The sequence below is a fragment of the Eptesicus fuscus genome, chromosome 9 (genome assembly GCF_027574615.1).
Source record: "Eptesicus fuscus isolate TK198812 chromosome 9, DD_ASM_mEF_20220401, whole genome shotgun sequence".
NCBI lineage: Eukaryota > Metazoa > Chordata > Mammalia > Chiroptera > Vespertilionidae > Eptesicus > Eptesicus fuscus.
In genome coordinates, this window is record NC_072481.1 from 66714225 (window position 1) to 66976263 (window position 262039).

General features: G+C 42.0%; 6 protein-coding genes and 1 long non-coding RNA gene across 9 annotated transcripts in view; 1 reads left to right on the top strand and 6 right to left on the bottom strand.

The window, feature by feature from the left end:
• LOC114229937 (guanylate-binding protein 1-like) overlaps positions 1–6093 on the bottom strand; it is a 21078-nt gene extending 14985 nt beyond the window's left edge. The window contains exon 1 of the mRNA XM_054721284.1: positions 6058–6093. The gene's annotated coding sequence lies outside the window, so the exon portion shown is untranslated. The remainder of the gene's footprint in view (positions 1–6057) is intronic.
• Positions 6094–25168: 19075 nt separating this feature from the next.
• LOC103304268 (guanylate-binding protein 7-like) lies at positions 25169–43953 on the bottom strand. The gene is made up of 10 exons (XM_054721327.1): positions 43761–43953; positions 41617–41744; positions 38002–38111; positions 37604–37800; positions 35902–36147; positions 34713–34993; positions 28004–28216; positions 26688–26790; positions 26213–26406; positions 25169–25342 (listed from the first exon to the last, which is right to left on the bottom strand). Exons 1-10 carry the CDS (start codon positions 43948–43950, stop codon positions 25169–25171), a joined length of 1836 nt encoding a protein of 611 aa, XP_054577302.1. The 5' UTR covers positions 43951–43953.
• Positions 43954–63146: 19193 nt separating this feature from the next.
• On the bottom strand, positions 63147–176658 carry LOC103304272 (guanylate-binding protein 4-like). Its single transcript, XM_054721286.1, is given in 12 exon segments — positions 63147–63501; positions 156433–156611; positions 157977–158031; positions 158872–159065; positions 159431–159533; positions 160977–161189; positions 163322–163602; positions 165565–165810; positions 167610–167806; positions 168015–168124; positions 172340–172467; positions 176469–176658. Coding segments are annotated over 12 exon segments (1971 nt in total). The 3' UTR covers positions 63147–63426.
• On the bottom strand, positions 64414–96623 carry LOC129150299 (guanylate-binding protein 4-like). Its single transcript, XM_054721285.1, has 12 exons — positions 96598–96623; positions 92898–93093; positions 88789–88916; positions 74776–74885; positions 74361–74567; positions 72267–72502; positions 71095–71375; positions 68703–68915; positions 67565–67667; positions 67010–67203; positions 66107–66161; positions 64414–64745 (listed from the first exon to the last, which is right to left on the bottom strand). The coding sequence occupies exons 2-12, from the start codon at positions 93085–93087 to the stop codon at positions 64414–64416; spliced, it is 2049 nt and encodes a 682-aa protein (XP_054577260.1). The 5' UTR covers positions 93088–93093; positions 96598–96623.
• On the top strand, positions 75526–81897 carry LOC129150300 (uncharacterized). Of its 3 annotated transcripts, XR_008557051.1 has the most exons (4): positions 75526–75963; positions 77013–77106; positions 77298–77538; positions 81028–81897. It is a non-coding gene; the product is annotated as an uncharacterized LOC129150300 (long non-coding RNA). The 3 variants fall into 3 exon arrangements; XR_008557050.1 differs by lacking the exon at positions 75526–75963 and having other exon boundaries at positions 76693–77106; XR_008557052.1 differs by lacking the exon at positions 75526–75963 and having other exon boundaries at positions 76693–77106; positions 77342–77538.
• LOC129147113 (guanylate-binding protein 7-like) lies at positions 109476–148694 on the bottom strand. The gene is given in 15 exon segments (XM_054720653.1): positions 109476–109585; positions 109588–109800; positions 112974–113169; positions 131774–131917; positions 132780–132973; positions 133255–133357; positions 134599–134811; positions 140721–140771; positions 140773–141002; positions 141900–142034; positions 142037–142141; positions 145100–145296; positions 145497–145606; positions 146333–146460; positions 148505–148694. Coding segments are annotated over 15 exon segments (2319 nt in total).
• A 42606-nt stretch (positions 176659–219264) lies between the features above and the next one.
• LOC103304270 (guanylate-binding protein 4-like) lies at positions 219265–239934 on the bottom strand. The gene is made up of 11 exons (XM_054720795.1): positions 239878–239934; positions 235879–236074; positions 231104–231231; positions 228129–228238; positions 227716–227912; positions 224952–225197; positions 224493–224773; positions 222867–223079; positions 221284–221386; positions 220706–220881; positions 219265–219427 (listed from the first exon to the last, which is right to left on the bottom strand). Exons 2-11 carry the CDS (start codon positions 236066–236068, stop codon positions 219290–219292), a joined length of 1782 nt encoding a protein of 593 aa, XP_054576770.1. The 5' UTR covers positions 236069–236074; positions 239878–239934; the 3' UTR covers positions 219265–219289.
• Positions 239935–262039: the final 22105 nt, after the last annotated feature.

Sequence of the window (262039 nt, forward strand, 5' to 3'; positions counted from 1 at the left end):
ATGTGAGGAAGTCTGTGAGAAGAAAAAAAAAAGAAACATTTAATTTATTTAAGGCTGAGTGCTCTGACACACAGCAAATCGCCCCAAGTGGCCACTGAGATTTCTTTTTCCCAGGGGTGTTTGCTCTCTGTCAGAGGGGGAATCAGCCCGCTTAACAACATTTCTGTCTATGTTTATTCATTTGAAGGAATAAAGTTGTAACAATTGTTGTCCAAAGAGGTTTAAAGCAGGGACCACATTCTAAAGTTAACTATAAGAAGGAAGCCAGAGCTGGCAAAGTCACCAAGTCTGCCCAGCAAGCTCAAAAAACTAAATGAATCTTATTTCTGACACCTGCTGCCACCCAGTCTTAATCAGTGGTGGAGAAACGGTCTCAGAAGTGTTTGTCTCAATTGGCCATTTAAGTTTTGAAGTGATTAATGTTTACAGTACATTGCAAAATCTTTAGAAGAAAAGGAAAATATTTTGTGGGCCACTTGGTCCTTGTGTGTGTGTGTCAACTCTTAAGTTATAGTTTTAAAATCAGTAATTTTAATGGAAACACACTCAAGCAGAGGGGCTTTTTAGAAAGGTTGAAGTGTAAGGGTCACTGGTACCCCCCATCTCACCTTCATTGGCAGGAGACAAGCGCTTTTCCCAGTGGGAACAGAGAGTGGACTGCCAGATGAAAACGCCTCGGTGGGAGCCTTCCTTTGACACCTGGGACTCGCACCGCGCTCCCTGCCTCCGCCCACCTGGTGTCCATCCCCTCCAGGGGTTGTTTTGAGTAGCTGCTGGAGGCAGTGATGAAGAGGGAAATTCCCTTGTGACCCCCAGCACCCCAATGAGACCCAAGAACCCCCGGCAACTCCTTGGACACTTTTCACCGTGTTCTGTTAGGAGGCTTAAAGGAATGTTCTGTTAGAGGGCTTAAAGAAGGCACAGCTAGTAATCCCTCCATTCCCCTTTTCAGGCTTATCAGAATCTGAGATCCTTATCTATATGAAAAATGTGGCATTTTTTAATTTCAAGCAGCTGGAGGCCTGGGAACAGGGTGATGGGCCTGCTCCCTCCTCCCTCTGCCTTTTTCTAAATATTTTAAAATAATAGAAGGTTTGAAAGTTAATTTGAAATTATGAAGGTTTTTGTAAAGGTTGTACATGTGATGAGAAAGGGGAACAGAGAAAGAAAAGGCCAGCAGCAAATAGAAGAAATTAGTATGCCTATTGTAGGAAGTGGGGGCACTGCAAGAGAGAATATCCTGGCAGGTTACCTAGAGAAGCAAAAGGGGAGACTCAGACTCCAAGGGTCTTTAACTTAGAGGAAGAGAACTAACAGGACAGGGGCTCCTTTCCATTGAGCCCCCAGGAGCCCAGGGTAACCTTACAAGTGGGGGGCAAACCTGTTAGTTTCCTGGTGGACACTGGGGCAGCCTATTCAGTCTTGACAGAGCCGATGGGACCCATAACCTCTAAGAAGACATCAGTCCAGGGAGCCACCAGACAAATTGCCTGTTTTCCTTGGACATCAAAAAGGACTGTAGACCTCAGAAGGACATGGTAATGCATTCATTTCTGATCATGCCAGAATGTCCGTACCCCCTGTGTAGGCGTGACCTCCTACAGAAACTATTTGGACGTGCTACCATATCTTTGAGGGGGATGGAGCGGGAATTCATATAGGCAGTTGGATACTGCCCCCTGTGGATACCGGGGCTCGCGGAGATTGCTAAACCTCTGTACTCAAGTACTAGGGGAATGCATCCACTGAACTGAACCGAAGTGGAACAACGGGCCTTTGAGGAGCTAAAGAAGGCTCTCATCTCAGCACCTGCCCTAGCCTTGCCGGACGTCAGGAACCCCTTCCACCTTCACGTGAGTGGGGTAAGAGGCATTGCCAAAGGGGTTCTCACTCAGACTCTAGGTCCCTGGAAGAGACCTGTAGCCTATCTGTCTAAGAGGCTAGACCCCGTGGTAGCAGGGTGGCCAGCGTGCCTCCGGGCAGTGGCCACCACAGCATTGCTGGTGAAGGAGGCAGATAAGCAGACTCTGGGCCAGAAACTAGCCGTGACAACACCCATGGTGTGGAGGCCCTCCTTCGAGGTGCTCTGGAGAGATAGATGTCAAACACCAGGATCACCCAGTGCCAAGCTATTCTCCTAGACCAGCCCTGCGTCTGGTTCCATAAGATACTGGCCATCAACCCTGCCAGCCTGCTTCCAGATGATGATCCAGAGGAGCTTACTCAGGACTGCACAGAGGTAACAGACGCAGTACAAACAGCTCACCCAGACCTGACAGATGTCCCGCTATCATCACCAGACAAGGTACTGTTCACGGTTGGGAGCAGTTATGTTCAGGATGGCATCCAATATGCAGAGCAGCGGTAGTAGCCCTGGACCGCACCATTTGGGCGCAGTCCCTGAATAGGGAAACCACGGCACAAAAAGTCGAACTTTTGGCCTTAATCCAGGCCCTTTGATGGGGACACAGTGCCATCCACTGGGAAAGACGGTTACCAACTGCAGCGGGAAAGGACATTAAAAATAAGGAAGAGATTTTAGCCTTATTAGAGGTCATCTGGCTCCCAAGGGCAGTTGCAATAGTGCACTGCAACTAGGACATCAGAAAGGGGAGACAATTGAAGCCAGAGGAAACAGAGCCGCAGACCAAACTGCCAAGGAAGCTGCCCAAAAACCAGTGGGGCCTTTACAAGTTTTAGTAACCCTGCCGGACCTGGACCTATGCAGACCCCCTCTTACACCAAACAAGAGGAGGAATTGGCAGAACAGAAGCAAGCTATCAAAGGACCAGATGGTTGGTGGATCCTATTAGATGACAGACTGTTGGTCCCAGAGGCTCTAGGTCGGACGTTACACCAGGCTACCCACTTGGCGTCACCAAGACTTCTGAACTTCTGTGAGGCAGGTACTGCCAAGCTTAGATATGGAAATTAAAAGCATAGTCACTAGAAGTATTGTCTGTGCACAGGTAAATGCTAAGCAAGGTAAGAGGGTCCCCCTGAGAATTTGGGCCCCACGGAAATTCCCCAAGAGAGCATCGGGAGGTGGATTTCACAGAGATTAAGCCACCAGTGTCAGGGTATAAGTATCTGCTAGCTCTCATAGACACCCTGTCGGGTTGGGTTGAAGCATACCCCACTAGGACAGAAACTGCCTCTATAGTTGTCAAGAGATTACTCCAGGAGATTATACCTAGATTCGGGCTGCCAGTAGTCATAGGATCAGATAACAGCCCCGCCTTTGTAGCCTAGGTATTTCAAAGTATAGCTCGAGCCTTAGGCCCAGAATCTGGACAGGCATAAGCAGGACTCTAAAAAGTACTTTAACTAAATTTGTCCTAGAAACCGGTGAAAACTGGACCAACCTTCTGCCCTTCGCCCTCTTATGGGCCATGTGTACCCTCTACCGGGAGGGGTTCCTCCCTTCTTTTTGAGATCATGTATAGTAGACCTCCTCCCATCCTTTCCAGGGTCAGGGAGAAACTGAAAGCTGGAATTCATAACCATTCCCTTACTCAAGTCCTTACAGGCTCTGCAGTATATCCAGAGAGCCACCCATAAGCTTGTTCGAGATGCACTGCCAGTGCCCACCGCGGACCCTGTACATCCCTTCCAGCCCGGGGACTCGGTGTGGGTAAAGAAGTTCACTGCCCAAGGACTCACCCCAACCTGAAAGGGACGCTACACTGTTATACACGGCTGTTGAAGTGGACGGCACCCAGACCTGGCTACACCACTCCCAGCTCCTGCACCACGAAACGGCCTGGATCCTGGCAACCAGCGTCCTCATCCATGAGATCCCTAGCCTGGGCTCCACACAGGCCAGGAGGAGATTCGACACCTGCAGGAGGGGAACTGGACTTCAGTGAGGACAGTACTGATGGGGACTGTGGTACTAGGGGCCTTGGTAACTGTAAGAACATTTTTGCTAGGCAGTGAGAAAGTCCAGGGCTAAGTAAGGCTAGATGTGCTAGGGGACGGGAGAGCAGGAACAGAACAGAGAATGCCCTTAAAGGAAGTAAGATGAGTCCATGATTTGACTCATGCACCTAAAACCAGTGGGGAATGAAGTATGGTAGCAACCATACTTAGGTAAAAACTGCTGTTTGAATTTTAACCCTGCTATTCTGGCTTCTGCACACACTTGCTTGCTTGGACAATAGGGTAGTTACCTCAGCTTCCAGACTGAGACCTGGAGACTCACAAGGTAATTTTCCTGTGCCTGTGGACCAGGACTACAGGAGATTGATTCCCACTGACTCAGTAGCTCCAGGAGTAGAAACTGTAGATAACCTTTAGAGATTACTGACTCTGCTTGGGTCTGCTTCTGTAAAAACCTGCTTTCCCAAGATAGGGCCACATTCCAATAATGTCCAGCAGGGGCTGGGAACCCCCCTGCAGGCTGTTCCCAGACTTTAGAATTTAGAACAAAGGAAAATTTTTGTGGTTTGGACCTTTAAAAGGGCTGCCTACACCTGGGACAGCGCGGTCGTGAGGGTGGCCACCTGCGTGTGTTGCTCTCGCGGCCATCCTGGCCAGTTCAATAAATCCTTGCCTGCTTTTTTTTTAATCAATCAGCAGCCTCCGATGGTCTTATTTTTGACTCCAGGGTTCGACCCCACAACAATATGAGTTTTAGTGTACTACATAGTGGTTAGACATTTGTATACCTTAAAAGGATCTCTTCTATGGGTCTAGTATCTACATGTCAGCATACATAATTATTACATTACTAGAGGCCTGGGGCACGAATTTGTGCATGGGTGGGGTCCCTCAGTCTGGCCAGTGATCGGGGCTCATCAGAGCGTCTCACTGAGTCCTGATCTGGGCTTATTGGGGCCGGCCGGACAGGGGAAGGGGCCCGGGAGATTGGCCAGATGGGAGTGGGAAGGGCTGCAGAGGTTGGCCGGCTGGCTAGGGAAGGGGTCGCAGGAGGTTGGTCAGCTGTGCGAGGTTGGCTATGGGAGCACACGGACCACCAGGATGCAGCTCCTGTGTTGAGCCTCTGCCCCCTGGTGGTCAGTGCGCATTATAGCAACTGGTCATTCTGGTCGTTCTGCAGTAATGGTTGCTTAGGCATTTATTATATAGACTAGAGGCCCGATGAACAAAAATTCATGCGAGAGTAGTAGGCCTTCCTTCACCCGGCTGCTAGCACCAGCATCCCTCCAGCACCTGAGACCCGGGCTTACATCCTCTGGCCACCCGCAGGCACCCAGGACCCAAGCTGGCTTCCCTTGGGCCGCCCGCAGGCACTCAGGACCCGGGCTGGCTTCCCTCCAACCCCGGCTTCATTAGGAAGGATGTCTGGAATGATATCTGGTCTAATTAACATATTTCCCTTTTATTATTTTAGATTACTGACTATATTCTCTAGGCTTTACTTTACATCCCTTTGACTGTTTTGTAACTGCCAATTTGTATTTCTTAATCCCTTCCCCATTTTCACCCGGCCCCCATCCTTCCTCACATATGGCAACCAGAAACAAAGCTCATCGGTATGACTGAAATGTCTGGTGTTTTTGTGAATCTTCATCTTTCACTCTGAGTTTCTGGTTTTTCTTTCTTCTTTTTTAACAGTGTCAGGTGGCTGTTTATGCTGCATCTCATTTTCTATGCCTCGTTCTCATAAAAATAACATATCTGTAGCCCTTTCAGTGTGTCAGCTGCAGTCAGATCAGAATTGAGCAAGTTCCCTCAAAGACAATGGTAATTTAACTGTGTCTGCAGCGAACACAATGTTGGCAAAAAGAAAGACAAGCCTAATGCATTTCAAACTGTGAGCTTAGCCCCATGTCTGCTGCTGCCTAATTCCTCCAGGCACAGTAGTGACACAGGGATTGCTGCCACCTGATATCGATGGGATTGAACCTCACAGTCTGTCCCATACAGGCTCTGCTTCAAGCTTATCTTCATGCTCATCGTTCTTTGGAAAACAAACTGACCCTTATAAATCTCTCCCACCCTGCCCCAACCTTATCCTGGACTCCATTTCTCAGAGTACAACTTCCTGTAGATGTGGGGAGAAAGCTGCTTTGATGAGAAAATAGTTCTTACCTGTTTTTTCTCCTCAGTGTAGGATGCAGTGGTTTCTTCTCTGCCTTTCACTGGATGAGATGATTGGGCTTTTATTTAAACTCTGCTGTGACGTGGCTGTCCTGACTTCCTAAAGTACTTAACTAGAAATGAAGGATTTAGAGTAATAGAAACTGAAAGCACTGAGTAAAAAGCAGTGACTCAAGAACCATGAAAGGAATTTCTGCAAGCTATGAAAGTGGGAGGGTACATGGATTTCACAGGATTTTTTAACTAGTTCATGTCAGGCCAGCAGAGGACATTTGTCTCAGGTGGACTAGAAAGTCCCGAAGGACTTTCATGGAACAACCTGTGGTCACCCTATCTGGTGCAACAGGAGGCATTTGCAAGGAGGGAGAGACAGCAGGCCAAGGATAACAATGGCAGCTTACAGCCCTCAGCCTCAAAGGCCAGCACTAATTGTGTTGAAGGACAAAGGACTCCATCTTATCACACTAGAACACTTATATCCCCCCCACAGCCTCCGCCCCTTGAAGGTTTTGCACATAAAATTCAACCCCAAGGACAGTGGAGACTGAGTGCTAACCTTCTCCTGTTGTGGCTCCATTCCCCCATTCCCTCTAATAAACTTCCCTCCTGCTTGCTTGCTGGGTCAGCCTAATTCCTTGAGTGACTCTAATCTTACAGTTCAGTTTGACAAAAGCTCCATTGCTGGTGCCTGGCGAGTGTGGTCAACAAGATGTGGCTCCCTCTCCCCTCTTTCAAGCAGGGTAAGGTATGTTGCTGAGAGAGGCAGGCCACCAGTATTTCTCATCCTCTCCAAAACTGAGTTGCAGACACTGGCGGCTGGGGCTCCCAATCTGCACCCAGGCCCACTCATAGAGTGAAGGCTATGGCTGATGCATAGCAGGCTGAGATTGCCTGGCCTGATCACCCTCCCTCTGCCCCACTTGTAGGAAGGAGTTTCCAGGCTGGGAGAGGCAAGTGGGGAAGACCAGAGGCTACCACCCCTGCCCAGGGGAGGAGCAGTGGCTCAGAGATATTTGTCCAGGGAGAGAGGCAGTGCATAGTCACAGAGATCTCTGAAGTTCTCCCCCAAAGAACTGACTTTATTTGAAACAGTGTGGGGACTTGAAGAAACTTTATTTCTAGCAAATTGACTGTAGAAAAAACACAAAAGGAGGTTTTCAGGGAGGAAGCAAGTGACTTCAAATGGTAACACAAATCCACGTAGAAAAACAAAGAACAGCACTAAGGGAATTGTGTAATTATAAGACAGTATAAATGCAGTTTTATTTTCCTTTCTTCTCTTAACTGGTTTAAAAAGCAATTGTATACAACAATTGTATTGCAGGGCCCATGACATACTTAAATGTAGTGTATTTAGCAATAACAGAATACAGATATGATACCTGATAGTAAGGTGAACTCATAGGAATAAAGAGAACCAGAAATTGTAAGTCGGAAAGCTAATAAAACAAGCCCTATGCATTTATTCTTTCTCCTTCAGCTTCTTTCAAGACATAAAATTATATAAGTTAATAACTTTCAAAATGTATTGTTGGGGTTGTTACATATACAGATGTAATTTGTAATATATATGTAAAAAATAGCACTAAAAGGGAGAAAGGGAATATAATTTCAGGAGTAATAGTTCTGTATCTCACTAGAATTAATTTGGCAAAATTCCAGGTATATTCTTTTTCCTTTTAATTTTATTGAATCTATTGGGGTGACATTGGTAAATAAAATTATATAGGTTTCAAGTATACAATTCTGTAATACATCACCTGTATATTGTATTGTATGTTTACCACCCAAAGCCAAGTCTCCTGCTGTCACCATTTAGCCCCCTTTATCCTCTTCTACCTTTCCACCCCCCTTTGCCTTAGTTATCAAAATACTGTTGTCTGTATGTATTAGTTTTTTTCCTTATTTTCTTCACCTTTTTCACTCAATCTCTCAATCCCCCTCCCCTCTGAGGACCTGAGAGTATTATGCTAAGTGAAATAAGCCACTTAGAGGAAGATAAATATCATATGATTATACTTACATGTGTAATCTAATGAACAAAATAAACTAACAAACAAAATAGAGTCATAGATAGAGAACAGACTGAAGTACATGCCCTGGAGCACCACTAAGAAAACAACAGATCTCAATTAATATCCTTTCACCTTAAGACACTGTAAAATAAGAGCCACCTAAATCCAAAGCAAGCAAAAGGAAAAAAATAGAGATTTATGTAAATGATATTAATGAAATAGATAATGGGAAAATATAGAAAAAAATCCGCGAAAACAAAAGCTGGTTCTTTGTAAACATCAGCAATTTTGACAAACTTTTAGCTAAATTGGCCATGAAGAGAAGACAGGAGACTCAAATTACTAAAATCAGGAATGAAAAAGAGGACAGTACTATTGACATCACAGAAATAAAAAAAGATTATAAGGAAATACTGTGAACGACTGTATGCCAACAAATTAGGTTAAAAATGGACAAATTCCTCGAAAGACACAAACTACTGAAACTGCCTCAAGAAGAAATAGCTCATCTGAATAGACTTGTAACAAGTAAAGAGGTTGAAACTACCACCAAGAAAAGCTCTGGCCCCAATGGCTTCACTGGTGATTTCTACCAAACCTTGAAAAAAGAATTAATATCCATTCCTCACAAACTTGGCCAAAAATACAAAATTCCTGTACTGTTATTTTACCACATACTATCTTTCTCTGTCTGAACTACTTGAGAGTTAGTTACAGACAGAATGTCTCAATAATCCACTGTATATTTCTTTTAAAAAATTACCTGGAAGAGTAATTTTTAAAAAGGAAATATAGCTTCTGCATCCAATCACAAAGTCCATTTCCTTCTATATTAGCCGTCTGCTGATGTCCTTGTAGACACTTGTCTTTTTGGTTGTGTGAAGCAGGTGTTTGTGATGGAAAAACTGGTTGGTCTCACAGAACTTCATGAGCTGTTTTCCTGCTTTGTTTCTGACTCGCAGTCCAAATTTACCAGTGACATTTGATTCTGACATTTGATTCCTACTTGTGCATTCTAGTCACTGATGGTTACCAGCATGTCTTGTTTTGATGTGTGGTCAGTTTCTTCTTGAATACTTGCATAAAAGCATTCAATTTCATTTTATTCAGCTCAGTAAAATGAAAAAGGAAGAGGAGGGGGAAAAGAATAGAAAAACACAGCAATGATTTGCCACTTCCTTCTGTTTCACAGTGTGGGGCCAAACCCCACGTGTTCTGGGTCCCTGTTGTCACAATCACCAAACACTGCTCTGGTTCTAAACTCTTTACAGGTGTTATTAACTAAATTAAATTTATTCTTCAGCACATGCATATAATGTAAGTATTATTTGCATTTTACACAGCAGTAGATACAGTTTAAAGATATTTAATGTTTTTGTTTGTTTGCTTGTTTTTTGTTTTTTTTTGTTTGTTTGTTTTGTTTTGTTTTTTTTTGGAGAGAGAGGAAGGGAGAGGGAGAAAGAAAGAAAGAAAGAAACATCGAAGTTAAGCAAAACAACCTTCCACATGCCCCAGACCAGGGATCAAGTGCACATCCTGGGCAAATGTCTGGACCTGGAATTGAATCTGCAACCTTTTGCTGCATAGGACAGCACCTAACCAACTGAGCCACAGTGGCCAGGGCTAGTGGTTTGTTGATAGTGTTAGGGTCGCCAAAGGGGCTAAAGAATTATGAATTTACTAGAGGCCTGGTACACGAATTTGTGCACGGTGGGGTCCCTCGGCCTGGCGGGGGATCGGGTCTAATCGGGGCCATCTTGCCCAGTCCCGATTGGGGCCAATCAGGGCTGGCCGGCTGGGGGAAGGAACTGTGAGAGGTTGGCTGGATGCGGGAGGTTGGCTTTGAGAATGCACAGAGCACCAGGAGGCAACTCCTGCATTGAGCATCTGCCCCCTGGTGGTCAGTGCATGTCATAGCGACTGGTTGGTTGGTAGACAGCTTGTAACAGTTGCTTAGGCTTTTATATATAGACTAGAGGCCCGGTGCATGAAAATATGTGCACTGGTAGGGGGGTCCCTCAGCCTGGTCTGCACCCTCTCACAGTTCAAGAGTCCCACGGGGAGCAGGCCTAAGCCACAGTCTGGCTTCCCTCTGTGGGAGGCGACCTGGTGGGCCAATCAGGATCAGGGGATGGCGCCACCCCCATCACCCCACTGTGACCTTTGCCTGGCCTATCTCTGTGGGATCAGCCCAGCACCATCCCCATCACCCTACGGCAGCCACGCTGGTGGCCTCCCTCTTTGGGAGACGACCAGGCGGGCCCCCAATTGCCCCTCAGCCACGGTTGGTCACCAACTCCCCCCCCTTATCACCGTTCCCTCCCTCTGCCTTCTGGCAAGCACCTTGGCTGGCCTGGTACAGCCTGCTCGCTGGCCCCACACCCTGCTCACTAGTTATTCTGCTGTTTGGTCGATTTGCATATTATGCTTTTATCATATAGGATTAGGTCATTTGGATACCAGATGGGCTGAGCCCCAAAATGGCACCAGCACAGAAAGACAGGAGTCAGAGGTTTTTAAAGGACTCTAGGCAGGCTTTTTCTGCATGGAAAATTCTCTGTGCAGGTCCAAATTCTGGGAAAGCACAGAGGGGAGAGATAATGATCTTAGCAAGTGGAATGTCCATTGTGAAGTGGCCTGAAGGTCAGTTCCCAGGGAAGGGGGTATCAATTCAATTATCTGATCAGACTTAACAGATAGCAGTTCATTGAGTCACAAGGCCCTGGTGATTGATTTGGGATTTCCTCAAATGATGAGTCAGTGTGTTAAAAGGAGTGTCAGAGGACATACAGAAGGCCAAGAGATATATGAAAACATACTCAAAGTCACTAATCATCTGAGAGATGCCAATCAAAACAACAATGAGATACATCTCACACCTGTCAAAATGGCTGTCATCAACAAAACAAACTACAAGTTCTAGCGAAGATGCAGAGGAAAAGGAACCCTCATGCACTGCTGGTGGGAATGCAGACTGGTGCAACCACTGTGGGAAAGAGAATGGAGTTTCCTCAAAATATTAAAAATTGAACTTCCATTTAACCCAGTAATCTCACTTCTAGGAATATATCCCCAAAAATCAGAAACACCAATCAGAAAGGATATATGCACTCCTTTGTTCACAGAATTGCAATTTACAATAGCTAAGATTTAGAAACAGCCTAAGTGCCCACCACCAGATGAGTGGATTAAAAAACCATGGTACATTTACACAATAGAATACTACACTGTTGTAAAAAAGAAGGAATTCTTACCATTTGCAACAGCATGGATGGACCAAGAGAGCATCATGCTAAGTGAAATAAGCCAGTTGGAGAAAGATAAATATCACATGATCTCACTCATTTGTGGAAAATAATGAACAACAACATAAACTGATGAGCAAAAATAGAGCCAGAGGAAATAATATTTTTGAATATAATAGAAGCAACCTTGTTTTATGCAGATTTTTAATATTGCCTACAACTTTTGTGATACCATACTATGTTAGTACAGTTTTGGTAATATTATTATACTTAAAATCCTCTTTTTCTTGGGGAAAAAAAAAAGGAAGGTCAAATTAGGTTCATCCATGGCTCTGCAAATGTGGACTGAAATACTGGTGCTGGAAGTCTCCCTTTATCTTCACTGCCTGTGACAGTCTGACCAGCCCTTTTTTTTTCCCTCTCTTTTTTTTCTTTCTTCCTTCCTTTCTTTCTTTTTTTTAAATTACTTTATTGATTAAGGTATCACATATTTGTCATTAACCCCCCCCCATTCCCATCCCAAACCCCCCCCACATGCATGCCCCCATCCCCCTGTTGTCCGTGATCACTGGTTAGGCTCATATGCAAGCACACAAGTCCTTTGATTGATCTATCTCCCTTGTCCCCACCCTCCCCTACCTTCCCTCTGAGGTCTGACAGTCTGATCAATGCTGTTCTTGTTCTTCAGTCTATGTTGTTCATCTTTTCCCCTAGATGAGTGAGCTCATGTGATACTAGGAATACACTTATAGGAACTGAAAATGAGACAAGCAATAATGGTTATGCTGCGAGGCAAATGAATCAGTCTATAGTGAGTTTTTTTCTGGGCCAACAGTTCTTTTGAGTCCCGATTTCTATGTCCAACAGTTGTTTATGTGTACATAACAGCAATGATATTTCAGTTCTCGATGGTGGACAAATGGTGGTAATGCAGGTCCGACCCTCTCTGGTTTGGTCCTGGGCAATCTGCAGTGACGCACATCTGCTGACTGCTAGTAGGGCAAGGCATGGTCAGCATCTTCCATCTCTGGACTGTTTCTCTTCTGACTTCATGGCTGGAGCACTCCTGTCAGTTCCTCTCTGTTGCAGGAATCCACATGCTGACCAGCCCTTTTATCAATTAAAAGTCTCTGACTCTTGTTTTTTCTCACAAGTGAGGAATATCTTGTGTCCACTAAGGACAAATGGAAGTTATTTGTATTGAACACACATCCTTTGTAAGTGGAAGCAGGAATAGACTAGATGTCAAGACAACAGCTCTTTCTTGTTTAGTACTATGAAGTCTGTGCAGTTTTTGTGCCTTTTGTTTTCATGTGAGCCTGTTAGAAAAACATTCTAGGGACTTATTATTTTAAATGCTGAGTAGAGAAAGGTATATTTCCTCTCTTCCCAGTGTATTTTGAGTTGCAGTCTCTAGAATATTTGTATTTTTCTAAAAGATAGTCACAGATCCAGTTAATTTGCATGTTAGTATTATTATATTAAAAATTCATGTGAATTTATGTGCTTAGGGATTTCAAAGGCTGTTCAGACAGACTCTGAATTTCAGGTGTGGGGTGTTTTTATACTAAGCTGCTTTTCACATGAAGAACTCCATGCAGGATGTTCTAGGGTACTCAGGAACAGGAAGTCATTGATTCAACTGGGGTCACTGAGTCTCATATACAATGGAGGCAGAACCAATAATCAGCAGCATGTGCATATAGAAAGCGTATGTGCTGTGTGCACAGCATTGTGCTAGTTGTTCAGGGGTGGATGAAAATTAATTATACCTACCCATTGCCCTAAAAACTACTTAATCTGGTGGGTGAGACTGACTTGTACTCAAATAATGAAAGCAAAGTGATTAGCAACAGAGGGAAGGAGGAGCCCTGCTTACTGAAGTAGCTAGTCTCAAAATCTCAAATTGGAACATTTAAAATTTTACCCAAGAGAAATTTACTTTGATGTCAGTCATAGGAAACAGATTGAAATGTAGTTTTTTTTAATGACCTGTTGTTCTTATTCATATTTGGCCAGCAGGGTCTTCTAACGAGGGTACTGAGGCGGTGCACCTAAGAGAATGAGAGACAGACAAGGGACGCAGAAGAATGGAGGCAAGACAAAAGGTTTTCTGATCAAGCCTCGAAATTTTATTCTTACAGTGTTCCTTATATGTGGTTTCTAGAAGGGGAGATGCCTAGGAGAGGTGGGGGCTGAACGGGTCATGTGGACTTAGATAATCAGCTAAAGTCGTAAAGGGTGCTGACTATAGATAAAGGGTGTGGCGGTTGAAGGGCGGCTACAGAAGGAATGCTTTGTCCTCAGGCAAGAGGAAGTGGGCCTAGTTTCCGTGAGTTTCTGTTTCAGTAACTTACTGAAGTAAGGTCAGAGTTAATCCTTTGACCAACTCTTGGCTCCTGACAATATTTAAATTTATTTCTTAACTATCTATTATGTTCTGTGGTCTCTTTATACTAATAAACTCAGCACCACACTTTAAATGACTATCCTACCTAATAAAAGAGTAATATGCAAATTGACCCTAACTCCGCTATACCCACAAGCCATGCCCACAAGCCACACCCACCAGCCAGTCAGGAGCAGATATGGAAATAAACCCAACCAAGATGGCTACAGCCACAGAGAGCAAGGTTTCCCAGGCAACGGAGGAAGCCAAGCTTTCCGCCTGCCCTTGCAGGCCTAAGCCTCCACTTAAGCTACAAAGTTTCAATTATAGAAAGTAAACAAATCCAAACAGAAATGGCGGCAGCCACGGAGCTGGAGAGAGCAGGCCAGGGTTGCCCCCAGCAACAGAGGAAGCCAAGCTTTCCACTTGCCCTGGCTGGCCTAGGCCTCCACTCCAGGCTACAAAGTTTCAATTATAGAAGGTGAATTAACCCCAACAGAAATGGCAGCCGGCCACTGAGTGAGCAGGAGGCTTGGCTTTGCTCCAGGCTACGAAGTTTCAATTGTAGAAGGTAAATAAATTCCAGATACCAGGGCCTCCGCTTGGGTCACCAGGGGGCGTGGCTGGCCTGCAAACCACCATAGGCCCCTTGCTCAGGCTGCCCCACACCCCAAGGGGACTGTGGTGGTTTGCAGGCCAGTTCTGATCTGGGACACCCTTCAGGGCAAACTAACTGGCCCCCACCCCTGCACCAGGCCTCTATCCTATGTATTAAGAGTAATATGCAGATTGACCATCACTCCAACACACAAGATCACTGCCCCATGTGGTCAAAGATCCTGCCCCCATGTGGACACAAGATGGCCACCACAAGATGGCCAAGAGGGGAGGGCAGTTGGGAGGCACCAGGCCTGCAATGGAGGGCAGTTGAGAGGGACCAGGCCTGCAAGGGAGGGCAGTTGGAGGTGATCAACTCTGCAGGGGAGGGCAGTTAGGGGTGACCAGGCCGGCAGAGGAGGGAAGTTGGAGGCAAACAGGCTGGCAGGGGAGCAGTTAGGCATCAATCAGGCTGGCAGCGGAGTGGTTAGGGGGTGATCAGGCTGGCAGGCAGAAGTGGTTAGGGGCAATCAGGAAGGCAGGCAGGCGAGCAGTTGGGAGCCAGCAGTCCTGGATTGTGGGAGGGATCCCAGATTGGAGAGGGTACAGGCTGGGCTGAGGGACACCACCCCCTTCGTGCATGAATTTTGTGCACTGGGCCTCTAGTTATTTATATTTTGTTTTAGTAATAAAGAGGCCATTAGTTTCCAGTGCATTGTTTTGCCTTCCCTTACCAACCAATTCTTCTCAGTAAAAATAAGGAGCACTTTGTAAATTTCCTCCAGAATTGGGGTTATATTGGATATAACAGGGATATATAAACTGATTTGTAGATACCATTTTTAGCTAATTTCTTTCATTTTGGAGTATGGATTATTGCTCTACTTATTTAAAACCCTATTTAGGATTTTATTTTTTTAGCATATTATTTCATTATTATTACCTTTTATTTTGGTTATAAAATCTAAGTTAACAGCTATTTTTTCCCCAAATTTCAAAAATATTCTGACCTTGTATTGTTGAAAACTTCATTAGTTATAAACTCCTGCTTTTTAAAGAATGTATTATTTGTCTTTGGCTACTTTTGACATCATACTGTTGTCTTTGTTTCAACAAAAACAAAACAAATCTTACCTAATAAAAGAGAAACATGCAAATTAACCATCACTCCACTACGCCCACAGCCAATCAGAGTGCGTATGCAAATTAGCCCAACAAAGATGGGGGTTAATTTGCATGTGCAGGCACCTAGCGGCTGGGAGAGGCATGCGGATTGATATGAGGGAAAGGAGGGCAGTGGAGGGAACTACTGGAGTGGTGCTTTGACAGAAGAGAGGACTTGCTGGCTCCCGGGCGGCTGGGCGTGAAGCCAGGGGAAAGAAGACCTCTTTTTGCATGAATATCATGCAAAGGGCCTCTAGTCCATAATAAAGGCCTCTGTGACTGGATGGGAAATACCTCCAACAGGCAGATTGGTTGTTCTATGAGTCCATCAAATTATTCTTGGCAGAAAGCCAAGTAAATAGAAACAGACTGAAAGAAGCTAATCTACAATTCTATGGCCACACCTTCTTAAAAATGTTCTGTATTTGACCAATCTTTACACTCTTCTCTATGTCTCTGCCCTCTGCTAAAAATAAGAATTATACTACCAAACACAAGAGGATTTTTTAAATGACTTAAGTATTTCCTCTAAAAAAAAATTCACGCCACTCATTCACAGCAATGTTAAAGCAACTATAACACTAGCTGTTTTAGAAAAATTTAAGGCTCAGTTAAAACTACAACTAGATGGGACTTTTAGATATTAAGGTCTCTATTTCCTTTTAGCACAACAGTAAATTCCCCTTATCTCTTGCTACTTTGACAGGCTATTACAACTTACAAGGACTTTTAAGTAGGGACTGTTGAGAACTATCTGACAGCTAAAGGCCAACTACCTCCCAAAACGTTTACTGTACTTTTTCAAAGCCCTGGCAGAATTTAACGTGGGGACAGTTTAATATGTAACAATGCATTCTATGCTTTTGTTTTTCATCAGCAGTCTAAGCATCAAGATCCTAAAAGCATTTTAAGGTCAGCAAAACCGAATTCCTTTCAAGGGACTGGATGGTTACATTTTAGCCTTCCTAAAATAGCTGACAGTTGACGCCAACTGCCAGCGACCTGCGGTCAATCTGGAGAACTGACACCATGAGAGGAGGCAGCTGACAGGGGACAAGTCCTTCATGAGCCAAGCAAGGACAGATTCTAAAGGAGGAGTCCTCTAGTGTTTGCCACCTCCCGCTTCCATCGCGTGGCCCAGATAGCAATTGGTCCTCAGCTGATCTTTTGGCCAAAATCCGACGTCAGGTTTCAAACACGTTTTCGCTGGCTGCCACCAATAGTGAAGGGCTTCCCGAGGATCCCTAGAGGGTGGAAACCAGGGAAGGAGCGGTTGCGGGGAGACAGGCAGCAATCCTTTCCCAAGGCCGTTTTGTTGGCTGGACTTCCACCCCGGAAAGTGCTATCAGACCGGGAGCCTTCATGCCCACTCATGTCCTCTTTGCTCGGGGCCCACGCGGGGCTGGAGCCATAAAAGCCCCCCGCTGCCTGCCAAAGAGGTGGCGCCCAAAGGAGCCGGGGAACTCACCCAGTTTCTCCCACGGGGCGAGGTGACAGGCGAGGACGCCCATGAGGATGGCAGCGCAAACCTTCGCGGCTCTGAGGAGGTGAATCCCTTCTGCTTCTGGATGAGACCCCACAAGTGCCCCGGAGCACACTGTGCTGCCCCCAGCCCGCCATGCCCGTCGCACACAGCAAAAAAAAAAAAAAAAAAAGGCCACCGAGGAGTGGAGGCTGCAGCCGCCGCAGGGAGCCAGCGAGGTCCCCGCCTTCCCGGCAGGGTCGCCAGCCTCTCGGGGTGCCATCGCCTGGCCTTTTCCAAGACCTCGCCTCCAGGAAAAGCCCCGGCTGCAGGGGCGATGGCTGCGAGAGCCACCGCTGAGGCGAGGGCTTGTCTTCAGAGGTCGGCCCGGGCTCCACCAGGAGGACAGTGAAGTCCTCCATCGCACTTCCTCTGGAGTACAGCCCCGCCAGGGCCGGCCGGCTGGCCGGGATCCCGCCGCTCCCAGGCAGCCCTCTGAATCCGACACCCCCACTCCCCGCCAGCCTTCCCACTGAAAGGGGGAGCAGGCGGCCCCGGTGCAGAGCGGGTCTTGTCCGCGAGCACTCTCTGGGTTCCATTCTTCGTGAAATGTGAACACCCACCAAGCTCCCCGAACACCTCTGGAGCTTAAACTTAGCTCCATCCTGGCTGTAACCATTTCTTGCCAGGAGGATGAAAGAAGTTCGATTTTTCTTTCAGATGAAGGCACCTAGCCAAACCACAGCTACCTCGGTTTCCAAGTGAGCAAAAGTGATCTCTGTGAAGGAAGTGACAGAAAGTTCAAGATGTAACAGGAAATAGTGCTGTACAGGCATGATATGGGAAAAGAGGATATTCCTGAACCTAAGAAAACATATCATATACCTGTTAAAAGGGGTGTAGTGTAAAAGGATCTCATCTGCTTTTATATTGAAGCAGAATTTTTGGACTGCGCAGGATGTCCTGGACTGGAAGAATGAATCCACCCGGGGAAGGTGGAAATTTATTGAAGAACAAGTACAGACTCCCACACAGGGAGAAGGAAGAGTCCCACTGAGTTCCTTTCCCTACAGCTTATAAAGGCATAGATCCTTGTGCCTTGATATCCCCTCTGATTGGTCACTATTCCCGTAGACTGGTTACTATAGTAACTCCTGAGCTCAAAGGTCCAACCTCACATGGGACCTGTGAGGTTTTTCCTTCCCCCTTCCTTGTTTCCTATCCCCTTTGGGATTGCTTCTCCTGGATGAAGGGCTTCCTTCCCTTTATTTTGTAAACTAGAGGCCCGGTGCATGAAATTTGTGCACGGGGGGGGGGGGGGGAATGTCCCTCAGCCCAGCCTGCACCCTCTCCAATCTGGGACCCCTTGAGGGATGTCTGACTGCCCGTTTAGGCCTGATCCCACTGGGCAGTTGGACATCCCTGTCACAATCCAGGACTGCTGGCTCCCAACTGCTTGCCTGCCTGCCTTCCTGATTGCCCCTAACTGCTTCTGCCTGCCAGCCTGATCACCCCCTAACCACTCCGCTGCCAGCCTGATTGATGCCTAACTGCTCCCCTGCCAGCCTGTTTGCCCCTAACTGCCATCCCCTGCAGGCCTGGTCACCCCTAACTGCTGTCCCCTTCAGGCCTGGAGACCCCTAACTGCCCTCCCTTGCATGCCTGGTCCCCCCCAATTGCTCTCCACTGCAGGCCTGGGTCCCCCCCAACTGCCCTTCCCTGCAAGCCCAGTCACCCCCAACTTCCCTCCTCTGCTGGCCTGGTCCCTCCCAACTGCCCTCCCCTGCTGGCCATCTTGTGGTGGCCATCTTGTGTCCACATGGGGGAAGGATCTTTGACCACATGGGGGCAGCCATCTTGTGTGTTGGAGTGATGGTCAATCTGCATAGTACTCTTTTATTAGATAGGCTAGAGGCCTGGTGCACGGGTGGGGGCCGGCTGGTTTGCCCTGAAGGATGTCCCGGATCAGGGTGGGGGTTCCCTTGGGGAGTGGGGTGGCTTGGGTGAGGGGCCTGTGGTGGTTTGCAAGCTGGCCATGCCCCCTGGCGACCCAAGCGGAGGCCCTGGTATCTGGGGTTTATGTATCTTCTACAACTGAAACTTTGTAGCCTGGAGTAGAGCCAAGCCTTCTGCTTGCTCCGTGGTGGCAGCCATTTCTGTTGGGGTTTATGTATCTTCTATAATTGAAACTTTGTAGCCTTAAGCAGAGTCCTGGGCAGGCCAGGGTGTGCGGAAAGCTTGGCTTCCTCCATTGCCGGGGGCAACCCTAGCCTCCCGCTCTTTCCAGCTCTGTGGCTGCTGCCTTTTCTGTTGGAATTTATTTACCTCCTATAATTGAAACTTTGTAGCCTTGAGTGGAGGCTTAGGCCCGCCAGGGTGTGTGGAAAGCTTAGCTTCCTCCATTGCCTGGGAAACCCAAGCCTCCCTCTTCCTCTCTGTGGCTGTAGCCATCTTGGTTGCATTTATTTGCATATTTGCTCCTGATTGGCTGATGGGCGTGGCTTGTGGGCGTGACTTACGGGTGTAGTGGAGTGATGGTTAATTTGCATATTACTCTTTTATTAGATAGGATATGGACTCTTGCTGTTCCCAGATCCCTCATTTCATGGGAATATACCTGTTGCAGCTTTTCAGTTCCCCTATTCTATGGAAATATACCTTCTGCTGCTCTGCAGCCCTGTGCTTCCACCATGGTCCCCTTAATTTCTAAAATTTCCTAAAACGTGTCTTTTTCACCCCTAAGAATTCCTGTTTCAATATGTAAATAATCTGAAATTTTATCCTGACTTTCTAGACACTTTCATTCTAGCTATAGGAACATACTCAATATTGTTTATTCAGTAGTGAAAGAGATTTCTTTATTTTTTACATTGATATGGAGAGGAATTTCTTTGTTGACAAGACTTTTAATTCACCAAGAACACGAAAACATAAATTTCCCGCCAACACTCTGAACACCATTGCAGATGAATAAAGCTATTGTCTATAGATAGATTTGGACATGTTTCTTGAGAATAATTCAATTTGTGATAGGCATAAAATTGGTCTATTTATTTCAACAACAAACATCAGAGTCTTGAACATTATGTACTCTGATATTAACAGCATTTCTAATTCATTGATGTTATTGTATTTATTTTCTACTTATCTGTGTATTGTGAACCTCTTTAATGATTGTGAATTATTTTAAAATAATAGAAAAACAAATACACTAAGTAAAGTAGCTTATCTTTTAAAACGCAAAAGTTATTTACCAGGAAACATTTTCTATTACATATTGTGTATTGTCATTTATTGTTCATTCATTTTTTAGACAAGTATTTGGTAATCAATGATGACATATAAAGTCTGTCATATATTAATGTTCCAATGTGCACAGATGAGTTATTATATTAAAGTATAACAGATAGGAAAGGAGGCTTGAAATTAGAAATTTTACTAGTCTGCTTGGTGTGGACAGAAAGCAAGGGCAATTGATAAAGTTGCAATGCCCAATAAAAGTGTTTTCTCCTGGAGAGCAAATAAGGAGACAAAGCTCAGGAGAATAGCAGTTTGGAGCTGAAGAAAATTATTTTATCCAGGAAGTAGTTAAATTTAAAATAATGCAGGAAAAACACTGTGTTGTGTATGTTTGCATGCTGACTCTAGTTGCAACCTCTGCGGGAGGGGGGGGGGGGCGGGCGGGGAGGGCGGGGGAGGAAGTGCAGGTGGGAGGGTAGGCATGTGAATTGACCAAATCTAGAATAACACCTTGCACTTGGTGATTTAATACAGGGAGAATTATTTTCTAAATGAATAACAAAGAGCTTATTAATTGTCATAAGAGTCAGTTGAAATAGTGAAGTCAGTGGGGCTTAAACTATGTGATGGGTTAGGAGAATTGATCTGTTCCCAATACCCTAGTATGAAGAAGTAATACTCATGGCAGGCCCCATAGCTCCTGCCAGCTGTGCATGTCCCAGGGCTTACATATGTTGTCCTGCTTCTCTGTACTCCAGAGAGGACCTAACCCCTAATATAATAAGTGCAAGGTCAGAGAACCTGCCATGGAAGCTCCTACATTCAACATGAGTAACCCTTTGTTTTATTGAGAGGAGCATCCCTAGGCTGCAGACATTGTTTACATGATCTTGCTCTTTGTTATATCCAATCCTATATAATGAAAGCTTACTATGCAAATAGACCAAACGAATGGCAGAAGGGCCGGTCGCTATGATGCTCACTGACCACCAGGGGGAAGATGCTCAACGCAAGAGCTGCCCCCTGGTGGTCAGTGCACTCCCACAGGTGGAGTGCCGCTCCGCTGACTGAGATTAGTAGTGCTCCCACAGCACCCGATCCCTGCAGGCCACGCCCCCCAACAGTGCACTAATCCTGTGCACCGGGCCTCTAGTATTGTCATAATTGCCAGCATTTAACCTGAGCCTGCAGGAGGAAAAGGAAGGCATCTGGCACTGTTTTTGTCAGTCTTCCTGCTTTGTTAAGCTTTTTCCTATATTGTAGGAGAAAAGGCTCTTCTATTATTATTATTATTATTATTATTATTATTATTATTATATTTCTAAAGAGTTCCTGCATCTTATCCCCTCTGTACCACTGAAGAATTACCATCCTATATAATAAAGAGGTAATATGCAAATTGGCCATCACTCCAACACATAAGATGGTCACCCCCATGTGGTCAAAAATGGCCAGGGGAGGGCAGTTGGGAGGGACCAGGCCTGCAGGGGAGGGCAGTTGGAGGTGATCAGGCCTGCAGGGAGGGCAGTTGGGGGTAACCAGGCCTGCAGGGGATGGTAGTTGTGGGGGACCAGGCCTGCAGGGGAGGGCAGTTGGGGGCGACTAGGCCAGCAGGGGAAGGCAGTTGGGGGCGACCAGGCCAGCAGGAGAGAGCAGTTGGGAGTGACCAGGTCTGCAGGGGAGAGCAATTAGGGGCAATCGGGCTGGCAGGGGAGCAGTTAGGCGTTGACCAGGCCGGCAGTGGAGTGGTTAGGGGCAATCAGGCAGGCAGGCAGGCAAATGGTTGGGAGCAAGCATTCCTGGATTGTGAGAGAGATGTCCAACTGCCCGTTTAGGCCTGATCCCACCAGGATTGGACCTAAACGGGCAGTTGGACATCCCTTGAGGGGTCCCAGATTGGAGAGGGTGCAGGCTTGGCTGAGCGACACACACCCTCTCGTCGTGCACGAATTTCGTGCACCGGGCCTATAGTAATAAATAAATGTTGTGAGGACTAGACAATAGCAGTAGAAGATGATATCACTGGTGAGGCAGGCTATAGCCACATCTGAGGAATTAGTGAAAAGAATGTAGAAATGTCCAAAGTGGCTCACTTCTCACAATGAAAAGCATAGTTGTGAACTGCCTTCCCCCCAAAATTATTGAAAACATTTTTGTATAGATCTTTTGATTTTTGATCAAGTGGGGGCTCCTCTTCCCCACAGGGTGCTGCTGGAGATAGAGTTTTTAAGATATCCAGAGAAAAAGAATTTTCTGAGACTTGCACAGAACAAGTGATTATTATTTGCATGGAATTAAATCCATGTGTTTCTAAAGTCCCATTTCCCTTAGTCCAGTCAGAAATGTACCTGGGGTTTCCGTACAGCATCAGGCTAGAGGCAAACCCAGTGTCCAGAGTTTCTGTTCCATAGTGGAGCAGGGCTCAGTACAGCATCAGACTAGCTGCAGTCCATCACTCCACTGTATGTGTGGGTTCACATGGCCGTGGGGCATGTGAGTAGACATCAGGAAACCAAGGATAAGCCGTGAGCCAAGTGTTCCAGGGGCAACCAAGACAGAATAAGAGAGAGAGAGAGAGCTCCTTTGTTTAGGGGATTATGTATCCCAAATCTTCGTGCCCTTGCAACAACCACATCCATTCTGGCCAAAGGTTTTTGTTCCCAGGGGTAACTGACAGATAAGTACCTTTCCTATGTCATCCTAACATTACTGGGCATATGTCCATTTTCCTTTTGTTCAGTCGTCTTCACCGAATGTTTTGCGGGGAACACACCTATAATATCTGGCCTTCCCTTTGCTCCTTTTCTATTATTAATAACTAGTTAATTACAATGGTATCACTTTGATCTTTTCAATAACTTAACACTTATTTATTAATTTTCAAGTATGGCAGAGGCCTTTTCCCTAAAGCCTATTCTTAAGATTTGTATAAACTTATTCCAAGGTATGCCAATTTCTGACTAAAGCTTAAAGATTTCTTCTCTGCTTTTGCTGTCCTTCACCTCACCTCTGATCCTTCCTTTCTCTAAGTCTGATTATTTAATATCACAATTCTCATGTTAACTGTTTATAATTTGTGTTGTTGGTCATGTGTGTTGGGAAGTTTTGATTGGGAAGCAGAACTCAACACTGCGTCTCATCCCTTTACCCACCATCCAGATGTGCAGCATTCAGAGCATTCCTATGGTGATACCAGTGTGTCTGGGGGCTGGATCCAGTGCAGAGCTTCTGATTCCAGTGGCTTTGAATGGGGAAAAGGAAAGGCTACTGAGCATGATCTCACGGCCCTCAAGAAAGCAGGGCTGTGCTTATAGATTCTACCCCTCTGTCAGCTGTGGGCATCATATTCAATGAGAAATTGATCTTCGTAGCAAAAGCATAGTTTTCTTTCAATAGAAGCACCTTAAAGGCACACAAGAATTATGGTGCAAATGAGAATACAAAATACTGCCTCTTTCTTTACCATTTTAAATATCATAACTGCACTTTGAGTCAAAGGTGGTGACATCATTGCTGGGTAATTGTCATGGGAGAGAAGCTTGAAGAACCCAGAGCACATGGAGGGTCCCGTCCTTCAGAGAGAGCAGGGCAGCAGGTTCAGACGGGTGTGCATATCCTTTCTGCAGCATTAAGTCCATACTTCACTAGTTCCTAAAGCTGTATCCTTTATTTTGAGAACCTAGAGAGCAGTTAATATAGTAAGAAAATGCTAGTTGGGGCCCTGTTGGATGGCAGCTCATAGAATCACCCCTATTTTTTGAACACCTGGTGTGTATGTGGTAGGAGCCAAATATACAATGAAGAAGATCATCAAGTAGATGAGATCACGAGGTAGTAAGAGAGACAGTTGTAAACAGATCATTTTAATTTTGCAATTATATAAAAGTGTGGTAGCTGGGAAATCACAGCACATTTAGCCGAAGGAAGAAACCTGATGCAATCTCAGGAAACCAGGAAATAGCAGTGGGTGGGGAGGAACAGAAGCTGGCAAATAAAGGGAACAGGGTGAGCAGCCTAGTTTAAGAAGTCTGTGTCCTGTGTGCAATGGTCCAGAGTCAATAGACTACACACAGCGTGTGGAATTACAAGCAGTTCACTCTAACCACAAAGGTCTTAAGCCCTACACCACTGAACAGAATTCTTAAAATGTTGAGCTGACCCTGAAAAAAATTTTTCCTTCTAATTTACCACCTTTATAAATGTGAGGCAGGAACTTGGAGATGATTCCAATCGACATCCTAGTAGACATTATATCTGAACATAAATTAGGGAGAAATCCCAGGACCTACTGAGAGGCCCAAAGGACAACAAAGATGCACATCTTGCAACTTCTGTTTCTTGCCGTAATAATTAGACTCTTTCTGTTGAGCATTTAAAATTCTGATGTGTATTTGCAACAGTTTGCATTGTCCCTAGCAAACAGGAGAGACTGTCAGGTTCCTGAAACCTTTGCCTACCTAATGTCCTATCAAAACGTCCTTCTGACAGATGACATAACTGCCTTCTACTTTTACTTTGCATATCTTTATAATCAGTAAAGTTAAATGTTTTATCTCTTATACTTTTGCCCATTTAAAAAATGTATTTGTTGCTCTTTGCTCCCACATTCATAAGGATCATTATAGCTGACAAAATAAAAGAAATAATAATAATACAGATTGCCAATATTTTCCTCATCATACCATTTGTCTTTCTGCCTTTCTTAAACATTTACTATGAATAAATCATCTTCTACCTTGTTTTTCATTTCTTTAAATTACTTAATTCAATCAAAAGTGAGCTTGTTTTTTCGTTTTGTTTTGTACATGAAATTCTGGTATTTATTTGGTAATCACTCTTTATTTTTAAACTTTTCTTGGGCAAAACTACCATGGTACACATACTAATAAAATGAGCCACAATGTTATGCTACTATAACATAAGGAGCCCTTTATAATATCTTTCCTAAACATTCTTAGCCTTTCTAAAAAAGAAAACTGGCCAGTTTTCTTCATTGGACCAGGGAGTGCTCGAGTAGTACGCTGGCTGCCATATAAAAGAGCTCTACAAAGATTGAAGGCCAGATGTTTTCAGTTTCTTGAATCTCTTCTTTTAGTAGATTTATCTCTTTCCTCATCTTCTCAGACTCGTTTTCAAATCCCTCAATAAGTAGTTCTTCTTGAATCTGTAGGAGAGGAGAGAATTCCATTTTGAAAATTCCAATTAGCAGCACTTGGTATTTAACAACTGCAACAGCTAAGCACATGTTCTATTTTTCTACTAACTTAGATGCTCTTTAATACATTTGTCCAAAAATTTCCAAATATTTGGACCTCATAGTGGGAGTATCCATGCTTTATGCCTTTCTAAGATCCCTCAGTGTGATTTCACTGGGGATAAGGAGGAGCTGGGTTGGGTCAGGCCTGATAACTATGCTTAGAAACTGTTCCAGCCCTGAGGATGCTCTTTGGGAAGTTTGGAGGCGGTTCAATTCAAATTATTTCTCAATTCCATTGAAGTACGATGACTACACATGTAACATATAATGGGAATTTCTGACTCTATAGAACACTGGTTATAAAACTCCAGATTGGGACAGAGCACGCATTTTACTCTGGGTGCACAGAATAAATCAGGCAGATCTGGCAACAAATGCAGCCAACATTAGAGCTTTCTGCATCCTGTATAGCATATCAGGCACAATCTGACATCTTCCACCAGATGGATCTACTTGAAGTCTCTTTGATGGTTGTAGCAAACATCCTAAGGACTAGGACTACAGGACTAAGGTCCTATTCACTTGGGGGCACAATGAGCCAGTTCAGGAGTCTGCGACATGTCATTTGTACCCTGCAGACTCTAATGCCACAGAAGATGCTGAATCATAGACTTACGGCTTTAGAATGACCCAATTAATTTGGCATTTCACTGACTCACATGCCTTTGGGTTTTCTTCAGGGTTTATGACTTCAGTTAAGTGTTTTGTCCTCCCCTTCACAAGGACCCAGGTGATTGATTGTCCTCTATCCACTGCCCAGACCCCACCTGGACTTACCTTCTGCTTGTGCTCCAGCATTCTTTCCTGCTCCCTCAGGCGGCTTTCGCTTTGTCTCCTAATCTTCTCCTTCAGTTGGACTAGGTGTTCCTGGAAGCTTTTGTCTTGAGCATCCATTTTTTCCTGCTGTTCCTTCTGCTTCTGTCTTAGCAGCTCCTGTTCCTTCTCCGCTTCCTGATTCTTGGCATGCTCAGCTGTTCCCCAAGAGTTTTACAGAGGAAAGAAAATAATTTATGCTCAGCCGTACCCTCCTGACCTCAGAGACTAAAGGGACTTTAAAATGGTAAGGAGAATGTGATGGAAAGGCATTAATTGGCCGATTAAGCTACCAGAATTCCCCTGGTTAGTTTCAGTTTAGTTGACTTGTTTAACAGAACTGGAAGCGCCTTGTTTCAGGAGGGTTTTGCTCTCACACCTGTTGCAGGGCACTGCAGGAACCTCCCCTCACATCTGTGATCAGAGCCCTGAACTGTACCTGCTAGAGCCTTCTCCTCAGCAGTGAGGGCTTTGTCTGCCTGCAGGATGGATTCCTTTGTTGCAGCCTGTGACTGTACAAAGCTCTGGAGGACCTCATGTGCCTGAAAAAAAAAAAAGGAGGAATTGACTCTGTAAATTCTTCATCATTCTTAGGATCTCACAGTGGTTGCCTTCCTTCCACAGTCACAATAAAAACCCCAGCCTGGCCCATGTGGCTCAGTTGTTTGGAGCTTTGACTCTTACACCAAATGGTTGTGGGATCGATTTCCACTCAGGACACATACCCAGGTTGTGGGTTCTATCCCCAGTCCATGCATGTGTGGGAGGCAACCAACTGATGTCTCTCTCTCTCTCTCTCTCTCTCTCTCTTAAAAAAAAAAAATTCATTAAAAAATTCAAACCTCTTTAGTTAGAATAAAACCCTCAATAGCAACCTCTTTCCTATCTCTCCAGCTTCCTATCCTAATATGCCAGCCACCAGCCACCCCAGGTTCCAGACATCCAGGCTTATGTACAGTTCTACACTCATCCTGCATTGTTTGCAATAAGTGCACTTTCTTTTTCTTCTGACTGGATGCTCATCTACACTTTCTTTACTCAGGTAGCATGTATTGACACTTCAACTTGTAGCTTCTCCCTCCTCTTCCAGGAAGCTTTGCTAAACTTCCTTCTGAGATTTGAATGGCTTCCAGGTACACAGACCTTCCCTACCAGCTCTACCACTTGCTGTCTGTCTGCTCTTAGGAAACTTATTAGCTTCTCGGTGCATCTCATTTCTCAAGTGTATAACGGGGATGATATTATTCTAATAAATTGATAATTCAAACACAGCACCTAAAATGATACGTGTAATAGAAAGTGAGTGCTCAATATATGTTAGGCGTCACCATCATTATCATCATCTTCATCAGCATCACTATCAGTGTATACTAATATGATGACCATATCCCATCAGATCCTATTGACTATTTATATGTCCCTTTTCAGTAAGGTCATAAGATTTTTGAGAATGTTGTTTCTTTAATTATATATCTCCTATACTTAGCACAAAACTATTACACTGTTTGTTAAATAAAACAAATGTTCTATTTCATCTAGATTTTGGATGATAATAAATCCCATATTTAGGAAGAAATATTTCTGGTTTATGTAAAAGTGTCTAACTTACTTGGATATAAAAAACAAAAATGTAGGTCTTGCCATGCTTTGCTTTTTCTCCATATATGGTGTGGTGTGGTCTTAGATTTTAAAAAAGCATCCACAAAGACCCTCTAACCCCAGTACCCTACATTCTCCCCTCTTTTTATATCTCACCTTCACTCCTTTCCTGGGCACCATGTTATAGGACTGTTCCAGCTTGTCCATTGCTTCTAAGTAGAGCTTGTATCCATCAGGCACAAAGAAAGTTCCTCTTGAAATACTTTCCATCAAGGGCTCTGAAAGCTGCTTAAGCTGAGCCTGGCAATATTTGCCAGATGCCTCTTCATTCTGCAGCAAGAAATACTCCTTCTTCATGGTTATGGTTTCCTGTCAGGGAAATGTGGAGAAACCCAAAGGAAAGAAGCTGTTAGTAGGGAAGGTCCAACTGTGGTCCTCGTGTAAGAAGCTGTCTTACTTGCGGTCAAGATGGTGAAGCAGGTAACTGCTGTGCTCATCTCCTCCAGGACCACATTAAATTTACAACTAAATTATAGAACAACCATCAAGAACATCTGTAGCCTAGCTGAAAAGAAGTTCTATAACGGAAAGTATAAAGAAGATGCCACCATAAGACTGGTAGGAGGCACAGGTCTCACACTTATGTGTCGCAATTAAGAATTGGGAGGGATAGTTCAGCAGGGATAACTGAGTGCCCTCCAGTGGAATGATGGGTCCCAGCCCACACTCGGTTTCCCACTTCAAGGAACAGTACCAGAAAGAGGAATTCCCACAATGTCTGTCTGTGAAAACCTGGAGAGATTGTGAATGAATGAGGAGGGCTTTGGGAGTCTCAGGACTCAACTTGCTCACAAACTCACTTGCCCTAGTCTTTCCAGGGCAGCATACAGGGAAGAATGAAATTGACCAGTGTCAGGGCTAGGGTGCAGGGGCAGAGGTCAGGGTGGCTCTCTCTGGGGAGAAGTGGGGGCCGGTGCCCATTGCTCCTTTGATAAGCACTCTCCCCACCCAGCTGGAAAACACAAGTGGGCACCAAATTTGAGCTCTCCAATAACATGGCTAACATAATTTATACTAGAGGTCTGGTGCATGAATTCATGCATGGGTGGGGTTCCTCTGTAAGGCCTATCAGGGACCCCAGGAGTTTGACTAGCTCAGGGAAAAGGCAGCAGGCGATTGGCCAGCTGGCCCCACCACTGATCAGGGTGGGAGGATCCAATCAAGGTGGGGCCACTGGCCCAGCCCCAATCAGGGTGGGGGGTCCAGATCAGGGGCAGGGCCGGTTGGAGAGAGGGGCTGCAGGCAGTTGGGGGATGCCGATCAGGTCCTGGATCAGGCCAGCTGGCCGCCACAGTGGAACTCATAGCGACCAGTCATTCCGGTAGTTCTGACCATTTCACAGTTTGGTCACTGGGCTTTTATTTATATAGACTAGTGACCCGGTGCATGAAATTAAAAGGGGATTAAAAGGGGATTAATTAGAGGAAATAATTTAATATTGTTGTTTGCCCTTTCTCTATAATAGACGTGTCAGAGATGAAAAAAAATTAGTAAAATATATGTGAAAACCTTCCTCCTGTCAGAGTCTGGGTCACCACAGGACCCAGAGTCAAGTCCCCACTCACCCACATGCACCTCAAAATCGCGTGAGACCCAGACACAGCTGGCCCCCCACATTGGGATAGATCCAGACCCTGCCAGTCCCTGCTGGGCAAGCCCCACCAGCAGGGGGCATAGCCTCAGGTCTCCTGTCAAGCCCCGCTGGGTGGGGAGCATGGCCTGAGGTCCCCTGTCAATCCCAGCCAGGAAGCAGGGTACAGCCTCAGGTCCCCTGGCCCAGTGCTTGGGTGGGGGGCATGGCCTGAGGTCCCCCTGTCAAGCCCTGCTGGGTGGGTGGCGCTGCCTGAGGTCCCCCGGCCTGGTGCTGGGGCGGGGGGAGCAGCCTGAGGTCCCCTAGCCCAGCACCAGGACAGGAAGTGCACCTTGAGGTCCCCTGTCAAGCCCTGCTGGGTGGGGTCTTGGCCTGAGGTCCCCTGTCAAGCCCTGTTAGGTGGGGTGCATGGCCTGAGATTTCCTGTCAAGCCCTGCCCCGTGGGGGACATGGCATGAGGTCCCCTGTCAAGCCCCACGGGGGCAGGGGAGGGCATAGCCTCAGATCCCTGCTGATTGCTCATTAAGGCTCCTTATGGGAACTTGGCCTCAGCTTTGGGTGCAGCCATCTTTGTGATGGAGTGAAGGTCAGTTAGCATATTCCCTCTTTATTAAATAGGATTACATTGGAAATTCCTTGAGACACTACTCCAACCAGTTTTTACCTGGTCCAATTGCTTCCAGTAGGTTTTCCACATAAGCAGCCTGTCTTAGCTCACACCAACACTGTCTTAAAATCTTTGAAAGGCCTAGAAACACCCACAAAGCAGTGGTTGGCCTTGGCATGCCCTTGCTCTTGCTAAGCAACTCCAAGTCTGGTATAAGCAGTGACCTGAATAAGCAAAGCAATCTTGAGAAAGAAGAACAAAATGGGAAGTATCATGCTACTTGATACATATACAGTAAGTTATAGTAACCCAAACAGCATGGTACATGCATAAAAACAGACACATAAGGTCAATGGAAGAGAATAGAGATACCAGATATAAACCTCCCCCTATATGGTCAATTAATGTCTGACAAAGGAAGCAAGAATATGCAATGGGGTAAAGACAGTCTCTTCAGTAAATAGTGTTGGGTAAACTGAACAGATCCATATAAAAAAAATAAACACAAAATGGATTACAGACTGAAATGTAAGACATGAAACCTAAAAGAAATCATAGTCAGTAAAGTCTTTGACATCACTCTTAGTCATATATATATATATATATATATATATATATATATATATATATTTGCGTAAGTCTCTTTAAGCAAGGAAAACAAACAAACAAACAAAAAGAAATGTGTCTGCATCAAACTAAATTGTTTGAAAACATCTACAAAAACAAAAACAAAAAAATACTCCAGTGAACAGGAGAAGATATTCGCCAATAACATATGATAAATCTGATAAGGGATCATTATTCAAAATTTTTAAGGAACATACAATTTCACACACACACACACACACACACACACACAATTAATATATTGAAAGGGGACCTGAATAGACACTTTTCCAAAGAAGACATACAGAGGGCCAAAAGACATAAAAAGATGCTCAATATCACTAGTCATCAGGGAAATGCAAATTAGAACCACAATGAGATATCACTTCATACCTGTCAGAATGGCTATCATCAATGAATCAACAAACCACAAGTGTTGGCAGGGATGTGGAGAAAAGGGAACCATCATTCACTGTTGGTGGGATTTTAAGTTGGTGCAGCCACCATGGAAAACAGTGAGAAGACTCATCAAACAATTGAAAATAGAACTACTGTATGACCCAGCAATTCCACTGCTGGATATTTATCTGAAGAAATCCAGAACACTAATTTGAAAAGGTATATGCACTTCTACATTATTGCACAATTATTTACAATAGCCTAGATATGAAAGCAACTTAAGTGTCCATCAATAGGTAATTGGCAAAGAAATGGTACATATATACAATGAATATTATTCAGCCATATAAAGGAATGAAATGTTGCCATTTGTGACAACATGGATGGACTGAGAAGGTATTATACTAAATGAAAGAAGGCAGACAGAGAAAGACAAATACTATATGATTTCACTTTATGTGGAATCTAAAAAACAAAGGAAATGGAAACAAACTTATAAATATAGAGAACAAGTTGATGATTGCCAAATGGGAAGCAATTTGGGATGATGAGGGAAACAGGAAAAGGGATTATGAAGTACAAATTATCAGTTATAAAAACAGTCACTGGGGTTTAAAGTATAGTATAGGGGATAAAGCCAATAATACTGTAATAACTTTGTCTGGTGCTAGAAGGGTACTAGACTTATTGGGGTGATAACTCTTTCAGTTATATAAATTTCTAATCACTATATTGTATATCTGAAGCTAATATAATATTGTATGTCAACTGTAATTGAAAAAATTAAAAAAATTAAAAATAAATAAATAAAAAAAGCAGTGTGATGGCATCAGGGCGGACTGGGAATTGGAATGACCAGGCATCATATGGAAAGTCCCTTATTCACTTTGGCTCAGGCTCAACCCCTGTGAAATTATGAGGTCTGTAGACATGGTGCCTTCCCCCCAAGTTGATATATTATTGACACATGACATTATAATAGTTTCAGGTATATAACTTTGTGAATCATTATTTGTATACATTGTGAAGTGATCACCACAATAAGTCATTAACATCCCTCACTTTATCTATATATATAAAAAAGGCCAATATGCTAACTGTCCATCTGGGTAATGACATCACCTAGCAATGCCCGGCTTCCTCTCCCTAGCAACGACTAGCCTCCTTGGAGTTTCTTCAGCCCAGGCTTTATAGCCAGGTGGAAACATTTTACACTTTAACCAAATGTCTGTGAAGTGTTTTCCCATGCTTAACTTCATTTGATCATCCCAGAAATCCTGGAGTAGGTAGATAGGAGACTCGGTGGAATCCTATTTTCTTTTCATTAGCCAGAAAACAGAGATTTAGAAAGCTTAGAAACTCGACCCATCTGAAAAGAAGTAAGAAATGGTGGACCTTGAAAATGACTTCAGGTTTTCTCACTGCGCAGAATATAGTCAAACACTGCTGCAGTTAAGTATTTCATTTACCCTTTGCAAAATCTACAACAATAATCTGCTTCATGTTGATATTTACTGCTGTGTTGCTGACAATTACTGAAAGAGAAGTTGGGGTGCTTCACTGGGCTGGAAAAAATTTAGCTACATCAGAAAGCAGGTCTAATTAAGCAAGTTCATTCTCTATATATAAAAGGCTAAGTTGACTTACGCATGCATAATATACATAAAGCACTCACTGGTGCCAATCAATCGCATGTATATGTTTCGCTCTGTCATTGTCGATCATGAATTTGGTTGACACATCTATTATGGAGACAGGGCGAATAGTGATATGTTTCTTCTAATTATTTTCTTTCAATGTGCACAAATTCATGCACTGGGCCACTAGTATAGTTATAAACATTTATTTTTCTTTGGATGAGAAGTTGTAGGATTTACTCCCTAGCATTGTTCAAATGCACAACCCAGTTTTATGCATGGTTCCTTTATCGGTAGTAGGGTTGACCAACAATGAGCAATAGAGACTTCATATGACTTTCTTCTACAAACTTGGATTGCTATGGATAAAATATATGCATAGCAAATCAATTGCCCACTAATGAGTTCAGCGATCTCTGAACAGAGTTTTAAACTGCTCATATTTTTTTTCTATGAGGGTTTGATTGTGCAAAAATATAGAAACAAAATATATTTGCTGTACTTCAACATTTTAATGAAGTTGGTTTTATTCTATATGAACTGAGAGATTTTTGTAACCTGTAAAATAGTCAAAGGAACACTCAAAGACAAACTTTCAGTGAAGATGCTGATAGTGAGTAGAATTTTGATGTCTTCTTAGAGTTCTCTTCCCAGGTGTGCACTGCCTACATAGTTCTTGGATCCATGGGTGTGATGAGTATTAATCATATGATTAGATTATGTCATACAGCCCAGCTTGACTTTAAGATAGAAATTTTCAGGTGGGCATTACTTAACTACATGAGCCCTTTAAAAGATTTCTCCAGTTGATGGCAGAGTAGGTAGTCACAGAAATTAGAAACAATACAAAAAGATATGATGAATCATTGCTGGCTTGAAGGTGGAGGGGATTTCCCAGAACCTTCATTTGATCATATAAACCCATTTGAACCTTGCTTTCAGCATGTGGTACACTGAGCAGGGCACCCATATCTTGTTCTGGAATCTGACCCGAAGAACTGTGTGTTTTTGTACTCTGCTAAGTACATTATCTTTTGTTTTGCAACAATAGAACATAAAAAATAATCTTTTAGAAAAAGCATGTACAGTATTCTATAGAGGCCAGTCACTCAGAACAATCCAGGCTCATTCCACAGTTAGAAACATGTAAACTGGGTAGTCACAAAAAGGGAGTCTAGGAATCATTATAAAAGGGCAGTTTTCAGGAAGGATGTAAGCTAAGATATCCTATCTAATAAAAGAGTAATATGCAAATTGACCATCACTCCAACACACAAGATGACTGCCCCATGTGGTCAAAGATGGCTGCCCCCATGTGGGAACAAGATGGCCACCACAAGATGGCCAACAGGGGAGGGCAATTGGGAGGGAGCAGGCCTGCAAGGGAGGGCAGTTGTGGGTGATCAGGCCAGCAGGGGCGGGCATTTGGGAGGGACCAACTGCAAGGGAGGGCAGTTGGGGATGATCAAGCCTGCAGGGGAGGGCAGTTAGGGGTGACCAGGCTGGCAAAGGAGGGAAATTGGGGGTTACCAGGCCTGCAGTTTGGGGGGACCCAGGCCTGCAGGGGAGAGCAGTGTGGGGGACCAGGCCTGCAGGTGAGGGCAGTTAAGGGTGACCACGCCTGCAGGGGAGGGCAGTTAGGGGTGACCAGACCTGAAGGAGAGAGCAGTTAGGGGCAAACAGGCTGGCAGGGGAGCAGTTAGGCATCAATCAGGCTGGCAGGAGAATGGTTATGGGGTGGTCAGGCTGGCAGGCAGAAGCGGTTAGGGGCAATCAGGAAGGCAGGCAGGTGAGCTCTTAGAAGCCAGCAGTCCTGGATTGTGAGAGTGATGTCCGACTGCCTGTTTAGTCCTAAACGGACAGTGGGACATCCCTCGAGGGGTCCCAGATTGGAGAGGGTGCAGGTTGGGTTGAGGGACACAGTCCCCCATGCATGAATTTCATGCACCGGGCCTCTAGTCTTACCATAAGCTTCTTCTGGAACACCTGGCTGTCATCCTTGAAGGAGTTCTCCATGAAGATTGCAATGGCTTCCCTCTCACAGGCTGTGTGCAGGTCCAGCAACTCCTGCAGCATGTCTGTGGGGAAGCTCACTCTCTGGGCCATCTGCTCGCTGTAGTGGTCGGCTGCCTTCTGCACAGCCACTGAGTTCTCTTGCTCAGCCAGAGTTGTCACTGCGTTCTCCAAACAAGGCACTGCTCCACTGTTGATGGCATCCACATAGGCTTTTGCCAGAGTCCCTAGCCCTGAATGACACATTATATTTAGGAAATTAAAAGGAATTTCTCACTGTTTTACAAGTATTCAAGATCAGCATTCTAAAAATTGCAACAATTTTACTGAAATGAAGTGTTCTGTTTTCTTTTTCTTCTCCCCATATTCCTCCTTGTCTTCATTCTTATTGCCTCCTCCTTTTACTTTTATGTGTTTTTTTCTAATAATGACATTACTGTCTATTCTATTCATTCTTTTTTTAATTTATGGATTCATCACATTCTAGTATGAAAATAATAATCTCATCCAACACATTCAAGAATTTCCTAGAATAATTTCCCATTGAAGTTATAAAATGAGTTTAGCTTATAGGTAAGTAAAGTAGGTAATTCGTGGGCACTATCTCAACTGAATGTGGGGGTCACTTTAAAAAAAATCAAGAATTTTAGGACAGTGACACAATCATTAAACCAAACCTGGGCCCAACTCAGCATAGGGCACTGTGTGTCTACCCAGTTGGCATATCCGTGAATCTCTCCCTGCACATAAGTCTATAGTTAAAATTTCTTCTCAAACGCTAATAAGGTTTCAAAAGCTTATGTTCTGCTATATATTTTTTCTAACTGGTGTAAATTCTCAAAATATCTTGTGTATCCTCAACAAGACACGCCCATCTCATTGGTCTTATCATCATCATGCAGATTCCCCTCCTTAACAGCAGCTTGTGATTATGTCATTAGTGTATTAATTTCATGAGATACAGTAGGCTTCACTAATACCTCATATAGGGAAACTTTAATGAAAAACTTGCATGTCTATGTGTGGCATGAATGTCTGGGTTTCCACATCACATAGGGAAGGAAACAAAATTACCAACAAATTCAAGTGCAATCACACACAGTGAACTGCAGAGAAACTTGCTGTAACAATGAAGACTCACCAATTCCAGTGACAATGATTTCTTCTCTTAGAGTCTTGGTATTTGCATGTGTAAGGATATATTGACAGAAATTTTTGGATTGCTCCTGAAAATTCCATTCTAGTTGGTTTTCTGACATCTCCTCCATATAGTGTAATACTTTTTTGTCATTTGTAGGGTGCTCAAAGACAAAACACTTCCGCCTTGGAAAGAACTTCCTGATATACTCTCTAGGCATGTTGGATTTCTGGATTTGGGGATCCTCGCCTATAGAAAAGAAAAAAAGTAATCACTGATGAGGCAGTCTTTAGTCAAGGAGGTTGAAAACATTCATTTCCAGGGATTTTTGCATCACTGTAACACTGGTTCCTGTAAGTCTTCTTTTATTTAATCATTTAATCTCCTTTTATTTAATGCTAATAATCTACCAAAGCATAGAAATTGTAATATTTATTTATTTATTTATTTATTTATTTATTTTTTTTTTTATTTCCAGAGCCAGGAGCATAGAAAGTACTTCTGGAGAAGACAGGAGGCGGGCATCTATCCCAAGTGAAGAAATTTATGATTATTTTCCTTAGCCCTTCCATGGTGTCCAATGGTTTAACTGTTTATTATTTTTGAATGCTAGATTAATCTCGAAAATGGTCAGAAATACTTTTGATATTATGGACCTCATGTCAGAAATAAAATGTGGGCTCAAGTAAGAGTGATTTTTTTCTGGTAGAAATAAGGATATTTATGATACTCCTGGGAAAAGTTTCATGTGAAGGACAAACAATACTCTGAACAGTAAAGACAAACTCCTAAAAATCAGAGTTAAAATATACAAGCAATATAAATACATTCATGGATTTTTTTTTTTTTAGCAGACATCATCAAAAAGTAATGTTAACTTAATGCCATTTGGAGACCTCATCTGTTTTCTGTATCAGTTTATATTGAATGTGACAATGTCACACAGTGTGATTCTAGGCATATATCAGCTGTTTAATAAATGATGCTTGAATGAATAAATAAATTATTAAATAAGCAAAAATGAATATGTTCTTAGGTACTACCTATTATTCTCTTTGCTAAATGTACTCAGTGTTAGGAATTTAATATTTCAAAATATTGTATGAGGCTATAGAACGAAGAGAGTGATGTTATCAAAAACAAATAATAAAGGATTTGACAGTCTTGTAGAAAGGATATGTCAATGATTCTTTTTTTGGGAAACATTCATATAAATATCCTTTATATGAAGAATGTAACCATGCAAGCTATTAAAATAGACAACACGAAATGTATTTCAAAAATAAAGTCATTTGATATGTTTGTGATTCTGTGTTTATCATCTTCCATACTAATGAGCATTTTTTGCTAAATAGAAATACTAGTAGATGAGCTCTGAACTTAATAAGTAACACAAATATTTGGCCTTAAAAAATTGTAGCACTTGTTATAATCCTGTAAGTTAATTTTCATGGTGTCAGTTTTTCTAAAATCATTTGTCCAACAATGGATTCTACATTTTCTCAGTCAACTTAAATTCTGGTCACTTGAGTTTTTTTCAGTAATAATAACAACTAAAACCATACCCACCTGTCATACACATATCACCAGTAGCACAGGCCTCAATTCAATAAAAAATAAAGATTGACCTTAAGTGCTGAGAAACAGGGCTCAGTTAATCACACCTCCCACTGAAACCTCCGCCACTCAGACCATCCTCTGATACCTGGAACCAACTTCAAGGCATTCTCCAGGTACTCATCTTCAGTGATGGTGCGTCCATCTAACTTCAAGTCCAGCGTGAAATCCCGTACAACCCAAACAAAGTCTGGAAAGAAACTTGCAAACTCGGCTGAGTCATCTACTTCACCAGAGCTGGGAGAGGACTTTGTCCTGATTAGCTTTGTTAGTTCAGTCACATAGCTGGGATCTTAGTTAAGGAATGAGAAATGCTCCCCACCAAAATTTCCAGATCTCACCCAGAAACAATTTTTATTAACATTCCTATTCACCCTGTGTTCTTTTCCCTTCAACCATGATTATTGACATGAGGAAACAACAACGTCAAAAATTGTCTCAGTTACATTCCCATGGCACATGGAGGTCTGGTTCCCGGAAGGATACTGCAGCTGCTCCAGGGCCTGGTGGTTGATGCTGCCCATGCTGTTGTAGACAAACATGCTGCTCAGAAGCACGGCCAGGGCAAAGATCCACAAGTCATTCTTAGGGTCACCCTAGAAAGTGCATTAAGCAGGGGACTTAGGTGTCTATTGTTTTTGTTTGTTTGATTTGATTTTTAAAAGTTAAAATGAAAACTAAAAATCTAAAAAGTACTTTTTTTTTTTTTTTGGCTAATGCTCACTTGAGGATATTTTCCCCATTGATTTTTTAGAAAGAGTGGAATGAGTGAAATGGAGGGAGGGAAAGAGAGAGAGAGGGAGAGAGAGTGAGAGACATAGATGTGAGAGAGACACATCTATTGGTTGCCACCTGCTCCCACCTGGATCAGGGCTGGGATTGAACTTGCAACCCAAGTACATGCCCTTGACAGGAAACTGAAACCTCGACACTTCAGTGTGCAGGCCAATGCTCTAACCACTGAGTTACATCAGCCAGGGTAAAAAAACTACCATTTTTATCAAACTTGACTTTAAAGATGTAAAAGTAAAATGGAACTGTTAAAGAGGTATTTTTTAAAATTATACTTACTATAAACTTAGTGAAAGAAACATTATCAAAGCCAAACTATAAATGATGCCTGTATTCTAAGATGTGAACACTGTAATGCAAAGTTTAAGTGTATAAATGCACTGATCTTTCCCTCAACAGGCACATTTTCCCAATTTATCTCTCATCTTACAATATAATCCATCACTAACATACAAATTACACCTAAATTGGCTAAATCTAGACTTACTTAGGTCTTAGTCTGTTTTTTTTTGTTTTTGTTTGTTTGTTTGTTTTCACAAAACAAGCTTGAAAGCTATAAGATGAGCTAATATTAAATTGTGTATTATGGCTCAAGTCAAATTACAGGATTATGTTTTTCAACACATAAACAACAACTAAAATAAAACCTGAAGAGAGCCCAGTTTAATAAGTGATTTAAGACAAATGGAATAATGGTGGGAAATGAAATCTTAAGCTATAGAAGCCGATTTGTGTTTCAGTCGGAAACCATGAAGCCTTCTCCGCCTGTGATGTATGAATTGCACCCACTCGGCAACAGTCTTAAGTGTCCCAAACACTAAGAACTAGTAAAAACTTTAAGTTTGAGGAACTCCAATGTGGAAAAGCTACTCCAAGCATTTCACCTCAAGTGACTGAGAAGGTACTTAAAAAATAAATCCATGAAAAAACCCTGAGAGCATGAGACATCCTTTAAGAAAGGGACTTTTAAATGAACTGCTGACTCTGGAGGGCCTCTACCTTTCACTTCTAATTAAGCATTGGAAGAAAAACAGAGACTGGCTAATTATTTTTATCCAAATAAAATGCTAACTTAAGGGAATCCCTAGTTATTCAAAGTCATAGGTGAACCACACAATACTCATTACACAGTAAGCCAAGGATAACAATCCAGATCTGTTGTTAAAAGTACAAGTTCATGTACAGAATTATCATAATGCCATCCTATATAATAAAAGTCTCAACCGAACAGTGAAACGACCCCCTGTTGGTCAGTGCACTCCAACAGGGGGAGTGATGCTCAGCCTGAAGCTGGGCTCACTGCTGGCAAGCTCAGCAGTGGTGGTGGGAGCCTCTCCTGCCTCCACAGCAGCACTAAGGATGCCTGACAGCCAGCTTAGGCTCACTTATGGGCCTAAGCTGTCAGTTGGACATCCCCCAAAGGTCCTGGACTTCGAGAGGGTGCAGGCCAGGTTGAAGAACCCTCCACCCCTGAGTGCATGAATTTCATGCACCAGGCCTCTAAGTTTTAAATATTATCTAAATTTTAAAAACCACAAATCTTCATCATTCAGGTAAAAAAACAAATTTTACGTTTCTTCAAAGTGATGTCAATGTTAAATGTGATTAAAACATTTAAGTAAAAGCTTTTGTCATTTTTTTTTTCTTCTACCTACTGAATATTTTCCAGTTTCATTGGATTTCTTTGGGAAAATAACATGGAAAATATTGCTATTATATAATACAAAAGAGGGCTCTCATTTATAAGCAAACCTGGAACATAGAAGGCTGTAAGAAATATGTCAGTGAAGAGCCCATTTAAAAACTATTCAGCATTTAGTATGTAGACAATTGGAATGCACAATTGAAGACTATAGTTCTTGAAGAAGTGGGATAAAACATCATTTATCAAAAGACCTTGGTGTTAAAGAGTGCCCTTGCACCCTCTTCTAACGCTGTAGGAATACATCAGATTTGGATTTCCTTAGGTCTACTACTTCCTTAAAAAAACAAACAAACAAACAAAAAAACATGGGTATTGAGCTACAACTACAAGTGACTAGTTCAAAAACTGTTTTAAAAGTTAGATTTGTATATTATAAATTGTACATTCAAAACCATCTCTTACAGTCCAAGGTTAGTAACCCAGCCAGCTTAAATCAAAGGTTTTTCTCACCTAGATCCCAGTATATGGATGACTGACTCAAGTACTTACTATACTGGGAAGTAGAGATCAAGAAAGTATTTATTGGTCAAAGCTTAAGTTACACAGGATGTGTCCTTGCATCAGATCCCTCTTCAACTCAAGCACTCCTTTACTGACAGCACTTTGTAAATCACACCAAGAAAATCACCCCAGATGGCAGAAGCTAACACATTTAAAATGTGGTCACTGTAGCTTTTTACTTGGATGGCAGAAGCAATCGTGGAAGATGGACTAGATCAAGCCTTCCCCAATGTTGTAGGACTGAGCGAATCAGTGAGCTCACCAATAAAATTATAGTAAATTAGAAATATGCTTATGTAAACCAGAGGGGCAGGACTGTTAGCCCTTGAGGGAAAGAAACTATCCACAGAACTAGAGGCTTTTTAAATTCAGATTTTCTAATTTAATTCTCCCTCCCCATCTTTTTTTTTCCTTCTCAGTAATGGAAGCCAAAGGTGCATTAGTGCCACTTTCAACTTAGACTCATGCTAACATAAATAAGGAGAAAAGATTGAATTGCAAGTAACACTATAAATACAAAATACTTATATTATCCCATAATAGTGCTTTTTGTGGGTCTAATTAGTGTCTTTAGAGAAGTCAGTGCAAAATTCATCTTTAAAGAATACATATTCCTAGTAGCCGAAGCTTTTCTGGAGATTTTTAAGTAAATTATTTCACTGTAACCCATTTTCATGGGTCCTACCTCCTACCCCATTAATCTCTTACAACTTAACTAGTAGGCCCCATGAATTATAGTTTCCTCTGGGAATGACTGGGTTGGGATCCCAATTTTCGTATCCCTGATAACACTGCATATTACTTAATCCTCAACTATGCTCTTGTTCTGTGCTTTATTCACTGCCATATCTGTAGTACCTAACACAAAGCCCTGAATGCAGCTGTCCAATAAGTATTTAACCTGTACTTGTTGCCCCAGTGTAAACATAAAACGATCTGTTCTTAATCAAAGTATTGAGTTTACCAAGAAAGTTCAACAAACTAGAAGTTTGCCTCATTGTTCCTAATTGAATGTGTGGCTTAGAGAAATACATCGTGAAAGTTGAGGTGGCAAATTAAAATGTAAGTGGAATATCAAGAACAAAGAAGACTCTTTGCCTTACCTTTTCCACATCGCCCAGGCCCTCAGTGTCCAGAAGGACCAGAGTGTGGTTGGGTTTCGAGGGGTGGGGTACACACCACATCCAAATGCCCTTGGTTTCAGACCGCACTGTGGATCCCAGAGGAAAACCTGCAAAGGAAGAGGAGAAAGCGGATAGAGTAACAGCAGATAGTCCAGGCTGCCCATGGGTTACACTGGTTAAACTTGTCAGAATGTGAGTGCCAGGCTGGGAGGAAGGTTGCTTTCATTTCAACAAGTACAGCCTATCCAATATTTATACATATTAAGGATTTTCTCAAGAAACATTTTGTATCCTCAATTTACCTCATACTATCAGTAGTAGTTCAAGCTATGTCACATTACACAATTAATGTAACCTTTACTGATTATATATATATATATATATATATATATATATATATATATATATATATATATATATAATTTTTAATCCTCATCCGAGGACATGTTTATTGATTTTAGAGAAAGGAAGATAGATAGATAGATAGATAGATAGATAGATAGATAGATAGATAAAATTTGACATGAGAGAGGGAAACATTGATTTGCTGCCTCTTGTACATGCTCCAACCTGGGACTGAACCTGCAACCTACTATGTGCCCTCACCCAGAATCACACCTGTGACCCTTTGGTGTACAGGACAATGCTCCAACCAACTGAGCCCCCCAGCCATGGCTTGACCTTTATATTCTTTCTGACACTGAAGAGCTCCCTTGTCCTTCAGGTTCTGGTGGAGTTCAACCAGTGGGAGGCATCAAAAGGAAACCAGAGGTCAGACATATGTTCTCTTCACTTTCCCCCTAGTGAGCCACGGTGTCCTATTGCCTCTATACCTTTACCTTTGGTCATACCCCCTTCCATGCCATATCTCTGGTCTTTGCCACATTCCGTTATCCACTTTTGCTTGCCTCATCTGCTATAGTAGTTATAGAGTCTACCTGGCCATTGCTATTGCCACTCTCTGTATGCATCCTCATCCCATATTGGTTCTTTGTGTTGTGCTTATGCCCTTGTAAATCACCCCCCATTAAATGCTCTTTAGTACCCCCGAGTAGGTCATCTGAGTCCTGCCAGGAACTGGATAATACATCAGCGTTTGTTGGAATTTTTTCCTCCCCTTTATCCTTGTATTTTCCTCAATTATTTTTCTCTTCTAAAAAATCATGAGTTCTTTGCACACTGCTTCAAGTGATGGCAAAATGGAGGGAAAAAGAGAAAGGATCTGTGAGATTTTCTAGATCCTCTTTCCAAAGGGAGAAATTAAACACACAGTGGGAGAGGGTGTGAGGTATATGCCAAGTAACCCCCTGATTATATATCTTGTCCCACAGTCCAGGAATTTGACCATCTGCCATCTTCCAATGTCTCCTTCAATGAAGAATGGAAATGAACATGATAAAATACCTAGGGGAGGTTGACTCAGCATGGCTGAAGCCATTCAACTTCTACATCCAGATTATGTTCCACAGACAGGACATAAAGCCTGAGGTGGTCTGCATTCTTCTACATGTGATAGTGTTTGTTTTCTAACTAACCCAGAGTAATCTGAAGTTTCCATTACCCCAGCAAGGAAAGGCAAGGTATAATTGGAGGTCGTTGGTCTCAGCTTTGGGAGGTAAAACAGTTGTAAACAAAGAGAAGAGTTCACATACTGAGAGAGAGAGAGAGAGAGAGAGAGAGAGAGAGAGAGAGAATTCATCAAAATTTTGCCTTGAAATGGAGCAAACAACTGGATAGTAGCCCCATTGAAATATGGGATATACAGAATACACTGCTATTTGTTTACCTCCTATCCCTTTTTAAAAACAGCAACTATTGAACAATGTTTGTATGCTAGAGTTTAGAGCAGAAATGCTGTAGGAGGAAGGAAGGGAATACTTTCTGGAGCTGAGCTGACTAATGGGTGGATTTTTGATAGGGCTAGGGAACTCTTTATTACTGAACAAATGAGCAACATTTTGTGGACAGATGGGGTTGAAGTTATAAATCTAGCAATGAAACTTAAAAGTTTTCTTCACCGGGAGGAATGAGGTCTTTTTTAATGATGGCCACGAGAGTGGCAGGATCAGCCTCTGTTATCACTGTCTCCAAGCAAATGGCCCCCACCCCAGAACAATACTCACCCTGGTTCTTTCCTGCCAGCCGGTTCATCAGGTAGGATTTTCCTGTCCGATACAGACCTGCAATGGCCACCACCACTACAGGTTGAGAGATCTTGTCTAGAGTCTCCAGTGCTGTTGGGTTTACTGTCAGCTGATTATTCTGATTTTCCACCAGACAGATGGGGTCCATCAAGGTATATTCAGAGGCCATGGTGAGCTTTAACACAGAGGAACAACTCAGTACAACACAAGATCCTGAAGTCATATCTAATGGTTACAGAGGTCATTTGCATATCAGCTTTACACTCCTGGAGAGTATATATCAGTTTCCTACATTTTGTATGTTTCTAAAAGATAAGTGTTTAGCCTAGTGTGTCAAGGCCTGCTACAGACCTTATGTACATTATTATATTGATCTATAAATAAACCTTAAAACAACCTTGCCCATGTGATGCATAAAAGGATTATAATGAGAAAATCAAGTGGGAGGAGACAGACAATACAGAAAGCAAATAAGCAGCATGTATTGTATATGTATATTAGATGAGTTTCTATAGAGTTTCTATAGAGGGTGGTCACGGAAGCTTTGCCTCTCAGAGAAAGAGAAATAAATGTGATCTTTGACCTTGAGGAGGATAAGTTTAGTGAATCCCAGAGCAGGAGAGGGCTGGAAGAGAGGAGATAGTGAAAGGAAGATGAAGAGATGAAGAATGTGGCTCCCTCTCAAAATACAATAGGACAACCCTAGCCAGTTTGGCTCAGTGGATAGAGTATTAGCCTGCGGACCGAGGGTTCCGGGTTCGATTCCAGTCAAGGTCACATGCCCGGGTTATGGGCTCAATCCTTAGTGGGGGAGTGCAAGAAACACCCGATCAATATTCTCTCTCATCATTGATATTTTTCTCTCTCTCTCCCTCTGCCTTCCTCTCTGAAATCAATAAAAATATATTTAAAAAGCACACAATAAGACAGAGAAAGACAAGTGTCACATGATCTCACTCATACATGGAATTTAAAGAACATAAGAAACTGATGAACAAAATAGATCCAGAAACATGTAAACATGGAACAGTCTATGGAATCTCAGAGGGAAGGAGGGGGTTGGCCAGTGGGAAGTGATTAACCAAAAAACTTGTCTGCATATATGTATAACCAGTGGACACAGACAATAATGTGGTGAAGGCCTGGGGGAGGGGGAGGTACAGGCTAGAAGGGGTCAATTGGGAAAAAGAGGAACCTATGTAATACTTTCAACAATAAAGATTAGAAAACACACAATAGGCCAAAGCATTACTGAACTCAGATAAATTAATGGGTGCAGGAATTCATTTAATTGAAATCAAAGGACATTGTTCTTTACTTTTTGGCTGACAAGGAAGAGAGGCAGTAGCCAGCATGTTTTAGGGTGTGCCCAGATCTTCCAGAGTCCCACAGCTGGATGAGGCCCTACTTTACTGTTTTCATCATAGTGAGTATAAGCGGGAGGAATTGCAGAGTTTACTATTTGAACTGAAAATTTAAAATTTTGGTCAGAATAGATGACTTCATAAAAAAATTTTTTTTAAATGCAAGCAAGCTGGAATACCCAATCCAAAAGCTGGTAATTTCAAATAAAGAAGTAAAATGAAATAGTTCTCCTGTGTGGCATTAGATGGTTTCCAAAGTTTATTCCTCAGGAGAGTCAGTCATCTGAAGTGATGGTGAAAACTACCCCAAGCCTTGACTTCTCAGCAAGTATGACAGGATATTTTGAGACGGTTCTTGTATGGAACACACATGAGAAACAATGCCTGGTAAACGAGCACTATTAGATCTTATAGGTATTTCTAACAGTTGATCAGTGAGCATGAAATTGAATTATTCTATATAACAGAGCTTTGTGCTACCTTTGGAATATTAAGTATTGCTGATACAAAAAGAATCTGTGTCAATCTCTTAAGATTTAAATTGTTTGTAAATTACGGACCACCATTTCTCTCAGTTTCTCCAGTACCTGGAGGTGGGGAGGTGGGGGTGGGGAGGTGATGTGGTGGTGGTCAGGGACAGTCTGAGGAAGGACTAGGGGGGACAGGGACAGTCTGAGGAAGGACTAGGGGGGACTCCACCAGGAGCCTCTGCAAGTGGATGGGGTTTACTCCATCCATCCCAGGAAGGGTTTAGCCCCTTTTGGCATTTGAAATGGAGGTCTGTTTGTGTAGCCCATGGAGGGCTGTTTGTGTAGCCCTGGGAGGTTGCCGGAGGGGCAGCTCATCCTGGAGACAAGGTGGATGAACGCTGGTTGCTTCACAGAAAGGCCTCTGATCCAAACAGAGACTCTGAGCTGCTAGTAGCCAAGCCCAGTACTAGCCTCCCGCTGTCCCCTGCCCTCCAGTGCCAAGCCTGGGCTTCCAGTATGGGGTGTGCGTTTAGGCACCTGTTGGTGTTGATGATGATATTAAGGAACATGGGCCTGGAAGAGAAAGTCTAGGAGTGAACTTACTTGTCTCTGTGACTCCTGTGCTGCAGACAGGGGACAAGTTCTCAGCTGCCCTTGCTCTTTCCTCGCGTGTCCCTCCTGCATCTGGCTCCTCCAGATACTGACTGTTCTCTTTAAAAGCTGAAAGTCTTGCCAGATATTATAGCCAAGCAGTTATGGGTTGGGTTGATAAGAACCCAAATCGAAAGGCCATGCGCTTCTTTGAGAATTGAATCATTGGGTCTCCCCTGGCCCTCCCTGCCCTCACCCTCTCTTTTTTTTTTTTTTTTTAACTGAGGCAGGAGAGCAGGTGACCTGGGAGGAAAGTTGAGGTTCCTCCACACCTCTGCTCAGAATTCCAGGTTGGTCCCTCCTCAGGTGGCTTGTGTTTCCCAAACCCACAAGGAATGCAGAGCAGCAGGCTGAATGTGAGCCAAGGGACAGCAGGGGTAGTTTTGTGAGGAAAGAGGCTTGTTTTTTAATCTCTTTTCCTTAAATTTTTTCACTTGTTCAATTACTTTTGTTCAACATAATTTTGTTTCATTAGCAAGACAACAACAACAAGCAAACAAATAAAAAACACTGTGTATAAAATTCTTGATTTTATAACCCAGACAAACTCACTATTCTTCTGTTACATATTGTTGGTTTCTTGTTTATACAAGGGTAGATCCAGATCTGGTGGGGGAGGGAATGAGGACCGTGTAATTTGAGAGCCTGTTTCAAATAAAGCAATAGAAAAATACAAATGAAATTGTAAATGTTCAGTCTGGCCAGAATGCTCAGTGGTTGGACTCAAGCACCTAGAGGTCACTTGTTAGATTCTAAGTCAGGACATATACCTGGATTGCCTGCTCAATCCCCAGTCCAGGAGGCAGCCAATCATGTTTTTCTCTTGTTGATGTTTCTATCTCTCGCTCCCTTCCTCTCTCTCTAAAAAACAATAAAAACATATTAGAAAAACAACAAAAAAATAAGAAAATATATTCAAAATGACCAAAACGATGTACTAATCCATATATATAAAGAGCCAGGGGCTGTCACTACTGAAACAACTGGATGGATGACCAAACAGGCTGCATGAAGTGACCAGGCCGGCAGCGGGGTTAGTGAGGGATGACCAACCGACCAAACAGCCAGCTGCACGGGGTGACCAGGATGGTAAGGGGGGGCGGGGGGGCAGATGGGTTGACCAGGTTGATGCAGTAGGAGTTGGGTTCCATCAGGCAGGTGGGGGGGGCAGGGGCGGGAGTGAGGGACAACCAAATGACCAAACAGCAGGTTGCTTGGGGCAACCAGGCCCCAAGGAAGGCAGTGAGTGGCAATCAGGCCAGCGGGGAGGTGGCAATCAGGGGCGACCAGGCTGGCAGGGGAGGGGCAGTTGGGGGTGACCAGGCTGGCAGGGGAGGGCAGTTAGGGGCGACCAAGCCAGTCTTGGGGTGGGGCAGTTAGGGATAACCAAGCCTGTGGGAGGGCCATTGGGGGTGATCAGGCTGGCAGGGGGGTTCAGTTAGGGGTAACCAGGCTGGCTGGCGGGGGCAGTTAGGGGTGATCAGGCTGGCAGGAGGGGGGCTGATAGGGGAGACCAGGCCAACAGGGGGGAGGGCAGTTAGTGGAGATCAGGCTGGCAGGCAGAGGCGGTTAGGGTTGATCAGGCCGGCAGGCAGGCAGGTGAGCAGTTAGGAGCCAGCAGTCCAGGATTGTGAGGGGGATGTCTGGCTGCCAGTTTAGGCCCATTCCCAGGGATCAGGCCTAAACCGGCAGTTGGACATCCCCTAAGGGGTCCCAGATTGGAGAGGGTGCAGGCTGGGCTGAGGGGACCTTCCCCCTCCATGCACAAATTTCATGCACTGGGCCTCTAGTTCTATATAATAAAGAGCTAATATGCAAATGGTCGTTTCAGCATTTTTCCCTTTTTGTTTTCTTAATAAATTTAGAAAGGCGTGTGCCATTTGCAGGGCTTGAGTCCTTTTAAGACTTTTAGATTCAATGAAAAGGATTGAGTTCTTTCATGTCCTTTTAAAAATTGTTGTCAGGCATTTAAGGAACTAGTTTGCAGTAGGCTCCTTACTGGGCCAACAGTACTTTATGGGTTCCCTTTTCAATCACTGTCCCCTGTGACATGACAGCAATGATATTCAAGTTCTGGATGGTGGACAAACGGTGGGCAATGACAATGCAGGTCCAACCTTCTTTGACTTTGTCCAGGGCAACCTGCACCAACACACAGCTGATGACTGCTAGAATGGCAAGGCATCTTTATCAACCCCCATCTCTGGACTGTTTCTTCTCTGTCTCGTCAGTGTGCTGCTTGGGGTTACTGCTATCTGTGGTTGGAGTAGTCTGGTCAGTTCTTCTCTCAGATCCGTTGCAGGAATCTACATGGGGTTGGAGGAGTTTTCTGGAAATACAGAAGCATATCCTCGGCCAAATGTTAACAAGGGGATCTTTCCATAAACCAGACTTAGGATCTTTCCATTTAACCAGACTATTTTCCTTAGGCTTATTATGACACCAGTGTACTTTTATGGGTGTCTTGCCATTAACATTAAAGTGAAAAAAATTTAAATTAATTAAAGCTTGATGTAGTTTACTTACAGGAGATTTCTTCACTATTCCCCTTTTTTCTCTTTTCAAGTTGGGATTTTAGAGGCCCTTGAGGCAGATGTATAAGCTTTGTTTAGTGAGGCAAAATGCAAGTTACTTACTTTTCTTTTTGAGGCCTAACATATTTATTTTTAATTACTGTTTTCTAGATATTTGAAGGGAATCTCCTCCTGTTTTTTCTCTCATAGTAATTTCTAGGCCACATTAGGGAGTTTCTTTTAAAAACCTTTTTCTTTCTTTTAAACAGAGCAACAAACTTGGTTACTTTTCAGAAATACCAATAGGAGAGAGGTATGCTGGCCAATACTGCAATGCATACATATCAAGTGTTGGGAGCGGCTCTAGGGTTAAGCCTTGGATTGACCTGTGGCAGGGCCACAAACAAGTTGCAGCTTGGAGGGCAGAGCTCTCCTAGCATAATTAAGCCTGACTTTGTAACCCTCCCTAATTCCTTCTTAAGTAGCTAATGGGCTGTGGGAGGTGCAGCAAGTGTTGCCAAAACAAGAATATTTATATACATGTTAATTTACCCTTTTTTTAATCAGACTATAAAATAAAACATTGGCTTGCAGGCTGGGTCTTTTGTGTCCTCATCCAGGCACAGGAGATCCACTTAGCCCCAGCTGTATTCTCTTGTCTGTTTTTTCTTCAATCCCTCACCACCCCTCCTCAAGTTCACCCTTGGCCATGCTGGCCTGGCACAATCAAGTAAAAGTAACTCTCTTTTTACTTATTGTGTCTTATTAATGGTGAGATTTAATGCTTGAATAGTAACTTTTAGTTTATTTTATAAATAGTAGAGGAAGAGGTTTTAAAATCTCTCCTTTTTATTAAGCTTAAAACTTACTTTTAAATGGTATTGTTTTTGGCTAGTGCACATTTGCATACCTATGCAAATTTTATTTTGGACTTTATTAGACCCAATTACTTATAAAATATTGGCTTCTTATATAACTGAGTTTATATGAGACCTTGATTATATTGCAAAAGCTGATTTATTAATATGCTAAGCATCCAACCTGTTTTGTCTTCCAGATGGAAAGTATAGTGTCAGTCACTGATGACATACAGGGAGCTTAATATTTTAAGCAACTAAAGTAGGCATCTTTATTGAAAAAAGTAAAGTAAGTAATACATTTGACCTAGGAGGTATAAATGCCACCGCACCCTCCAATAAGCAGGCTGTTTGAGGGCTCCCATCTTAAAATTCCACTGCTGAATAATCCGGTTCTGCTTAAGAAGTATTCAGCAATTTTGTCCTGCCAAACTTAGAGATTGAAACCTTTATAATATTTAAAATATATGTATATAAATATAATATAGTTATTAATTTTATTTGATAAAGCTTCCCACATGATTTCAAGTATATTAGATTGGACTAATTTAGTTCAAAAATATTTCTTATAAGAAGAGAGTAAACTGACAAAACTGTTTTGGCTCAGTGGATAGAGCGTTGGCCTGTGGATTGAAAGGTCCCAGGTTCGATTCCGGTCAAGGGCTCATACCTTGGTTGTGGGCACATCCGCATTAGGGGGTGTGCAGGAGGCAGCTGATCAATGTTTCTCTCTCATTGATGCTTCTAACTCTCTATCTCTCTCCCTTCCTCTCTGTAAAAAATAAATAAAATATATTTTAAAAAAAAAGAAGAGAGTAAACCCTTGAATCATTTCTGGGCCCTTGAGATGTCCCAAAGCTATCTCTCAGTTAAAGTCTTGAAATTTAACTTGGAAAGACTATCAAATATATAACCCAAAGATTATATTATATACATATATTTTGTAATTATTATAAAAGTTATTAATTAAATTTAAACAGGTTTTTATATTAAAAATTTGGTTCAGACCATAGAATTAATCTTCTTTTTTAATTAGGCCTGTGAAAGAAAGGAGCCACATGCTAATCTGACAAGCTCAGGGGAGGCCTGCGTGGCAGTCTTGCAAACTCAGAGACCTGAAATAACCACAAAGGATGGTTTGAAAATTAAATATTTAACTACAAACAGGTTATAGTGGGTAGTCATGTCCTAGTCCGATATCTTCCCTGACAAAGATCAACTTAGATCTTCTTTCCTGAGCCCATTTGCCTTTTTGCCTCTAAGATAACATATCTGTGAGATGTCTGTGAGATGTCTGGGTAACTTGTAACTTCCTTTTTACCCCGGACCCCTCAGGGCACAACAAATGGCACCGGGACATTCCTTCATTGTTATTGTTATCAAGTTAATTGTCAACTGTTAATTACGTTAAAGTATCCTGTATCTATCTCTGTAAGAGAAGCACATGTCCATCATTTCACTTTTCACCCAATCCCAGAGGTTTCCCCGCTTTGCTTTGTCCCACCTCCCTAATCTGTCACCAATGGATTTCATGTAACTCACCTACGTCCCTTTTCTTTGATTTCAAGGTATAAATATAGATGTAACCCTGCATTCTCCGGAGCATTATCTCAATTCATTGAGGTTCTGCTTCCCGGCATATGTCGACAATTTGGCTCAAATAAACTCACAAAATTCTTTACAGGTTTCAATGGGTTTTTTTCGTTAACAGGCCAATAAAATATTAAATCCCAGGTTGAAATTTTATTACATGTAGTACATATAAAGGACTACAATATATTTTGAACTATGAATTTCTTGAGATAAAATACAAGAATTATTTTTCTTAAAAATGAATTTCTAAATTTTATGTATTTTATTATTATAACTATATAATCTTTCCCAATTTTATTTGAACATTTAACTTTTAGAAGCCTTAAATTTTAGGTGGCAATTTTAATACTTAGCATTTCTTAGATTAGTAATATCTTCACATTTTTAAGGATATATTTCAAATAGAATACTAGACATAAATAATTAATAGATTCAATTCTATCCTCTAGATTTTTTATATGAGGCAAACTCAGATTAATATTTAGACATATGAGGCTGGTGAGTATCCCCACCTGTCACACAGAAGGCTGATGAAAAGGCAGGGGGAGGAGGGAGCAAGCCTCCAGGTCCTTTGAATTTTAAAACTGCCACATTTTTCCTTAGAGATAACATCTAAGGTTGCTGCTGCTGGGTTCTCTGCTTTTAGGGGGAGAAGAGCAACTGGCCCTTTCCTCCAACAGAGAGTGCAGTCAGCCCTATCCTGAGTGACTGGACCCTCATCATTAATATAGTTATAATTATTACTGATAAGGTTCACCACAAATTCTTCATTTTAGCTACATCCATTCATCCATGTTTCAACAATTTTAAGATTCCAAAGCCAGTTATCACTACCTAAGGCATTTACTTTGGCAAATTCTGTAACAGAAATAACTTACTGACTTTCAGTGGCTTTAATGTTAACCTTGGAATGTGGTCATTATTATTCAAGAACTGCCCATTATTATGAAAACACTAATCTTATAGCCCAAATACAGCCTGTATATTTTGCTTATGTCATTTTTGCCATTTTTTGAAGCCCTAAATTCAGAGAAATGTTTCATCTATCCAAATTTCAAATGACGAACTGGGAAATAAAAACATGGCAAAAATGAGACTTTTAATAGCATTCTTGAGAGTCGGTGTCCATTTTTCAAGATCACCAAAATACCTAGTAATTAATGGGCTGGGACTTCTTTAGATATTTAGTAATGGCCTGTCTATCTACTGTTTCTTTTCTTGTTAAATTAATTTAAAGGCATGCTTAATAGACTAACAATAAACAATCAAGACAGATAAAAACATAATCAACAGACAAGCACCCATAACATACAGACAAGACTTAATAAATCAGAGTTCTTTTCATGGATCTTATCCTATTTTGCTTTCCATAGCATTGACTGGCCTCTAAAGTTATGTTAGCTAAAATATGCCTGTCCCAAGGCGTCATATGGTAATTTTCAGACAAAGCATTAAGGAGTCCTTTTGTGAAAGGATTGATAACCCCATTTTCTCTAGGTGTTGAGCCTTTCCACCCTAGAGGCAGAGGATCTGGGGCCTTAGGTATTACAGACTTTTGATCCCCAATATGAATTAGGCATAATGCAGTTTGAACAAGAGCCCACCTAGTTAAAGAGGACAAGGGCATTCGTTTCCTTGAGCCTGATTTAAGAGAGTAACTTTTGACATTTTAATTTCTTTATTCTTGAGCATACAAGCTAAAAATTTACAATGATGTTTTTGCCTTTTACTCAAATTCTACCCCATATGGCCTGGCTTGAAATAAAAGACATACCCGCCTACTTACAACTCGCAACTTTTGAAGCTGGTACACACTTTGTACACAGTGAATCTCCCCACACTTTTGGTGTACTTACCACCTTCCCAGTGAACTTTCTTCATTTTTCGCTCCAGTGAATCTTCTTCTACAGGTCCCTTTTCGAGGTGCCAGAATGCCGCAAACTTTTGCAGTAAGGATTCAGGATCTGGAAAAGGGGCTGTGCACAAATTATATTTTGCTGCTTTGGGGTGAAATGCTCTGAAAATATCAAATCTAGTGTGTCATTTAAGGGCACTGTTTCCTTGTTGGGGCTGAGACATCAGACCTTCACCACAGTGTCTATATGGATGCTGCCTCGGGCAAAAGGCATTGAGCCTTCCTTGCCAGCTGTTACTGCTCATGGGGTTGAGCCTCCCTACTCACTCATAGCCCACGCCATGGGGGCCCTGTGTGATAGCAGGAAGTTGAGGGCAGTATACCCAGTGCCACCAGGTGCTTTTCCAGTGCCATTTTCATCACAGGCTCTAAAATGCCCACAGGCAGCCTGGAGTCCAGCACTCAGTCTTCAGCTTTGCCATTAAACTGTGTGACCTCAGGCATATGACTGCCTTCTTTGGCCTCATTTCCTTTTTATACTTAGAAGGCCCAACAGCTGCTCTTTGAGGTCATTTGGGTTTGGACACACTGTGGGTGGGAATCATAGTGGGTAGAAGTTACCAGGGTCTGTATGCCCCACTCTCAATAGCTTACTTGCTCAGGGCCTGGGACAAGAGCTCTTTGTGGGTGAGGCCATGTCAGCCATTTCTAATCTGATTTCTAGAAATTGTGTACCAGGGCCTGGAGCACAGTATCAATTGGCTGCAGCCTCCTGGGAAAGTTTCAGACTGTCCAGCTTAGTAAGAAAATCCAAGAAAGGTTTTACTGGCTCCAACTATCTACTGAGGCTGCTGTGATTATATTCCCATACTGCCCACCTGTGGCAGCACTGGCTCCTCAAACCTGCACATACTTCTGAATCCTGCTCACAGGGCCAAGTGTCAGAGCAAGTTCCTCCTTGAACCCTGCTCGCTGTAGTAACTGTTGAGAACTTAGACCCTCCTTTATCCTCTGCTTGCTGCATCATTGTTGGAAGCACAGGTCCTAATCCTGCCCTACTATGCCAACTCTTGGGTCTTAGCTCCTCTGCCAGGGGCTGGACCTTCTTGGATGCTGGTGGTAGAAGGAGAAGCCATGAGAAGTTGTAGGTGCATAAGAGAACCTTTACTATAGGAGCCAGTAACCATGTAGCCATTGCTAACAAGGAGCTACTAGACAAAACAGTTCTTCAGAGCAAAGTCCCATACAGCAGGTAGCCGCACACTGGCTAGAAAACAATGTCTTTCCTACACAGCAGCAGCAGCCTCTGTACCCATAGCCATTATCTCAGCAGCCACACCTGCTGGTCAGTAATACATCTTCCCCATAATGCAGCCCCACATAATAGCATCCTACCTTACATAGGAGCAGCCTCATACTGGCTGGTCAGTAACAACTTTATACTACTTAGAAAAAAAGAGGCTTCTTTCCAGATAGTGACATCAATCATTTGGGTTATAGAAGGGCATGTTTGCCCAGTGCATAGGTTGCTGCACCCTAGCACCTGCCTATAGCATCTTAGCCTTAAACATTCTGATGAAGATTTCCATGCTAAGAGTTGCCCTGGACATCCGGTGTACTCTAAACAATGCCTCTATACTCTAACTGGCCTTGACCATCCGGCATGCTCTAGACAGGGCCTGACACCATCTTAAGGTGGGACTGAGGATTCTCTTATGTGGGACTGTGAAGAAGCCCCACATGGCCCATGTAAATTGAAAGCAGCAGGACAGATACCACTATAGGGCCTGTATGGCCCTCACATGAGTGTTTCTGTCTTTCTCATTTCTTGGATGTATTTATTCTTGTGTGTGTGTGCATGTGCTCTGTGGGTGTGCTCTTATTCGCATGAGGGTGCATCAAAGTTCCCCTGCAGAAACGTGTGCCCACCTATGTGAGAGTGTGCCCTTCTAGAGACCAAAATTGAGACATCCAGAGGTTGGTTTTCTGCCCTCTCTGAGTTCACAGGGTCAATTGGTGTATCTTCTATGTGACTCTCACTCTGTCTTCACTTCAAGTGCCCTGGGATCTAGAATCCGGCGTAGGGCTCCTTCTAAAGGAAATATAACTGTCCCCATCTCCTTGATGATCTAGGGCCCTTTGGTACTCCTTCCCTCAGCAACTAGACAGCTGAGTCAGGTTCCTTGCAGGTCTTCTGAGGGCAGGTGTTTCAGGATGTTGCGATCAGGGTGCAGCTCTCCTGGGGGCAAAGGGCTGAACCCCTTGACTGGACTGTGAACATGGTTATATGTCTGGGGGATACAGAACTGCAGGAATGGCCCTAATTTCACCTCTGTTTATCCTGTAAACTGCAACCTGTAAATAGCAGTTAGCATTCCTATTGTAACAAGATAAAGTTTTATGAAGTAAATTATGTTTCCTAGCCTACCAAAAACTCCATGTTATAAAACAAACAAACAAAGAAACACATAAGCAATAAAAAGGACTCACTTTATTTGTCAAAGAAATTGTGTTTGATTTTAAAAGCAAATTTGTCATAAAGCAAATAAAATACAATACTAGAGAAGAGAGAGGCTACCCAGAAAGGTAGAGAAATAGGCTGGACTGGGTTACTGTGGAGTTAATGATTTGTGGTTCCCCTCAAAGATGCACTAACAATGGCATCTTTTGCCTCCTATATCTTCAGTAAAATCTACTACACTCACAAGTGCTTTTTGGATTGTCTTGCACTGGCACATGGGTGTTATAGGAGGTTTTATATCCAGCTCTATCTCATATTGCATTATTATCCCCAAATTGAGAAATCACCTTGCCATGACTTCACAAGTCATGGCTGGGAAAAATCAGTCAATGACCCAGCATAGTGTAAGCTAGCCCTAGAAAACCACTCAAATGTAACAGAAAAACCAAGAGAATCATTCCTGCATTTCTGTTGGGGGAGAACAAGTAGTTTAGATGTCATGTTTCAGTTATGTTTTTCTTTGAATATGTGATTCCAGCAAAGTATATCCATCAAGAACTAGCACATGAGAGAGAGTTGTGAATATTAATTACCAGTTAAGAGAATGGAAGCCCATGGCAATATATGTAGAAAATCCTAAAAATTCAACATAAAATTCTTATAACTAATAAATGAATTCCATCATTTCACAGGATACAAAATCAACATATAAAAAACAAAAACAAAAAAACACAGTTGCATATCTATACACTAACAACAAATTATGCAAAAAAAGAAATTAAGCAAAGAATCTCATTTATAGTAACATTATAAAAATAAAATACTTAGAATTAAATTTAACCAAGGAGATATAAGATTTGTATAATAAATACTAAAACACTGATGGAAGAAATTAAAGCAGACACAAATAAATGAAAGAACATTTTGTGTTCAAGAATGAATATAGTTAAAATAGTCATACTACACAAAGAAACCTAAAGATTTGATGTATTTCTTGTCAGAATGCTAATGACATTTTTTTTTACAGAAATAAAAAGAAATTCTACAATCCATATAGATCCACAAAAGACCCTAAATAGCCAGTGATATTTTGAGCAAGAAGAACAATGCTTGAGGCATCACACTTACTGATTTCAAAATATATTACAAAATGATGGTAATCAAAACAGTATGATGCTTGCATGAAAATTGACAGATAGACCAATGGAGCAGAATAGACAGCCCAGAAATATATCCATACATATACCGTCAACCGATCTTTGGCAAGGGTGTCAAGAATACACAAGGGGGGAAAGTAGCCGCTTCAGCAAATGATGCTGGGAAAACTGGATATCTGCATATCGAAGAATAAATTGGACCCTTATCTTACACCACACCCCAAAACTACTCAAGATGAATCAAATGCTTAAATGTAAGATTTGAATCTTAAAACTGCTAGAAGAAAACTCAGGGAAAAAGCTTCTTGACATTGGACTTGGCAATGTCATTTTGGATCTGACACCAATAGCACAGACAACAAAAGCAAAATAGACAAATAGGATTATAAAATAAAAAGGTTTTTCACACGGTAAGATACAATCAATAAATGAACATGCAGCCTCTAGAATGGGAGAAAATATTTGCAAACCATATATCTGATGAAAGCTTCATATACAAAATATATAAGGAACTTCTACAACTCCTTAGCAAAAAAACAAATAAACCAATTTAAAAAATGAACAAAGTCACTGAATAGACATTTCTCCAAAGAAGACATAGAAATAACCAACAGGTATGTGAAAAGGCATTGAACATCACTAATCACCAGGGAAATGCAAATGAAAACCACAATGAGATATCACCTCACACTTTCCAGAATGTGTATTAAAAAACAAAAAGAAAAGAAAACAAATGCTGGCAAGAATGTGGAGAAAAGCAAATCCTTGTACACTCTTGATGGGATTGATTATTGGTGCAGTCACTATAGAAAATAGTATGTACTTTTCCCAACAAATAATTTTAAAAAAATAGCACTACCATATGATCCAGAGAGCCCACTCCTTGATATGAATATAAGGAAATGAAAACATCGAAGAGAGATCCTCACTCCCGTGTTTGCTGAGGCAATGTGCACAAGGACCAAGACTTGGAGGTAACCTAAACATCTTTTGAAGGATGACTGGATAAAGAAAACCTTCTATTTACATACAATGGAATGTAATTCAGCCTTTAAATAATAAATACTGCAATTTGTGGCAATATGCATGAACCTGGTTCATGTTATGTTAAATAAAATGTGCCAGATACATATACTACATGATACCACTTACATGAGGAATGAGAAACAATGAAAGTCAATGGAGCAGAGATTAGATTGGTGGTTTCCAGGTGCTGGTGGGTTGACTGAGCTATTATTTAAGGGCATAAAGTTTCAGTATGTGAGATTGATTTAAGGCAACAATTTTATTATTTATTTTTTAAAATATATTTTTATTGATTTAAGAGAGGAAGGGAGAGGGAGAAAGAGATAGAAAGAGAGAATCATTGATTGGTCACCTCCTACACACCCTACACTGGGGATGGAGCCCGCAACCCAGGCATGTTCTCTGACCAGGAATCAAATCATGACCTCCTGGTTCATAAGTCGATGCTCAACTGCTGAGCCATGATGGCTGGGAATATTTGACTTATTGTACACGTTTCTGCTATGCTCTACTCCCTGCCTCTGACAACCCACAATCTAGTCTGTTAATAAATTGGCTGGGGCCCTAACCGAATTGGTTCAGTGGATAGAGCATTGGCTTGTGGACTCAAGGGTCCCAGGTTCAATTCTGGAGAAGGGCATGTACCTTGGTTGCGGGCACATACCCAGTAGGGAGTGTGCAGGGAGCAGTTTATCGATGTTTCTAACTCTCTATCTCTCTCCCTTCCTCTCTGTAAAAAAAAAAAATCAAGCCTATCTAATAAAAGAGTAATATGCAAATTAACCACCACTCCATTACACCCACAAGCCACGCCCACCAGCCAATCAGGAGAAAGTATGCAAATTAAACCAACCAAAATGGCTGCAGCCACAAAGAGAGCAGGAGGGAGGGTTGGGTTTCCCTGGTGATGGAGGAAGCCAAGCTTTCCACACACCCTGGCAGGCCCATGCCTCCACTCCAGGCTACAAAGTTTCAATTGTAGAAGATAAATAAATCCCAGATACCAGGGCCTCCGTTTGGGTTACCAGCCAGCCTGCAAACCACCACAAGCCCTTCACCCAGGCCGCCCCACGCCCCAAGGGAACCCCCACCCTGACCTGGAACACCCTTCAGGGTAAACCAGCTGGCCCCCACCCATGCACCAGGCCTCTATCCTATCAAATAAAAGCGTAATATGCAGATTGACCATCACTCCAACACACAAGATGGCTGCAACCATGTGGTCAAAGATCCTGCCCCCATGTGTACACAAGATGACCACCACAAGATGGCCAGCAGGGGAGGGCAGTTGGGGATGATTAAGCCTGCAGGGGAGGGCAGTTAGAGGTGACCAGGTCAGTAGAGGAGGGAAGTTGCAGGTGACCGGGCCTGCAGGGAAGGGCAGTTGGGGGGAGGGGCAAGGCTGCAGGGGAGGGAAGTTAGGGGCAAACAGACTGGCAGGGGAGCAGTTAGGCATCAATCAGGCTGGCAGGGGAGTGGTTACGGGTGATCAGGCTGTCAGGCAGAAGCGGTTAGTGGCAATCAGGAAGGCAGGCAGGAGAGCAGTTGGGAGCCAGCAGTCCTGGATTGTGAGAGGGTTGTCCGACTGCCCATTTAGGCCCAATCCCACCAGGATCGAGCCTATAGAGGCAGTCAGACATCCCTCGAGGGGTCCCAGATTGGAGAGGGTGCAGGCTGGGCTGAGGGACAAGTCCCCCTCCCCCGTGCATGAATTTCATGCACTGGGCCTCTAGTAAAATATATTTTTTAAAAATTTGCTGGGTTTTTTGAGTCCACATATAAGATTATATAGTATTCATCTTTCTCTGTTTTGACTTATTTTACTTACTATATGCTCTTAAGGTCCATCCATTTTGTTGCAAATGGCAAGGTTTCCTGTTTCTGTTATGACTATAATATTCTATTATATATGTACTAGTAGCCCAGTGCATGAAATCCATGCACATTAAAGGGGGATTAATTAGAGGAAATATTTCAATATTGCTATTTGCCCTTTCTCTATAATAGAAGTGTCAGAGATGAAAAAAAATAGTAAAATGTATATGAAAATCTTCCTCCTGTCAGAGTCTGGAGCATGCTGCGGGATCCAGAGTCAAGTCCTCACCCACCCATGGAGCCTCAAAATCTTACGAGACCCAGACCCACCTTACGCCACCACCATTGTGTGAGATCCAGACCCAGCCGGCCCGACCCTTTTCAAGCCCTGCCAGGTGGGGGGGGGGGGGAGGGGGGTGCTGCCTCAGGTCCCCTGTCAAGAACTGCTAGGTGGGAGGCGCAGCCTCAGGTCCCCTAGTGCACCCTCAGGTCCCCTGGCCTGGTACCGGGGCAGAAGTGTGGCCTGAGGTCCCTTGGCCCCGCGCCAAAGCGGGCAGCATACCTTTAAGTGCCCTGGCAAGCCCTGCCTACCTGGGGGCTCAGCCTGAGGTCCCTCAGCCTGGTGCCAGAGCGGGTGGCATGCCTTGAGGTCTCCTGTCAAGCCCTGATGGGCAGGGGCTATGGACTGAGGTCCTCCAGCCTGGGCTGGGGAGGGGGGTGAGCCTTGAGTTCCCCCGTCAAGCACTGCTAGGTGAAGGATGCTGCCTGAGATCTCCCGTGAAGTCCTGCTAGGCGGAGGGTTTTCCTTTAGGTCCCCAGTCAAGCCCTGCCAGGTAGGGAATGCAGCCTGAGATCACCCATCAAGCTCTGTCAGTTTGGGGGAGCAGCCTCAGGTCCCCAGATGCTGGGGTTGGGGGAGCAGCCTGAGGTCCCACATCAAACTCCACTGGGTGAGAAGCATAGCCTGAAGTTCCTGTCAAGCCCCGCCGGTGGGGGGCATAGCCTCAGAGCCCCTGTCAAGCCCCAGTGGTTGGGGGTGCAGCCTCAGGTCCCTGCTCATTGCTCGTTAAAGCTCGTTATGGGAATTGGCCTCCGCTGTGGATGCAGCCATCTTGAGTTATGGAAACCCCCCTCACCGCCCTCTTTGTGACAGCATGATGGTCAATTTGCATATCCCCTCTTTATTAGATAGGAGGATGCTACATTTTCTTTTAAAAAAACATATTTTTATTGATTTCAGAGAGTAAGGAAAACGGAGAGATAGAAACGTCAGTGATGAGAGAGAATCATTGATTGGGTGCCTCCCACAACCTTGCACTGGTGTCCAAGCCCACAGCCCAGGGATGTATCCAGACAGAGAATTAAACTGTGACCTTCTGGTTCACAGGTTAATGCTCAACAACTGAGCCACTCTGGTCAGGTCACATTTTCTTTATCCATTCAATTGTTGATTAACCCTTAGAGTGTTTTCACATCCTGGCTATCCTAAATAATAAAAGGTAATATGCAAATTGACCATCATTCCAACACACAAGATAGCCACCCCCATGTGGACACAAGATGGCCACCTCAAGATGGCCGGCAGAAGAGGGTATTTGGGAGGCACCAGGACTGCAAGGGAGGACAGTTGAGGGAGATCAAGCCTGCAGGGGAGGGCAGTTAGATGTGACCAGGCCAGCAGAGGAGGGAAGTTGGGGGTGACCGGGCCTGCAGGGAAAGGCAGTTGTGGGGACACCCAGACCTGCTGTGGAGAGCAATTGGCGGGGACCAGTTCTTCAGGGAAGGGCAGTTAGGGGTGACCAGGCCTGCAGGGGAGGGCAGTTAGGGGCAAACAGGCTGGCAGGGGAGCAGTTAGGCATTGATCAGTCTGGCAGGGGAATGATTAGGGGGTGATCAGGCTGGCAGGCAGAAGTGGTTAGGGGTAATCAGATAGGTTGGGAGCCAGCAGTCCTGGATTGTGAGAGGGATGTCTGACTGCCCGTGGTGTGATCAAGCCTAAATGGGCAGTCAGACATCCCTCGAGGGGTCCCTGATTGGAGAGGGTTGAGGCTGGGCTGAGGGACACACCCCCAGCCCCTCATGCATGAATTTCATGCACCGGGCCTCTAGTTGTAAATAATGCTGCAATGAATATAAGAGTACATATATCTTTCTGAGTTAATGTTTTGTTTTATTTGGATAAATACCAAGAAGTTGAATTGCTTAATCAAATCATAGCTTTATTTTAAATTTTTGAAGAAACTTCATGTTTTTCATAGTGGTGACATCAATTTCGGTCTCATCATCAGTGCACTAGGGTTCCCTTTTCATCAGCATTTGTTATCTCTTGTACTGTTGATAATAGCCATGAAATATTTTAACTGATGAAGATTAATTTAATAATTGTTTTTCTTATATGTAGAGTGCATTTTATATGGTATTAAAAAACATTTATTTCCCCCAAGATGAAAAAATTTCTTCTGTTCTTTTAGGTTTTTTTTAGATATTAACTTTAACATTTAAGACTATGATTCAGCCATAGCTGGTTTGGCTCAGCCTGTGGACTGAAGGGTCCAGGGTTTGATTCTAGTCAAGGGCACATGACCAGGTTGCAGGCTCTCATCATTGATATTTCTGTCTCTCATTCCCTCTTTCTTCCTCTTTGAAATTAATAAAAATATATTTTTAAAAAGACTATGATTCACCTCAAATTTATTTTTGACTACAGTGTGAATTGAGGGTCAACATTCAATTTTCCCCTGAAAATATTGTTCCAACACAAAAGAAAGGCAGAGAGAACAGTAGTCTAGTTTCAGTTTTACAGGATTATAGTTAAGGTTCTCAGAGGAATAAAAATAATTTATTTCAAGTTTGAGTTAATACTCCCCTTTGTATGACTGTAGAAGCTACTTTCTAAACTGTGGGAGGAAAAACAGACTAAGGAAGGAGAGTAGAAGAGAAAGAGGTGAGTGGCCTGTGGACAGGACAGTAATTACCCAGAAACATTTTGTAGACAGAGAGGGGGAAGCATCCACACATAAATCCATTTTGCACAGAGGCAACTGCTTCTTCTACCAGTATCACAGAGTCCCATCTGTGCCCACAGACCATTAGTCACCACCAAACCAAGAACTGTACTTTCTTTGGCCTTGCAGTCCATTGTCCCAGGTCTCCCTGATTTGCAGCCAGCCCATGAGCCATAGTCTACTTGGCAGGAGTGATGATCAATGTGTCCCATGGCTTTCTTCACTTCCATTATCTTTGCCCTAAGTTCATAATACCCCAACCCTATCCCCAAACCAAAGCAAACTCTTGAGCAATAGTATAGGACTGAAGATGTCTAGAAGGTTGAGGTATGTGAGAGAGAGCAAGTCTACCCTGAATATAACCTGCCTGCTATCTCCTCATTGTAAAATCCATCCCATTATACAATTTAATGTGTCTCTAGACTCAATATGCCTGATTTCAAATATTGGATCCAGGTAAGAATCATGTAAATCACTATTACTATAATTAAGCATGAATTGAATCACTTTGTAGAAAAAAACTATTGTCTTAACAGTTTATTTCTTCTTTACAAACTTCATGATTCAACAAAATTGTAAGCATCAACCCTAACCAATTTGGCTCAGTGGATAGAGCACTGACTCACAGACACATTGATGTTTCTCTCTCTGCCTGTGCCTCTTCCTTCTGCTTTCTCTAAAAATCAATCGAAAAAATATCCTTGGGTGAGGATTAAGAAAACAAAACAAATTGCATACATCATGCTTCTAATTTTAGTTGAGAGGCAACTGTTTGACATTCAGAAATTGCTCATTCAAATTGTTCCCTCTGGCTGGTGTGCAGTGAGAAGAAGGAGCTAGTTAGGAAATTGTTTCTGGGATTTTTAGCATATGTTACATTATCCCTTAGACTGTAGCATATTTTCAAGTTCCTTGTTCTTCTGAAGAAGCAGCTCTTTTTCCCGCTCAGTTTCCTAAAAGAAAAAGGAATTTAAAATGGTTCCCACATTTTTAAAATTATTTCCCCTGCCACTACCTATGAGTTATTGAAATTTATTTTTAACGATGTGCCTTTCTTAACTTCTACTATATAACTTTCTCTTATGCCAACCAACAATATTTCTGGGCTTATGTAGCTACAGAAATATTCTTTCTCATAGTTTCTAAAATATTAGTGACCCAGATCCTATTCTTGGCCTTCTTCATCCACATGCATCATAGTGTTCCTATAAAATTTATAATTTTTTCCTTCAACTCTGATCTAGGTGGTGAAGATTCTCAAATATATATCTCAGAAGGCAAGAAAGAGTAGTGAATTCCATTGGGAAGTTTACTAAAAATTCAGAATCATGGCAGATGATTGATCGGGGAACTTAATACAACTCTTCAAAACTTGGTGGCAAGAGTCAGAAACAAGTTAAAGAGATCAGGGTCTGTGCCAGTCTATATTGTATTTCTGGGTGGACATCTGGACTCTGCAATGACTCATAGTAGAGCCTGGAGAAAAGGAAGATACGGGAGCCTGGGTATGTATTTACATAGTTAATTCTGTACCTGGTCACAGAGTCTTACTTCATTAGGGTGCCTGCAGAGATAAAGTTATAACAGGTACTGAGGAAACAAAATCACCTTGAACTCCACTCAGTCAGACAGACAGACCAGCTATTCTTGCACAAGGCAGGACTCAGAAATGATACTTATCCCTCATGATATTATAATTTCCTCATTTAAAAATTAGGTTATAATAGTATCTACAATATAGTATGACAATTTGATCCCAGAATGACCATAAAGCCCTTGAACAGTGCCTAGCAATGAATAATTTTGTTTATTAGTGATCTAATAATAAAGGATTCCATGAGATTTTATCCTGCAAGTATTATCCTTTAGTAACGAGAGATGGTAACAGGTAGAAGCAGTAAGAGAATGCAGTGTCTACTAGTGATTGGGCTAGAAAAGTGACATAATGCTCTAGCTTCTAAGCAATGTTTTTGATTCTGTACAGCTGAAGTAAAGATGGCGATGACAGAATTGAATACCTGAAGTTTATCGTTTGCATTCCTCGCTTCCTCTGCCCTTCCCTTCTCCATCTCCTCAAGCCTTTTCACATGCTCCTGATAATTTTTTTCTTTCTCTTCCCACCTCTTTTCATTCCTTTTTTGTACTTCCTCCAATATTTTTCTTGTAGTTGCTTCAGATTCAGCCTTTATACGTTGCACTGACAAAGAAAAATAAGCAGAGAAACATGAGGATGAAATTGTTATGGCTTATTTTGCCTTTCACCCCATCTTTTTGTTTTTTCTTATTTCATAGAGAAAACCTCTTGTGATAGCTTTTGCACTGACTATGCAAAAGACAACTGTAAATAACAGTTAAAAATATCCTTGAACTATGAACTATACTTACTATTATTTGCACTACAATAATGATTTCCAGTGCATTAATGTCGTTGACAGCATTTCTAGGGTTTCCCATCTATCTGCAATTTTTATTTCTTTGAACAGCTTTAGTGATGAATAATGGTAACATTATTTAATGCCAAATGCATTTTTATCTATCTATGATACATGTATACACTTGATAAACCTCACTACACTCAAGTTAGGAACATACCTATGACTGAAACATCTCCCCATACCCTTTGTCCCTCCTCCTGAACATAAAACCTCATCCCCATCACTAGGCAAAACAACTGGCCGGTTTCTGTCACTAGAGAATAGTTTGCTTTTTCTGGAATTTTACATAAATGGAATCATACAGTATGTAGACTTTTTGTCTGCCTTCTTTCACTCAGCATATTTATTTTTGTAACATTGTTTTATGTATCAATAGTTTATTCTGTGTTATTGCTCAGTAGTATTTTTTTGGTATGGATATGTTCAATTTTGTTGTCCACCTGTTTATGGACATTTGGCTTGTTTCCAGTAATTGGCTATTACCAAGAGAGCAGCTACTAACATTTTCAAACAAGTTATTGTATGTACATAAGCTTTCAACTCTACTGAGGATATATCTAGGAGCAAATGATTAGATGGCATGGTAGGTTTTTGTTAAACTTTTTAAGAAACTGACAAACTGTTTTCCAGAGCAATTTACCATTTTACATTCCCACAGCAGGGTATAAGGGTTCCAGTTGTTTCATATCCCCACCAACACTTGAGATGTTTAGTCGTTTTAATTTTAGCCTTTCTAGAAGTGCATCTCATGGTGGCTTCAATTTCCACTTTTCTAATAAGGTATGATGTTGTTAATAACTAATGATGTTGTTTAGTGTGCTTATTGACATATATTATTCCAAATATATGTTTTTGATGAAGTATCTGTTCAAATTATATCATTTTTCCCTCATACTTGGGATGTTTGCTTTTCCAATTAGTGACACATTTGTTGAGTTTTAAGAGTTCTTGCAATATTCTGGATAAAATTCCTTTATCCGATGTGTGATTTGAAAATAGCTACTTCCAATCTGCATCTTGCCTTTTCATTCAACGAAAAGTCTGCTTTTTCAAAGAGCAGAGTTCTTAATTTTGATGTACAATTTATTATTTTTATATTTAGAGTGTTTTTAGCTGTTCTCACCTTCAATCTTATGTTGCATCTCTTTCTCCTGGTGATTCCTCAATGACTCTTCAACCTAGTGATGCAGAAGAAGTTAGGATTAAGAAATAAAGACTATGAGTTTAAGCAAAACCCAGCAATACATGCATTAATTCAATTTACTTTTTCACCCAAATAAAAATTATTGTAGAATTCAAATAGCTCTTTGATGTTTTTGTTCAGTGTTTCCAAACCTTTGGACCTGGTAGTAGAAGTGTGTACCTATGTGGCCTTTGCAGGATCCCTCTGGGGTGGAGAGGGGTTGGGTCTGGGTCAGGCCTGACAACTATGCCAGGAATATATTGCAGTCCTAGAGATGTTCTTTGGGAAGGATGGAGGTTTAGTTCTATTTCTCAGTTCCACTGAAGTAGGATGGCTACACCCATGTTACCCATAATGGGAACTGCTGACTCTCGACAACACTGGCAATCAAACTCCAGGTAGGGACAAAAAATGCCTTTACTTTGGATATGTAGAAAGAAGCAGACTGATGCGGAAGTGAATGCAGCAAATTTTAGAATTTTCAGCATCCCATATTTCATACCATGTATAATCTGAGACTTTGAGATTAGTTAGCACTTTATCAGGTGTTTTTGATGAGTCTACCAAACATCCTAAGAACTGAAGTCATAGTCACTTGGGGGAACAAGGAAACTCTATAATCACCACAAACAGCAGTTTGGAGGCCTGGAGCATGTTATTTGACCTCCCAAACTCTAATACCACTGAAGGTGCTTAATCTAAAGACTAAGAGCTTTAGAGTGATCCAATTAACTTGATATTTCACAGAATCATTTGTAACTTTAGTTAAAACTTTTGCTCTTCCCTTCATGAGAAACCATGTTACTTACCTTTAGACTTTGCCCACACCCTGCCCAGACTTACATTCTTCACGTACTCCACCATTTTTCTCCGGTTTTCCAGTTCCTTTTCTTTTTCTGTTTTCATCTTCTCCTTTAGTAGGGCTATGTTTTCCATGAAGCTTTTCTCTTGAGCTTCCATTTTTTGCTGCGTTTCCCTCAGTGTCTGCCTTAGAAGCTCCTGATCCCTTTCCACTGCCTCTGTCTTGGCCTGCTCAGCTGTTCCACAGTGGTTTTACAGAGAGAAGAAAATAACAGCTATACCTAGCTGTACTCTTCAAAGGTAACAGACTAAAATGATTTTATAATGGCAGAGAGGAATCTCTGAATATTCTTACTAACAATATCAGCAAAACATGTTTCAGAATATGATGGAAAGGCACTGATTACCTGAGGGAGCAATTAAAACTCACCTGGTTATTTTTAGATTTAGCCAAGTTATTCTAATCCTTTTGTGGAAACACCTTGTTTCAAGAAGGACTTGCTCTCACACATTAAAGCGCACTGCAGAACGCCCTCTCCCTCCTCCCACCCACCCCCCCAAGCCACTGCCCTCCATGGTCACAGCTCTGCCCTGTACCTGCTAGAGCCTTCTCCCCAGCAGTGAGCATGTTGTCAGCCTGCAGGATGGATTCCTTTGTTGCAGCCTGTGACTGCTTGAAGTTCTGGAGGACCTCATGTGCCTGAGGAAACAAGGAGCACAGACTCTTCTTGCTGGGGATGTCATTGTTCAACAAAACTGAAACACTGACCCTGTGAATTGGTCATCTTTCTTAGGACTCCACCATGGTTCCCTTCATTCCATGACCACAGTAAAAACTCCAATCACTGTAGTTAGAATAAAAACCTTTTTGGCAACTGCTTTCCCAGCTCTTCAGTCCTGTCCTAATGATGCCAGCCACCACCCACCTCAGGTTCTAGACAACCAGGTTTATGTGCAGTTCTACAAACACTCCTCAATTGTTCGCAGTACTTGCACATTATTTTTCTTCTGACTGGATGCTCATCTACCCTTTCTTCACTCATAGCATCTATTGATACTTCAACTTGTAGCTTCTACCTCCTCTTCCAAGAAGCTTTGCTGAACTTCCTTCTGAGATTTGACTTGATGCCACATACATATACCTACCCTGCCACCTCTACCACTTACTGGCTGTGTGTTCTTACATCACTTATTAGCTTCTCAGTGCATATCATTTCTCAATTGTATGATGGGGATGACAGTAGTACCTAAAACCATACTATTCTGAAGATTGAATTGATAATCAAAACACAGCACCTAAGAATATACTTGGTTTAGGAAGTGTGTGCTCAATATATACTTGCCATCACCATCATCATTTTTATCACTATTAGTGTATACCTGTATGATAACCATTATCCCCCACATCAAATTAACTATTCATATTTCCTTTTTAGGTAAGATCATAAGCTTCTTGTGAATATTGTATGTATCTGTTATACACAGTGCAAAACTATTACATTGTTTCCTAAATGAAAGGCATGTTCTCTTTTATATACATTCCTGACAATAAATATTATGTTTGGGAAAAATATTCTTGTTTATTTAAGTGTACTTAACTAATTGTGGATATAAAAGATAAAGATGTACAGATATCACCATGCTTTGCTCTCTCTTCACAAATGGTCCTATGATTTTAGATTTTCAAAAGGATACGCTAAGACTGCTGGTCTTCTTCCCTCTTTTTATTCCTCACCTTCACTCCTTTCCTGGGCACCTGGGTGTAGGACTGTTCAAGCTTGTCTATTGCTTCTAAGTAGAGCTTGTATCCATTAGGCACAGAGAACATTCCTCTTGAAATACTTTCCATCAAGGTTTCTGAAAGCTGCTTAAGCTGAGCCTGGCAATATTTTCCAGATGCATCTTCATTCTGTAGCAAGAAATCTTCCTTCTTTTTCTCTATGATACCCTGCCAGAGAATATTGAGAAGTACAAAGGAAAAATGTTCTTAGAAGTGAAGACCCAACTGTGATTCTCTTGGAAAAAACAGATGGTCTGGAGCATGGAATCATAGAGAAGCATCAAGAATCTAATTTAGTCTCAGTTAAGACCAGTTCTTTGGGTGATCTGTGGGAATTTCCTTAATTCTCTTGGGTTCAGGCTGAACATTTGTGAAATGATGAGGTAGTAGACACAAACTCCATGGTTCCTTTATTTTTTTAATTGAGTTATAATTGAGATATCACATTATATTAGTTTCAGATGTACAACATAATGATTTGATGTTTGTATACATTGCAAAATGATCACCCCAAAGCCCAGTTATTATCTGTCACTTTACATAGTAGCAAAAATTGTTTTTCTTTTCATGAGAAGTTTTAAGTTAGACTCTGTTAGCAAATTCCAAATATGCAATCCAGTATTATCAATGGTTCCTTTATCAGTCATAGTATTAACAGATGTCCATCCATCGACAATGAGCAATGGAAAGTTCAATATGACTGGAAGTAGACTTTCCTCTGCAAATTTGGATTGCTATAAGTAAAAATATATACATAGTAAATAAATGGTCCACTAATGAAGTAAGTGGTCACTGAACAGAGTTTTGAACTCCTCATGAATTATTTCAATGAGATTTTAATTGTGCAAAATTATAGGAATAGTAATTTTTTTGTTATACTTGAAAAATTATAATCCTGCCCTAACCGGTTTGGATTAGTGGATAGAGCATCAGCCTGTGGACTCAAGGGTTCCAGGTTCCATAACGGTCAAGGGCATGTACCTTGGTTGCGGGCACATCCCCAGTAGGGGTGTGCAGGAGGCAGCTGATTGATGTTTGTCTCTCATTGATGTTTCTAACTCTCTATCCCTCTTCCTTCCTCACCGTAAAAAAATCAATAAAATATATTTTTTTTAAAAAGAAAAATTACAATTCTGTTGGTTTTCTTCTTCCGAAGTGAGAGGTTTTCTTTTCTTTGTTTGTTTTTGTTTTGTTTTTTTGTTAATCATCACCCAAGGATATTTTCCCATTGATTTTTTTTTTTTAAAAATCGAGTGGAGGGAGGCATGGTAAAAGGGGAAAAAGAGGGAGAGAAACATCAATGTTAGAGAGATACATAGATTGGGATTCAAACTTGGGACTCTTCAGTCTATGGACCAATGCTCTATCCACTAAGCCAAACTGAGTAGGGCAGTGGTTCTCAACCTGTGGGTCGTGACCCCTTTGGGGTTGAATGACCCTTTCACAGGAGTCGCCTAAGACATCCTGCATGTCAGATGTTTATATTATGATTCATGACAGTAGTAAAATTACAGTTATGAAGTAGCAATGAAAATAATTTTATGGTTGGGAGTCACCACAACATGAGGAACTGTATTAAAGGGTCACAGCATTAGGAAGGTTGAGAACCACTGGACTAGGGTGTGAAGTGATAGTTTTGTAACTCACAGGATGGTCAATGACAGATTCAAAGAGAAGATGAATGTGCTTATGTTAAACAGAATTATATTGTCATCAAGAGTTCTCTGGCCTGGTGTCCATACATTACAGTCCCTAGGGCTGTGAATATGCTGAATGTTGATCCATGATTAGATTATTATATGGCACAGGTTGACATTAAGAAATGGAGATTATTCAAGTGTGCACACTTAAATACATCAGCTCTTTAAAAGCATTTTTCTCCAGTTGGCGGCAGAGAGGGAGTCAAAGATATTAGAAACAAGATAATGATACAATGCATCATTCCTGCCTTGAATATGTAGGAGCAGTTCCCATGAGCCTCCTTATGATACATTAGTTTCAGGTGTGCAACATTTCCATCCTGTTTTCAGATTTTGGTACACAGAGCAAACTTTCCATACATCTTATGATAGGAACTCAACTGAAGAATTGTGAAGTAATAAATGCGTGTTTTTTGCAAACTGCAAATAAGCATACATTAATTTGTTTTGCCATAATAGAAATAAGGAGGCAATCATTCAGAACAAGAATGAATAGTAATCTATAGACCACTATAGACTACAGTCAATCACATGAATTTAAGCTCTTTTATAATGGAAAACACATGAACTATGGGTCAAAAAGGAAATGTCTAGGCATCAATCCAGAAGAACAAGAATTATGAAGGATATATGCTAAAATATATTACCATAAGCTTTTCCTGGAACCCCTGCTTTTCATCCATAATGGAGTGCTCCATGAAGATCACAAGGGCTTCCTTCTCACAAGCTGCATGCAGGTCCAGCAGCTCCTGCAGGGTGTCTGTGGGGAAGCTCACTCTCTGGGCCATCTGCTCGCTGTAGTGGTTGGCTGCCTTCTGCATGGCTGCTGAGTTCTCAAGCTCAGCCAGAGTTGTCACTGCATTTTCCAAACAAGGCACTGCTCCACTGTTGATGGCATCCACATAGGCCTTTCCCAGAGTCCCCAGCCCTGAATGATACATGATATTCAGGAAATGGACAGGAAGTTCTCACTCATGCTTTACAAACTTTAGAGGTCAGCATTCTAACAGTAACAAAAATTTTATTGAAATGAAAATTTCTGGGTTCTCTTTTTCTTTTCTTCACTATCTTTCTCCTTATCCTCCTCCTTTTCTCCTCCTCCTTTTTCTTCCACAAATCCACTTCTTTATAATAACATCACTATGTCTCCTATACACTTTCCCTTTTATGGTTCTCACATTTATCACATGATAATATAAACTTAAAGATCTCAGACGATATGTTCAAGGGCCTCCTAGATACATTTCCCAATTGAAATAAAATTAAAGAGAGTATATTTTACAGGTCAATAGATAATTTGTGGGAAAATGTTTCCAATGAAAATTTATTTTAAAAAAATCATCAAGAACTCCAGGAATCTCAGCCCCATATTTGGTTTAATATTTGTATGTCAGCCCAGGTGGTATATCTGTGAATCTAGCCCTGCACATAAGGTTATAGTTAACTTTTCTTCTCAAACTTTAATGAGCATTAGAGCCTTATATTCTGCTATATATTTTTTTCTATCTAGTGTAAATTCTCAAAATATCTTGTGTATCCTCAACAAGACACACTCATCTCATTGGTCTTCTCATCATCAGATTCCTCTCTTTAACAGCAGCTTGCGCTTATGTCATTAGTGTCTTAGTTTCATGAGACACAGTAGGCTTCAAAATTCCTCATATTGGGAAACTTTTAGAAAAAACATGCATTTTTATGTGTGGCATGTATCTATGCCTTTTCACATCACTTAGAAAAGGAAACAAAACTGCTGACAAACACTGAGTACAATCACACACAATGAACTGCAGAGAAACATGCTGTAACAAAGGAGACTCACGATTTCCAGTGACAATGATTCCCTCTCTGAGAGTCTTGGTTTTTGCAGCTGTGAAGATATAGTTACAGAAATTTTTGGATTGCTCCTGGAAACTGCACTCTAGTTGGTTTTCTGACACCCCATCCATATGGTGTAATAATTTTTTGTCATTTGTAGGCCGGTCAAAGGTAAAGCACTTTCGCTTTGGAAAGAACTTCCTGATACACTCTCTAGGGATGTTGGCTTGCTGGATTTTGGTGAGACAGTCTTCAGAAAAGAAGTTCATTTCCATGGTGCTTGCATATCTCCTATTTAATCATCACAATCAACATAATGATAATCTTCCCAAAACATATATATATATGTGTGTGTGTGTGTGTGTGTGTGTGTCCAGAACAGGAAGTAAAAGAAGCACTTCTGAGGAAGAAGAGGAAGCAGTTATCCCATCTGAAGAAACTTATGTTTATTTTCCTTATTCCTTTCATGGTGTCCAATGGCTTCACTATTAATTAGATATTTGTGAATGATAAATTTTAATCCCAAAAATTGTCAGAAATACTTTTGATATTATAGTCCTCATGTCAGAAATATAATGTGGGCTCTAAAGTAAGACTCAAATATTTCCTGGTAGATATATGGACATTTATGATATTGTTAGGAAAAATATGATGAGGAGGACAGACAATAATAAGAACAATGTCTAAAAATAAGAGTAAAAACTTCACACAACTGGGGTGGGGTTTGGGTGGAGAGAGATTAACCAGAGAACTTATATGTTCATATGAACGTATATGAACTTATATGTTCATATGAACGTATATGAACTTATATGTTCATATGAACGTATATGAACTTATATGTTCATATGAACTTATATGAATAGCCCATGAACACAGACAATAGAGTGGTGAAGGCAATAGAGGGGTGGGTGTGGGGTGGAGGGGGACAATGGCAAAACAAATAAACAAAAAAACAAAAACAAAAGGGACATCTGTAATACTATCAACAATAAAGATTAGAAAAACTAAAGCAGGAATTCCTAACTTGATATTGACAGATAAAATTATGTGATCTGTAAACCCCATGATGTGTGCATATGAGAGAGAGAGAGAGAGAGAGAGAGAGAGACAGAGAGAGAGAGAGAGAGAATGAGTGTGCATTACAGATTTGGTTGGGGAAAATTTATATGGTTTTCAAGGGAATCTTTGATCACATAAATGTTCAGAAAACCTGCAATAAATGGATTTGAATGGGGAAAAATACAATATAAATGTGTTCAGAGACTTTTTAGCAGATAACATCGACAAGTAAGGTTAACCTAATGCCACTTGGAGACTTCACCTCTTCTCTGTATCAGATTATATTGGACATGACAATGTCAAACAGAGTAATTCTGGGCATATATCAGTTGTTCAATAAATGATTTTAGAATGAATTAATAAATTATTAAATTAGCAAAAATAGAGATGCTTCTAGGTAACACTCATTTTCCTCTTGGCTAAATGTATTCTGTATGATGAATGTGTTATATAAACATGATAATAGGTTATGGAATGAAAAGAGTGATGTTATAACAGTGAGATAATGAAGGATTTGGCAGTTTTACTGGAAGGATATGCTAAATTTTTGGGAAATATTTTATGTATATACATATGATGTAACTATGCAGGGTATTAAAAGAGACTATATAAAATACATTTAAAAAAACAAAGTCATTTGATAACTTAGTGATTCTGTGTTAACCATCATCCATAGTGATGGGCATTTTTCAATAAATAGAAGCAGAGGAGCACTAAACTTAATCGGAAGCACAAGTATTTGAGCCTGAGGAAGTCTTAGCACTGGTTGTTATCCTCAAAATGTTTCATGGTGTCAAATTTCCTAAAGACTTTGGTCTAATATTGGGTTCTACTTTTCCTCAGTCAGCTTAAATCCTGGTCACTGGACTATTTTTAGCAATAATAACAATTTAAACCATAAACATCTGTCATACACATAACACCATTAGCACGGGCCTCAGTGCAATAAAAAATAAAGATTATATTGACCTTAAGTGCTGAATGACAGGGCTCAGTTAATCCCACCTCCTACTGAACCCTCTACCACCCAGACCATTCTCTGGTACCTGGAGCCAACTTCAAGGCATTCTCCAGGTACTGATCGTCACTGATGATGCGTCCATCTAACTCCAGCTCCAGTGTGAAATCCCGTACAACCCAAACAAAGTCTGGAAAGAAACTTGCAAACTCGGCTGAGTCATCTCCTTCACCAGAGATGGGAGAGGACTTCGTCCTGATTAGCTTTGTTAGTTCAGTCACATAGCTGGGATCTTAGCTAAGGAATGAGAAGTGCATCATGTCAAAATATCCAGAACTCACCCAGAAATCAGTTTTATTAACATCCCCATTTACCCTGTGTCCCTTTTTCCTCAATCATGAATATTGACACGAGGAAAAACAACAACAAAAGAGTCCCAGTTATTTTCCCATAGCCTCCATGACACATGGTGGTTTGGTTCCTGGAAGGATACTGCAGCTGCTCCAGGGCCTGGTGGTTGATGCTGCTCATGCTGTTGTAGACAAACATGCTGCTCAGAAGCACGGCCAGGGCAAAGATCCAGGAGTCATTTTTTGAGTCGCCCTAGAAAGTGCATTACAGCAGGGTATTGGGTATTTACTCTTCAATCACCCATTCAGTTGTTCATGCACTATGTCAGTAATACTATAACTGAACCGTAGGGCAAATAGCATACACTGTGGTGACAGTGCTAAATTTAAACCTCATTTTTGGGTTTTTACATTGACTCCTCTCAAGTTATGAATTCTTTAGCAATTAAAAGTAGTGAATGACACTATACATGTGTGTCAAATGTTTAAAACAGTTCCAAGAACATAAACGTGTGCAATGATAAGTGGGTAATGATTTCTTTGCAACTTTCTCTTGACCATGAGCTTATTGGTGACACAAATACTAGTCAATTAAATTCACTAACTTCTCATTGTGCATCTAAAAAATGCCTGATACCACATTTAGTTTTATGGATATAAAGTTTCATAGGGCAATCTCTGACCTCCAGAGATGATGTGCTGGAGGTGCAAATATACCTGGCAACATGTAAATGCATTCAAGGTGATCAACTCTGCCAGGAATGCAACCTAATGTTATGACGTAAAAGACAAAGGGGGAATGCAAAACCCAGAAAACTTACTCTGTGATTTCAGGGAAAGATGGGATTATATATGAAGGAGGTACAATCCTATTAGGTTGAAAGTAGTGAAAGGGCAGAGCAGGACAGCACAAAATGTACTGTACCCTCCATCCTGTGTAACTATGTATCAGACTCCTTTTTCTTAGAAAACCGCGAGAATGTAACAATTGCATGAACCTGCCAATAGGAATGTAGAGAAGTAGATTCAGTCCAAATTAGGCAATCTCTGTAACCCACGTCACTTCCCTAAGCCCACCCAAATGTCCAACCCTTTATAATTCATCACTCCCCCGGAGTTCGCTCTCTGGCCCCACTGCTGCGTCAGGAGGAGGCTGGGAGCCAAACCCGGGTTTGAATAAAGACTCTTTGCTTTTGCATCGGAGAAAAGGCTCCCTAGTGGTTGATTATTGGGGACCCTGAACTCTGGGCATAACATTTGGGGGCTCGTCCGGGATTCCCCAATACCCACGAGGGACCCGATCCGAAGAGTCTGACTGCTGACTGACCGCGGTAAGTGTCTGTATTGTCTGTTCTGCGCGAGCTCGCTTCTGAAGCCAAATCTGAATTGCCCAAAAACGGTCTAAGTGGACGCACAGGTGGACCTTGGGTTGGAGGGTCAGAGGACGCTCTGATTCTCCGTCTGGAGGGGCGTAAAAACCCCCGTCTGGAGGGGAGTGGCTTCCCCTCAAAACTCAGGGACGAAGCGGGTCGCTCCCGCTAGTTGGCACAGGGCCATCGTCCAGCTTTTCAGTGTCTTTGTCTGTTTGGTTTTTGTGTCTTTCTGTGGACTTCTGTGGACTTACTGGACGGACATTATGGGATAGACTCAGTCCACTCCAAGTGAGTGGAAAGGGGAGCTTAATTCCTCCCCCCCCCCCCAAGGCCATAGAGCTTCCTCAGGCAAATTAATCAGGTGACTGTTTAAACTCTGGTAAATATCTAGTAGGAGTCAAAAACTCAGACTGTTTAGTATATAAATATAAATGTGAAAATATTTGTTATCTCTTTCTGCTGTTTAATTTATTTAAAGATAGGGCGGACCTGCTATGGCGGAATATAAAGGTCTTTAGCAGCTGCTGAGACACCTTTTCTTAAGAGTCCTTTGTTCTTGTCAGAGAGGGAATAAGCCCACTTAGATGATAAAAATTCCTCTGTTTGTATAAATGAAGGTTTCAGTTTGCTCTGATTTGTGAATTTACTGTATTAAATTAAATTTTAAAGTTCTAAGGTTGATTTAAAAGTATCCATTTATAACATTTCAAAGAACAAAAGAACTTTTATTTACAGCTTCCTTATCTCTTTTGGTGCTGGGAGACTCCCCTTACAGCTTCACAGGGCGGAGAGATGTACAGGCCCTGCCCCGGCCTGTGACATCATAGTCCAACGTGGAACTAAGGCTGAAGTTACTATTAACTCTTTATAGACCCCGTTAACCGTTTGTTTAACTTACTGTTTTCAGTTATTAGGATCCTCAGAGAGGACATAACCTGGACTTTCCCTTCCTCTCTCATCCTGATTCTAATAGCATCTGTAACTGGATTAAAAATCTTTTCTTTCAGGAGGCCATCCAGGCTTTCAGCTCACAAGAAATCTTCTCCTGCGAGAGGAGAGAGGGACCCTCCAGAAGGGGCTGGAGGCTCTCCCTCTCAACAGGTGTTTGTTTTGTGTTTTGTCATGTTGGTATCAGGACTGTTTGTTTTGTCTTTTTGTCTTATATTTTCTGTCATAATTGGGCCCTATATGTATATATTATTTATTGAGTTTTGATTTGTCAAGGTTTTGTCAGTTTGTTATCAGTTTGTTAAAATCCTCTTAGAGGACATTGAGTGGTTCTTCCCTTCCAGTTTAACCTTTGACTGTGTGATTGAATTACGGAGCTTTTATCAAGGTTTTGCCTCTCCTGAAACAACGCTCCATGTGTAACCTGTCCCTCCCCGAGCCGGACTGCAGGATGATTTTTCCTTCAACACACTGGTCCCGCCCACTGGCCTATGGCAGAAGCCAGAAAAAGCGACGATAAGAAAGGGAGGCCCCATCAGGGGACTTAGAGGCAGTGTTTCTGTTATCTGCTTAGATCCCAAGAATGTAAGAATACTTATTTACTGAAATGATATAAGGACAGATGTTTGTTTGATATTTTGTTGTCTGCCTGGTTATAATTATTTGTTCGTATATAGAAGAAAAAACAACACATTTAATTTGTTGAAGGCTGAGTGCTCTGACAGGTAGCAACCCCCCCGAGTGGCCACTGGGATTCTTTTTTCCCAGGGGTGTTTTCTCTCTGTCAGAGGGGGAATCGGCCTGCCTAACAACATTTCTGTCTATATTTATTAATGTAAAGATATAAAGTTATAACAATTGTAGTCCAAAGAGATTTAAAGCAGAGACCACATTCTAAAATTAACTATAAGAAGAAAGCTGGAGCTGGCAAAGTCACCAAGTCTGCCCAGCAAGCTCAAAACCTAAATGAATCTTATTTCTGACACCTGCCACCACCCAGTCTTAATCAGTGGTGGAGGAACAGTATCAGAACTGTTTGTCTCAATTGGTCATTAAGTTTGATGTGATTAATGTACATTGTAAAACCTTTCAAAGAAAAGGAAAATATTTTGTAGGCCACTTGGTCCTTGTGTGTGTGTAGCAACTCTTAAGTTATAATTTTAAAATCAGTAATTTTTAATAGAAACACACTCAAGCAGAGTGGCTTTTCAGAAAGGTCAGGGAGTCTGATTACAGTGTAGGGGTCACCGGTTCCCCCACGCCACTTTCGTTAGTAGGAGGCAAGCGCTTTTCCCAGTGGGAACAGAGAGTGGACTGCCAGATGAAAACGCCTCGGTGGGACCCGCGCTGCGCTCCCTGCCTCTGCCCACCCAGTGTCTATCCCCTCCAGGGGTTGTTTTAAGTGGCTAGAGGCAGCAACGAGGAGGGAAATTCCCTTGTGACCCCCTCCGCCCCAATAAGACCCAAGAACCCTCGGCGACTCCTTGGACACTTTTCACCGTGTTCTATAGGGGGCTTAAAGGCGGCAGCTAGAAATTCCCCTTTCCAGGCTTATCAGAATCTGAGATTATTATCTATAGGAAAAATATGACAGTTTGAAATTCAAGCGGCTGAGCCTGCTCCCTTCTCCCTCTGCCTTTTCTAAATATTTTAAAATAATAAAAGATTTGAGGCATGGTTATGCATTTTTGAAAGACATAGAAGAAGGTTTAAAGACTAATTTAAAATTATAAAATTTATAAAAGTTTATATATATAGTAAGAAAAAAAGAACAGAGAAATATTAGAAAGAAGAAAAAGCCAGCAGCAAATAGGAAGGAATTAGTATACCTATTGTAAGAAGCAGAGGCACAGGAAGAGAAAATGTCCTGGCAGGTTAGCTAGAGAAGCAGAAAGGGGAGACTCAGACTCCAAGGGTCTTTAACTTAGAGGAAAAGGACTGACAGGACCGGGGTTCCTTTCCATTAAGCCTCCAGGGTAACCTTACAAGTGGGGGGGCAAACCTGTTAGTTTCCTGGTGGACACTGGAACAGCCTATTCAGTCTTGACAGAGCCGGTAGGACTCATAACCTCTAAGAAGACAGCAGTCCAGGAAGCCACCGGACAAATTGCCTGTTTTCCTTAGACATAAAAAAGGACTATGGACCTCAGAAAGAACACGGTAACTCATTCATTTCTGGTCATACCAGAATGCCTGTACCCCCTGTGTAAACGTGACCTCCTACAGAAACTATTTGGACTGCCATCATATCCTTTGAGCGGGACGGAGCGGGAATTCTTAGGGGCAGTTGGATACTACAACCTGTGGATACCGGGGCTCATAGAGATTGCTAAACCTCTAGACTCAAGTACTGGGGGAACGCAGCCACTGAACTAGACCGAAGTAGAACAATGGGCCTTTGAGGAGCTAAAGAAGGCTCTCATCTCAGCACCTGCCCTAGCCTTACCAGACGTCAGGAAGCCCTTCCACCTCTACGTGAGTGAGGTAAGGGGCATTGCCAAAGGGGTTCTCACTCAGACTCTAGGTCCCTGGAAGAGACCTGCTGCCTATCTGCCTAAGAGGCTAGACCCCGTGGCAGCAGCAGGGTGGCCAGCGTGCCTCTGGGCAGTGGCCACCACAGCATTGCTGGTGAAGGAGGCAGATAAGCAGACTCTGGGCCAGGAACTAGCCCTGACAACACCCCATGGTGTGGAGGCCCTCCTTCGAGGTGCTCCAGAGAGATGGATGTCAAACACCAGGATCACCCATTGCCAAGCTCTTCTCCTGGACCAGCCCTGCATCTGGTTCCATAAGACACTGGCCATCAACCCTGCCAGCCTGCTTCCAGATGATAACCCAGAGGAACCCATTCATGACTGCACGGAGGTAACAGACGCAGTACAAACGGCTCGCCCAGACCTGACAGATGCCCCGCTATCATCACCAGACAAGGTACTGTTCACAGTTGGGAGCAGTTATGTTCAGGATGGCATCCGATATGCAGGGGCAGCAGTAGTCACCCTGGACCACACCATTTGGGCGCAGTCCCTGAATAGGGGAACCAAGGCACAAAAAGGCGAGCTTTTGGCCTTAATCCAGGCCCTCCGATGGGAACACAGTGCCATCCACCAGAAAAAAGGGTTACCAACTGCAGTGAAAAAGGACATTAAAAATAAGAAGAAATTTTAGCCACATTAAAGGTCATCTGGCTCCCAAGGGCAGTTGCAATAGTGCACTGCAAAGGACATCAGAAAGGGAAGACAATTGAAGCCAGAGGAAATAGAGCCGCAGACCAAACTGCCAAGGAAGCCGCCCAAAAACCAGTGGGACTTTACAAGTTTTAGTAACCCTGCCGTACCTGGACCTATGCAGACCCCCTCCTACACCAAACAAGAGGAGGAATTGGCAGAACAGAAGCAAGCCATTAAAGGACCGGATGGTTGGTGTACCCTACCAGATGACAGACTGTTGGTCCCAGAGGCTATAGGTCGGACGTTAGTTACCCAGTTACACCAGGCTACCCACTTGGCGTCACCAAGACTTCTGAACTTCTGCAAGGCAGGTACTCTTAGATAAAATAATTAAAAGCATAGTCACTAGAAGTACAGTTTATGCACAGATAAATACTAAGCAAGGTAAGAAGGTCCCCCTAGAAATTCAGGCCCCAGGGAAATTCCCCAGGAGAGCATTAGGAGGTAGATTTCACAGAAATTAAGCCACCAGCATCAGAGTACAAGTACCTGCTAGCTCTCATAGATACCTTCTCGGGTTGGGTTAAAGCATACCCCACTAGGACAGAAACTACCTCTATAGTTGCTAGATTATACCTAGATTCGGGCTGCCAGTAGTCATAGGATCAGATAACAGCCCCGCCTTTGTAGCCAAGATATCTCAAAATATAGCTCAAGCCTTAGGACAGGCATGCGCGAGACTCAAAAAAAAGAATTTAACTAAATTTACCTTAGAAACCGGTGAAAACTGGACCAACCTCCTGCCCTTCACCCTCTTATGGGCCAGGTGTACCCCCTACCGGTAGGGGTTTCCCCCTTTTAGAGATCATATATGATAGACCTCCCCCTGCCGCTTCCTTTCCAGGGTCAGGAAGAAACTGAAAGCTGGAATTCATAACCATTCCCTTACTCAAGTCCTTACAGGCTCTGCAGTATACCCAGAGAGCCACCCATAAGCTTGTTCGTGATGCTCTGCCAGTGCCCACTGCGGACCCTGTACATCCCTTCCAGCCCAAGAACTCGGTATGGGTAAAAAAGGTCACTGCCCAAGGACTCACCCCAACCTGGGAGGGATGCTACACTGTTATCCTGAGCACGCCCACGGCTGTTGAAGTAGATGGCGTCCAGACCTGGCTACACCACTCCCAGCTCCTGCACCAGGAAACGGCCTGGATCCTGGCAACCAGCGGCCTCACCCGTGAGATCCCTAGCCTGGGCTCCACGCAGGCCAGGAGGAATCTCGACACCTGCAGGAGAGGAACTGGAATTCGCTGTGGACAGTACTGTTGGGGACTGTAGTACTAAAGGCCTTGGCCAGAAGTAAGAGACAAAGTAGAAATGCAAACCGTCTCATGATTGAGCCGGGTGTCCCAAGACAAGGGGGGAATGAAAGGGCAGAGCAGGACAGCACAAAATGTACTGTACCCTCCATCCTGTGTAACTATGTATCAGACTCCTTTTTCTTAGAAAACCGCGAGAATGTAACAATTGCATGAACCTGCCAATAGGAATGTAGAGAAGTAGATTCAGTCCAAATTAGGCAATCTCTGTAACCCACGTCACTTCCCTAAGCCCACCCAAATGTCCAACCCTTTATAATTCATCACTCCCCCGGAGTTCGCTCTCTGGCCCCACTGCTGCGTCAGGAGGAGGCTGGGAGCCAAACCCGGGTTTGAATAAAGACTCTTTGCTTTTGCATCGGAGAAAAGGCTCCCTAGTGGTTGATTATTGGGGACCCTGAACTCTGGGCATAACAGTAGCTGGGCTTTAAAGAATGTGCAGAATGTGGAACTGTGCAAAGAAAGAGACCATGTAGATGGAAGGATCTAGAGAAGCCAATCAGAATAGTCAGAAAGCGTGTTCATACAAAGGTATAGCATGTTATTTTATTTGATTGAAGTATTGGCTATGTATGTGGTAGGAATAGATGATGAGGCTGAACATAACATTCATGGTAAATCATGAATGATGTTTCAATAGAATTGGATACTTCTAAAAACACTAGAGTTCCAAGGACAGTAAATACTTGGGCTTCTATAAGATGACAATTAGTTATGCTTTGGCTCCTTTACAAATGCAACTAGCTAAAAAGAAGAAGGTTTATGTAAACTATAATCTGTTAGCAATCAGTATATCATCTTGGGTTTACACTGAGGTGACTACTAGTACTTTAAACTTGAATTATGCTAATAAGTCAGTCAGAGAAATACAAGTACCACATGATTTTATTCCTATGTGAAATCTAATGAACAAAATGAACTAACAATCAAAATAGAAACAGAATGCTTGGTCGGTGTTGCTTAGTGGTTGAGCATTGACATAGGAACCAAGCGTCAAGAACTGGTTTGATTCCCAGTCAGGACACATGCCCGGGTTGTGAGCTCAATCCCCCAGTAGGGTTCATGCAGGAGGCAGCCAGTCTATGAGGTTTCTCTCTCATCCATGTTTCTTTCTCTCTATCCCTCTCTCTCTCTCTCTCTCTCTCTCTCTCTCTCTCTCTCTCTCTAAAAACCAATAAAAAACACATAAAAATAGAGACAGACACGTAGATAGACTGCAGGCTGACAGGTGTGTGTGTGTGGGGGGGGGCAGTCAGACATCCCTTGAGGGGTCCCAGATTGGAGAGGGTGCAGGCTGGGCTGAGGGACACCCCCCTCCGTGTGTGTGTATTGTGCAAAAAAGAAAAAAAAAGAGAAATAACTCATGGACAGGGCAACAGTGTTGTGAGTGCCAGTGGAGTGGGGTGAAGAAGTTGGAAGAGGGTATAGGGAGAATAAATGGTGATGGACAGACACTTGACTTGGAAGTGGTAAACTCACAATATAGTATACAGATAATGTGCTGTAGAATTGTGCACCTGAAACCTGTATAATTTTGATTATACAGTGTCACCCCAATAAATTCAATTAAAAATTAATATTAAAATTCATAATTTAATTCCTCCCCCTATTCTTTTTGCAGTAATGGAAGCCAAAGACCACTGTGCTACTACCATTTGAGACTCTGGCTAATACAAATAAGGACACAAGATTGACTGCAAATAACACAGCAAAGACAAAATACATTAAAATATCCCATTTATGTATATTTTTGGTGGGTCTAGCTCATGAATTTATAGAAGTCAGGGAGGAATTCATCTCTAAAGCCCAGACACTTGGACTAAAACCTTAATGTGTCTGGGGTAGCTGAAGTATTTTTGAATATTATTTAAATACTAGAGGCCCAGTGCACGAAATTCATACACGGAGTGGGGTGTCCCTCAGCCCAGCCTGTACCCTCTCCAATCTGGGACATCCCTCTCACAATCCAGGACTGTGGGCTCCCAACTGCTCGCCTGCCTGCCTTCCTGATTGCCCCTAACCGCTTCTGCCTGCCAGCCTGATCACCCCCTAACAACTCCACTGCCAGCCTGATTGATGCCTAACTGCTCCCCTGCCAACCTGTTTGCCCCCAACTTCCCTCCTCTGCTGGCCTGGTCACCCCTAACTGCCCTCCCCTGCAGGGTTGATTGCCTCCAACTGCCCTCCCTTGCAGGCCTGGTCCCTCTCAACTGCCCTCCCTTGCAGGCCTGGTGCCTCCCAACTGCCCTCCCCTGTTGGCCATCTTGTGGTGGTCATCTTGTGTCCACATGGGGGCAGGATCTTTGACCACATGGGGGCAACCATATTGTGTGTTGGAGTGATGGTCAATCTGCATATTACTCTTTTTTTTTCTTTTTTTTAAATTTCTTTATGGATTAAGGTGTCACATATTTGTCCTCATCCCCCCATTCCCATCCCACCCCCCTCCCCATGCATGCCCCAACCCCCCGTTGAACTTAACCGTTGGATAGGCTCATATGCATGCACACAAGTCCTTTGGTTGAACTCTCCCCCTCCCCCCACCCTCCCCTATCCTCCCTTTGAGGCCCGATAGTCCGATCGATGCCTCCTTGTTTCTGGTTCTGTTCTTGTTTCTCAGTCTATGTTGTTCATCATTTCCCCTAGATGAGCGAGATCATATGTCACTAGATATATACTTATAAGAACTGAATGTGAGACGAGCAATAATAGTTATGCTGACAGGCAAATGAATCAGTCTGTAGTGAGTTTCTTTCTGGACCAACAGCTCTTTTGAGACCCAATTTCAATGTCCAGCAGTTCCTTATGTGTATATGTCAGCACTGACCCCTCAGCTCTGGATGGTGGACAAATGGTGGTAATGGAGGTCCGACTCCCTCTGGTTTGGTCTCGGCCGGACCCAGGGGCACGGTTTCACCCGGACTAAGGGGCACGTGGCCTCACCCGGGCCTGGGACCCAGCCTCACCCTGATGGATCCAGGGGCACACGGCTTCACCCGTACCCAGGGACGCTTCACCCGTACCCAGGGACGCTTGGCTTCTCTCAGACGCAGGGGCACGTGGCCTCACCCGGGCCTAGGTGCCCAAGGCCTCACCCGGATTCAGGGACACATGGTCTCACCCGGACCCAGTGACGCTTGGCCTCTCCCATACCCAGGGGCACGTAGCCTCACCCGGGCCTAGGTGCACGAGGCCTCACCCGGATCCAGGGACACATGGTCTCACCTGGACTCAGGGATGCTTGGCCTCTCCCAGACCCAGGGGCACGTGGCCTCATCCGGGCCTAGGTGCACGAGGCCTCACCCGGATCCAGGTACACATGGTCTCGCCCGGACCCAGGGGTGTGTGGCCTCTCCCAGACCCAGGGGCACGTGACCTCTCCCAGACCCAGGGGCACGTGGCCTCACCCGGGCCTAGGTGCGCGAGGCCTCAACTGGATCTAGGGACACCTGGCCTCACTCGGACCCAGGGGCGCGCGGCCTCCCCCAGACCCAGGGGCGCTTGGCCTCACCCGGGCACGGGACCCAGCGTCATCCGGGTCCAGGGGCACCTGGCCTCACCCGGACCCAGAATCCGGCCTCACCTGGACCCAGGGGCACGTGGCCTCACCCAGACCCAGGGACGTGAGGCCTCACCTATACCCAGAGGCGTGTGACCACACCCGAGCCCAGAGGCGCGCAACCCCGCCCACACCCGGGTCCCAGCGGGGCCCCGTCCTCCCCATCCCAATTTCTGCCAGTCAACCCCCCCTCAGCAATTCCCCTGGCCATCCTTCCAGAGCTCCAGGACGGCTGCTGCAGAACTCGTCGGGCAGCGGCTCGGCGAAGCTCCGGTGCGCCCGGTGCATGGCGGCGGGCCGGTCCAGCGTCGCTGTGTCGGCCCTTGGGTCTGCAGCGGTGGCCGGTCGCTGAGCATGTGCACCTGGCCGCTTCCGGGGCGTTGAGATTCTTGAAGGACTCGGAGGTCAGCAAGCGTGGAGTCTCCCACCCCATGTCTCATAGGGGCCCGTCTGTCTGTGCTCGGCAGCCAGTGGAGCCATCCCCTCAGCCGGAGACTGCCGGGGTAACTGCGCTGAGCACGTTCCAGGCCGCCGTTGTGTCGCCTGAGCTGTAGTTCTTAAAGTGTGGTCTTTGGGTCACCGGCATCAGCATCATCCCGCATACCCCTCTTTTATTCTAGTTGTAGAGCATCCACTCAGCCAGCCCTATGGTGGTCTTGGATGGTGTCTGCTCTGCTCTCCTGTTGTAGTCTCAAAGTTGCTGTGGTAGGCAACAATCAGGCTTCCGCCCTATGCCTCCATCTTGGTCCTCCTTTGTATAGTTAAGTCTTTATTGTTGTTGGTGTCACTGGGAGGGCTCCCTTTGTCTATAAAGGAAGAGTTGCTGTGCAGGAGACACGTTTATGGGCCGGGTCTTGGTGCAGCAAGGCTTTGGCGCTCACTGAATGTGTCCCTTATGCGCGTGGTTGAAATCTGGTGTCATCTCCCACAGACCACTAGATGCCCTCGTTTCTGGGTCCCCAATGGGGTGTAGATCAGCCACTGCCTTAGGCACTCAGCAAGGATTACAGCAAAAACTGTAGTTTCCTCCTCCTGTCTGAGTGGCCCTGAAGCAGTCCGACTAGAACAGCAGTTCATCTGGTCCGCTGCCAGAGGGCAGGCCACCCACATGCATAAGCCGTTGCTTGGAGCACAGGTGCGCCTGCAAGACTTGCGGGGCGGGTCTTCAAAACGTGCGGGGCGGGTCCCAGGGCTGGGCGGGTCCCAGGGCGGGGCGGGGTCTCAGGGCGCCAACAGGCCATGGTGCAGCGAGCCACAATGGCTGCGAGTCTGCTCCTTCTGCCTTCCACGTTTCTAAGCCCCCTCGTTCTGCACTCCAGCGCAGCAAACACTGATTGCTGGGCGCACCTCTGCAAGAGTCCCGCCTCTCCCCGCAGGCATCTGGGTCTCCCGCGGGTCCCCAGAAGCTGGATTTCAGGGTGATGGAGAGCTAATCTCCCCTAGGTTTGGAACAAAAGCCCCTTTCCCCTGCCACCAGCCAGACCCACGCGCCTCCGCACCTCATCCCCTCCGATTTCGCTGGTTTCCTCTTCCCTCTTAGCTGTAAATCTACCATTCAGCCATCTCTCCTGTAGTTCTGGATGGCAGAGGCTCTGTCCTCCATTCGTGCCCCTGAAATTGCTGTGCGCGGCGCAGTTCGAAGTTCCTTTGTTTAACTTAGCCGCCTTCTTGATTCTCCTCTGTCAAAATGGCTAGAGGACTTGAATGTAAGATGAGAACTCCTAAGAATCCTCCAAATCGGTGTTGGCGTCCTCCGGGGCCCCGAGAATCTCACTGCGCAGCTCGGCCAGGTCGGTGGCGCGGATGAGCCCCTCCTGCAGAAAGATGGTCTCTTCTTTCACTGAGAGCCGCTGCGCCGAGTCCGCGGCCGCCGCCACAGCAGCTGCCGCGGCGCCCACGAGCCCATGGCCCCGGCTGCAGTGCTGACTGAGAGGAGCAGCCGCCCGGTCTGGGGAGACTCGAGCAGCAGTTGCCACCCTCACCAGTCCATATTTCAGTTGTATTTCCGAAACTGCCATGCGAGGCAACAGATCAGCCTTTCACCTCCGCCGCCATCTTTTTTTCATGCATATTACTCTTTTATTAGATAGGATAGAGGCCTGGTGCAGTAGTGGGGGCCAGCTGGTTTGCCTTGAAGGGTGTCTCAGATCAGGATGGGGGTTCCCATGGGGCATGGGGCGGCCTGAGAAAGAGGCCTATGGTGGTTTGCAGGCCAGCCACATGCCCTGGCGACCCATGTGGAGGCCCTGGTATCTGGAATTTATTTATCTTCTACAATTGAAACTTTGTAGCCTGGAGCAGAGCCAAGCCTCCTGCTCGCTCCGAGGCCGGCAGCCATTTCTGTTGGGGTTAATTCACCTTCTATAATTGAAACTTTGTAGCCTGGAGTGGAGGCCTGGGCCAGCCAGGGCAGGTGGAAAGCTTGGCTTCCTCTGTTGCTGGGGGCAACCCTGGCCTGCTCTCTCCAGCTATGTGGCTGCCGCCATTTCTGTTTGGATTTGTTTACCTTCTATAATTAAAACTTTGTAGCTTGAGTGGAGGCTTAGGCCTGCAAGGGCATGCGGAAAGCTTGGCTTCCTCTGTTGCCTGGGAAACCTTGCTCTCTGTGGCTGTAGCTATCTTGGTTGGGTTTATTTGCATATCTGCTCGTGATTGGCTGGTGGGTGTGGCTTGTGGGCGTGGCTCGTGGGTGTAGCGGAGTTAGGTTCAATTTGCATATTACTCTTTTTATTAGGTAGGACTAGAGGCCCAATGCATGAAGATTCGTGCAAGAATAGGCCTTCTTTCCCCTGGCTTCTGGTACCCACTTCCCTCTGGTACCCAGGACCCGGGCTGCTTCACTCCAGATGCTCCTTCCACCCACCAGGACCCGGGCTACTTTGCTCTTGCCACTGCCAGGCACCCAGGACCCAGGTTGCTTTGCTCCAGCTGCTGCCAGCTATCTGGGACCGAGGCTGCTTTGCTCTGGCTGCTGCCACCACTCACCGGGGGTGTGCTCTGAGCCGCACCTCAGACGCTCGGAGCAAGCCCCCACCCCTGGTGTGTGTCCTATGGGGCTGGGGCAGCATGCAGTCCCCTCCAGCCCATCTGCACACGCAGTTCCTCCTGAGCAATTGTGATGCAGCCTCCTCCTGAGCTGGTCGTGATGCCCGGCTAATTTGCATATTATATATATATATATATATATATATATATATATATATATATATACACACATACAGATGTTATTCTACTGAAATGACATTTTCATGTTTCCTGCTTTCAAGTCCATCAATCACACACACCCTAACTGGTAGAGTACATTGATCCCATAATTATAGCTTCCTCCTGGATATTTTTTGTATCCTGAAGGCTGGTTAAATATGTCACTCCTTGTATTTTTGGTACCTCGTACTGATAATACTGCATATTTCTTATCTCCCAATGAGGCTCTGGGTCTTTTCCTCAGTCATGCATATCTACAGTTGTTAACACAAAACCCTAGAATTTAGGTGCCCCAGAATTATTTGTTATGTTGTACCTTTTAACCAACTATAAAAATCAGAACATCTATACCTAATAAGGAAAGTATTGAGTTTCCAAGAAAGTAAATTCAAGAAAACAAAATTTAACCTCATTATTCTTAATTGGATCTGTAGTTTACAGAAATATTTCATAAAAGATTAATTGAGGTGGCAAATTAAAATATATATGAATTATCAAGAACAAATAAGACTCTTTGCCTTACCTTTTCCACATCGCCTAGACCCTCAGTGTCCAGAAGGACCAGAGTGTGGTCTGGCTTTGAGGGGTGGGGTATACACCACATCCAGATGCCCTTGGTTTCAGACCGCACTGTGGAGCCCAGACAGAATCCTGCAAAGTTAGAGGAGAAAGTGTATAAAATAACAGCAGATAGTCCAGGCTGCCCATAGGTTACATCGGTTAAAGTTATCAGAATGTGAGTGCCAGGCTGGGAGGAAGGTTGCTTTCATTTCAGCAAGGACAGCCTATCCAACCTTTATACTTGTTAAGGAACACTTCTCAGTAAACACTCTGTGCTCCCTATTCACTTCAAACTATCAATGGTTCAAGCTATGTCACATTTCAGAATTACTATAACCTCTATTGACGTTTACAGTCTTTTCTGACACTGAAGAGGTCCCTTGTTCTTCAGGTTCTGGTGGAGTTCTACCAGTGGGAGGCGCCAGCATGAGACTAGAGGTCAGGAATGTGTTCCTCTCACTTCCCCATGGTGAGCTTTGGTGTCCCAGTGCCTCTGTTCCTCTCAGTGGGTCACAGCCCTTTCATTTAGCTCCACCAAAAGTGCTGGTCTTTGCCACATTCTGGTTTCACTTTCTGCTTGTTTGTTCATGCTATAGGAGTGACTATAGTTACTTGGCCATTGCAATAGCCACCTTCTGAGTCCTTCCTCATCTCCAATTAGTTCTCTGTGGCCTGCTTATGCCATTGTATTAGTCCCTCTATTAAACACTCACTAGTTACCCTCTGAGAGGTTCTTGTGTTTCCTGCCAGGACCTAGATTGATAATTAGCTTTGTTGAATTTTCCTTCCCTTTTATTCCTGTATTTTTCTTATTTCTTTTCTTCTTTTCAAGGAAATGATGAGTCTTGTTTTGTTTTCCTCCCTGCCTCAGGTGGGGATATAAAGGAAGTGAAGGCAGAAAATACCTGTGAAAGGTGCTAGCTCCTCTTTCAAAAGGCTTAAACCAACAGGTGGAGAGCATGAGATTGGTATATCCAAGAACCTGTGTGTGACATATCGTGTTCAACAGTTCAACATTTTTAACATCTGCCATAGGCTAATATTTCCTTCAATGAGGACTAGAAACAGACGTGATGGAATGTGTAAGGGCAGTTGCTTCAGCTTGGCTCAGGCCATTCTATGTCCACATCCAGTGAGTTCTCCATAGAGAGGGTATAAAGCCTGAGATGGTCTGCATTCTCCTACATTGGGGTAGTATTTGACTGTTTGCTTAGTAATACAGTTTTAATCTGAACTCCCAGTTCTCCCAATGAGAAAAGGTAGGTATAATTGAAGATCATCACTCTCGGTTATGAGAGGTAAAAACTCATAAAGAAAGTTATCAACAAGGGGAGAGAGTAGTGACCTAGTCTTGTTCCTGGACCTTAACTGGGCACAAATCTTTTTTTTTTTTCTGTTCTATAAGTGGGTGGTAGAGTCACAATTTAGATGTTGTTGTTTTTCCATTTACAGTTTACTTTCAACATTATATTATACTAGGGACCCGTTGCAGGAATATTCCTGCAAGACTTCCGGCGGGCTTTCCTCCTGTCACCGCCACCTCTCCTGCCTCCCCATCTCTCCCGTTTCGGCGGCAGGGCAGGCGGGATGCCCCGCCCTGCACACCCAACCTGCTGCATGCCCCTGCCATCCCTGCGCACCCCAAAACTCCGTGCCCGTTTCGGCCTCCGTGGCCATGTGCTGCCGCTGCCGCTGTGCGCCCCGCCCCGCATGCACCGCCAGCGCTTTCCCTCCAGCAGTCGCCTTGCTTTCCACTTTCCCTCCCTCTTCCTTCTATGCTGTCTTCAGTCTTCACTCCTCCCTCCCTCCGTGTATGCAAATTAACCACCATCTTTGTTGGGTTTATTTGCATGCTCGCTCTGATTGCCTTTGGGCATAGCGAAGGTATGGTCAATTAGCATTTTTCTCTTTTATTAGTGTATATTAGATTCAATTGTGCAGCATGGTGTTCCCATGGATATTACAAGGAGCCATTTGGCATTATACATAATTATTACAATATTATTGACTATGCCTCGGTGTGTTAAAATATTTTGAGGGTTGGGACCTCCTCAGCAATGAAACAGCACCTTGTTATTACCTGATGTTATCCTGAGTAGAATTAAAAGGATGGTGTTGAAACTCCTTAACTGACCTCTCTCCCTTAGGGTTCTCAAAACTTTAATAATCAAAAAAGATGTATTAATTATTTTAAGAGAGACAAAAAAAAAGTGTTCTCCCCTGATGACTGGTTTAGAATTTCTCTACAGGAAAGACTGAGACAAAATGTTTTGTTAGAAACAAATAGGGAAAATAAAAGAGAAACAAATGGGAAAGACTGTAAAGCAAAAAGGAGAGAGGGAGAAAAAAAGGAAAGGGAGAGGATTGAGACAAAAAGAAAGAGACACAGTGAGAGATATTTCTAGGAATCGTTGGAGTTCAGTGTATTGAGGTTTAACCCATAATGGTGCTGAGCTTATGAGACACAGAGGAAGACATTTGAAAATTAAAATGGTGTGTGGCCCTAGCTGGTTTGACTTAGTGGATAGAGAATCCACCTGGGGACTGAAGAGTCCTGGGTTTGATTCCAGTCAAGGGCAATGCCTGCATTGTGGGCTCGATCCCTAGTAGGTGGCATGCAGGACGCAGCCAATCAATGAATCTCTCTCATCATTGATGTTTCTATGTCTCTCCCCTCTCTCACTTCCTCTCTGAAATCAATAAAAATATATATAAAAAATGGTGTGGGGTCTTCATAGAGAGAAATGAAGTACAGAAATGAGTTATAGGCAGATTACTCTAAAAATCAGTATGAATCAAAAGGGGCAATCTAATAGGAAAGAAAAATTACTTCAAGAAATAGGAACTGCAAAGAGTAAATTAATATGTGAAAAGATGCTCAAACTTTTTTATAATAAGAAAAATATTATGCACCTATATAAGTCACCAGATCATCAAATTTTAAACGTCTTTTACCAAATTTTTATAAGATTTTGGAGAATTCTCAATTACTACTTATAAACATATACATTGCGTATAAAGTTTGAAAAGTAGTTTGAAAGTATCTAGAAAGGCTGACAACATTTATACTCCATGACTGAGCAATTTAATTTCTGGGTCTGTCACACAAGGTAAGTTTGTGTATTTGTGCACCAGAATATACAATTGAGGAGGTTCACATCAGCATCATCCATAAAAGTAAAAAACTAGAAACAAAACCAATGTTCATAAACAAAAAATGGATAAATAATGGTTATCTTCTCACAATAGCATACTATAAAATAGTGAAAATAAATAAAATACATATAACAAACTTGATAAAACTTAAATTTTTTGTTGAGCAAAAGAAGCAAGATTCTAAAGAATACCTGAACGGACTTCTCTTTATATATATTTAAGCTATTCTTACAAATGCATACACAGCTTGTAAAATCACTTTTACCAAGTAAGAGTGAAAGCATGCACCATGAAAATAAAAACATTGGTGAGCTCTCGTGAGGTGTCAGAGGGTACTTCTAGGGCTTTTGTGTGCTGGTAATATTTTATTTCTTCATATGGACAGTGATTACACAGAGCATCACTTTATGTTTATTAACTTTGTATATATGTATGTTTTGTGCACTCTTCTGTTTTATAGTTCACATATTGGAAAAGACTAGATACAGAAAAGAGTGTATAATTTGAAAGATGGCATATATAGAATATAGTGCTGTCTGTTCCTTCCATCCCTTTTTGAAAACAGGGCATGTTGAACAATATTTGTGTCCTGGTTGAAAAGGTCCTGAAGTTTAGGGCAAAAGTGATGAGAGATGAAGGGAATAATTGCTGGAGCTGAGCTCCTCAGCAGAAAGAGTGGATGGGATCAAGAACAATGGGTAGATCTTTGGATAGAGTGGGGAACCCCTGGTTACCGGCTCAAAGAGTGAGATTTTGTGGAACAATGGGGTTTCACATATTTATTTGGTGGTGGCTGTTAGAACCTTTTTTCAGTGGAAGAAGTTAGGCTTTTTTAAGATAACCCTGAAAGACATGTGATCAGCCTGTGTATTACTATCTCCATGCTAATGGCCCCCGCCCCAGAACAACACTCACCATGGTTCTGTCCTGCCAGGCGGTTCATCAGGTAGGATTTTCCTGTCCGATACAGACCTGCGATGGCCACCACCACCACAGGCTGAGAGATCTGGTCTAGAATCTCCAGTGCTGTTGGATTTACCATCAGCTGATTATTCTGATTTTCCACCAGACAGATGGGGTCCTTCATGGTGTATTCAGAGGCCATGGTGAGCTGTAACCCAGAGGAACAACTCAGTACAACAAAAGATCCAGAAGTCATATCTAATGGTTACACAAGTCACATGCTTGTCAGCTCTCTACGAGTATGTGTACAACTTATAAGTCAGATTCCTACATTTTGTATGTTTCTAAATGTAAGTATTTAGCCAAGTATGTCAAGGCCTAGCACAGATTCTTTATGTACATTATCACATTGATCTTTAAATAAACCCTAATACAACCTTGCCAATATGATGCATAAAAAGAATAGAACAAGCAAAACAAAACACTGATGATGGAGCTTTGAGAACATTAACATATGGGGGTAAGTAGAGGCAGAATGGGACATGCAGGAGATGAGGAGTAACCAGAGAAAATACCCTGAGTTCCAGAGTGATTTGATTTCTTGTTAACTGCATATGCTTTCTGAGCACCTACCATGGGCACTCTTGTAAGTCCTCAGTATCAAGCGGTGAACAAAATGGATACCAATTCCTGCCTCGTGGAACTCTATTCTAAGGGGAGGAGACAGACAATACAGAAAGCAAATAAGCAGCATGCATTGTATTTGTGTAATAGGTGATGGAAAGTACTCAGCAGAAAACAAGTGGAAAGTGAGTTAGGGAGCATGGGGGCTGAATTTAAATAGAGGATGGTCAGAATAGGCCTCTCAGCAAAAGAAAAATAAATGTGCTCTGTGACCTTGAGGAGGACAAATGTAGTGAATTCTGGGAGCTGTAGCAGTTGGAGGAGGGGAGACTTTGAGAGGGAGAAGAAGACAAAGAATGAGACTCCCTCTCAAAATACAACGATGCAGACCTTTATAGGACCCAGGGACAGTTATGAATGAAGGAATTAATTTATTTAAACTTGAATAAGGGACATTTTTGTTTCTTGGCTGGCAGGGAAGAGAGGCTGTAGCCAGGGTGAATTTGGGTGTGCCCAGAGCTGCCAGAGTCCCACAGCTGGGAGAGATCCTGCTTTACTGTTTCATCACAGTGGGTGTTTCATACAATCAAGGGACAGGAAGTAGTCAAAGTGCTTTGACTGTCCCTTCACTTTCTCAAAGACAATCCTACACAACATTCATGTGTTTCATGCCCTCCTAGCTGTGTGCACTGGAAAGAGTAATTTCTCTGTGTCTCAGTTTGTTCTTCCATAAAATGGCTACACTAAAAATGACAATCTCTTGGTCATTATGATCTTTAGGAAGATGAAATATATGATCAATTGTATAATGCTCTTAAAATCATGTGGTGCATACTGAATCCTATGTTAGTATTGATTAAAAATTGAGTGTCTAAGAGGGCAGGGAGGTAAAGTTCTAAATGCAGGTGTGGATTTGGACTGAACAGTAGCATTTCTTTATCCAGAGCAGTCTTGGGATGTTGAAGCACAGATTCTGGAGAGGCTACTAGGCTTCAAATCACTTCCTGTCAATGAGACCTTGGAAAAGGAACTTACCTCTGTGAGCCTGCATTTTCTTAGTGTGATAGACAAAGCAAAAATTCCTTTCTGACTCATTCCTGTAGAGTCTGGTAACACACAGGGTCTCAAAAATTAATGATTAATGTAGTGTTAGGTATTGTGTTGAAATGTGTTTTTATGTTCAGTTAACTGCAAATTGCGAACAAATAATAAGGTGTCTAAAATCTTTTTCTCAGAAAATAACATAAAAATTTTAAACACACATTCTCTGTACCACTTCTCTTCTTTATCTAAAGGTGATTGGGAGCAGAATTGGGGAGTAAAACATTAATCTTCTAGCGCTGTGATATAAGCAGGAGGAATTACAGAGTTTATTTCTTGAACTGAATATTTAAAATTTTGGGTAGGAATAGATAAGTTAACACAATTTTTAAAAAATGTAAGTAAACTGAAATACCCAATCCAAAAGCGGGTAAGTTCAAATGAATAAGTAAAATGAAATAGTTGTCTTGTATGGAGTTAGTTGGTTTCCAAAGTTACTCCTCAGGAGAGTCAGTCATCTGAAGTGATGGTGAAAACTACTGAAGCCTAGACTTCTCAGCAAATGTGACAGGATATTCTGAGATGGTTCTTAAAAAGCCTGGTAAACAAACACTCTTAGATCTTATAGTTATTTCTAACATTTGGTGATTAATTGAATTATTCTGTATCACACAGCTTTGGAATATCTTTGGAATATTTCGTATTCTTAAATACAAAAATAATCAGAGGCAACCTTTCAGGATTTAAATTGTCTGTAAGTCAAGGACCACCATTTCTCTGTTTCTCCAGGCCTGGAGGTGGGGTTGAGATGGTGTTTGTGGTGCAGGGACAGTCTGAGGAGGAACAGGGAGATGGAGGGGGAGAGACTCCACTAGGAACCTTTGCAAGTGGATGGGGTTTACTCCATCCATCCCAGGAAGGGTTTAGCCCCTTTTGGCATTTGAGGGACTAAGCCCATAGAGGGCTGGGTGTGTAGCCCTGGAAGGGTTCCAGAGGGGCAGCTCACCCTGGAGACAAGGTGGATAAGTGTTGGTCGCTTCACAGAGAGGCCTCTGATCCAAACAGAGACTCTGAGCTGCTGGTAGCCAGGCCCAGTACTAGCCTCCTGCCGCCCCTCTGCTCTCCAGTGCCAAGCCTGGGCTTCCAGTGTGAGGTTTGTGTTTGGATGTGTGTTATTGTTAATGAAAATGGGCCTGGAAGAGCTAGTTCAGTGGGAACCTACATGTCTTGGGTGCTGCAGACAGGGGACAAGTTCTCAGCTGTCCTAGGTCTCCCCTCCCTCACTCCTCCTGCATCTGGCTCCACCCCCATACTGACTATTCTCACTGGAGGCTAAAAATAATGACGATATTTCAGCCAAGTAGTTAAGGGTCGGGTTGATTAGAACCCAAATCAAAATGGAAAGGACATTGCTTTTTTGCTGTTAGAGAAGTAAGTGAGGAATGAAATTCATGCTAAGCCAAGGAGTTCAGAGGCAGTTTCTAGAAAGCAGGGACAAAAGTTCTTGAGAGCACAGAGAGGTCAGATAAACAAAATGTTGACTTTAGTGATGCACCACAATAGGTCCTTTAAAGAGAAAATTTTAGTAAAATGGTGGGGCCAAATTCTACTTGTAAAGGGTAAGAAAGCCGTTGGCACTAAGAAATTGGATCTAGTGAACCTGGGCTATGTTTTATTTTATTTTTAAGAGTTTATTTTTAATTACAGTTGGCATTCAATATTGTATGAGTTTCAGCGTACTACATAGTGGTTAGACATTTCTATAAGTTAGGAAGTGAAATCCCCTATAGGTCTAGTACCCACCTGTCAGTTTGCATAATTATCACAATATAATTCCCTATATTCCATAGGCTGTACTTTACATCCCTGTGACAGTTTTATAACTGCCCATTTCAACTCTTTAATCCCTTCCCCATTTTCACCTAGCCACATCCTTCCTCCACCTGGCAACCAGAACCTGGGTTACTTCTAAACCAAGAAATCCACTCTGAAACAAAGCTCATATGTGTGACTAAAATGTATGGTCTTTCTGAAATAAAGTTCTTACCTGTATTTTCTCCTCAGTGTAGGTTGAAGTGGTTTCTGTTACTTCTATTTCTTTCACTGGATGGTTGGGCTTTTATTCACTTGTCTGATGTCATGTGACTTTCTGGAATTCCTAAAGACCCATTAATTAGAAGTGAAGGACTTAAAGTAATGTGAAACCTAAAGCATTGAATACAAAGCAGTGATTCAACAACCATAAAAGGAATTTCTGAAAGCTAAGCAAAGGGTAGGGTTCTTGGATTTCACTGAATTTCTTAACTAATTCAGTTTGACAAAAGCTCCATTGCTGGTTCCTGGTGGGTGTGGTCAACAAGATGTGGCTCCCTCTTCCCTCTTTCAAGCAGGGTGGGTATGTCACTGGGAGAGGCAGGCCACCAGTATTTCTCATTGCCTCCAACATTGAGTTGCAGAGACTAAATTCCTAGAGGCTGGGGCTGTCAACCTCCACCCATGCTTGCCTGGCCTGATCACCCTCTTCTGGGCCTCTTGCAGGAAGGAGTTCTGTTATGCCCAGAGTTCGGGATCCCCAATAATCAACCACCAGGGAGCCTTTTCTCAGATGCAAAAGCAAAGAGTCTTTATTCAAACCCCGGTTTGACTCCTGGCCTCTTTCTGGCATAGCAGTGAGACCAAAGAGAGAGTGAGCCCCGGGAAAATGATAGGTTATAAAGGGTTGGTCATTTGGGTGGGCGTAGGGAAGTGACGTGGGTTACAGAGATTGTCTAATTTGGACTGAGTCTACTTCTCTACATTCCTATTGGCAGGTTTATGCAACTGTTACATTCTCTCGGTTTTCTAAGAAAAAGGAGTCACATACATAGTTATAGGGGATGGAGGGTACAGTACATTTGTGCTGTCCTGCTCTGCCCTTTCAGTTTCCAAGCTGGGAGAGGCAAGTGGGGAAGACCAGAGGCTACCACCCCTGCCCAGGGAGGAGCAGTGGTTCAGAGATATTTGTCCAGAGAGAGAAGCAGTCCATAATCACATAGGTCTCTGAAGTTCTCCCCCAAAGAACTGACTTTATTTGAAACAGTGTGGGGACTTGAGGAAACTTAATTCTAGCAAATTGACTATACGAAAAACACAAAAGGAGGTTTTCAAGCAGGAAACAAGAGACCTCAGATGGTAATGGAAATTCACGTAGAAAAACAAAGAGTAGCAATAAGGGAATTGTGTAATTAGAAAATAAAGTATAAAAGACAGTATATTCCTCTCCTTTCTTCTCTTACCTGGTTTAGCCTTTTGCACTCGGATGTCGAGTGTGATTCGACACGGTTAGCATCGGTAGCAGGAATCGAGAAAAAAGCAAGCAAGTGCAAAGTGTTAAAAAGCAATTGTAAACAACAATATGTATATGCAGGGCCTATTTTATACTTAAAAGTAATATATTTATCAAAGCAGAATAAAGGAGGAAAGTGGTTACACCACCTATTGAAATAAAGATATAACTCATAGGAATACAGAGAAGCAGAAATTATAAGAAAGTTACTATAACAAACCCTATGCATTTATTTTTTCTTCTTCATTCTCTTTAAAAGACATAAAATCATATCCTACCTAATAATAGACAAATATGCAAATTGACTGCACCTTTGCTATGCCTAAGCCACGCCCACCAGCCAGGCTACGCCCACCAACCAATCAGGACGATTATGCAAATTACCCCAACAAAGATGGTGGCTAATTTGCATATCAAGACAGCTTAGAAAGAAGCCAAGAGATGCTGAAGGGAGCAAAGCTGCGGAGAAGCAAGCAAGCCGGGGGGGGGGGAAAGGGGGGGGAGAGAGAGGAGTGGAGGCGGGACCGGGGGAGAAGGAAGAGAGCGGGGTGGGCTGGCAGAGAAGGCGGGCCAGGGGACAAGGGAGGAGCGGAGGCGGGGCGTGGTAGAGTGCAGCAGGAAACCCTATTGCAGGATGTTTCCTGCAACAGGAACGCTAGTAAAATAATAACTATCAAAATGTTGTGTTGTGATTGTTACATGTATAGATGTAATTTGTAATATATATTTATAGTAATAAAAGGTAATATGCTAATTAGACTGGACATCCTTCTGGACGAAGCAGGGGCTGCGAGGGAAGTATGGGTCCTGGGTGCCAGAGGGAAGCATGAATATTGTGCATCGGGCCTCTAGTGTAAAAATAATACCATTAAATGGAGGTAGGAAGGAATAGAGTTATAGGAGTAACTGTTCTGTATTTCACTGGAATTAATTTAGCATAAATTTGAGGTATATTCTTTTTAATTTTAATTTTATTGAATTTATTGGAGTGACATTGATTAATAAAGTTATATGGGTTTCAAGTGTACAATTCTGTAGTACATCATCTGTATATTGTATGTTTACCACCCAAAGTCAAGTCTCATTCTGTCACCATTTATCCCCCTTTTCTCTCCTCTACATTTCCACCCCTATTTGCATCTAGTAATCACCATACTGTTGTCTATATGTGTGAGGATTTTTTTGTTTGTTTTTTGGCTTAATCTTTTCACATTTTCCACCCAATCTCTCAATCGCTCTTCCCTTCTGAAGTCCTGGAGAGTATTATGATAAGTGAAGTAAGCCAGTCAGAGAAAGACAAATACCATATGATTTTACTTATATGTGGAATCTAATGAACAAAATAAACTAACAAATAAAATAGAAACACTCATAGATACAGAGAACAGATTGAATTATATTTTGAGAAATATACTAGTATATAGTTATATATGCCCTGGAGCACCACTAAGAAAACAACAGATCTCAATTAATATCCTTTCACCTTAGAACACTATAAGATAATAGCCAACTAAACCTAAAGCAAGCAGAAGGAAAAAATAGAGATTTATGTAAATGATTTTAATGATATAGATAATGGGGAAATATAGAAAAAAATCAGTGAAAGCAAAAGCTGGTCCTTTGAAAAGATCACCAATTTTGACATTTTGAACTAAACTGGCCACGAAGAAAAGAAAGGAGACTGAAATTACTAAAATTAGGAATGAAAAAGAGGACATTACTATTGACAGAAAAAAAAAGATTATTGGGCAATAGTATGAACAACCACCTGCCAACAAATTAGATTAAAAATGGACACAAACTACTGAAACTGTCCCAAGAAGAATAGCTCATCTGAATAGACTTGTACCAAGTACAGAGGTTGAAACTGCCACCAATAAATGCTCAAGTCAATGGCTTCACTGGTGATTTCTACCAAACCTTGAAAGAAGAATTAATATTCATTCCTCACAAACTTGGCCAAAAATACAAAATTCCCTTAATGTTATTTTACCACATATTTTCTTTCTATGCCTGAACTGCGTGAGAGTTAGTTACAGACAGAATGCCTCAATAATCCACTGTATATTTTTTTTAAAAAAATACCTGGAAGAGTAATTTTTAAGGAAATACATTTTCTGCTTCCAATTACATAGTTGTCTTTTGGTTGTGTGAAGCACGTGTTTATGATGGAAAAACTGGTTTGTCTCACAGAACTTCATGAGCTGTTTCCTACTTTGTTTCTGAACCCCAGTCCAAATTTACCAATGACATTTGATTCTGCAGTATTTCCTACTTGTACATTCTAGCCACTGATAGTTATCAGCATGTCTTGTTTTGATGTGTGGTCAATTTCTTTTTGAAAACTTTCATAAGCATTCAATTTCATTTTATTCGTCTCAGTAAAATGAAAAAGCAAGAGAGGGATTAAAAAAAAGAAAAGGAAAAGGAAAATGCAGCAATGGTCTAGAACTTTCTTCTGCTGTGCAGTGTGGGTCCAAACCCCACATGTGCTGGGTCTCTAGTGTCACAATCACCAAATAGGTAGTTAATGCAAACACTGCTGTGGTTCTAAACTCTTCGCAGGTGTCATTAATTAAATTCAATTTATTCTTCAGCACATGCATGTAATGAAGGTTTTATTATTAGCATTTCACACACTAGTAAATACAGTTTAAAGGTATGTAATGTTTTTGTTTGTGTGTTTTTTTATTTTTAGAAAGAGAGGAAGAGAGAGGGAGAGAGAAAGAAACATGAACATGAGAGGCAAGCAGCCTGCCACAGGCCCTCTACCAGGGATCAAGTGCACATCCTGGGCAAATGTCCTGACCTGGAATTGAACCTGCAACCTTTTGGTGCAGGGGACAACACTTGACCTACTGAGCAACAGTAGCCAGGGCTAATGGTTTGTTGATAGCAGTTCATTGAGTCACAAGGCCCTGGTGATTGATTTGGGATTTCCTCAAATGATGAGTCAGTATGTTAAGAGGAAGGTCAAATTAGGTTCATTCATGGCTCTGTGTTTGCAAATGTGGAGTGAAATACTGAAATACAGCAGTGAATCTCCCTTTATCCTCACGGCCTATGACAGTCTGATCAGCCCTTTTATAAATTAAAAGTCCATAGCTCTTGTTTTTCTCACCAGTGAGGAATATCTTGTGTCAATTAAGAACAAATGGAAGTATTTGTATTGAACACGTCCTTTGTAAGTGGAAGCAGAAATAAACTCTTAGTTTCAGGAATAAACTAGATGTTAAGAAAATAGCTCTTTTCTGTTGAGTACTATGAATTCTGTACAGTTTCCCTGCTTTGGTTTCATGTAAGGCTGTTTGAATAACTTTCTAGGGACATTTTCTTTAAAATGCTGGATAGAGAATGGTATATTTCCTCTCTTGCCAGTGTACTTGGAGTGCAGTTTCTAGAATACTTGTATTATTCTAAAAGACTAGAGGCCCAGTGCATGAAATTCATGCACGGGGGTGGGGGTGGTCCCTCAGCCCAGACTGCACCCTCTCCAATCTGGGACCCTTTGAGGGATGTCCAACTGCCTGTTTAGGCCCAATATCACTCTCACAATCCAAGACTGCTGGCTCCCAACCGCTCGCCAGCCTGATCACCCCCTAACCACTTCTCTGCCAGCCTGATTGACGCCTAACTGCTCTCCTGCCAGCCTGGTCACCACTACCTGCCCTCCCTGCTGCCATGATTGCCCATAACTTCCCTCCTCTGCTGACCTGGTCTCCCCCAGCTGCCCTCCTCTGCCAGCCCAGTCACCTCTAACTGCCCTCCCTGCTGGCCTGATCGCCCACAACTGCCCTCCCCTACAGGCATGGTCCCCCCAAACTGCCCTCCCCTGCTGGCCTGGTCCCCTCCAACTGCCCTTCCATGTAGGACTGGATCCCGCACAACTGTCCTCCCATGGAAGCCTGGTCCTCACCCCCCCAACTGCGCTCCTCTGCTGGCCCGGCCAACCCTAAATGCCCTCCCTGCAGGTTTTGATCCCCCCCAACTGCCCTCCACTACATGCCTGGTCCCCCCACAACTGTCCTCCCCTGCAGGCCTGGTCCCCCCCAGCTGCTCTGCCCTGCAGGCCTGCCTCCCACCCAACTGCCCTCCCCTGCAGTCTTGGTTCTCCCCAAGGGCCCTCCCCTGCTGACCTAGTCTCCTGCAACTGCCCTCCTCTGCTGGCCTGGTCACCCCTAAATGCCCTCCACTACAGGCCTGGTCCCACCCCCCAACTGTCCTCCCCTGTAGGCCTGGTCGCCCTAATGTGCCCTCCCTTGCTGGCCTGATTGCCCACAACTGCCCTCCCTTGCAGGTCTGGTCCCTCCCAACTGCCCTCCCCTGCTGGCCATCTTGTGGCAGCCATCTTGTGTCCACATGGGGGCAGCCAACTTTGACCACATGGGGGCAGCCATCTTGTGTCTTGGAGTGATGGTCAATTTGCATATTACTCTTTTATTAGATAAGATAGTCACAAATAAAATTAATTTGCATGTTAGTATTGTTACATTAAAAATTCATGTGTGTATATGTTGTTATTGGCAGGGAGGTATTTGTTTAGGGTATAAAGTTTCAGTATGTGAAAATCATCTAAGGCAGGGATTTTCAACCTTTTTTTTTTCCTCGTGACACACATAAACTAATTCCTAAAAGTGCACCCCTAGTAATTATGTCTGCCTTGAGAAAAGAAGGTTTAAAATTGCTGAGTTAGGGGAATTTTTTTTTTTAATCTTAAAAAAAAAATTTTTATTGATTTCAGAGAGGAAGGGAGAGAAAAATAATATCAATGATGAGAAAGAATCATTGACTGCCATCTCCTGTATGCCCCCCACTGGGGATCAAGCCTGGAACTTTGGCATGTGCCCTGACTGGGATTGAACTATGACCTCCTGGTTCATAGGTTGATGCTCAACCACTGAGCCACATTAGCCCGACAAGGGAGTTCTTTATATAATTTGTATAAGAGTTCTTTGATTGATATTTGCATTGTAATTATTTTCTCCTAGTTGGTGTCTTGCTTTTTGCTTTTGATAAGGGTAGCTAGCTAGCTTAATTAGGTAGACAGGAAGGGAGGACATCCAGAGAGAATAGAGGCATCTTGGCATGAACAATTAAGCAGCCATAAGTTAGATCAAAAGCAGCCCTGGCCTGGGCAGCTGGGAGAGCCATAGGGGTAATAAAACATCTCTGGCCAGGAAAAAAAAAAAGGCTGTTTTACTCTTTGAGCAGAGAAACCAGCAGTTTCAGTCACAAGGCCTGGCAATATATGGTTGCTACGTATTAACCTTTTGTACTCGGATGTCTAGAGTGACTCCACCTGGTTAGCATTAGAATAAAGGAATCGAGAAAAAGCAAGTGAGTGCAAAGGGTTAAAGCGACCATTAGGCAGATCAAAAGCAGCTCCAACATCAAGAGACAAAAGACAGTCTTAGGAATAGAAATTTAGAATTATAAGTTTTAGAGATAGTGTCTGTTTGCAGTAAAGTTTCTGTACTTCTCACCTACCACTTTTGTCCTTGGCTTTATTCATAAATCCATCTGGACAAGAATCTGGGAAAGAAATCACCCTTGCACACTGCTCACCAAAACACCCCCTGAATCACTATTGTTATGACATTTTAATGAGTGAAATATTTTAATTCATTTTTATTGTTACAATTAACATATAACATATTAGTCTTAAGTGTACAACATAGTGTTTTGATATTTGTATATATTGCAAAATGATCACTATAGTAAGTCTAACATTCACACCATACATGGTTACAAAATATTTGTGATCAGAACTTTTAAGATTTCCTATCTTAGCAACTTTAAAATATGCAATACAGTATAATTGACTATAGGTCCAATGCTGTATATTACATCCTAATGACTTATTTATTTTATACCTGTAAGACTATACCTTTTATTTCCTTTACTGATTTCTGCTACTCCTCATCTGGTGCCTCTTGCAACCCCTGATCTATAATAATAAAAGCATAATATGCAAATTGAATGAACAACTGAACAGCAGAACGACCGTCTGGATGACCTTCTGGACAACCATGCTATGACATGCACTGGTGCCAGGCTAGCCAAGGTGGGTGCAATGCAATTGGTCCTGGGGCCTGGCTATCACCCCACAATTGCCCTGCAGAGGGAGGCCCAGGCCAATGGACAGCAGGGCGATTGATTGGGGAGGAGAGAGGCGCCTCCACAATCATCTCACAGAAGGAGGCCTAGGCTACCAGGCCAGCAGCACTGCAGCAGGTTGGTGAGGTCTCCCTCTGCAGTGCCATCCATTGTAGAACCTCATGATAGATCGCCCCACAGAGGAAGGCCCAAGCCAGCCAAGTGATCATACCCCATGCTTGTTGCCCAAAGAGGGAGGCAACCAGTGGCCGGGGAGGAGGAGCAGTGCCTCACAAATGACAAGCAGTGGAGTGGTGGGGGAAGGGCAAGCTGCCAGCAGCTGGGGGAAGGAAAGCCCTGATAGGGCCTGTTCTCCAGCCAGGCCTAGGAACCCTACCTGAGGTGTACAGGATTGAGAGAGGGTGCAAGCCAGTCTGAGGGACACTCCTCCGCTTCACATGCACAAATTTTATGCACCGGACTGCCAGTTTGTTTATAAATGGGCTTGTTATTTTGTTTTAAGTCCACATATGAGACCATATGATATTCAATTTTCTCGTGTTCTGATTTATTTCACTTAACAGTGAAATAAATTTATTTCACTTAACTGCTCTCAAAGTCCATCCATGTTGTTGCAAATGCAAGGTTTCATTTTTTGTTATGGCTGAGTATTATATACTGTGTATGTGTGTGTGTGTGTGTGTGTGTGTGTGTGTGTGTGTGTGTGTGTGTATGTATGTATGTATACTGAGTGGACAGATTATTATGCATTTAGAGATCATAATAATCTGGCCACTCAGTGAATATGCCACATTTTCTTTATCCATTCAGTTGCCAATGAACCCTTAGAGTGATTTTATACACTGGTTATCCTACCTAATAAAAGAGTAATATGCTAATTGACCATACCTTCGCTATGTCCACAGCCAATCAGGGCGCTATTCAAATTAACCCAGCAAAGATGGCAGCCCACACACACTGCCCCACCCCCAATCATGTGAGCCCCGCCCCCCACGCACCTCCCGCAGGCCGGATCAGCCGCTGCTGAGAGGGGACAGATTGGGCTGGTGGGAGGCGCGGGTGGCGGGACTCATAAGTCCTAATGGTTCCAGTTGCTCCACATTATGTGACAGTTGCTCCACATTATGTGACAGTTGCTCCACATTATGTGAACAGTCCAAAGGTTCCAGTTGCTCCACATTCCCACCAAAACCTCATAGTCCCAGGTCTATTGCACCAATCTTCGGGCAATGGGCCTCTAGTTATAAATAATGCTGCAATGAATATAGGACTACATATATCTTTCTGAGTTAGTATTTTTTATTTTTCTGGCTAAAAATCCAGAAGTGGAATTGCTGAATCATATGGTAGTTTTCTCTTTCAATTTTTAGCGGTAATAATCTCCATAATGATTTCATGATGGCGACATCAGTTTCAGTCTCATCATCAGTGCGCGAAGAGTTCCTTTACACACTAAGATTATAAAAATTTCTTCTATTTTTTTCCAGAAGCTTTTAAATATTCACTTTAACATTTAAAACTATGATTCATCTCAAATTTAGTTTGCATATAATGTGAGTTGAAGGTAAATATTCTTTTCCCCCCTCAAAATATTATTCCTACACAAAGACAGAAAGGCAGAGAGAACAATAGAGTCTAGTTTAAGTTTTGCAGGATTATTGTTATGGTTCTCAGAGGAATAAAAATAAATTTCTTTCAAGATTGAGTTCAATCACCCTTTCTATGACTGTAGAATTTACTTTCTGAATTGTGGGAAGAAGAAGACTAAAGAAAGAGAATAGAAGACAGAGAGGTGGGTAGCCAGTGAATGGACAGTAATTACCCAGAAAAATTTTGTAGACAGGGAGGGTGAAGCATCCACACATAAATTCATTTTTCACAGAGGCAAGTACTTCTTCTACCAGTATCCGAGAGTCCATCTGTGCCCACTGGCCATTAGCCACCACCCATCCAAGAAATGTACTCTGTCTGCACCTTGCAGTCAATTGTCCCAGGTCTCCCTGATTTGCAGTCAGCCCCTGAGCCATAGACTACTTGGCAGGAGTGATGATCAATGTGTCCCATGACTTTGATCACTTCCATCAGCTTTGCCTTAAGTCAAAACACTCCAACCCTATCCCCAAACCAAAGCAAACCCTTGAGCAATAGCATGGGGCTTAGGATGTCTAGAAGTGTGAGTTATGTGAAGGAGAGCAAGTCTACCCTTAACACAACCTGCCTGATATCTCCTTATCGTAAAATGCATCTCATTATATAATTTAATGTGTCTCTAGACTCAGTAACCATGCTTTCAAATAAAGAATCTATGTAAGAATCATACTAATCATCAACACTAATAAAAGAGAAACATTCAAATTGACTGGACCTCTGAAATGCCCACAAGCCACATCCACCAGCCAATCAGGTGCGAGTATGCAAATTAACTGAACCAAGATGGTTGCAGCCACAGAGCAAGCAGGAGGTTTGGGTTTCCCTGGCAATGGAGGAAGCCAAGCTTCCTGCACACTCTGGCTGGCCCTGGCCTCTGCTCAAGGCTACAAACTTTCTATTATAGAAGATAAATAAATCCCAACAAAAATGGCAATGGCCATGGACCTGGGGAGAGCAGGAGGCTTGGGTTACCCCCGGTGATAAAGGAAGCCAAGCTTCCTGGCCATCCCTGGCCTCTGCTCAAGGCTACAAAGTTTCATTTATAAAAGATAAATAAATCCCAAATACTAGGGCCTCCGCTTGAGTTTCTGGGGGTCATGGCCAGCCTATAAACCACCACAGGCCCCTCGCTCAGGCTGCCCCATGCCCCAAGGGAACCCCCACCCTCATCTGGGACACCCTTCAGGGAAAATCAGCCGGCCCCCACCCGTGTACCAGGCCTCTATCCTATCTAATAAAAGAGTAATATGCAAATTGACTGTCACTCTTACACACAAGATGGCTGCCCCCATGTGGACTCAAGATGGCCAGCAGGGGAGGGCCTCCAAGGGAGGGCATTTGGGGGTGATCAGGCCAGCAGGGAGGGCAGTTAGAAGTGACAAGGCTGGCGAGGAGGGAAGTCAGGGGCAACCAGGCCTGCAGGGGAGGGCAGTTAGGGTCAATCAGGCTGGTAGGGGAGAAGTTAAGCATCAATCAAGATTGCAGGGGAGTGGTTAGGGGGTGATCAGGCTGGCAGGCAGAAGCAGTTAGGGGCAATCAGGAAGGCAGGCAGGCAAGCAGTTGGGAGCCAGCAGTCCTGGATTGTGAGAGGGATATCCAACTTCCCCTTTAGACCCGATCCTTCTGGCCTAAACAAGCAGTTGGTCATCCCTAGAGGGGTCCCAGATTGGAGAGGGTGCAGGCTGTGCTGAAGGACACACCCCACCCCTGTGCATTACTTTCATGTACTGGGCCTCTAGTTATTACTGTATTCAGCAAGAATTGAATCACTCTGTAGGGAAACATTGTATTTGCAGTTTATTTTGTCTTTGCAGTTTTTTTGGTTCAACAAGATTACAAACATCCTGATTCTAATTTTAGTTTAGTGGCAACTGTGTGACATTCAGAAGTTGCTCAATCAAGTAGTTCCCTGTGGAGGGAGGGAGCTGGTTAGGAAGTTATGTTCCTAGCATTTTTAGAGTATGGTACATTTTGTTTCTTCCATTTTCTTCTCCATAAACTTTACTTCAATGTGAAGTTTCTTGATATCTTCCTTGTATTTCTTCTGGAGACACTGTAAATTTTACTGATAAAAAATGAAGACGGAACTCACACAATGTAAAACATTTCCCACATTTGCCAAATTATTTCCCTTTTCAATATCTATGTTAATCCTTCATGAGTGTTTGAAACTTATTTGTGAACTAAGTGCACTTCTCAATTGCTAATATTTCACTCTCTCCAGAGTATCCTGTTTTTCATTAATATTTCTGAGTTCTATTTAGCTACAGAAATGTTGTCCTCTCCTAGTTTTAAACTCTCAGTGATGCAGAATCATATTCTTGGCCCTCTTCACCCACATGCACTACACCCTTCCTGGAAATTATATCATTTCTTCCTTCAGCTCTGATATAGGCAGTGTGGCCTCTCAAATGTCTATCTAAGGTGAGAAAGATGAGTGAATTCCATTAGGAAGGTTACTACATGATTCAGAATCATGGCAGATGTTTGATGAGGGAACTTAGTACAACTCTCCAAAACTTGGAGGCAAGGTAACAGTAATAAGTTGAGGAGATCGGGTCCTATATTTCTGGGTGGACATCTGGACACAACAATGACTTGGAGTGGAGCCTGGAGAACAGGATGATACAGGCAGCCTGCGTATGTAATTACATGATTAATAGTGTATATGGTCACAAGTCTTCCTCCTACTCATTAGGATTCCTACAGAGATAAAGTTGCCCAGTATGGCAGAAAGAGAATCCACTTGAACTTCACTGAGTAGGATAGACAGACCAGCTATTCTTCCACAAGGTAGGATTCTGAAACATTACTTATCCCTCATGAAATTACAATTTCCTCATTTGAAAAAGAGAATATCATAGTACCTATAACTTAGCATAAGGATGCAATAACAGATTGATTGTAAAGCCATTGCACAGTGCTTGGCAGTGATAGCTATTGCTTACTAGTAATCCTATCTAATAAAGAGGCAATATGCAAATTGACCATCACTACAACACACAAGATGGCTGCCTCCATGTGGTCAAAATGGCTGCCCCTATGTGGACACAAGATGGCTGCCACAAGGTGGCTGGCAGGGGAGGGCAGTTGTGGGTGATCAGGCCAGCAATGGAGGGCAGTTGGGGGTGACCAGGCCTGCAAAGGAGGACAGTTGAGGGGAACTAGGCATGCAGGGGAGGGCAGTTGGGGGGGACCAGGCCTACAGGGGAGGGTAGTTGGGGGTGACAAGGCCTGCAAGGGAGAGTATTCAGGGGCAATCAGGCCTGCAAGGGAGGGCAGTTTGGGAGGACTATGCCTGCAGGGGAGGGCAGTTGGGGGCAATGAGGCCATAAGGGGAGAGCAGTTAGGGGCAACCAGGCTGGCAAGGGAGGGCAGTTAGGGGTGACCAGGCCAGCAGGGGAGGGGATGGCAGTTAGGGGAACCAGGCCTACAGGGGAGAGCAGTTGAGAGTGACCAGACTGCAGGGGAGGACAGTTAGGGGTGACTATGCCTGCAGGGGAGGGCAGCTGGGGGTGATCAGGCTGGCAAAGGAGTGCAGTTAGGGGTGACTGGGCCAACAGGGGAGGGCATTTAGGAGCAATCGGGCTGGCAGGGGAGCAGTTAGGCATCAATCAGGCAAGCAGGCAAGCAGTTGGGAGCCAGCAGTCCTGGATTGTGAGAGGGATGTCCAACTGCCCATTTAAGCCTGATCCCTCAAGGGGTCCCAGATTGGATAGGGTGCAGGTTGGGCGGAGGGACACTGCCTCACCCCTGTGCATGAATTTTGTGCACTGGGCCTCCAGTTTAATAATAAAGGATCCCATGAGATTTTATCCTGCAAGTAATACCCTTTAGTAATCAGAGATAGTCACAGGTAGAAGCAGTATGAGAATGAAGTGTCTACTAGTGTTTGAACTAGAAAAATTCTTAATCTTACATAATGATCTAACATCTAAGCATGCTTTTGATTCAGTGCAGTAGACAATAAAATGGTGATGACAGATTTGAATGCCTCAAGTTTAAGATTTAGAATCCTCTCTTGCTCTGCCATGAACTGGGCCTTCTCCATCTCCATCTTCTCAATCAATAGTTTCATCTGTACCTGATAATTCTTTTCTTTCTCTTCCATCATCTGCTGATTTCTCTTTTGCATTTCATCGAACATTTTTCTCAGAGCTTCAGAGAAAGAAAAATAAGCAGAGAAACATGAGGATTAAATTGTTATAGCCTTATTTTGCCTTTCAATCCATATTTTTTTGTTTTATTCTTATTTCATAGAGAAAACTTCTTCTGATAATTTTTGTACCTAGTAAGCAAAAGAGTACTGTAAATAATAGTTAAAAAATCCTCTAGAACTATAAACTATCCTTGTTATTCTTTGATTTCAGGTGCACTGATATGGCTAACATTAACAATTCTAAGGCTTCTCATTACCCGGAGTGTTTTTGTTGTTTAATTTATTTTGGAAAAGCTTTATTGTGGTATAATAGTAATGCAATACACTGTCACATAAGTTTTTATTTACCTATCAAACATGTATACACCTGTTAATCCACCATCAAAATTAAGTAATGAGCATGCACATCACTCAGAAACAGCCACATCTTCACATGCCCTTAGGAAACTCCTCCCTCCTGAACATAAACCCTGATCCCTTAAGCAAAACCACTGCCCAGCTTTCTGTCACTATAGAATAGCTTGCATTTTCTGTCATTTTACATAAAAGGATCATACAATATGTAGACATTTTTATTTGCCTTTGTTCACTCAACATATCTGTTTTCAGATTCATAACATTCTTGTATATATTGATAGTTTATTCCTTTTTGTTGTTCAGTAGTGTTTTCTTATATGGATATGTTAAAATTCATTCATCATTGACCTGTGGATGGACATTGTTTTCAGTTAATGGCTATTAACAATAAAGCTATAATATGCACACAAACTTCCATTTTGCTTGGGGATAGATGTAGAAGCAAAATGATTACTCTGCATGGTATTTGTTTAATTTTTTAAGAAACTGACAAGCTTTTTCACAGTAATTTACCATTTTACATTCCCACCAGCAGTGCATAAGAGTTCCAGTTGCTCCACATTCCCACCAACATTTGAGATGTATAGTTCTTTTAATTTTAGCCATTCTAGTTGGTGCATAGTCATATCTCATTGTGGCTTGAATTTCCACTTTTCTAATAAGTAATGATGTTGTTAATAATATTATATACTGTACTTATTGCCATCCAAGTATACTTTTTGATGAAGTGTAGGTTTAAATTATATCATTTTTTTTCCTTTTAAATGGGCTGATTGCTTTTACAATTAGTAAGATATTTGTTGAGTTTTAAGAGTTCTTCAAATATTCTGGATACAAGTACTAAATCTGATGTATGATTTGCAAATAGTTACTTCCAATCTGTGACTTGTTTTTTTCATTCTACGAAAGGAATGAAAAGTGTGCTTTTTCAAAGAGCGGAGTTCTTAATTTTGAAATACAATTTATTATTTTGATATCTGGAATGTTTTTAACTGTTCTCACCTTCAGTTGCTTTCTTCATCTTTTCCTTGTTCTCTTTGTATTTCTTCTGTATCTCTTCTTCCTAATGATGCAGAGGAATTTACAATTAAGTCGTTTCCTTAAAGGACTATGGGTTTAAGGAAAACCTAGGAATACATGCACTCAATTAGATTTAACTTTATCATCCATATAACAATCACTGTAGAATTTAAATAACTCTTTTGTTGGAAGAAAATGGGAAAGATCATGAAGCAAAAAGGAGAAAGGGAGGAAAGGGAGAGGAGGAGAGAAGGAGAGAGACAGAAAGAAAGAGACAGTGAGAGGACAATGAGAGATATTGCTATTAATCATAGCAGTTCAGTTATTGAGGTTTAACCTATAATTGTGCTGAGGTGATGAGACACAGAGGAAGGTATTTAAAATAAAAATGTGTGTGTTCTTTATAGAGAGAAATGAGTTACAGGACAAAGGCAGATTGCTCTAAAAACCAGTAAGAACAAAAAAAGGGCAACCTAATAGAAAAGAAAAATGACCTCAGGAAATAGGAAATGCAAAGAGAAAATTAATATGTGAAAAGATGCTCAAACTTATTTGTAATGAAGCAAATATATGCACCTGCACAGACATCAGATCATCAAATTTTAAAAGAAGTCTTTTACCAAAGTTTTATGAGGATGTGGAGAATTCTCAATTACTGCTAATAAACGTATACATTGCATATAAAGTTTGAAAAGCTGTTTGAGAGTATCTAGAAAGGCTGACAACATATATACTCCATGACCCAGCAATTTTATTTCTGGGTCTGTCACACCAAGTAGTTTGTGTACATGTTCATCAGAATATACGAACAAGAAGACATATGTCAGCATCATTCACAAAACTAAAGAAAACTAGAACAAAACCAATGTTCATGAACATCAAACAGATAAATATATTATGGTATCTTCTTACAATAGCATTCTATAAAACAGTGAAAATAAATAAATACAGATAAATATGACAAACTAAGTAAAACTTAAACTTTTTCTTGAGCAAAAGAAGCAAGAATCCAAAAAAATAACTGAATGGATTTCCCTTTATATATATTTAAGCTATTCTTACAAATGCATACACAGCTTGTAAAACCACTTTTACCAAGTAAGAGTGAAAGCATGCACCATGAAAATAAGAACATTGGTGAGCTCTAGTGAGGTGACAGAGAGTACAGGTAGGGCTTTTGGGTGCTGGTAATGTTTTATTTCTTGATAGTGATTACACAGAGGATCACTTTATTAAATTTGTATATGTGTATGTGTTGTGAACTCTTCTGTGTTATAGTTCATATATTGAAAAGACTTGATAAAGAAAAGAGGGTATAATTTAGGCAAGTGCTACTCAAAAATGAAGCAAAACATTGGATAGTAGGCCCCTTGAGCTATGGGATATGTAGAATACTAGCATATTGTTGTCAGTTGTCCCTTCCATCCCTTTTTGAAAAAAGGACATGTTGAACAATATTTGTGTCCTAGTTGAAAAGGCCCTAAAGTTTAGGACAAAAGTAATGGGAGAGGAAGGAAGGGAATAATTGTAGGAGCTGAGCTCCTCAGCAGAAAGAGTGGATGGGATCAAGAATAATGGGTGGATCTTTGGATAAAGCTGGGAACCCCTTACTACTGGCACAAGAGTGAGGTTTTGTGGAACAATAGGATTTAAGGTACTTATTTCATCAGGACAGTTAGAACTTTTCTTCAGTGGAACAAGTTAGGCTTTTTTTAAGATGACCCTGAAGGAGGTGTGGTCAGCCTGTGTTACCACTGTCTCCAAGCAAATGGCCCTGTCCCAGAACAACACTCACCATGGTTCTGTCCTGCCAGGCGGTTCATCAGGTAGGATTTTCCTGTCCGATACAGACCTGCGATGGCCACCACCACCACAGGCTGAGAGATCTTGTCTAGAATCTCCAGTGCTGTTGGGTTTACTGTCAGCTGATTATTCTGATTTTCCACCAGACAGATGGGGTGCATCATGGTGTATCCAGAGGCCATGGTGAGCTGTAACCCAGTAGAGCAGCTCATCACAACACAGGATCCAGAAATCATATCTATTGGTTACACAAGTCACATGCATGTCAGCTTGCTGTGTGTAGAACTTAAAAACCAGTTTCCTACATTTTGTATGCTTCTAAAAGGTAAGTATTAGTATAGCCTAGTATGTCAAGGCTTGGCACAGATTCCTTGTGTACATTATCATATTGCTCTTTAAATAAACCCTAATACAATCTTGCTCATATGATGCATAAAAGGAATAGAATGAGCAAAACAAAACACCGATGATGGAGCTGTGAGAACATTAACATATGGGGGTAAGTAGAGGCAGAATGGGATATGCAGGAGATGGGAAGTGACCAGAGAAGATACCTGGACTTCCAGAATGATTTGGTTTCTCAGCAATTGCATATATTCTCTGAGCACCTACCATGTGCCAGGCACTGTTCTATGTGCTCAGTAGCAAATAGTGAACAAAATGGATACCAATTCCTGCCTCGTGGAACCGTATTCTAGGGGGAGGAGACAGACAATACAGAAAACAAATAAGCAGCATGCATTATATTTGTGTATTAGGTGATGGAAAGTTCTCAGGAGAAAACAAGTAGGAACTGAGATAGGGAGCATGAATTTAAATAGAGGATGGTCAGAACAGGCCTCTCAGCAAAAGAAAAATAAATGTGCTCTGTGACCTTGAGGAGGACAAATGTAGTGAATTCTGGGAGCTGTAGCAGTTGGAGGAGGGGAGACTTTGAGAGGGAGAAGAAGACAAAGAATGAGACTCCCTCTCAAAATACCATGATAGACACCTTTATAGGACTTAGGGCCAGTTATGAATGCAGGAATTCATTTATTTAAACTTGAATAAGGGACATTTTTGTTTCTCAGCTGGCAGGGAAGAGAGGCTACAGCTATCCAGGGTTATTTTGGGTGTACCCAGAGCTGCCAGAGTCCCACAGCTGGGAGAGATCCTGCTGGAAACCAATCATTGTCTCACTAATTAGAAAGATGTGGACAAGGAACCCAGAAGGCTGTTCAACCTTAATTGCTCTGAAAGTTCAGAGCTAATCACTCACTGTTTAGTTGAGACATTGTTAGCTGAAGCAGCCTCCACCTCTGTTTGTCTCATGTAAATTTCTGTTATTGGAATTTCCTGCCTAAGGGCTATGGGTGTATCCCATAGTCTTAATAAAAGGGATAGCAAGGCCAGAGCGGTGTGTAGTCCTCTCTTGGGCTCCGGCCTGGCCCCCAATATTCCCAAATTAATACTTTTCTAGTCTCTTTCATTTGTGTGTGGCCTTCTCCAGAACCCAAACCCTGAACCTGAACCCTGAACCATGTGGGACGTGAAAGGGGTTCCCACATCTGGCGCCTGAATGCAGGACGTCTGGAGGAGATGATATTTTTCGCCTAGAGCGAAGGAGGAAAAATACACCAAGAAAAGGTGTGGGGGAAAAAATTCACAGCAAGCAAAGCCCAGGATCAATCTGCAGAGTCGTGATATGTAAGTAGGGTGGGAATATCTTTTTCAGCCAGGCTAATGGTGAAGAATTAGATTATAAGATAATGTGGTTTCTTATTCAAATTAAAACCTTAATTGGTATTTAGAATTTAAAATCTGTAATAAGAAATGAAACTCCACTGCTGAAACCACCTCTGGTGCAGAGAAATTCAACTGTGGCATGAGAGGGCCTGGCTATCTGCTCTCCTGCAATGAGATTACTTAAGGTTTCTTTAAAAATTATAAAAGAACTCGCAGGGAAATGCAAATCTTGGCCAAATTGGGTGTTAGTTATTACTTTGGAAAGCGAAAAAGAAAGAAAAAATTTAAGATCTGTCTTTATCTATTAAGCATGAAAAGAAATTCGGCCAGATCTATTGCTGAAACTTCCCCCAAAGTAAGCAGGATGTGGGGGAAGGGAGACACGTGGTGATCCAATATGGAAGCCCATTCTCCCAGTATGCTAATTTAAAGTTTCCTTTCTTGCCATGAAAAAGTCTTAAAAATTTAGAAATGTGTCTGGAATTTCTGTGCTCATGGGGAGAGAACCTAGCTGTAAGACAGAATGCGTGCATGGTCCGATTTTGGACATTTAGATTGTCTTAAGCTGGAATCTCTCTGCAAAAGCTATAGAAAATGAAAAACACAGAACTAGTTTTTTTCCCCTAAGAAAAATGGAGGAAAAGTCTTCTCAAAAGAAATTCAAGCTAATTCCAGCAACAGGATTTTCATTTCCATAATAAAGAGTAGTTTTTAAAATGCTAATGATCCTCAGTCAAAGTTAACTTTTAAGGCCTTCAAGAAAATAAGTAAATTTGTCTTTGTTATAGAATTTATCCAAAGTAAATGCTTTAAAATAATTATAATTGACTCTAGAATCTCAAAGAAATTGTTGAAATATAGATAAATAATGTATTAATTATAAAAAATCTAAATAGCCGAAACCGGTTTGGCTCAGTGGATAGAGCGTCGGCCTGCGGACTCAAGGGACCCAGGTTAGATTCAGGTCAAGGGCATGTACCTTGGTTGCGGGCACATCCCCAGTAGGGGGTGTGCAGGAGGCAGCTGATCTATGTTTCTCTCTCATCGATGTTTCTAACTCTTTACCCCTCTCTCTTCCTCTCTGTAAAAAATCAACGAAATATATTTTTTTAAAAAAAATCTAAATAGTGCAGGTGAGGGCTGTCTATGCCCTTTGTTAATGGAGGAAGGGATAGACGCCCTTCCCCCAGCAGACAGGTAATCTAGTTTCCTGCCAGGAACCATCTTTGAAAAATGTGGCAATTTACATTAGAATAAACCAAACCTGGATTTCCAGAGCTACTGGCAAATCAAAAGTAAAGTTTAAATTTGCCTCATAGAAAACCTAGAGAACAGAATTGAATCTATTAATTGATTATGTCTTGTATTTGTGTTATTAATCTAGGAAATGCTAAATATATTTGACCTGCCAGCTTTAAAAGTTCATGGTGCAAATTAAGTTGGGAAAAATGTGGTTGTGGTAATTATATGCCTAAAGTTTAAGAACTCATTTTTGAGAAAATAAAATGTTGTGTTTTCTCTAATAATTAGTGATTCAAAATAAGTTGCTTATTATTGGTCTAATTAAAAGAGAGGATTGATTCTGTGATCCCAACCAAAATTTTTCTATGCAAAAACTAGTTGAAAATCTAATTGATATGTTAAGATAATTATAAAAAGTATTATAATATTTAAATGATATATAGATATTTGTTTGATGGTTTTTTCCATGTTAAAATTTCAAGGCTTTAACAGAGATGAGAATATCCTTTCATGATATTATTCTACAATGTCATATAATTTTTGATATTTTACAACAGCATATGGTACAATTATCCAAAACAAACTTACAAACTAATTCTTTGAATGTTTGGCAGTATTTTAAAAAAAGACATGAAAGGATTTAATCCCTTCCAGAAGGAATTAAGGCACTGGGAAGGCACTTGAGCATTCCATATTGGCCTCTATTGTCCTTTTTGCCAAGAGGGACCCTCCCACAGCTGTTGCCTGAGATTTCTGTTCATGCTGAGGTTGAAACCTTTGGTGGCCGGTACCATGGATCTGTCTCTCACCCAATGGCGTAAGCTGGGACCTCCCTGGAGAAGAAATCTGGGTTCCCTAGATATGTGATCAGTGCCAAGGCCCTGCCAGCAGGCGAGGTGATCCCAAGGCAGGTGCTGGGTGTGGAGGCCATGGGGTCATAGGCTACCAAGGAGACAGAACTGAACCTCACATCACCCTGCTTGACCCCGGAGGATGGCTGGTTAGCCAGAGACGGGTAAGATTCCTCAGGGAAGGAGCAACCTAAGACCGGCACAGTTGCAGAGGGGCCATCAGTAGAAAACTTGGGGGTCAACAGAGGTGGGGAACAGACCCTCACCCCCCAACATTGCAGGGGCTTGAAACCTCACCTCTATTGAGGGAGATCTCTTGACCCCATGGCTGCTTCGCTTCTCATGCCCAGCTTAGATTGGGACCCAGTCAACAGACAGAGACTTGGCCCAACTCAGATTGGAACCCGAGTAATAGAGACTTGGCTGACAGCAGCTGCCCTATATCTAAATCCAGCCTAGCACCAGGAATGCTCAGGGCGTACTCAAGAAGGCAAATAATCCTTTCCACTAATATTTACAGGGTAAACTAAGATTGTTGTTAGAGTATTAAATTTGACAGTAAAATAGTAGTCAAGTTTTCAGATTAATTTAAATTGGCTAATTGAAATAAGTGAATATTCAAGAAAATTTAATTGTACTGAACAAAAAGCTGTTCCTAAAGTATTAACTAAAATTTCTACTGGTATTTCATTTTGTGGTAAAATTGCTTAACATGCAATGAACCTAAAGCAGTCATATTTTTGTGCAAAAAATTAAAATTTAAAGTTATCAAGACTGCATTATAAAATTTCCAAAAGCCTCCATTAATCAAAAAAAAGGGGGGATAGTAGGGTAATATCATGTAAGGAAAAATATCCTGTAAGTAAATTACATCTAGAAAAATTTTTACTTTGAAAATTAATTTTCATTTGTAATGCTAACAGCAAGACACTCATGAAAAACACACATGGTGTCAAAATAAACCAAAGGAAAATCGTTTGGGCAAAAAATAAAAAGGATTCCAAGTCAAATTTATAGAAAAAATTCCTTTATTAACTTTTGGTGGAGAATATGTTTGTATATTTTCAGAAAACAACTCCAAGACCATGTGGATTCCTGCAACAGAGAGGAATTGACAGGAATGCTCCAGCCATGAAGACAAGAGGAGAAACATTCAAAATATGGAAGATGTTGACGACGCCTTGCCATACTAGCAGTCAGCAGCTGTGTGTCACTGCAGGTTGCCCAGAACCAAACCAGAGAGGGTCAGACCTGCATTGCCACCATTTGTCCACCATCCAGATATCATTACTGACATGTACACATAAGGAACTGTTTGACATTGAAACTGGGACGCAAAGAAACTGTTGAACATTGAAATTGGATCTCAAAAACTGTTGGCCCAGAAAGAAACTTGCTACAGACTGATTAATTAGCCTCTCAGTATAACCATTATTTCTTCTTTCATTTTTTGTTCTTATATGTTTATTTCTAGTCTGCAGATGCAATATTTTTTAAAGAAACGAAATGGGGGAGATGCTGGCAACCGATCATTGTCTCACTAATTAGAAAGATGTGGACAGGGAACCTGGAAGGCTAGTCAACCTTACCTGCTCTGAAAGGTCAGAGCTAATCACTCATTGTTTACTTGAGACATTTTTAGCTGAAGAAGCCTCCACCTGTTAGTCTCATGTAAATTTCTACTGATTGTCTATTATTGGAATTTCCTGCCTAAAGGCTATGAGTGTATCCCATAGTCTTAATAAAAGGGATAGCAAGGACAGAGACGGGTCTGCCACTTGGCCCCCAATATTCTTGGACTGCCACTTGGCCCCCAATATTCCCAAATTAATACGTTTCTAGTCTCTTTCATATTCTGGACTTTTCCAGCACCCGAACCCTCAACCTGTCCCTGAATCATGTGGGACGTGAAAACGGTTCCCACAGATCCTGCTTTAGTGTTTTCATCACAGTGGGTGTTTCATACAATCAAGGGACAGGAAGTAGTCAAAGTGCTTTGACTGTCCTTCACTTTCTCAAAGACAATCCTACACAACATTCATGTGTTTCATGCCCTCCTAGCTGTGTGCACTGGAAAGAGTAATTTCTCTGTGTCTCAGTTTGTTCTTCCATAAAATGGCAACACTAAAAATTACAATCTCTTGGTCATTACCATCATTAAGAAGATAAAATATATTATGAAATTTTAATGTTCTTAAAATCATGTGTTGCATATTGAATCCTATGTTAATATTGATTAAAAAGTGAGTGTCTAAGAGGGCAGGGAGGTAAAGTTCTAAATGCAGGTGTGGATTTGGACTGAACAGTAGCATTTCTTTATCCAGAGCAGTCTTGGGATGTTGAAGCACAGATTCAGGAGTGGCTACCAGGGTTCAAATCACTTCCTGTTAATTTGACCTTGAAAAAGGAACTTACCTCTGTGAGCCTGCATTTTCTTAGTGTGATAGATAAAGCAAGAATTCCTGCCTGACTCATCACTGTACAGACTGGTAACACACAGGGTCTCCATAATTAATGATTAACGTAGTGTTAGGCATTGTGTTGAAATATGTTTTTATGTTCAGCAAACTGCAAATTGCCAACAAATAATAAGGTGTCTAAAATCTTTTTCTCAGAAAATAACAAAAAAATTTAACACACTTTCTCTGTACAACTTCTCTTCTTTATCTAAAGGTGATTGGGAACAGGGTTGGGGAGTAAAACATTAATCTTCTAGCACTGTGATATAAGCAGGAGGAATTACAGAGTTTATTTCTTAAACTGAATATTTAAAATTTTGGGTAGGAATAGATAAGTTAACACAATTTTTTTAAAAATGTAAGTAAACTGAAATACCCAATCCAAAAGCAGGTAAGTTCAAATGAATAAGTAAAATGAAATAGTTGTCTTGTATGGAGTTAGTTGGTTTCCAAAGTTCCTCCTCAGGAGAGTCAGTCATCTGAAGTGGTGGTGAAAACCACCCCAAGCCTTGACTTTTCAGCAAGGATGACAAGACATTCTGAGATGGTTCTTATAATGCCTGCTAAACAAACACTCTTAGATCTTATACTTATTTCTAGCAGTTGGTGATGAATTGAAGTATTCTATATCACACAGCTTTGTGCTCTCTTTGGAATATTAAGTATTGTTAAATTAAAAAATAATCAGAGACAATCTTTCAGGAATTAAATTGTCTGTAAGTCAAGGACCACCTTTTCTCTCAGTTTCTCCAGGCCTGGAGGTGGGGCTAAGATGGTGGTTGTGGTGCAGGGACAGTCTGAGAAGGGACAGGGAGATGGAGGGGGAGAGACTCCATCAGGAGCCTCTGCAAGTGGATGGGGTTTACTCCATCCATCCCAGGAAGGATTTAGCCCCTTTTGGCATTCGAGGGACTATGGGTTCCTCCTCTCCCCATGGAGGGCTGTTTGTGTAGCCCTGGGAGGGTTCCAGAGGGGTAGCTCACCCTGGAGACAAGGTGGATGAGTGCTGGTCGCTTCACAGAGAGGCCTCTGATCCAAACAGAGACTCTGAGCTGCTGGTAGCCAGGCCCAGTACTAGCCTCCTGCCGCCCCTCTGCTCTCCAGTGCCAAGCCTGGGCTTCCAGTGTGAGGTTTGTGTTTGGATGTGTGTTATTGTTAATGAAAATGGGCCTGGAAGAGCTAGTTCAGTGGGAACCTACATGTCTTGGGTGCTGCAGACAGGGGACAAGTTCTCAGCTGTCCTAGGTCTCCCCTCCCTCACTCCTCCTGCATCTGGCTCTACTCTATACTGACTATTCTCACTGGAGGCTAAAAATAATGACGATATTTCAGCCAAGTAGTTAAGGGTCGGGTTGATTAGAACCCAAATCAAAATGGAAAGGACATTGCTTTTTTGCTGTTAGAGAAGTAAGTGAGGAATGAAATTCATGCTAAGCCAAGGAGTTCAGAGGCAGTTTCTAGAAAGTAGGGACAAAAGTTCTTGAGAGCACAGAGAGGTTAGGTAAACAAAATGTTGGGTTTAGTGATGCACCACAGTGGGTTCTTTAAAGAGAAATTTTTAGTAGCATAGTGGAGGAGATTTCTATAACTTAAGAAGTGAAACCCCCAATTGGTCTAGTACCCACCTGGCAGCATACACAATTATCACAATACTAGAGGCCCAGTGCACAAAATTCGTGCACTGGGAGGAGGGGAGGTGGGGGGGGTGTGCCCCTCAGCCCAATCTACACCCTCTTCAATCTGGGACTCCTCAGGGGATGTCCAACTTCCAGCAGTCGGACATCCCTCTCACAATCCGGAACCGCTGGCTCCTAACCACTCACTTGCCTGCCTGCCTGATTGTCCCTAACCCCACTGCCTGCCTGCCTGCTCGCCCCTACCTTGATCTCCTGACAGCCTGATTGCCCGCAACCAATGTACATGCCCTTAACCAGAATCGAACCTGGGACCTTCCAGTCCGCAGACCGACGCTCTATCCACTGAGCCAAACCGGTTTCGGCTGATCAGTGATTCTTATCATTGATGTTTCTATCTCTCTCTCCCTCTCCCTTTCTGAAATTTTAAAATATATATTTTTTAAAGAAAACACATGATCTTCACTTTGGGCTTTGTCATCTTACAATATCCTTTGTGCAGGGTTTTAACTTCCCTCAACTTTCCTTTACCCACCTTTAAAGTGCAATCTATTTTGGGGAAGATGATCAGGAAAGTGATTCCAGTGGGTAGAAGTTTTTTTTGGAGGGGATGGGTCATGAAGATATTTAAAAATTGAGCATGATGATGGTTGTACCTCTCTGAATTTACTTTAAAAAACCAGTTCATTGTACACTTTAGGTGACATGTACAGTATATGGGTTATATCTCAACAAAGCTGTTTTTTTATTTCTTTTTAAATAAAGACCAGTCTTATCAACTGCAAATGTTTTCAGAGGCCCCTCAAGATTTGCTCACCATGTCCCAAATCACGGCTGTGATTCCCAGTTGCCTCCAGTCTTGGTGGATCTGGATGGTGTGGTTTGCAAAGGAGAAGGTGGCAAGAGGCTTATGGAATTTCGGCAACCCCATTCCCCCGGTCTCCTCATAGGGCACCAGGGCCATTCCCACTGTGCCAGCTCTGCTCCCTTTAACCTGTTGGGCAAAAGAATCCTGCGTGCTCTGGCCAGAAAGTGCATTCTTTCTTAGGTGGCCCGGATGCTTTTTTTAAGGTCGTTTTATGGATTCAAAAGAATAAACAGAGATGTGGAAAGCTTTTGTCAAAATCCTTTTACATGGTTCTTCCAGTCTCATGGGAAATGAGATGTGGCTCTGAATTCATGCCAAAGTGTGTCTTTGGGCAAAAGCACCCAGAACGGCACAACTCCTGCAGAATGCGCCACACACTTTGCTGTCAGGATTCAGGGAGGCTTGAGGGTGAGCGAGGCGGCGGTGCCAGCACAGGACCTGGGAGAAGGTAGCGCTTTCTACACTGCCCAGGCCACGTGGACTACAGCAGTACCCGCCCAGGTGGGCAGGGTGTTTCTGCTGTTTTGTTTTGGTCTGGCCTCCACCCCGTCAGCCACGGACCTGTGCCTGCACTGAGACTGAATGGTTTGATGGCCCTACTTTTTGGTGGACAGTGGATGCACTCCCAGAGACTGGCAGTTAGACTCTGGCGGCTTCTGAGTCCCTTGCGGGGAGAGCCCGGCCCTAGGTCAAGAACAGACTCAGGCGTCCTCGGCCAGGAGGCCTCCTTGGGCTAGGGGCTGCCACAGTTTGAAGGCTGGCCATGACCCCAATCCTGGCAGGGGTCTCCTCTGGGGTGCTGGCAGGCCTGGGCTAGGGCTTCGGGCGGTTTGGAGGCCGGTCACGCCCCCGATCCTGGCAGGGGTCTCCTCTGGGGTGCTGGCAGGCCTGGGCTAATGGCCGCCCTGGTTTGGAGACTGGTCATGCCCCGATCCTGGTGGGGATCTCCTCTGGGGCGCTGGCAGGCCTGGGTTAGGGTCACTGGTGGTTTGGAGGCCGGTCACGCCCCCGATCCTGGTGGGGGTCTCCTCAGGGGTGCTGGCAGGCCTGGGCTAATGGCCGCCCTGGTTTAGAGACTGGTCAAGCCCCCGATCCTGGCGGGGGTCTCCTCTGGGGCGCTGGCAGGCCTGGGCTCTGGCGCCGCAAAGGGAGAGGTTCCTGAACCTGCTTCCCACACACCTAGGCTAGGATACATCTTGTAGGAGGCGGCTTCAATGCCGGGGGTCGGTGACCAGGTCCTCTGGAGCCTCGCTTTCTGGGCTGCAGTCCCACGTCTCCCAGTGCCCCAGCCTTGGATGCACCCCCGCAGTTGCCGCCACCACCAGCCACCTCAGCGCAGGCCACAGCAGCTGAAGACAGCCTCTTGGAAGCCAGGCCACCACACCCACCACCGCTAGTAGCTCTCTGCTGCTTGCTCGCTGTGCCCTGTCCACTGGGGTGGGGAAATGCTCCCAACCCAGAGGCCCTCCCTCCCTCCGCAGCCTGGCTTGGGAAGCTGGCCTCATGCTGGGGCTACGATGCCAGCGTCCCCACTCAGCCACTATGAGTGTGACGCAGACCGCACGGAGGCCCACCTGGAGAAAGCGGACCGGAGCTCTGCATCCGGCTGCTGCAGATGCCCTAGGTGGTCAACGACCTCCCGCTCCTTCCACCGGCCCCATTGATCCCTCTCAGCACCAACCATTTAGGCCAGGGTGGCGATCAGCCCCGGGACTCCCAGGGAGTGCCTGGCTGGGCCCGCCCACGGCCCCCCGGGGTGGCGATCGCCCCTGGGACCCCCGGGAAGCACCTGGCTGGGCCCGGCCACGCCCCCCCAGGGTGGCGATCGGCCCCAGGACCCCCGGGGAGCGCCTGGCTGGGCCCACCCACGGCCCCCTGATGGCAGTCGCCCCCGGGACCTCCGGGGAGTGCATGGCTGGGCCCACCCACAGCCCCCCGGGGTGGCAATTGGCCCCAGGACCCCCGGGGAGCGCCTGGCTGGGCCCGGCCATGTCCCCCAGGGTGGCGATTGGCCCTGGGACCCCCGGGAAGTGCCTTGCTCGGCCCGGCCATGCCCCCCTCTGAGTTGCAATCTGCCCCGGGACCCCCCAGAACTAAGAGGATTGGGCACCGCCATCTTGGTCTTTTCAACTGCCAGATAGGCCACCCGGAGTCCCGCCCCCAGTCTCTCACAGGCCCAATCATGGGCATAGTGGAGGTGCGGTCAATTTGCATGTTTCTCTATTATAAGGTAGGATGTACCAGTGAAATGTACCACCAGGTATTGCTGGAAAACAATAGCAGTGCCAAAATTAAAAATCTCAAATATATACAAGTTATAAAGACTGCTAAACTAATATCACACAATATGATTACACTAGTAGCCCGGTGCACGAAATTTGTGCACATTAAAAAGGAATTAATTAGATGAAATATTTTAATATTGCTATTTGTCCTTTCTCTATAATAAAAGTGTGAGAGATAAAAGGAAATGAGTACAATGTATATGAAAATAATACATAATTTTATTAATAACTAAACAATAACAAAATGATATAAAAACAATAACAAACTTGTAATATAAAAACAACATTGATGCAAATAATGACTGATAAAGTGATTAAACTTATTCTAGTATCTCCCTGTATACCACATTAAGAGTAAAAACACTTTCAGAGTGCTTGACTAATTTTCCTTGAGATAAAGTATTTACAACTTTAACGTAACATGTTCTTTGAACTCAAGAGAAAGCAACAGACATAATTGGTTTGGCTCAGTGGATAGAGCATTGCCCTGTGGACTGAAAGGTCCCAGGTTCCATTTCGGTGAAGGGCATGTACCTTGGTTGCGGCACATCCCCCGTTGGAGGTGTGCAGGAGGCAGCTGATCGATGTTTCTCTCTCATTGATGTTTCTAACTCTCTATTCCTCTCTCTTCCTCTCTGTAAAAAATCAATAAAATATATATTTTTTTAAATGCTGACATAACGGGAAATTATCTTTGAATTAATTTAAATGGGTGGCCAGTGTCAGATGGGGACAAATCAATTCTTGGAATCAGAACAATCTCTCCCTCTGCAGATCCTGTTAATATTTCAGCTTTGATAATGTTAGGTTGCAATCTTTTGATAATAAATCTGGTACCATTACAAAGACCCCATTTACTATTAAGATTTCTCAATAGCATGATGATTGCACCCACTTTCAATTTTAATTTATGACACGACATTCCAGAAGGAGTAATACTATTAAGAAATTCAATAGGAAAATTTTCCTTTTCAGCATCATCTGTTGAGTCAATGGAATCATCACTCAAATAGGTGTGAAAATCTCCATCAAGTATATCCAAAATGTCTTCATTTAATTTTTGAACGTGCTCATTTTCTGAACAAAGAATTGCACGTTTAGATATATTTTTAATATTATCTATAGATATACTATTTCAAAGGTGGCTTTAATAATAGATCCATTTAAAATCATTTCATGAAATGTATATAGTATTGAAATTCCTATCCATTCCTAAATGAAAACTGCTATCAAGTTTGCAATCTCCAAGTTTTACTAACCATTCACTATAAGCAGAATCCTCTGATCTCATATTTGTTTTAAGAGACAACTGTCTGAAACATCCCCAAACACTACAGTACTTTAAACTCATTTGTACTATGGCCAATTGTATAGCATGGCAGCACAAAAATCCCCTCTGAAAAGAACTTTCCCACCAAATGCAACATTCAAATTAGCGCCAGCGAGAGCTTTATATGTATGGCACGTGTGCGAGTCAAAGTTTATTTTTAAATTTCCAGTGTGAATCATATGTACCGATTGGTTGGACAGATGGACAAATGTCGGTCACTTAGCCTTTTATCTATACAGATTATGAGTCATGATTTTACCTTTTTAAAAAATTATCCTTTAAGCTGAAACCGGTTTGGCTCGGTGGATAGAGCGTCAGTCTGCGGACTGAAAGTTCCCAGGTTCGATTCTGGTCAAGGGCATGTACATTGGTTGCGGGCACATCCCCGGTAGGGGGTGTGCAGGAGGCAGCTGGTCGATGTTTCTCTCTCATCGATGTTTCTAGCTCTCTATCCCTCTCCCTTCCTCTCTGTAAAAAATCAATAAAATATATATTTTTTAAAATTATCCTTTAATACCTCCAAAGCATAATGAGTAAGAATCTGAAGGTTTATGTGGCTTCTGTTTGGTTTCTAGGACAAAGTTCTTTCCTTTACCCACCACTCATTTCTCTCCTTTTACTCTTGAATGTTAATTCCAACATAATTTTTGTAACACCTCTTGAAAAGGATCCCACCAAGTTTTTGATAGTCCACATGATAAAACTTACAGAAAAACTACAGCATGAGACTTTCATTCTCTCACTAACTTCTTGATATAACTGTAATTCCTCAGTCTCTATAGAATGAAAAAGGAAAATAAAAGTGCCTTCTCTCATTCCAAGGCCTTTCTCAGTCAGGCAATCACAAAAAGAATGAGCCTACAATTCATGCAATGTAATCTCTATCAGGCATAATTCAAATCAAATCCCATCAGGCAAAGTCTGGGATAACTAAAATGTATAAGAGAACAGTGGTGACTGGGGAGAGAACTTATGATACCTTGTCTCCTGCTTTTGCTGAATATTCTTTTTGTTATGCTAGACTCCAAGTCCCTATCGGGAACCTGGTCAGGCAGCTGCGGGCGCTAACCCACGCCACCTGCCCTGGTCCGTGATCCGTGATGGCGGACCTGGGCAGGCGGCTGCGGGCGCTAACCGCCTGCCCCAGTCCACCATCATGGCTTGGATCCCACCGGCAGAAGGTGCTGCCCCCTCCCTCCCCCGCCATCTTTGCTGGTTTTATGTGTATATTTGCTCCTGATTGGCTGGTGGGCATGGCTGGTGGGCGTGACTGGTGGGCATGGCTTATGACCGTAGCGAAGGTATGGTCAATTTGCATATTACTGTTTTATAAGGTAGGATAATAGAAAAACAAATACACTAAGTAAAATAGCTTATCTTTTAAAACACAAAAGTTATTTATCAGGAAACATTTTCTGTTACATATTGTGTATTGTCATTTATTGTTCATTCATTTTTTTAGACAAGTATTTGGTAATCAATGATGATATGTAAAGTCTGTCATATATTAATGTTCCAATATGCACAGATCAGGTATTAAAGTATAACAGATAGGAAAGGAGGCTTGAAATAAGAAATTTTACTAGTCTGTTTGGTGTGGACAGAAAGCAAGGGCAATTGATAAGGTTGCAGTGTCCAATAAAAGTGGTTTCTCTTGGAGAGCAAATAAGGAGACAAAGCTCAGGAGAATAGCAGTTTGGAGCTGAAGAAAATTATTTTATCCAGGAAGTAGTTAAATTTAAAATAATGCAGAAAAAACAATGTGCTGTGTATGTTTGCATGCAGACTCTAGTTGCAATCTCTGGGGGGTGGGGGGATGGAGGAGGGTGGTAGGCATATGAAATGACCAAATCTAGAATAACACCTTGCACTTGGTGATTTAGTACAGGGAGAATTATTTTCTAAATTAATAACAAAGAGCTTGTTAATTGTCATAAGAGACAGTTGAAATAATGAAGTCAGTGGGGCTTAAACTATGTGATGGGTTAGGAGAATTGATCTGTTCCCAATACCCTAGTATGAAGAAGACATACATTTGGGAGGCCCCATAGCTCCTGCCAGCTGTGCATGTTCCAGGGCTTACATATGTTGTCCTGCTTCTCTGTACTTCAGAGAGGACCTAACCCCTGATGTAATAAGTGCAAGGCCAGAGAACTTGCCATGGAAGCTCCTACATTCAACATGAGTGACCCTTTGTTTTACTGAGAGGAGAATCCTTAGGCTGCAGACATTGTTTACATGAGCTCTCTCTTTGTTATATCCAATCCTATATAAGAAAGCCTACTATGCAAATCGACCAAACGAATGGTGGACGACAGGTCGCTATGACGCTCCTGACCACCAGGGGGCAGACGCACAATGCAGGAGCTGACCCCTGGTGGTCAGTGCACTTCCACAGGTGGAGTGCTGCTCTGCTGACTGGGATTAGTAGCACTCCCACAGTGCCCGATCTTTGCAGGCCGTGCCCCCCACCAGTGCTCTAATTCCGTGCAACAGGCCTCTAGTATAGTCATAGTTGGCAGCATTTAACCTGAGCCTGCAGAAGAAAAAGGAAGACATCTATCACTGTTTTGTCAGTCCTCCTGCTTTGTTAAGCTTTTTCCTATATTGTAGGAGAAAAGTCTCTTCTATTATTATTATTATTAAATTTCTAAAGAGTTCCTGGCATCTTATTCCCTCTGTACTACTGTAGAATTACCATCCTATATAATAAAGAGGTATTATGCAAATTGACCATCACTTCAACACACAAGATGGCAGTCCCCATGTGGTCAAAGATGGCCACCACAAGATAGCCAGGGGAGGGCAGTTGGGAGGGACCAGGCCTGCAGGGGAGGGCAGTTGGGGGTGATCAGGCCTGCAGGGGAGGGTAGTTAGGTGTGACCAGGCTGGCAGAGGAGGGCAGTTGGGAGGAACGAGGCCTGCAGGGGAGGGCAGTTGGGAGGGACAAGGCCTGCAGGGGAGAGCAGTTACAGGGACAAGGCCTGCAGGCGAGGGCAGTTGGGGCCACCAGGACTTCAGGACAGGGCAGTTTAGGGCAATCTGGCCAGCAGAGGAACAGTTAGGGGTTGATCAGGCTGGTAGCAGAGTGGTTAGGGGCAATCAGGCAGGCAGACAGGCGAGTGGTTTGGAGCAAGCAGTCCTGGATTGTGGAAGGATGTCCAACTGCCCGTTTAGGCCCGATCCCACTAAACAAGCAGTTGCAACATCTCTTGAGGGGTCCCAGATTGGAGAAGGTGCAGGCTGGAATGAGGGACACACACACACACCCCTTGTGCATGAATTTCTTACACCGGGCCTCTAGTAATAAATAAATGTTGTGAGGACTAGACAAAGCAGTAGAAGATGAGATCACTGGTGAGGCAGGCTATAGCCACATCTGAGGAATCAGTGAAAGGAATGTAGAAATGTCCAAAGTGGCTCACTTCTCACAATAAAAAGCATGCTTGTGAACTGCCTTCCCCCCAAAATTGTTGAAAACATTCTTGTATAGATCTTTTGATTTTTGATCAAGTGGGGGATCCTCTTCCCCACTGGGTGCTGCTGGAGGTAGAGTTCTTAAGATATCCAGAGAAAAAGAATTTTCTGAGACTTGCACAGAACAAGTGATTATTATTTGCATGGAATTAAATCCATGTGTTTCTAAAGTCCCATTTCCCTTAGTCCAGTCAGAAGTGTACCTGGGGTTTCCGTACAGCATCAGGCTAGAAGCAAATCCAGTGTCCAGAGTTTCTGTTTCATAGTGGAGCAGGGCTCAGTACAGCCTCAGGCTAGTTGCAGTCCATTAGGCCACTGTGTGTGTGGGTTCACATGGCCATGGGGCATGTGAGTAGACATCAGGAAACCAAGCATAAGCCATGAGCCAAGTGTGCCAGGAGCAACAAAGAGAGAATGAGAGAGAGAGAGAGAGAGAGAGAGAGAGAGAGAGAGAGAGAGAGAGAGAGAGAGAAACTCCTTTGTTAGGGGATTATGTATCCCAAATCTTCGTGCCCTTGCAACAACCACATCCATTTTGGCTAATGACTTTTGTTCCCAGGGATGACTGACAGATAAGTATCTTTCCTATGTCATCCTAACATTACTGGGCTATGTCCATTTTCCCTTTGTTCAGTCGTCTTCCCCGAATGTTTTGCGGGGAACACACCTATAATACTCGCCTTCCCTTTGCTCCTTTTCTATTATTAATAACTAGTTAGTTACAATGGTATCACTTTGATATTTTCAATAACTTAACACTTATTTATTAATTTTTCAAGTATGGCAGAGGCCTTTTCCCTAAAGTCTATTCTTAAGATTTGTATAAACTTATTCCAAGATATGCCAATTTCTGGCTAAAGCTTAAAGATTTCTTTTCTGCTTTGCTGTCCTTCACCTCACTTCTGATCCTTCCTTTCTCCAAGTCTGATTATTTAATATCACAATTCTCATGTTAACTGTTTATAATTTGTGTTGTTGGTCATGTGTGTTGGGAAGTTTTGATTGGGAAGCAGAACTCATCACTGCGTCTCATCCCTTTACCCACTATCCAGATGTGCAGCATTCAGAGCATTCCTATGGTGATACCAGTGTGTCTGGGGGCTGGCTCCAGTGCAGAGCTTCTGATTCCAGTGGCTTTGAATGGGGAAAATGAAAGGCTACAGAGCATGATCTCACGACCCTCAAGAAAGCAGGGCTGTGCTTATAGATTCCACCCCTCTGTCAGCTGTGGGCATCATATTCAATGAGAAATTGATCTTCATAGCAAAAGCATAGTTTTCTTTCAATAGAAGCACCTTAAAGGCACACAAGAATTATGGTGCAAATGAGAATACAAAATACTGCCTCTTTCTTTACCATTTTAAATATCATAACTGCACTTTGAGTCAAAGGTGGTGACATCATTGCTGGGTAATTGTCATGGGAGAGAAGCTTGAAGAACCCAGAGCACATGGAGGGTCCCGTCCTTCAGAGAGAGCAGGGCAGCAGGTTCAGACGGGTGTGCATATCCTTTCTGCAGCATTAAGTCCATACTTCACTAGTTCCTAAAGCTGTGTCCTTTATTTTGAGAACCTAGAGAGCAGTTAATATAGTAAGAAAATGCTAGTTGGGGCCCTGTTGGGTGGCAGCTCATAGAATCACCCCTGTTTTTTGAACACCTGGTGTGTATGTGGTAGGAGCCAAATATACAATGACAAAGATAATCAAGTAGATGAGATCACGAGGTAGTAAGAGAGACAGTTGTAAACAGATCATTTTAATTTTGCAATTATATAAAAGTGTGGTAGCTGGGAAATCACAGCACATTTAGCCGAAGGAAGAAACCTGATGCAATCTCAGGAAACCAGGAAATAGCAATGGGTGAAGAGGAATAGAAGCTGGCAAATAAAGGGAACAGGGTGAGCAGCCTGGTCTTTTAAGAAGTCTGTGTCCTGTGTGCAAAGGTCCAGAGTCAATAGACTACACAGAGCGTGTGGAATTACAAGCAGTTCACTCTAACCACAAAGGTCTTAAGCCCTACACCACTGAACAGAATTCTTAAAATGTTGAGCTGACCCTGAAAAAAAATTTTCCTACCAATTCACCATCTTTATAAATGTGAGGCAGGAACTTGGAGATGATTCCAATTGACATCCCAGTAGACTTTATATCTGAACATGAATTAGGGAGAAATCCTAGGACCTATTGAGAGACCCAAAGAACAACAAAGTTAGGATGCACATCTTGCAACTTCTGTTTCTTGCCGTAATAATTAGACTCTTTCTGTTGAGCATTTAAAATTTTGATGTGTATTTGCAACAGTTTGCATTGTCCCTAGCAAACAAGAGAGATTGCCAGGTTCCTGAAACCTTTGCCTACCTAATGTCCTATCAAAACGTCCTTCTGACAGATGACATAACTGCCTTCTACTTTTACTTTGCATATCTTTATAATCAGTAAAGTTAAATGTTTTATCTCTTATACTTTTGCCCATTTAAAAAATGTATTTGTTGCTCTTTGCTCCACATTCATAAGGATCATTATAGCTGACGAAATAAAAGAAATAATAATAACACAGATTGCCAATATTTTCCTCATCATACCATTTGTCTTTCTGCCTTTCTTAAACATTTACTATGAATAAATCATCTTCTACCTTGTTTTTCATTTCTTTAAATTAATTAATTCAATCAAAAGTAAGCTTGTTTTTTTCATTTTGTTTTGTACATCAAATTCTGGTATTTATTTGGTAATCACTCTTTATTTTTAAACTTTTCTTGGGCAAAACTACCATGGCACACATACTAATAAAATGAGCCACAATGTTATGCTATTATAACATAAAGAGCCCTTTATAATATCTTTCCTAAACATTCTTAGCCTTTCTAAAAAAGAAAACTGGCCTGTTTTCTTCATTGGACCAGGGAGTGCTCGAGTAGTACGCTGGCTGCCATATAAAAGAGCTCTACAAAGATTGAAGGCCAGATGTTTTCAGTTTCTTGAATCTCTTCTTTTAGTTGATTTATCTCTTTCCTCATCTTCTCAGATTCGTTTTCAAATCCCTCAATAAGTAGTTCTTCTTGAATCTATAGGAGAGGAGAGAATTCCCTTTTGAAAATTCCAATTAGCAGCACTTGGTATTTAACAACTGCAACAGCTAAGCACATGTTCTATTTTTCTACTAACTTAGATGCTCTTTAATACATTTGTCCAAAAATTTCCAAATATTTGGACCTCATAGTGGGAGTATCCATGCTTTATGCCTTTCTAAGATCCCTCAGTGTGATTTCACTAGGGATAGGGAGGAGCTGGGTTGGGTCAGGCCTGACAACTATGCTTGGAAACTGTTCCAGCCCTGAGGATGCTCTTTGGGAAGTTTGGAGGAGGTTCAATTCAAATTATTTCTCAATTCCATTGAAGTACGATGACTACACATGTAACATATAATGGGAATTTCTGACTCTATAGATCACTGGTTATAAAACTCCAGATTGGGACAGAGCACGCATTTTACTCTGGGTGCACAGAATAAATCAGGCAGATCTGGCAACAAATGCAGCAAACATTAGAGCTTTCTGCATCCTGTATAGCATATCAGGCACAGTCTGACATCTTCCACCAGATGGATTTACTTGAAGTCTCTTTAATGGTTGTAGCAAACATCCTAAGGACTAGGACTACAGGACTAAGGTCCTATTCACTTGGGGGCACAATGAGGCAGTTCAGGAGTCTGAGACACGTCATTTGCACACTGCAGACTCTAATGCCACAGAAGGTGCCGAATCATAGACTTAGAATGACCCGATTAATTTGGCATTTCACTGACTCACATGCCTTTGGGTTTCCTTCAGGGTTTATGACTTCAGTTAAGTGTTTTGTCCTCCCCTTCACAAGGACCCAGGTGATTGATTGTCCTCTATCCACTGCCCAGACCCCACCTGGACTTACCTTCTGCTTGTGCTACAGCATTCTTTCCTGCTCCCTCAGGCGGCTTTCGCTTTGTCTCCTAATCTTTTCCTTCAGTTGGACTAGGTGTTCCTGGAAGCTTTTGTCTTGAGCATCCAATTTTTCCTGCTGTTCCTTCTGTTTCTGTCTTAGCAGCTCCTGTTCCTTCTCAGCTTCCTGATTCTTGGCATGCTCAGCTGTTCCCCAAGAGTTTTACAGAGGAAAGAAAATAATTTATGCTCAGCTGTACCCTCCTGAGCTCAGAGACTAAAGGGACTTTAAAATGGTAAGGAGAATGTGATGGAAAGGCATTAATTGGCCGATTAAGCTACCAGAATTCCCCTGGTTAGTTTCAGTTTAGTTGACTTGTTTAACAGAACTGGAAGCGCCTTGTTTCAGGAGGGTTTTGCTCTCACACCTGTTGCAGGGCACTGCAGGAACCTCCCCTCCCATCTGTGATCAGAGCCCTGACCTGTACCTGCTAGAGCCTTCTCCCCAGCAGTGAGGGCTTTGTCTGCCTGAAGGATGGATTCCTTTGTTGCAGCCTGTGACTGTACAAAGCTCTGGAGGACCTCATGTGCCTAAAAAAAAAAAAAAAAAAAAAGGAGGAATTGACTCTGTAAATTCTTCATCATTCTTAGGATCCCACAGTGGTTCCCTTCCTTCCACAGTCACAATAAAAATCCCAGCCCTGGCCCATGTGGCTCAGTTGTTTGGAGCTTTGACTCTTACACCAAATGGTTGTGGGATCGATTTCCACTCAGGACACATACCCTGGTTGTGGGTTCTATCCCCAGTCCATGCATGTGTGGGAGGCAACCAACTGATGTCTCTCTCTCTCTCTCTCTCTCTCTCTCTCTCTCTCTCTCTCTCTTAAATTAAAAAAAAAAATTCATTGAAAAATTCAGACCTCTTTAGTTAGAATAAAATCCTCAATAGCAACCTCTTTCCTATCTCTCCAGCTTCCTATCCTAATATGCCGGCTACCATCCACCCCAGGTTCCAGACATCCAGGCTTATGTACAGTTTTACACTCATCCTGCATTATTTGCAATAAGTGCACTTACTTTTTCTTCTGACTGGATGCTCATCTACTCTTTCTTTACTCAGGTAGCATGTATTTATACTTCAACTTGTAGCTTCTCCCTCCTCTTCCAGAAAGCTTTGCTAAACTTCCTTCTGAGATATGAATGGCTTCCAGGTACACAGACCTTCCCTACCAGCTCTACCACTTGCTGTCTGTCTGCTCTTAGGAAACTTATTAGCTTCTCGGTGCATCTCATTTCTCAAGTGTATAACGGGGATGATATTATTCTAATATATTGATAATCCAAACATAGCACCTAAGATGATACGTGTAATAGAAAGTGAGTGCTCAATATATGTTAGGCGTCACCATCATTATCATCATCAGCATCAGCATCACTTTCAGTGTATACTTATATGATGACCATATCCCATCAGATCCAATTGACTATTTATATGTCCCTTTTCAGTAAGGTCATAAGCTTTTTGAGAATGTTGTTTCTTTAATTATATACCTCCTATACTTAGCACAAAACTATTATACTGTTTGTTAAATAAAACAAATGTTCTATTTCATCTAGGTTTTGGATAATGATAAATCCCATATTTAGGAAGAAATATTTCTGGTTTCTGTAAAAGTGTCTAACTTACTATGGATATAAAAAACAAAAATGTAGGTCTTGCCATGCTTTGCTTTTTCTCCATATATGGTGTGGTGTGGTCTTAGATTTTACAAAAGCATCCACAAAGACCCTCTGACCCCAATACCCTATCCTCCCCTCTGTTTATATCTCACCTTCACTCCTTTCCTGGGCACCATGTTATAGGACTGTTCCAGCTTGTCCATTGCTTCTAAGTAGAGCTTGTATCCATCAGGCACAAAGAAAGTTCCTCTTGAAATACTTTCCATCAAGGGCTCTGAAAGCTGCTTAAGCTGAGCCTGGCAATATTTGCCAGATGCCTCTTCATTCTGCAGCAAGAAACACTCCTTCTTCATGGTTATGGTTTCCTGTCAGGGAAATGTGGAGAAACCCAAAGGAAAGAAGCTGTTAGTAGGGAAGGTCCAACTGTGATCCTCGTGTAAGAAGCTGTCTTACTTGCGGTCAAGATGGTGAAGCAGGTAACTGCTGTGCTCATCTCCTCCAGGACCACACTAAATTTACAACTAAATTATAGAACAACCATCAAGAACCATCTGTAGCCTAGCTGAAAAGAAGTTCTATAACGGAAAGTATAAAGAAGATGCCACCATAAGACTGGTAGGAGGCACAGGTCTTACACTTATGTGTTGCAATTAAGAACTGGGAGGGATAGTTCAGCAGCTGAGTGCCCTCCACCCACACTTGGTTTCCCACTTCAGGGAACCAGTACAGGAAGAGGAATTCCCACAATGTCTGTCTGTGAAAACCTGGAGGGATTGTGAATGAATGAGGAGGGATTTGGGAGTCTCAGGCATTCCCTTTGAGGGGCTTAGGAAAGGATTCAACTTGCTCACAAACTCACTTGCCCTAGTCTTTCCAGGGCAGCATACAGGGAAGAATGTAATTGACTAGTGTCAGGGCTAGGGTGCAGGGGCAGAGGTCAGGGTGGCTCTCTCTGGGGAGAAGTGGGGGCCGGTGCCCATTGCTCCTTTGATAAGCACTCTCCCCACCCAGCTGAAAAACACAAGTGGGAACCAAATTTGAGCTCTCCAATAATATGGCTAACATAATTTATATCAGAGGTCCGGTGCATGAATTCATGCAAGGGTGGGGTTCCTCTGCAAGGCCTATCAGGGGGTTGGCCCCAGAGGGGGGGACCCCAGGACTTTGACCAGCTCAGGGGAAGGGCAGCAGGTGGTTGGCTGGCTGGCCCCACCACTGATCAGCGTGGGGGACCCAATCAAGGGTGGGGACACTGGCCCAGCGCAAATCAGGGTGGGGAGTCCAGACGAGGGGCAGGGCCAGTTGGGGAGAAGGGCTGCAGGCAATTGTGGGGTGCCGATCAGCTCCTGGATCAGGCCAGTTGGCCACCACAGTGGAACTCATAGCAACCAGTCATCCTGGTAGTTCTAATCATTTCACCGTTTGGTCACTGAGTTTTTATTTATATCGACTAGTGACCCGGTGCATGAAATTCATGCACATTAAAAGGGGATTAACCCTTTGCACTTGCTTGCTTTTTTCTCGATTCCTTTATTCTAATGCTAACCATGTCAAGTCACACTCGACAGCCAAGTGCAAAAGGTTAATTAGAGGAAATAACTTAATATTGCTGTTTGCCCTTTCTCTATAATAGAAGTGTCAGAGATGAAAGAAAATTAGTAAAGTGTATATGAAAACCCTCCTGTCAGAATCTGGGGCTCACCACGGGACCCAGAGTCAAGTCTCTGCCCACCCAAATGCACCTCAAAATTGCATGAGACCTGGCCAGTCCCACCCTTTTCAAACCCTGCCGGGCAGGGGACATAGCCTCAGGTCCTCTGGCTCAGTGCCAGGATGAGGGGTGTGGCCTGAGGTTCCCAAGCCCAGACCAGGGCAGAGGATGTGCCTTGAAGTCCTCCATCAAGCCCCGCCAGGCGGGGGAGGTACAGCCTCAGGTCCCCCAGCTCAGCACCAGGAGGGGGGCGTGCAGCCTCAGGTCACCTGTCAAGCCCTTCTGGGTGGGGAGCACAGCCTGAGGTCCCCTGTCAAGCCCAGCCAGGCAGCAGGGTATAGCCTCAGGTCCCCTGGCCCACTGCTGGGTGCAGTGCACCGCCTGAGGTCCCCTGTTAAGCCCTGCTGGCTGGGGGGCAAGGCCTGAGGTTCTTGGGCCTAGCACTGGGGCTGGGGGATCAGCCTAAGGTCCCCTAGCCCAGCACCAGGACAGAAAGTGCACCTTGAGGTCCCCTGTCAAGCCCTGCCGCGTGGGGCACGTGGCCTGAGGTCCCCTGTCAAGCCCTGCCCCATAGGGTACATGGCCTGAAGTCTCCTGTCAAGCCCCACAGAGGCAAGAAAGGGCATAGCCTCAAGTCCCTGCTGATTGCTCATTAAGGCTCCTTATTGGAACTTGGCCTCAGCTTTGGGTGCAGCCATCTTTGTGATGGAGTGATGGTCAATTAGCATATTCCCTCTTTATTAGATAGGGTTACACTGGAAATTCCTTGAGACACTACTCCAACCAGTTTTTACCTGGTCCAATTGCTTCCAGTAGGTTTTCCACACAACCGGCCTGTCTTAGCTCACACCAACACTGTCTTAAAATCTTTGAAAGGCCTAGAAACACCCACAAAGCAGTGGTTGGCCTTGGCATGCACTATACCTCTTGCTAAGCAACTCCAAGTCTGGTACAAGCAGTGACCTGAATAAGCAAAGCAATCTTGAGAAAGAAGAACAAAATGGAAAGTGTCATGCCACTTGATATGAAAACATACAGTAAATTATAGTAACCCAAACAGCATGGTACACGCATAAAAACAGATACATAAGGTCAATGGAAGAGAATAGAAATACCAGATACAAGCCTCCCCTTATATGGTCAATTAATGTCTGACAAAGGAAGCAAGAATATGCAATGGGGTAAAGACAGTCTCTTCAGTAAATAGTGTTGGGTAAACTGAACAGATCCACACAAAAAAAATAAACACAAAATGGATTACAGACTGAAATGTAAGACATGAAACCTAAAAGAAATTACAGGCAGTAAAATCTTTGACATAACTCTTAGTAATATATATATATATATATATATATATATATATATATGTAATCTTTGACATCACTCTTAGTAAAATATATATATATATATATATATATACATATATATATATATATATATATATATATATACACACACTAGGGAGATTTTCTTTGGGAAAAATGGGGTAATAAAAATAAATATATATATTTGTATATGTCTCTTTAAGCAAGCAAAACAAACAAACAACAAAAGAAATATGTCTCCATCAAACTAAATTTTTTGAAACCATCTACAAAAACAAAAACAAAAACAAAAACAAACAACACTCCAGTGAACAGGAGAAGCTATTCACCAATACCACATGATAGATCTGATAAGGGATCAATACTCAAAATTTTTAAGGAACTCACACAATTTCACACACACACACACACACACACACACACACACACAATTAATATATTGAAAGGGGACCTGAATAGACACTTTTCCAAAGAAGACATACAGAGGGCCAAAAGACATAAAAAGATGCTCAATATCACTAGTGATCAGGGAAATGCAAATTAGAACCACAATGAGATATCACCTCACACCTGTCAGAATGGCTATTATCAATGAATCAACAAACAACAAGTGTTGACAAGGATGTGGAGAAAAGGGAACCATCATCACTGTTGGTGGGATTTTAAGTTGGTGCAGCCACCATGGAAAACAGTGAGGAGACTCCTCAAACAACTGAAAATAGAACTACTGTATGACCCAGAAATTCCACTGCTGGGTATTTATCTGAAGAAATTCAGAACACTAATTTGAAAAGGTATATGTACCCCTATATTATTGCAGGATTATTTTCAATAGCCTAGATATGAAAGCAACTTAAGTGTCCATCAATAGGTAATTGGCAAAGAAATGGTACATATATACAATGAATATTATTCAGCCATATAAAGGAATGAAATGTTCCCATTTGTGACATCATGGATGGACTAAATGACAACAACATTTAGTAGAAGGCATTATACTAAAGAAAAGAAGGCAGACAGAGAAAGTCAAATACCATATGGTTTCACTTTATGTGGAATCTAAAAAACAAAGGAAATGTAAAAACAAAATGGAAACAAACTTATAAATATAGAGAACAAGTTGATGATTGCCAGATGGGAAGTAGTTTGGGATGATGGGAAAACAGGAAAAGGGATTATGAAGTACAAATTATCCTATATAATAAAAGCCTAATATGCAAATTGTCCCCTTGGGCGGTGGTTCAACCAGGAATTTTACCACTCACTGGTCTCTGATGAGAGCAGGACCACGGCAGGGTGGTAGAGCAGGTGAGCAGGCGGCGCCAGGCCAAGGCAGGTGTGAGCAGGTCGGCAGGGGAACTTCGAGGGGGGGGGCCAATCACCCCACCAATGGCCCCGCAGATGGCGACCAGTGGTGGTGGTGGAGGGCAGGGCCACAGCCAAGATCCCAGGCACTGAGGCAGAAAGGGTAAACAGCAATATGAAAACATTTCTTCTAATTAAAATTTCCCTTTCAATGTGCACGAATCTGTGCACTGGGTCACTAGTCAGTTATAAAAACAGTCACTGGGATTAAAGTACAGTATAGGGGATAAAGCCAGTAATACTGTAATAACTTTGTCTGGAGCTAGAAGGGTACTAGATTTATTGGGGCGATAACTCTTTCAGTTATATAAATTTCTAGTCACTATATTGTATATCTGAAACTAATATAATATTGTATGTCAACTGTAATTGAAAAAATTAAAAAATAAAAAATAAATTAAAAAAGCGGTGTGATGGCATCAGGGTGGACTGGGAATTGGAATGACCAGGCATCATATGGAAAGTCCCTTATTCATTTTGGCTCAGGCTCAAACCCTGCGAAATTATGAGGTCTGTAGACATGATGCCTACCCCCCAAATTGATATATTATTGACACATGACATTATAATAGTTTCAGGTATACAACTTAGTAAATCATTTGTATACGTTGTGAAGTGATCAAACACAATAAGTCATTAACATCCCTCACTTTATCCTACCTAATAAAAGAGTAATATGCAAATTGACCCTAACTCCTCTACACCCACCAGCCACACCCACAAGCTACACCCACCAGCCAATCAGGAGCAGATATGTAAATAAACCCAACCAAGATGGCTACAGCCACAGAGAGCAAGGTTTCCCAGGCAACGGAGGAAGCCAAGCTATCCGCCTGCCCTTGCAGGCCTAAGCCTCCACTCAAGCTACAAAGTTTCAATTATAGAAGGTAAACAAATCCAAACAGAATTGGTGGCAGCCACGGAGTTGGAGAGAGAAGGCTAGAGTTGCCCCCAGAAATGGAGGAAGCCAAGCTTTCCACCTGCCCTGGCTGGCCTAGGCTTCCACTCCAGGTTACAAAGTTTCAATTATAGAAGGTGAAATAACCCCATCAGAAATGGCTGCCAGCCTTGGCTCTGCTCCAGGCTACAAAGTTTCAATCGTAGAAGGTAAATAAATTCCAGATACCAGGGCCTCCGCTTCGGTTGCCAGGTCACGAGGCTGGCTTGCAAACTACCACAGGCCCTTTGCTCAGGTCACCCCACGTTCCAAGGGAACCCCCATCCTGATCCGGGGCACCCTTCAGGGCAAACCAGCTGGCCCCCACCCCTGCACCAGGCCTCTATCCTATCTAATAAAAGAGTAATATGCAGATTGACCATCATTCCAACACACAGTATGGCTGCCCCCATGTAGCCAAAGATCCTGTCCCCATGTGGACACAAGATGGCCACCACAAAATGGCCAACAGGGGTCAGCAGTTGGGATGCACCAGGCCTGCAAGGGAGGGCAGTTGAGAGGAACCAGACCTGCAAGGGAGGGAAGTTGGAGGTGATCAACCCTGCAGGGGAGGGCAGTTAGGGGTGACCAGGCCTGCAGGGGAGAGCAGTTGGGGGTCCAGGCCAACAGAGGAGAGAAGTTGGGGGCAAACAGGCTGGCAGGGGAGTAGTTAGGCATCAATCAGGCTGGCAGGGGAGTGGTTAGGGGGTGATCAGGCTGTCAGGCAGAAGCGGTTTGGGGAAATCAGGAAGGCAGGCAGGTGAGCAGTTGGAAGCCAGCAGTCCTGGATTGTGAGAGGGATGTCTGACTGCCCGTTTAGTCCTAAATGGGTAGTGGGACATCCCTTGAGGGGTCCCAGATTGGAGAGGGTGCAGGCTGGGCTGAGGGACACACTCCCCTGTGCACGAATTTCGTGCACCAGGCCTCTAGTCTTACCATAAGCTTCTTCTGGAATACCTGGTTGTCATCCTTGCAGGAGTGCTCCAGTGAAGATTGCAATGGCTTCCTTCTCACAGGCTGCATGCTGGTCCAGCAGCTCCTGGAGCGTGTCTGTGGGGAAGCTCACTCTCTGATCCATCTGCTCGCTGTAGTGGTCACCTGCCTTCTGCACAGCCACTGAGTTCTCTTGCTCAGCTAGAGTTGTCACTGCGTTCTCCAAACAAGGCACTCCTCCACTGTTGATGGCATCCACATAGGCTTTTGCCAGAGTCCCTAGTCCTGAATGACACATATTTAGGAAATTAAAAGGCATTTCTCACTCACTGTTTTACAAGCATTCAAGATCAGCATTCTAAAAATCGCAACAATTTTACTGAAATGAAGTGTTCTGTTTTCTTCTCCCCATATTCCTCCTTGTCTTCATCCTTGTTGCCTCCTCCTTTTACTTTTATGTGTCTACTTTCTAATAATGACATTACTGTCTATTCTAGTCACTCTTTTTTTGATTTATGGATTCATCACATTCTAGTATGAAAATAATAATCTCATCCAACACATTCAAGAATTTCCTAGAATAATTTCCCATTGAAGTTATACAATGAGTTTACCTTATAGTTAAGAAAGTAGGTAATTTGTGGGCACTATTCTAAACTGAATGTGGGGCCACTTTAAAAAAAATCAAGAATTTCAGGACAGTGACACAATCATTAAACCAAACCAACTCAGCATAGGGCACTGTGTTTCTGTCCAGTTGGCATATCCATGAATCTAGCTCTGCACATAAGACTATAGTTAAAATTTCTTCTCAAACGCTAATAAGATTTCAAAGGCTTATGTTCTGCCATATATTTTTTCTAACTGTTGTAAATTCTCAAAATATCTTGTTTATCCTCCACAAGACACACCCATCTCATTGGTCTTATCATCATCGTACAGATTCCCCTCCTTAACAGCAGCTTGTGATTATGTCATTAGCGTATTAATTTCATGAGATACAGTAGGCCTCAATAGTACCTCATATAGGGAAACTTTAGTAAAAATACTTGCATGTCTATGTGTGGCATGAATGCCTGGGTTTCCACATCACATAGGGAAGGAAACAAAATTACCACAAATTCCAAGTGCAACCACACACACTGAACTGCAGGAAAACTTGCTGTAACAACAAAAACTCACCAATTCCAGTGACAATGATTTCTTCTCTTAGAGTCTTGGTTTTTGCATGTGTAAGGATATATTGACAGAAATTTTTGGATTGCTCCTGAAAATTCCATTCTAGTTGGTTTTCTGACATCTCCACATAGTGTAATATTTTTTGCCATTTGTAGGGTGGCCAAAGACAAAGCACTTCTGCCTTGGAAAGAACTTCTTGATATACTCTCTAGGCATGTTGGATTTATGGATTTGGGGATCCTCACCTATAAAAAAGAAAAAGAATAATCACTGATGAGGCAGTGTTAGGCAAGAAAATTGAAAACATCCATTTCCAGAGATTTTTGCATCATTGTAACACTGGTTCCTGTAAGTCTCCTTTGATTTAATCATTTAATCTCCTTTTATTTAATGCTAATAATCTACCAAAGCATAGAAATTGTAACATTTATTTATTTATTTAGTTAGTTAGTTAGTTAGTTATTATTTCCAGAGCCAAGAGCATAGAAAGTACTTCTGGAGAAGACAGGAGGCGGGCATCTATCCCAAGTGAAGAAATTTATGATTGTTTTCCTTAGCCCTTCTATGGTGTACAATGGTTTAAATGTTTATTATTTTTGAATGATAGATTAATCTCGAAAATGATCAGAAATACTTTTGATATTATGGACCTCATGTCAGAAATAAAATGTGGGCTCTAAAGCAAGAGTGATTTTTTTCTGGTAGAAATTAGGATATTTATGATACTCCTGGGAAAAGTTTCATGTGAAGGACAAACAATACTCAGAACAGTAAAGAACCCCTAAAAATCAGAGTTAAAAATATACAAGCAATATAAATACAGTCATGGATTTTATTTTGGCAGACATCATCAAAAAGTAATGTTAACTTAATGCTACTTGGAGACCTCACCTGTTTTCTATATCAGTTTATATTGAACTAAGGGCCCGGTGCACAAAATTCATGCACTTGGGAGGGGTCCCTCAGCCCAGCCTGCCCCCTCTCACATACTGGGAGTCCTCAGGGGATGTCCAATGGGTGGCTTAAGCCTGCTCCCCATTGGGAGCGGACCTAAGCTGCAGTCTGGCCTCCCTTTTCTTGAGGCAACCGGGCTGATCAGGGGAAGGCACCAGCCCCATCACCCCACTGCTGCAGCCACTGCCAGTCACCACAGCCACCAAGGTATTTTCATCAACATGGACTCCAGTCCCTTCACCATGAAAAAAATGACAACTTTCTTTAAGCATTTTCAAGATGTGTCTTTCATAGGATATGACATTTCTTTCTTTCTTTTTCTTTTTATCCTCACCTAAGGATATGTTTCCATTGATATTTTCCCCTTCCCTCCGATGCCAAGCTCAGCCCCTTCCCAAGCCTAAAGCTTCCGCCCCAGGCTTTAGGCTTGGGAAGGGGTTCCCCCCAGGCACCTCTGATCATAGGCTTGGCCCCTTCCTAAGCCTAAAGCCACCATCCCAGGCTTTAGGCTTGGGAAGGGGTTGCCCCCCCACCCCCCAGAACCTCTGATCACAGGCTCGGCACCTCCCCAAGCTTAAAGCCTCTGCCCCAGACTTTAGGCTTGGGAAGGAGTTCCCCACCCACACCACTGACTGCAGGCTCGGCCCCTTCCCAAGTCTTTTTCCTCTGCCCCAGGCTTTAGGCTTGGGAAGGGGTTCCCCCCAGCACTTCCCCAAGCCTAAAGCCTCCACCCCAGGTTTAGGCTTGGGAAGGGGTCAACTCCCACCCCCTCTCGGAACCTCTGATCGCAGGCTTGGCCCCTTCCCAAGCCTAAAGACTCCACCCCAGGCTTTAGGCTTGGGAAGGGGTTCCACCCCCAGAACCTCCAATCACAGGCCCGGCACCTCCCCAAGCTTAAAGCCTCTGCCCCAGGCTTTAGGCTTGGGAAGGAGTTCCCCACCCACACCTCTCATTGCAGGCTTGGCCCCTTCCCAAGCCTAAAGCCTCCACCCCAGGCTTCAGGCTTCGGAATGGTTTCCCCCAGCACCTCCCCAAGCCTAAAGCCTCTGACCCAGGCTTTAGGCTTCGGAAGGGGTTCCCCCCAGCACTTCCCCAAGCCTAAAGCCTCCACCCCAGGCTTTAGGCTTGGGAAGGGATTTCCCCGGCACCTCTGATTGTAGGCTAGACCCGTCCCACGTCTAAAGCCTAAAGCACCAGGCCGAAGCCATCCCCAGCTCCCTGCAGTTGATTGCAGGGGGACTGCTCCAGCACCAGGCTAAAAGCTTCTGGCGGAGGCTTTCGGCCTGGTGCCGGAGTGGACCCTAGCTCCCTACGATCTGTCACACAGGGTCCGCTCAGGGTGCCTATGTATGCAAATTAACCGCCATATTGGTTGGGTTGATTTGCATACTCGCCCTGATTGGCTGGTGAGTGTGGCTTGGGCGTAGCGAAGGTGCGGTCAATTTGCATATTACTCTTTTATTAGGTAGGGTGTGATAATGTCACACAGTGTGATTCTAGGCATCTATCAGCTGTTCAATAAATGATGCTTGAATGAATAAGTAAATTATTAAGTAAGCAAAAATGAATATGTTCTTAGGTACTATCTATTATTCTCTCTGCTAAATCTACTCAGTGTTAGGAGTTTATTATTTCAAAATATTGTATGAGCCTATAGAATGAAAAGAGCGATGTTATCAAAAACAAATAATAAAGTATTTGACAGTCTTGTAGGAAGGATATGTCAATGATTCAATTTTGGGGAAACATTCATATAAATATCCTTAATATGAAGAATGTAACCATGCAAGCTATTAAAATAGACAACACGAAATGTATTTCAAAAATAAAGTTATTTGATATGTTTGTGATTCTGTGTTTATCATCTTCCATACTAATGAGCATTTTTTGCTAAATAGAAATACTAGTAGATGAGCTCTGAACTTAATAAGTAACACAAATATTTGAGCTTTGAAAAGTTGTAGCACTGGTTATAATCCTGTAAGTTATTTTTCATGGTGTCAGTTTTTTTAAATCATTTTGTCCAACAATGGATTCTACATTTTCTCAGCCAACTTAAATTCTGGTCACTTGAGTTTTTTTCAGTAATAATAACAACTAAAACCATACCCACCTGTCATACACATATCACTAGTAGCACAGACCTCAATTCAATAAAAAATAAAGATTAACCTTAAGTGCTGAGAAACAGGGCTCAGTTAATCACACCTCCCACTGAAACCTCCGCCACCCAGACCATTCTCTGATACCTGGAACTAAGTTCAAGCCATTCTCCAGGTATTCATCTTTAGTGATGGTGCCTCCAACTAACTTCAACTCCAGCATAAAATCCCATACAGCACAAACAAAGTATAGAAAGAAACTCAAAAACTTGGCTAAGTAATCTCCTTCACTTCAGCTGGGAGAGGATTATGTCCTGATTAGCTGCGCTAGTTCAGTCACATAGCTGTGATTTTTGCTAAGGAATGAGAAATGCTCTACACCAAAATTCTCATATTTCACCCAGAAATAATTTTTATTAACATTTCCATTCACTCTGTGTCCTTTCTCCTCAACCTTGATTATTGACATGAGGAAACAACAACGTCAAAAATTGTCTCAGTTACATTGCCATGGCACATGGAGGTCTGGTTCCCGGAAGGATACTGCAGCTGCTCCAGGGCCTGGTGGTTGATGCTGCCCATGCTGTTGTAGACAAACATGCTGCTCAGAAGCACGGCCAGAGCAAAGATCCACAAGTCATTCTTAGGGTCTCCCTAGAAAGTGCATTAAGCAGGGGACTTAGGTGTCTATTGTTTTTGTACTTTTTTTTTTTTTTTTGGCTAATGCTCACTTGAGGATATTTTCCCCATTGATTTTTTAGAAAGAGTGGAATGAGTGAAATGGAAGGAGGGAAGGAGAGAGAGAGGAAGAGAGAGAGGAGAGACATAGATGTGAGAGAGACACATCTATTAGTTGCCACCCGCTCCCACCTGGATCAGGGCTGGGATTGAACTTGCAACCCAGGTACATGCCCTTGACAGGAAACTGAAACCTCAACCCTTCAGTGTGCAGGCCAATGCTCTAACCACTGAGTTATATCAGCCAGGGTTAAAAAACTACCATTTTTATCAAACTTTACTTTAAAGATGTAAAAATAAAATGAAAATGTTAAAGAGGTATTTTTTAAAATACACTTACTATAAACTTAATGAAAGAAACATTATCAAAGCCAAACTGCCATATCTGTAGTACCTAACACGAAGCCCTGAATGAAGCTGTCCAATAAGTATTTAGCTTGTACTTGTTGCCCCAGTGTAAAAATAAAAAGATCTGTTCTTAATCAAAGTATTGAGTTTACCAAGAAAGTTAATTAAACAAAATAGAAGTTTGCCTCATTATTCCTAATTGAATGTGTAGCTTAGAGAAATACAACGTGAAAGTTGAGTGGCAACTTTAAATGTAAGTGGACTATCAAAAACAAAGAAGACGCTTTGCCTTACCTTTTCCACATCGCCCAGGCCCTCAGTGTCCAGAAGGACCAGAGTGTGGTTCGGCTTCGAGGGGTGGGGCACACACCACATCCAGATGCCCTTGGTTTCAGACCGCACTGTAGAGCCCAGACAGAAACCTGCAAAGGAAGAGGAGAAAGCATATAGAGTAACAGCAGATGGTCCAGTCTAGGCTGCCCATAGATTACATTGGTTAAAGTTATCAGAATGTGAGTGCCAGGCTGGGACTAAGTTTGCTTTCATTTCAGCAAGAACAGCCTATACATTTATAAATGTTAAGGACCTTCTCAAGAAACACTTTGTATCCTCAATTTACCTCATACTATCAGTAGTAGTTCAAGCTATGTCACATTACAGAATCAATATAACCTCTACTGATATATATTTTTAATTGAATATTTATATATTAATCCTCATCTGAGGACATGTTTATTGATTTTAGAGAGAGGAAATGAGATAGGTAGGTAGGTAGGTAGGTAGGTAGATAGATAGATAGATAGATAGATAGATAGATAGATAGATAGATAAAATTTGACATGAGAGAGGTAAACATTGATTTGCTGCCTCTTGTATACACTCCAACCTGGGATTGAACCTGCAACCTACTATGTGCCCTCACCCAGAATCACACCTGTGACCTTTTGGTGTACAGGACAATGCTCCAACCAACTGAGCCCCCCAGCCATGGCTTGACCTTTATATTCTTTCTGACACTGAAGAGCTCCCTTGTCCTTCAGGTTCTGGTGGAGTTCAACCAGTGGGAGGCATCAAAAGGAGACCAGAGGTCAGACATAGTTTTTTTCACTTTCCCCCTAGTGAGCCACGGTGTCCTATTGCCTCTATACCTTTACCTTTGGTCATACCCCATTCCATGCCATATCTCTGGTCTTTGCCACATTCCGTTATCCACTTTTGCTTGCCTCATCTGCTGTAGTAGTTATAGAGTCTACCTGGCCATTGCTATTGCCACTCTCTGTATGCATCCTTATCCTACATTGGTTCTTTGTGCTGTACTTATGCCTTTGTAAATCATCCCCCATTAAATGCTCTTGAGTTCCCCTAAGTAGGTCATCAGAGTCCTGCCAGGAACTGGATAATACATCAGCTATTGCTGGAAATTTTCCCTCCCCTTTATCCTTGTATTTTCCTCAATTTTTTTCTCTTCTAAAAAATGATGATTTCTTTGCTCACTGCTTCAAGTGATGACAAAATGGAGGGAAAAAGAGAAAGGATCTGTGAGATTTTCTAGAGCTTCTTTCCAAAGGCAGAAATTAAACACACAGTGGGAGAGGGTGTGAGGTATATGCCAAGTAACCCCCTGATTATATATCTTGTCCCACAGTCCAGGAATTTGACCATCTGCCATCTTCCAATGTCTCCTTCAATGAAGAATGGAAATGAACATGATAAAATACCTAGGGGAGGTTGAGTCAGCATGGCTGAAGCCATTCAACTTCTACATCCAGATTATGTTCCACAGACAGGATATAAAGCCTGAGGTGGTCTGCATTCTTCTGCATGTGATAGTGTTTGTTTTCTAACCAACCCAGAGTAATCTGAAGTTCCCAATACCCCAGCAAGGAAAGTCAAGGTATAATTGGAGGTCACTGGTCTCAGTTTTGGGAGGAAAAACAAGTTGTCAACAAAGAGAAGAGTTCACATATTAAGAGGAAAGACAGAGAGAGAGAAAGAGAGAGAGAGAGAGAGAGAGAGAGAGAGAGAGAGAGAGAGAGAGATCATCAAAGTTTTGCTATGAAATGGAGCAAACAACTGAATGGTAGCCCCATTGAAATATGGGATATACAGAATACACTGCTATTTGTTTACCTCCTATCCCTTTTTAAAAACAGCAACTATTGAACAATATTTGTATGCTAGAGTTTAGAGCAGAAGTAATGTAGGAGAAAGGAAGGGAATACTTTCTGGAGCTGAACTGACTAATGGGTGAATCTTTGATAGGGCTAGGGAACTCTTTATTAGTGAACAAATGAGCAACATTTTGTGGACAGATGGGGTTGAAGTTATAAATCTAGCAATGAAACTTAAAAGTTTTCTTCACCGGGAGGAATGAGGTCGTTTTTAAAGATGGCCATGAGAGAGGCATGATCAGCCTCTGTCACCACTGTCTCCAGCAAATGGCCCCTGCCCCAGAACAGCACTCACCATGGTTCTGTCCTGCCAGGCAGTTCATCAGGTAGGATTTTCCTGTCCGATACAGACCTGCGATGGCCACCACCACCACAGGCTGAGAGATCTTGTCTAGAATCTCCAGTGCTGTTGGGTTTACTGTCAGCTGATTATTCTGATTTTCCACCAGACAGATGGGGTCCTTCATGCTGTATCCAGAGGCCATGGTGAGCTGTAACCCAGAGGAACAACTCAGTACAACACAAGATCCTGAAGTCATATCTAATGGTTACAGAGGTCATTTGCACATCAGCTTTACACTCCCTGAGAGTATATATCAGTTTCCTACATTTTGTATGTTTCTAAAAGATAAGTTTTTAGCCTAGTGTGTCAAGGCCTGCTAGAGATTCTTTATGTACATTACTATATTGATCTATAAATGAACCTTAAAACAACCTTGCCTATGTGATGCATAAAATGATTGCAATGAGGAAAATCGAACAAACCACTGATGATGGAGCTTTGAGAAGGTTAACATACTGGAGGCAAGTTGAGGCAGAATGGTTCATTCAAGAGATTAGGAGTGACCAGAGAAGATACCAAGAGTTCCAGAGTGATTTTTTCCTTGTTAACTGCATATATTCTCTGAGTACCTACTATGTGACAGGCACTGTTCTATGTGCTCAGTAGCAAGTAGTGAACAAAATGGATACCAATTCCTGCCTCATGAAACTATCCTAGTGGAAGGAGACAGACAATACAGAAAGCAAATAAGCAGCATGTGTTGTATATGTATATTAGACGAGTTTCTATAGAGTTTCTATAGAGGGTGGTTAGGGAAGCTCTGCCTCTCAGAGAAAGAGAAACAAATGTGATCTTTGACCTTGAGGAGGACAAGTTTAGTGAATCCCAGAGCAGGAGAGGGCTGGAAGAGGGGAGACATTGAAAGGAAGATGAAGAGATGAAGAATGTGGCTCCCTCTCAAAATACAATAGGACAACCCTAGCCAGTTTGGCTCAGTGGATAGAGCATCAGCTTGCCGACTGAACGGTCCCGGGTTCGATTCCAGTCAAGGTCACATGCCTGGGTTATGGACTCAATCCCTAGTGTGGGTGTGCAAGAAGTGCCCGATCAATATTCTTTCTCATCATTGATATTTTTATCTTTCTCTACCTCTGCCTTCCTCTCTGAAGTCAATAAAAATATATTTAAAAAGCACACAATAAGACAGAGAAAGACAAGTGTCACATGATCTCACTCATACGTGGAATCTAAAGAACATAAGAAACTGATGAACAAAATAGATCCAGAAACATGTAAACATGGAACAGTCTATAGAATTTCAGAGGGAAGGAGGGGGTTGGTGGGTGGTAAGTGATTAACCAAATAACTTGTCTGCATATATGTATAACCAGTGGACACAGACAGTTAATGTGGTGAAGACCTGGGGGCGGGGGAGGTGCAGGCTAGAAGGGGTCAATGGGGAAAAAGAAGAACCTATGTAAGACTTTCAACAATAAAGAACCTATGTAATACTTTCAACAATAAAAAAAGAACCTATGTAATACTTTCAACAATAAAAGAAGAACCTATGTAATACTTTAAAGAATAAACACACAACAGGACAAAGTATTACTGAACCCAGATAAATTAATGGGTGCAGGAATTGATTTAATTGGAATCAAAGGACATTATTCCTTACTTTCGCCTGACAAGGAAGAGAGGCAGTAGGTAGCATATTTTAGGGTGTGCCCAGATCTGCCAGGGCCCACAGCTGGGTGAGGCCCTACTTTACTGTTTTCATCATAGTAGGTATAAGCAGGAGGAATTGCAGAGTTTATTTCTTGAACTGAAAATATGAAATTTTGGTCATAATAGACGACTTCATAAAAAAATTTTTTTTAGATGCAAGTACTGGAATACCCAATCCAAAAAAAGCTTGGTAAGTTCAAATAAAGAAGTAAAATGAAATAGTTCTCCTGTGTGGCATTAGATGGTTTCCAAAGTTTATTCCTCAGGAGAGTCAGTCATCTGAAGTGATGGTGAAAACTACCCCAAGCCTTGACTTCTCAGCAAGTGTGACAGGATATTCTAAGACGGTTCTTGTATGGACCACACAAAAGAAACAATGCCTGGTAAACAAGCACTATTAGATCTTATAGGTATTTCTAACAGTTGATCAGTGAGCATGAAATTGAATTATTCTATATAACAGAGCTTAGTGCTACCTTTGGAATATTAAGTATTGCTGATACAAAAAGAATCTGTGTCAATCTCTTAAGATTTAAATTGTTTGTAAATTACGGACCACCATTTCTCTCAGTTTCTCCAGTACCTGGAGGTGGGGAGGTGGAGGTGGGGAGGTGATGTAGTGGTTGTCAAGGACAGTCTGAGGAAGGACCAGGGAGGACAGGGGGAGAGACTCCACCAGGAGCCTCTGCAAGTGGATGGGGTTTACTCCATCCATCCCAGGAAGGGTTTAGCCCCTTTTGGCATTTGAGGGAGGATGCATTCCTCCTCTCCCAATGGAGGGCTGTTTGTGTAGCCCTGGGAGGTTGCCGGAGGGGCAGCTTACCCTGGAGACAAGGTGGATGAACGCTGGTTGCCTCAGAGAGGCCTCTGATCCAAAGGGGAGGCCTGAGCTGCTGGTAGCCAGGCCCAGTACTAGCCTTCTGCTGCCCCCTGCCCTCCAGTGCCAAGTCTGTGCTTCCAGTGTGGGGTGTGCATTTAGGCACCTGTTGTTGTTGCTGTTAAGGAACATGGGCCTGGAAGAGCAAGTCTAGGAGCGAACTTACTTGTCTCTGTGACTCCTGTGCTGCAGACAGGGGACAAGTTCTCAGCTGCCCTTGCTCTTTCCTCGCGTGTCCCTCCTGCGTCTGGCTCCTCCAGATACTGACTGTTCTCTTTAAAAGCTGAAAGTGTTTCCTATTTCTGTTATGACTATAATATTCTATTATATATGTACTAGTGGCCCAGTGCATGAAATCCATGCACATTAAAGGGGGATTAATTAGAGGAAATATTTTAATATTGCTATTTGCCCTTTCTCTATAATAGAAGTATCAGAGATGAAAAAAAAAAAAAAAGTAAAATGTATATGAAAATCTTCCTCCTGTCAGAGTCTGGGGCATGCTGCGGGATCCAGAGTCAAGTCCTCGCCCACCCAGGGAACCTCAAAATCTTGCGAGACCCAGCTTGCCCCACCACCATTGGGTGAGATCCAGACCCAGCCGTCCCCACCCTTGTCAAGCCCCGCCGGGTGGGGGGGGGGTGCAGCCTCAGGTCCCCTGTCAAGACCTGCTAAGCGGGAGCCACAACCTCAGGACCCCTAGTGCACCCTCAGGTCCCCTGGCCCATGCCAAGGCAGGGGTCGTGGCCTGAGGTCCCTTGGCCCTGCGCCAGAGTGGGCAGCATATCTTTAGGTGCCCAGCAAGCCCTGCCTAGCTGGGGGCTCAGCCTGAGGTCCCTCGGCCTGGTGCCAGGGTGGGTGGCATGCCTTGAGGTCTCCTGTCAAGCCCCGCTGGGCAGGGGTTATGGACTGAGGTACTCCAGCCTGGGCTGGGGATGGGGGTGAGCCTTGAGTTCCCCCTTCAAGCACTGCCAGGTGAAGGATGCTGCCTGAGATCTCCCGTGAAGTCCTGCTCTGTGGAGGGTTTTCCTTTAGGTCCCCAGTCAAGCCCTGCCAGGAAGGGAATGCAGCCTGAGATCCCCCATCAAGCTCCGCCAGTTCGGGGGAGCAGCCTCAGGTCCCCAGACTCTGGGTTTGGAGGAGCAGCCTGAGGTCCCCCATCAAACTCCACTGGGTGAGAGACACAGCCTGAAGTCCCTGTCAAGCCCCGCCAGTGGGGGGCGTAGCCTCAGATCTCCCATCAAGCCCCCATTGGTGGGGGTGCAGCCTCAGGTCCCTGCTCATGGCTCATTAAAGCTCATTATGGGAATCGGCCTCCACTGTGGGTGCAGCCATCTTGTGTTATGGAAAACCCACCTCCACTGTGGGTGCAGCTATCTTGAGTTATGGAAACCCCCCTCACCGCCCTCTTTGTGACAGCATGATGGTCAATTTGCATATTTCCTCTTTATTAGATAGGAGGGTGCTAAATTTTCTTTAAAAAAAACATATTTTTATTGATTTCAGAGAGTAAGGAAAATGAAGAGATAGAAATGTCAGTGATGAGAGAGAATCATTAATTGGGTGCCTCCCACAACCTTGCACTGGGTTCCAAGCCCACAGCCTAGGTATGTGTCCAGACAGAGAATTGAACTGTGACCTTCTGGTTCACAGGTTAATGCTCAACAACTGAGCCACTCTGGTCAGGTCACATTTTCTTTATCCATTCAGTGGTTGATGAACCCTTAGAGTGTTTTCATATCCTGGCTATCCTATATAATAAAGAGGTAATATGCAAATTGACCATCACTCCAACACACAAGATAGCCACCCCCATGTGGACACAAGATGGCCGCCTCAAGATGGCCGGCAGGGGAGGGCAGTTGGGAGGCACCAAGCCTGCAAGGGAGGGCAGTTGGGGGAGATCAAGCCTGCAGGGGAGGGCAGTTAGAGGTGACCAGGCCGGCAGAGGAAGGAAGTTGGGGGCGACCAGGCCTGCAGGGAAAGGCAGTTGTGCGGGCACCCAGGCCTGCTGTGGAGAGCAATTGGGGTGGACCAGTTCTGCAGGGAAGGGCAGTTAGGGGTGACCAGGCGTGCAGGGGAAGGCAGTTAGGGGTAAACAGGCTGGCAGGGGAGCAGTTAGGCATCGATCAGTCTGGCAGGGGAATGATTAGGGGTTGATCAGTCTGGCAGGCAGAAGTGGTTAGGGGAAATCAGACAGGCAGGCAGGCGAGCAGTTGGGAGCCAGCAGTCCTGGATTGTGAGAGGGATGTGTACTGCCCGTGGTTGGATCGAGCCTAAACAGACAGTCAGACATCCCTCGAGGAGTCCCTGGTTGGAGAGGATGCAGGCTGGGCTGAGGGACACACCTCCAGTCCCTTGTGCATGAATTTCATGCACCGGGCCTCTAATTGTAAATAATGCTGCAATGAATATAAGAGTACATATATCTTTCTGAGTTAATGTTATGTTTTATTTGGATAAATACCAAGAAGTTGAATTGCTTAATCAAATGATAGCTTTATTTTAAATTTTTGAGGAATCTTCATGTTTTTCATAGTGGTGACCTCAATTTCGGTCTCATCAGTGCACTAGGGTTCCCTTTTCATCAGCATTTGTTATCTCTTGTACTGTTGATAATAGCCATGAAATATTTTAACTCTGATGAAGATTAATTTAATTGTTTTTCTTGTATGTAGAGTGCATTTTATATGGCATTAAAAAACATTTATTTCCCCCAAGATGAAAAATTTCTTCTGTTCTTTTAGCTTTTTTTTAGATATTAACATTAACATTTAAGACTATGATTCAGCCATAGCTGGTTTGGCTCAGTAGATAAAGTGTCAGCCTGGGGACTGAAGGGTCCAGGGTTTGATTCTAGTCAAGGGCACATGACCAGGTTGCAGGCTCTCATCATTGATATTTCTATCTCTCATTCCCTCTTTCTTCCTCTTTGAAATTAATAAAAATATATTTTTTAAAAGACTATGATTCACCTCAAATTTATTTTTGAATACAGTGTGAATTGAGGGTCAACATTCAATTTTCCCCTGAAAATATTGTTCCAACACAAAAGAAAGGCAGAGAGAACAGTAGTCTAGTTTCAGTTTTACAGGATTATAGTTAAGGTTCTCAGAGGAATAAAAATAATTTATTTCAAGTTTGAATTAATACTCCCCTTTGTATGACTGTGCAAGCTACTTTCTAAACTGTGAGAGGAAAAACAGACTAAGGAAGGAGAGTAGAAGAAAAAGAGGTGAGTGGCCTGTGGACAGGACAGTAATTACCCAGAAAAATTTTGTAGACAGGGAAGGAAGCACCCACACATAAATCCATTTTGCACAGAGGCAACTGCTTCTTCTACCAGTATCACAGAATCCCATCTGTGCCACAGACCATTAGTCACCACCAAACCAAGAACTGTACTTTCTTTGGCCTTGCAGTCCATTGTCCCAGGTCTCCCTGATTTGCAGCCAGCCCATGAGCCATATACTACTTGGCAGGAGTGATGATCAATGTGTCCCATGGCTTTGTTCACTTCCATTATCTTTGCCCTAAGTTCACAATACCCCAACCCTATCCTCAAACCAAAGCAAACTCTTGAGCAATAGTATAGGACTGAAGATGTCTAGAAGGTTGAGGTATGTGAGAGAGAGCAAGTCTACCCTGAATATAACCTGCCTGCTATCTCCTCATTGTAAAATGCATCCCATTATACAATTTAATGTGTCTCTAGACTCAATATGCCTGATTTCAAATATTGGATACAGTTAAGAATCATGTTAATCACTATTACTATAATTAAGCATGAATTGAATCACTTTGTTTCTACAAAGTGATTCAATTCATGTTTCTAAAAAAAAACATTGTCTTGACAGTTTATTTCTTCTTTACAAACTTTATGATTCAACAAAATTGTAAGCATCAGCCCTAGCCAATTTGGCTCAGTGGATAGAGCACTGACTCACAGACACATTGATGTTTCTCTCTCTGCCTGTGCCTCTTCCTTCTGCTTTCTCTAAAAATCAATAAAAAAAATATCCTTGGGTGAGGATTAAGAAAACAAAACAAATTGCATATATCATGCTTCTAATTTTAGTTGAGAGGCAACTGTTTGACCTTAAGAGGTTGCTCATTCAAATTGTTCCCTCTGGCTGGTGTGGGGTGAGGGGAAGGAGCTAGTTAGGAAATTCTGTTTCTGGAATTTTTAGGATATGTTACATGGTTTCATCATGGACAGCAACTTATTTTCAAGTTCCTTGTTCTTCTCAAGAAGCCGCTCTTTTTCCCGCTCAGTTTTCTAAAAGAAAAAGGAATTTAAAATGGTTCTCACATTTGTGAAATTATTTCCCCTGCCAATACCTATGAGTTACTGAAATTTATTTTTAACTACGTGCCTTTCTTAACTTCTACTATATCACTTTCTCCTATGCCAACCAATAATATTTCTGGGCTTTATGTAGCTACAGAAATGTTCTTTCTCATAGTTTCTAAAATATTAGTGACCCAGATACTATTCTTGGCCTTCTTCACCCACATGCATCATAGTGTTCCTATAAAATTTATAATTTTTTCCTTCAACTCTGATCTAGGTGGTTTGGATTCTCAAATATATATCTAAGAAGGCAAGAAAGAGTAGTGAATTCCATTGGGAAGTTCACTACATAATTCAGAATCATGGCAGATGATTGATTGGGGAACTTAATACAACTCTTCAAAACTTGGTGGCAAGGTGACAGAAACAAGTTGACGAGATCAGGGCCTGTGCCAGTCTATATTGTATTTCTGGGTGGACATCTGGACTCTGCAATGACTCATAGTAGAGCCTGGAGAAAAGGAAGATACTGGAGCCTGGGTATGTATTTACATAGTTAATTCTGTACCTGGTCACGGATTCTTACTTCATTAGGGTGCCTGCAGAGATAAAGTTATACCAGGTACTGAGGAAACAAAATCACCTTGAACTCCACTCAGTCAGACAGACAGACCAGCTATTCTTGCACAAGACAGGACTCAGAAATGATACTTATCCCTCATGATATTACAATTTCCTCATTTAAAAATAGTATCTACAATATAGTATGACAATTTGATCACAGAATGACCATAAAGCCCTTGAACAGTGCCTAGCAATGAATAATTTTGTTTATTAGTGATCTAATAATAAAGGATTCCATGAGATTTTATCCTGCAAGTATTATCCTTTAGTAACCAGAGATGGTAACAGGAAGAAGCAGTAAGAGAATGTAGTGTCTACTAGTGATTGGGCTAGAAAAGTGACATAATGCTCTACCTTCTAAGCAAAGTTTTTGATTCTATACAGTTGAAATAAGATGGCGATGACAGAATTGAATACCTGAAGTTTAAGTTTTGCATTCCATGCTTCCTCTGCATTTTCCTTCTCCCTCTCCTCAAGCCTTTTCACATGCTCCTGATAATTTTTTTCTTTCTCTTCCCACCTCTGTTCATCCATTTTTTTTACTTCCTCCACTATTTTTCTTATATTTGCTTCAGATTCAGCCTTCATACGTTGCACTGACAAAGAAAAATAAGCAGAGAAACATGAGGATGAAATTGTTATGGTTTATTTTGCCTTTCACCCCATATTTTTTGCTTTATTCTTATTTCATAGAGAAAAACTTCTTGTGATAGCTTTTGTACTGACTATGCAAATGACAACTATCAATAACAGTTAAAAATATCCTTGAAGTATGAACTATACTTACTATTATTTGCACTACAATAATGATTTCCAGTGCATTAATGTTGTTGACAGCATTTCTAGGGCTTCCCATCTCTCTGGAATTCTTATTTTTTTGAACAGCTTTATTGATGTAAAATGGTAACACTACTTACTGCCAAATGAATTTTTATCTATCTATATTACATGTATACATCTGACAAACCACATCACATTCAAGTTAGGAACATACCTATGACTGAAACATCTCCTCATGCCCTTTGGCCCTCCTCCTGAACATAAAACCTCCTCCCAATCACTAGGCAAAACAACTGGCCGGTTTCTGTCATGAGAGAATAGTATGCTTTTTCTGGAATTTTACATAAATGGAATCATACAGTATGTAGACTTTTTGTCTGCCTCCTTTAACTCAGCATATTTATTTTTGTAACATTGTTTTATGTATCAATAGTTTATTCTGTGTTATTGCTCAGTAGTATTTTTTTGGTATGGATATGTTCAATTTTGTTGTCCACCTGTTTATGGACATTTGGCTTGTTTCCAGTAATTGGCTATTACCAAGAGAGCAGCTACTAACATTTTCAAACAAGTTATTGTATGTACATAAGCTTTCAACTTTACTGAGGATATATTTGGGAGCAAAATGATTAGACTGCATGGTAGGCATTCGTTAAACTTTTTAAGAAACTGACAAACTGTTTTACAGAGCAATTTACCATTTTACATTCCCACAGCAGGGTATAAGGGTTCCAGATGCATCACATCCCCACCAACACTTGAGATATTTAGTCCTTTTAATCTTAGCCTTTTTAGAAGTGCATAGTGGCATCTCATGGTGTCTTCAATTCCCACTTTTCTAATAAGTAATGATGTTGTTAATAACTAATGATGTTGTTTAATGTGCTTATTGCTATCAAAATATATGTTTTTGATGAAGTATCTATTCAAATTATATCATTTTCCCCTCATACTTGGCATGTTTGCTCTTACAATTATTGGCACATTTGTTGAGTTTTAAGAGTCCTTGAAATATTGTGGATATAAGATCTTTATCCGATGTGTGATTTGAGAAAAGCTACTTCCAATCTTCATCTTGCCTTTTCATTCAATGAAAAGTCTGCTTTTTCAAAGAGCAGAGTTCTTAATTTTGATGTACAATTTATTATTTTTATATTTAGAGTGTTTTTAGCTGTTCTCACCTTCAATCTCATGTTGCATCTCTTTCTCCTGGTGTTTCCTCAATGACTCTTCAAGCTAGTGACGCAGCAGAAGTTAGGATTAAGAAATAAAGACTATGAGTTTAAGCAAAACCCAGCAATACATGCATTAATTCAATTTACTTTTTCACCCAAATAAAAATTATTGTAGAATTCAAATAGCTCTTTGATGTTTTTGTTCAGTGTTTCCAAACCTTTGGACCTGGTAGTAGGAGTGTGTACCTATGTGCCCTTAGCAGGATCCCTCTGGGGTGGAGAGGGGTTGGGTCTGGGTCAGGCCTGACAACTATGCCAGGAATGTGTTGCAGTCCTAGAGATGTTCTTTTGGAAGAACAGAGGTTTAGTTTTATATCTCAGTTCCACTGAAGTAGGATGGCTACACCCATGTTACCCATAATGGGAACTGCTGACTCTCGACAACACTGGCACTCAAACTCCAGGTAGGGACAAAAATTGCATTTACTTTGGATATGTAGAAAGAAGCAGGCTGATGCAAAATGAATGCAGCAAATTTTAGAATTTTCAGCATCCCATATTTCATATTATGTATAATCTCAGACTTTGAGACCAGTTAGCACTATATCAGGTGTTTTTGATGGGTCTACCAAATATCCTAAGAACTGAAGTCATAGTCACTTGGGGGCACAGGAAACTCTATAATCACCACAAACAGCAGTTCAGAAGCCTGGATCATGTTATTTGACCTCCCAAAATTCTAATACCACAGAAGGTGCTTAGTCTTAGAGCTTTAGAATGATCCAATTAACTTGATATTTCAGGGAATCATTTGTAACTTTAGTTAAAAGTGTTGTTCTTCCCTTCATGAGAAACCATGTTACTTACCTTTAGACTTTGCCCACACCCTGCCCAGACTTACATTCTTCGCGTGCTCCACCAATTTTCCCTGGTCTTCCAGTTCCTTTTCTTTTTCTGTTTTCATCTTCTCCTTTAGTAGGGCTATGTTTTCCGTGAAGCTTTTCTCTCGAGCTTCCATTTTTTGCTGCGTTTCCCTCAGTGTCTGCCTTAGAAGCTCCTGATCCCTTTCCACTGCCTCTGTCTTGGCCTGCTCAGCTGTTCCACAGTGGTTTTACAGAGAGAAGAAAATAACAGCTATACCTAGCTGTACTCTTCAAAGGTAACAGACTAAAATGATTTTATAATGGCAGAGAGGAATCTCTGAATATTCTTACTAACAATATCAGCAAAACATGTTTCACAATATGATGGAAAGGCACTGATTGCCTGAGGGAGGAATTAAAACTCACCTGGTTATTTCTAGATTTAGCCAAGTTATTCTAATCCTTCTGTGGAAACACCTTGTTTCAAGAAGGACTTGCTCTCACACATTAAAGCGCACTGCAGAACGCCCTCCCCCTACCCGTCCCCCCCCCCACCCCCCAATCCACTGCCTCCATGGTCACAGCTCTGCCCTGTACCTGCTAGAGCCTTCTCCCCAGCACTGAGGGCCTTGTCAGCCTGCAGGATGGATTCCTTTGTTGCAGCCTGTGACTGCTTGAAGTTCTGGAGGACCTCCATTGCCTGCGGAAACAAAGAGCAAAGACTCTTCTTGCTGGGGAAGTCATTGTTCAATAAAACTGAAAAAACTGACCCTGTGAATTGGTCACCTTTCTTAGGATCCCACTATAGTTCCCTTCATTCCATGACCACAGTAAAAAATCCAATCACTTTAGTTAGAATAAAACCCTTTTTGGCAACCTCTTTCCCAGCTCTACAGTCCTGTCTTGTGGATGTCAGTCGCCACCCACCTCAGGTTCTAGACAACCAGGTTTATGTGCAGTTCTACAAACACTCCTCCTCAATTGTTCACAGTATTTGCACATCATTTTTCTTCTGACTGGATGCTCATCTACCCTTTCTTTTATTCAGGTAATACTTATTGATACTTCAACTTATAGCTTCTAACTCCTCTTCCAAGAAGCTGAGCTAAACTTCCTCCTGAGATTTGACTGGATGCCAGGTACACAGACCTGCCCTACCAGCTCTACCACTTGCTGGAGGTATGTTCTTAGGTAATTTATGAAGCTCTCAATGCATCTCATTTCTCAACTGTATGATGGGGATGACATTAGTATCTAAAGTCATCTACCTATTAAAAGAGTAACATGCTAATTGACCATACCTTTGTGACGCCCACCAGCCAATCAGGAGTGAGCATGCAAACTAACCCAACAAAGATGGCAGGTTAATTTGCATACACAGGCACCACCCCAGCTGCTCCGGGCCTCTGGGCAGCGTGGGAAGGCGGAAAGGTGGCTCTGGCCAGAGCAAAGACGCTGCCTGCAGCCAGGGGGAGGAAGGCCCATTCTTGCACGAATCTGCGTGCATCGGGCCTCTAGTACTATTCTGAAGATTGAATTGATAATCAAAACACAGCACCTAAGAATATACTTGGTTTAGGAAGTGTGTGCTCAATATATACTTGCCATCACCATCATCATTTTTATCACTATTAGTGTATACCTGTATGATAACCATTATCCCCCACATCAAATTGACTATTTATATTTCCTTTTAGGTAAGATCATAAGCTTCTTGAGAGTATTGTTTTTAAATTATGTATCTGTTATACACAGTGCAAAACTGGGCATGCACCGCCAGTTTTGAACAGCTTTATTGATTTGACCATACCAACAGTCGAAAGGCATGCACCGCCAGAGCTTTCCCTCCAGTAGTCGCTTATATTCCCTTTCAAAAGGAATATGCATGCCTTTCACATTGTTTCCTAAATGAAAGGCATGTTCTCTTTTATATACATTCCTGACAATAAATATTATATATGGGAATTATTTCTTGTTTATTTGAGTATTTATCTAATTGTGGATATAAAAGATAAAGATGTACAGATATCACCATGCTTTGCTCTCTCTTCACAAATGGTCCTGTGATCTTAGATTTTCAAAAGGATACACAAAAACTCTGTGATCTCCTCTGCTGGTCTTCCCCCCTCTTTTTATTCCTCACCTTCACTCCTTTCCTGGGCACCTGGGTATAGGACTCTTCAAGCTTGTCTATTGCTTCTAAGTAGAGCCTGTATCCATTAGGCACAGAGAAAGTTCCTCTTGAAATACTTTCCATCAAGGTTTCTGAAAGCTGCTTAAGCTGAGCCTGGCAATATTTTCCAGATACATCTTCATTCTGTAGCAAGAAACCTTCCTTCTTTTTCTCTATGATGCCCTGCCAGGGAATATTGAGAAGTACAAAGGAAAGAGGCTCTTAGAAGAGAAGACCCAACTGTGATCATCTTGGAAGAAAAAGGTTGTCTGGAGCATGGAATCATAGAGCAGCATCAAGAAGCTCATTTTAGTCACAGCTTAGACCAATTCGTTGTGTGATCTGTGGAAAGTTCCTCAATTCTCTTGGGTTCAGGCTCAACATTTGTGAAATGATGGAACTGGTAGACAGGAAATTCAGGGTTCATTTATTTTTTAAATTGAGATATATTTGAGATATCACATTATATTAGTTTCAGATGTACAACATAATGATTTGATGTTTGTATACATTGCAAAATGATCACCTCAATGTCTAGTTATTATCTGTCACCTTATGTAGTAACAAAACTTGTTTTTCTTTTCATGAGTTTTAAGTTAGACTCTGTTAGCAAATTCCAAATATGCAATCCAGTATTATCAATGGTTCCTTTATCAGTCATAGTATTAACAGAGGTCCATCCATCAACAATGAGCAATGGAAAGTTCAATATGACTGGAAGTAGACTTTCCTCTGCAAATTTGGATTGCTATAAGTAAAAATATATACACATTAAATAATGAAGTAAGTGGTCACTGAACAGAGTTTTGAACTCCTCATGAATTATTTCAATGAGGTTTTAATTGTGCAAAATTATAGGAACAGTAATTTTTTTGTTATACTTGAAAAATTACAATCCTGCCCTAACCGTTTGGCTGAGTGGATAGAGCATCGGCCTGCATACTCAAGGGTCCCAGGTTTGATTCCGGTCAAGGGCATATACCTTGGTTGCAGGCACATCTCCAGTAGGGTGTGTGCAGGAGGCAGCTGATTGATGTTTCTCTCTCATTGATGTTTCTAACTCTCTATCCCTCTCCCTTCCTCTACTGTAAAAAATCAATAAAATATATTTTACAAAAAGAAAAATTACAATCCTGTTGGTTTTCTTCTTATGAAGTGAGAGGTTTTCTTTTCTCCTTTGTTTGTTTGTTTTTGTTTCTTTGTTTGTTTTGTTAATCGTCACCCAAGGATATTTTCCCATTGATTTTTTTTTTTAATCGAGTGGAAGGAGGGGCAAGAGACAGAGAGAAACATCAATGTGAGAGAGATACATCAATTGGGAATCAAACCTGGGACCCTTCAGTCTATGGACCAATGCTCTATCCACTGAGCCAAACTGACTAGGGCAGAGGTTCTCAACCTGCGGGTCGAGACCCCTTTGGGGGTTGAACGACCCTTTCACAGGAGTCGCCTAAGATATCTGCACGTCAGATGTTTATATTATGATTCATAATAGTAATAAAATTACAGTGATAAAGTAGCAATGAAAATAATTTTATGGTTGGGTGTCAGCACAACATGGGGAACTGTATTAAAGGGTCACTGCATTAGGAAGGTTGAGAACCACTGGACTAGGGTGTGAAGTGATAGTTTTGTAACTCACAGGATGGTCAATGATAGACTCAAAGAGAAGGTGAAGGTGTTTATTTAGGGCAGAATTATATTGTCATCAAGAGTTCTCTGACCTGGTGTCCATACATTATAGTCCCTAGGACTGAATATGCTGAATATTGATCCATGATTAGATTATTATATGGCACAGGTTGACATTAAGAAATGGAGATTAATCCAGTGTGCATACCTAAACACAGGAGGCCTTTAAAAGTACTTTTCTCTAGTTGTTAGCAGAGAGGTAGTCAAAGATATTAGAAACCAGACAAAGACAATGCACCATTGCTGCCTTGAAGATGGGGAGGAGTTCCCATGACCCTCCTTATGATATTATATTAGTTTCAGGTGTGCAACATTTCCATCTTGTTTTCAGCTTTTGGCACACAGAGCAGAGCATCCATACATCTTGTGATAGGAACTCAACTGAAGCATTGTGAACTAATAAATGTGTGTTTTTTGCAAACTGCTAATAAGCACACATTAATTTGTTTTGCCATAATAGAAATCAGGAAAAGAATGAATATTAATCTATAGACTACAGTCAATCACATGAATTTAAGTTCTTTTACAATGGGAAACACATGAACTATGGGTCAAAAAGGAAATGTCTAGGCATCAATCTAGAAGAACAGGAATTAGGAAGGATATATGCTAAGACATATTACCATAAGTTTCTTTTGGAACTTCCACTTGTCATCCTTGAAGGAGTGCTCCATTCAAATTGCAATGGTTTCCTTCTCACAGGCTGTGTGCAGGTCCAGCAGCTCCTGCAGGGTGTCTGTGGGGAAGCTCACTCTCTGGGCCATCTGCTCGCTGTAGTGGTCAGCTGCCTTCTGCACAGCCACGGAATTCTCGCGCTCAGCAAGAGTTATCACTGCAGTTTCCAAACAAGGCACTGCTCCACTGTTGATGGCATCCACATAGGCCTTTCCCAGAGTCCCCAGCCCTGAATGATACATGATATTCAGGAAATGGACAGGAAGTTCTCACTCATGCTTTACAAACTTTAGAGATCAGCATTCTAACAATAACAAAAACTTTAGTGAAATGAAAATTTTGGGTTCTCTTTTTCTTTTATTCACTATCTTTGTTCTTATCCTTCTCCTTGTCTCCTCCTCCTTTGTCTTCCAAAAATCCACTTCTTTATAATAACACTAGAGGCCCGGTGCATGAAATTCGTTCACGGAGGGGGGTTGTCCCTCAACCCAGCCTGCACCCTCTCCAATCTGGGACATCCCTCTCACAATCCAGGACTGCTGGCTCCCAACTGCTTGCCTGCCTGCCTTCCTGATTGCCCCTAACCGATTCTGCCTGCCAGCCTGATCACCCCCTAAACCACTCTGCTGCCAGCCTGTTTGCCCCCAACTTCCCTCCTCTGCCGGCCTGGTCACCCCTAACTGCCCTCTCCTGGAGGGTTGATCACCTCCAACTGCCCTCCCTTGCAGGCCAGGTGCCTCCCAACTGCCCTCTCCTGCTGGCCATCTTGTGGTGGCCATCTTGTGTCCACATGGGGGCAGGATCTTTGACCACATGGGGGCAGCTATATTGTGTGTTGCAGTGATGATCAATATGCATATTACTCTTTTATTAGATAGGATAGAGGCCTGGTGCATGGGTGGGGGCCAGATGGTTTGCCCTGAAGGGCATCCCGGATCAGGTGGGGGTTCCCTTGGGGTGTGGGGCGGCCTGAGCGAGGGACCTGTGGTGGTTTGCAAGCCGGCCACGCCCCCTGGCAACCCAAGCGGAGGCCCTGGTATCTGGAATTTATTTTCCTTCTAAAATTGAAACTTTGTAGCCTGGAGTGGAGCAAAGCCTGGGGTTCCCTCCGAGGCCTCGAGGCCGGCCGGCAGCCATTTGTGTTGGGGTTATAATTGAAACTTTGTTGCCTTAAGTGGTTGGGCCTGGCCAGGATGTGTGAAAAGTTTTACTTCCCCTGTTGCCGGCGGCAACCCTGGCCTGCTCTCTCAAGCTCCATTCTGCCAACATTTGTTTGAATTTGTTTACCTTCTATAATTGAAACTATGTAGCTTGAGTGGAGGTTTAGGCCTGGCTAGGGCAGGTGAAAAGCTTGGCTTCCTCTGTTACCTAGGAAACTTTGCTCTCTATGGCTGTAGCCATCTTGGTTTATGTTAATTTGCATACTCACTCTGATTGGATGATGGGTGTGGCTTGTGGGTGTGTCGGAGGTATGGTCAATTTGCATATTTGTCTATTATTAGAGAGGATCACTATGTCTCCTATACACTTTCCCTTGTATGGTTCTCACATTTATCACATGATAATATAAACTTAAAGATCTCAACCAATATGGTCAAGGTTTCCTAGATACATTTTCCAATTGAAATAAAATTAAAGAGAGTTTATTTTACAGGTCAATAGATAATTTGTGGGGGAAATTTTCCAATGAAAATTTATTTTTAAAAAAATCATTAAGAATTCCAGGAATCTCAGACCCATATTTTGTTTAATATTGGTATGTCTTCCCAGGTGGTATATCTGTGAATCTAGCCCTGCAAATAAGGCTATAGTTAACCTTTCTTCTCAAACTCTAATGAGCATTCAGAGCTTTATGTTCTGCTATATATTTTTTCTATCTGGTGTAAATTCTCAAAATATCTTGTGTATCCTCAACAAGACACACTCATTTCATTGGTCTTCTCATTATCAGATTCCTCTCTTTAACAGCAGCTTGTGCTTATGTCATTAGTGTATTAGTTTCATGAGACACAGTGGGCTTCAACAATCCCTCATATTTGGAAATTTTAATGAAAAAACATGCATGTCTATGTGTGGCATGAATCTCTGCTTTCCACATCACTTTAAGAAGGAAACAGAACTACTGACAAACCCTGAGTACAATCACACACAATGAACTGCAGAGAAACATGCTGTAACAAAGGAGACTCACGATTTCCAGTGACAATGATTCCCTCTCTGAGAGTCTTGGTTTTTGCAGCTGTGAAGATATAGTTACAGAAATTTTTGGATTGCTCCTGGAAACTGCACTCTAGTTGGTTTTCTGACACCCCATCCATATGTTGTAACAAGTTTTTGTCATTTGTAGGCCGGTCAAAGGTAAAGCACTTTCGCTTTGGAAAGAACTTCCTGATACACTCTCTAGGGATGTTGGCTTGCTGGATTTTGGGATCCTCCCCTGAAGAGAAGAAAAAAGAGCAGTGATTGGTGAGACAGTCTTCAGAAAAGAAGTTCATTTCCATGGTGCTTGCATATCTCCTATTTAATCATCAAAATCAACATAATGATAATCTTCCCAAAACATAGGTTACTGAGTGTGTGTGTGTGTGTGTGTGTGTGTGTGTGTGTGTCCAGAACCAGGAGTAAAAGCAACACTTCTGAGGAAGAAGAGGAAGCAGTTATCCCATCTGAAGAAACTTATGATTTTTTCTTATTCCTTCCATGATTTCCAATGGCTTGATTATTTATTAGATAGTTTTGAATGATAGGTTAATTCCCCAAATTGTCAGAAATACTTTTGATATTATAGTCCTCATGTCAGAAATACAATGTGGGTTCTAAAGTAAGACTCAAATATTTTCTGGTAGACATATGGAAATTTATGATATTGCTAGGAAAAATATGATGAGGAGGACAGACAATAATAAGAACAACATCTAAAAATCAGAGTAAAAAATACACACAACTGGGGTGGGACTTGAGTGGGGAGAGATTAACCAGGGAACTTATATGCATATATGTATAGCCCATGGACACAGACAATAGAGTGGTGAAGGCAATAGAGGGGTGGGTGTGGGGTGGAGGGGGACAATGGCAAAAACAAATAAAAATACAAACAAAAACAAACAGGACATCAACAACAAAGATTAGTAAAACTAAAGCAGGAATTCCTAACTTGGTATTGACAGATAAAATTATGTGATCCATAAACCCCATGATGTGTGCATATGAGAGAGAGAGAGAGAGAGAGAGAGAGAGACAGAGAGAGAGAGAGAGAGAAAGAATGAGTGTGCATTACAGATTTGGTTGGGGAAAATTTATATGGTTTTCAAGGGAATCTTTGATCACATAAATGTTCAGAAAACCTGCAATAAATGGATTTGAATGGGGAAAAATACAATATAAATGTGTTCAGAGACTTTTTAGCAGATAACATCGACAAGTAAGGTTAACCTAATATCACTTGGAGACTTCACCTCTTCTCTGTATCAGATTATATTGGACATGACAATGTCACACAGAGTAATTCTGGGCATATATCAGCCGTTCAATAAATGATTTTAGAATGAATAAATTATTAAATTAGCAAAAATGGACATGCTTCTAGGTACCACTCATTTTCCTCTCGGCTAAATGTATTCTGTATAATGAATGTGTTATATGAACACAATAATAGGCTATGGAATGAAGAGAATGATGTTATAACAGTGAGATAATGAAGGATTTCGCAGTCTTTCTGGAAGGATATGTTAAATTTTGGGGAAATATTTTATGTATATACATATGATGTAACTTTGCAGGGTATTAAAAGAGACTATATAAAATACATTTAAAAAAATGAAGTCATTTGATAACTTAGTGATTCTGTGTTAACCATCATCCATAGTGATGGGCATTTTTCAATAAATAGAAGCAGAGGAGCACTAAACTTAATCGGAAGCACAAGTATTTGAGCCTGAGGAAGTCTTAGCACTGGTTGCTATCCTCAAAATTTTTTCATGGTGTCAAATTTCCTAAAATCTTTGGTCTAATACTGGTTTCTCCTTTTCCTCAGCCAGCTTAAATCCTGGTCACTGGACTATTTTTAGTAATAATAACAATTGAAACCATACCCATCTGTCATACACACAACACCATTAGCACAGGCCTCAGTGCAATAAAAAATAAAGATTATATTGACCTTAAGGGCTGAATGGCAGGGCTCAGTTAATCTGACCTCCTACTGAACCCTCTACCACGCAGACCATCCTCTGGTACCTGGAACCAACTTCAGGGCATTCTCCAGGTACTCATCTTCACTGATGGTGCGTCCATCTAACTCCAGCTCCAGTGTGAAATCCCGTACAACCCAAACAAAGTCTGGAAAGAAACTTGCAAACTCGGCTGAGTCATCTCCTTCAGCAGAGATGTGAGAGGACTGCGTCCTGATTAGCTTTGTTAGTTCAGTCACATAGCTGGGATCTTAGCTAAGGCATGAAAAGTGCACCATGCCAAAATATCCAGATCTCACCCAGAAATCAGTTTTATTAATATTCCCATTCACCCTGTGTCCCTTTTTCCTCAATCATGAATATTGACACGAGGAAAAACAACAACAAAAGAGGCCCAGTTATTTTCCCATAGCCTCCATGACACCTGGTGGTTTGGTTCCTGGAAGGATACTGCAGCTGCTCCAGGGCCTGGTGGTTGATGCTGCTCATGCTGTTGTAGACAAACATGCTGCTCAGAAGCACGGCCAGGGCAAAGATCCATGAGTCATTTTTTGAGTCGCCCTAGAAAGTGCATTACAGCAGGGTATTGGGTATTTACTCTTCAATCACCCATTCAGATGTTCATTCACTATGTCAGCAATATTATAACTGAACAGTAGGGCAAAGAACATACACTGCGATGACAGTGCTAAATTTAAACCTCATTTTTGGGTTTTTACATTGACTCCTCTCAAGGTATGAGTTCTTTAGCAATTAAAAGAAGTGAATGACACTGTACATGTGTGTCAAATGTTAAAACAATTCCAAGAACATAGTCATGTGGAATGATAAGTGGGTAATGATTTATTTGACACTTTCTCTTGACCATGAGCTTATTGGTGACACAAATACTAGTCAATTAAATTCACTAACTTCTCATTGTGCATCTAAAAAATGCCTGATACTGCATTTAGTTCTATGGATATAAAGTTTCATAGGGCAATCTCTGACCTCCAGAGATGGCGTGCTGGAGGTTCAAATATACCTGGCAACATGTAAATGCATTCAAGGTGATCAACTCTGCCAGGAATGCAACCTAATGTTATAACATAAAGGACAAAGGGGGAATGCAAAACCCAGAAAACTTACTCTGTGATTTCAGGGAAATAAGGGATTATGTCTGAAGGATATACAATCCTATTAGGTTGAAAGTAGCTGGGCTTTAAAGAATGTGCAGAATGTGGAACTGTGCAAAGAAAGAGACCATGTAGATGGAAGGATCTAGAGAAGCCAATCAGAATAGTCAGAAAGCGTGTTCATACAAAGGTATAGCATGTTATTTTATTTGATTGAAGTATTGGCTATGTATGTGGTAGGAATAGATGATGAGGCTGAACATAACATTCAGAATAAATCATAACTGACTATGCAATAGAATTGGATACTGCTAAAAACACTAGAGTTCCAAGGACAATAAGTACTTTGGCTTCTATCAGATGACAATTAGTTATGCTTTGGCTCCTTTACAAATGTAACTAGCTAAAAAGAAAAAGGTTTATGTAAACTATAATCTGTTAGCAATCAGTAGACCATTTTGTGCTTACACTGAGGTCATTACTGAGTACTTTAAACTTGAACTATGCTAATAAGCCAATCAGAGAAAGACAAGTACCTCGTGATTTCATTCCTATGTGAAATCTAATGAACAAAATGAACTAACAATCAAAACAGAAACAGAATGCTTGGTCGGGGTGCTCAGTGGTTAAGCATTGACCTAGGAACCAATAGGTCACTGGTTTGAGTTCCAGTCAGGACACATGCCCGGGTTGTGGGCTCAATCCCCCAGTAGGGGTCATGCAGGAGGCAGCCAGTCTATGAAGTTTCTCTCTCATCCATGTTTCTTTCTCTCTATCCTTCTCCTTTCCTCTCTCTCTCTCTCTCTAAAACCCAATAAAATCATGTGTGTGTGTGTGTGTGTGTGTTGAGCGTTGAGCAAAAAAGAAAAAAAAAGAGACAATATAAAAATATAAAAATTGAGACAGATGCATAGATGGATTGCAGGCTGACGGGTGTGTGTGTGTGTGTGTGTGTGTGTGTGTGTGTGTTGAGCAAAAAACAAAAAAGAGAAATAACTCATGGACAGGGCAACAGTGTTGTGATTGCCAGCGGAGTGGGGTGAGAGAAATTGGAAGAGGGTATAGGGGGAATAAATGGTGATGGACAGACACTTGACTTTGAAGCGGTAAACTCACAATATAGTATACAGATAATGTGCTGTAGAATTGTGCACCTGAAACCTGCATAATTTTGATTATACAGTGTCACCCCAATAAATTCAATTAAAAATTAATATTAAAATTCAGTATTGAATTTCTCCCCCTCATCTTTTTGCAGTTTTTGAAGCCAAAGACCACTGTGCTACTAGCATTTTAGACTCTGGCTAATACAAATAAGGACACAAGATTGACTGCAAATAACACCACAAAGACAAAATACATTAAAATATCCCATTTATGTATATTTTTGGTGGGTCTAGCTCATGAATTTATAGAAGTCATGGAGGAATTCTTCTCTAAAGCCCAGACACTTGGGCTAAAACATTAATTAACGTGTATGGAGTAGCTGAAGTGTTTTTGGAAATTATTTAAATACTAGAGGCCCGGTGTATAAAATTCGTGCACTGAGGCAGGTGTCCCTCAGCTCAGCCTGTACCCTCTCTAATCTGGGACCCCTCGAGAGATGTCTGACTGCCCGTTTAGGCCTGATCCCAGTGGTCCTAAACAGGCAGTCGGACATCCCTCTCACAATCCAAGACTGCTGGCTCCAAACTGCTTGCCTGCCTGCCTTCTTGATTGCCCCTAACTGCTTCTTCCTGCCAGTCTGATCACCCCCTAACAACTCTGCTGCCAGCCTGATTGATTCTTAACTGCTCCCCTGCCATCCTGTTTGCCCCCAACTTCCCTCCTCTGCCGGCCCAATCACCCCTAACTGCCCTCCCCTGCAGGGTTGATCACCTCCAACTGCCCTCCCTTGCAGGCCTGGTGCCTCCCAACTGACCTCCCCTGCTGGCCATCTTGTGGTGGCCATCTTGTGTCCACATGGGGGCAAGATCTTTGACCACATGGGGGAAGCCATATTGTGTGTTGGAGTGATGGTCAATCTGCATATTATTCTTTTATTAGATAGGATAGAGGCCTGGTTCAGGGGTGGGGGCCAGCTGGATTGCCCTGAAGCGTGTCCCAGATCAGGATGGGGGTTCCCTTGGGTCGTGGGGTGGCCTGAGCAAGGTGCCTGTGGTGGTTTGCAGTCCAGCCACGTTCCCTGGTGACCCAAGCGGAGGCCCTGGTATCTGGAATTTATTTACCTTCTACAACTGAAACTTTGTAGCCTATAGCAGAGCCAAGCCTCGTGCTCGCTCCATGGCCAGCAGCCATTTCTGTTGGGGATTAATTCACCTTCTATAATTGAAACTTTGTAGCCTGGAGTGGAGGCCTAGGCCAGCCAGGGCAAGTAGAAAGCTTGGCTTCCTTCATTGCCAGGGGCAAACCTAGCCTGCTCTCTCCAGCTCCGTGGCTACCATCATTTCTGTTTGGATTTGTTTACCTTCTATAATTGAAACTTTGTAGCTTGAGTGGAGGCTTAGGCCTGCAAGGGCAGGCGGAAAGCTTGGCTTCCTCCGTTGCCTGGGAAACCTTGCTCTCTCTGGCTATAGCCATCTTGGTTGGGCTTATTTGCATATATGCTCCTGATTGGCTGGTGGGTGTGGCTTCTGGACGTGGCTGTTGGGTGTAACGGAGTTAGGGTCAATTTGCATATTACTCTCTTATTAGGTAGGACTAGAGGCCCAATGCATGAAGATTCATGCAAGAATAGACCTTCTTTCCCCTGGCTTCCGGCACCTGCTTCCCACTGGCACCCAGGACCCGGGCCAATTCACTCCAGATGCTCCTGCTACCCACCAGGACCCGGGCTACTTTGCTCTTGCCACTGCCAGGCACCCAGGACCCAGGTTGCTTTGCTCCAGCTGCTGCCAGCTATCTGGGACCGAGGCTGCTTTGCTCTGGCTGCTGCAACCACCCACTGGGGGTGTGCTCTAAGTTGTGCCTCAGATCCTCAGAGCAAGCCCTCACCCCTGGTGTGTGTCCTCTGGCGCTGGGGCAGCATGCAGTCCCCTCCAGCCCATCTGCACACACAGTTCCTCCTGATCAATTGTGATGCAGCCTCCTCCTGAGCTGGTCGCGATGCCCGGCTAATTTGCATATTACCACCATATATATATATAGAGAGAGAGATGTTATTCTACTGAAATGCCATTTTCATGTCTCCTACCTTCAAGCCTATCAATCACACACACTTTAACTGGTAGAGTACATTGATCTCATAATTATAGCTTCCTACTGGATATTTTTTGTATCCTGAAGGCTGGTTAAATATGTCATTCTTTGTATTTATGATACCCGGTGCTGATAACACTGCATATGTCTTATCTCTCAATGAGGTTCTGGGCCTTTTCCTCAATCATGCATATCTACAGTTGTTAACACAAAACCTTAGAATTTAGATGCCCAAAAAGTGTTTGTTATCTTGTACCTTTTAACCAACTATAAAAATCAGAACATCTATACCTAATAAGGAAAGTATTGAGTTTCCAAGAAAGTAAATTCATGAAAACAAAATTTAACCTCATTATTCTTAATTGGATCTGTAGTTTACAGAAATATTTTATAAAAGATGAATTGAGGTTGCAAATTAAACTATATATGAACTATCAAGAACAAATAAGACTCTTTGCCTTACCTTTTCCACATCACCCAGGCCCTCAGTGTCCAGAAGGACCAGAGTGTGGTCTGGCTTTGAGGGGTGGGGTATACACCACATCCAGATGCCCTTGGTTTCAGACCGCACTGTGGAGCCCAGACGGAAACCTGCAAAGGAAGAGGAGAATGTGCTATACAGAAACAGCAGATAGTCCAGGCTGCCCATAGGTTACATTGGTTAAAGTTATCAGAATGTGAGTGCCAGGCTGGGAGGAAGGTTGCTTTCATTTCAGCAAGGACAGCCTATCCAACCTTTATACTTCTCATAAACACTCTGTGCTCCCTATTCACTTCAAACTATCAATGGTTCAAGCTATGTCACATTTCAGAATTACTATAACCTCTATTGACCTTTATATTTTTTTCTGACACTGATGAGTTCCCTTGTTCTTCAGGTTCTGGTGGAGTTCTACCAGTGGGAGGCGCCAGCATGAGACTAGAGGTCAGGAATGTGTTCCTCTCACTTCCCCATGGTGAGCTTTGGTGTCCCAGTGCCTCTGTTCCTCTCAGTGGGTCACAGCCCTTTCATTTAGCTCCACCAAAAGTGCTGGTCTTTGCCACATTCCGGTTTTACTTTTTGCTTGGCTGTTCAGGCTATAGGAGTGACTATAATTCCCTGGCCATTGCTTTTGCCACCCTCTCGGTGCTTCCTCATCTCTAATTAGTTCTCTGTGACCTGCTTATGACCTTGTATGAGTCCCTCTATTAAACATTCTTTAGTTACCCCTTGAGAGGTTCTTGTGTTTCCTGCCAGGACCTAGATTGATAATTAGCTTTGTTGAATTTTCCTTCCCTTTTATTCCTGTATTTTTCTTATTTCTTTTCTTCTTTTCAAGGAAATGATGAGTCTTGTTTTGTTTTCCTCCCTGCCTCAGGTGGGGATATAATGGAAGTGAAAACAGAAAACAAAACTGTGAAATGTGCTTGCTCCTCTTTCAAAAGGCTTAAACCAACAGGTGGAGAGCATGCGATTGGTATATCCAAGAACCTGTGTGTGACATATCTTGTTCAACAGTTCAACATTTTTAACATCTGCCATAGGCCAACGTTTCCTTCAATGGGGACTAGAGATGGACATGATGGAATTCGTAGGTAGGGGTGGTTGAATCAGCTTGGCTCAGGCCATTCTATGTCCACATCCAGTGAGTTCTCCATAGAGAGGGTGTAAAGCCTGAGATGGTCTCCATTCTCCTACATTGGGATAGTATTTGATTGTTTGCTTAGTAATACAGTTTTAATCTGAACTCCCAGTTCTCCCAATGAGAAAAGGTAGGTATAATTGAAGATCATCACTCTCAGTTATGAGAGGTAAAACCCCACACAAAAAAAATTATCAACAAGGGAAGAAAGTAGTGACCTGGTCTTGCTCCTGGATCTTGACTGGGCACCAATCCTTTTTTTTTTTTTTTTCGGTTTTATGAGTTGGGTGGTAGAGTCACAATTTAGATGTTGTTGTTTTTCCATTTACAGTTTACTTTCAACATTATATTATACTAGGGACCCATTGCAGGAATATTCCTGCAAGACTTCCAGCGGGCTTTCCTCCTGTCACCGCCACCTCTCCTGCCTCCCCATCTCTCCCGTTTCGGCGCGCAGGGCAGGCGGGATGCCCCACCCTGCACACCCAACCTACTGCATGCCCCTGCCATCCCTGCGCGCCCCAACACTCCGCGCTCACTTCCTCCTGCGTGGCCACGTGCTGCCACCATCGCTGTGCGCCCCGCCCCACATGCACCGCCAGTGCTTTCCCTCCAGTAGCCGCCTTGCTTTCCACTTTCCCTCCCTCTTCCTTCTATGCTGTCTTCAGTCTTCACTCCTCCCTCCCTCCGTGTATGCAAATTAACCACCATCTTTGTTGGGTTAATTTGCATGGTCGCTCTGATTGCCTGTGGGCATAGCGAAGGTATGGTCAATTAGCATTTATCTCATTTATTAGTGTAGATTAGATTCAATTGTACATCTTGGTGTTCCTACTGATATTACAAGGACCCATTTGGCATTATACATAATTATTACATTATTATTGACTATGCCTAGGTGTGTTAAAATATTTTGAGGGTTGGGACCTCCTCAGCAATGAAACAGCACCTTGTTATTTTATTACCTGATGTTATCCTGAGTAGAATTAAAAGGATGGTGTTGAAACTTCTTAACTGACCTCTCTTCCTTAGGATTCTCCAAACTTTAATAATCAAAAAAGATGTATTAATTATTTTAAGAGAGACAAAAAAAAAAAGTGTTCTCCCCTGATGACTGGTCTAGAATTTCTCTACAGGAAAGACTGAGACAAAATGTTTTGTTAGAAACAAATAGGGAAAATAAAAGGAGAGAGGGAGAAAAAAAGGAAAGGGAGAGGATTGAGACAAAAAGAAAGAGACACAGTGAGAGAAAGACAATGAGAGATATTTCTAGCAATCATTCAAGTTCAGTGTATTGAGGTTTAACCCATAATGGTGCTGAGCTTATGAGACACAGAGGAAGACATTTGAAAATTAAAATGGTGTGTGGCACTAGCTGGTTTGACTTAGTGGATAGAGAATCCACCTGGGGACTGAAGAGTCCTGGGTTTGATTCCAGTCAAGGGCAATGCCTGCATTGTGGGCTCGATCCCTAGTAGGGGGCATGCAGGAGGCAACCAATCAATGAATCTCTCTCATCATTGATGTTTCTATGTCTCTCCCCTCTCTCACTTCCTCTCTGAAATCAATAAAAATATATATAAAAAATGGTGTGGGGTCTTCATAGAGAGAAATGAAGTACAGAAATGAGTTATAGGCAGATTACTCTAAAAATCAGTATGAATCAAAAGGGGCAATCTAATAGGAAAGAAAAATTACTTCAAGAAATAGGAACTGCAAAGAGTAAATTAATATGTGAAAAGATGCTCAAACTTTTTTATAATAAGAAAAATATTATGCACCTATATAAGTCACCAGATCATCAAATTTTAAATGTCTTTTACCAAATTTTTATAAGATTGTGGAGAATTCTCAATTACTACTTATAAACATATACATTGCATATAAAGTTTGAAAAGTAGTTTGAAAGTATCTAGAAAGGCTGACAACATATATACTCCATGACCCAGCAATTTTATTTCTGGGTCTGTCACACAAGGTAAGTTTGTGTATTTGTGCACCAGAATATAGAATTGAGGAGGTTCATAACAGCATCATTCACAAAACTAAAATAGCTAGAACAAAACCAATGTTCATCAACAACAAACACATAAATATAGTATCTTCTTACAATAGCATACTATAAAATAGTGAAAATAAATAAATACAGATAAATATGACAAACTAGGTAAAACTTAAACTTTTTGTTAAGCAAAAGAAGCAAGATTCTAAAGAATACCTGAACGGACTTCTCTTTATATAATACTTAAGCCATTCTTAAAAATGCATACAAAGGAAGAGTGAAAGCATGCACCATGAAAATCAAAACATTCGTCAGCTCTAGTGAGGTGTCAGAGGGTACATCTAGGGCTTTTGGGTGCTGGTGATGTTTTTTTTTCTTGATATGGACAGTTATTACACAGAGGATCACTTTATGTTTATTAACTTTGTATAGTGTATGTTTTGTGCACTCTTCTGCGTTCACATATTGGAAAAGACTAGATACAGAAAAGACGGTATAATTTAGCAAAGTTTTGCTTAGCAATAAACAAAAAATTGGACGGTAGAACAAGTGAGAGATGGCATATATAGAATATAGTGCTGTCTGTTCCTTCCATCCCTTTTTGAAAACAGGGCATGTTGAACAATATTTGTGTCCTAGTTGAAAAGGCCCGAAATTTAGGGCAAAAGTGATGGGAGAGAAAGGAAGGGAATAATTGCTGGAGCTGAGCTCCTCAGCAGAAAGAGTGGATGGGATCAAGAATAATGGGTGGATCTTTGGATTAATTTGGGAAACCCCTTATTACTGGCTGAAAGTGTGAGGTTTTCTGGAACAATGGGGTTTAAGATACTTATTTGGTGGTGGCTGTTAGAACCTTTTCTTCAGTGGAACAAGTTAGGCTTTTTTTAAGATGACCCTGAAGGAGGTGTGGTCAGCCTGTGTTATTACTATCTCCAAGCTAATGGTTGCTGTCCCAGAACAATACTCACCATGGTTCTCTCCTGCCAGCCGGTTCATCAGGTAGGATTTTCCTGTCCGATACAGACCTGCGATGGCCACCACCACCACAGGCTGAGAGATCTTGTCTAGAATCTCTAGTGCTGTTGGATTTACTGTCAGCTGATTATTCTCATTTTTCACCAGACAGATGGGGGCTTCCATGGTGTATTTTGAGGCCATGGTGAGCTGTAACCCAGAGGAACAACTCAGTACAACACAAGATCTCAAAGTCATATCTAATGGTTACACAAGTCACATGCTTTTCAGCTCTCTATGAGTATGTGTACAACTTATAAGTCAGATTCCTACATTTTGTATGTTTCTAAAAGATAAGTATTTAGCTAAGCTTGGCACAGATTCCTTGTGTACATTATCATATTGCTCTTTAAATAAACCCTAATACAATCTTGCCCATATGATGCATAAAAGGAATAGAATGAGCAAAACAAAACACTGATGATGGAGCTTTGAGAACATTAACATATGGGGGTAAGTAGAGGCAGAATGGGACATGCAGGAGATGAGGAGTAACCAGAGAAAATACCCTGAGTTCCAGAGTGATTTGATTTCTTGTTAACTGCATATGCTTTCTGAGCACCTACCATGGGCACTCTTGTAAGTCCTCAGTATTAAGCGGTGAACAAAATGGATATCAATTCCTGCCTCGTGGAACCGTATTCTAGGGGGAGGAGACAGACAATACAGAAAGCAAATAAGCAGCATGCATTGTATTTGTGTAATAGGTGATGGAAAGTACTCAGCAGAAAACAAGTGGAAAGTGAGATAGGGAGCATGGGGGCTGAATTTAAATAGAGGATGGTCAGGAAAGGCCTCTCAGCAAAAGAGAAATAAATGTGCTCTGTGACCTTGAGGAGGACAAATGTAGTGAATCCTGGGAGCTGTAGCAGTTGGAGGAGGGGAGACTTTGAGAGGAAGAAGAAGACAAAGAATGAGACTCCCTCTCAAAATACCATAGACCAGATCTTTATAGGACCCAGATACAGTTATGAATGCAGGAATTCATTTATTTAAACTAGAATGAAAAGGTATTTTTTGTTTCTAGGCTGGCAGGGAAGAGAGGCTGTAGCCAGGGTGATTTTGGGTGTGCCCAGAGCTGCCAGAGTCCCACAGCTGGGAGAGGTCCTACTTTACTGTTTCCATCACAGTGGGTGTTTCATACAATCAAGGGACAGGAAGTAGTCAAAGTGCTTTGACTGTCCCTTCACTTTCTCAAAGACAATCCTACACAACATTCATGTGCTCCATGCTCTCCTAGCTGTGTGCACTGGAAAGAGTAATTTTTCTGTCTCAGTTTGTTCTTCCATAAAATGGCAACACTAAAAATTACAACCCCTTGGTCATTACCATCGTTAGGAAGATAAAATATATTATGAAATTTTAATGCTCTTAAAATCATGTTCTACATACTGAATCCTATGTTAGTATTGACTAAAAAGTGAGTGTCTAAGAGTGCAGGGAGGTAAAGTTCTAAATGCAGGTGTGGATTTGGACTGAACAGTAGCATTTCTTTATCCAGAGCAGTCTTGGGATGTTGAAGCATAGATTCTGGAGAGGCTACTAGGCTTCAAATCACTTCCTGTCAATGAGACCTTGGAAAAGGAACTTACCTCTGTGAGCCTGCATTTTCTTAGTGTGATAGACAAAGCAAAAATTCCTTTCTGACTCATTCCTGTAGAGTCTGGTAACATACAGGGTCTCAAAAATTAATGATTAATGTAGTGTTAGGCATTGTGTTGAAATGTGTTTATATGTTCAGTAAACTGCAAATTGCCAACAAATAATAAGGTGTCTAAAATCTTTTTCTCAGAAAATAACAAAAATTTTTAACATACTTTCTCTGTACCATTTCTCTTTTTTGTCTAAAGGTGATTGGGAGCAGAATTGGGGAGTAAAACATTAATCTTCTAGCGCTGTGATATAAGCAGGAGGAATTACAGAGTTTATTTCTTGAACTGAACATTTAAAATTTTGGGTAGGAATAGATAAGTTAACACAATTTTTAAAAAATGTAAGTAAACTGAAATACCCAATCCAAAAGCTGGTAAGTTCAAATGAATAAGTAAAATGAAATAGTTTTCCTGTGTGTAGTTAGTTGGTTTCCAAAGTTCCTCCTCAGGAGAGTCAGTCATCTGAAGTGATGGTAAAAAGTACCCCAAGCCTTGACTTTTCAGCAAGAATGACAGGACATTCTGAGATGGTTCTTATAATGCCTGATAAACAAACACTCTTAGATCTTATAGTTATTTCTAGCAGTTGGTGATGAATTGACGTATTCTATATCACACAGCTTTGTTCTGTCTTGGGAATATTATGTATTCTTAAATACAAAAATAACCAGAGTCAACCTTTCAGGATTTAAATTGTCTGTAAGTCAAGGACCACCTTTTCTCTCAGTTTCTCCAGTGCCTGGAGGTGGGGCTGAGATGGTGGTTATGGTGCAGGGACAGTCTGAGGAGGGACAGGGAGATGGAGGGGGAGAGACTCCACCAGGAGCCTCTGCAAGTGGATGGGGTTTACTCCATCCATCCCAGGAAGGATTTAGCCCCTTTTGGCATTCGAGGGACTATGGGTTCCTCCTCTCCCCATGGAGGGCTGTTTGTGTAGCCCTGGGAGGGTTCCAGAGGGGTAGCTCACCCTGGAGACAAAGTGGATGAGTGCTGGTCGCTTCACAGAGAGGCCTCTGATCCAAACAGAGACTCTGAGCTGCTGGTAGCCAGGCCCAGTACTAGCCTCCTGCCGCCCCTCTGCTCTCCAGTGCCAAGTCTGCACTTCCAGTGTGAGGTTCGTACTTGGACATGTGTTGTTGTTGTTAATGAAAGTGGGCCTGGAAGAGCTAGTTCAGTGGGAACCTACATGTCTTGGGTGCTGCAGACAGGGGACAAGTTCTCAGCTGTCCTAGGTCTCCCCTCCCTCATTCCTCCTGCATCTGGCTCCACCCCATACTGACTGTTCTCACTGGAGGCTAAAAATAATGATGACATTACAGCCAAGCAGTTAAGGGTTGGGTTGATTAGAACCCAAATCAAAATAAAAAGGACGTGCTCTTTTTTGCTGTTAGAGAAGTAGGTGAGGAGTGAAGTTCATGCCAAGCCAAGGAATTCAGAGGCAGTTTCTAGAAAACAGGGACAAAAGTTCTTGATAGCACAGAGAGGTCAGGTAAATAAAATGTTGGGTTTAGTGATGTACCACAGTGGGTTCTTAAAGGAAAAACTTTATAGTAACAAAGTGGGACCAAATTCTACTTGTAAGGCATAATAAAGAAGTTGGCACTAAGAAATCGGAACTAGTGGACCTGGGTTATGCTTTATTTTATTTTTAAGAGTTTATTTTAAATTACAGTTGGCATTCAATATTATATGAATTTCAGCATACTACATAGCTCTTAGAGATTTCTATAACTTAAGAAGGGAAGCCCCCAAGAGGTCTAGTACCCACCTGGCAGCCTGCATAATTATCACAATATTATTGACTATATTCCCTAGGCTGTACTTTACATCCCTGTGACAGTTTTCCAACTGCCCATTTGTACTCCTTAGTCCCTTCCACATTTTCACCCAGCCTCATCCTTCCTCCACCTGGCAACCAGAACCTGGGTTACTTCTAAACCAAGAAATCCATTCTGAAACAAAGTTAATATGCATGACTAAAATGTATGGTGTTTTTGCAATAAAGTTCTTACCTCCTTTTTCTCCTCAGTGTAGGTTGAAGTGGTTTCTGTTACTTCTATTTCTTTCACTGGATGGTTGGGCTTTTATTCACTTGTCCAATGTCATGTGACTTTCCGGAATTCCTAAAGACCCATTAATTAGAAGTGAAGGATTTAGAGTAATGTGAAACTGAAAGCACTGAGTACAAGCACTGACTCAAAGACAAACAAACAAACAAAAAAGGAATTTCTGAAAGCTAAGCAAAGGGTAGGGTTCTTGGATTTCACTGAATTTCTTAACTAATTCAATTTGACAAAAGCTCCATTGCTGGTTCCTGGTGGGTGTGGTCAACAAGATGTGGCTCCCTCTTCCCTCTTTCAAGCAGGGTAAGGTATGTCACTGGGAGAGGCAGGCCACCAGTATTTCTCATTGCCTCCAACATTGAGTTGCAGAGACTAAATTCCAGGAGGCTGGGGCTGTCAACCTCCACCCATGCTTGCCTGGCCTGATCACCCTCCTTCTGGGCCTCTTGCAGGAAGGAGTTCTGTTATGCCCAGAGTTCGGGATCCCCAATAATCAACCACCAGGGAGCCTTTTCTCAGATGCAAAAGCAAAGAGTCTTTATTCAAACCCCGGTTTGACTCCTGGCCTCTTTCTAGCATAGCAGTGAGACCAAAGAAAGAGCGAGCCCCGGGAACACGATAGGTTATAAAGGGTTGGTCATTTGGGTGGGCGTAGGGAAGTGACGTGGGTTACAGAGATTGCCTAATTTGGACTGAGTCTACTTCTCTACATTCCTATTGGCAGGTTTATGCAACTGTTACATTCTCACGGTTTTCTAAGAAAAAGGAGTCACATACATAGTTACAGGGGATGGAGGGTACAGTACATTTGTGCTGTCCTGCTCTGCCCTTTCAGTTTCCAAGCTGCGAGAGGCAAGTGGGGAAGACCAGAGGCTACCACCCCTGTCCAGGGAGGAGCAGTGGCTCAGAGATATTTGTCCAGAGAGAGAGGCAGTCCATAATCACAGAGGTCTCTGAAGTTCTCCCCCAAAGAACTGACTTTATTTGAAACAGTGTGGGGACTTGAGGAAACTTAATGCTAGCAAATTGACTATACGAAAAATACAAAAGGAGATTTTCAAGAAGGAAACAAGAGACCTCAGATGGTAATGGAAATTCACATAGAAAAACAAATAGTAGCAGTAAGGGAATTGTGTAATTAGAAAATAAAGTATAAAAGACGGTATATTCCTCTACTTTCTCCTCTTACCTGGTTTAACGTTTTGCACTCGGATGTCGAGTGTGATTCGACACGGTTAGTATCGGTAGCAGGAATCGAGAAAAAAGCAAGCGAGTGCAAAGAGTTAAAAAGCAATTGTAAACAACAATATGTATATAATTTATTGCAGGGCCTATTTTATACTTAAAAGTAATATATTTATCAAAGCAGAGTAAAGGAGGAAAGTGGTTACACCGCCTATTGAAATAAAGATATAACTCATAGGAATACAGAGAAGCAGAAATTATAAGAAAGTTACTGTAACAAGCCCTATACATTTATTTTTTCTTCTTCATTCTCTTTAAAAGACATAAAATCATATCCTACCTAAAATATGCAAATTGACCGCACCTTTGCCATGCCCAAGGCACGCCCATCAGCCAAGCCACGCCTACCAACCAATCAGGATGAGTATGCAAATTACCCCAACAAAGATGGCGGCTAATTTGTATGTCAAGATAGCTTAGAAAGAAGCCAAGAGATGCTGAAGGGAGCAAAGCTTCGGAGAAGCAAGCAAGCCGGGCGGGGGGGGGGGGGGGGAGGTGGAGGGGAAGGGAGGAGCGGAGGTGGGGCCGGGGGAGAAGGAATGAGAGCGAGGCGGGCTGGGTTACAAGAGAGGAGTGGAGTGGGGGTGAGGTAGAGTGCAGCAGGAAACCCTATTGCAGGATTTTTCCTGCAACAGGAACGCTAGTAAAATAATAACTATCAAAATGTTGTGTTGTGATTGTTACATGTATAGATGTAATTTGTAATATATATCTATAATAATAAAAGGTAATATGCTAATTAGACTGGACATCCTTCTGGACGAAGCAGGGGCTGCGAGGGAACTATGGGTCCCGGGTGCCAGAGGAAAGCATGAATATTGTGCATCGGGCCTCTAGTGTAAAAATAATAGCATTAAATGGAGATAGGAAGGAATAGAGTTATAGGAGTAACTGTTCTGTATTTCACTGGACTTAATTTAGCATAAATCTGAGATATATTCTTTTTCTTTTTAATTTTATTGAATATATTGGAGTGACATCGATTAATAAAGTTATATGGTTTTCAAGTGTACAATTCTATAACACATCATCCGTATATTGTATGTTTACCACCCAATGTCAAGTCTCCTTCTGTCACCATTGATTCCCCCTTTCCTCTCTTCTACCTTCCCACCCCCTTTTCCTCTAGTAATCACCATACTGTTGTCTATATATGTGAGAGTTTTATTTTTTTTATTATTTGCTTAATCTCTTCACTTTTTTTCACCCAATCTCTCAATTCCCCTTCCCCTGTGAGATCCTAGAGAGTATTATGCTAAGTGAAGTAAGCCAGTCAGTGAAAGACAAATAACATATGATTTTACTTACATGTGGAATCTAATGAACAAATTAAATTAACAAATTAAATAGAAACACTCAGAGATACAGAGGACAGACTGAAACATATTCTGAGAAATATATCATTTATATTTCCTGGAGCACTGTTGAGAATACAACAGATCTCAATGAATATCCTTTCACCTCAGAACACTGTAAAATAAGAGCCAACTAAACCCAAAGCAAGCAGAAGGAAAAAACAGAGATTTATGTAAATGATATTAATGAAATAGATAATGAGAAAATATAGAAAAAAATCAATGACAGTAAAAGTAGGTGCTTTGAGAACCAATTTTGACAAACTTTTAGCTAAACTGGCCAAGAAGTAAAGAAAGGAGACTCAAAGTATTAAAATCAGGAATGAAAAAGAGGACATTACTATTGACAGAAAAAAAAAGATTATAGGGGAAGAGTATGAACAACCACCTGCCAACAAATTAGATTAAAAATGGACACAAACTACTGAAACTATCCCAAGAAGAATAGCTCATCTGAATAGACTTGTACCAAGTACAGAGGTTGAAACTGCCACCAATAAAAGCTCAAGTCCCAATGGCTTCACTGGTGATTTCTACCAAACCTTGAAAGAAGAATTAATTTCCATTCCTCACAAACTTGGCCAAAAGTACAAAATTCCCTTAATGTTATTTTACCACATACTTTCTTTCTATGCCTGAACTGCATGACAGTTAGTTACAGACAGAATGCCTCAATAATCCACTGTATATATTTAAAAAAAAAAAATACCTGGAAGAGTAATTTTTAAGGAAATACATTTTCTGCTTCCAATTACATAGTTGTCTTTTGGTTGTGTGAAGCACGTGTTTGTGATGGAAAAACTGGTTTGTCTCACAGAACTTCATGAGCTGTTTCCTACTTTGTTTTTGAACCCCAGTCCAAATTTACCAATGACATTTGATTCTGCTGTATTTCCTACTTGTACATTCTAGTCACTGATAGTTATCAGCATGTCTTGTTTTGATGTGTGGTCAATTTCTTTTTGAAAACTTTCATAAGCATTCAATTTCATTTTATTCAGCTCAGTAAAATGAAAAAGCAAGAGAGGGATTAAAAAAAAGAAAAGGAAAAGGAATATGCAGCAATGGTCTAGAACTTTCTTCTGCTGTGCAGTGTGGGTCCAAACCCCACATGTGCTGGGTCTCTAGTGTCACAATCACCAAAAAGGTAGTAAATGCAAACGCTGCTGTGGTTCTAAACTCTTCTCAGGTATCATTAATTAAATTCAATTTATTCTTCAGCACATGCATGTAATGTAGGTTTTACTATTAGCATTTCACACACTAGTGAATACAGTTTAAAGGTATGTAATGTTTTCGTTTGTTTGTTTTTGATTTTTAGAGAGAGAGGAAGAGAGGGGGAGAGAGAAAGGAACAGCGACATGAGAGCCAAACCGCCTCCCACATGCCCCATACCAGGGATCAAGCGCACAGCTGGGCAAGTGTCCAGACCTGGAATTGAACCTGCAACCTTTTGTTGCACAGGGCTAGTGGTTTGTTAATAGCAGTTCATTGGGTCACAATGATTGATTTGGGATTTCCTCAAATGATGAGTCAGTGTGTTAAGAGGAAGGTCAAATTAGGTTCATTCATGGCTCTGTGTTTGCAAATGTGGACTGAAATACTGAAATACTCACTGCAGGGAGTCTTCCTTTATCCTCACTGCATATGACAGTCTGATCAGCCCTTTTATCAATTAAAAGTCTCTGGCTCTTCCTTTTCTCATGAGTGAGGAATTTTGTGTGTCAATTAAGGACAAATGGAAAGTATTTGTATTGAACACATGTTCTTTGTAAGTGGAAGAAGAAACAAGCTCTTAGTTTCTCAGGAATAGACTAGATGTCAAGAAAACAGCCCTTTCTGTTTAGAATATGAATTCTATGCAGTTTCCCTGCTTTTTGGTTTCAGGTGAGGCCTTTTGAAAAACTTTCTGGGGACTTTTTCTTTTAAATGTTGGATAGAGAATGGTATATTTCCTCTCTTGCCAGTGTACTTGGAGTGCAGTTTCTAGAATACTTGTATTATTCTAAAAGACTAGAGGCCTGGTGCATGAAATTCATGCACGGGGGTGGGGGTGGTCCCTCAGCCCAGACTGCACCCTCTCCAATCTGGGACCCTTTGAGGCATGTCCAACTGCCTGTTTAGGCTCAACATCCCTCTCACAATCCAGAACTGCTGGCTCCCAACCACTCGCCAGCCTCTGCCTGATTGCCCCTAACCACTTCTGCCTGCCAGCCTGATCACCCCCTAACCAATCCTCTGCCAGCCTGATCAACGCCTAACTGCTCTCCTGCCAGCCTGGTTACCACTACCTGCCCTCCCTGCTGGCCTGATTGCCCACAACTGCCCACCTCTACTGACCTGATCTCCCCCAACTGCCCTCCTCTGCCAGCCCGGTCAACTCTAACTGCCCTCCCTGCGGGCCTGATCGCCCACAACTGCCCTCCCCTAGAGGCCTGGTCCCCCCCAGCTGCCCTCCCCTGCTGGCCTGGTTCCCATCAACTGACCTTTCCTGTAGGCCTGGGTCCCCCACAACTGTCCTCCCATGGAAGCCTGGTCCTCACCCCCCCCCCCCAACTGCGCTCCTCTGCTGGCCTGGTCAACCCTAACTGCCCTCCCTGCAGGCTTTATTCCCCCCCAACTGCCCTCCACTACAGGCCTGGTCCCCCCCATATTCCCTACCTTGCTGGCCTGGTTTTCCCCAACTGCCCTTCTCTGCTGGCATGGTCACCCCTAACTGCCTACAACTGCCCTCCCCTACTGACCATCTTGTGGCAGCCATCTTGTGTCCACATGGGGGCAATCATCTTTGACAACATAGGGGCAGCCATCTTGTGTCTTGGAGTGATGGTCTATTTGCATATTACTCTTTTATTAGATAGGATAGCCAAATTAAAATTAATTTGCATGTTAGTATTGTTACATTAAAAATTCATGTGTGTATATGTTGTTATTGGCAGGGAGGTATTTGTTTAGGGTATAAAGTTTCAGTATGTGAGAATTATCTAAGACAGGAATTTTCAACCTTTTATTTTTTTTCTCATGGCACACATAAACTAATTCTTGAAAGAGCACCCGTAGTAATTAGTTTATGTGTGCCTTGAGAAAAGAAGGTTTAAAGTTGCTGAGTTAGGGGAATTTTTTTTTAATCTTAAAAAAAAATTTTTATTGATTTCAGAGAGGAAGGGAGAGAGACAGAGAGAGAGAAATATCAATGATGAGAGAGAATCATTGACTGCCATCTCCTGTATGCCCCCCACTGGGGATCAAGCCTGGAACTTTGGCATGTGCCCTGACTGGGATTGAACTATGACCTCCTGGTTTATAGGTTGATGCTCAACCACTGAGCCACATTAGCCAGGCAAGGGAGTTCTTTATATAATTTGCATAAGAGTTCTTTGATTGATATTTGCATTGTAATTATTTTCTCCTAGTTGGTGTCTTGCTTTTTGCTTTTGATAAGGGTAGCTAGCTAGTTTAATTAGCAGACAGGAAGGGAGGGGAGTCCAGAGAGAATAGGATCACCTTGGCCTGAACAATTAAGCAGCCATAAGTTAGATTAAAAGCAGCCCTGTCCTGGGCAGCTGGGAGAGCCATAGGCGTAATAAAACATCTCTTCCCAGGAAAAAAGAGGCTGTTTTACTCTTTGAGCAGAGAAGTCAGCAGTTTCACTCTCAAGGCGTGGCAAGATACAGTTGCTAAGTACTAAAGCGACCATTAGGCAGATCAAAAGCAGCTCCAACATGAACAGAAAAAAGACAGTCTTAGGAATACAAATTTAGAATTATAAGTTTTAGAGATAATGTCTGTTTGCAATAAAGTTTCTGTACTTCTCACCTACCACTTTTGTCCTTGGCTTTATTCATAAATCCATCTGGACAAGAATCTGGGAAAGAAATCACCCTTGCACACTGCTCACCAAAACACCCCCTGAATCACTATTGTTATGACATTTTAATGAGTGAAATATTTTAATTAATTTTTATTGTTACAATTAACATATAACATATTAGCCTTAAGTGTACAACATAGCGTTTTGATATTTGTATATATTGCAAAATGATCACTATAGTAAGTCTAACACTCACACCATACATGGTTACAAAATATTTGTGATCAGAACTTTTAAGATTTCCTATCTTAGCAACTTTAAAATATGCAATACAGTATAATTGACTATAGGTCCAATGCTGTATATTACATCCTAATGACTTATTTATTTTATACCTGTAAGACTATACCTTTTTATTTCCTTTACTGATTTCTGCTACTCCTCATCTGGTGCCTCTTGCAACCACTGATCTATAATAATAAAAGCGTAATATGCAAATTGAATGAACAACTGAACAGCAGAATGACCGTCTGGACGACCTTCTGGACAACCATGCTATGACATGCACTGGTGCCAGGCCAGCCAATGTGGGTGCAATGCAATTGGTCCTGGGGCCTGGCTATCACCCCATGATTGCCCTGCAGAGGGAGGCCCAGGCCAATGGCCAGCAGGGCGATTGATCAGGGAGGAGGGAGGGGGCGCCTCCACAATCATCTCACAGAAGGAGGCCCAGGCTACCAGGCCAGCAGCACTGCAGCAGGTGGGTGGGGTCTCCCTCTGCAGAGACATCCATTGTAGAACCTCATGATAGATCGCCCCACAGAGGAAGGCCCAAGCCAGCCAAGTGATCATACCCCATGCTTGTTGCCCAAAGAGGGAGGCAACCAGTGGCCGGGGAGGAGGAGCAGTGCCTCACAAATGACAAGCAGTGGAGTGGTGGGGGAAGGGCAAGCTGCCAGCAGCTGGGGGAAGGAAAGCCCCGATAGAGCCTGTTCTCCAGCCAGGCCTAGGAAACCTACCTGAGGTGTACAGGATTGAGAGAGGGTGCAAGCCAGTCTGAGGGACACTCCTCCGCTTCACATGCACAAATTTTATGCACCGGACTGCCAGTTTGTTTATAAATGGGCTTGTTATTTTGTTTTAAGTCCACATATGAGACCATATGGTATTCAATTTTCTCTGTTCTGATTTATTTCACTTAACATGTGCTCTCAAAGTCCATCCATGTTGTTGCAAATGGCAAGGTTTCATTTATTGTTATGGCTGAGTATTATATAGTGTGTATGTGTGTGTGTGTGTGTGTGTGTGTGTGTGTGTGTGTGTGTGTGTGTATATATATATATATATATATGTGTATGTATGTATATATGTGTGTGTGTGTGTGTGTGTGTGTGTGTGTGTGTGTGTGTATGTATACTGAGTGACCAGATTATTATGCATTCAGAGATCATAATAATCTGGCCACTCAGTGAATATGTCACATTTTCTTTATCCATTCAGTTGTTAATGAACCCTTACAGTGATTTTACATCTTGGTTATTATAAGTAGTGCAATGACTATAGGAGTACATATATCTTTCTGAGTTAGTGTTTTTTATTTTTCTGGCTAAATACCTAGAAGTGAAATTAATGAATCATATGGTAGTTTTCTCTTTTAATTTTTAATGGTAATAATCTCCATAATGTTTTTCATGATGGCGACATCAGTTTCAGTCTCATGATCAGTGCACGAGAGTTCCCTTTCACACTAAGATTATAAAAATTTCTTCTATTTTTTTCCAGAAGCTTTTAAATATTCACTTTAACATTTAAAACTATGATTCATCTCAAATTTAGTTTGCATATGATGTGAGTTAAAGGTAAATATTCTTTTCCCCCCTCAAAATATTTTTCCTACACAAAGGCAGAAAGGCAGAGAGAACAATAGAGTCTAGGTTACGTTTTGCAGGATTATTATTATGGTTCTCAGAGGAATGAAAAATAAATTTCTTTCAAGATTGAGTTCAATCACCCTTTCTATGACTGTAGAATTTACTTTCTGAATTGTGGGAAGAAGAAGACTAAAGAAAGAGAATAGAAGACAGAGAGGTGGGTAGCCAGTGAATGGACAGTAATTACCCAGAAAAAATTTGTAGACAGGGAGGGTGAAGCATCCACACATAAATTCATTTTTCACAGAGGCAAATACTTCTTCTACCAGTATTCCAGAGTCCATCTGTGCCCACTGGCCATTAGCCACCACCCAACCAAGAACTGTACTCTGTCTGCACCTTGCAGTCCATTGTCCCAGGTCTCCCTGATTTGCAGCCAGCCCATGAGCCATATACTACTTGGCAGGAGTGATGATCAATGTGTCCCACGACTTTGTTTACTTGCATCAGTTTTGCCTTAAATTCACAACACTCCAACCCTATCCCAAAACCAAAGCAAACCTTTGAAAAATAGCAAGGGGTTTAGGATGTAAAAAGGGTGAGGTATGTGAAGGAGAGCAAGTCTATCCTGAACGCAACCTGCCTGATATCTCCTCATCATAAAATGCATATCATTATATAATTGAATGTGTCTCTAGACTCAGTAACCATGCTTTCAAATAAATAATCCATGTAAGGATCATACTAATCATCAACACTAATAAAAGAGAAACATGCAAATTGACAGGACCTCTGAAACGCCCACAAGCCACGTCGACCAGCCAATCAGGTGCGAGTATGCAAATTAACCCAACCAAGATGGTTGCAGCCACAAAGCAAGCAGGAAGCTTGGGTTTCCCTGGCAATGGAGGAAGCCAAGCTTCCTGCACACTCTGGCCGGCCCTGGCCTCCGCTCAAGGCTACAAAGTTTCAATTATAAAAGATAAATAAATCCCAAATACTAGGGCCTCCGCTTGAGTTTCTGGGGGGCATGGCCAGCCTATAAACCACCACAGGCACCTCGCTCAGACTGCCCCATGCCCCAAGGGAACCCCCACCCTGATCTGGGACACCCTTCAGGGAAAATCAGCCGGCCCCCACCCGTGTACCAGGCCTCTATCCTATCTAATAAAAGAGTAATATGCAAATTGACTGTCACTCTTACACACAAGATGGCTGCCCCCATGTGGACACAAGATGGCCAGCAGGGGAGGGCCTCCAAGGGAGGGCATTTGGGGGTGATCAGGCCAGCAGGAGATGGCAGTTGGGAGGGACCAGGCCTGCAAGGGAGGGCAGTTGGGGGTGATCAAGCCTGCAGGGAGGGCAGTTAGAAGTGACAAGGCTGGCAGAGGAGGGAAGTCAGGGGCAACCAGGCCTGCAGGGGAGGGCAGTTAGGGTTGATCAGGCTGGTAGGGGAGAAGTTAAGCATCAATCAAGATGGCAGGGGAGTGGTTAGGGGGTGATCAGGCTGGCAGGCAGAAGCAGTTAGGGGCAATCAGGAAGGCAGGCAGGCAAGCAGTTGGGAGCCAGCAGTCCTGGATTGTGAGAGGGATACCCAACTTCCCGTTTAGACCCGATCCTTCTGGCCTAAACAAGCAGTTGGTCATCCCTAGAGGGGTCCCAGATTGGAGAGGGTGCAGGCTGTGCTGAAGGACACACCCCACCCCTGTGCATTACTTTCGTGTACTGGGCCTCTAGTTATTACTGTATTCAGCAAGAATTGAATCACTCTGTAGGGAAACATTGTATTTGCAGTTTATTTTGTCTTTGCAGTTTTTTTGGTTCAACAAGATTACAAACATCCTGATTCTAATTTTAGTTTAGTGACAACTATGTGACATTCAGAAGTTGCTCAATCAAGTAGTTCCCTGTGGAGGGAGGGAGCTGGTTAGGAAGTTATGTTCCTAGCATTTTTAGAGTATGGTACATTTTGTTTCTTCCATTTTCTTCTCCATAAACTTTACTTCAATGTGAAGTTTCTTGATATCTTCCTTGTATTTCTTCTGGAGACACTGTAAATTTTACTGATAAAAAATGAAGACGGAACTCACACAATGTAAAACATTTCCCACATTTGCCAAATTATTTCCCTTTTCAATATCTATGTTAATCCTTCATGAGTGTTTGAAACTTATTTGTGAACTAAGTGCACTTCTCAATTGCTAATATTTCACTCTCTCCAGAGTATCCTGTTTTTCATTAATATTTCTGAGTTCTATTTAGCTACAGAAATGTTGTCCTCTCCTAGTTTTAAACTCTCAGTGATGCAGAATCATATTCTTGGCCCTCTTCACCCACATGCACTACACTCTTCCTGGAAATTATATCATTTCTTCCTTCAGCTCTGATATAGGCAGTGTGGCCTCTCAAATGTCTATCTAAGGTGAGAAAGATGAGTGAATTCCATTAGGAAGGTTACTACATGATTCAGAATCATGGCAGATGTTTGATGAGGGAACTTAGTACAACTCTCCAAAACTTGGAGGCAAGGTAACAGTAATAAGTTGAGGAGATCGAGTCCTATATTTCTGGGTGGACATCTGGACACAACAATGACTTGGAGTGGAGCCTGGAGAACAGGATGATACAGGCAGCCTGCGTATGTAATTACATGATTAATAGTGTATATGGTCACAAGTCTTCCTCCTACTCATTAGGATTCCTACAGAGATAAAGTTGCCCAGTATGGCAGAAAGAGAATCCACTTGAACTTCACTGAGTAGGATAGACAGACCAGCTATTCTTCCACAAGGTAGGATTCTGAAACATTACTTATCCCTCATGAAATTACAATTTCCTCATTTGAAAAAGAGAATATCATAGTACCTATAACTTAGCATAAGGATGCAATAACAGATTGATTGTAAAGCCATTGCACAGTGCTTGGCAGTGATAGCTATTGCTTACTAGTAATCCTATCTAATAAAGAGGCAATATGCAAATTGACCATCACTACAACACACAAGATGGCTGCCTCCATGTGGTCAAAATGGCTGCCCCTATGTGGACACAAGATGGCTGCCACAAGGTGGCTGGCAGGGGAGGGCAGTTGTGGGTGATCAGGCCAGCAATGGAGGGCAGTTGGGGGTGACCAAGCCTGCAAAGGAGGACAGTTGGGGGGTACCAGGCATGCAGGGGAGGGCAGTTGGGGGGAACCAGGCCTACAGGGGAGGGCAGTTAGGTGTGACCAAGCCAACAGGGGAGGGTAGTTGGGGGTGACAAGGCCCACAAGGGAGAATATTTAGGGGCTATCAGGCCTGCAAGGGAGGGCAGTTTGGGAGGACTATGCCTGCAGGGCTGGGCAGTTGGGGGCAATGAGGCCATAAGGGGAGAGCAGTTAGGGGCAACCAGGCTGGCAAGGGAGGGCAGTTAGAGGTGACCAGGCCAGCAGGGGAGGGGATGGCAGTTAGGGGAACCAGGCCTACAGGGGAGAGCAGTTGAGAATGACCAGACTGCAGGGGAGAACAGTTAGGGGTGACTATGCCTGCAGTGGAGGGCAGCTGGAGGTGATCAGGCTGGCAGGGTAGGGCAGTTAGGGGTGACTAGGCTGGCAAAGGAGTGCAGTTAGGGGTGACTGGGCCAACAGGGGAGGGCATTTAGGAGCAATCGGGCTGGCAGGGGAGCAGTTAGGCATCAATCAGGCAAGCAGGCAAGCAGTTGGGAGCCAGCATTCCTGGATTGTGAGAGGGATGTCCAACTGTCCATTTAGGCCCAATCCCTCAAGGGGTCCCAGATTGGAGAGGGTGCAGGCTGGGCTGAGGGACATTGCCTCACCCCCGTGCATGAATTTTGGGCACTGGGCCTCCAGTTTAATAATAAAGGATCCCATGAGATTTTATCCTGCAAGTAATACCCTTTAGCAACCAGAGATAGTCACAGGTAGAAGCAGTATGGTCATGAATTGTCTACTAGAGTTTGGGTTAGAAAAATCCCTAATCTGACGTAATGCTCGAACTTCTAACCATGTTTTTGATTCAGTGCAGTGGACAATAAAATGGTGATGACAAAGTTGAATGCCTGGAATTTAATATTTAGAATCCTCTTTTGCTCTGCCATGGTCTGGGCCTTCTCCATATCCATCTTCTCAATCAAAAGTTTCATCTTTACCTCATAAATCTTTTCTATCTCTCCCATCATCTGCTCATTTTGCTTTTGCACTTCCTCCATTTTTCTTATAGATTCTGAGGAATATAATTTTATTTTGTCTTTCAACCCATATATTTTGTTTTATTCTTATTTCATAGAGAAAATTTCTTGTGAGAATTTTTTAACTAGTAAGCAAAACTGAGTAATCTTAACTGTAAATAACAGTTTAAAAATCCCCTAAAACTATGAACTATGCTTGTTATTCTTTGGTTTCAGGTGCACTGATATACCTAACATTTACAATTCTAGGGCTTGCCGTTACCTGGAGTGTTTGGGGGTTATTTTTGGAAAAGCTGTATTGAGGTAAAAAATAATGCAATATACTGATACATAAGTTTTGATCTACCTATCATACATGTATACACCTGTTAAACCACCACTACAATTAAGTTACAAGCATGCCCATCACTCAGAAACAGCCACATCTTCACATGCCCTTAGGAAACTCCTCCCTCCTGAACATAAACCCTGATCCCCATCACTAGGCAAAACCACTGCCCAGCTTTTATCACTATAGAATAGCTTGTATTTTCTGTCATTTTACATAAAAGGATCATACAATATGTAGACATTTTTATTTGCCTTTGTTCACTCAACATATCTGTTTTCAGATTCATAACATTCTTGTATGCATTGATACAATATTTTTATCATTCAGTAGTGTTTCCTTATATGGATATGTTAAAATTCATTCATCATTGACCTGTGGATGGACATTGTTTTCAGTTAATGGCTATTAACAATAAAGCTATCATATGCACACAAACTTTCATTTTTCTTGGGGATAGATGTAGAAGCAAAATGATTACTCTGCATGGTAAATATTTGTTTAACTTTTTAAGAAACTGACAAATTTTTCACAGTGATTTACCATTTTACATTCCCACCAGCAGTACATAAGAGTTCCAGTTGCTCCACATCCCCACCAACACTTGAGATGTTTAGTTCTTTTAATTTTAGCCATTCTAGTTGGTGCATAGTGATATCTCATTGTGGCTTGAATTTCCACTTTTCTAATAAGTAATGATGTTTTACTGACTAATGATGTTGTTTACTGTGCTTTTTGCCATCCAAGTATATTTTTGATGAAGTATCTAATTAAATTATATATTTTTTTCTTTAACTTGGGGTATTTGCTTTTACAATTAGTAAGATATTTGTTGAGTTTTAAGAGTTCTTTAAGTATCTTGGATACAAGTCCTTATTCCAATGAGTGATTTGTAAATAGTTACTTCCAATCTGTGACTTGTTTTTTTCATTCTACGAAAGGAATGAAAAGGGTGCTTTTTCAAAGAGCGGAGTTCTTAATTTTGAAATACAATTTATTATTTTGATATCTGGCATATTTTTAACTGTTCTCACCTTCCATCTCCTTTTGTGTCTCTGACGCTTCCTCTTTGTATTTCTTCTGTATCTCTTCTTCCTAATGATGCAGAGGAATTTACAATTAAGAAATAAAGACTATGGGTTTAAGCAAAAGCCAGCTATACATGCATTAATTCAATTTAATTTTATGACCCATATAACAATCATTATAGAATTAAAATAGCTCTTTTGTTGGAAGCAAATGGGAAAGATTGTGATGCAAAAAGGAGAAAGGGAGAGTGGAAAGAAAGGGAGAGAATGAGGGAAACAGAAAGAAAGAGACTCAGTGAGAGGACAATGAGAGATATTGCTATTAATCAGTGCAGTTCAGTGTATTGAGGTTTAATCCCTAATGGTGCTGAGCTGATGAGACACACAGGAAAATATTTAAAATAAACAAGGGTGTGTGGTCTTCATAGAGAGAAATGAGTTACAGGACATAGGCAGATTGTTCTAAAAATCATTAAGAACAAAAAAAGGCAACCTAATAGAAAAGAAAAATGACCTCAGGAAATAGGAAATGCAAAGAGAAAATTAATATGTGAAAAGATGCTCAAACTTATTTGTAATGAAGCAAATATATGCACCTGCACGGACATCAGAACATCAAATTTTAAAAGAAGTCTTTTACCAAAGTTTTATGAGGATGTGGAGAATTCTCAATTACTGCTAATAAATGTATACATTGCATATAAAGTTTGAAAAGCTGTTTGAGAGTGTCTAGAAAGGCTGACAACATATATACTCCATGACCCAGCAATTTTATTTCTGGGTCTGTCACACAAGGTAGTTTGTGTACATGTGCACCAGCATATGTGAACAAAAAATTCATGTCATCATCATTCATAAAAGTAAAAAACTAGAAACAAAACCACTGTTCATCAGCAACAAATGGATAAATAAGTGATAGTATCTTCTCACAATAGCATACTATAAAATAGTGAAAATAAATAAATACAGATAAATATAACAAACTAGGTAAAACTTAAACTTTTTGTTAAGCAAAAGAAGCAAGATTCCAAAGAATACCTGAGTAGACTTCCCTTTATATTCAAGCTATTCTTACAAATACATACATAACTTATAAAACCACTTTCCAAAAGGAAGAGTGAAAGCATGCACCATGAAAATCAAAACATTGGTGAGCTCTAGTGAGGTGACAGAGAGTACAGGTAGGGCTTTTGGATGCTGGTAATGTTTTATTTCTTGATAGTGATTACACAGAGGATCACTTTATATTTTTTAACTTTTTATATGTGTGTTTTGTGCACTCTTCTGTATTATAGTTCACATATTGAAAAGACTATAAAAGAAAAGTCTGTGTTATAGTTCACATATTGAAAAAGACTATAATTTAGGAAAGTTTTACTCAGAAATAAAGCAAAAAATTGGATGGTAGTTCCATTGAGCTATAGAATATGTAGAATACTAGCATACTTTTGTCTGTTGTTCCTTTCATCCCTTTTTGAAAACAGGATATGTTGAACAATATTTGTATCCCAGTTGAAATGGCCCTGAAGTTTAGGACAAAAGTGATGAGCGAGAAAGGAAGGGAATAATTGCTAGAGCTGAGCTCCTCAGCAGAAAGAGTGGATGCGATTAAGAATAATGGTTAGATCTTTGGATAGAGTGGGGAACCCCTTGTTACTGGCTAAAAAAGTGAGTTTTTGTGGAACAATTGGTTTTAAGATATCTATTTGGTTGTGGCAGTTAGAACTTTTCTTCAGTGGAAGCAGTTGTGTTCCTTTTTAAGATGACCCTGAAGGAGGTGTGATCAGTCTGTGTTACCACTGTCTCCAAGCAAATGGCCCCCACCCCAGAACAACACTCACCATGGTTCTGTCCTGCCAGGCGGTTCATCAGGTAGGATTTTCCTATCTGATACAGACCTGCAATGGCCACCACAACCACAGACTGAGATCTTGTTAGAATCTCTAGTGCTGTTGGATTTACCATCAGCTGATTATTCTGATTTTCCACCAGGCAGATGGGGTCCATCATGGTGTATTCAGAGGCCATGGTGAGCTGTAACCCAGAGGAACAACTCAGTACAACACAAGGTCTAATGGTTACACAAGCCACATGCATGTCAGCTTTCTGTGTGTACAACTTAAAAACCAGTTTCCTGCATGTTGCATGTTTGTAAAAGATAAGTATTTACCTAGTGTGTCAAGGCCTGGCACTTATTTCTTATGTACATTATCATATTGATCTTTAAATAAACCCTAATGCAAACTTGCACATGTGATGCATAAAAGGAATAGAATGAGCAAAACAAAACACTGATGATGGAGCTGTGAGAACATTAACATATTGGGGGTAAACAGAGGCAGAATTGGATATTCAGGAGATGAGGAGTGACCAGAGAAGATACCTGGAGTTCCAGAGTGATTTGATTTCTTGTTAACTGCATATGCTTTCTGAGCACCTACCATGGGCACTCTTGTAAGTCCTCAGTATCAAGCGGTGAACAAAATGGATACCAATTCCTGCCTCGTGGAACCGTATTCTAGGGGGAGGAGACAGACAATACAGAAAGCAAATAAGCAGCTTGCATTGTATTTGTGTATTAGATGATGGAAAGTGCTCAGGAGAAAACAAGCAGGAACTGAGATAGAGAGCATGGGGGCTGAATTTAAATAGAGGATGGTCAGAAAAGGTCTCTCAGCTAAAGAGAAACAAATGTGCTCTGTGTCCTTGAGGAGGAGAAATGTAGTGAATCCTGGGAGCTGTAGCAGTTGGAGGAGGGGAGACTTTGAGAGGAAGAAGAAGACATACAATGAGAATCCCTCTCAAAACACCATGATGCAGATCTTTATGGAACCCAGATACAGTTATGAATGCAGGAATTCATTTATTTAAACTTGACTAAAGGACACTTTTTGTTTCTGGGTTGACAGGGAAGAGGGGCTATAGCCAGAGTGATTTTGGGTGTGACCAGAGCCGCCAGAATCCCACCGCTGGGAGAGATCCTGCTGGAAACTGATCATTGTCTCACTAATTAGAAAGATGTGGACCTGGAACCCAGAGGCTGTTCAACCTTAATTGCTCTGAAAAGTCAGGGCTAATCACTCATTGTTCATTTGAGACATTGTTAGCTGAAGTAGCCTCCAGCCTTTAGTCTCATGTAAATTTCTGCTGATGATTGGCTATTACTGGAATTTCATGCCTAAAGGCAATGGGTATATCCCATAGTCTTAATAAAATGGATAGTAAGGCCAGAGTGGGTTGTAGTCCACTCTTGGGCTCCCGCTTGGCCCTCAATATTCCCAAATTAATACTTTTCTAGTCTCTTTCATTTGTGTGTGGCCTTCTCCAGAACCCAAACCCTGAACCTGTACCCTGAACCATGAGGGACCTGAAAGGGGTTTCCACATCTGGCGCCTAAACAGAAGGCATCTGGAGGAGATGATATTTTTTGCCTAGAGCAATGATGGAGAACCTCTGACACGCGTGTCAGTGTCATTTCTGATGACACACGGCCACTGAGGCAACCGCATGCCGAGGATGAAATATTTATGTTATTTAAACTATAAATATTGCAAAATAATGTTTTTTTCCCTCAAAGTGACACACTACCCGAGTTATACTCAGTTTTTTGGCGAAGTTTGACACACCAAGCTCAAAAGGTTGCCCATCACTGAGAGAGGAGGAAAAATACACCAAGAAAAGGTGTGGGGGAAAAAATTCACCGAGATAAAGGTGAGGGAAATTCACCACACGCAAAGCCCACGATCAAGCTGCAGAGTCGCAATCTGTAAGTAGGGTGGGAATGTCTTTTTCAGCCAGGCTAATGGGGAAGAATTAGATTATAAAATAATGTGGTTTCTTGTTCAAATTAAAATCTTAATTGGTATTTGGAATTTAAAATCTGTAATAAGAAATGAAACTCCACTGCTGAAACTGCCTCTGGTGTGGAGAAATTCAAAGGTGACAGGAGAGGGGCGGGCTATCTGCTCTCCCACAATGAGATTACTTAAGGTTTCATTTAAAAATTATAAAAGAACTCGCAGGGAAATGCAAATCTTGGCCAAATTTGGTGCTAGTTATTACTTTGGAAAGCGAAAAAGAAAGAAAAAATTTAAGGTCTGTCTATCTGTTAAACATGAAAAGAAATTCAGCCAGATCTATTGCTGAAACTTCCCCCGAAGTAAGCAGGATGTGGGGAAAGGGAGACACATGGCGATCCAATATGGAAGTCCACTCTCCCAGTATGCTAATTTAAAGTTTCCTTTCTCACCATAAAAAAGTCTTAAAAATTTAGAAATGTGTCTGGAATTTCTATGCTCATGGGGAGAGTACCTAGCTGTAAGATAGAATGCATGTATGGTCCGATTTCGGACATTTATATTGTCTTCAGCTGGAAGCTCCCTGCAAAAGCTATGGAAAATGAAAAACCTGGAACTGGTTCTTTTCCCTAAGAAAAACTGAAAAGATCTTCTCAAAAGAAATTCAAGCTAATTCCAGCAACAGGATTCCCATTTCCATAATAAAGAGTTGTTTTTAAAATGCTAATGAACCTCGGTCAAAGTTAACTTTTAAGGCCTTCAAGAAAATAAGTAAATTTGTCTTTGTTATAGAATTTATCCAAAGTAAATGCTTTAAAATAATTATAATTGACTCTAGAATCTCAAAGAAATTGTTGAAATATAGATAAATAATGTATTAATTATAAAAAAATCTAAATAGCCCAGGTGAGGGCTGGCTATGCCCTTTGTTAATGGAGGAAGGGTAGACACCCTTCCCCCAGCAGACAGGTAATCTAGTTTCCTGCCAGGAACCATCTTTGAAAAATGTGGTAATTTACATTAGAATAAACCAAACCTGGTTTTCCAGAGCTACTGGCAAATAAAAAGTAAAGTTTAAATTTGCCTCATAAAAAACCTAGAGGACAGAATTGAAGCTACTAATTGATTATGTCTTGTATTTTTCTTACAAATATAAAGTGTTATTAATCTAGGAAATGCTAAATATATTTGACCTGCCAGCTTTAAAAGTTCAAAGTGCAAATTAAATTGGGAAAAAATGTGATTGTGGTAATTAATGCCTAAACTATAAGAACTTATTTTGAGAAAATAAAATGTGGTTTTTTTCTAAAACTTAGGAATTCAAAATAAGTTGCTTATTATTGGTCTAATTAAAAGAGAGGATTGATTCTGTGATTCCAACCAAAATTTTTATATGCAAAAACTAGTTGAAAATCTAATTGATATGTTAAGATAATTATAAAAATATTAGAATATTTAAATCATATCTAGATATTTGTTTGATGGTTTTTTCCATGTTAAAATTTCAAGGCTTTAACAGAGATGATTCTTGCAAAGTTCCAAGGGCCTGGAGTAATACAAGAAATTTATTCTCTCTTCTTAAAGGAAATCTTTTTAAAATTAACAAATCTAATATACTTGAAAGTGCATGAAAAGCCTTATCAAATAAAAATTAATAAATATATTTTAGATGTTATCAAGGTTTTGGCTTCTAAGAAGGGCAAAATGAAGTAGCTAAATATTTCTTATAATCTAATCCAGCAGCATAATTTAAAATGATAAAAAGCCCGTAGCTGCCTGCATTTTTAATTAAGCTAGAGATGGGGCAGTATTTGTGGGTTGTGAATCAGACAAAAACATTTACTAAATTTAATTTGCTTTTTAAATGAAGATACCTACTTTAATTACTTTAAATTTTTTAACCTGTGAGTAGGCTGTACCGAGCCTTAATTACTTTAAATTTTTTCACTTGTGATGCTGATGGAAGACATCTGTGGAGCTACATTGGTGTCAGAATAATACAAAAGAAAATGGTCTAGTTAAATGGAAAGATCCCAAATGTGGTTTATGGAAGGGACCCAATCTATTATTAACCTTTGGCAGAGGGTATGCTTGTATATTTCCAGAGAATTTTTCCAAATCCATGTGGATTCCTGCTAGAAATATTAAACTGCAACAGGGATCCAAGAGAGATACTAGCCAGAATAATGAGGACCTTTTGCCTGGAGCCACATCATGCAGCTGCAGACAATCAACAACCTCAGCCATAGAGAGCAGCAACTCCAAGCAATCCACTGAAGATGAGGAGCAGGAGAAGGACGAGCTGGACAACAAACAGCCCAGAGTCCATGTGGGGCATGTAAAGAAGACAATACAGAAAGCTGAGTGAATTTATGAGATAACCAGAACCCCAAGAAATCCTGAGAATGTCTTTCTTGCATGCTAGCAATAATCAACTGTATGGTAATATTACCTGGGGCAAATGGGAAAGTATTTTGTACTTATGTTCCTGACCCTTCCTGGGTAAGAACCCTTACATAGGCTGATCCCCCGCCTAGTGTAGTCACCAATAATACCAAACACCTTGGTCATATGACACAAAATCAAACCACTACTCCTTTGTGTGCAAAATTAAAGAGAGGGTTATGGCTTGCGTGGACACCAAAGGAGGGGAGGCAAAAGCAAAAATACTATCACTACTTGCTCCTGGAAAAGGTGCAAAAAATGTAACTAAGACCTTGTCTATACAAAAAGAAATTGACAGCCAGTTTGAAATTGAATTTCCATGGCCTAGAGCAAAGAATATCCTTACATGATATTATTCTACAATGTCATTATAATTTTTGATATTTTACAACAGCATATTGTACAATTATCCCAAACAAACTTACAAACTAATTCTTTGAATGTTTGGCAGCAATTTTAAAAAGGACATGAAAGGATTTAATCCCTTCCAGAAGGAATTAAGGCACTGGGAAGGCACGTGAGCATTCTATATTGGCCTCTCTTGCCCTTTTTGCCAAGAGGGACCCTCTTCTCACAATCCAATTGCCCACAGCTGTTGCCTGAGCTTTCTGTTCATGCTGAGGTTGAAACCTCGTGGTGGCTGTTACCATGGATCTGTCTCTCACCCAATGGCATAAGATGGGACCTTCCTGGAGAAGAAACCTGGGTTCCCCTAGATATGTGATCAGTGCTGGGGCCCCGCCAGCAGGGGAGGTGATCCCAAGGCAGGTGCTGAGCGTGGAGTCCATGGGGACATGGGCTACCAAAGAGACAGAACTGAACCTCACATCACCCTGCTTGACCCCGGAGGATGGCTGGTTAGCCAGAGATGGGTAAGATTCCTCAGGGAAGGAACAACCTAAGACAGGCACAGTCGCAGAGGGGCCATCAGGAGAGAACTCGGGGGTCAACAGAGGTGGGGCACAGACCCTCACCTCCCCCAACACTGCAAGGGCTTGAACCCTCACCCCTTCTGAGGGAGATCTCCTGCCCCCATGGCTTCTTCGCTTCCCATGCCCAGCTCAGATTGGGACCCAGTCAACAGACAGAGACTTGGCCCAACTCAGATCAGGACTAGATAACAGACAGAGATTTGGCCGACAGCAGCTGCCCTATATCTAAATCCAGCCTAGCACCAGGAATGCTCAAAGCCTTCTCAAGAATGCAAATAATCCTTTCCATTAATATTTACAGGGTAAACAAGATTGTTGTTAGAGTATTAAATATGACAGTAAAATAGTAGTCAAGTTTTCAGATTAATTTAAATTGGCTAATTGAAATAAGTGAATATTCAAGAAAATTTAATTATACTGGACAAAAACTTTTCCTAAAGTATTAACTAAAATTTCTATTGGTAGTAAAATTGTTTAACATGCAGTGAACATAAAGCAGTCATATTTTTGTGCAAAAAATTAAAATTTAAAGTTATCAAGACTGCATTATAAAATTTCCAAAAGCCTCCATTAATCAAAAGGGGGGGTAGTAGGGTAATATCATGTAAGGAAAAATATCCTGTAAGTAAATTACATCTAGATAAATTTTTACTTTGAAAATTAATTTTCATTTGTAATTCTAACAGCAAGACACCCATGAAAAACAGACATGGTATCAAAATAAACCAAAGGAAAATCATTTGGGCCCAAGTCAAATTTATAGAAAAGATTCCTTTATTAACTTTTGGTGGAGAATATGTTTGTATATTTTCAGAAAACAACTCCAAGACCATGTGGATTCCTGCAACAGAGAGGAATTGACAGGAATGCTCCAGCCATGAAGAGAAGAGGAGAAACAGTCCAAAAATGGAAGACGCTGACGACACCTTGTCATACTAGCCGTCAGCAGCTGTGCGTCACTGCAGGTTGCCCAGGACCAAACCAGAGAGGGTCATACCTGCATTGCCACAATTTGTCCACCATCCAGATATCATTGCTGACATGTACACATAAGGAACTTTTTGACATTGAAACTGGGATGGAAAAAAACTGTTGGACATTGAAATCGGGACTCAAAAAACTGTTGGCCCAGAAAGAAACTTACTACAGACTGATTCATTTGCCTCTCAGCATAACAATTATTGCTTGTCTCATTTTTTGTTCTTATATGTTTATTTCTAGTCTGCAGATGCAAGATTTTTTAAAGAAAAGAAATGGGGGTATGCTGGAAACCGATCATTGGCTCACTAATTAGAAAGACGTGGACAGGGAACCTGGAAGGCTGGTCAACCTTACTTGCTCTGAAAGGTCAGAGCTAATCACTCATTGTTTAATTTAGACATTGTTAGCTGAAGCAGCCTCCACCTGTTAGTAAATTTCTGCTGATTGTCTATTATTGGAATTTCCTGCCTAAAGGCTATGAATGTATCCCATAGTTTTAATAAAGGGGACAGCAAGGACAGAGCAGGGTGTAGTTCTCTCTTGAGCTCCCACTTGGCCCCCAATATTCCCAAATTAATACGTTTCTAGTCTCTTTCATATTCTGGCCCACTCCAGAACCCAAACCCTAACCTGAACCCTGAACCACGTGGGACATGAAAGGGGTTCCCACAGATCCTACTTTACTGTTTCCATCACAGTGGGTGTTTCATACAATCAAGGGACAGGAAGTAGTCAAAGTGCTTTGACTGTCCCTTCACTTTCTCAAAGACAATCCTACATATGCTCCATGTTCTCCTAACTGTGTGCACTGGAAAGAGTAATTTCTCTGTGTCTCAGTTTGTTCTTCCATAAAAATGGTAATCTCTTGGTCATTATGATCTTTAGGAAGATAAAATATATTATGAAATTTTAATGTTCTTGAAATCATGTGTTGCATATTGAATCCTATGTTAATATTGATTAAAAAGTGAGTGTCTAAGAGGGCAGAGAGGTAAAGTTCTAAATGCAGGTGTGGATTTGGACTGAACAGTAGCATTTCTTTATCCAGAGCAGTCTTGGGATGTTGAAGCATAGATTCTGGAGAGGCTACTAGGCTTCAAATCACTTCCTGTCAATGAGACCTTGGAAAAGGAACTTACCTCTGTGAGCCTGCATTTTCTTAGTGTGATAGACAAAGCAAAAATTCCTTTCTGACTCATTCCTGTAGAGTCTGGTAACATACAGGGTCTCAAAAATTAATGATTAATGTAGTGTTAGGCATTGTGTTGAAATGTGTTTATATGTTCAGTAAACTGCAAATTGCCAACAAATAATAAGGTGTCTAAAATCTTTTTCTCAGAAAATAACAAAAAATTTTTAACATACTTTCTCTGTACCATTTCTCTTTTTTGTCTAAAGGTGATTGGGAGCAGAATTGGGGAGTAAAACATTAATCTTCTAGCGCTGTGATATAAGCAGGAGGAATTACAGAGTTTATTTCTTGAACTGAACATTTAAAATTTTGGGTAGGAATAGATAAGTTAACACAATTTTTAAAAAATATAAGTGAAAGGGCAGAACAGGACAGCACAAAATGTACTGTACCCTCCATCTTGTGTAACGATGTATATGACTCCTTTTTCTTAGAAAACCGCGAGAATGTAACAGTTGCATAAACCTGCCAATAGGAATGCAGAGAAGTAGACTCAGTCCAAATTAGGCAAGCTGCACAGTACCCCCCGTGTAACCAGACCCCTGCCCCTGCCCCCTGACCAATCAACAGGGTCAGGAACGTTCCCCCCGCCCACTGCTTTGGACCCCCCTTTTAAGCCTTTGTTCTCTCTCTCTCTCTCTCCCTACCTCGCCACTGCATCGGTGTGTGTGTGTGTGGGACTGAGCTCAAGCAAGCTTGAATATAGACTCTTTGCTTTTGCATTGGACTCGTCTGGTTCCCTGGTGGTTTTTCTTGGGGACCCCGAATTCTGGGCATAACATAAATAAACTGAAATACCCAATCCAAAAGCTGGTAAGTTCAAATGAATAAGTAAAATGAAATAGTTTTCCTGTGTGTAGTTAGTTGGTTTCCAAAGTTCCTCCTCAGGAGAGTCAGTCATCTGAAGTGATGGTAAAAAGTACCCCAAGCCTTGACTTTTCAGCAAGGATGACAGGACATTCTGAGATGGTTCTTATAATGCCTGATAAACAAACACTCTTAGATCTTATAGTTATTTCTAGCAGTTGGTGATGAATTGACGTATTCTATATCACACAGCTTTGTTCTGTCTTGGGAATATTATGTATTCTTAAATACAAAAATAACCAGAGTCAACCTTTCAGGATTTAAATTGTCTGTAAGTCAAGGACCACCTTTTCTCTCAGTTTCTCCAGTGCCTGGAGGTGGGGCTGAGATGGTGGTTATGGTGCAGGGACAGTCTGAGAAGGGACAGGGAGATGGAGGGGGAGAGACTCCATCAGGAGCCTCTGCAAGTGGATGGGGTTTACTCCATCCATCCCAGGAAGGATTTAGCCCCTTTTGGCATTCGAGGGACTATGGGTTCCTCCTCTCCCCATGGAGGGCTGGTTGTGTAGCCCTGGGAGGGTTCCAGAGGGGTAGCTCACCCTGGAGAAAAGGTGGATGAGTGCTAGTCTCTTCACAGAGAGTCCTCTGATCCAAACAGAGACTCTGAGCTGCTGGTAGCCAGGCCCAGTACTAGCCTCCCACTGCCCCTCCGCTCTCCAGTGCCAAGCCTGGACAGGTTTGGCAGTGTGAGGTTTGTACTTGGATGGGTGTTGTTGTTGTTAATGAAAGTGGATCTGGAAGAGCTAGTTTAGTGGGAACCTACATGTCTTGGGTGCTGAAGGCAAGGGACAAGTTCTCAGCTGTCCTAGGTCTTCCTTCCCTCACTCCTCCTGCATCTGGCTCCACACCATACTGACTATTCTCACTGGAGGCTAAAAATAATGACGATATTTCAGCCAAGTAGTTAAGGGTCGGGTTGATCAGATCCCAAATCAAAATGGAAAGGACACTGCTCTTTTGCTGTTAGAGAAATAAGTGAGGAATGAAATTCATGCCAAGCCAAGGAGTTCAGAGGCAGTTTCCAGAAAGCTTGGACAAAAGTTCTTGAGAGCACAGAGAGGTTAGGTAAACAAAATGTTGGGTTTAGTGATGCACCACAGTGGGTTCTTTAAAGAGAAATTTTTAGTAGCATAGTGGAGGAGATTTCTATAACTTAAGAAGTGAAACCCCCAATTGGTCTAGTACCCACCTGGCAGCATACACAATTATCACAATATCATTGAGTATATTCCCTAGGCTGGATTTTACATCCCTGTGACAGCTTTATAACTACCACGTTGTACTCTTTAATTCCTTCCCCATTTTCATCGAGCCTCATCCTTCCTTCACCTGGCAACCAGAACCTGGGTTACTTCTAAACAAAGTCATCCTCTCTGAAACAAAGCTTTTATGTGTGACTAAAATGTATGGTATGAAGTTCTTACCTGTTTTTTCTCCTCAGTGTGGGTTGGACTGGTTTCTATCATTTCTCTCCCTTTCACCTGATGGTTGGGTTTTTATTCACCTGCCTGATGTCATGTGACTGTCTAGAATTCCTAAAGACTCATTAACTAGAAGTGAAGGACTTAGAGTAATATGAAACTGAAAACACTGAGTACAAAGCAGTGATTCAACAAACATCAAAGGAATTTCTGAAAGCTGTTAAAAATGGAAGGGTTCTTGGATTTCACAGAATTTCTTAACTAGTTCAGTTTGACAAAAGCTCTGCTCCTGGTTGGTATGGTCAACAAGATGTGGCTCCCTCCTCCCTCTTTCAAGCAGGGTAAGGTATGGCGCTGGGAGAGGCAGGCCACCAGTATTTCTCATCCCCTCCAACACTGAGTTGCAAGACTAAATTCCTGGAGGCTGGGGCTCCCCACATACACCCATCCCCACTCACAGAGTGAAGGCTCTAGCTGATGCATAGCAGGCTGAGATTGCCTGGCCTGATCACCCTCCCTCTGGCTCACTTGTAGGAAGGAGTTTCCAAGCTGGGAGAGGCAAGTGGGGAAGACCAGAGGCTACCACCCCTGCCCAGGGGAGGAGCAGTGGCTCAGAGATATTTTCCCAGGGAGAGAGGCAGTCCATAGTCACAGAGATCTCTGAAGTTCTCCCCCAAAGAACTGATTTTATTTGAAACAGTGTGGGGACTTGAGGAAAATCTATAGCAAATCAACTTTAGAAAAAACACAAAAGAAGGTTTTCAGGAGGAATCAAGTGACCCCAGATGGTAATACAAATCCATATAGAAAAACAAAGAACACCAGTAAGGGAATTGTGTAATTATAAAAGACAGTATAAATACCGATTTCCTCTCCTTTCTCCTCTTAACGGGTTTAAGAAGCAATTATATACAACAATATGTGTATAATTGTATTGCAGGGCCTGTTTCATACTTAAAGGTAATATATTTAGCAAAGCAGAATAAAGGAGGTAAGTGGTTGCACAGCCTATTGAAATAAGGAGATGACACGTGATGTTAATGCGAACTCACAGGAATACAGAGAAACAGAGATTGTAAGAAAGAAAGTTACTATAACAAGCCCTATACATTTATTCTTTCTCTTTCAGCCTTTTTAAAAACAGAAAATCATACAAATTGATTACTATCAAAATGTATTGTTGGGGTTGTTACATATTTATATACTAGCATTCCCGTTGCAGGAAAAATCCTACAATAGGGTTTCCTGCTGCACTCTACCCCGCCCCGCCTGCTCTCCTCCCTTGTCCCCCGCCCTGCCTTCTCCGCCACAGCCCCCCTGCTTTTCTCCCTTCTCCGCCAGCCCGCCTGCTTTTCTTCCTTCTCCCCTGGCCCTGCCTCCGCTCCTCCCTTCTCCTCCCCCCGGCTTGCTAGCTTCTCCGAAGCTTTGCTCCCTTCTGCAGCTCTTGGCTTCTTTCTACACTGCCTTGATATGCAAATTAGCCACCATCTTTGTTGGGGTAATTTGCATACTCGTCCTGATTGGTTGGTGGGTGTGGCTTGGGCGTAGTGAAGGTGCAGTCAATTTGCATATTTTTCTATTATTAGGTAGGATATAAAAGGCTAAGCAAAAAGCCGACAGGCCGACCAGCCAGTAGGTATGATGTACACTGACCACCAGGGGGAAGATGCTCAACACAGGAGCTGCTGAGCAATAGCAACTTTGCAGTGTGCCTACTCCCCTTCTGGGGCACCTCAGGGGATGTCAGAGAGCTGGTTTTTGCCCAATCCCCACAGGCCAGGCCGAGGGAACACACCTACCGGAGGGACCCAGCTCACTCTGCAGACGCCCTTCGAGCCCTAGCACATCCCCAGGTGTGGTGGCTGGGGAGGGACCTCGGGAGGTTGGCTCCAGGGCATGTCCAGCCTGTCTCACCCAGTCCCGCCCAGCCGGCCACCTTCTAATTCATTTCCTTTCAATGTGCATGAATCTGTGCACTGGGTCACTAGCCCTATACGTGTGCATGCATATGAGCCTAACCAGTGGTTAAGGACAACAGGGGGGTGGGGGCATGCATGGGGAGGGATGTGGGATGGGAATGGGAGGATGAGGACAAATATGTGATACCTTAATCAATAAAAAAATTTAATAAATAACCAAAAACTTAATATGTAAATTGTCCCCTCAACCAGGAGTTCGACCGCTCCCTATGACACATGCTGACCACCAGGGAGAGGAACATGGCAGGTGTCGGTGATGCAGTGCTGGCAGCGGGCAGCAATGGAGGCGCTGCCAGCCCAGATGGGACCCCACGAGAGTGGGACTGTGGCAGGATGGTGGAGCAGGTGAGTGGGTGGCACCAGGCCAAGGTGGGTGGGAGTGGGGGCCTGATCACCCCGCCAATTGTCCTGCAGATGGCAGTGAGTGGAGGTGGTGGGTGGCAGGGCCACTGCCCTGCACCCCGTTGCTGAGGGAGCTGGGCACAGGGCCCGGACCCAACCCATCACCCCACAGACGATGACCAGCGGCTGGCAGTGCCTGATCGTCTGATTGGGGCCAGGCTCTGGGTTGAGATGTGGAACAGGGGTTGGGTGGCAGTGATCACTCTCCCATGGTGCCCGGGTGGGGGGCTGTGACCTCTTGCAGGCTACCTGGGTGTGGGGGTGATGGGGACGGAGGTGCAGTGAGAATGTGTGGTGTCTGCCAAGCTCGCTCTCTTTCCCCCTGCTACCCTCTACCGGGGTGCCAGTGTTTGCATACTAGGGAAATCCCTGTTCTCAGATGCTGGGTACCTGCTAGAATCCGGCGCCGCACCCACACTGCCACTTTCGATGAGCCAGGCTGCAACTGCCAGAACTGCAGGAACCAGTTGGTCTCCCTTTGGATTCGTATGAGAGCTGGTCTGTAAGGCCAGCTTGGAGAGAGCACAGAGGCCCATGCTGTACTATGGCCCACGGTGTCCAGCTGCGCTCACCACATCTCTGTGTGGGGACTCGGGCTCCGTGACTCAGGTGGAGGGGGGCGTGTGGAGGCCCAGGGACCCAGGTGCTGCCCAGGTGCTGCCCAGGGCCCAGAGGCCAGCTGGGACCTGCCCTTCCACACCAGATGCTCACGCTTAGATCTTCAAACAGGCCTAGGCACCCCACCATGCATGAATTTCGTGCACCAGGCCCCTAGTATAGATATAATGTGTAATATGTATGTAAAATTAATAGCACTAAATGGAGGTAAGAAGGAATAGAGTTATAGAAGTAACCATTCTGTATTTCAGAATGGTTAAATGGTTAAATGGAATAAACTTAACAAACATTTCAGGTCTATTATTTTTCTTTTTAATTTATTGAATTTATTTGGGTGGCATTGATTAATAAAATTATATTGGTTTCAAGTGTACAATTATATAATAGATCATTTCAATGTTGAATTGTATGTTCACCACCCAGAGTCAAGTCTCCCATCACCATTTATTCTTTTCTCTCTTCTATCTTTCTACGCCCCTTTGCCTCTGGTAATCACCATACTGTTGTCTGTATATATGAATTTTTGTGGTTTTTGGCTTAATCTCTTCACCTTTTGCACCCAATCTCTCAATTCTCCTCCCCTCTGAGGTCCTGCAGAGTATTTTGCTAAGTGAAGTAAACCTCTCAGAGGGAAGACAAATATCATATAATTAAACTTATATGTGGAAACTAATGAACAAAATAAACTAACAAACAAAATAGAAAAGGAATCATAGATACAGAGAACAGACTGAAGTATGTTCTGATAAATTTTATATATATTTATATTAACTCTGTGGTACCACTAAACAAACAACAAATCTTAAATTAAAATCCTTTCATTTTAGGACACTGTAACATAAAAGCAAACTAAATCCAAAGTGGGCAGAAAGAAAAAATAGAGATTTATGTATGTGAAGGCTATGATATTAGTGAACTAGATAATGGGGGGGAAAATCAGTGAAAGCAAAAGCTGGATCTTTGGAAAGAGCAGCAATTTTGACAAACTTTTAACTAAACTGGCCAAGAAAAAAAGAAAGGAGATTCAAATTACTAAAATCAGGAATGAGAGAGGGGACATTACTGAAATAAAAAGGATTATAAGGCAATACTATGAACAACTGTATGGCAACAAATTAGATTAAAAATGGACAAATTCCTAGAAAGACACAAACTACTGAAAGTCTCTCAAGAAGAAATAGCTCATCTGAATAGACTTGTACCAAGAAACGAGGTTGAAAACTGCCACCAAGGAAAGCTCAGGCCCAAATGGCTTCACTGGTGATTCCTACCAAACTTTCAAAGAAGAATGAATACCCATTCCTCACAAACTTGTCCAAAAATACAAAATCCCCTTAATGTTATTTTACCACATACTTTCTTTCTGTGTCTGAACTGTTTGAGAGTCCGTTACAGAATACACAGTAATCCACTGGGTATTTCCTTACAAATTTACCTGGAAGAGATACAACAGCTTCTCCATCTTCTGCTGCTAATTACATAGTCCATATTGGACACCTGCTGATGTCCATGCAGACAGTTGACTGGTTGTGTGAAGCATGTGTTTGTGATGGACAAGTTGTTTGTCTCACAGACCTTCCTGAGGTGTTTTCCTGCTTTGTGTCTGACCCCCAGTCCAAATTTTCCAATGACATTTGATTCTGCTTTATTTTCTATTTGTGCATTCTAGTCACCGATTATTATCAGCTTGTCTTCTTTTGATGCGTCATCAATTTCTTTTTGAATACTTGCATGAAAGTATTCAATTTCATTTTATTCAGCTCAGTAAAATGAATAAGGAAGAGAGGGACAAAAATAATAGTAAAATGCAGCAATGGTTTAGCACTTACTTTGGCTGTCCAGTGTGCCGGTCCAAACCCCACGTGTGCTGGGTCCCTGGTATCATGATCACCAACTGCCTATCAAATGTGAGCACCTCTGTGGTTCTAAATTCTATACAGGTGTTACTAATTAAACTTAATTTATTCCTCAGCACGTGTGTTATGTAGGTATTATTATTTGCCTTTTTTTTTTTTTTTGATAGAGGTGATGTTTTAATGACACAGCCGACACTCATAATTACACGTGGCTCTTCAGATAACTTGATCTTTGGGACTAAACTTTGCAGAGCCAAGCAGCACATAGAAGTGCACAAGTGACGGTTCCAGTGGGCTGTGTGCACAGGCATGGAGGACAACGATGGAACACTCTGGAGCATCTCCAGATCCTTCAGGAAACCACGGAGGTCGAGTCCTCTCTTCGCTGCATCCCAATAGTGATAGGACCGGATGTCTTTAAATCCAGCGGCAGTAAACACAGCATTGTGATTCTCCCAGGTTGGTGAATATTCCTAGACAGGTGTGTCCTTGTTTGTTGCATTGCAGCATCGCGCTAAGAACTCGGCTCCGATTCAAAGTGCACCCATTCCCCCAAACACTGCACACCTCCTACCTGCTTCTAAGCTTCTACTGGATTGCTGTGCTGTCCTCCCCCAGGGCAAGGCAGGAAGCATGGGTCCGGAACTCTGAGAGGCTCAGGATCTGCAGAATACACAGTAATCCACTGGGTATTTCCTTACAAATTTACCTGGAAGAGATTTAGGTAAATTAAATCTGGTGATTTAGGTTACTGTCCTTAGCAATCTTCTGCTCCACCTTCCTCACTACAGGCAATAAACAGGCAAGTAGTCATCTGTGCGATAACCTCCCACTCCCAGGTTGACTTTGCAGGGATCCGCATCCTCCAGGAAGTCTGCAGTGAGCTTACAGACAAGGACCAGCGAGGCCTGGGAACCTCAGCAAACACTGAAGAAGGCGCCACAGAGAGAAGCCGGACTCTGCTGGCACGGCCACCAGGAGCCTGGAGCCGCTCGGTAGGTCAGGTTCAGTTGTGCCAGCTGGAGGAGACTCTCACCTTCCTATTATTTGCATTTACACAGCACTAAAGACAATTTAAGATATTTCATGTATTTTTTAAAAATAAATACTTTTAATTTATTTCAGAGAGGAGGGGAGAGGGAGAGAGAGAAACATCAATAATGAGAGAGAATCATGGATTGGCTACCTCCCCGAAGACACTTACTTGGGATCAAGCCCCCAACCAGGTATGTGCCCTGACCAGAATCAAACTATTACCTCCCAGTTCAAAGGCTGAAGCTCAATCACTGAGCCATACCCACCAGGCTGTTTATTTTTTTTTTTTTAATAGCAGTTCATTGGCTCACAAGGCCCTGGTGATTGATTTGGGGTTTCTTCAAGTGATGAGTCAGTGTGTTAAAAGGAAGGTCAAATTAGGTTCATCCATGGCTCTGTGTTTGCAAATGTGGACTGATATACTGGTGCTGTGTGTCTCCCTTTATCCTCACTGCCTAGGACAGTTGATCAGTCCTTTTAGAAACTAAAATTCTCTGGCTCTTGTTTTTCTCACAAGTAAGGATTATCTTGTGTTGTTAAGGACAAATGGAAATTATTTGTATTGAACACATGTCCTTTGTAAGTGGAAGCAGGAACAAGCTCATAGTTTCTCAGAAATAGACTAGATATCAAGAAAACAGCCCTCTCTGTTTAGTAATATGACCCCCCTGGGGATCCCTTCCATGTACAAATTTGTGCACTGGGCCTCTGGTGTTTTTTATAATCTACTTTTTGGATAGTGGCCATCCTAATAGGTGTGAAGTGGTATTTAATTTTCATTTCCCTAATAATTAGTGATATTGAACATCTTGTCATACGCTTAATGACTGCTTTTATATTTCATTTGGAGAAATGTGTATTCAATTCCTTTGACTATTTTTATTAATTTTAGAGAGGCAGGGAGAGGGAGAGAGAGAAAAACATTCATGATAGAGAAACATTGCTGCCTCCTGCATGCCCCCTACTGGGGATTGAGCCTGCAAACTGAGCATGTACCCAGACTTGGAACCGAACCAGCAACCTCTTGGTGCATGGGACGATGCTCAGCCTACTGAGCCACACCAGCCAGGACTCCTTTGACTATTTTAAAACTGGGTTACTGTTTTTCTTGTTTTGAATTGTACAAGTTCTTTATATATTCTGAATACCAGATATATAATTTTTAAATGTTTTCTCTCAGTCCATGAGTTACCCTTTTATTCTATTTTTTTTTAATTTGATGTATTCTTATTTGCTATTTTTGCCTTGTTTCCTGTGCTATTGGCCTCATATGTAATATCATTGCCAAATCCAATGTCATGAAGCTTTCCCGTATGTTTTCTTCTAGGAGTTTTATAGTTTTCAGTCTTATGTTTAGATCTTTAACATATTTTGAGTTACTTTTTACATGTGGCTTAAGGGTCTAACTAAATGATTTTGTGTGTGGCTAATCCATTTCCCCAGTACCATTTTTTTGCAAACACTGTTCTCTCCCCATTTGGGGGACTTTTTGAGATCATTTGATCATACATGTGAGGGTTTATTTTTGAGGATGAGAGAAGCCAGACTGCATAGTTATTCAATAAGAAACAATACAACCCATACATCAAAGGCATCTCAAGAGAAAATACTAAGGACCTGCCACTTGGCACCATGATCTCAAGGTCAAACACCAGAAGCTCCACCAATTTCAGCTCTGAGGAACTGGACTCTTCCACCTTCACGTTTGCAGGAAAACAACTGCCCCTTAAAAATTAACCCCTCTGGGTGGCTCACCTCTGCCTCTGAGTCTCATGATGGTGGGTCTGATTGGTAAAATCCAAATCAGATGCCTCCCCTAGGAGAGGCTGGGAAGGAGAGTTGTCTGTCTCCAACTTTGGGAAATAACGACTGATAGTGGGGGAAATTTCCATCCACAGTAATGTCATTCAATCTAGTCAGGTCGAGCATCGGGTCAGGATCTGCATTCTATATTCAGAATAGCATAAGATTCCTATTAGTATTTCCAGGCGCATCATATACAGCACTCCAGTTTACATTTTCTCTTTGTAATGGCATCTCAATATTTTAATTTGTTCCCTTACTTATTTTAGTAGCACACATTATTAACATTCCGTAGGTTATTCAACTTTTAACATTCATACAAATATATTCCCATCTGCATCTAACATATTATTTGCTCTGCATTTAACATTCACCTTAGTTTTATTCTCCACATTTGACATTTTCCTTAATTTTTACTCTAGTTAATATTTTGTGTCTGTCTAAGCAGAAAGCAACTTTATTTATTCGTTAACTCACATATAGGATTATCGTCTCATGATACTTGTTCATTAGTAACTCAAGGAAAATGAATAGTAGCTTTTTCAAAATTAAAAAGAAACTTTCCTCTAATTAAAATTTAAAAGCTGTCAGATCATGTCTACAGGCTATTCGCAAAGTGGTGGGGCTAGTTGTTCAGGGGCACCAGGTCAGGCTCAATGGGTAGCGATGGTAGGTCTGTGTTTCTGGGGATTTTGGGTCACAGTGGCCCTATATTAAGAAGGTGAGGTCAGTCAGTCTTCCTTGGGTTCCTGTTGGGTGTGCCTAGACGGGGAGGGAGGTGCATGCATCTGGCAGGCCTGGCACACCACTCCTCAAGGGGGCAGGGTGGGTTGGGCATTCAGCTTGTGAAGGAGGGAGGTGGGCTGAGTGCTTGTTGGTGAAGGGGTTGGGTTGGGGGGAGGGCATAGGCCCTGCTCACCCACATGGCTGGGCAGGCCCTGCCCACCACCTATCAAGGCAGTGGGGCTGGTTGTCTTGAGGCCATGCTTCAGGTGCGCTGGGTCACTACCATGGCCCAGTGTGTCTGTGAGCTTTGGGTCCCAGCAGTGGGTCCCTGTGTGCCTGTCTGTGGCCTAGGGTGCTGGGGCACGTCTGCTTCCCACTGCCACCTCCTATGGAGGACCCTGGGGCTCCTTCAAAATCTTGCACTCTCCAATCTCCAGTGGAGAGAAGCGCCATTGGGACAGCGCTGGGCTCTGGCCAGCACCTCCTGCACCAGAGCACCCAAACCGCACCTGCCCGGAGGTCCTGCACTGACAGATGCGCACCCAACACTCACATCCTCGCATACTCTCTCTCACATTCTCTCACACTTTCACCTTCACCGGGTTTTGTCTGCTGCCATTTTGGTTCTCAAGTTCAGGTACATTTTAACAGGCAGTCTTCATTTATACAAACGTTGTGTCGGACATATCTATATACTTTAAGCACAGGCCTCGTCCCTTTGTGATTTTACTTCTGAGCCCATTAGAGGAACCATCCATGAAATACCATAATAATAATAATAATAAAAAGATAACCAGGCAGTACAGAAAGAAAACAAAAATCTCCAGAATATAAAGTTAAAAACATGGAAGACTGAGATTTAAATGACAGAGAATTCAAGATTGCTTTTCTGACAAAACTCAATGAAATACAAGAAAACTCTGAAAGGCAATTTTCCACAGTGGCTGTACCAACCTGCTTCCCCAACAACAATGCACAGGGTTTTCTTTTCTCCACATCCTCAGCAATACTTATTATTTGTTTGCTTATTTATTTATTTATTTATTTATTTATTTTCTTATTTATTTTTATTTAAAAAACATTTTTATGGTTAAAACAACACAAATACAGAAAGCTACATAAAACAAATGCTCAGATTATTGCATCACCAAAGGCCCAGTGCACAAAATTGTGCACAGGTGTGGTCCCTAGGCCTGGCCAGTGATCAAAGCGCAAGTGTCTGGCATGGAAGTGTAGGTCCCAGCTGACCTCTGGGCCCTAGGCAGCACCTGGACCCCTAAGCCCCGTGTGCCCCCCTCCACCTGAGTCAATGTGCCTGAGTCCCCATGTGGAGATGTGGTGAGCATGTCCAGACGCCACAGGCCAGGGCTCAGCTTAAGGCCTCTAGGCCACCCAGTGGCACCCCACAGAAGCCAGGCAGGCAGCGTGCTCTCTCCTGGCCAGCCTCATAAACCAGTTCCTGCATGAACCCAAGGGGAGCCCGACTGGCCCCTGTGGTCCCGGTGGATGCAGCCTGGCTCACCCAGAAGAGGCCATGTGGGTACAGGGCAGACTCCTCATGGGCACCAGGCATCTTAGTGCGGGGGGATTCCCCAGCGCACGAGCCCTGGCGTCCCAGGGGAAGGTAGCAGGGGGAGTGAAAGTGAGCTTGGCAGACACCCCGCATTCTCACCACACTTCTGTCCCTGTCACCTCTGCCCTCAGGTAGCCAGCAAAAGGTTGCAGCCCCCCACCTGGGCACCACAGGGGGTAGGTCACTGCCACCCTCCCCCAGTTCCCTGTCCCAGCCCAGGTCCCAGCCCCAATCCGGTGATCAGGGCCCAGGTGATCAGTCGGGGCCAGGCCCCCCCTCCCATCTCCCTCAGTGCCTAGGAGCTGGGCAGCAGCCCCATCCCCAGCTGCCACTACTGGTCACCATCTGTGGGGTGATTGGTGGGGTGATTAGGCCCCACTTGCACCTGCCTTGGCCTGACACTGCCTGCTCACCTGCTCCACCATCCCACCGTGGTCCAGCTCTTATCTGGGCCCATTTGGGTCAGCAGCACCTCCACTGCCACCCGCTGCCAGGGCTGAATCGCCGATGCCTGCCATGTTCCATGCCACCCCCTGGTGGCCAGCGCATGTCATAGTGAGCAGGTCGAACTCCTGGTCTCCAGGTCGAATGACCACCCAAGGGGACAGTTTGCATATTGGGCTTTTATTATATAGGATAATAACGCAAACACCCGCATCTGAAAGCCAAACCTTGCCACTCACCCCCAGAAATGTTTCAGTGCCCCCTCCCATTCATTACCCTTTTTCATCCTCCACCCCAAGAGCACCATCTTATGAATCTAATTTTGCCTGTTTGTTTTTTTTGTTGTTGTTCATTTCAATGTCATTAACTTTTTAAAAAATCTTTATTATTGAAAGTATTACATAGGTCTTCTTTTCCCCCCCTGTTTATTTGTTAATGACAGATTTTCTAAAAGGTATGAGGTGATATCTCACTGTGATTTTAATTAGAATTTCTCTGATGATTAGTGATGTTGAGAATCTTTTCATATGTCTATTAACCATCTGTTTGTCCTCTTTGGAAAAAGTCTATTTGGGTCCTTAGTCCATTGTTTGTTTTTTGGTGTTGAGTTGCATAATTCTTTATAGATTTTGGATATTAACCCATTTTCAGATGTATCATTGGCAAATATGTGTTTTCTTTGCTTAATCATTTTAAACATCATAATTTCACTGTGAGACAAAGGTGGTGGCTTCATTGCTGGCTAATTGTCATGGGAGAGAAGTTTGAGAAATCCAGAGCACATAGACTGTCCAGGTCCTAGAAGAGAAGAAGGAAGTGGTTCAGATGGTGTCCTTATGCTCTTTCTGCCTCAGTCAGTGTCTTCTACACTAGATCCTAACACTGTGCCTTTTATTTTGAAAACCTGGAAAGCAGTTAATATAGTAAGGAAATGGTAACTGAGGCCCTGCTGGAAGGCAGCTTATATATTCACCCTTATTTTTCGAACACCTGGTGTTACAGGGTTCAATTTGTGGTGGGGGAAAATACATGATGATAAACATCAAGTAGTAAAGGAGAGAGCTGTAAATGGGTCATTTCAATTTTACAATTATATTAAAGTGCTATGGTAAAAGGGACATCATAGCACAATGTTAGTCCAAGGGAGACACTTTATCCATTCTCAGAAAGTCAGGAAATAAGAAATGGTTGGAGGAAAAGAGGCTTGTAAACATAGGGTATGGGGCAAGGAAGCCTGGGTATTTAAGGAAGACTGTGTCTTGTGTTCAAATGCCCAGTGTTATGAAAACACATACAGTGTGTGAAATTACGAACAGTTTGTTCATTCTAAGCACAAGAGTCTTAAGCCCTACACAGCTAAAAGAATTCCTGAAAGTCTGTGTTGATCTTAAAAATTTATTTTCTTCTAATTGCTCAGCTTTATAAATTTGAAGTAAGAATTTGAAGACCATTCCAGTCGACATCCCAGTAGACTTTATATCTGAAAATAAATTAGTGACTAGAATTTCAAGGCCTTATTGAGAGATTAAAAAAAAAAAGATTAAGATGAACATTTATAGTTTTTGTTTTCTGCTGTAATAAATAGAGTCTTCCTGTTGAGCTGACTTACGGTATTTCAATAAATACTTTGATCCTGTCATGGGAACATTGTCATTCCAGGTATTTTTATTTCAGTTTCATCTAATAATTGCATTTATTTATGTTTGAATTAATAATAATTTATACAAGATGTAACAGACACAGAATATACAGTGTAAGGTTCTTTATCTTCTCCCATCTTACCTCAACTCTGAACACCCATTCCTGTTGTGTATAATATAGAAGTTTATTTCATATTTTTCCAGAGATAGATAATAATATATTCACATATTCATTATGTTCTAAATTTAGTCATAGCAATTATACACACTTTCTGCAACTTTATTTTCACTTATGATGAATCTTGGGGATTTCCAATATTAGGACAATGAGAGCATCCTTTCTGATTTTCGTGACTGTAGATTATTCCTCTGTGAGTACATCTCAAAATTTACCTGACCAATATCTGACAGAGGGCATTAAAAGTTGTTTCCAGACCTTTTGAATTGTGATAGTCCACCAACAATTATACTACTACATATGATATTTTCAACTTGGGTAAAAATGTCTAAGATAAATTCTTAAATGTAAATTTGCTAAATCAACATTATTTGCAAAATTTAAAATTTTGATGTATATTTGCACCAATTTGCCCTCTCACTGGAAAATATGAGAAATTTCCAGTTTCCTAAAATTCACAACAACCTTTTGTCCTATCAAAACTCTACTTTCTGGACCATCTAAAAGGTGACACAGTTACCTCCTAGTTTTACTTTGCCTATCTTTTAATCTAAAGCTATATATGTTTATTCTTTTCTTACATGTTTGTCTATTTAGGAATGTGGTCGTTGCTCTTTGCTTGCCAGATTCATAAGAGCTCATTATAGTTTAAGACGTGATCTCCATGACTAATACAGATTGCCAATGTCTTCATCTAACCACTTGTCCTTTTGCTTTACTGAAACCCTTTTCTATGAATAAATCATTATCTTCTAACTTGTTTGCCATATTTTATTTCTCCTCACCCAAGGATATTTTTTTCATTGAGTTTCAGTGAAAGTGGAAGAGAGAGGGAAATACAGAGAGAATCACCAATGTGGGAGAAACACATTGATTGGTTGCCTCCTGCATGAGCCCTGACCAGGGCCCAGGCCTGGGAGGAACCTGCAACCTAGTATGTGCCCTTAGCAGGAATTGAACCTGGGACCCTTCAGTTGGCAGGCTGATGCTGTATCCACTGAGCCAAACCAGCTAGGGCTGTTTTCCATTCTTTAAATGTTTTAATTCAATCAAAATAAAGCGGGTGTTTTGAATATCAGACTGTGACATTCGTTTAAATCAGTATTATTAAACTTTTCTTAAATGAAACTATAATTTTACACATGTTTTCAAAATGCTCCAGTCTTAAGCTATTAAAACATAAAAAGCTTGTCCAAACATTTGGAGACCATTTCAGTCGACATCCCAGTATACTTTATATCTGAAAATAAATAAGTGACTAGAATTTCAAGGCCTTATTGAGGATACTTACGAAAAATTCTTTTATAGGATACTTATGAAAAATTCTCACCAGATTTCATAAAGGAGCTTAATCATCTTTGATGAGCGCAAGTAGTGCTGCAATTACTGCAGGGTTTGGCAGGTTTGAGAACATTGAAGAGTTGTTTTCATGTTTTTCAATATCTTTTGTCAGTTTATTTACTTGTTTGTTTATTTTTTCCAACATCTTTATATTTTGTTTATTTGTTTATTTTTAAAGTGAGAGAGAGAGAAAGAGAAACATCATTTGTGGTTCTACTTATTTATGCATTAATTGGTTGATTCTTATATGTGCCCTAACTGGGGATCAAACCTGCAACCTTGGCCTTTCAGGATGGCACTTAACCAATTGAGCAACCCAACCAAGTCCTCAGACATCCCTTTAAATTCTTTAGTGGGTAGTTCTTCTTGGGTCTGTAAAAAGGAGAGAGTTCCCTTTGGAAAATCCTCAAGTATCAGCACTTTGTATTTAACAATGCCAGAAATTAAGCACATGTTTTATTTCTCTACTAACTTACACTCTCTTTGATGAGTCTGTCAATATTTCCAAATGTTTGGACAAGTGAAGTGAGAATATTTATGATTTATACCTTCCTTACCATCTCACTGGGATGGGGATTGGTTGGGGCTAGGTTAGGCCTGACAACTACCCTAGGAATTTGCTATAGCCCTAAGGATGCTACTTATAACTAGATGGGGTTTATTTATAACTAGAGGCCCAATGTATGAATTTGTGCCTGGGTGGGGTCCTTTGGCCTCGCTGGTGATCGGGGCCAATCAGGGCCAGCCAGCTGGTGGGAGGGCTACAGGAGGTTGGCTGTGGGTCAGTGCATGTCATAGCGACCGGTCATTCAATCGTTCAGTCTTAATGGTTGCTTAGGCTTTTATATATATATATATAGATTATTTATTAGTTCCGCTTAAGTAGGATGACAACACATGTAACAATTAATGGGAACTCCTGACTCTAGAGAACACTGGTTATCAAACTCCAGGTTGGGACAAAGAATGCATTGTGCTCTAGTTTTATAGAATGAAGCAGGCTGATCTGGAAACTAATGCAGCAAATTTTAGGGCTTTCATTATTCCATATTTCGTATCATGTACAATCTGATACTTTCAGGACAGATGGATCTATATCAGGTCTTTTTGGTGGGTGCATCAAACATCCTATGAACTAAAGTCCCATTCACTTGAGGCCATAGTGAGGCCCTATAATCACTACAAAGCCAGTCCAATAGCCTGGGGCATGACAATTGTACCCTCCAAGCTCTAATACTACAAAAGGTGCCCAGACTCAAAGATGTAGAGCTTTAGAATGATCCCATTAACTTGAGATTTTACTGAATCATTTGCCTTTGCATTTCCTTGAGTGTTTATGACTTCAGTTAAAGTTCTGCCCTTCCCTTCATGAGGAGTCAGGTTGGTGTCCTTTAGGTTTTGTCCACACCCCACCCAGACTTACCTCCATATTTTGCTTCAGCATTCTTTCCTGATTTCTCAGTTGCCTTTCTATTGCTGTCTTTATATTCTTCAGCTGGACGAAGATTTCGGGAGAGATTTTTTCTTGATCCTCCATTTTTTGTGTCTGTGTTATCACCTGCTGTTCATTTTCCACTGCCTGCTTGTTGGCCTGCTCAGCTGTTTCACAATGTTTTCCAAGAGGGAAGAAAATAATAGATATACCTAGCTGTACCCTTCAGAGGTAAGAAACTGAAGTGACTTTATAAAGGTAGGGAGGAATCTCTGTATATTCTTACTAAAAATACCAGCAAAACATATTTCAGAATGTGATGAAAAGGCACTGATTATCTCAGTGAGCATCATTGTTTTATTTATTTATTTATTTATTTATTTATTTATTTATTTATTTTTAATGCTCATCTGAGGACATGCTTCCATTTATTTTAGAGAGAGAGGAAGGGAAATGGAGAGAGGGGAAGAGAGAAAGACAGAAAGAGACAGAGAAAGAGAGAGAGAGGTGCATTAAAGGGCACTGCAGGAACCTCTCCTCTCCTCTGTGTAGAGAGCCCTCCCCTATACCTGCTAGAGCCTTCTCGCAAGCACTGATGGCTTTGTCAGCCTGAAAAATGGATTCCTTTGTTGCAGCTTGTGACTGCAGGAAGCTCTGGAGGACCTCCTTTGCCTAAGGAAACAAGAAAAAGCTAAGACTCTTCTTGCTGGGAAGTCAACTATAATAATAAAAGCATAATATGCTAATTAGACCCAACGCCCTTCCTGGATATCATTCCGGACAAAGCCGCAGTTATGAGAAAAGACTAGGTCCCAGGTGCCATATGGAAGCCGGTGCTGGCAGCCAGGTGATGGAAGGCCTAATCTTGCATGGATTTCGTGCATCAGGCCTCTGTTTGTTCAATAAAACTGCAAATTTGACTCTATAAATTCTTCATCCTTTTAGGATCCCACAGTGGTTTATTTCCTTTCAGAGCCACAATAAAAAATCCAACATTTTTAGTTAAAATAAAACCCTGTTTGGCAACCTCTTTCCTAGCTCTTCAGTTTTTTGTCCTAATGATGCCAGGCATCCACCCTCCGCTCCCCATCCCCCATTACAGACAACCAGGTTAATATGCAATCCTACAAACACTCTTCCTCCATTGTTTGTAATATCTGCATTCTGTTTCTTCTGACTGGTTGTTCATTTACCCTTTCTTCACTCAGATATAATTCATTGATACCAAAATTTATAGTTTCTACCTGCTCTTTCAGAAAGCTTTGATGAAATTTTTCTGAGATTTGAATGGCTGCCAGTTACACAGACCTGCCCTACCATATTATCCTGAAGATTAAGTTGATAATCCATACTTAAGAATATCCTATCTAATAAAGATGGAATATACAAATTGACTGTCAGTCTGTGACAAAGATGGCGGTGCCCAAAGCCAATAAGGAGCTAATATGCAAATTGATGCGACAAATATGGCTGCAGCTGGGCCGGGTTACTTGCGTTGTCACCATGGTGGGGGGTGGAGGGAGCTACAGGAGGGCAGCAGGTCTGGAGCGAAGGAGTAAGGCAGCTACGGCCCGAGCAAAGGCCTGGGTCCAGGTTCCAGAGGGAAGCTGTTGCCAGCAGCCAGGGGAAGGAAGGCCTATTCTTGCACAAATCTTTATGCATCAGGCCTCTAGTACTTAATATACTTGGTTTAGTAACAGTGTTCTCAATATATATATCATCCATCATCCTCATCATTATCATTAACATCATCATCTTCATCATTGTCAACATCACTATTTGTGTATACCTATTTGATAATCATTATCCCACCACATTCAATTGACTGTTTATATTTCTTTTCTTAGGTAAGGTCATAAACTTCTTGAGAATATTGTTTCTTTAATTGTGTATCTATTGTACATAGCACAAAATAATTACATTGTTTCCTAAATAAAAGGCATATTCTCTTCAATCTAAATTCCTGACAGTAAATTTCATATTTGGGAAAACATATTTTTGGTTTATTTAAAAGTATTTGACTAATGTACAGATATCGTCACACTTTGCTGTTTATTCATAAATGGTCCTATGCCCTTAGATTTCTCAAAAGAATCAACAAAGACCCTTTGACACCCATCTGCTGTTCTTATCCCCTCTTTTTATTCCTCACCTTCACTCCTTTCCTGGGTACCAGGTTATAGGAATGTTCAATCTTGTCCATTTCTTTTACGTAGAGATTGTATCCTCCTGGCACAGAGAAAGTTCCTCTCAAAATGTTCTTCAACAGTGGCTCTGAAAGCTGTTTAAGTTGAGCCTGGCAATATTTGGCAGATGCCTTTTCATTCTGCAGCAAGAAAACTCCCTTCTTTTCCTCCATGGTGCCCTGCCACAGAAATGTGGAGAAATCCAAAGGAAAGAGGCTATTAGAAAAGAAGGGAAGGTCCAACTGTGATCCTCTTGGAAGAAACTGTCTGATGACATCAGAGTAGACTTGGACATGGAAAAATAGACCAGGATCAGGAAACCCATTTTAGTCCCAGGTTAGACCAATTCTTGGTTTGACCTGGAAAAAGTTCCTTAATTCCCATGGGTTCAGGCTCAACACTTGTGAAATGATAGGATTGGCAGACAAGAACTCCAAGATTCCTGTATTTTTAAAATTTGTGATATAACATTATATTTGTTTCAGGTGTATAACATTATGATTCTAAACTATTTGTATAGATTGCCAAATGATCACCACAATATCTAGTAAACATTGGAAACCTTACACAGTCACAAGAATTGTTTTTTCTTTGATGAGAATTTTTAAGTTAGACTGCTGGCAAATTTCAAATATGAAATCCAATATTATCAAGGTTCCTTTATCAGTCATAAGATTAACCGTGGTCCATCCATCGACAATGGACAATGGGAAGTGCAATATGACTGGAAGTAAACTTTCCTTTGCAAACTTGGATTGCTATGGGTAAACATATACACACAGTAAATCAACTGCCTGCTAATTCCTCAAAAATTATTTCAATAAGTGTTTAATTGTGCAAAAATATAGGAACAGAAATCATTTTGCTATACGTGAAAAATTACAATCCTGGTGGTTTTCTTCTGTATGAAGTGACAGTTTTGTAACTAGTAATATTGTCAATGACAGATTCAAAGACAAGGTGAAGGTGCTTAAGTTAGGCAGAATTACATTGTCCTCAAGAATTATTTCCCTTGTTTCCCACACACTGCAGTCTCTAGGCCTGTGAATATGATAAATATTAATCTTGTGATTGGATTTTTATATGGCACTGGCTGACATATAAAGAGATGGAGATTGCTCAAGTGTGCATACCTAAACACATAGCTTTTTTTTAAAAAAAAACATATTTTATTGATTTCAGAGAGGAAAAGAGAAGGAGAGAGAGAGAGAGAACCATCAATGATGAGACTGAATCATTGGTCAGCTGCCTCCTGCACACCCCACACTAGGGATCGAGTCCACAACCAGGGCATGTGCCCTGATCAGGAATTGAACTGTGACCTTTAGGTTCACAGGTCCATGATCAAATACTGAATTACACCAACTGGGAAACACATGAGCTTTTTAAGGGTAGATTTCTCCAGAGGGTAGCAGAGAGGTAGTCAAAGATATTAGAAAAAGGATGAATAGTAAACTACATAGTCCAAACACTCACATGAGTTCAAATGTCTTTTTCAATGGGAAACACATGAACTATGGGTCAAAAGGGGATATCTAGGCATCAGTCTGGAAGAACAGGTATTAGGAAGGATATATGCTAAAACATATTACCACAAGATTCTTCAGGAACTCCTGGTTGTCATCCTTGAAGGAGTTCTCCATGAAGATTGCAATGGCTTCCTTCTCACAGGCTGCATGCTGGGACAGCAGTTCCTGCAGGGTGTCTGTGGGGAAGTTCACTCTCTGGGCCATCTGCTCGCTGTAGTGGTCGGCTGCCTTCTGCACAGCCACTGAATTCTCATGCTCAGCCAGGGTTATCATTGCATTTTCTAAACAAGGCACTGCTCCACTGTTGATGGCATCCACATAGGCCTTTGCCAGAGTCCCCAGCCCTGAATGACACAAGATATTCAGAAAATGGGCTAGAAGTTCTCACCCACTGTTTCACAAGCTTTAGATCATCATTCTAAAAATTACAAAAATTTTATTGAAATGAAGATTTCTGAAAAAACCTGAGTATATCGCACACATTGAACTGCAGAGAAACATGCTGTAACAAAGGAGACTCACGATTTCCAGTGACAATGATTCTCCCTCTGAGGGTCTTGGGTTTTGCATGTGCAAAGATATACTGACAGAAATTTTTGGATTGCTCCTGGAAACTGATTTCTATTTGATTTTCTGACACTTCCTCCATATGAAGTAATAATTTTTTGTCAGTTGTAGGCCGGTCAAAGACAAAGCATTTTCGTCTTGGAAAGAACATCCTGATATTCTCTCTAGGCATGTTGGACTTCTGGATTTGGGGATCCTTGCCTGTAGAAAAGAAAAAAGAGCACTGATTGGTGAGACAGTCTTTAAGCAAAGACATTGATGATTTTCATTTCAAAGGGTCTGCATCGTTGTAACTCTGTGTGCTTGCATATCTCCTTTTATTTCCTAATGCAAATCAATCTAATGTTAATCTCACTAAAACATAGATTTTTTTTTTATCCAGAGCCAAGAATAAAAGTAGTACTTCTGAGGAAAAAGGAGAAGTATTCATTCCATGTGAAGAAACTTACTATTCTTCCACGGTGTCCAATGCTTGAATATTTATTAGATATTTTTGAATGATAGATTATTCCCCAAATTTGTCAGAAATACATTTGGTATTATAGTCCTAATGTCAGAAATACAATATGGGCTCTAAAGTAAAGACAAATATTTCTTGGTAGATATATGAACATTTATGATATTGTTAGGAAAAACACCATGTGGAGGACAGACAATCCTGAGAATGATAAAGAACAATTTCTGAAAATCAGAGTGAAAAATACATACAATATAAATATATTCTAAGACTTTTGAGAAGTTATGATCAAAGAGTAAGATTAACCTAATCCCACTTGAAGATCTCACTTGTTCTCTATATTGGATTATATTGGATGTGACAAAGTCACAAAGAATAATGCTGGGAATATATCAGCTGTTCAATAAATTATTTTAGAATGAATAAATGAATGATGAAATAAGCAAAAATGGACATTCTTCCAGGTACCACCCATTTTTCTATCTGCTAAATGTACCCTGAGTAATGGATTTATTATATTAACATGATAACAAGCTATAGAATGAAGAGAGTGATGTTATAAGAACATGAAGAATTTGACAACCTTACTGGAATGATATTTAAAGGACTTTAGGGGAAATCATCCTAGCTAATAAAAGAATAATATGCAAATTGACTGTACCTCTGCTGCGCCCACAAGCCAAACCCACCAGCCAATCAGGAGCTAATATGCAAATAAACCCAACCAAGATGACTGCAGCCACAGAGAGCAGGGGGAGGCTTGGGTTTCCCCGGCAATGGAGGAAGCCAAGCTTTCTTCCTGCCCTTGCCGGCCCAGGCCTCCACTCAATGCTACAAAGTTGCAATAATAGAAGATAAATAAATCCCAACAAAAATTATGGCAGCCACAGAGCTGGAGGGAGCAGGAGGCTTGAGTTGCCCATGGAGACGGAGGAATCCAAGCTTTCCGCCTATCCTGGCCTGCCTTGGTCTCCACTCCAGGCTACAAAGTTTCAATTATAGAAGATAAATAAATCCCAACAAAAATGGCTGTGGCCATGGAGCGAGCAGGAGGCTTGGCTCCGCTCCACCTACAAAGTTTCAAGTATAGAAGATTAATAAATCCCAGATACCAAGGCCTCCGCTTGAATTGCTGGGGGCCATGGCCAGCCTGCAAACCACCACAGGCTCCTAGCCCAGGCCACTCCATGAGCCAAGGGAACCCCTATGCTGATCTTGGACACCCTTCAGGGCAAACCAGCTGGCCCCCACCCATGCACCAGGCCTCTATAAAAGAATAATCTAATTAAAAAAATAAAAGAATAATATGCAAATTGGCCATCACTCCAACACACAAGATGGCTGCCTCCATGTGGTCAAAGATGACTGTCCCCATGTGGACACAAGATGGCCATCACAAGATGGCTAGCAGGGGAGGGCATTTGGGAGGGACCAGGCCTGCAAGGGAGGGCAATTGGGGGTGACCAGGCCTGCAGGAGAGGGCAGTTAGGGGCAAACAGGCTGGCAGGGAAGCAGTTAGGCATCAATCAGGCTGGCAGGGGAGTGGTTAGGGGGTGATCAGGCTGGAAGGCAGAAGCAGTTAGGGGATTTCAGGAAGGCAGGCAGGCGAGCAGTTGGGAGCCAGCAGTCCTGGATCGTGAGAGGGATGTCCAACTGCCCGTTTAGGCCCGATCCCACTGGAATTGGGCCTAAACGGGCAGTCGGACATCCCTTGAGGGGTCCCAGATTGGAGAGGGTGTAGGCTGGGCTGAGGGTCACCCACCCCCTAGCCCCCATGCACGAATTTTGTGCACCGGGCCTCTAGTGTAGACTATAAAAATCAACTACATGAAATATATTATCTAAATGAGTCATTTGATATATTTGTGATCCTGTGTTAACTGTCATCCATAGTGATAGACATTTTTCTCCAAATAGAAGCAGAGGAGCACTAAACTTAATTATTACAAAAGTATTTGAACATTAGGAAGACTTAGCTATTGGCTGTTATATTCAATTTTCTTTTCATGATGCCAAGTTTCCTAAAATCTGTGGTCCAACACTGGATTCTCCACTTTCTCAATCAGCTTAACATTTGGTCACTGGAGTAATTTTACTATTAATAACAACTGAAACTGCAACCACCTCCAATAGCCATATCACCTTTAGCATGGGCCACAATGCAATTAAAAAATAAATATTGACTTAGAAGTGCTGAATGAAAGGGCTCAATTGATCCCACCTCCTAATGAACCCTCTACCACCCAGACCGTCCTCTGATACCTGGAACCAACTCCAAGGCATTCTCCAGGTACTGATCTTCGGTAATGGTGCATCCATCTAACATCAGCTCCAGCATGAAATCCCGTACCACCCAAACAAAGTCTGGAAAGAAACTTGCAAACTCGGCTGAGTCATCTACTTTACCAGAGCTGGGAGAGGACTTTGTCCTGATTAGCTTTGTTAGTTCAGTCACATAGCTGGGATCTCAGTTAAGGATTGAGAAGTGCCCCAAATCAAAATTTCCAGATATCACCCAGAAACAATTATTATGAACATTCCTATTCACCTGTGTCCCTTTCTCCTCAAACATCATTATGACATGAGGAACAAATAACAAAAACAGTAACAAAATTGTCTTAATTTCATTCCCATAGACTCCCTGACACATGGAGGTCTGGTTCCTGGAAGGATACTACAGCTGCTCCAGGGCCTGATGGTTGATGCTGCTCATGCTGTTGTAGATAAGCATGCTGCTCAGAAGCACGGCCAGGGCAAAGATCCAGGAGTCATTTTTTGAGTCGCCCTAGAAAGTGCATTACAGCAGGGTATTGGGTATTTACTCTTCAATCACCCATTCAGTTGTTCATGCACTAGGTCAGCTCTACTATAACTGAACAATAGGGCAAATAACATACACTGTGATGACAGTTAAACCTCATTTTTGAGTATTCACATTGACCCCCCTCAAGGTCTGAGTTCTTTAGCAATTAAAAGGAATAAATTACAATGTAAATGTGTATCAAATGTTTAAAACTGTCCCAAGAACATGGAAGTATGCTATGATACATGATTAATGATTTATTTGACACTTTCTCTTGACCCTGAGCTTATTGGTGACACAAATGCTACTCAATTAATTCACCAACTTCTCATTGTGCATCTAAAAAATGCCAGATACCACATTTAGTTTTGTGGACATAAAGTTTCATAGGGAAATCTCTGACTGCCAGAGATGATGTGCTGGAGGTGCAACTATACATGGCAACATGGCAACATGTAAATAGATCCAAGGTGACCAACTCTGCCAGGCGTGCAACCCAATGTTATAACATAAAAGACAAAGGGGGAATGAAAAATCCAGAACATTTATTCTGTGATTTCAGGGCAAGAAGGGATTATGTCTGAATGAGATACAATCCCATTACTTGAAAGTAGCAGGGCTTTTCTTTAAAGAACAGACAGAATGTGGAATTGTGGAGAGAAAGAGACCATGTAGAAGCCAATCAAAATTGTCAGAAGGTATCTTCACACAAAGATACTGCAAGTTTATTTTATTTTATTAAAGTAGTGGTTATGTGTGTGGTAGAAATAGATGATGAGGCCAAACATAACAAACACACTCAGGGTAAATCATGAGTGACTATGCAATAGAATTAGATACTGCTAAAAACCTTAGAGTTATAAGGACAGCAAGTACTTTTGCTGCTTTCAGTTGACAGTTATGTTTTGGCTCCTTTTCAAATGTAATCAGCTAAAAAGAAGAAGGTTTAGTAAACTACAATCTGTTAGCAGTCAGTTACCATCCTGGGCTTATATTGAGGTGATTATTGAGTACTTTAAACCTAAATTATGCTCAGTGCAATAAGCCAGTCAGAGAAAGAAAAGTATCATATGATTTCACTCATATGTGAAATCTAATGAACATAATGAACCAACAAGCAACACAGAGGTAGACTCATAGATAGAGAGCAGGCTGACAACTGTTGGAAGTGGGTGAGGGGATGGGGGGTAGAGGTGGAGGTACTGAGAAAAAAGGAAAAAAAGAAAGATTTCATGGACAGGGCAACAGTGTGGTGACTGCTGGGTAGAGGTGGGAGAAGTTGGGGGAGGGAACAGTAGGGATAAATGGTGATGGATAGAGACTTGACTTTGGGTGGTACATACAATTTAGTGTACAGATAATGTGCTGTAGAACTGTGCACGTGAAACCTGTATAAATTTGTTAACCAGTGTAACTCCAATAAATTCAATGAAAAGTTAATATTAAAATTCAGAATATCTAAATTCCTGCCTGCCCCTACTCCTTTTTGGGTAATGGAAGCCAAAGATCCACCCTCTTACTTTTAAATTAAACTCTGGCTAATATAAATAAGGTCACAAGATTGACTGCAACTAATACAGTGAAGACAAAATACCTAAAATTATCTCATTTATAATGCTTTTGGTGGGTCTAGCTCATGAATTTATAGAAGTCAGGGAGGAATACATCTGCAAAGCCCTGAGACTTGGACTAAAACCTTAATTAATGTGTATTATGTAGCTGAAGTGTATCTGGAGATTATTTAAATACCAGGATCCCAGTGCTCAATTAGAAAACACGAGGTGCTGCCCGCCCTCAAATCGCCAGTCTGGCCCTGCCTCCCCCTCTGGCCCTGCATCCCTCTCAGGCCCTTGATGCCACCACAGCCACTGCTGATCAGGCCCTCCCCTAGTGCAGGCTCAGGGAGGCCCCTGCTGCCCTGCCCCCAACACTGCGCATGCAACCTCCTCCTGTCAGATTGACCCGTTATGGTGTGCCAGTTAATTAGCATATTTCTCTATTTTATATATACAGAGAAATGTTATTTAATGAAGCCCCATTTTTATGTTTCCTACCTTCAAGAACATCAACCTTAGTCACCTTAACTACTAGATGCATTTATCTGATAATTATAGCTTCCTCCAGGATGTTTTTCTTATCCAGAATACTGGTTAAATGTGTCACTCCTTGTATCCATGGTACCTGATACTTGCTGGAAACAAATCAGTTTCAATAAAAGAGAGATGTTGACAGAAAGCCAGGAAGGCTGGTCAACAACCTTAATTGCTCTAACCACTCACCCTTTAGTTGAGACATTGTTAGCTGAAGCAGCCTCCACCTTTGTTTTTCCCATGTAAATTTCTGTTTATCCTGGCTAAGATGTTTTCCCCAAAGCCTCAATAAAAGGGATGGCAGGGCCAGAGCAGTGAGTAGTTCTCCCACTAGAGTTGGACAACCGCCTGGCCCCCCATTTCGCCAAATTGAATTTCTTCAAGTCTCCTTTCATTTGTGTGCGGCCCTTCTCCAGAACTCAAACCCTGAACCGGAACCCTGGACCACGCGGGACGTGGAAAGGGATTCCTACATTCCTGATAACACTGCATATTTCTTATCTCCCAACTAGGCTCTGGGCCTTTTCCTCAAGCATGCATATCTGCAGTATTTAACACAAAATCCTAGAATTTAGATGCCAGTGAGTGTTTGTTATCTTCCTAATAAAGAAAATATTGAGTGTTCAAAAAAGATAATTAGACCTTATTATTCTTAATTGGATTTGTAGTTTATAGAAATAGATCATAGAAGTTGAATTATGGTGGCAAATTAAAATGGAAGTGGATTATTAAGAACAAAGAAGACTCTCTACTTTACCGTTTCCATATTGCCCAGGCCCTCAGTGTCCAGAAGTACCAGAGTGTGGTCTGGCTTTGAGGGGTGGGGTACACACCACATCCAGATGCCCTTGGTTTCAGACCGCACTGTGGAGCCCAGACGGAAACCTGCAAAGGAAGAGGAGAAAGCGTAACAGCAGATAGTCCAGGCTGCCCATAGGTTACATTGGTTAAAATTATGGGAATGTGTGTGCAAGCTTGGACTAAGTTTGCTTTCATTTCAGCAAGAACAGCCTATCCAAACTTTACACATGTTTAGGACATTCTCTAGAAACACTTTGGGTTTCCTATTCACTCCATACTATCAATGGCTCAAGCTACGTCACATTACAGAATTATTATAAACTCTATTGACCTTTACCGTCTTTTCTGACACTGAAGAGCTCCCTTCTCCTTCAGGTTCTGGTGGAGTTCCACCAGAGAGGTTATAAAACCTAAGATGTTCTGCATTCCTACACAACATGTTAGTAGTTGATTGTTTGCTTAGTAATACAGAACCCCCAGTTCTTCCAGTGAGAAAAGGTAAGTGTAATTGGAAAGCATACCTCTCAATTATTAGAGGTAAATTCCACAAAAGAAGTTATCAACAAGGGGAGAGAGTAGTAACCTGGTCTTACTCCGGGATCTTGACTGGGCAGGAATCCTTCTTTTTTGTTTTTGTTTTGTTGTTGTATGAGTTGGGTGGGAGTCAAAATTCAGGTGTTGTTGTTTTTTCCATTTACAATTTACTTTCACCATTATTTTGTGTTAGTTGTACAGCATAGTCATTAGATAATCATATACTTTGCAAAGTGTTGCCACTGATATTTCAAGGACTCACCTAGCACTCTACACAGGTGTGTTATATATTGATTATACCTAGGTGTGTTAAAATATTTTGAGGATTGGGACTTCCTCAGCAATGAGACATAACCTCATTATTGCCTGATGTTATCATGAGTAGAATTAAAAGCCTGGTGGCGGAAGTTCTCAAATGATATCTATCTCTCTTAGGGTACTCAAATCTTTATTCCTTAAAAAAGGCCTATCCCAAGAGACATATAAAAACATGCTCAATGTGACTAATCATCTGAGAGATGCAAATCAAAAGAACAATGAGGTACCATCTCACACCTGTCAGAACTAGTGACCCGGTGTATGAAATTTGTGCACATTAAAAGGGAATTAATTAGAGGAAATATATTAATATTGCTATTTGTCCTTTCTCTATAATAAAAATGTCAGAGAAGAAAGAAAATTCATAAAACATATATGGAAATCTTCCTCCTGTCAGAATCTGGGGCACACCGCAGGACCCAGAGACAAGTCCCCACCCACCCACACATGCCTCAAAATCACATAAGACCCAGACCTAGACGGCCCCACCCCCATCAAGCCCCGCTGGGCGGGGGGTGGGGTGCAGCTTCAGGTCCCTAGGCCTCGGGCAACGGGCATGGCCCAAGGTCCCCCGGCCTGGCACCGGGGCTGGGGGTGAGCCTTGAGATCCCCTGTCAAGTCCCACTGGGTGAGAGGGTACAGCCTGAGATTTCCCATCAAACCCCACTGGGCGAGGGGCACTGCCTCAGGTCCCCTGTCAAGCCCCACCAGTTGGGAGGTGCAGCCTCAAGTCCCTGCTGATTGTTCATTAAGGCTCATTCAGGAACTCGGCCTCCACTGTGGGCGCAGCCATCTTGTGTTAGTTATGGGATCCCCGCCACTGCTGTGGGGGCAGCCATCTTGTTATGGTGTGATGGTCAATTTGCATATTCCCTTTTTATTATATAAGATATTATATAGGATGACTATCATCAAAAAATCAACGAACAACAAGTGTTGAAGAGGATGTGGAGAAAAAGGAACCCTCTTGCACTGGGGGTGGGAAGGCAGACTGGTGCAGCCACTGTGGAGAACAGTATGGATTTTGCTCAATAAACTAAAAATGGAACTTTCATTTGACCCATTAATCCCACTTCTAGGAATATATCCAAAGAAAACAGAAACACCAATCAGAAAGAATATATGAACCCCTATGTTCATAGCAGCACAATTTACCTGTACCATAGCTAAGATTTGAAAACAGCCTAAATGCCCCTCAGCAGATGAGTGGTTTAGAAAATTGTGGTACATCTACACAATGGAATACTAAGCCTTAAAAAAAGAAGGGATCATTATCATTTGCAAAAGCATGGATGGAACTGGAGAGCATTATGCTAAGTGAAATAAGCCAGTCAGAGAAAGATAAATATCACTCATTTGTGGAATATAATGAACAACATAAACTGATGAACAAAAATAGAACCAGAGTCATAGAAACATTGAACAGACTGCCCAACCTATGAGGAAAGGCGAGGGGTGAGGGGTAAGAGATCAATCAAAGAACTTGTCTGCATGCATATGAGCATAACCAATGGACACAGACAGGGGTGTGGGTGAGGGCATGTGCTGGTGTATGGGGGTAGCCAGGGAGAGGTCAGTGGGGGAATGAGAAGATTTTTGTAATACTTTAAACAAAAAAGAATCTACACTAATAAAAGAGTAACATGCTAGCCCTGACCAGTTTGGCTCAGTGGATAGAGCATCAGCCTGCAGACTGAAAGGTCCCAGGTTCGATTCTGGTCAAGGGCATGCACTTTGGTTGTGGGCACATGCCCAGGGGGAGGTGTGCAGGAAGCAGCTGATTGATGTTTCTAACTATCACTCTCTCTTCCTCTCTGCAAGAAAAATCAATAAAATATATTTTTAAAAAGGTAAAATAAATTTTTAAAAGAAGAGTAACATGCTAACTGACCGTACCTATACAACGCCCACCAGCCAATTAGGAGTGAGGATTCAAATTAACCTGACAAAGATAGAGGGTTAATTTGAATACACAGGCGCTGAGCAGCCAGTGGCAGGGCTGGACACTTGGGTCATTGCCATGGTGACGATGCAGGCGTTCTGCACCACCCCAGCTGCTCTGGACCTCTGGGCAGCATGGGAAGGCGGAAAGGTGGCTCCAGGGTGGAACAAAGGTAGTGCCAGCAGCCAAGGGAAGGAAAGCCCATTCTTGCACAAATCTTCATGCATCAGGCTTCTAGTTTTTTTAAAAAAGCCTATGAATTAATTTAAGACAGGCAAGGAACAGTGTCCCCCTGATGGGTGGCCCATAAGTTCTCTACAAAAAAGACCAAGACAAAATGTTTTGTTGGAAGCAAAAGATTCTGAAGCAAAAAGAAAAGAGGGAGAAAGGAAGAAAAGGGAGAGAAGGAGTGAGACAGAAAGCAAGAAACACAGTAAGAGGAAAATGAGAGATATTTCTAGGAATTGGCATTCAGCGTATTGAGTTTGAATTCGTAATGGTGCAGAGCTAATGAGACACAAAGGAAGACATTGGAAAATAAAAATGGTGTGTGGTCTTCATAGAGAGAAAGGAGATATAGGACATGGGCATATAGCTCTAAAAAGCATAAAGAACAAAAAATGGCAATCTAATAGAAAAGAAAAATGACCTCTGGAAATAGAAAATACAAAGAGTAAATAAATATGTGAAAAGATGTTCAAACTTATTTGTAATGAGGCAAATAATATATAGCTATACAGTCACCAGATCACCAAATTTTAAGTCTTTTACAACATTTTTATTAGGATGTGGAGAATTCTCAATTACTGCTAATAAACATATATTGCATATAAAATTTGAAAAGTTGTTTGAAAGTATCTAGAAAGACAGACAACATATATACTCCATGACCCGGCAATTTTATCTCTGGGTCTGTCACACAAGGTAGTTTGTGTACATATGCACCAGAATACACAAATAAGATTCATGTCAGCAGTATTCATAAAAGTAAAAACCTGGAAACAAAAGCAATGTTCATCGACAACAAATGGATAAATAAATGCTGGTATCTTCTCACAATAGCAATAATGTAAGATAGTGAAAATAAATTACAGATACATATGACAAACTAGATAAAACAAATAATTTTTTGAGGAAAAGAAGCAAGATTCCAAAGAATATCTAAATGGACTTCTCTTTATATAATATTTAAGCTATTCTTACAAATGCATAAACACCTTGTAAAACCACTTTTACAAAAGAAGAATGAAAGCATGCACCATGAAAATCAAAACATGGGTGAGCTCTAGTGACCTGTCAGAGGGTATGTCTAGGGATTATGGGTGCTGGTGATGTTTTATTTTTGCATATGGACAGTGTTTACACAAAGGATCACTTTATGTTTATTAACTTTGTATACATGTATGTTTTGTGCACTCTTCTGTGTTATAGTTCACATATTAGAAAAGAGTCAATAAATAAAAGATGGTATAATTTAGCAAAGTTTTACTCAGAAGTGAAGGAAAAATTGGATGGTGGTCCCATGGAGACGTGGGATATATAGGACATACTGTTGTCTATTGTTCCTTCCATCTCTTTTTGAAAGCAGGACATGTTCAACATTATTTGTGTACTAGTTGAAAATGCCCTAAAGTTTAGGGCAAAAGTGATGGGAGAGAAAGGAAGGGAATAATTGCTGGAGCTGAGCTCCTCAGCAGAAAAAGTGGATGGGATTAAGAATAATGGGTGGATCTTTGGATAAAGTTGGGGAACCCCTTGTTACTGGCACAAGAGTGAGATTTTGTGGAGCAATGGGGTTTAATATATTTATTTCATCAGGCAGTTAGAACTTTTCTTCAGTGGCAGGAGTTAGTCTCTTTTTTAACCTGAAGGAGATGTGATCAGCCTCTGTTATCACTGTCTCCAATCAAATGGCCCCACCCCAGAACAACACTCACCATGGTTCTGTCCTGCCAGGCGGTTCATCAGGTAGGATTTTCCTGTCCGATACAGACCTGCGATGGCCACCACCACCACAGGCTGAGAGATCTTGTCTAGAATTTCCAGTGCTGTTGGGTTTACTGTCAGCTGATTATTCTGATTTTCCACCAGACAGATGGGGTCCTTCATGGTGTATTCAGAGGCCATGGTGAGCTGTAACCCAGAGGAACAACTCAGTACAACACAAGGTCCAGAAGTCATATCTAATGGTTACACAAGTCACATGCCTGTCAGCTCTCTACGAGTATGTGTACAACTTATAAGTCAGATTCCTATATTTTGTATATTTCTAAAAGATAAGTATTTAGCCTAGTGTGTCAAGGCCTGGCACAGATTCCTTATGTACATTATCATATTGGTCTTTAAATAAACCCTAATACAACCTTGCCCATGTGATGCTTAAAAGGAATAGAATAAGCAAAACAAAACTCTGATGATGGGGCCATGAGAACATTAACATATTGGGGGCAAGTAGAGGCAGAATGGGACATGCAGGAGATGAGGAGTGACCACTGAAGATACCCGGAGTTCCAGAGTGATTTGGTTTCTTATTAACTGCATATATTCTCTGAGTACCTACCATGTGCTGGGCACTGGTCCACGTGCTCGGTATCAAGGCGAACAAAATGGATACCAATTCCTGCCTCATGGATCTCTATTCTAGTGAGATGAGATGGACAATACAGAAAGCAAATAAGCAGCATGCATTGTATATGTATTTTAGATGATGGAAAGTGCTTAGGAGAAAACAAGCAGGAACTGAGATAGGGAGCATGGGGGCTGAATTTAAATAGAGGATGGTCAGGAAAGGCCTCTCAGCAAAAGAGAAATAAATGTGCTCTGTGACCTTGAGGAGGACAAATGTAGTGAACCCTGGGAGCTGTAGCAGTTGGAGGAGGGGAGACTTTCAGAGGAAAAAGAAGGCAAAGAATGAGGCTTGCTCTCAAAATACCATGGGACAGATCTTTAGAGAACCCAGTTACAGTTATGAATGCAGGAATTCCTTTATTTAAACTAGAATTAAAAGACTTTTTCTTTTTTTTCAAATTTCTGGGCTGGCAGGGAAGAGAGGCTGTAGCCAGGGTGTTTTAGGGTGCCAGAGCTGCCAGAGTGCCGTAGTTGGGAGAGGACCTACTTTACTGTTTCATCACAGTGGGCATTTCATACAATCAAGGGACAGAAAGCAGTCAAAGTGCTTTGACTGTCCCTTCACTTTCTCAAAGACAATCCTACACAACATTCATGTGCTCCCATGCTCTCCTAGGTGTGTGTATTGGAAAGAATAATTTTTCTGTCTCAGTTTGTTCTTCCATAAAATGGCAACACTAAAAATTACAATCTCTTGGTCATTACCATCATTAGGAAGATGATATATATGATGACATTTATAATGCTCTTAAAATCATGTGTTGCATACTGAATCTTATGTTCGTATTGATTAAAAATGAGTGTCTTAGAGGGCACGGAGGTAATGTTCTAAATGAAGGTGAAGATTTGTCTTTGGACTGAACAGTGACATCTCTTGATCCAGTTGTGACCACGTGAAGGACACATCTCATGAATCGGACTCAGGCAGGACAGAAGCAGCAGTAACAGCTGGGAGGGAGGACACTGAGGGGGATGAGTCCTGTGGGAGGAACCCAGAGCTGCCCTGGGATGTCGGAGCATATTCTGGAGTGGCTACCAGGGTTCAAACCCCAGGTTTCAAATCACTTGCTGTTAGTGAGACCTTGAAAAAGAAACTTACCTCTGTGAGCTTGCAATTTCTTATAAATATGATAGATAAAGCAGGAATTCCTGCCTAACTCATCACTATACAGACTGGTAACACACAGGGTCTCCATAATTAACAGACTTTTCCAGGATTAATGTAGTGTTTAACAATGAGCAAGTTAGGCAATGTATTGAAATGTGTTAATTTGTTCAGTAAAGCTGCAAATTGCCAAGAAATAATATGTCTAAAATATTTTTCTCATAAAATAACATAAAAATTTTAAACACACATTCTCCATTCCATTTCTCTGTTAGTATTTGTGTGTGTGTGTGTGTGCGTGTGTGCGTGTGTGTGTGTGTGTGTGTGTTGTTGTTGTTGTTTTCTTTTCTAAAGGTTATTGGGAGCAGAGGTGGGGAGCAATCATTAGTCTTCTACTGCTATGTTTTCAGCAGGAGGAATTGCAGAGTTTTTTTCTTGGACTGAATATTTAAAATTTTGGTAGGAATAAATGACAACAAAAATTTTTTTAAAATGCAAGTAAACTGAAATACCCAATCCAAAAGCTGTTAAGTTCAAATAAACAAGTAAAATGAAATAATTCTCCTGTGTGGAGTTAGATAGTTTCCAAAGTTACTCCTCAGGAGAGTCAGTCATCTGAAGTGATGGTGAAAACTACCCCAAGCCTTGACTTCTCAGCAAGTGTGACAGGATATTCTGAGATGGTTCTTGTATGGACCACACATGAGAAACAATGCCTGGTGAACAAACACTATTTGATCTTATAGTCATTTCTAACAGTTGGTGATGAATTGAATGATTCTATATCACACAGCTTTGTGCTCTTGTTGGAATATTAAGTATTGTTAAGTACAAAAATAATCAGAGTCAATCGTTCAGGATTTAAATTGTTTGTAAATTAAGGACCACCTTTTCTCTCAGTTTCTCCAGTGCTTGGAGGAGGTGGTGGTCCTGGTGCTGCTGACAGGAGACAAGATCTCAGCTGTCCTAGCTCTTCCCTGTCTCTGAGGAAGGACAGAGAGATGGAGGAGGAACCAGGAGCCTCTACAAGTGGGTGTGGTTCACTCCATCAATCCCAGGAAGGGTTTCGCCCCTTTTGGCATTTGAGGGCGGATGTGTTCCTCCTCCCCCCAGGGAGGGCTGATTGTGTAGCCTTGGGAGGGTGCCAGAGGGGCAGTGCATCCTGTTGACAAGGTGGATGAGCGCTGTTTTTTTTCACAGAGGCCTCTCATCCAAAGGGGAGGCCTCGGCTGCAGGTAACCGGACCCAGTACTAGCAACCTGCTGCCCCCTTACCCTCCAGTGTCAAGCCTGTGATTCCAGTGTGAGTGTTGCCTTTAGGCACCTGTTGTGGTTGATGTTAAGGAACATGGGCCTGGAAGAACAAGTCCAGGAGGGAACCTACATGTGTTGGGTGCTGCAGACAGGGGGGACAAGTTCTCAGCTGTCCTAGCTCTTCCCTCCCTCACTCCTCCTTGTCTGGCTACTCCAGATATCGACTGTTCTTTTTAAAAGCTGAAAATCATGCCAGATATTGCAGCTAAGTAGTTAAGGGTCGGGTTGATTAGAACCAAATGAAACTTGAAAGGACACCCGTTCTTTTGCTGTAAGAGAAGTAGGTGAGGAGTGAAGTTCATGCCAAGCCAAGGAATTCAGAGGCAGAGTTTCCGGAAAGCAAGAACAAAACTGCTTGAAAGCACAGAGAGGTCAGATAAACAAAACATTAGCTTTAGCGATGCACCACAGTGTGTTCTTTAAAGAGAAAATTTTTAGTAAAGTGGTGGGGCCAAATTCTACTTAAGGGGTAAGAAAGCCGTTGGCACTAAGACATTGGATCTAGTGAAATTGGGCTATGGTTTATTGTATTTTATTTTTAAGAGTTTATTTTCAATTACAGTTGACATTCAATATCATATGAGTTTTAGTGTACTACATAGCTGTTAGACATTTCTATAAGTTAGGAAATGAAACACCTAATAGGTCTAGTACCCACCTGGCAGCCTGCATAATTATCACAATATTATTGACTACATTCCCTAGGCTGTACTTTATATCCCTGTGACTACCAATTTGTATCCTTAATCCCTTCCCCATTTTCACCAGCCCCATTCTTTCCTACCTGGCAACCAGAACCTGGGTTACTTCTAAACCAAGAAATCCACTCTGAAACAAAGCTTATATGTGTGTCTAAAATGTATGGTGTTTTCAAAAAAAAAAGTTCTTACCTATATTTTCTCCTCAGTGTAGGTTGAAGTGTTTTCTGTCACTTCTCTGTCTTTCACTGGATGGTTGGGCTTTTATTCACTTGTCTGATGTCATGTGACTTCCCGGAATTTCTAAAGACCCGTTAATTAGAAGTGAAGGGTTTAGAGTAATGTAAAACTGAAAGCACTGAGTACAAAGCAATGACTCAAAAAAATAAAAAAGGAACTTCTGAAAGTTAGGCAAACCAGAGGGTTCTTGTATTTCACTGATTTTCTTAACTAGTTCAGTTTGACAAAACCTCCATTCCTGGTTCCTGGTGGGTGTGGTCAACAAGATGTGGTTCCCTCTTCCCTCTTTCAAGCAGGGTGGGTATGTCACTGGGAGAGGCAGGCCACCAATATTTCTCATTCCCTCCAACACTGAGTTGCAGACACTGGAGGCTGGGGTTCCCAACCTGCACCCAGCTCCACTCATAGAGTGAAGGCTCCAGCTGATGCCTAGCAGGCTGAGATTGCCTTGCCTGATCACCCTCCCTCTGGTTGACTTGTAGGAAGGAGTTTCCAAGCTGGGAGAGGCAAGTGGGGAAGACTAGAGGCTACCACCCCTGCCCAGGGGAGGAGCAGTGGCTCAGAGATATTTGTCCAGGGAGAGAGGCAGTGCATAATCACAGAGATCTCTGAAGTACCCCTCCAAAGAACTCATTTTATTGAAACTGTGTAGGGACTTGAAGAAACTTTATTGCTAGCAAATTGACTTTAGAAAAAACACAAAAGGAGATCTTCAGGCAGGAAGCAAATGACCTCAGATGGTAACACAAATCCATATAGAAAAACAAAGAGAACCAGTAAGGGAATTTTGTAATTATTAAAGACAGTATAAATGCAGATTTATTTATTTTTCTTCTCTTAACTGGTGTAATTATAAAAGACAGTATAAATGCAGATTTCCTCTTCTTTCTCCTCTTAACTGATTTAAGAAGCAATTGTATATAATTGTATATAATTGTATTGCAGGGCTTATTTCATACTTAAAAGTAATCTATTTAGCAAAGCAGAATAAAGGAGGTCAGTGGTTGCACAGCCTATTGAAATAAAGATATGATAGGTGAGGTTAATGTGAACTCATAGGGATACAGAGAATCAGAGATTGTAAGAAAGAAAGTTACTATAACTGTTGTGGAGCGAAAGCGAGTAAACAACCACTGGAGTCCAGACCAAATTAAAATTTAGGGAGCCTTTAATAACCGGCAGGCTGACTGCTCTCTCTCCACGCAGCAAGCCCAGAGAGCAGTCCAACCCTTTGTGTCCGACCGTATTTAAACCCATTCACTACCTCCTGTTTTTGCAGAGCAAACAATTTAAAACAAAGTAGTTTTTCTTAGGTAATGTCAACATGTCATTTACAGGGTCCTGGCACCTGGTGGAGTAAATAACTGCATCCCGTTATCAGGAAACTTGACAGTGATCTATCTTATAAGGCTTACTGGCCTCCTGTTCTCAAGACAACTGACAATAATTTATCCTGTAAGGCTATTTTGTTAGTTGCAGCTGGGATTTATGGCCAAGTCCACTAGGAGGAAGCATGCTCAAAAATTCCCACTCTCTAACATAACAAACCCTATACATTTATTCTTTCTGCTTCAGCTTTTCTAAAAGATAGAAAATCATATGAGTTAATAATTATCAAAATGTATTGTTAGGGTTGTTACATATATAGATGTAATTTGTACTATAGATGTAAAAATAATAGCACTAAATGAAAGTAAGGGGGAATAGAGTTAGTTATAGGAGTAGCTGTTCTATATTTCACTGGAATTAATTTAGCATAAATTTCACTGGAATTAATTTAGCATATTCTTTTTTATTTTATTGAATTTATTGGAGTGACATTGATTAGTAAAGTTATATGGGTTTCAAGTGTACAATTCTATAATACATCATCTCTATATTGTATGTTTACCACCCAAAGTCAAATCTCCTTCCATCACCATTTATGCCTCCTTTTTTCTCTTCTACCTTTCCACCAGCTTTTGCCTCTAGTAGTCATCATACTGTTGTCTATATATGTGAGGGTTGTTGTTTTTTTCTTAAACTCTTCACCTTTTCCACCTAATCTCTCAATCCCCCTTCCCCTTCGAGGTCCTGGAGAGTATTATGCTAAGTGAAGTAAACCAGTCAGAGGAAGACAAATACCATATGATTTTACTTATATGTGGAATCTAATTAACAAAATAAACTAACGAATAAAATAGAAATATTCATAGAGACAGAGAACATATTGAAGTATGGTTTGAGAAATATATATATACTAGAGGCCCAGTGCATGAAAATTCATGCACTGGAGGGGGCGATCCCTCAGCTGGGCCTTCCCCCTCTCACAGTCCAGAAGCCCTCAGGGGTGGGAGGTGACTTGGAAATCAGGGGGAGGCAATGCTCCCATCACACCTCTGCTGCTGCCACTGCTGGCAGTGAAAGCCTTGGCCGGCGCTGGTTACCTGAGCTTTGGGCAGCCCTGGGCAGCTGGGGGGCTGAGGTGCTGGGAGACTCCGGAGGCAGGTGCGCAGAGCGGCCATACCTTCCTGGGGGTGGGCGTGGCCGTGCCACTCGCCTGCTGCCCTGGTGGGGCTGAGGGGAGTGGGCGCCACCATCTTGTGCTGTGGGCGCTGCCATCTTTGACAGCGTGGCAGTCAATTAGCATATTCCCTCCTTATTGGCTGTGGGTGCTGCCATATTTGTGAAGGTATGATGGTCAATTAGCATATTCCCTCTTTATTATATAGGAGAAATATATATGTGTGTATGTGTGTGTGTGTGTGTGTGTGTGTGTGTGTATGCTGAGTGGCCAGATTATTATGACCACATGATGTTTGTAGGCAAATTAGCCATACACTGCATCATATGGGATATGGAAGCCGAAGGCCTGTTTGAACACCTTTGCTGTCTGCAGTTACCAAGATAAAACATCTCCAATTTGCACAAGAACACAAGGATTGGATAGTTGAGCATTGGAAAAAAAGTCATGTGGTCCGATGAATCACATTTCCAGTTGCATCATGCAGATGGCAGAGTGAGAATTTGGTGGAAATAGCATGAAAGCATGCACCCCACATGCATGAGTACAACCCTTCAAGCTGGTGGGGGCAGTGTTTTGGTTTGGGGCATGTTTTCCTGGCATGATTTAGGCCCTTTAATTCATGTGGAACAATGTTTGAATAGCATAACATACCTAAGTATCGTTGCTGATCAAGTTCATCCTATCATGTTGATGGCGTATCCCAATGGAGATGGCTTCTTCCAACAAGACAATGCGCCATGCCATGGTGCCCGTATTGTGCAGGAGTGGTTTCAAGAACATAAGGGAGACTTTACCTTGCTTAGGTGGCCCCCACAATCACCAGATCTCAATCCAATTGAGCATTTGTGGGACAAAGTTAAAAGAGCCATCAGGCAGCTGGTTCCACAACCATCAAATCTCACAGAAATGGACAGTGCTATTCATCAGGCATGGTGTCAGATTCTTCGCATCACCTTTCAACATTTCGTGGAGTCAGTGCCAAGAAGAATCGCTGCAGTATTGAAGGCAAAAGGAGGCCCAACAAAGTGCTGATGGGGTGGTCATAATAATCTGGCCACTCAGTGTGTGTGTGTGTGTGTGTGTGTGTGTGTGTGTGTGTGTGTGTATATATATATATACATATATATATATATCATTGCATGCCCTGGAGAACTACTAACAAAACAGCATATCTCAATCAATATCCTTTCACCTTAGGACACTGTAAAATAAGAGCCAACTAAATCCAAAGCAAGCAGAAGCAAAAAAAATAGAGATTTATGTAAATGATATTAATGAAATAGATAATGGGAAAATATAGAAAAAAAATCAGTGACAGCAAAAGCTGGTCCTTTGAAAAGATCATCAATTTTGACAAACTTTTAGCTAAACTGGCCAAGAAAGGAGACTCAAATTACTAAAATCAGGAATGAAAAAGAGGACATTACTATTGACAGGAAAAAAAGATTATAGGACAATACTATGAACAACTGTATGGCAGCAAATTAGATTAAAAATGGACAAATTCCTAGACAGAAGCAAACTACCGAAACTCTCCAGAAGATATAGCTCATCTGAATAGACATACAAGAAGTAAAGAGGTTGAAAACTACCACCAAGAAAAGCTCAGGCCCAAATGGCTTCACTGGTGATTTCTACTAAACCTTGAAAGAAGAATTAACACCCATTCCTCATACACTTTGCCAAAAGTACAAAATTCCCTTAATGTTATTTTACCACATACGTTCTTTCTCTGTCTAAACTACTTGAGAGTATCAAGGGAGTGATTGACAGCAATGCAATCATAGTAGGAGACTTTAATACCCCATTGACAGCACTGGATAAATACTCTAAACAAAAAATCAGCAAAGAAACAGCAATCTTAAAGGACTCACTACATCAGATATACTTAATCAACATCTTCAGACCATTCCACTCCAAAGCTACAGAATATACATTCTTCTCAAGTGCATATGGGACATTTTCAATGATAGACCACATATTAGAACACAGGTAAAGTCTATCCAAATTCAAGAAGAATGAAATCATATCAAGCATCTTCTCAGATCAATATGGCATAATATTAGAAATAAACTACAATAAAAACAATCACAAAAATTCAAACACTTGGAGGCTAAATAGCATGTTATTAAATAATGATTGGGTTAATATAGAGATCAAAGAAGAAATAAAAAACATCCTGGAAACAAATGACAATGAAAACACAATAATCCAAAATCCATGGGACACAGGAAAAGCAGCCCTGAGAGGGAAGTTAATGACTCTACAGGCCAACCTCAAAATAACATTAAAAAACTGGTATTAAATTAACTAACTTTACAACTAAAAGAATTAGAAAGAGAGCAACAAGAAAAGCCCAGAGTGAGCAGAAGGAAGGAAATAATAAGGATTAGAGTGGAAATAAATGACATAGAGACCAAACAAACAAACAAAACAATACAAAAGATCAATGAAACCAAGAGCTGTTTCTTTGAAAGGATAAACAAGGTAGATGAACCTCTAGGCAGATTCACCAAAAAGCAAGAGAGAGGATCAAACAGTAAATAAATAAATAATGAAAGAGGTGAAATAATAACAGGCCCCACAGAAATACAAAGAATTGTAAAAAAATATACACTGAGTGGCCAGATTATTATGATCTCTGAATGCATAATAATCTGGTCACTCAGTATATATATATATATATATATATATATATATATATATATATAATAATATATAATATATAATATATACTATATAATATATATATAATATATAACATATAACATATAATATATAATATATAATATATAATATATAATATATAATATATAATATATAATATATATAATATAATATATAATATATAATATATAATATATAATATATATTAGAGGCCCAGTGCATAAATTCATGCATGGTTGGGGTCCAGCCAGCCTGGCCAGGGAGAGGGCACATGGGTGGTTGGCCGGCCTGCCTGCTGGTCTAACTCCTGGTCGAGGGGAAAATTTTCATATAGCCTTTTTTTTATATAGGATATACACGGAGTGGCCAGATTATTATGTGTTCAGAAATCATAATGATCTGACCACTCAGTGGAGGTATATATATATATGTGTGTATATATATGTGTATATATATATGTATATATATAAATATACATATATACACATATATACACATACATACATATATGTGTATATATATAAATATATACATATATACACATATATACATATATATATTATGAGCAACTCTATTCTAACAAATGGGTCAACCTAGAAGAAATGTATGCATTCCTATAAAAATACGACATTCCCAAACTCAATCAGGAAGTATAACAAAATCTCAATAGGCTGACAACTGCAGAGAAAATTGAAGCAGTAATAAAAAAACTTTCAGCAAGTAAAGGGAGGAGGAAATGGCAGCAGAGTAGGCAGATGTGTTCCCAGCCTGGTCCTGGAGCAGAAAGAGAGAACAGCTAAGGGTCGCACTGGGAGTGTTTGTTAGCAAGCTGAGGCACAGCTGAATGCCAGGAGAAGGTGGGGGACTGCTGGATGGGGTTCCCCTGACAGGAAAGCCCCCACGGCGGCTGGGTCCCCTCCCAGAGCTACGGGCACAGACAGTGAAATCTCGCCATCTTGAAAGGGAAGGTGGACTTTGTCCGAGGCCTGAAAATCAACAACTGCGGCGACCGCCCAACAACTGTTTGCCCCAGAGCACAGATCCCAGGAGGCGCGAATGCTTGGACTCAAAGGCGATCTTCACTCCACCACGGAAAGGTCAGATTTCTCCAGGGATAGGGTGAGGTTCTAGTCCCTGCAGGAGAGAGAAACGCCTGTGCGTGCACACGGTGGGAGCTGGATGACCAGGGTAGGTCTGAGCGGGAAGAGGTCTGTGGCTGTTGGGCCGGTGTGATCTGTGATTGTGGAAGGGGGCCTCGGAGCTGCTAACAGGGGGGAATATCTAAAGAGCAACCAGTTTTGATCTGATGTGGAGGGATAGACTGGGAGTTTCAGGGGTGTGCAGTCAGCTTGAACTTGCCCACCAGCCTCTGCAAACCGGTATTGAGTGCCATAGAGGAAAAAGGCTAGCGAGGCCTTAGAGTCCTGGAAGTCAACCTAGAAACACTGCCACCCAGAAGCTGAACCACAAATTGACTCTGGTCTAATAAAAAATAAAGGAACACCAGAAATTAAGACACCCCCTGCTTAAAAATCAAGACTGAATTACAACACTGAGGAGCAGAGAAATGCAGGGAACTGCAACACTGTCTAGACTGGGAAACAGGCATGCCAAACAGAACAACAGAGGAAGTGAATGACCTTAACTATTGCACATTTTTTTAAATAAATTTTTAATTTTTTTTCTTTTCATTTTTTGCATCATTTACTTAAGAAACTATTTTTTTTTCTTTTTTCCTCACTTGATTTTACCTTTTTAATTATTACATTTTTATTTGCAATCAACATTATTACTACTACTATTTTACCTTTTTATTATATCTATTTTTGGGTCTTTTTTATTATTTTTTTTTAACGTGTCGTTTTATTTTCTCTTTATTTTACTTTGGGATTAGTGTTCTACAGTCTATTTTCGCCTTTCCTTCACCATCGTTTTATTCTACCTCAACTCTACCTTTATGCCATCACTCTCTGCCTAACCTTTCCCCTTTTGGTGTCTTGTCTATCTTAACCCTTTCCTGCTCTAGATTTTCTCTATTTTTTCTGTTTACCCCCAGCTAAAATTTCACCCTACCTATATATCTAATCTCCAATCCCCTCCACCTCTCTCTTCACTGTCTTAACTAAAAAAAAAAAAAAATAAAAAAAAAAAAATGTATTTCTCTCTGTCCTTTAGTTGTTGTTTGCTTGAGTGTTGATTATATAGAATTTTTATGCTTTTTTGTGAGATTGTTTTGCTTATTCTTTTTGTTTTTTGGGGTTTTTTTTAATATATTTTATTGATTTTTTACAGAGAGGAAGAGAGAGGGATAGAGAGTTAGAAACATCGATGAGAGAGAAACATCAATCAGCTGCCTCTAGCACAACCCCCACTAGGGATGTGCTTGCAACCAAGGTACATGCCCTTGACCGGAATTGAACCTGGGACCTTTCAGTCTGCAGGCCGACACTCTATCCACTGAGCCAAACTGGTTTCAGCTTGCTTATTCTTTTTGTTTGTTTGTTGTATTTTTGTTTGGAGTTTTCTCCCCATATATATAGATTGTTCCTCTTTTCTCTCTTAGTCTCGTTCTAGTCTCTCTTATTCTTTTTTCTCATTTCCCCAATTTCATTTTCAACACTCCTTTTTTTTACTCTTCTTTCTCTCCTATCCCCTAATTTACCTTCCTCTGGTGCCTTGTGTGTTGTACCTGGTTGTGTTGCATTTTGTGCCTTTAAATCAATGCAGGAGCTGAAACCGGTTTAGCTCAGTGGATAGAGCATCTGCCTGCGGACTCAAGGGTCCCGGGTTCGATTCCGGTCAAGGGCATGTATCTTGGTTGCGGGCACATCCCCAGTGGGGGGTGTGAAGGAGGTAGCTGATCGATGTTTCTCTCTCATCGATATTTCTAACTCTCTATCCCTCTTCCTTCCTCTCTGTAAAAAAAAAAAAAAAAATCAACGCAGGAGAGAGAGAACTACATAACCAGACATCTGGAGAAGAGAGACCATGGGGAGACAAAGAAACAGCCCACATAAGAAAGAAAAGCAGGCATCACCAGAAAAGGAAGTAAACTAATAGAGGCCAGCAACCAATCAGAGAAAGAATTCAGAGAAATGGTCATAAGGTGGCTGAAAAGAATGGAAGACAAATTCAACAATATGAGTAAGAACCAAGAGGAAATGAAGAAGAACCAAGAAGAAATGAAAAATGACATTGCTGCTCTAAAGAACTCAATAGAAAGCATCAAGAGTAGACTAGAAGAAGCAGAGGACCGCATCAGTGACCTAGAAGACAAGATGGAAAAAAAATACCCAAGTAGAGCAGCTTCTAGAAAAGAAAATGAAAAAGCAGGAGGAGAGCCTAAGGCAGTGATGGCGAACCTATGACACGCATGTCAGCACTGACACGCATAGCCATTTCTGATGACACGCAGCCGCTGAGACAGCCGCATGCTGAGGATGAAACATTTGCTGCTCCTGAGGATGAAACATTTGCGAAATAATGTTTTTTCCTCAAAGTGATACACTACCCGAGTTATGCTCAGTTTTTTGGCGAATTTTGACACACCAAGCTCAAAAGGTTGCCCATCACTGCCCTAGGTTCACAGCACTCCCACTCTATCCCAAGACCAAAGGAAACCCTTGAGCAATAGCATGGGGCTTAGGATGTCTAGAAGGGTAATGTCTGTGAGGAAGAGCAAGTCTGCCCTGAACAGAATCCACCTGATAACCTCCTCATTGTAAAATGTATCCCATTATACAATCTCAAGTATTTCTAGACTAGTAACCATGCTTTTAAATAAAGAACCCATGTAAGAATCATAGTAATCATTATTACTATAATTCAGCAAGAATTGAATCACTCTGTAGGGAAAACATTGCCTTTGTGGTTTATTTCATCTTTGCAAACTTTATGGCTCAACAAAATTGCAAGCATCATGATTTTAATTTTAGTTTTGTGGCAATTGTTTAACTTTCTGACATTGCTAATTCAAGTGTTCCTAGTGGAGGGGAGGGAAGCTGATTAGGAAGTTATGTTCTTGGGATTTTTAGAGTATGTTACACATTGACAATGATTCTCTGCTTCTCATCTGGATATATCTCAGCTTATTTTGAAGTTTCCTGCTCTGTTCCTGGAATCCCTCCTTGAGAAGGCATTCATATTCCTAAAAGAGAAAGTGGAGACTGAACTCACACAATTACAAACATTTTCCATATGAAGGTATGAAATATGTCTATGTAAAGCCTCTGGGCTATACAAAGCTAGCAAATAGTTAAGTAGGATTCAAAATTTAAAATCTGTTTTAATAAAACCACATATTTCTCTACTCAACTGTCTAGAGAAAGAGAGAGAGAGAGAGATGGTTATTTATCATATTAATTTTATCTTTTTTGGTAATATATGCATTTATTACTCTACACTTTTTTATAAATATTGTTTTAAATGAATCCTGCACATTTAAAATGTAGAATCTTTAAAATATATATATTTTTTATTGATTTCAGAGAGGAAGGGAGAGGGGAGACAGAGATAGAAACATCAACGATGTTAATGAGAATCATTAATCGGCTACCTCTTGCACGCCCCCTACTGGGGATCCAGTCCACAACCTCTGCATGGGCCCTTGACTGGAATCGAACCTGGGACCCTTTAGTCCTTAGGCTGACGCTCTATTGGCTGAGCCAAACCAGGTAGGGCTCAAATGTAGTATTTTTATTTTGATTTAGTTCAAAAGAATTTTTTATTTTTATAGTAATTTTAATTTCTACTTGAGCTATTTAGAAACATATTTCTTAAATTTTATATTTATGGTAAATTTTTCTAAATGCCTGATTTCTAACATTATTTTACCTGGTCAGAGAAAACAGCTAAGATTTGGAAACAGCTAAGTGCCATCAGCAGATGAGTAGATTAAAAAACTATAGTACATCTCTACAATAGAATACTATGTAGCTGTAAAAAAGAAAGAACTCTTACCATTTGCAACAGCATGGATGGACCCGGAGAGCATTCTGCGAAGTGAACTAAACCAGAGAAAGATAAGTATTTCACTCATATGTGGAATCTAAAGAACAAAATAAACTGATGAACAAAAATAGACCCAGAGACATAGAAGCATCCAACAGATTATCAAGCCTCAGAGGGAACACGGGAGGGTGAAGTGGTGGGGGGAGAAGGGATCAACCAATGAACTCATGCATTTATGCATAACCCATGGACACAAACAATAGGGTGGTGAAGAGCTGGGGTGGAAGGCAGGGTGGGCTGGGAGAGGTCAATAGGGAAAAAGGGGACATATTCAATACTTTCAACAATAAAGATTTAGAATTTGAAATAATAATATATATATATACCCTGCAAATGTTGGGTGCAGTGTTCTATGGATAGTCATTAGGTCAGTTTTGTTAATCTTATTGCTCACAATTTTTAGCTTTATATTTTTGTTAGCCTTTTCTAACAATTACTGAGACAATTTCCAAATCTCTAGCTATGATTGCGATTTCTCCTCTGTTTCTCATCTTCTGCCGTATATAAATTTGAAGCCTTATTATTGGGTGTAGGCATCTATTTAAATTTAAATTTAACACAAATTTAAATACTTGATATATTTTAGGTAAATTGAAGCATCCATCAGTATGAAATTACTATCCTTATCTCTATTAATCCTATTGGCCTTAGAGTTTATTTTGTCTGATATTAATACAGCAATCCCAGCTTTCTTTTGGTTAATATTTATGTGATACATCTTTTTCTATTCCTTTATTTTACTGCAACATAGAATTTTGTTTCAACTTTTAATCCAATCAAACAATGCTGGTATTTTCTGGAGCATTTTGACCAGCTCTGTCCAATAGAAATGTAATATAAGACACATATCTAATTTAAACTTTTTAAGTGACTACATTAAGAGAAATAAAAGTAACTGGTGAAATATATTCTAACAATGTATTGTATTTAACCCAGTAAGTTCCAGGATATTATTTCAGCATATAATCAATACAAAAAAAGCTATTAAGACATTTTATACTTTGTTTTACTAAGCCTGGGAAATCTGATGCATATTGCACACTTATAGAACATTTCAACATGACTAGTCTTATTGCAAGTCTTCAACAGCCAAATATGGCTAGTTTGCACCATATTGGATTATGCAAATTTACAATATTTATATTTAATCTAATTTTGGATTTAAATATAATATGTTCTTATGTGTTTTGTGTTTGTTCTTCCTATTTTGTTTCTTCTTTTCTCCTTTCATTCCTGTTTTGGACTTAACATTTTTAATCATTGTACCCACTTCCTTCATCCATTGTGTGGAAGTTACTTACTCTAGTTCAATTAATCTAGTGGTTACTTTGGGCATTACATTGTTCATAATTTGGACTTATCAAAATTAATCTGTATGTTTATACCCCTCTGAGAGAATGCAGAAATATTAGATACTTTGATCTTATTTTAACCTTTACTCAACTTAATTGGTTTCATTATCCTGCTTTTTAATTCTCTAGATATTTTAAACTCGGTGAACAATATTATTATTGCTTTAAACAGTGAATGTTTTTGTAAATGTATATTTTTATACACATTTATTCCTTTATCTGTTCTTCATTCTATTCTCCATCTCTGAGTTTCCATCTGGAAATATAGGTACAAATAAATTTCAACATAATATAAATATGAATAAAATTATCTTTACTTTCAATGGAATATACTATTTAGTTGAAGAAAGAGTTACATATACCAGTAAATTCCTACATGGGAGGATTGGAATCAGTGGAAACAAAAGGTTAAGTATGAACTAAACAAATTGTAATGCTAAAGCTATGTTGGCAGCCCCTTTAAAATATTATCCGGCATCATTCCCAAATCCAGGAGCTGGAGTGCCAGCCAGGGATCACTCAAAATTGTTATAGGCAGAAATGATGATCTTTTAAATAAGTGGTCCTGGGCCAATCAGATATCCACAGGAAAAACAAGAAAATGACTCCTACCTTATACATATATAAACACAATTCCAGAAGGATTATAGAATTAAATACAAAAGACAAAGCCTTTAGAAAATAATATGGAAACATATTTTCAAATATTTGAAGGCAGGGAAAGATTTTTAGGACAAAATGTGCTAAACACAATTGTTAAATGACCAATTTGATGTATTAAAATTAAGATATTTTATCAAAAGACACCATTAATACAGGAAAAAGGGCAATCCACATATGTGAGAAGCTACATATAAATAATAAATGATCCATATACAGAATATTTAAATAACTTCTACAAAGACAGAATACTCAGTAGAAAAAAAAAATGGGTAAGGATTTAGGCACTTCAAAAAGACAATATTCAAGTGGCCATAAACATTAGAAAAGGGGTAATATAAATTACAAAATAAATGTTAATTAACATCATTCTAATATTATAGTGTACACCTAGCAAAATGGCTTAAGTTAACAATACTGATAATTCCAAGTGTTAATATTTTATCTAATCAAGGTTTTGCTCATTTTGTGATATTTCAACTACTGTATGAATTTGATCTAGGCAATTTTCTGTTCTTATATAACACATATATTTTATAAGGTTTAATTTCTGAGAGATGTCTTTACTCTAATAAAGAGGCCAGTTGGGCCTATAAATGGGTTCTACCCGATACAAAGAAAAGCAAAAGAGCATGCCCTGCACTGCCTCTTCTTCCAGGCCATGGTCAGTTGGTGGTATTTGGAGGCCTTTGTGGAATAACTGGAAATTTTAAAGCCTAGTCCAAAATCACCCACACTTCTAGGAAAATAGTCTCAGATCCTAAAATAACCAGTCAGTGTGTGGATAGAGTTCAGGGCTACTTTAAACTCTAATCTGAAAAAAATTGGGCATGAGTGCACTCATTCTTCCCGTCTCTCTTCTTACCATCCTCAACTTAGTCTGATTAATATTTTGTCAATGATAAGGTCTATAGTTTAACCCCATCTTCTTCATAAAAGTAAAATTCTGTTGTTTATTTCAGGACAAATTTTGAAACTTCATTTCCTGTTAATATGAGTCTGAAAGTGAAAGTAGTGCAGGGCTACTTTGAAATAGGGTTAATACTGAGAAATCAGCTGCTTCTTCTGGCCAATAAAGTCTATTGTTTATTTCAGGCAATTCAAAAAATAATTCCAGGAACAACTGAATCTTCTTGTGTATAATGTAATGTAATGTTTTTCTTGAAACAATGAGCCAGTGTCCTTTTTCTAAACTTCTGAATATAAATAAAACTCTCCAGGGACTAAATAAAACCACTGTCAGCTTTACAACTCCAACTATCTGGGCTTCATCTTTTTTGTAATATAAACAACAGAAAGCTCGAGCTCCAGGCTCCCTGACACCTTGGGAACTTAATTTATGTGCCTCTTGTAGCTGTAATCATTTCTTCTTGGGGATAAGAAAAATTTTATTATGCTTTCTGATCAGGGTCATCCTCTCTAATAAAATGGTAATATGAAAATTAACCATCACTCTGATACAAAAGCCATGCCCACCAGCCAAGCCATGCCCACCAGCCAATCAGGGCAAGTATGCAAATTAACCCCATCCAAGATGGCTACAGCCACAGAGAGCAAGGTTTCCCAGGTAACAGAGGAAGTCAAGCTTTCCATAGCCATTGCAGGCCTAAGCCTCCACTCAAGCTACAAAGTTTTAATTATAGAAGGTAAACAAATTCAAACAGAAATGGGGGCAGAATGGAGCTTGAGAGAGCAGGCCAGGGTTGCTGCCGGCAACAAGGGAAGCAAAGCTTTCTGCACACCCTGGCCAGGCTCACCCACTTAAGGTTACAAAGTTTCAATTGTAGAAGGTGAATTAACTGCCACAGAAATGGCTGCCGCCCTGGAGGGAGCAGCAGGCTTGGCTCTGCTCCAGGCTACAAAGTTTCAATTGTAGAAGGAAAATAAATTCCAGATACCAGGGCCTCCGCTTGGGTTTCCAGGGGTTGTGGCCGGCCTGCAAACCAACACAGACCCCTCACTCAGGCCGCCCCATGTCCCAAGGGAACCCCACCCTGATCCAGGACACCCTTCAGGGAAAATCAGCTGGCCCCCACCCGTGCACCAGGCCTCTATCCTATCTAATAAAAGAGTAATATACAGATTGATCATCATTGCAACACACAATATAGCTGCCCCCATGTGGCCAAAGATCCTTCCCCCATGTGGACACAAGATGGCCACTACAAGATGGCCAGCAGGAGAGGGCAGTTGGGAGGCATCTGGCCTGCAAGGGAGGGCAGTTGAGAGGGACCAGGCTTGCAAGGGAGGGCAGTTGAAGGTGATCAACCCTGCAGGAGAGGGCAGTTAGGGGTGACCAGGCTGGCAGAGGAGGGAAGTTGAGGGCAAACAGGCTGGCAGGGGAGCAGTTAAGCATCAACCAGGCTGCCAGCGGAGTGGTTAGGGGGTGATCAGGCTGGCAGGCAGAAGCTGTTAGGGGCAATCAGGAAGGCAGGCAGGCGAGCAGTTGGGAGCCAGCAGTCCTGGATTGTGAGAGGGATGTCCGACTGCCCGTTTAGGCCCGATCCCACCAGGATCGGGCCTAAACGGGCAGTCGGACATCCCTCCAGGAGTCCCAGATTGGAGAGGGTCAGGCTGGGCTGAGGGACAACCCCCCGTCGTGCACAAATTTCATGCACCGGGCTTCTAGTTAATTATAAAATCTACCTCTGTTTTCAAGTGAGCATAGTGTAAACTCTGTGGAGAAAGATATATAAAGTTTAAGATATAACAGAAATTGTGTTGTCCAGTCCTCTTATGAAAATACTAGTGGCCCGGTGCATGAAATTCATGCACGGGGGGGGGGGGGGGGTGTCCCCTTCAGCCCAGCATGCACCCTCTCCAATCTGGGACCCCTCATGGGATGTATAACTGCTGGTTTAGGCCCGATCCCTGTGATTCAAATTGATTATTTGTTGTTGGTAGCGATCAGTATTAACAGTTTCGCCTGGTTTTAGAAGCTCATAATACACCACACCTTCCTGATGCCACCAAGCGCAGAGCACTGTCTTCTTTCCGAATCGATTTGGCCTTGCAGTCAATGTTGATGGTTGACCTGGATCAACCCATGATTTTATGCATTTGGGATTCTTTCAAAATAAATCCACTTTTCATCACCAGTCACAATTTGATGCAAAAAAGACTTTCTTTCGAGCCATTGAAGCAACATTTTACTAATGACTTTTTGGTTTTCCATTTGTCTTTTGTTCAGTTGATGTGGCACCCATTTTCCTTCCTTTAAAATATTTCCCATTGCTTGTAAACAATCGGAAATTGTTTGCTGAGTAACATTTAATCTTTCTGCAAATTGTTTTTGAGTTTGACATGCACTTTCTGTATCTTTCTCAATAATGCTTGTAATTGTTGGTCTTCAAACTTTTTCGATTGACCTGGACATTCTTTGTCTTTCACATTGAAATCATCACTTTTAAAGCATTTAAACCAGCATTCACAAGTATCTTAAATGGAGCATGTTCAGCATAACCTTCCTGAAGTATATGATAACTTTCAGCTGCACTTTAAAAAAAAAAAAAAAGTAATGAAATAAAACTTCCCGCAAATGCTCTTTTTCTTTGGCACAAAATTTGACATTTTTAAGTGTAAACATATCTATGATGTTAATACCTTCAGAAAATTTGACATATGAAATTTTGAAGCTTGTTGTCAATACAACAAAATAGCATACATATCAAATCGCATATATATCAACATATGTGTAACTCCATCTATTGAAAAAAATCTGCATTATTAACCAGTACACCTGGTATTCTACACATTATTTTGGTAGTTTAACCCTTTGCACTCGCTTGCTTTTTTCTCGATTACTTTATTCTAATGCTAACTGTGTCGAGTCACACTCGACATCTGAGTGCAAAAGGTTAAAGGAGAGTATCATTTCTAAATGGATATAAATGTTTACTATGAGTAGGCTTAATTAGTAAACACATACACATTGTTACAACCTAAAAAATGCTGTTCCTGATAAGCAACTTACGTTTTAGAAATCTCTATAATTTTTAGGATAATTTAAAGCCTTTTTTGGAAAAGTGGAATTCTCTACTAAAGTTGAACATAAGTAGCTTATAGCCTGCCATTTTGCTCCTAATTGTATCTACAACAGACATATGTGCACACACCCACCAAAACAGAATAAACTCTGAGACTTCTGAGTATATATTATACTAGAGGCCCTGTGCATGAAATTCATGCACTGGGGGCTGTTCCTCAGGCCAGCCTGCACCTTCTCGCAGTCCAGGACCCCTTGGGGGGATCCTGGCTGAGCAGCACACCCCCTGTGGGAGGTCACTGACCACCAGGTGCAGCTCCTGCATTGAGAGTCTGCCCCCTGGTGGTCAGTGTGTGTCATAGTGACCAGTCGTTCCACTGTTCTGCTAATTTGCATATTATCCTTTTATTATATAGGACTAGTAGCCCGTTTGCACGAAGATTCGTGCAATAGACCTTCATTCACCTGGCTGCCTGCACCAGTTTTCTGCCGGCACCGGAGACCCAGGCCTTGGCTGTGGCCACCGCCTTCTGCCTTCTTTCAGGGTCCGGGCTTGGCCCTGGGCAGTGGCCATGGGCTCGGCTGCACCCAGCGTCCCTGCTACCAATCGCAGGAGCCGACCCCCAGTGGTCTCCTGCGATCGGCGCTGGCTCCCCGCTGGCGCCCAAGGCTGGGAAAGCCTCGGGCAGCTTTCCCGGCCTTGGGCTCCGCCACACCCAGCGTCCCTGCAACGGTTTCCTGGTGGGCGTGGTTGATGGGCGTGGCTTGGTTGGTGGGCGTGGCTTGGGTGTAGCGAAGGTGCAGTCAATTTGCATATTTGTCTATTATAAGGTAAGATGAGGCATGCATGTGACATGCCAAACAATTGGGAAGCAGCCACTGACAATGGTGGCCATATGACATGCATCATGCTACCCTGTAGCTTCTTTGCAACCCAAGCCTCTAGTATAGCAGTCAAGACTATCACTATAGTGGTTTGCATTTGATTGCCAGTATTATCTGACAGGCACCGGCCTCAAGCATATCTGTCTCAGGCTGGCCTGTAGTGTGTGGGTTCCTGACTTTGTGCAGGAAAGATTTCACATCACAAGCCCAGGTGATTTTGAGAATGTGCTTGCTAAAGCTGGGGACAGTGAAACAAAGGATGGACTTAGGATTGAATAAGCAACAGGAGAGAGCCTAGGCCAGTGATGGGCAACCTTTTGAGCTTGGTGTGTCAAACTTCGCCAAAAAACTGAGCATAACTCGGGTAGTGTGTCACTTTGAGGAAAAAACTAACTCCAATACTCTAGTCGCAAATGTTTCATCCTCAGGAGCAGCAAATGTTTCATCCTCGGCATGCGGCCGCCTCAGCGGCTGCGTGTACAAAATGGCTACGCGTGTCAGTGCTGACAGGAGTCTCATAGGTTCGCCATCACTGACCTAGGCAGTGATCTGCTTTGGCTCCCTAAGAACGTTATAGAAAAGAAGTGAGCCAAGGTGGAGCTGCTCATTGGGAAATAAAGGTCACAGTGAGAGAAGTGAGTTAAGGTGGGGCTGGCTTTACCTCACTGGGAAGTCAGAAAAATAGGGGACCTTGGAGATCAGGGGATAAGCTCAGGATGAGCTGCTGCTTCCTGCTGCTTCCCTGGTTGCAAGTCTTGTGGGGGCACTTAGAGTTTAGGAGGAAGTAAGAAGTTCATGTCTGAGGAGGGATATGGGCATGCTCTAAGTGAATCCACACTGATATCCTTTGACTTGAGGGCATTATCTTTCTTCTGTGGGCAAGCATCTAAAGGGAGGATTCCAGCAGAATATTCATCAGCTTTCCAGTTGCATCAAAATTAGCATATTGAGGGTTTGGGGTTACTCTTTGGTCTACTTTACTGTTTTCCTTTTATCTTGGGTCTGTCTGGCTCTAATTGGATTTTTGTTATTTATTCCTCTGACTTCATCTGTCTTTGGATTTGGCTGGCACAAATGGCAGTAATTGGGTCTCTGATCTCTATCTCCCCAACCAGGATGCTTTAAGCTATGTATTTTCTGATTAGAGAGGAGAGGTATAAACTATTTGCTCTCAAGTGTCCTTGGTTACGAATGATAAAGTCTTGAGATTCATTAGCTGTCTGTAAATAGTTTAAATTTATTTGCATTGTTTAATTATCTTGTCTCAGTTTCTGAATTCCAGTTGCCCAGGAATTTCCTAGTTTCTTACTATCCTTCCTCACTAGGAGGTAAGGAATAACCTCTGGATTCTTGGTTTTTTGAAAGTCTGTGTGAGTCCGAGTAATAAGAAATCCCTCAACAGTGCAATTGTCTCTATATACAAGCAGTATTCCAAATAGCAGATCAGCTTCTGTCTTACTTAATCGTTGAGATCAGAACATCACCTTTGCTCTGTAAATGTATCAGTGATGGGTCAAAAATGGCTGCAAATTTAAATTTATTGCCATTGCTCACAAAGAGAGATAGATTTCATCTCTCCTTGTCTTGAATATGGGTTTTCCCTGTAACCTATCCTGATCAATAGAATGCAGCAGAGGTGGTGTTGAGTATGAGACTGGGTCTTGGAAGTCAGCCAACTGAGAGTATCATGCTGTTCAGAGGTCCCCGTTAGAGAGAGACCTAAGTTGCTTATCAGTGGGAAGTGGAACCTCAAGGTGTCAGCTATATGTGTGAAGTTTTGGGACCTTCCAGTAAAACCCAGCCAGCACTGGAAGTGGAAATAGCCCATGGGAAGAATGGTCTCTGTAGAAAAGTCATGCAAAATCCAGAGCACACCAGCCAGAACCATTAGCATGGTTTCTGCAGCAGAAGACATGACTGGAGCATGTTCAGAGCCACCAGAGTAATGTACCCCTGTTTGTAAATCAAAATGTTAACAAGAGCCCTAGCTGGTTTGGTTCAGAAGATAGAGCATTGACCTGCAGACTGAAGGGTCCTGGGTTTGATTCTGGTCAAGGGCACATGCCTGAGATAGGGTCTCAATCTCCAGTGGGGTGGTGTGAGGCAGCCAATCAATGATTCTCTCTCATCATTGATGTTTCTCTGTCTTCTTCTCCCTTTCTCTCTGAAATCAATAAAAACATACATTTTTTTAAAAAATGGTGAGAAGATAACACTGCCACAAATATAAAATATTTCCCTCCTTATTTCTAGTATAAAGGTAGAAAAACACTGTTGTACACATTGTAACTTGCTTTTTAAAAAATGTAACAATAGCCCTAACAGGTTTGGCTCAGTGGATAGAGCGTTGGCCTGCGGACTCAAGGGTCCCAGGTTCGATTCCGGTCAAGGGCATGTATCTTGGTTGTGGGCACATCCCCAGTAGGGAGTGTGCTGGAGGCAGCTGATTGATGTTTCTCCCTCATCGATGTTTCTAACTCTCTATCCCTCTCCCTTCCTCTCTGTAAAAATCAATAAAACATAAAAAAATAAAAATAAAAAATGTAACAATATATCCTTGACCTCTTTCCACATTATGCAGAGAGCTTCCTTTTTCTTTATTCAATTGTCTACTTTTCTTTGGTTTATCTAGTTGTTTATAGATTGATATTTTTCTTATTTCTAATTTCAATTCCATACATTGCCTCCATTGAATAAATTTTTATATATTTCCCTTCATATAAGTGTAGAATTATTGGTAGAATAGACATAATAGTTTGTAATTTTTAAATGTCTTTTAAAATTTTTATCTTTATTGCTGAAAGTATTACAGATGTTACCTGCCCTCACCCCATTGACCACCTCCAATCTGCTCCTGATTCCTCCCTGATCCTGTATTCTCCCAGGCCTTCACTGCACTATGGTCTGTGTCCATTGATTATGCATATACCTGGTATGCATACAAATTATTTGGTTAATCTCTTCCTGCCCCTCCACCCTTTCCTCTGATATTTATCCATCTGTTGCGTGCTTTCATATCTCTGGATCTATTTTGTTCATCGGTATATTTTGTTCATTAGATTTCATATGTAAGTCAGATCATGTGATATTTGTCTTTCCTGACTAGCTTATTTTGCTTAGCATAATAATCTCCAAGTCCTTCCACGTTGTCTCAAAGGGTAATATATCTTTTTTACTGCTGCATAGTATTCCATTGTGTAAATGTATCTGATTTTTTATCCACTCATCTACTGATGGGCACTGGGCGGTTTCCAGATCTTAGCTTTTGTAAATAATGCTGATATGAACATACAAGTTCAAATATTCTTTCTGATTGGTGATTTGGGATTCTTAGGGTGTGTTTCTAGAAGTGGGATCACTGGATCAAATGGCAGTTCCATGTTTAGTTTTTTGAGGAAACTCCACACTGTTTCCCATAATTGTTGTACCAGTCTACATTCCCACCAGCAGTGTGCACTAGGGTTCCTTTTTCTCCACATCCTCACCAGCACTTGTTGTTTGTTGATTTATTGATGATAGCCCTTCTGGCAGATATGAAGTGGTACCACACTGTTGTTTTAATTTGCATCTCTCTGATGATCTGTGATGTTGAGCATTTTTTTAATATGTCTCATGGCCATTTCTGTATCTTCTTTGGAGAAGTGTCTATTCAGGTCTTCTGTCCATTCTTTTATTAGATTGTTTGCTTTCCTTTTGTTGAGTTGTATAAGTACTTTATATATTTTAGAAATTAACTCCTCATCCGATGTGTCATTGGCAAATATGTTCTCCTATACAGTGGGTTCCCTTTTCATTCTGATGCTGGTTTCTTTTGCTGTGCAGAAGCCTTTTATTTTGATGACATTTATTTGTTTATTTTTTCCTTTGTTTCTCTTGCCCTACGCAATGTATCAGTATAAATTCTACTACGTGAGATGTCTATAATCTTTAATTTCAATAGAAATCATCAGGTTTCTCTCTTTTGATGTTTAAACAATTTCCATTTCCATTAACAAGATAAAAGTGTTCATTACTACATAAACTTGACAGTGGAATGTACTGTCAAACTTGTGAATTTTTGTCAAGATAATGGACTACAAATGATTTCTCAGTGTACTTTTCTTATTATGATTAAAGCAGAGTATTTTTTCATATGTTTAAACACTATTTATTTTCTGTATCTTATTTATAACATTGTTTGTCATTTTCCACTCAAGAGAACTTTACATACTAGTATTGGGGAAATTAGTTATTTGTGACATTAGTTACAAATATTTTTCCCAATTTACAATTTTTTAAAAAATATTTTTTTATTGATTTCAGAGGAGAATGGAGAAGGGAGATAGACACATCAGAGAATCATTGATTGGCTGCCTCCTGCATGCCCCAGACTGGCGATTGAGCCCCAACCTGGGCATGTGCCCTGACCGGGAATCGAACCCTGACCTCCTGGTTCATAGGTTGATGCTCAACCTCTGAGCCATGCTAGCCAAGTTCAGTTTACCAATTTTTAAAGAATTTTGTTTGTAGTGTTTATTTTGCCAAAAGTAAGGATATAAAAAAAATTATATGTAGTCACATTTAACATTATTTTTGTTAATTTATGTCAGCTGGGTTTTGAGTCACTTTTACAAAGGGCTTCCCCTCTGTAGGTTTATAAAAACATACATTTGGTTCCCTCAAATAAATTTTTATGGTTTTTATGTTTCAATATTTTCATCAAATTGGATGTCTTTTACTGTGTCCAGGTCTACTAACTTTATCTTTGTTCAAATGACCATCCATTTGTCTTAACCTAGGAAAAAGTCCATCTTTAAATTATATAATTTTCACAACAGTCTATTTTTTGGACTTTCTGTTCTATCTATAATCAGTTTATTTAGGAATCAATACCATGTTTTCTCCACTTCTTTCTGGAGATTTATTTGTCTGCTTTTTGTGTAAATCCTTTTTTTTTTTTAATATTTTATTGATTTTTTTACAGAGAGGAAAGGAGAGGGATAGAGAGCTAGAAACATCGAAGAGAGAAACATCGACCAGCTGCCTCCTGCACACCCCCCACCGGGGATG

Coding starts and splice junctions, on each gene's coding strand:
- LOC103304268 (XM_054721327.1), bottom strand. CDS start 43,950: ATGGCCTCTGAATATACCTTGATGGACCCCATCTGTCTGGTGGAAAAT. Junction 38,112..41,616: donor GCCTGGGCGATGTGGAAAAG/GTAAGGCAAAGA, acceptor TGCACTTTCTAG/GGTGACCCTAAGAATGACTT. Junction 26,407..26,687: donor TGAGGAGAAGGCTCTAGCAG/GTACAGTTCAGG, acceptor CTTGGGGAACAG/CTGAGCATGCCAAGAATCAG.
- LOC129150299 (XM_054721285.1), bottom strand. CDS start 93,087: ATGGCCTCTGAATACACCATGAAGGACCCCATCTGTCTGGTGGAAAAT. Junction 74,886..88,788: donor GTCTAGGCGATGTGGAAAAG/GTAAGGCAAAGA, acceptor TGCACTTTCTAG/GGCGACTCAAAAAATGACTC. Junction 67,204..67,564: donor TGGGGAGAAGGCTCTAGCAG/GTACAGGGCAGA, acceptor ACTGTGGAACAG/CTGAGCAGGCCAAGACAGAG.
- LOC103304270 (XM_054720795.1), bottom strand. CDS start 236,068: ATGGCCTCTGAATACACCATGAAGGACCCCATCTGTCTGGTGGAAAAT. Junction 224,774..224,951: donor AATCATTGTCACTGGAAATC/GTGAGTCTCCTT, acceptor TGTGTCATTCAG/GGCTGGGGACTCTGGCAAAG. Junction 220,882..221,283: donor TTGCGAGAAGGCTCTAGCAG/GTATAGGGGAGG, acceptor ATTGTGAAACAG/CTGAGCAGGCCAACAAGCAG.